The 260321-nt window shown below is 45.2% G+C and overlaps 6 protein-coding genes across 7 annotated transcripts; 1 reads left to right on the plus strand and 5 right to left on the minus strand.

Annotated features, from left to right (window-relative positions):
- Nucleotides 1-7028: 7028 nt before the first annotated feature.
- On the minus strand, nt 7029-82446 carry LOC146074676 (CTD small phosphatase-like protein 3). Of its 2 annotated transcripts, none has more exons than XM_083183074.1 (13): nt 82308-82446; nt 45630-45817; nt 40964-41084; nt 38533-38646; nt 30655-30757; nt 30440-30551; nt 28404-28490; nt 26752-26814; nt 24251-24330; nt 21448-21574; nt 21250-21345; nt 20190-20344; nt 7029-7214 (listed from the first exon to the last, which is right to left on the minus strand). In XM_083183074.1, the coding sequence occupies exons 2-12, from the start codon at nt 45750-45752 to the stop codon at nt 20267-20269; spliced, it is 1104 nt and encodes a 367-aa protein (XP_083039200.1). In that variant the 5' UTR covers nt 45753-45817; nt 82308-82446; the 3' UTR covers nt 7029-7214; nt 20190-20266. The 2 variants fall into 2 exon arrangements, with proteins under 2 accessions (XP_083039200.1, XP_083039191.1); XM_083183065.1 differs by lacking the exon at nt 82308-82446 and adding an exon at nt 58733-58754 and having other exon boundaries at nt 7030-7214; nt 45630-45774.
- Nucleotides 80259-118183, plus strand: PLK5 (polo like kinase 5 (inactive)). The gene is made up of 15 exons (XM_083183051.1): nt 80259-80780; nt 81293-81400; nt 82935-83051; nt 85667-85796; nt 93207-93294; nt 93379-93474; nt 102724-102922; nt 103101-103239; nt 107453-107538; nt 107803-107899; nt 109413-109493; nt 113481-113640; nt 113940-114069; nt 115157-115267; nt 117490-118183. The coding sequence occupies exons 1-15, from the start codon at nt 80682-80684 to the stop codon at nt 117679-117681; spliced, it is 1833 nt and encodes a 610-aa protein (XP_083039177.1). The 5' UTR covers nt 80259-80681; the 3' UTR covers nt 117682-118183.
- A 20026-nt stretch (nt 118184-138209) lies between these two features.
- LOC146071665 (homeodomain-interacting protein kinase 2-like) lies at nt 138210-150611 on the minus strand. Its single transcript, XM_083179453.1, has 6 exons — nt 150040-150611; nt 141973-142096; nt 140536-140649; nt 140222-140296; nt 139614-139798; nt 138210-138780 (listed from the first exon to the last, which is right to left on the minus strand). The coding sequence occupies exons 1-6, from the start codon at nt 150417-150419 to the stop codon at nt 138210-138212; spliced, it is 1449 nt and encodes a 482-aa protein (XP_083035579.1). The 5' UTR covers nt 150420-150611.
- Nucleotides 150612-155640: 5029 nt separating this feature from the next.
- LOC146074686 (thimet oligopeptidase-like) lies at nt 155641-177226 on the minus strand. Its single transcript, XM_083183087.1, has 10 exons — nt 177111-177226; nt 170157-170259; nt 166034-166194; nt 165467-165602; nt 164593-164959; nt 164101-164302; nt 163627-163813; nt 158331-158459; nt 156654-156790; nt 155641-156139 (listed from the first exon to the last, which is right to left on the minus strand). The coding sequence occupies exons 1-10, from the start codon at nt 177195-177197 to the stop codon at nt 155981-155983; spliced, it is 1668 nt and encodes a 555-aa protein (XP_083039213.1). The 5' UTR covers nt 177198-177226; the 3' UTR covers nt 155641-155980.
- A 19447-nt stretch (nt 177227-196673) lies between these two features.
- On the minus strand, nt 196674-212461 carry LOC146028258 (homeodomain-interacting protein kinase 2-like; the record flags this gene model as incomplete). The annotated part of the gene is made up of 6 exons (XM_083158302.1): nt 196674-197262; nt 198096-198280; nt 198704-198778; nt 199018-199131; nt 200454-200577; nt 211890-212461. Coding segments are annotated over 6 exons (1641 nt in total), but the record flags the coding sequence as incomplete, so codon positions are not given.
- Nucleotides 212462-217278: 4817 nt separating this feature from the next.
- On the minus strand, nt 217279-242164 carry LOC146071681 (thimet oligopeptidase-like). The gene is made up of 11 exons (XM_083179454.1): nt 242150-242164; nt 241876-241983; nt 237335-237437; nt 234636-234796; nt 234069-234204; nt 233195-233561; nt 232694-232895; nt 232220-232406; nt 219970-220098; nt 218293-218429; nt 217279-217777 (listed from the first exon to the last, which is right to left on the minus strand). The coding sequence occupies exons 1-11, from the start codon at nt 242162-242164 to the stop codon at nt 217619-217621; spliced, it is 1704 nt and encodes a 567-aa protein (XP_083035580.1). The 3' UTR covers nt 217279-217618.
- Nucleotides 242165-260321: the final 18157 nt, after the last annotated feature.

The raw sequence follows: 260321 nt of genomic DNA on the forward strand, positions 1-260321 counted from the left end.
CCTGCAGAATTTTTTTTTGCGCCCCCCCCCCCATACATTAATTATATTTGTTTTCATACTGTACATAATACTTCCTGTCCCCCATCTCTATCATCGCTACTATGACCCATAACACCTATGCCTCCTGTCCCTCCCATCACAGTTATCCCTTATCTGCCTGTTCCCCCACTAAACAGACATTACAGAGTAGTTCAGACCTGGCAGGCAGGCTTCAGGAGCAGGTGCCCGGACTCTGGACACAGCGAACTTCCTGTAGTCATTTCTTTCAGCTCACTCTCTGACTGTGGCAGCCTTTATAATCAATCTAAAGCCTCACTGTAATATGCTTTACTGTGAGGATTTGGGTTGATTGTAAAGCCTGCCACAGTCTGTATAAATCAAGCGAAGTGTGGCAGGGACAGGACGGAGGAGAGGGAGATCGTTATGTACGAAGCTGGCCACACTGCTGTCAGTGTCGCAGACGGGTGCAGGGCTGCTGCAGCCAGGCACCACACCTCATCTCAGCACTTTGCATACCTTGCTGAGCCGCCAAAACTCAGCCCCCGGCATTCTCCTCCTGCCTCCAGCTCCTGCATTCACAGGTACTGTGCGGTGACACTGCGCCCACATATTGCTGGCTCCCCCCCGCAGTGGCTTGGGCTGCTGAGCCTTAGTTACGCCACTGTTCTTAGTCATGCGGAGACAGTTTTGTAAATCGCACTCCGGTTGGTCCAAAACTCGCACATGACCGGCGTAATAAATCGCAATTTTTTGTGACTTAAATTCGCACCACTTCGCACTTTTCAGTCTCCAAAGCGCATCCCATTAAATATGCGAATTTAGACCAAAAAATGCGATTTGAAAAAGGGCGATTAGCGGCGATGTGGTGCGCTAAAAAAACATGCGCATTTATCTCATCCCATAGAATGTCACCCAGGGTATTTTAGTTGCTTGTTGTGTAACCTGTGTGTGCTGCTATATCAGCCTGAATCATGCTTATAATAAGTGTTCAGCTGAAAGACCAATATGCATTATGAGTTTGGGAACCCCTGATATAAATCAATAACAATTACTGCACAATTATTCGTAACTTTAAAATGTAAAATTTAGTTTGTTCTATCAAAAAAAGGTCATGTACTGTACAAGTGATTGTTGAAATGTTACCCCTGTGTATATTTGTGGCCGTATCTGCATACCAAATTATGTTAGTGCTTGGTAGAAAAACCCTTTAGCATAACATTTTGTACACAGAAATGTGGAATTACTTTCGTCCATTTCAAATAATTTCCGAGAAAAGAACAAGCTATATTTTTGGGTATGGATAATAGTGTCGATAGCAATTAGGCCGACAAATACACAGGTGCTGACATGAAAATGGTTGACACATGAAAAGGTTAACATTAGTTTGTCCCTTTTTTGGGTGTCAGTTTGGACATTTGATCACATGGATATAGTAGAGTAAAAGTAGTGTAGACTTGATCACATGGACCTTCATATAGTATCCTGCCTGCCCTTACATGACTCACATCTCTTGCCATGCCTCGGGCTGCTTTACAGTTCCTAATTGTACCATGTGTATGAAAAAGTTCAAAAGTGTAAAAAAAAAATCACGAAAAACTACCATTTGCTTGTATCGACATAAAGTCCGGACCCATATGTTTCTGTGGAAGGGTACCAACAAATTCTAATACGTCTCTCATGTATTACTCTTCAAAAGGTATCTCTTATATATTTAGCCAGATCTGTCACTCATCCCCTGTGTGTATAACGTTCCCGCCCAGTGTTCTACACAAACCCGCCCCCCCCCCCAGAGAAAAGACACAAATCCCCTGTGTGTATAACGTTCCCGCCCAGCGTTCTACACAAACCCACCCCCCCTAGTGAAAAGACCAGTGTGATACACACCACCACCCCCTTGACATCACCTCCCCCCGCCCAGCCAGGGATACAGTACACGCCCACCATCCACCATTACTCCACAGCCACCAGGTGACACACACACACGCACGACCCCCTCCCGCAATTCACGGACCCCCACGACCCCCCCTCCCGTGATTTGCGGGCCCCCTGCACATCCCCCTCCCATGATTCATGACACCCCCCGCACCCTCTCCTGCGAATCACGGCAAAAACCCGCCCCCTCCCACGGTTCGCGGACCCCCGCGACCCCCCCCCCCCCCCGCGATTCACGGCACCCCCTCCAGCGATTCGCGCCCCCCCTCCATCGATTCATGGATCCCCACAACCCCCTCCTCCCGCAATTTGCGGACCCCCGCAAACCGCCATCCCACGATTCACGGCACCCCCTGCGATTCGCGGCCCCCCGCAACCCCCCCTCGCATGATTCGCAGACCGCCGTGACCCTCCCTTCCCACAATTCCCACGCCCCCCCGCGCCCCCCCTCCCTTGATTCACGGCACCCCCCTCCCGCAATTCACGCCCCCCAAGACCAGTGCGATACACATCACCTCCCCCCGCCCAGCCAGGGCTACAGTACACGCCCACCATCCACCATTACTCCACAGCCACCAGGTGACACACACACACCCGTGATTTGCGGACCCCTGCAACCCCCCTTCCGCAATTTGCTCCCCCCCGCACACCCCCCCTCCCGCGATTCACGGCAAAAACCCGCCCCCCCCCCACGATTCACGGCACCCCCTCCCGTGATTCGCACCCCACCTCGATTCACGGACCCCCACAACCCCCCCTCCCGCAATTCGCAGCCCCCCGCAACCCCGCCTTCCCGCGATTCACACCGCCCCCCCTCCAGCGATTCGCACACCCCCGCAACCCCCCCTTCCCACAATTCACGTGCGCCCCCCCTCCAGCAATTCACGGCACCCCGCGCCGTGCTGACCATAAATTATTTGATTTGGTCCTGGACCACTAACCCCCATGTCTGGGAACCACTAATTTAGATTATTTTTAGAAAGTGGAATAGATGTCCTAGTTCAGGTCCAGTCCATACTTGCCAATTTTTGGAAACTGGTTTCAGGGAGATCCCATCCCTCACAACCTGTGCATGGTTAAAATCAGGACTTGCCGCGTTGGAGGTGCAGCCAAACCGAGATGGAGCTACAAAGAAGGTGGGTGTGGGCTCCAGTAAAGTGGGCAGGGCCCATTTTTCCCTGGTGTCTGGCCACTAGCAGGCTTTGCTGGCCTGGGTGGCTCTTGTGCTGACCACGGGCAGCGGTGCTTGGCAGGCCTCTTAGGCATGATCGTGCCAGGCTCCAATGTGCGGTCTAGATTTTTAGATGGGGATTGATTATTCTGGGGGTATTTGGAGGGATATGCGGGGCATTTGTGGGGACTGGTGGCTAAAACGGGAGTCTTCTGCAAAATGTGGGAGTGTCGGAAAGCCTACTACCAGACCACACACTCACCGGGGTCACTACAAACCTACACACACATAGGGGTCACAACCAGCCCACACACACATACAGGGGTCACTACCAGCACACAAACACACAATGCCAGTGTACTCACACACACTGACAAGGGTCAGTACCTGACTACAAACACAAAGGGGGCAGTGCCAGCTCTGACAGATACACCCAGGGGTCACCTACAAACACACATTGGAGTCAGTGCCAAGCTACATATACACAAAAACAAACACACCACATCCTACACACAGTACAAGCCAGTATGGAGCGGCCGCCTGCCATGTACTAACCTGGTCCTCCCCCAGCCTCTCCTCCAAGCTGCTTCCTTCCTGTGCTAGCATTAGCTCCCTGTCACTATCCGCCTCCTCTGTGTGTTCAGCCAGCAGCTTCCATCATGCGGGGATGACCCGAACACTCCGCTGCTGCTACCACTGCAGGTAAAAAGTGTTCCTGGAGGCTCTACTGGGCGGCAGGCTGCAGCTAGTCCAAGCTTCGCCCCTGGACTGCACATGCGCTGGATTAGTGCATGTTTCCGGATTTCCAGACCTTTGAAATTTCGGGGGATTGGGAGAGCTTTGCGGGGCTCCGGGGGCCAAAGCGAGAGGCTCCCGCAAAATGCGGGGAGTATCTGCAAGCATGGTCCAGTCAACTTTGTAATATGCCAGTGTATGTTTGAAATTGCTGTCTTTTAGATGCCTGGATGTACAGTAAGAGAGAACACTCACCGGGATGTTGCAATATGCTATTGTGAAAAGACCATATCAGCATCACTTACTGCTATTTTGGTTCTTCTAGGCAAGCACAGTCATGCATGTGCGGTGCCCATCTGACTTTAGCAAAATGTAGCCCAGAGCCTACAGCAACACAAAACCATCTTATTAGTGCAAACTCAGCAATGCTTCATATTCCGGAGATTGATAAATCTGAAAGCATTACAGCCCCCATAGAAACCTATAGCGCTTGGAGGGACTGCAGCTGATATGGAGAGTCGTCAACCATTGAATGATTTCTATTGCCTTTGGCTGCATGCATAGGCATGTGTTCGCGGACGCATCCCCTTGGTAACATGGGAGGGGCGGCGGGACAGCAGTTTCCTTCCCACAAGGCAGTGAATATACGCTGCCTAGCAAGAGGGTCTGAATCAGGTCCCATGTACCCAGGGAAGGGGCTGCAAACACAACAATGGCAAAAGAAACTCCAGTCCATTACTACCATCAGCAAGCCCTTTTTGAGGGGTGTGGTACAGTGTTCCGACAGTCGGGATCCCAACTGGCCAGACCCAGACAGCGTGGCGAGCGCAACAAAGCCCCTTGCGGGCTCGCCACGCTGCAGGCACGTTTGCTCCCTACGCTTGCCACCTATTCTATTCTCCCTCTATGGGGGTCGTGGACCCCCACGAGGGAGAATAGCCGGTGGCCGTCGGGAACCCGTGCATCAGTATTTTAACAGTCGGGATCCCGGCGCGGGGTAAATGACTGTCGGGACCCCATCCGGCACCGCTTTTTGAGTGGGCAATGATAATTGGGGGCAAACTATGATACACACCTCACACTATTATTGTAAAATACACATAGAAATAATGTTAGTGTATGGTCAGAAATCGTCCATATTTTATAAGCATAAATCTATATTTTAAACTGTAGAAGAAACATAGTTACAGATCCTCTTCTAGTTTTGTCACAGCGTAATACAGGCTATTATGTGGGAAGGAAAAAAGCCACTATATATACCTATTGAGCCATTTTAATGAAAGATTTAAGGTTATTTATATCCATTTTCATCTTAAGCAATAGGAAATACTTCAATTATGTTGCGGATTGTAAAAAAAATTTATATTCTAGAACAGCTTACTCTAGAGTAAATCTTAATAGTGTGTATTTCTTAAAGTTCAAAAAGATGGGATATATAATCAATGGCGCAAAATGAAAAGATACTTAGAATTTCTTATGTTTTGACTTTTTCCTCTTGTGACATGATGTTAATCTCAGATGGGCAAGGATCACCAGGTCAAGGTGTTGCGTGAGGAAAAGAGAATGTGAAAAATAAAAATTTAAATTTGACTTTGTGTGTGTCCTTTCTTATAAACACTCTAATGAGTGGTGTTTTAATGTTGAGAAAAGCTGAGTCTATCTGGGCGTACCAGAACTCATGTGGGTTTCTGATGGTTTCCCTCTTATAAAGGTTTCTTTTCTGTGCTCTCCCGGAGGGGCTCGGCCTCTCAACGTGAATACCTCTTTAAGTACTTGTGGGATAATCAAGTAGCTTTTCAGCCGGGCTCAGAAAAAAAGAAAAATGGTGTCTGAGAATCTACAGAATAACCGTATATTCTCTTTTTAAGTGTGTGTGGGGCCTGTGCAAAACACGACAAGTTATGACAGCATACCTCACTTACATGGATAATTAGGGAAAAACATATGTAAAGGTTGCTTTTGATGAAAGAAAAGCGTACCCCTATTCACGGTGTCATGTGGGGTTTTCAAACCTATAAAGGTTTCTTTCTCCCATATGTTTTTTGCTGGTGTGGTGTTCTGAGTGGCTGTGATATCCACTAATCCAGTGCTCCCAAGTGTATAAAATACAAGAAATTTACCAATGTGGTTAGAGTATGCCGACTGGTGATTATTTATATAGGGTTACACACCATATTAGGTGGCGTACCTTACTCACCCCTTTTAATGGGGGGCAAAAAGCCCGTAGCAGTTTCTTTGCCAGTATATCAAATATTGATTTGTATGGAACCAAGAAGCCAGTTCAGGTACAAAAATTCCACAAAGTTTTAATCCATAAAAAACACTTTACAACAGTCCCATGGGCAGGTCATGAGGACACAAGAAAACATCCAAAAAGTAATTCCAAAAAAACAAGAAAAAAACAAAAACGTTTAAAAATGCAAGGTATACATACATCCAGGATTATGGCTGTTTACTATCCTCTGGCAGGATCTACGCGTTTCGGTCTCAATGACCTTTATCAAGATATGCCAGAGCAGAGTGAAACAGCCAGAGTGACGAACAGCCAATGGGGTGGGACAGGAAATGACATATGCAACTTACCTCCTAAATTGTCCCACTACCACTCAAATTTGAAATATATGCATAAAGTAAAAAAGCCATACATATAAAAATCCTCTATGGATAATAAAAAGTCCATATTACTGTTCCATTCAAAAGTTCATATTATATATACTGGTGCTGGCATGTCCGTTGACATGGAAACCCGCATGTCATATCTGTGCATGCTGAATTATAAGTTGAATGGCACCAGGGAAGGATGATCATATAATGCAGGAGTGTCCGGCCATGAAAAGAATAAGCCTCAAGGAGCCCACACATGCACCGTTGCCGGCGGTGCGATGCTGTACGATGGGGTGCACGCTCCCGCGGCACCTCATCGTACAGTACAAAAAGTATGTGCTGCACATACTTTTTGTACTAGCCTTTTCTAGCATAGCATCGCATTGCATGCACATCGTATGCACAAGGCATACGATGCGATGCTATGTGTGCTAGTTAAGCCCACAACGAACGCCGGGATCGGTGCGTGTGTGGGCTCCATTAGATGTATAAGGATTGCGGGGGCCGCGATCTAAGCACCTCCAATTATCCCGGAAGTGCCGCTGGAACGCAGCTGAACGCAAGCGGCCTGAAGTGGGAGGCTGCTATTGGTAACCTGGAACGCAGCCCTCACTCTGTCCTTCCTCCTTCAGTATAGCTGGCGGGAAGGTTTCCTGAAACGCACGCCGGAGGAGGGATTTCTGCGTTCCACCGGCTTAAAAGGTTTCTGATAGGGTGCTTAAAGATTTAACTTCCGGATTTTCACTGGGTTGCCATGGCAGTCGAATGCCCTCTATGTAAACAAAAATACAAGCATATTACAATCCATTAGACAGTAACAACATTTGGTGTTTCCATATCAATGAATATAATACAATACAATATAAAACATTAGTACATATTCAATCCCTCCTTAGTAAAAAAGGCCCGTGTTTTTTAAAAGGCACTTGACATCATATATACCAGAATATGGTGTATTATATGTTATGTAAGGCATGGGGCACCGGGAAATTAGCTTGTTTATCCGGGCATCCATGTATTTATATATTGCTGAAATAAAACCTGTTTATGACTGAACAAATCTGGGAATGTTTTGTCATGCATGGAACCCGGATAAAAATGGCAAAAATTAGCAAAAGATACCCAGTGGGCCCAGCAGCCCTATAGAAACCATTTAAGTTCAAAGTTGCTGTTGAGCCCTCTGGGTAACAAAGTTTTGCAATTGAAAATAAGATTAATTTCGGCCTTGGCCAGGGCCACCGTGCAATCAGGCTGCCTAAGATTCCCTCTAATGATCCTAAGGCTGCCGAACTCAGTGATCTAATTCGTAGAACACTGGTGGACCGCCTTGAAGTGTGCGGATAGGGCATGGGTCTCCAGGCCCTTTTTTATGTTCCTCAAATGTTCGCCAATGCGAACTTTTAAGGGTCTGGAGGTCCGCCCTATATAGTATTTGTTGCAGCTGCATTTTACCATGTATATCACATTTTTTGAGCTGCATGTCAAACTCCCCCACTTAAATATTGTAACCATTGATGGTATATGCCTCCTTCTGGTTATTGCCAGGGCTTTTGATGTTTTTACACCCTTGGCAAGCCCCACACCTGTAAAAGCCTTTCGACTTAATTCCTGGTTTTGGGGAAATTTTAGTTTTCGTTTTAGTTAGTGCAGAGGTTAGGAGCTTGACGGTAAATGTGTTTGGGTCTCGCCGGAACAATTTTCCCCAGAATAGGGTCTTTTAAAACAATGTCCCAGTGTTTTTTAACCCCTTCATGACAGAGCCAGTTTGTGCCTTCATGACAGAGCCCTTTTTTTCAAATCTGACATGTCTCACTTAAGTGGGGATAACTTTTTTTTGCTTTTACTTATCCCAGTGATTTTGAGATTGTTTTCTCGTGACACATTGTACTTCAAGTTAGTGGTAAATTTTGGTCGATACAGTCTGTGTTTTTTTGTGAAAAATACCAAAATATCGTGAAAAAATGGAAAATTTAGCAATATGCAAAATGTCACATTTTCTGCTTGTGAGACAAATAATCATACCACTCAAAATAGTTAATAACTAACAAAGACCATATGTCTACTTTATGTTGCAATCATTATTTCAACCCCCTTTTCATTTTTTTGGACACTAGGAGGCTTCAAATATGACTAGCAAATTCTCAAATTTTCAAGAAAATTTCAAACACTGATTTTTTTAGGGACCAGTTCAGTTCTGATGTGACTTTGAGGGACATGTTTGTGAGACACCCCCATAAATGATGCCATTTCAAAAACTGCACCCCTCACAGTATTCAAAACAGCATTTTGGAAGTTTGTTAACCCTTTAGGTGTTTCACAGGAATTAAAACAAAGTGTAGGTGAAATTTCAAAATTTCTTTTTTTTTGCAGAGTTTCAATTTTAATACATTTTTCTAACGAATACAGTAGATTTTACTAGAGAAATGTGACTAAAAATTGATTCCCCCAATTCTTTTGTTTTCAAAAATATCCTATATGTGGCCCTAGTGTGCACGTTGACCAAACCACAGGCTTCATAATAGAAGGAGCACCTACTTGATTTTGGAGCCTCCTTTTTATGAGATTTTTTTTTAGGCACCATGTAGGTTTCTAGGCACCATAAGTGCTAAAAGTTAGGAACCTTCCCCACAAGTCACCCCATTTTGCAATCTACACCCCTCAGGGAATTCATCTAGGGGTATAGTGTACATTTCAAACCCCCAGGGGTTTCACCAATTTTGGTACAACTGGGATGTGAAAATGGAAAATTACATTTTTTTACACAAACATGCAGTTCTGGCTCAAAATTTTTCATTTTCACAAGGAATGAAGGAGACAAAGCACCCCAAAATCTGTGCCCCAATTTCTCCCGAGTACGGCAATGCCTCACATGTGACCAAAAAATACCAGTTGGGCGCATGGCAGGACTCAGAAGGGAAGGAGTGATTTTTGGATTTGGCAGCACAGATTTTGGTGGAATGAATGGTGGGTGCCATGTTGCATTAGCAAGACTCCCAAAGCACCAATACAGTGGAACACCCCCACAAGTCACCCCATTTTGCAAAGTACACCCCTCAGGGAATTCATCTAGGGGTATAGTGTACATTTCAAACCCCCAGGGGTTTCACCAATTTTGGTACAACTGGGATGTGAAAATGGAAAATTACATTTTTTTTACACAAACATGCAGTTCTGGCTCAAAATTTTTCATTTTCACAAGGAATGAAGGAGACAAAGCACCCCAAAATCTGTGCCCCAATTTCTCCCGAGTACGGCAATGCCTCACATGTGACCAAAAAATACCAGTTGGGCGCATGGCAGGACTCAGAAGGGAAGGAGTGATTTTTGGATTTGGCAGCACAGATTTTGGTGGAATGAATGGTGGGTGCCATGTTGCATTAGCAAGACTCCCAAAGCACCAATACAGTGGAACCCCCCCACAAGTCACCCCATTTTGCAAAGTACACCCCTCAGGGAATTCATCTAGGGGTATAGTGTACATTTCAAACCCCCAGGGGTTTCACCAATTTTGGTACAACTGGGATGTGAAAATGGAAAATTACATTTTTTTACACAAACATGCAGTTCTGGCTCAAAATTTTTCATTTTCACAAGGAATGAAGGAGACAAAGCACCCCAAAATCTGTGCCCCAATTTCTCCCGAGTACGGCAATGCCTCACATGTGACCAAAAAATACCAGTTGGGCGCATGGCAGGACTCAGAAGGGAAGGAGTGATTTTTGGATTTGGCAGCACAGATTTTGGTGGAATGAATGGTGGGTGCCATGTTGCATTAGCAAGACTCCCAAAGCACCAATACAGTGGAACCCCCCCACAAGTCACCCCATTTTGCAAAGTACACCCCTCAGGGAATTCATCTAGGGGTATAGTGTACATTTCAAACCCCCAGGGGTTTCACCAATTTTGGTACAACTGGGATGTGAAAATGGAAAATTACATTTTTTTACACAAACATGCAGTTCTGGCTCAAAATTTTTCATTTTCACAAGGAATGAAGGAGACAAAGCACCCCAAAATCTGTGCCCCAATTTCTCCCGAGTACGGCAATTCCTCACATGTGACCAAAAAATACCAGTTGGGCGCATGGCAGGACTCAGAAGGGAAGGAGTGATTTTTGGATTTGGCAGCACAGATTTTGGTGGAATGAATGGTGGGTGCCATGTTGCATTAGCAAGACTCCCAAAGCACCAATACAGTGGAACCCCCCCACAAGTCACCCCATTTTGCAAAGTACACCCCTCAGGGAATTCATCTAGGGGTATAGTGTACATTTCAAACCCCCAGGGGTTTCACCAATTTTGGTACAACTGGGATGTGAAAATGGAAAATTACATTTTTTTACACAAACATGCAGTTCTGGCTCAAAATTTTTCATTTTCACAAGGAATGAAGGAGACAAAGCACCCCAAAATCTGTGCCCCAATTTCTCCCGAGTACGGCAATGCCTCACATGTGACCAAAAAATACCAGTTGGGCGCATGGCAGGACTCAGAAGGGAAGGAGTGATTTTTGGATTTGGCAGCACAGATTTTGGTGGAATGAATGGTGGGTGCCATGTTGCATTAGCAAGACTCCCAAAGCACCAATACAGTGGAACCCCCCCACAAGTCACCCCATTTTGCAAAGTACACCCCTCAGGGAATTCATCTAGGGGTATAGTGTACATTTCAAACCCCCAGGGGTTTCACCAATTTTGGTACAACTGGGCTGTGAAAATGAAAAATTACATTTTTTTACACAAAAATGTACTTCTGGCTCAAAATTTTTCAATTTCACAAGGAATGAAGGAGACAAAGCACCCCAAAATCTGTGCCCCCATTTCTCCAGAGTACGGCAATGCCTCACATGTGACCAAAAAATACCAGTTGGGTGCATGGCAGGACTTAGAAGGGAAGGAGTGATTTTTGGATTTTGGAGCACAGATTTTGGTGGAATGAATGGTGGGTGGTATGTTGCATTACCAATACAGTGGAACCTCCCCACAAGTGACCCCATTTTGCAAACTACACCCCTCAGGGAATTCATCTAGGGGTATAGTGTACATTTCAAACCCCCAGGGGTTTCACCAATTTTGGTACAACTGGGCTGTGAAAATGAAAAATTACATTTTTTTACACAAAAATGTACTTCTGGCTCAAAATTTTTCATTTTCACAAGGAATGAAGGAGACAAAGCACCCCAAAATCTGTGCCCCCATTTCTCCAGAGTACGGCAATTCCTCACATGTGACCAAAAAATACCAGTTGGGTGCATGGCAGGACTCAGAAGGGAAGGAGTGATTTTTGGATTTTGCAGCTCAGATTCTGGTGGAATGAATGGTGGGTGCTATGTGGCATTAGCAAGACCCCCGATGTACGGTGAAATGATGAACCTAATAATCCATAGATGTGTGGTTTATTTTGAAACACTCCTTTATACATAGGCCGGGTTTGTCGGGGCAAGTTTCACAGTGGAAAATAGTTTCCTTTCTTATTCCCTTTTAATAGCAAACTTTGCACCTTTTTTGTGTCCTGCCCTTTCTTGCAGTGGAGGGGATTTCGTTGGGAAAATGCTGCCCTTGTACAATACGGGGGCCAGTACTAGAAGTACTGGGGCCCTCTGCCTGCTGGTTCCCAAATATTAGGCCCTTTATGACTTCCTCTTGAAAGTGCATAAATGTCCCCCTCTGGCCGGTAGAACGGAATAGCACGTAAGCGTTATACAGTGCCATCTGGATGATATACACGGCCAGCTTCTTGTACCAGATATTTGTTTTCCGCAGGGCACTGTACGGCTTCAGTACCTGATCTGAAAGATCCACTCCGCCCATGTACTTATTGTAATCTAGGATACAATTTGGTTTTGAGGTGTGGGTACTGGTACCTCGTACAGGGATGGAGGTGGTACTGTCTCCATGAATTGTTGTCAGTATAAGGACATCCCTCTTGTCCTTATATTTGACCAACAACATATTTTCGGTGCATATTCCCCTGCTTTCACCCCTTCTTAGTACTTGGGCAATGTGCGTTTTGGGGAGGCCTCTTTGGTTCTTGCACACAGTACCGCAAGCTGCTGTACCTCTTGAACCAAGGGCCTTAAACAGGGGGATGCTGGTATAAAAGTTATCCACATAGAGGTGATAACCCTTATCCAGGAAGGGGTGCATTAAATCCCAGACAATTTTTCCACTAACACCTACGAGGGAGGGGGGGCATTCTGGCGGTTCAATTCTTGAATCCTTCCCTTCATATACCCTAAACTTGTGGGTGTACCCTGTGGTGCTTTCACACAGCTTATACATTTTTATGCCATACCTTGCCCTCTTACTGGGAAGGTACTGGCGGAATTTAACCCTTCCTTTAAAATGTATAAGGGACTCGTCGATACAAATAAATTTATCAGGGATGTATAGCTCTGCAAATTTGGCACTGAAATGATCAATGACCGGCCTGACTTTGAATAGCCTGTCAAAGGTGGGATCATCTCTGGGTGGGCACTGTGCATTATCGGTGTAATGTATAAATTTATGGATTGCCTCAAAACGAGCCCGAGTCATGGCCATACGGTAAAATGGGGTGCTGTACAGAACATCTGTACTCCAATATTGCCTAATTTGTGGCTTTTTTACTATGCCCATATGAAACACCAGACCCCAAAACATCATCATCTCTACTGCATCTACAGGGGTCCACCTAGCAAATGATGACGTGGGGTTTTGAGCAATAAACTGCTGGGCATATAAATTAGTTTGGTCCACCATTAAATTTATAAAATCATCAGAGAAAAATAATTTGAAAAAGTCAATTTCTCTGAGACCTGTGGAATCAAATTGGATTCCTGGCATGGCCAAAAACTCAGGAACCTGGGGCTCAAAATTGTCTGGTGGTGGGGTCCATACGAGATCAATTATTGGGGGGGGGTCTCAGCTGCTCTACGGGGGCGTCTTTGAGGGGGTCCCTCATCACCAGAGGAGGAAGAGGAGCTTAAGACGAATCCTTCAAATTCCCCGCTTGCCTCACTGGCTGTGTCAGAGTCAGAAGCAAGCATGGCATATGCCTCCTCCGCTGAATACATTCTTCTGGATGACTGGGATGACATTTGGGATGACATTTGGGATGCCATTTTTATTTTTGTGTTACTGGTAGTGAAATGTTTCAACACGTGTATAGTGTAGGGGGGGGTTCAAACTTTATTTCAAGCCGGGGGGTATGTAGTGTGTAGTGTGTATGTAGTGCAGAAAAAAAAAAATACTTTATACAAAGAAAAAAAATTGAAGGGGTTAAAAAAAAAAATTGAAGGGGTTAAAAAAAAAAAAAAAAAAGGTCCTGCGCCAAAAATTGAGCACAGATGTTGGTCAGTAACATCCGTCACTGAACAGCGCTCAAAGGCAACAGGAATTTGATCAAAAAAAAAAAAATAGATCAACCCTGTGCCGAAAAAGATGATCAGTGATGTACGTCACTGATCAGCGCACAGCGGCCACAGGACACCCACAAAATCACAGTGTGTGTAAAAAAAAAAATTAAAAAAAGACCCCACAGCACACACAAAAAAAAAAAAGGTGATCAGTGATGCGACACTGATTACCAGTGAGGGGCAGCAGGTGCACAACCTTTGGTGCAACTGACAGTGCAACTGGCAGGTATATATATAAAAAAAAAAAACCTCTGCACCCCTAAAAAGTTGCTGATCACCTCAGATATAGTGATCAGCACAAAAGGCGGGGGCAGCAGACACAAAATTTAGCACTCTCTGTCACTATCTCTCACTATCTCTCACTCTATGACACTGCAGCAGCAGCACTGACAGTTATATATATGAAAAATAACCCCTGCACCCCCAAAAAGTTGCTGGGGGTGCACAAAAGGGGGGCAGCAGACACAAAATATAGCAGTCTCTATCACTCTCTGTCACTATCTCTCTCTATCTCTCTATCTCTCTATCTCTCACTATCTATCACTCTATGACACTGCAGCAGCAGCACTGACAGGTATTTATATAAAAATAAAACCCTGCGCCCCCAAAAAGTTGCTGATCAGTTAATTTATACTGATCAGCACAAAAGGGGGGGCAGCAGTCAGTTATATAAAAAATATATAGCACAATCTGTCACTATCTCTCTATCTCTATCTCTCTCTATCTCTCTATCTATAACTCTATTACACTGCAGCAGCACAAAATATAGCACTCTCTGTCACTAGGCCTCTCTATCTCTCTCTCTCTATCTCTCTCTCTCTAACTCGATGACACTGCAGCAGCACAACACAGCACAACACAGCACAGGATGTCACAAGATGAAGCAAGATCCCAAGCAGTGATCAGGTAAGTATTGAGCAAGGTTCTGGTCAGTATATGGCGGCAGCTGGGCATGGTGACCGCACTGCACGCTATTCCAGACCGGAATGGCGTCTGCAGTGCAGTCACCCTTAGTTTAAACCCCCCTCCATGGCTGTGATTGGTCCGTCGGTCCGACGAACCAATCACGGCCTTTGGGGGCGGGCGGGGTGAGGTGGGGTGACACCAGTGTCACACCCCGCGGTGATTGGTGCTGTACTTTACAGCACCACTCACCTCCGATCCCGTGTCACCGGCGAACGTTATTCGCCGGTGACACAGAAAACGCTGTGAATGGCTGTTCACACTGAACAGCCAATCACAGCGATCGCCGACGGGGGGGCGGCATCGCAGCCCCCCCTGGGCATGCAGGGACATGTCTGCTGTCAGGGACAGCAGACATCGTCCCTCTGTCACTGCGTCTCTAGACACAGTGACAGTTTGAAGTCATGACGTATATATACGTCATGTGTCGGGAAGTACTTCCCGGCCATGACGTATATATACGTCAAATGTCGTGAAGGGGTTAAAAATACGCAAATTTTTTTTTATGTTTGTCAGTAAAAGTAGTGACCAAAGCATAGGCATAATTGTCATTTTTTTCCTTGGTGGGCTTACCGGATGGTTCGCCTACCCTTTTTAGTGTCTACTGGATCTGTTCTAGGCCCTTTGTAATGACATTTTCCTTATATCCACAAGCCAAGAATTTTTCTTTCATCTCTATGGCTTGTGTGGTGTATACTGAGTCATCGAGGCAGTTTCTTCTCAGTCTCTTAAACTGTCCCGTGGGCACAGAATTAAGCCAGTGGTCGTGGTGACAGCTGGAGTATGGGATATATGACCCTGAGTCTGTGTTTTTTTTTTATAATTTTTGAATTTCAAAATCCCATCTTCGATGTATACAGTGATGTCCAAAAAATTAATTTGAGTTGGTTGGACATCAAAGGAGAGGACTATGTAAGATTGTTATTGTTGAGGTATGTACAAAACTCATTGAGGGTGTCCCTATCTCCCCTCCAAACAAAAAAAATATCATCAATATAACGCATATAGGACACCAGATTCGCCCCGAGTGGGTTAGGAGCCCAGATGGTATCAAGCTCCCATGCGCCCATAAAAATGTTCGCAAAGTTCGGGGCGAATCTGGTGCCCATTGCGGTGCCAGTCTTCTGTAAATAAAATTCTTCATTAAACAGAAAGTTTTGTAGAATAAATTGAATCCCTTCAACAATAAAGTTTTGAAGTGGTATGGATTTATCGGATCCCTCCAAAAAACGCCTGACACTTTCCACTCCATCATCATGATTGATGATGGTGTAGAGCGACCCTACATCTGCTGTGACCAACATGTTCCATTTGATGGCTGATATGCCTTTAAATAAATCCCCTGTATCTTTCAAATGGGACTTGTTTAATAGAACCAGGGGTTGGAGATGGTGGTCATCTGACAAGTTGGCGGTAAGGGAGTCCACCCCTGAAATGATTGGTCGACCAATTTTTTGTGCACCTTTGGTAAGATGTATAAAAACAGGGGTGAGAGGTCTCTCATTAATTAAAAATTTTAGCCTCCCCTGTATTAATAATTTCATTATCTAATGCTCTATTGACTAGTGATTGTAACTTGGGGAGGGTAGTGGTGGTCGGATCATTTCTCAGTTTTCTACAAGTGCCGGTATCATCCTGTTGGCGCATCACTTCTGCTTTGTAACTGGGTGTGTCCAAAATCACCACTCCCCCCCCCCCCCCTTGTCTGCAGGTTTTATAGTAATTTCCTTATTATCTTTTAGGGACCGTACGGCTTCGCTTTCCCTTTTAGATAGATTAGACTGGGACCTATTAATTTCTATGGACTTAGCGTCTTCTAGAACTAAGGTGGCAAATGTCTCCAGGAAGGGTCCTTTGTGATGTTGAGGATAAAATACCGACTTTGGTTTAAAGCCCGTATTTAAATTTTCTGAGCTTTCAATGCCCTCTTCCTTATGAAAGGATCACTTTAAGATAAGCTTGCGAACAAATCTTTGTACATCAATATACAACTCGAATGTGTTAACATGATTGGTGGGGGCGTATTTAAGGCCCTTTTGTAATACATTGCTTTCATCCACCGACAAAGTATATGAACTAAGGTTCAAAATTTGTGTTTTAAGTATTTCTTTATTGGTATTCGTATTGGACGCTGATGTGGATTTACATTTTCAATTTGTGCCTCTTTTTCGGGGTTTCTTTTTACCTCCCCTGGTTCCCCTATATGGTAGTATTATCTGTTTAGGGAGTTTGGCGGATCTCTCTCTAAAACAGGAGAAGGAGAATTTGTATATCTCTCAGGGGTATTGAAGTCATAGTCTTCCAGAAGGGAGAACCTGTTGTTCACACTCAGTTCTCTATATGGAGTGAGTGGTCTTTGTATATTAGATTTCTGAGGCCTTGTTGGGATTCTCCATTCTGGTTTTCTTTGTGTTCTAAAAGTTTAATATTGCATTTGGGGGAATATTCTCTTCTTGTATTGTGATGTTTCTTTTCCCGTATTAGGGAATATTCTCTCCAAACGTTAGAATTCCTTCTATATGGAACTTGTTTAGGGGACCGATCATAATGGTAGTTTCTGTTCTCCCAATTGTCCCTCCCATAGTTCTTTGCTGGGGCCCTCCTTTTTTGGATTCTAACTTTTTTAGGGAGGGTCTCCTCTTGGTCGGGGGGGGGGGGGGGGAGGGCAATTCCTTTATCTCTTTTGAATTTTTTTTACCTTTCTCTGTATTAGTGATCTTTCCATCTTTTTCACATTGTATTTCTTAAAGTCTATGGACCTAGAATCCATTTTAATAAAGATTACCCCTTATTATTACCTTCCTGTGTATGGTAGGTGGGATGAGGGAACCACTGCATGGGTCTGGGGGTGTACCCAATGTTCCCCAAACACAGTTTAGTTACTATGCACATGGCATCTGTTAACCAACTGTTCTGTGATGCAGAACAGCAGTGAGAGCGCTCCCACAAGCTCAGCGGGACATGTTTATTACACATTTATGCATTTTGCAAATTGATGCCATAAGAATAATATTAATTTCATTATACTGGAGCAAAGTGGTAATATATGCATTTTGATATTGAATTTGTTTATAATTATAATTTAAATGGGATCATCATCTACATGCAATCTTAGGAACAGGATGCAACTGAAATCATACCAGAAGTTAATCTGGAGAATGGTCAGATAATGCTAGTATTTTTCTTTTAAACGTGAGGCAAAGTCACCTAGTGCAGATTATATTTGTACGATGTGCCATATCGGAACAACAAATCCTGCATACCTTCTGAGTGTGTGCCCAGTCCCGTGGGTCGCATGTAACATCTTCTGGTTGACCATGCAGCCGGCCAGTCAGAAGATATCAAGTGTTAACTTGTGAAATGTGTGATAAAAAATGGAACAAGCTCTTATTTTGTGTACAGTATAAGGTGTACCAGCAATCTGTACACATTATACCATATCATATAGAGCAGTGGTCTCCAACCGGTAGCTAACAGTCATAATTGGGGTAGCTCAGCCTGTGTGTGAGAGTATAGAGTGAGAGAGTGTATGTGGCATGTATGATGTACATATGTATGGGTGTGGTATGGGACTCCGACAGTCGGGATCCCGACAGTCATTATCCCAACGTTGGGATCCCGACTGCCTGGAGTCAGACAGCATGGCGAGCGCACGCCATGCCACGCTGTGGGCATTCTATTCTATCTCTATGGGGGTCGTGGACCCCACGAGGGAAAATAGCGGGTGGCCATCGGGCACCCAGCTGTCAGCGTTTTGACAGTCGGGATCCCGACGTCGGGTAAACGACTGTCGGGAACCCGGGTGTTCAATGTGCATAAGTGTGTGGTACTGTATACTATGTATGAATGTGTGAGGTGTGCAGTATCTATGTGCTTGTACTGTATGTATGTATGTATGTATGATGTTCGTGGTGAGGTATACTATGTATGTGTGCATGCAATCTGTTTGGTGAGCATGTTTGGATGTAAAAAAACAAAAAAAAGAAGAAGAGGTGTGAGGTGCTCCAGTATGTATGTTTGTAGATAGTGTGCTATTTATATAAGTATGTTTGTGCAACGTCTATATGGCTATAGTTGCTGTGTATTTGTATGCGTGTGGAGGCAGAGGCAATCATGGGAAAGACGTGCCTATATTACAGATGACTCTGGAAAGCAGGTAAAGCATTAAGGAGAGATGGGGCAAAGGAGGAGATGTGACCATTGCCAGAAGCCTTCTATTGAAGTTGTGTGTGAAATGTAGAGCACTAACATTCTTATATATTACGGAAATGGTCACTCTTACTAAAATTGTGACTGTGCAGCTCCCTTTTGTCATAGATTAATGTTTCATACATCTAAACCTTCCTAGACAAATCTACAAACGTATAATTGAATGTTTGTGTGTGGATGTTCCAGGATAACTCTTGAATGCTTTAAGTAATACTGTAGTCTTCAAACTTTGTCCCTTAAGATGATAAGGTATTGTGCAATCTAAGTTCAAAGATGGGTTTAATCGGGGGACACCTTAAGGGTGCGGTCATAAGGGTTCAAGCTATTTCGGTTTTCATACATTGTGATGTGTCGATGGAAAGCTTATGACTTTCTGAATACAACCAGGGCTGCGGATAGCGCAACTGGGCCCTGGCAAAAAAGGGGTGAGGTCAATACAAGGGGGCGTAACCACACCCCTGGGTAGCATGTGCTGAGCTGGGGAGAGAGACTGTGCTGCTGCAGCAGCCTCTGCTGTCTACGCTCATTGCCCGGTCTCTGCAACGGGGTAGGGGGGCGCGGGACCAGAGACTCTCCATCCAACCCAGGCCCATGTAAAAAGAAGTAGCCGCTCCCCCCCCCCTCTCTCTACAGCACTGAATAAAACACAATAAACAGACTCCCTTAAGTGGACCCTTAACCCCTTGAGTGGTGGGTTTTCCTGGTGCAGGACAACGTTACCAGGACAGGGTTTGTCCTGCCCCAGAAAAAAAACACCACAGAAGGGGCAGCCATTGATTTCTGCTGTTTGCAGCCACTTGGAGAAGTTCGGGGCCCCTTGGGGAGGCTCTGAAGTTCAGGTGCTCAGCCATTCAGGCATTCCTGTGTTTGGACGCCCGAATGGCTGAGCGTGGATGCAGGCCCGATCCTTCTCGAGCAGCGACAAATTGCATAAGAATAAAAAAAACTTTCACGCGCCCATCGGATGGGCCTTAAAACTGAGGGATTTTTCACCATTTTATGGAGCACTAAATTCCATCCAGCTGTTCTTAGTATTAACTTGGGGATAGATAGATATAGATGGTGTATGCTATTGAGAGCGCCTGAGAGTAACAGCCATACCTTTAATAAGGTTTAACTAAAATTGCATATACTATATTAAATGGATTTTTATTGAATAAAAACAAAGACAAACACTCACATGTAGACATAAAAATCCATTCTAAAAAAGTAGACAGAATATTACAAAGACTTTGTTTAATCAAGACCCTCAGTAGATCACAGGCATAAGTCTTCGGGATTCTGCAGCAGATCATTAACATGGAATCTACGTGAAATCAGCAACCGTACATCATCCTGACAAACAAGGAAGAAACAGCTATGAGAAAAAGGCTATGTACTGCCACTCTGTGTGTACAAGTTCAATAAGAATTAGAATAAATGGATGTGACAGTTCTGTACAGCATGCAAATGTTACCACTATGTAGGCATCCCCCCTGGGTTCAAATTTGTGAGTGGCACTCCTGGCGAGTGCCATCCTAGTCAGCCACTAATTACAGTTTTAGTGGAGACTTTAAAACCATGATTAATCCTGGGTCACAGGCAACACAATATCTGCAGTCAAAGTCAGAGGATATTTTTGGAGTCATGTTCAGAGGAGACTGCATTACAACAGTAGGTAGGCACAAACTTATTCACATATGAAAACTGAAATGCCCAAACACACACCATCAGCTCCAGCATTTTTGAAAATAGGCCATGGAAAAAGTGTTACAGTAGAATATCTCCTACTGAATATTACTGTAGATAGATATTTTTATAGGAAGAGATAATGTTAACAAAACTAAGTCTATTTAAAACATTATAGGGATATGGTCTGAGAGCCATTTTATATAAATAGGAGTATTTTAAATATGAAAATTCCATACTGTGGAGGTGTAATGGGAAAATATGTCCAAATATTCCCCATATGGATCACTCTAGAATGAAAAACTTTCCAAAGCTTGTACTCAATTAGGCCTCTAATGGCGTTGCCTGAATATCCCCAAGAGTGATCAGTTTCCATGAATTCCAAAGCTCCTACAAGGGCCTGGGCAATTTGTACCCATTGCCCCCACCCTACCTCCTCTTGGCTTTATTTTTATTTCATTTGCAAGGATCAGCAGATTAATAAAAAAACAAAAAAATAAAACACTACACACGTCTCCGTAAAGTGGTAAATTAAAAAATTTGCAGAGCTGGGATTAATTTCAGTTACTTACCACATGGGTCATTTGCTCCAAAGCGGGCAGCAGAAACACAAGTTCTTTATCTCTTCTGCTGCTTGTCCACCGATGCACAGGAATTCTATTGGTAATCTATTGATAGAAGATATGCTAAAATAATAATGGGTATTGAACAGAAGCAGTGCATAAAAGGCAGCAGTATCAGCTTAGGATCTGCAGACAGGATGAACTTACATGGTAGGGTAACGTGTAAGCAACTGCATCAAGTGCAACAGTTTTGGACAGATCTCGATTTAGAATACGCAAATCCTTCACATAATGACCTGCGACACGGACACAGCGGTCCTGGTAAAGCCGGTGTCTGGAGAAAAGTCAAAACACTGAAGTATAATGATGCGTTACCAACTGGCCATAGTACCGAATAGATACGGAATCATTGCATGTGTATAGGTCGGAATAACCTCTCACTGAAAAATCTAAGTGTGGAAGACTTTTTTTTTTACATACTTTAGTAGTTACAGTAATTTATCCTGAGCAGCATATACTGTATATTATAGGAATCTTCCATACCTAAACTTATGGTGACATTTAATAGAATGAGATTTTTAGTACGGTTCTGAAAAAGCACAAACATCGCATTTTTTTGAATTGCACATTTTTTTTTGAGAAAAAAAAAAAAAAGGACTTTCATGGAATGCGAATAGAGGCATGAAAAATGCGATGTGATGCGATGTTGCAAGTAATGAAAATGTGCGATTTGTGAAAAAATATGGCATGGGGTCCCCCCTCCTGAGCATAACCAGCCCTGGGCTCAAAAGGGCCTTATTCTGGTTGGTTCGGATGGCTCTGAATGCGTACGGCCGGCAGTTGGTGTTTGCGCATGTGCAGAGGCGTATCTGCGCATGTGTGAACACCGGGCACGTCTGAATACGGAGTGAATTCTGTACAATCCAAAGAGGGTGTGGAGAGGGGCGTGAAGGGCTGTTTGGGCTCATTGCCATATGTGTACGCCCCACGTTTCATGGGAGTTCCCATGAAAACACAAGGCGTACGTATGGTAATGCAGCCGTGACACACGTGTGGGGGGCGGACATATGATATATCCGGATGGCAGCTGCCCGCCCATATCCCTGCTTTTGCATGTAGAAATGCCAGAGTGGTCTGGAGCACTTGGTGCTGCCTGACCACTCGGTCCAGCATTCGATGGTTGGCGACCATCGAATGATGGAGGAGGTTCCCACACATGGAGGAGGTGTTCACATGAAAAATCCACTACGGAAGGCGGGGCTAAGAACACTCGGTTCCCCAGTCCGCAAATACGCATCCATCCGAAACAAACCAGAATAAGGCCCAAAGAGCTGGTCCTGGTTTTAGAAATTCAGGGGTCAACCCCCCCCCTCCCCCCCCCCCCCCAAAAAAAAAACAACATAGGGGATCTCCAGGATTTCTAAAACCAGCACCAGGCTTAAGGGCTGGTCCTGTTTACCAAAATACGGGGGACAAAATGGAGTAGGGGTCCCCCATGTTTTGACAACCAGCACCAAACAGCCAACAGGGTAATGCCACAGCTTGGGGAAACTTTTTAATCAAGCAATCATCCTCATAGCTGGTCAGCCCTGGCAGGTACCTGGAGGAGTGGGGAAGCCCGGTGCCCTTGGGGCAGTGGGCCCCAGGCTTATAAATGGTTAATATTAGATTAAACTATTGTGTATTGTTGTGGAACTGCAAGTCCCAGCAAGCCTGCACTGCATGCAGGGATTTGGAGAACCACAAGTCCCAGCTTACGGGGTATTAAAGGGCCCACTGGGTCTTGTAACATGACAAATAGTGAAGAAAAACGCACACAAACAGTATATTTTAATTACACACTACATTCATTCATTCACACATACATACAGTACATTACTTATGGATTCCCTTGAAGGCCTGTCCTCTTTTCCAAGTAGAATCCAAATGGGTACCTGACTCACAGGCCCTCCATAGCCGAACGCAGACAGGCCTTCAAGGGAATCCATAGGTAATGTGTATGTGTGAATGAATGTAGAGTGTAATAAAGTTATACTGTTTGTGTGTGTAAGAGTGTGTGTGTGTGCTTTAATTTTACAATTTGTACTTTTGTGAAACTACAAGAACCAGTGGGCCCTTTAATGCCCTGCATGCTGGGACTTGTAGTTCCATAACATTACACAATAGTTTAAATCTAATATTATCCATTTATCAGCCAGGTGCCCACCACCCCAGTGGCAATGGGGACAGCCCGAGCCACAGCCTGGGCAGGGGTAACTCTGGAGGGGAGCCTTTATTGGGGGGTACCCACTCCTCCAGGGTCCATGCCAGAGATGACCAAATACGGGGATGAATGCTTTGGCCGGGGGTACTTCAATAAAAAGTCCAAGTCCGACCTCCTCCTCCCCCCCTACCCTGTTGGCTGGTCAGCGCAGGTTAAAAGAGCCCTACTCATTTTGTCCACCGTATTCTGTAATCGTGACCAGCCCTTGTGCCTGGTGCTGGTTTTAGAAACCCTGTGGAAACCCTGTTTTTTTGTCCCCTGAGCTTCTAAAACCATGACCGGCTCTTCGAGTACGGGGCTGGTTCTGCTCAGGAGGGGGGATCCCACAATGCATTTTCTTTTTTTCTTTCATTTTTTACTTTTACAGATTTTTTTTTTTTACGACAGAACCATGCACAGATTGCACTGGTCTGAGCAGGTTTCTGTCAAACAACATGTTGAACTGGATCTGTTTTGTGATTTAAGGTAATGTTTTCCCCCCAAAAATTGAGAGTTGTATACTTTTTAATGGAAAAATATCCATATGCAAACAAAATCAATAAGTCAGAATGTGCAATTTACGCGGCAAAAAAATGAGATTTTTTTTTTTTTACTGCAAATCGGGCCCTATTAAATTTCAGAATAACGTGCAAATTCAGCTGGTTTTACACTAACAAAAAAAAAAATAGCAAGAGCTGAAATCTCATCCTATTAAAAATGTCACCCTTAATGTCACAAATGAATAGAAGAAACTTGGTAAAATGGCACCTTATTAGCTTCTTCTGAGGGTCCAGGATATTCACAATTGCCTCTGCATATTCCTTTTTTGCTGTGGTAAAAACGAATATCTGCAGGAGATAAAAATCATTGAAAAATACCGTTACCAGGTCACCATGTAGTTCACATCAGATTTCGCTCTCAGCTCTGCCAGTACTGAGCAGTCCTAGTCATACTTACCTACTTTTTTGTCTCCTCTCTGGGAAGGGTGCTGGATGACCTCCCCATAGTCATGATTCGGACAGTCAGTATACCCAGTGGCGTAACTATAGCGGCACCGCAGCCCCCGTGATGGTGGGGAGGTGCTGACTAAGTGTGGGCACTTTAGTTCTGCGGGCACTATTGTTATGCCCCCCAAGCTCACCCCCACCCCCCTTGCCGGTGCAGCATCACAGAGGAGGTAACAGGCCTGCAGGGAGAGCGGGGGTGGAAGGAATTGGCAAGTAAATAGCAGGAAGAGACCAGGCAGTGCAGTGGTGCAGCATTAGCTGGAGCAATGGCACGTGTTCGGCATCCTGCAATGGCTGTGAGATCAGTGAAGGGGAGAACAGAGCTAGGAGGACTGCGAAGGAGAGACACAGTGCCTATGCAGCAGCGGGGACAGACCTGATGAGGGCCGAGCATCCAGAGCCTCTCGCCCACGGGAGCTGCGGTCTCAGGACACAGCGAGCGCCTCCTCCCAGTGACGCACTATCCAGGTACCACCTTGCCTCCCCTCCCTTAATCTGTCCCAGCCATGTGGGGGTCTCTTAACTGGGGTGGGAGGGGGCGCTGAAATTTTCCCAGCAGGCAGTGCAAAATTTGTTGTTACGCCACTGAGTATACCATCGGAATCCCGACTGTTAAATGCACAACAGTCGGGATCCTGACTAATACTGCTTTCACATTGCAGAAATGGGTAATGACACAGTATTCTTAAATGGGACTTTAAAACGGGTCTGAGCCTTGAGACCTTTCACATTGCAGGTGAAAACAGTTTTAAAAATCATTTAATACCATTCAAACATTCAACCCGTTTAACCCCCAAGGGACACGTTTCAAGCCATTGAAATAGAGCTGTTCAAACTGCCAAAAAAAACGGCTTTAAAACGTGTAGGACTCTGCTTTTTAACCGTGTTGAAATACCGGTTAACTTTAACCGGTAAATCAACTCTGGCACTTTCACATTGCAGCCTTAAACGTTTTAAAATGGAAAAAAAACGGCAATATACCGTTTTAAAAGTGCGATGTGAAAGGGGTATTACAGGGGCTATTCTCCTCATAGAAGGAGTACAGAACCTGTGGCTAGTACAGCGAATCCCTGAGTTCACCAGGGGCTTCAATGCACTCGCACCCATCAGAGTACTGGCAGTCGGGATTCAGAGGCCAGTATACTGACCACCAGAATCCCGACTGTCGGGATGCTATACCACACCTTTCTAGGAGAAGCCCAGGGTGGAGACACTGCATGATAATTTGGGAGGTGTGGCACAACAAATTCATTATTTGGCTCTGCCCCAACACACAAATATGAGCAAACTGGTCTGCAGTAACGGGTGAGTGTAAATTATGTAATTCAAGTCATTTAGCTCTGCCCCCTTCCTGATTGTGATTAGCGCACCATCCTGCACACTTTACTCGGATGCGGGCAGGATGTGGGAGAACCGATTACTCTTCCCGTGCTGTGAGGGCTTACCTAAAAACAGTGAGTCTCTTAGGAGGGTGGGTCATAGTATTACCACAGAGTACCACTACTGGGTGACCATGTAGCTCACGTATCCTGACACTGTCAGTATATACTTATATGTGGATTGGCACTTTATGAGCACCACTTAGTGTATGGTGCCCAAGAACAAGATCAGAAGTTAATGTGGGATGCTTTGCCTGATAGGAGTCTATTCGAGTATGAAGAGCTGTTTGAGTAAAAGTTAAAACAATAGTTGCTATAGACTTGCTTAGCCATTGGCTTATTATACTGGCTTGGGCATTGACAGTGGAGACAATGTTGCAGTAAAAGGATACAGAACTGGCAGAATTCCAAGTAGGAGACAAGCAAGAGTTAGGAGGAGCTGCAGATACATCAAGCTCATTTGCAAGCATGTCGAGACTGCCCAAAGCCTTATCCTGGCAATTCAACTTGCTTATATGGGGATATGGTGTGAGTCCCAATACACCCATGTAAACTGAAAGGGATCAGGCCCAACGCCATTAAAGGTTGACTTCCTGGGGAGTGATCAGGAACTTGGTGCTTTTCACCCGATATCATCCGGATATAAATTAAAAAAAAGATCTAGCCTCACAACACTAATTATCAGTTTACATTTATTTATTCATCTAAATAGTGACAGAAATTAGATTTTTTCTTCATCTTTTGAGACAAAACATCTCTTGGACTAAAATAAGCTGGACCCTTGGGAACTGAAAGAAAGAAATCCACAGTGCCAATAACATTGTCTGTCTGAAAAACAAATTCATCAGGAACAATTTAGACCAGTGATTTCCTATGTACTCACCTCATATATTTTACTTAGTGTCTCAAGGAATTCCCTTACATGGGGCCGTAGCTTCAGATATACCTGAGACATAGGAAATATTGAGCAACAATCAATCAACTGGAGTCAATATTTTAAACAGTCATTCCTATATTGTTGAACATTAATTGGGGGTCTGAAGGGAAGTGCCCGGATTCTCAAACATCAATTTAAACTGCCACCAACCAATGAAATACATATCGATAGGGAGTAAAGCCTCTTTTTCATGCGATATACTGCACATGGTCACTTCACCTGGTTCCGGTGAATACTGCAGACCTACAGTGTCTAGCTAGACGTGAATAGGTATACCCCAAAAAGTTGACAGGGTCAAAAGGTCAACATGCCTTTTCCATGATTTTCTTCTTTTCAAACTGGCTTGTTCTTACTCCACCATCCATGTCGTCATAGAGGGCCAGATTCTCTAAGCTTCAAAAGTGATAAAATACCTCTGCACTTCACGCCAAGGACCCCAAAAGCTTACCACCTTGCCCATTGTGGACTTTCAGTTACCAGGTACCCCCTTGCTCTAAACCACAACTGTGTGGTGGACACTGCTCTACAGGCCCCCCTCCAATCCATACACCATCTAGCCAAATTCAGCAGGAGGATCATATGAGCAGAAGCCCCTTCTCCAGTGTTTTTCCATCTCCTGGCGGACACCGCACCCTGGACTCCCCCTGGTGGCTATATCCCAACATAGTCCACTAGGGCAAAAATTACCAGTGGAACAGCGGAAGCCCATGGTTTACTTCTACCTCCAAATGGCCACACGAACCGTGACTAAAAGTGAGGATAAACATCGCTTGTTACATAAGTGGACTTACTGGATCCGAAGGTCACTCAGTACCGGTAAAGTGAACTTACCTGTGACCCACTGTACCCCATTGCCCCCCGTCCCCCTGGGCCAAATCTATTGTCCTGTGGCGTGATTTTAAAATTTGTTTTATATTGTGTAATTGCAATGTGCATCTATTGTATATGTATAATTTTAAAGCAGTAAATTGTTTATATTTTCATAACTTTCTGGTTTAAGTTCATTTCTCAGTTATAAAGCTGGCCATACTCTAGGGCTGGGGTAGCCAACCCTAGTCTTCGAGAGCTACCATGTGATGTTTTGCAGGTCTCCTCACAGAATCACAAGTGAGCTAATTAGCTCCATCTGTGTATCTTTTAAAATGTGTCAGTGATTAATGAGTGCACCTGTGCAGCAGCTAGGTTGTCTGGAAAATGTGCACTGTTGGTAGCTCTCGAGGGCTAGGGTTGGCTACCACTGCTCTAGGGTATATGCATGCAATTTGGACACTTTTTTATGCAAATGTAGCAATCAATCACATAAGTGTCCAAATCACACACATTTCACAGCAAGTCCGATGTGATGTGTGGTCCCATGTGCATCTCACTGGAGCAGGAGTCCCACCGGATGCAGAAGCGATAAGCAGGATCGCATCCGAGCCGGACAGGCTTGATGGTACCACATATGATATATCGCATTCGATCCTGCCTACAGGCGCTGCGTATCCCATCCCCATTTTAAATTTACCATGGTCTACAAAACCAGGTTCTAATAGCAGTTGTTTTCCAGAGAATCACCAGTGTACGCTAGAGAGCTGGATGGGATCAATGCAACTAACCTTATAATATTTATCTTGAAAAGGGGTTCGGAATGTGAATTCTGCATCAGGACATGGAAGGAGTGAGCTCACAACCAGTACGTCTTCCTGCATTATGAGAGAAAGTTCAAGAACATTACTATTTATGTTCATCGTGAACAAATTGCAGACAACTGAACCCCAACATTCTCAGTAATGTACTTTTTACTAAAATCAACTAGAGACAGCTGATATTTCTCATTATCCAATTAAAACCTTTTTCCCAGACAGTCCATGTGATAAGGACCTGTGCTGACAAGGAGAAAACTGCTTGGCGTTGCAGTCTTTAAAAAAAAAAAAAAAAAAAGGTGCACAGTACGCAGGTACCGACTGTACAGTACGCAGGTACCGACTGTACATGCACATGTGCAGAACAGGGACCTATAAGAGCCCCGGGTTCCAGGAGGAAGCTGCTTTTCTACAGTGGGGCAAGACATCCATAGATTGTGTTATGTTTAGGGAGAAGCTTTGTTTTCTCAGCTATATCGTGTGTGTGTACCCCATTGAAAACAATGGTGTTGCTGAAATATGCAGAAACAAATGTAAGCAGGTAAAATATGTGATTTATCGGCTTTTGGTCTAAAGGTTTGGCTTCTCCAGCTAAAATGCTAGAGAACAAGCCATTAAGGTTACAAAATAGACAACAATATGGACTATACTGCATATATTGTCCAGTGTGGTTTACTAACGACTCCCTGCCGCCTGTACATGCAACTCAATCTGACAATATCATCAGCGACTGCATATACAGAGCAGGGGGCAGGTGACGTCATTGCCCGATATCGGTCAAGGTGTACGATCAATATTCTAACGTGGCACTACCGATGTAGTTAACTATTTATCAGCGACCAAGAGAATCACCCAGTGTGTACCCAGCATTAGACTATGCTCGCAGTTTCCTACAGAACTGAATCCTTCTAAAAAGGTGCCTACAAACGCATCGATCCCGGCGTGCGTTCTGTGCTAAACTAGCACACATAGCATCGCATCGTATGCGATGTGCATGCGATGCGATGCGATAAAAAGCTAGTACAAAAAGTATGTGCAGCACATACTTTTTGTACTGTGCGATGAGGTGCCGCAGGAGCGCGCACCCCATCGCATAGCATCGCCGGGATCGGTGCGTGTGTGGGCACCATAAGCTCTACAATTACTATACTATAAACGTGCACACACGAGCTGATAGCTGAACCTGCCCTTACGCTGTATTTGTGACATTCTATACTGATGTCCTGTTGGCTAAAAATGTACTTACAGCACTGCCTTTACCAACTCTTAGGGTCTCTAAATGATCAGTTATTGGTCCAGTATTCTTCTCACTAGACACAACATCCTTGAAATACATTTTGTTTTTCTGTATTTACCAAAACTTACTTGTTGATGACCAGGTCTGGAACATAGACCCTCACATAGCGCCCTGTATCTATAGTGTGGGACATTGCTGAAAACAGCCACATTTTAAACTACATAAGGCAAAGGATTTAAAAAAAAAAAAAAAAAAAAAAAAAATTCTCATCCATAAATACACACTTTAGTTTAGGCAGTATAGGCTCCCCTTAAAAAATCAGTTAAACCTGAAAACACTGTATTTGGTGGTGTGATGGCTTTCCCCATATGCACAAGCTCTGGAAAGCTAAACATTCCAGAAGCCTGTGGGCATCTTACTGCATACTTCTCAGAGAGCAATCCGATAAGGTTGCCTCCCAGCATTCCCCATGGCTTCCACATGCGCTGGTTGATGGCTGCATATATGCGCAAAAGAAATCCAGAGTCATGAACTTGGAAGTCATTACACCCTAAAGGACAGTTGTTATCACAAGAACGGTCCTTTGTTGTATGTTTTCATGCATACAGCATTTAATAATGCCCCTATGCATGTAACCTGTGGATAGATATATCTATAGATATAGATATATATCCTATTCCATATGGGATGCTCGATACATCCCTTCTTTTGTAAGAAGCCGCCAGGCAACTAAGGAAATGCTCACGTACTTGAACAAAAATGTCATGTTTACCAAGTCCAGCACGAGTGTCATCTCTGGAGCGCTGCGAGTTTTAAATGGGATTTCATTCTTCCTCTGCCATAGATCACATGAAATGGCTTGTGCATTGCAGATAAACTTATATCTGAAGAAACAATCAATCATAAAAAAAAAAAAAATACAATAATCAGAAACAAAAGAGAAATTAACTTCAACATTAACTGTACTCCATAATAATCACCACTCACTGATTGAATTCCTCTCCAGCCTCATCCTCTGGGAGGTGGCTAAAATATATGCAGTCTGGATCAGCAGCAGCATGTACTGCATGGTTAGGTGGGCTGCAGCCATCTAAAGGGTAAGAAAGATGGATGATAATTAGATGAAAAGGTCTGATGTGTGTTTATTTGCAGTTTGTTATATAGCGCACATTTACATCAGTCCCTGCCCCAGTGGAGCGTACAATCTATATTCCTTACCACATGCACACAGACATTCTAGGGTTAATTTGTTGGGAGCCAATTAACCTACCAGTATATTTTGGATTGTGGGAGGAAACCGGAGTACCCGGAGGAAACTTACGCAAATACGGGGAGAATATACAAACTCCGCACAGTTAGGGCCATGATAGGAATCGAACCCATGACCTCAGCGCTGTGAGGCAGTAATGCTAACCATTACACCATCCGTTGCCATGATATTTTCAGAAATGCATCCATCACCTACCAAGTGCATCAGGTTGGTTACATTGCCCATAGTAACCCTTAGGGCAGGGCTGGGCAATTGTGGCCCTTCAGATGTTGAGGAACTACACATCCCAGGATGCTTTGCATTAGTTTTGCTATCTGGCCATGCTGAAACTGATGCAAGGCATGCTGGGATGTGTAGTTCCTCAATATCTGGAGGGCCTCAATTGCCCAGCCCTGCCTTAGGGGGTAGGCAGTCATAATGTTGGCATGGTCCGACAGTCAATTTTAGGGTTATGCTACAGCCAGGGTTAGGTCTGCAATCACCTAAAATGTTGACCATGTTGACATTCTCAGAGTGCCCCAACATCTGTATTAAGCTGCCCCTACACGCCCCGATGCGGGCGGGCGTTGTGGGCTTAAATAGCACGGATCACATCACATTGCATTGCCTGTGCATGCAATGCAATGTGATGGGAACTAAGTACAAAAAGTATGTGCAAGCACATACTTTTTGTACTGTGCGATGAGGTGCCAGTTAGGTCATCCATTTAGCACTTGGAATTTGGGTCCTTCCACTTCTGTAGTTCTGGCTTAGCCAGTGCATGGTGAGTAGTGGGTGGGCAGTTCAAACTAACCAGTCTGGAAGTGGATAGTGCACGTAACACCTTATGGAATAAAAAGCTTTAAAGATTCAGTCTGCTACTGTAGTCAATGGCCACCCATCTCAGAGTGGCAGTATGCAAGCCTGATGGTTCTGTCACCTATACCTGCTGTCAAATATGGCTCTGCTTCCACCACGCTTCTTATTGTGGGGTACTAAACAAACAAGGAGACAGCGGCCCACCTTAAGTTCGTAATTCGATTGTTTATTTTCCTCCTCACTGATTTACTATCCCAGATATGCTAATGTATTTTGGATGTAGGTGTATATTTGTATATCTGTAGATTTCAGTAAAACTTTGAAAGCGAGAGAGGACACACACACACACACACACACACACACACAAATAAAAGCTAACCACATATTTAACATGGACATTATGGGGGGCTATGCAATGTGCCGCCACTATTTCCGACGTGGGAATAGCGGCGGCTCCCTCCTATTCAATGCGAACATTAACGACAGCATTGATGCGGGATCAAGGCAGAACGAGCCCGACTTCAGAAGCCCGTTCTGCTGATAACGGCCATGGATTTTCGTTATCCGGGCCGCAGATCGACAATCCACGGTCGTTTTTGCGGCCATGACCCCTTTGCGCCCATCGCCAGGCGGGACATTGAATCCCGTCTGTCGTTATGTGGTCGATCTGACTGCAAATGGGCCAGGATCACGGCTATCGGCAGGGATCGACAGCCGTGATCCCAGATTGCATACCCCCCTATGGATAGTCTGAAAGGTATTTAACCCCTTCCTGACAGAGCCAGTTTTTGCGTTCCTGACAGAGCCCTTTTTTTCAAATCTGACATGTATCACTTAAGTGGGATTAACTTTTTTTTGCTTTTACTTATCCCAGTGATTTTGAGATTGTTTTCTCGTGACACATTGTACTTCAAATTAGTGGTAAATTTGGGTCGATACAGTCTGTGTTTTTTTGTGAAAAATACCAAAATGTCGTAAAAAAAATTGAAAATTTAGCAATTTGCAAAATGTTAAATTTTCTGCTTGTGAGACAAATAATCATACCACTCAAAATAGTTAATAACTAACATAGACCATATGTCTACTTTATGTTTCCATCATTATTTCAACTTCCTTTTAATTTTTTTGGACACTAGGAGGCTTAAAATATGAATAGCAAATTCTCAAATTTTCAAGAAAATTTCAAACACTGATTTTTTTAGGGACCAGTTCAGTTCTGATGTGACTTTGAGGGACTTGTAAGTGAGACACCCCCATAAATGATGCCATTTCAAAAACTGCACCCCTCACAGTATTCAAAACAGCATTTTGGAAGTTTGTTAACCCTTTAGGTGTTTCACAGGAATTAAAACAAAGTGTAGGTGAAATTTCAAAATTTCATTTTTTTTGCAGATTTGCAATTTTAATACATTTTTCTAAGGAACACAGTAGATTTTACTAGAGAAATGTGACTAAAAATTGATTCCCCCAATTCTTTTGTTTTCATAAATATCCTATATGTGGCCCTAGTGTGCACGTTGACCAAACCACAGGCTTCATAATAGAAGGAGCACCTACTTGATTTTGGAGCCTCCTTTTTATGAGATTATTTTTTAGGCACCATGTAGGTTTCTAGGCACCATAAGATGCTAAAAGTTAGGAACCCCCCCACAAGTGACCCCATTTTGCAAACTACACCCCTCAGGGAATTCATCTAGGGGTATAATGTACATTTCAAACCCCCAGGGGTTTCACCAATTTTGATACAACTGGGCAGTGAAAATGAAAAATTAAATTTTTTACACAAAAATGCAGTTCTGGCTCAAAATTTTTCATTTTCACAAGGAATGAAGGAGAAAAAACACCCCAAAATCTGTGCCCCAATTTCTCCCGAGTACGGCAATGCCTCACATGTGACCAAAAAATACCATTTGGGTGCATGGCAGGACTCAGAAGGGAAGGAGTGATTTTTGTATTTTGCAGCTCAGATTCTGGTGGAATTTTGGTGGGTGCTATGTCGCATTAGCAAGACCCCCAAAGCACCAATACAGTGGAAGCCCCCCACAAGTGACCCCATTTTGCAAACTACACCCCTCAGGGAATTCATCTAGGGGTATAGTGTACATTTCAAACCCCCAGGGGTTTCACCAATTTTGATACAACTGGGCTGTGCAAATGAAAAATTACATTTTTTTACACAAAAATGCAGTTCTGGCTCAAAATTTTTCATTTTCATAAGGTATGAAGGAGAAAAAACACCCCAAAATCTGTGCCCCAATTTCTCCCGAGTACGGCAATGCTTCATGTGTGACCAAAAAATGGCAGGACTCAGAAGGGAAGGAGTGATATTTGGATTTTGCAGCACAGATTCTGGTGGAATTTTGGTGGGTGCTATGTCGCATTAGCAAGACCCCCAAAGCACCAATACAGTGGAACCCCCCCACAAGTGACCCCATTTTGCAAACTACACCCCTCAGGGAATTCATCTAGGGGTATAGTGTACATTTCAAACCCCCAGGGGTTTCACCAATTTTGATACAACTGGGCTGTGCAAATGAAAAATTACATTTTTTTTACACAAAAATGCAGTTCTGGCTCAAAATTTTTCATTTTCATAAGGTATGAAGGAGAAAAAGCACCCCAAAATCTGTGCCCCAATTTCTCCCGAGTACGGCAATGCCTCACATGTGACCAAAAAATACCAGTTGGGTGCATGGCAGGACTCAGAAGGGAAGGAGTGATTTTTGGATTTTGCGGCTCAGATTCTGGTGGAATGAATGGTGGGTGCTATGTGGCATTAGCAAGACCCCCGAAGCACGGTGAAATGATGAACCTAATAATCCATAGATGTGTGGTATATTTTAAAACACTCCTTTATACATAGGCCGGGTTTGTCGGGGCAAGTGTCACACTGGAAAATAGTTTGCTTTCTTATTCCCTTTTTATAGCAAACTTTGCACCTTTTTTGTGTCCTGCCCTTTTTTCCAGTGGAGGGGATTTCATCAGGAAAATGCTGCCCTGGTACAATACGGGGGCCAGTACTAGAAGTACTGGGGCCCTCTGCCTGCTGGTTCCCAAATATTAGGCTCTTTATGACTTCCTCTTGAAAGTGCATAAATGTCCCCCTCTGGCTAGTAGAACGGAATAGCATGTAAGCGTTATACAGTGCCATCTGGATGATATACACGGCCAGCTTCTTGTACCAGATTTTTGTTTTCCGCAGGGCACTGTACGGCTTCAGTACCTGATCTGAAAGATCCACTCCGCCCATGTACTTATTGTAATCCAGGATACAATTATGTTTTGAGGTGTGGGTACTGGTACTTCGTACAGGGACGGAGGTGGTACTGTCTCCGTGAATTGTTGTCAGTATAAGGACATCCCTCTTGTCCTTATATTTGACCAACAACATATTTTCGGTGGATTGTGCCCTGCTTTCACCCCTTCTCATTACTTGGGCAATGTGCGTTTTTGGGAGGCCTCTTTGGTTCTTGCGCACAGTACCGCAAGCTGCTGTACCTCTTGAACCAAGGGCCTTAAACAGGGGGATGCTAGTGTAAAAGTTATCCACATAGAGGTGATAACCTTTATCCAGGAAGGGGTGCACTAAATCCCAGACAATTTTTTCACTAACACCTACGAGGGAGGGGGGGCATTCTGGCGGTTCAATTCTTGAATCCTTCCCTTCATATACCCTAAACCTGTGAGTGTACCCTGAGGTGCTTTCACACAGCTTATACATTTTTATGCCATACCTTGCCTTCTTACTGGGAAGGTACTGGCGGAATTTAACCCTTCCTTTAAAATGTATAAGGGATTTGTCTATGCAAATGAATTTATCTGGGATGTACATCTCTGCAAATTTGGCACTGAAATGATCAATGACCGGCCTGACTTTGAATAGCCGGTCAAAGGTGGGATCATCTCTGGGTGGGCACTGTGCATTATCGTTGTAATGCAAAAATTTAAGGATTAACTCAAAACGAGTCCGGGTCATGGCCATACGGTAAAGTGGGGTGCTGTACAGAACATCTGTACTCCAATATTGCCTAATTTCTGGCTTTTTTACTATGCCCATATGAAACACCAGACCCCAAAACGTCATCATCTCTACTGCATCTACAGGGGTCCACCTAGCAAATGATGACGTGGGGTTTTGAGCAATAAACTGCTGGGCATATAAATTAGTTTGGTCCACCATTAAATTTATAAAATCATCAGAGAAAAATAATTTGAAAAAGTCAATTTCTCTGAGACCTGTGGAATCAAATTGGATTCCTGGGATGGCCAAAAACTCAGGAACCTGGGGCTCAAAATTGTCTGGTGGTGGGGTCCATACGAGATCAATTATTGGGGGGGGGTCTCAGCTGCTCTACGGGGGCGTCTTTGAGGGGGTCCCTCGAGGAGGAAGAGGAGCTTAAGATGAATCCTTCAAATTCCCCGCTTGCCTCACTGGCTGTGTCAGAGTCAGAGGCAAGCATGGCATATGCCTCCTCCGCTGAATACATTCTTCTGGATGACATTTTTATTTTTGTGTTTCTGGTAGTGAAATGTTTCAACACGTGTATAGTGTAGGGGGGGTACAAACTTTATTTCAACCTGGGGGGGTATGTAGTGTGTAGTGTGTATGTAGTGCAGAAAAAAAAAAAAAAAAAAAAAAAAAAGGTCCTGCGCCAAAAATTGAGCACAGATGTTGGTCAGTAACGTCCGTCACTGAACAGCGCTCAAAGGCAACAGGAATTTGATCAAAAAAAAAAATAGATCAACCCTGTGCCGAAAAAGCTGATCAGTGATGTACGTCACTGATCAGCGCACAGGACACACCCACAAAATCAGTGTGTGTAAAAAAAAAAAAAAAAAATTCAAAAAAGACCCCACAGCACCCTCAAAAAAAAAAAAAAGAAGGTGATCAGTGATGCGACACTGATTACCAGTGAGGGGCAGCAGGTGCACAACCTTTGGTGCAACTGACAGTGCAACTGGCAGCAACTGACAGGTATATATATAAAAAAAAACCCTGCACCCCCAAAAAGTTGCTGATCAGCACAGATATGCTGATCAGCACAAAAGGGGGGGTAGCAGACACAAAATATAGCACTCTCTATAACTCTGTCACTATCTCTCTCTCTCACTATCTCTCTCTATCTCTCACTATCTATCACTCTATGACACTGCAGCAGCAGCACTGACAGTTATATATATAAAAAAAAACCCTGCACCCCCAAAAAGTTGCTGTTCAGCACAGATATACTGATCAGCACAAAAGGGGGGGTAGCAGACACAAAATATAGCACTCTCTATCACTATCTCTCTATCTCTCACTATCTATCACTCTATGACACTGCAGCAGCAGCACTGCACCCCCAAAAAGTTGCTGATCAGCACAGATATACTGATCAGCACAAAAGGGGGGTAGCAGACACAAAATATAGCACTCTCTATCACTCTGTCACTATCTCTCTATCTCTCACTATCTATCACTATCTATCACTATCTATCACTATCTATCACTATCTATCACTATCTATCACTATCTATCACTATCTATCACTATCTATCACTATCTATCACTCTATGACACTGCAGCAGCAGCACTGACAGTTATATATATAAAAAAAAAACCTGCACCCCCAAAAAGTTGCTGTTCAGCACAGATATACTGATCAGCACAAAAGGGGGGGTAGCAGACACAAAATATAGCACTCTCTATCACTCTCTGTCACTATCTCTCTCTATCTATCACTATGACACTGCAGCAGCAGCACTGCACCCCCAAAAAGTTGCTGATCAGTTAATTTATACTGATCAGCACAAAAGGGGGGGCAGCAGTCAGTTGCACACGCAGCACAGCTGTAAATATATATAAAAAAAAAACAGCACCCCCAAAAAGTTACTGATCAGCACAGATATACTGATCAGCACAACAGGGGGGGGGGGGGCAGCAGACACAAAATATAGCACTCTCTGTCACTATCTCTCTCTATCTCTCTCTATCTATAACTCTATCACACTGCAGCAGCAGCAGCACAACACAGGAAGTCACAAGAAGTCAGATCCAGGAAGCATCCAGCACGCTACAAGCAGTGATCAGGTGATCAGGTAAGTATTTGCAAGGATCAGGTCAGTATATCACGGCAGATAGGCACGGTGACCGCACTGCACGTAATTCCAGACCGGAATGGCGTCTGCAGTGCAGTCACCGTTAGTTTAAATCACCCTCCATGGCTGTGATTGGCCCGTCGGTCCGACGAACCAATCACGGCCTTTGGGGGCGGGTGGGGTGAGGTGGGGTGACACCAGTGTCACCCTTACACCCCGTGGTGATTGGTGCTGTACTTTACAGCACCAATCACCACCGATCCCTGTGTCACCGGCGAACGTTATTCGCCAGTACACAGAAAACGCTGTAATTGGCTGTTCACATTTGAACAGCCAATCACAGCGATCGCTGACGGGGTGGAGGCATCGCCACCCCCCCCTGGGCATGCAGGGACATGTCTGCTGTCAGGGACAGCAGACATGTTTAAACTGTCACCGCGTCTATAGACGCAGTGACAGTTTAAAGCCATGACGTACATTTATGCCATGCGTCGGGAAGTACATCCCGGCCATGACGTAAATGTACGTCAAATGTCGGGAAGGGGTTAATAGCAGTACTCCAATCACAATGCTTGAAAATCTTACACTCATTTAGCCAACAGAAACATTAATGGTTTACAAAAATCATGTTGAGATGACATTGAGCTAAAATAGGCATGATTTGTATGCAGGAAAGGCCTATAGAAACTTATGTACATGAGCCGGTGCAGTGAACTTACCTGTGCTATTGATGCAAGGTGAATCAAGACAAATAACTGAGGTATTTTCAGGGGGAGATTCATCCATCTCAAAATGAACTCTCACACGATGCGGTCTAGGTGTGGTTTGTAAATCTGTGGGGATAAAAAATTTTTTTTTTTTTTTTACCAGTGTACTCTGATCAAATACAAACTACCAACTCCATGCCCCACTTATAAAGTAGAAATATATTTTACATACTGTACAAAGCAGCACATTTATTTCATTCTCTGATTTCTGAGGTAATATAAAGATTTAATCTGTTCCTTCATCTGATTTTGTAGATATTTTTAAGAAAAAATAAATTGCAAGGTCCTGGGGCCATATTGTGGCTCCGACACAGGTTTTATTGCGGCAACTCCACAAGAACAATTTCATATTGCTCCTGTAATGCAGTTCCCAACATCAATAGTTCTCAGCTAATCACATAACTTGACTGGCCCAAAGGGAATTAGAATGAATCTCTCTTCACATTCTAGGTCCCCATTAGGAAGGACTGGGAGTCAGTGGGCAACAAACACCTGATGATTTTGTTAGTATCTGCAGTCGAGCTCTAAATACATCTTCAAGCTCCCAGGAGAGTGGGCAAACTCTCCCACACCATGATAGCAGGAATTGTGTTGTATGGGAAGGGTGGCATGGGGCAGTGATGAAGAAATTAATTCAAGGGATGATGACTGTAGGATCCCTTTTAGACTATACCCCCAAATATCTCGGTTTTGCTGGCACAGAACCCTTCTTTCAGGCACAGTGTTGCCTGTGTCCTCCAGGGAAAAGTTGGGGAGATAGACATTGCCACCACTGCTTAAAGAGCAGTGGAAAATAGATAATATGGGCATTTGGTGCCACGTGAGGGTGAGGGTGAGGGCAGGACAGTAGAAGCTGGATTGCTGGGTACACTTGTTATACCCAAGGGAACACGGCCTAGCAGGCATGAGGCCACACCCCTTTTGGCATGTGAGAGAAGGCCTGCAATGTCCTATTATAATGTAGGTTGGTACTTGTGTATTATCAGGGCGCCCGCGAAATCGTCTGAAAATCGGCCGCAAATTGCATGCAAAAATCGGATGCAATTTTGCGGCCGATTTAGCATTTTCCGGATGATTTGCATGCTGTTCCATCATTGCACACCCCTGATTTCCATCGTAGTGCATCACATCGCAATATAGCGGCATGCGATGCTTTATTGTACAAGCACCCTCATGGGTGCTTACAATGTTAAATGCACCCCCATTGTCAACGCCACCCCCACGCGTGGCGAGCGGCGGCGGTACGCGTCCTCCGACCTTTTCATACCCGCACTATCCACGTCGGCGTGGAGTTGACTTTAGATAGTGTGGCGAGCGCAGCGAGCCACCGAGCCCGAAGCGTGGCGAGCCCCGCGAGGGGACGCGGAATACATGTAAAGTAATCCGTGTGCACTCGCCACGCTTCGGACTCGGTGGCTCGCTGCGCTCGCCACACTATCTAAAATCAACTCCACGCCGACGTGGACAGTGGGGGTATGAAAAGGTCGCAGGACGCGTACCGCCGCCGCTCGCCACGCTTCGGGTTGGTGTTGATAGTGGGGTGTCATTGACAATGGGGGTGCATTTAACATTGCGAATCGCATCGCATGCCACTTGCTGGCATGCAATGCTATGCGATATTTAATTGTACAATCAGGGGCATTTTCCCAAAAATCGCATCGCATAGTACCTGGGGGTGTGCAAGGATGGAATAGCATACAAAATCGACAGGAAATGGCTGAAAACAATAAAAATAAAACGGCGGAAAATCGGACGCAAATCGGTCGCTAAATCGCATATCAAAGCAGTCAAAAATCGGACACAAATCGGATGCGATATCGTATACGATTTACATTACATCGGGCGCCCTGATAATACACAAGTACCTGTAGGTTTAATCCCATTACATTAATAAGAGCATTTCCACGTCTGGATATAAATATTTGACAAGGACATAAGTAGGAATGCCTATCCCAGGCATTTTTTCAATTCCAAATGCGCAGCTAATCCCGGGATTGGAAGGTCCAATCCTGGAATTCAAATCTTGGCGTTTTTAGAGCCAAATCCTGGGATCCCAATATTGGCCACCCTAGACATAAGGGATTATCAGTATTATATATAGGTGCAATTGGATGTTTAAATAAATTCTAAACAGTAATGCCATTGGCTTCAACACCACTACCTTTTTGCGTACCCATCATATTTACTGCGGTATGTGGTCATTAGGTCAACAGTCAATATTGGTCAGCACAATCCTTTCGACCTGCAGTACTGCACATTACTCACGATGTGCACACAATCCGTCAAGATTTTGCCAATTGGCCTTTAGATCAGTAATGGAATAGAGCAATAAAAAAAGGCATTTAAAGATTGCACATGTTGCCGGCTTAATGTAATTGCTAACCTTCCTCTTCAAGATAATTCTGTAAGTTTTGCAACGGAGACCTTTTGTGCCGTTTGCAAGATGGCGTTACGGCATCATCTGTAATGGTTATTGGGCAAACATAAGGTGATTTTTGCTTCACCTAGTTAGAGAGATAATCACGTTATAAAAAATAAAAATATATATATATATATATATATATATATATATATATATATATATATATATATATATATATAAAAAAGATATATACAAAACACACACATTTTTTACATGACCAGAGATATATATTTCAAACCCAGGGAATATGTTCTGCTAGCACATATCTTGGACTAGAGACTTAGTGGGGGTATTCATCCAGGATTCTGACTCTCGGAATACCCCATCAGTCGGAATCATAGATCGTTTTCAGTTCTTCCGACAGTAACTTGACAGCTGGAACCCAAGGATTGTTGGAAAGTCCGTGGATTGGCGAAAACGCAGTCATTTTGGTTTGATTCAACAATCCACGGCCGTTTCCAACAATATAAACTCACCTCCACAGGGAGGCGAGTCTGTAGCAGGCAAGTCCCAGCTGGGATTGAATACCTTAACTGAAGATATTTCCACTGTTGTATGTATCGGCAGACATTGAATATCCCCCTTACACTCTAATTCCAAAAACTTCCAATTATTTAATCTTTCAGTAATGGCACATATTCAAGACGGAATTTGCAAGTATTTAGTTTAGGTTGTAATGCTGCAGACTACGGTACAGGCCTGATTCAGAGTTGATCGCAAAAGAAAAATCTCTCTCAAATAGGAAAAACCATGCTGCACTGCAGGTGGGGCAGATGTAACATGTGCAGAGAGTGTTAGATTTTGGGGAGTTATATTGTTTCTGTGCAGAGTAAATACTGACTGCTTTATTTTTACATTGCAATTTAGATTTCAGTTTCAACCCACCCCACCCAAATCTAACTCTTTTTCACAGGTTACATTTGCCCCACCTGCAGTGCACATAGTTTGCCCATTTGAGAAAGATATGGCTTTTGCTCTAAACTAGACCCTACATTTCCACAAGACTATCCATGTGTCTAAATCGTACTTGAGTTTTTAGAAATAAGAAAAATGAGAAATGATCTCCCCAGTTGCTGCAATTAGCGATACTGGGGCAGATGTATTAATCTTTAACAAGAGATAAAGTGTGTTTATGTATGTATGTGTGTGTGTGTTAGGGCGGGCTGTACTAAGGGGAAAATGTGGTATAACCCCTGTTTTACAGCATTTTCCTATGTATTAAAAACCCGCCGCCACGTTACCGCATTGTAGGGTATCGACACCTTTGGGTGGTGATACCATATAGAAGCCTATGAGCATCTTTTCGCCGCCCAACGCCTCTGCTGCAAACCCGCCGACCCCCTCTCCCCCTCCCTCTGGCTTACCTTAGTCCAGGTCCTCCTGGACCTGGAAGGTAAGCCCTTCCTACCCCTAGTAACACAGCCAGACATCCTTCCGGCAGCAGGGGGGAGGAGGAGGCGCCGGGGACAGCTTGCTTAGCTGTCCCCGGCATGAGGGGAGAGGCAGGCGGCAGGGAGATGACAGAGACCCCCCCGCACACCACAGTACAGGTATCGCGGGGGGTCTCTGTCACCGCGATGCCAGCCACATATGTTAGTACATATGCGCTGGCATCGCAGCGGGCAGACGGCGATGTATTTTAATACATCCCGCCCTTGAAGAGATAAAGTCAGCTCCCAACAGCCATGTTATAGGCTGTGTTTGAGAAATGGACACAGAAAAAAGCTTTTTTCCAATCGCACAGGTAAAGATGGTTCTATGTGTTGCAAACCCCTTTATTAAATATGCACTCAATTAGTAGTGGGGTGTGCTGCCACTGAGACAGGAATTGGACATATAGTTGAAGGAAAGAAAAGACTGTCTTGTGTGTGGCGCACTCGGAGAAGAAGATAAATTGATTACACATAAAAATTAACTTTTAATGTATTAATTAATAAAATGGCGACATATAAAACACAACATACATGGGTGAAAGTTGGGGGTAAGAATAAAAAGGAAAAAACTGGAGGTTTTTCCTGCTTAGTGGACCCCTTAGTCCCTTAAATCCTGTGATTGGTCGGAGTGTGGCACATTAAATACCTGTATTTTTATTAAATGAAACTCACTGTGGAGTAGGTATGTTGTGCACTAAATACTCCTGAAAACTATATATCCTTTGGATCCCCTTGTAAAAAGATCTCATATGTTTTATTATTCTGCGTCTCACCAAAAATCTCCTGGTGTGTATGCTGAGTATTCGAGCATTAGGTGAGTATCTGAGGTGACAATAAATATTGTCACGATGGGTATACTTCGCGATGTGTCCTTATAAGTATAACACATAGAGTGGTTCCTATAGATGGGAGAAGTGTGCCTGGTACCTCTGTGGTTCAAAATGGCATAATCTGTTGATACACTTGGGAGCCGGGATCTGTGTGAACTGTCACCCGCTGCCCTAAGTCAATGTATCTATGGCGCCGTGCTCAGCGTGCTTGAGATTGCCTGGTGTGTGTTAGCTTAATTTTATAAGCCAAAATTGCCTGGATAGTGACTCATTTGGCAATTTGTAAGCGATCAATGGGTGAGTATACACCCATATAAATTGGAGCGGTACTGGTGTGTCATGCGGTAAGGTGAGACAGATATTAATGTCAATCATATACCAAACTTTGCTTATAGAATAGAGAGCCGGGATCTATACATATTATCCCTCACAGCTCTCAACAAGTGTGTACACACCGTCGTGTTTGACGTGTCTTAGGCTGGAATTGCCTGGTGTGTATCCACTTTTATGGGTGGGGTTGCTTCAATTAAACAATTTAGTATGGCAAACCTTGTATAGGTAAGTATTAATTGATATTTCTCCCCTGTGGGTAAGCAATATTGGATTGGTGTGGGGTATATGTTGTCTGTGACCTTTTTTAACCAGTAGCAGCTTGGACCGTTTGAGATCCTATCCAGAAGATAGTATTTAAATGGTATATTACTGGCTCAAATCGCTTGGTGTGTATTCGCTAGGCAATACATCAATTTATTGCTGGGTATATGTGACCACTTCACAATGTAACGATTCAACCACTTTATAGGTACATGTGACCATATTAATCGAAAGTTTATGCACATGTAGTATACACGTAAGTATTTTGGTTTTACTGTGTAGATACACTTTTCACATGCTCATTTATACTCATTGAAGATAAATACTTAAGGAGGTTTGGTGCGCATGTACCTATAAAGTGGTTCATGTACCTATAAAGTGGTTGAATCGTTACATTGTGAAGTGGTCACATATACCCAGCAATAAATTGATGTATTGCCTAGCGAATACACACCAAGCGATTTGAGCCAGTAATATACCATTTAAATACTATCTTCTGGATAGGATCTCAAACGGTCCAAGCTGCTACTGGTTAAAAAAGGTCACAGACAACATATACCCCACACCAATCCAATATTGCTTACCCACAGGGGAGAAATATCAATTAATACTTACCTATACAAGGTTTGCCATACTAAATTGTTTAATTGAAGCAACCCCACCCATAAAAGTGGATACACACCAGGCAATTCCAGCCTAAGACACGTCAAACACGACGGTGTGTACACACTTGTTGAGAGCTGTGAGGGATAATATGTATAGATCCCGGCTCTCTATTCTATAAGCAAAGTTTGGTATATGATTGACATTAATATCTGTCTCACCTTACCGCATGACACACCAGTACCGCTCCAATTTATATGGGTGTATACTCACCCATTGATCGCTTACAAATTGCCAAATGAGTCACTATCCAGGCAATTTTGGCTTATAAAATTAAGCTAACACACACCAGGCAATCTCAAGCACGCTGAGCACGGCGCCATAGATACATTGACTTAGGGCAGCGGGTGACAGTTCACACAGATCCCGGCTCCCAAGTGTATCAACAGATTATGCCATTTTGAACCACAGAGGTACCAGGCACACTTCTCCCATCTATAGGAACCACTCTATGTGTTATACTTATAAGGACACATCGCGAAGTATACCCATCGTGACAATATTTATTGTCACCTCAGATACTCACCTAATGCTCGAATACTCAGCATACACACCAGGAGATTTTTGGTGAGACGCAGAATAATAAAACATATGAGATCTTTTTACAAGGGGATCCAAAGGATATATAGTTTTCAGGAGTATTTAGTGCACAACATACCTACTCCACAGTGAGTTTCATTTAATAAAAATACAGGTATTTAATGTGCCACACTCCGACCAATCACAGGATTTAAGGGACTAAGGGGTCCACTAAGCAGGAAAAACCTCCAGTTTTTTCCTTTTTATTCTTACCCCCAACTTTCACCCATGTATGTTGTGTTTTATATGTCGCCATTTTATTAATTAATACATTAAAAGTTAATTTTTATGTGTAATCAATTTATCTTCTTCTCCGAGTGCGCCACACACAAGACAGTCTTTTCTTTCCTTCAACTATGTGTTTGAGAAATGACTGGCTGGTCCTTTATCATCCTCCACTTTATGTCTTGTTAAGGGTTAATAATATTAAGCGCACACACTGGACGATATTTCAAACAATAGCCGAAGGGCCAAAATGAGAGATTGTTTAAAATATCGTGACAGACCGTGCTGATACTGTACACTCACCCTTCGCTGTGCCTTGGTTGTAGACTGTGGGGTCAGAGATTTCCGGCTTCTCTCTGATCTATGGTTTGGAGTGTTGGGTTCCTTTGGGGGTCGAGCAGGTATTTTACGGGATCTCAGAATCATTTCCTGTCTGCATCCAGTATCTCTGGTGAGGTCAACAACGAAAATGTCCTAGCAGTTGCTTTCTCCTGAAAATTATATATAATAATAATAATAATAATAATAATAATAATAATAATAATAATAATAATAATAATAATATATTATCATTTGTTGGCAGCAGCTGCCATTGCTCTCTCAAATGGTGCCAATGTCAGTCCTAGTATCCTTGTTCAAGGGCTTGTTGCTTAGGGCACGATTATAATTTATAGGCCTCAAATCTGATTTAGAGACGATGGGACATGGGGAGCAAGGTGAGGAGCTGCCCAGATTTCCTGCTGCTATACTGTCCCACTAACTCCCTAGGAGCACATGGTGGCACCTGAGCAGTGACTTGTATGCCTGTACTAATTCTAGTACCTGGGGCACTCCACATTGGAAACAAGCATTAGCATAAGGACTCTGCTGTGTTCTGCAAACAGATGAGCCTGGAACAGACTCTGGACCAGATTCTCTAAGCTTCAAAAGTGATAAAATGGAGAGCCAGCCAGCCATAAGCTCCTTTCTGACATTTTTTAAACACAGTCTGTGACATGGCAGGTAGGAGCTGATTGGCTGGCTGTTTATCACTTTTAAAGCTTAGAGAATCTGGCCCTCTGTACTGTGTTCATATTGGGGCCAAAGTTGTTTATTTGTGTGTTCTATGGTTCTAAAGTGATTGATTGTCTGTGGGGGCCATTTTGATTTTATTTTATGTGGGGGACAAAGGGTTTGTTTTTATTCCTGGGGGTGAAATGTTTTTGTTTTATTCCTGTGGGGGACTGATGGTGTGCAGTGTGCCCACACCGAGCACACTGCACCCATTTTTCCAATACTTACCCTCTGAATTCCAGCAGCAGGAGCACTGGCGAGACACACCCCCCCCCCCCCCCCCCCAAAAAAAAACAAAAACAAAAAAAGGCACAGGAGCCAATTTTCCGGGGATCTCCATGCACAGTGGAATCTGAGTGCTCTACTGCTCAGACTCCACAACCCTGCAAAAATGGCCGGAAAATGGTTTCCACGCCATTTTTACAGAGGTTTGCACAAGCGCAGTTGGATCTGAGCGCTCTAACCTTACTGCTCCTGGCAGAGAGTAGGGGGCCCGACCAGAGGAGACTGCACACGGGCCTTCTCTCTTAAGTATACTGCACATATTTTTCTCAGAACCAACCATAAGAACTACAGGGGTCACAACAATGCAGATTCCAGGCCTGATTCAGCTTTGTTAGCAAAGCAAAGCAAAAAAAAAAAAAGGACAACACCATGTTGTACTGCAGGTGGGGCAAATAGGGGATTCAGTCAAAATCCCGACAGGGTCAAAATCCCGAATGGGTCATAATACCGACAAGGACAAAATCCCGACATTTAAAATCCCGACATTTAAAATCCCGACATATAGAATGTACAGGTGAAACAGTCAACATAACTTTCCGTCGACAGGTCGCAAGGTCGACATGGGTTTTTTCACTGTTGTTTGACCCGACAGGCGGTATTTCATGCCCTATCATCCACTAGGGCAGGGCTGGGCAATTGCGGCCCTCCAGATGTTGAGGAACTACACATCCCAGCATGCCTTGCATCAGTTTCAGCATGGCCACATAGCAAAACTAATGCAAAGCATCCTGGGATGTGTAGTTCCTCAACATCTGGAGGGTCGCAATTGCCCAGCCCTGCACTAGGGCGTGGTAGGAGAATAAAATAGTGTGCCGAGCACAGCGAGGCACCGTGCCCGAAGCATTGCGAGCTATGCGAGGGGCTGCGGTTCACCTCCAACTGTGTCCATGTCGACTGTGCCGACATTTGGGTAAAAAAAAAACATTAAAAAAAAACATGTCGTCTTCGCGACCTGTCAACGGAAAGTCGTGTTGACTGTTTCACCTGTACATTCTATATGTCGGGATTTTAACTGTCAGGAACATATGCTCTGATCCTGGACTTTCCTGGTAAGGTATGATTACCATTACCTGTGGAGAGCTAGGTAATTGATAAGAAAGGGGATGGCAATCCTACATTACCAGGGAAGTCCAGGAACAGAGCATTTTCTCCCTGAGGCCGGGATGTATCAACGCTTACCGCTGCGCTGACATCCCGTTTTCGCTTCCGCATTGTCTTCGTTTATGTATCAATAAAGTTTCCGGATTTTGTTGTTAAAAAAAAACCTCAGCCGGCTTGTAGTATCGCAGAGTTTCCGGCGCGGCAGCTGCTATCATAGAGTTCTATGCAAGCTGACGCGCTGTGTTATGTATTAACAATCGCAGCGCTCAGCTGTTGTTAGAAATTATTTGCCTTATATTGCTGGCGAACTACATTGTTGCGACAGGTCAAATATTAAACTGTAAAGGTAATTCCAGTTGTGTTTGTTTTATTTTAGGGGCTGTTTACTTGAGGTAAACCTAGGTTGTGTTGTGGGATGTATTTTTCTTTGTTGTATGGGAGGGAATATTGGATCTTTTTTGGAAGGAGTGAGGCACAAATCATCAGGGCAATGCAAGAGGCAGTGAGGTGTGAGGCACATTGGCGTGAGGAGTGTGCCAGATAGGATAAGGATTAGGGTATAAGGATTAGGGTAAGGGTATAAGGATTAGGGTAAAGTAGGGTGAGGAGTGGGGCATATTAGGGCGATGGCATATGGAAATTATGGCATGTGACTTGTTAGGGTGGGCTGAGGCTTGCTAGGGTGAGGATAAAGGTTGAGGTGAGAGGCATGTTCTTAATTTGAAAGGCAAAATAGGGCGAGTTAATAGACTCATTAGGGTGAGGTGTGAGTCATATAAGGCAGAGGTCAAAGGGAAAGTAGGCGAGGGTTACGGGTAAGGTGTTAGGCACGGTAGGGCGGGGGTGATAGGCTGATTGGTGCGAGTAGAAATGTTAAATAGGGTGAGTACGGAGGCATAGTCGGGCGAGGTGTAATCCAAATTAGGAATGACAGAATGAAAAGTCATTGCGCATGCGCAACAATACAAGAAAAAAAAAAAAAGACGAAGAGATTCCGACAGAGCACGGAGTTACCGCGGCCATAAATAAAAATGAAATAATACATAACACGGAAATCTCTGCAAAACGGCAGCGAAGATGGCGCGAAAAAATTAACCACACTTCACTACAGAAATGCGAGTAATGATACATCCTCGCCTGAAGGAGAGGGTCAGGTAGGCAACCCTGGTTAAATAAAGCTGTCTAACATCTGTGGGATACATACAAACACAGCCAGTATTTACACTACAGAGAAACAGAAAGGCATTTACTCTGCCACACAGAGCACATCAGCCTACTGCTGATTTTGTAGTGTGTATTGTGAATTTGTATTATGATGTGCAATAAATGATATTTTGGAGAAGTATCCCTGTAAAGAACACCCATCTGGATATACAGAGGTAGATTTAGGGGTGAGGACACACCTAAGCACAACAGTAATAACCACCCCACACACACACACCTAATTTTATTATGTTCATTGATAAGCCCTCATTGAGGATGGCCAATGTAATAGAACAATAAAAAGCCAATATTTATTTTGACAATTTTTTGTTTATAATATGTATACATATTCACTAATACCACTTTCACATCGCCGACACGTTTTAAAAAACGGTATTTAAAACGGTAATTAAAACGGGTCAGAGCCTTAACATTGCCGCAGATTACCGTTTTAACCCCTTCCCGACATTTGACGTACATTTACGTCATGGTCGGGAAGCACTTCCCGACACATGGCGTAAATGTACGTCATGGATTTAAACTGTCACCGCGTCTATAGACGCGGTGACAGTTTCAACATGTCTGCTGTCCCTGACAGCAGACATGTCCGTGCATGCCCCGGGGGGGCTGCGATGCCGCCCCCCCGTCGGCGATCGCTGTGATTGGCTGTTCAGTGTGAACAGCCATTCACAGCGTTTTCCTGTGTCACCGGCGAATAACGTTCGCCGGTGACACGGGATCAGAGGTGATTGGTGCTGTAAAGTACAGCACCAATCACCGCGGGGTGTAAGGGTGACACTGGTGTCACCCCACCTCACCCCGCCCGCCCCCAAAGGCCGTGATTGGTCCGTCGGACCGACGGACCAATCACAGCCAAGGAGGGAGATTTAAACTAACGGTGACTGCACTGCAGACGCCATTCCGGTCTGGAAAGCGTGCAGTGCGGTCACCGTACCCCCCTGCCGCCATACTGACCAGAAATACTTGCTGCAATACTTACCTGATCGCTGCTGATTGCTTCCTGGATCCTGTGCAATAATTGTGCCATACTGTGATATTGTGCTGCTGCACTGTATTAGTATTAGCTAGATAGATAGAGAGATAGATAGAGATAGATAGAGAGAGATAGATAGAGATAGATAGAGAGAGATAGAGAGAGATAGAGAGAGAGAGATAGAGAGAGATAGAGAGAGATAGAGAGAGATAGAGAGAGAGATAGTGTCAGAGAGTGCTATATTTTGTGCTGCTGCAGTGTGATATAGTTATAGATAGAGAGAGAGAGATAGAGAGAGAGATAGAGAGAGAGGCCTACTGACAGAGTGCTATATTTTGTGCTGCTGCAGTGTGATAGTTATAGAGAGATAGAGAGAGATAGAGAGAGAGAGATAGAGAGAGATAGAGAGAGATAGTGACAGATTGTGCTACTATTTTTTATATAACTGACTGCTGCCCCCTCCTTTTGTGCTGATCAGTATAAATTAACTGATCAGTAACTTTTTGGGGGCGCAGGTTTTTTTTTATATATAGATATACCTGTGAGTGCTGCTGCTGCAGTGTCATAGAGTGTTAGATAGTGTTAGATAGTGAGAGATAGAGAGATAGAGAGAGATAGTGATAGAGAGTGCTAAATTTTGTGTCTGCTGTCCCCGCCTTTTGTGCTGATCACTATATCTGAGGTGATCAGCAACTTTTTTGGGGGTACAGAGGTTTTTTTTTTTATATATACCTGTCAGTTGCACCAAAGGTTGTGCACCTGCTGCACCTCACTGGTAATCAGTGTCGCATCACTGATCACCTTTTTTTTTTGTGTGTGTGCTGTGGGGTATTTTTTTAATTTTTTTTTTTACACACACTGTGATTTTGTGGGTGTCCTGTGGCCGCTGTGCGCTGATCAGTGACGTACATCACTGATCATCTCTTTCGGCACAGGGTTGATCTATTTTTTTTTTTTTTTTGATCAAATTCCTGTTGCCTTTGAGCGCTGTTCAGTGACAGACGTTACTGACCAACATCTGTGCTCAATTTTTGGCGCAGGACCTTTTTTTTTTTTAACCCCTTCCTTTTTTTTTTTTTAACCCCTTCATTTTTTTTTTTTTTTAACCCCTTCATTTTTTTTTTTTTTATTGGTATAAAGCATTTTTTTTTTTTTCTGCACCACATACACACTACACACTACATACCCCCCGGATTGAAATAAAGTTTGTGCCCCCCCCTACACTATACACGTGTTGAAACATTTCACTACCGGTAACACAAAAATAAAAATGGCATCCCAAATGTCCTCCCAAATGTCCTCCCAAATGTCCTCCCAATCATCCAGGAGAATGTATTCAGTGGAGGAGGCATATGCCATGCTTGCTTCTGACTCTGACACAGGCAGTGATGCAAGCGGGGAATTTGAAGGATTTGCCTTAAGCTCCTCTTCCTCCTCTGCTGATGAGGGACCCCCTCAAAGACGCCCCCGTAGATCAGCTGAGATTCCCCCCCCAATAATTGATCTAGTATGGACCCCACCACCAGACAATTTTGAGCCCCAGGTTCCTGAGTTTTTGGGCATGCCAGGAATCCAATTTGATTCCACAGGTCTCAGAGAAATTGACTTTTTCAAATTATTTTTCTCTGATGATTTTATAAATTTAATGGTGGACCAAACTAATTTATATGCCCAGCAGTTTATTGCTCAAAACCCCACGTCATCATTTGCTAGGTGGACCCCTGTAGATGCAGTAGAGATGATGACGTTTTGGGGTCTGGTGTTTCATATGGGCATAGTAAAAAAGCCAGAAATTAGGCAATATTGGAGTACAGATGTTCTGTACAGTACTCCATTTTACCGTATGGCCATGCCCCGGACTCGATTTGAGACAATTCTTAAATTCATACATTACACCGATAATGCACAGTGCCCACCCAGAGATGATCCCACCTTTGACCGGCTATTCAAAGTCAGGCCGGTCATTGATCATTTCAGTGCCAAATTTGAAGAGGTGTACATCCCTGAAAAATTTATTTGTATCGACGAGTCCCTTATACATTTTAAATGAAGGGTTAAATTCCGCCAGTACCTTCCCAGTAAGAGGGCAAGGTATGGCATAAAAATGTATAAGCTGTGTGAAAGCACCTCAGGGTACACCCACAGGTTTAGGGTTTATGAAGGGAAGGATTCAAGAATTCAACCGCCAGAATGCCCCCCCTCCCTCGTAGGTGTTAGTGGGAAAATTGTCTGGGATTTAGTGCACCCCTTCCTGGATAAAGGTTATCACCTCTATGTGGATAACTTTTACACTAGCATCCCCCTGTTTAAGGCCCTTGGTTCAAGAGGTACAGCAGCTTGCGGTACTGTGCGCAAGAACCAAAGAGGCCTCCCAAAAACGCACATTGCCCAAGTAATGAGAAGGGGTGAAAGCAGGGGAATATGCACCGAAAATATGTTGTTGGTCAAATATAAGGACAAGAGGGATGTCCTTATACTGACAACAATTCACGGAGACAGTACCACCTCCGTCCCTGTACGAGGTACCAGTACCCACACCTCAAAACCTAATTGTATCCTGGATTACAATAGGTACATGGGCGGAGTGGATCTTTCAGATCAGGTACTGAAGCCGTACAGTGCCCTGCGGAAAACAAAAATCTGGTACAAGAAGGTGGCCGTGTATATCATCCAGATGGCACTGTATAACGCTTACGTGCTATTCCGTTCTACCGGCCAGAGGGGGACATTTATGCACTTTCAAGAGGAAGTCATAAAGGGCCTAATATTTGGGAACCAGCAGGCAGAGGGCCCCAGTACTTCTAGTACTGGCCCCCGTATTGTACCAGGGCAGCATTTTCCTGATGAAATCCCCTCCACTGGAAAAAAGGGCAGGACACAAAAAAGGTGCAAAGTTTGCTATAAAAAGGGAATAAGAAAGCAAACTATTTTCCAGTGTGACACTTGCCCCGACAAACCCGGCCTATGTATAAAGGAGTGTTTTAAATTATACCACACATCTATGGAATATTAGGTTCATAATTTCACCGTGCTTCGGGGGTCTTGCTAATGCCACATAGCACCCACCATTCATTCCACCAGAATCTGAGCCGCAAAATCCAAAAATCACTCCTTCCCTTCTGAGTCCTGCCATGCACCCAACTGGTATTTTTTGGTCACATGTGAGGCATTGCCGTACTCGGGAGATATTGGGGCACAGATTTTGGGGTGCTTTTTCTCCTTCATACCTTCTGAAAATGAAAAATTTTGAGCCAGAACTGCATTTTTGTGTAAAAAATGTAATTTTTCTTTTTCACTGCCCACTTGTATCAAAATTGGTGAAACCCCTGGGGGTTTTAAATGTACACTATACCCCTAGATGAATTCCCTGAGGGGTGTAGTTTTCAAAATGGGGTGACTTGTGGGGGGGTTCCACTGTATTGGTGCTTGGGGGGTCTTGCTAATGCGACATAGCACCCACCAAAATTCCACCAGAATTTGTGCTGCAAACTCCAAATATCACTCCTTCCCTTCTGAGTCCTGCCACTTTTTGGTCACACATGAGGCATTGCCGTACTCGGGAGAAATTGGGGCACAGATTTTGGGGTGCTTTGTCTCCTTCATTCCTTGTGAAAATGAAATATTTTGAGCCAGAACTGCATTTTTGTGTAAAAAAATGTAATTTTTCATTTTCACTGCCCACTTGTATCAAAATTGGTGAAACCCCTGGGGGTTTGAAATGTACACTATACCCCTAGATGAATTCCCTGAGGGGTGTAGTTTGCAAAATGGGGTGACTTGTGGGGGGGTTCCACTGTATTGGTGCAACATAGCACCCACCATTCATTCCACCAGAATCTGTGCTGCAAAATCCAAAAATCACTCCTTCCCTTCTGAGTCCTGCCATGCACCCAACTGGTATTTTTTGGTCACATGTGAGGCATTGCCGTACTCGGGAGAAATTGGGGCACAGATTTTGGGGTGCTTTTTCTCCTTCATACCTTCTGAAAATGAAAAATTTTGAGCCAGAACTGCATTTTTGTGTAAAAAATGTAATTTTTCTTTTTCACTGCCCACTTGTATCAAAATTGGTGAAACCCCTGGGGGTTTTAAATGTACACTATACCCCTAGATGAATTCCCTGAGGGGTGTAGTTTGCAAAATGGGGTCACTTGTGGGGGGGTTCTACTGTATTGGTGCTTGGGGGGTCTTGCTAATGCGACATAGCACCCACCAAAATTCCACCAGAATCTGAGCTGCAAAATCCAAAAATCTCTTCTTCCCTTTTGAGTCCTGCCATGCACCCAACTGGTATTTTTTGGTCACATGTGAGGCATTGCCGTACTCGGGAGAAATTGGGGCACAGATTTTGGGGTGCTTTTTCTCCTTCATATCTTCTGAAAATGAAAAATTTTGAGCCAGAACTGCATTTTTGTGTAAAAAATGTAATTTTTCATGTTCACTGCCCACTTGTATCAAAATTGGTGAAACCCCTGGGGGTTTGAAATGTACACTATACCCCTAGATGAATTCCCTGAGGGGTGTAGTTTGCAAAATGGGGTGACTTGTGGGGGGGTTCCACTGTATTGGTGCTTGGGGGGTCTTGCTAATGCGACATAGCACCCACCAAAATTCCACCAGAATCTGAGCCACAAAATCCAAAAATCACTCCTTCCGTTCTGAGTCCTGCCATGCACCCAACTGGTATTTTTTGGTCACATGTGAGGCATTGCCGTACTCGGAAGAAATTGGGGCACATATTTTGGGGTGCTTTTTCTCCTTCATACCTTCTGAAAATGAAAAATTGTGAGCCAGAACTGCATTTTTGTGTAAAAAAATGTAATTTTTCATTTTCACTGCCCACTTGTATCAAAATTGGTGAAACCCCTGGGGGTTTGAAATGTACACTATACCCCTAGATGAATTCCCTGAGGGGTGTACTTTGCAAAATGGGGTGACTTGTGGGGGGGTTCCACTGTATTGGTGCAACATAGCACCCACCATTCATTCCACCAGAATGTGTGCTGCAAAATCCAAAAATCACTCCTTCCGTTCTGAGTCCTGCCATGCACCCAACTGGTATTTTTTGGTCACATGTGAGGCATTGCCGTACTCGGGAGATATTGGGGCACAGATTTTGGGGTGCTTTTTCTCCTTCATACCTTCTGAAAATGAAAAATTTTGAGCCAGAACTGCATTTTTGTGTAAAAAAATGTAATTTTTCATTTTCACTGCCCACTTGTATCAAAATTGGTGAAACCCCTGGGGGTTTGAAATGTACACTATACCCCTAGATGAATTCCCTGAGGGGTGTAGTTTTCAAAATGGGGTGACTTGTGGGGGGGTTCCACTGTATTGGTGCTTGGGGGGTCTTGCTAATGCGACATAGCACCCACCAAAATTCCACCAGAATCTGAGCTGCAAAATCCAAAAATCACTCCTTCCCTTCTGAGTCCTGCCATGCACCCAACTGGTATTTTTTGGTCACATGTGAGGCATTGCCGTACTCGGGAGAAATTGGGGCACAGATTTTGGGGTGCTTTTTCTCCTTCATACCTTCTGAAAATGAAAAATTTTGAGCCAGAACTGCATTTTTGTGTAAAAAATGTAATTTTTCTTTTTCACTGCCCACTTGTATCAAAATTGGTGAAACCCCTGGGGGTTTTAAATGTACACTATACCCCTAGATGAATTCCCTGAGGGGTGTAGTTTTCAAAATGGGGTGACTTGTGGGGGGGTTCCACTGTATTGGTGCTTGGGGGGTCTTGCTAATGCGACATAGCACCCACCAAAATTCCACCAGAATCTGAGCCGCAAAATCCAAAAATCACTCCTTCCGTTCTGAGTCCTGCCATGCACCCAACTGGTATTTTTTGGTCACATGTGAGGCATTGCCGTACTCGGAAGAAATTGGGGCACATATTTTGGGGTGCTTTTTCTCCTTCATACCTTCTGAAAATGAAAAATTGTGAGCCAGAACTGCATTTTTGTGTAAAAAAATGTAATTTTTCATTTTCACTGCCCACTTGTATCAAAATTGGTGAAACCCCTGGGGGTTTGAAATGTACACTATACCCCTAGATGAATTCCCTGAGGGGTGTACTTTGCAAAATGGGGTGACTTGTGGGGGGGTTCCACTGTATTGGTGCAACATAGCACCCACCATTCATTCCACCAGAATCTGAGCTGCAAAATCCAAAAATCACTCCTTCCCTTCTGAGTCCTGCCATGCACCCAACTGGTATTTTTTGGTCACATGTGAGGCATTGCCGTACTCGGGAGAAATTGGGGCACAGATTTTGGGGTGCTTTTTCTCCTTCATACCTTCTGAAAATGAAAAATTTTGAGCCAGAACTGCATTTTTGTGTAAAAAAATGTAATTTTTCATTTTCACTGCCCACTTGTATCAAAATTGGTGAAACCCCTGGGGGTTTGAAATGTACACTATACCCCTAGATGAATTCCCTGAGGGGTGTAGTTTGCAAAATGGGGTGACTTGTGGGGGGGTTCCACTGTATTGGTGCTTGGGGGGTCTTGCTAATGCGACATAGCACCCACCAAAATTCCACCAGAATCTGAGCTGCAAAATCCAAAAATCACTCCTTCCCTTTTGAGTCCTGCCATGCACCCAACTGGTATTTTTTGGTCACATGTGAGGCATTGCTGTACTCGGGAGAAATTGGGGCACAGATTTTGGGGTGCTTTTTCTCCTTCATACCTTCTGAAAATGACAAATTTGGAGCCAGAACTGCATTTTTGTGTAAAAAAAATAATTTTTCATTTTCACTGCCCAGTTGTACCACAATTGGTGAAACCCCTGCGGGTTTGAAATGTACACTATACCCCTAGCTGAATTCCCTGAGGGGTGTAGTTTGCAAAATGGGGTCACTTGTGGGGGGGTTCCTAACTTTTAGCATGTTATGGTGCCTAGAAACCTACATGGTGCCTAAAAAATAATCTCATAAAAAGGAGGCTCCAAAATCAAGTAGGTGCTCCTTCTATTATGAAGCCTGTGGTTTGGTCACCGTGCACACTAGGGCCACATATAGGATATTTATGAAAACAAAAGAATTGGGGGAATCAATTTTTAGTCACATTTCTCTAGTAAAATGTACTGTGTTCCTTAGAAAAATGTATTAAAATTGCAAATCTGCAAAAAAAAAAGAAATTTTGAAATTTCACCTACACTTTGTTTTAATTCCTGTGAAACACCTAAAGGGTTAACAAACTTCCAAAATGCTGTTTTGAATACTGTGAGGGGTGCAGTTTTTGAAATGGCATCATTTATGGGGGTGTCTCACATACAAGTCCCTCAAAGTCACATCAGAACTGAACTGGTCCCTAAAAAAATCAGTGTTTGAAATTTTCTTGAAAATTTGAGAATTTGCTATTCATATTGTAAGCCTCCTAGTGTCCCAAAAAATTAAAAGGAAGTTGAAATAATGATGTCAACATAAAGTAGACATATGGTCTATGTTAGTTATTCACTATTTTGAGTGGTAAGATTATTTGTCTCACAAGCAGAAAATTTAACATTTTGCAAATCGCTAAATTTTCCATTTTTTCACGATATTTTGGTATTTTTCACAAAAAAACACAGACTGTATCGACGAAAATTTACCACTAACTTGAAGTACAATGTGTCACGAAAAAACAATCTCAAAATCACTGGGATAAGTAAAAGCAAAAAAAAGTTATCCCCACTTAAGTGAGACATGTCAGAATTGAAAAAAAGGGCTCTGTCAGGAAGGCAAAAACAGGCTCTGTCAGGAAGGGGTTAAATACCGGTTTATACCCCTTTCACATCGCACTTTTAAAACGGTAAATTGCCGTTTTTTTTTTCCCTTTTTAAAACGTTTAAGCCTGCACTGTGAATGCATAGCATTGTACACATTCACATTGCACAAAAAACTGCAATGAACCGTGTAGGACTCTGCTTTTTACACGGTTCGAAATGCCAGTTAACTTTAAACGGTAAATCGGCTGTGGTGCATTCACAGTGCAGGCTTAAACGTTTTAAAAAGGGAAAAAAACGGCAATTTACCGTTTTAAAAGTGCGATGTGAAAGGGGTATAAGTAGGGCAGTATGTGCAATGTCCTGCCTATGCCCACTTCATTCAAAATGGCATATTGTACAGTACAGTGGAAATAGCTTGCAGTGACTGGCATATTTCTGACTGACAGTACCAACACAAGCATCCAAATGTGCCACCCCTAGGCAAGTGCCTAATGGGAAATGTAAGAGACACATATCAATTGACCAATACGATCACTGTTCTTAATTTTTACCTAAATAGTGGCATACTAGTAAGCCCGCTCAAGGCAAATACTTTGAAAGCTAGTCTGCTACCTTGTGATTGCCTCTGTCTTTGTGCATGTGTGAGAGAGAAAGATGTTGTTTCACTTGCTGCCAACATATGGCAGTGTTTCAGAGACACACAAAAATAGATTAGATAGATGTGTTTATAGAATTGATTGCAGTTATACCTTATGGATACTAACTATAATGTAGATAAATATATGTAAGAACATATTGAGCACAAAGTTAAGATTTTCAAAGTATATTGTGAAACAAATTTGTATGTTTGGTTATGGTAGTACCGTGTGCTAATGGCCACGGCATGACAAAGTGGGGTCTGTGAACCTGCAGGGGATTAAGCTGAATGCACATGCATAAAGCCATCTTTATTAGTCTGACACAGACAACAACTACAGTAGTTTGATAAACGTAGACGTTTACTTTGCATTCAGTAATACCGAACATGTTTGACCAATATTAAAAATACCTTACCACAACCATATGACGACATCTACCCATCTAGCAAGAAAGCTCTTTGTGTTTCTCTTCACTCTAAAGCCAACTATCAATAATTACTAATTAGGTGCACCAATGTTAGCTTAGTGAGCTTCTGTTAACTTATTCACTGCTGGTTTTATCATGCCTAGCTTGTGTTTGTATAAACTGTTTAACCCATTCAAGACTGGAGAAATTTTATTCTATCCCGTTTAGACCAATTTTGCATTATATGATTTTACTTAGAATTCTGACTTATCTATGTTATGTGCACTATGTTCTGATTGTTTTTTTTCCCACTTTTAAAATAAATATCAGATTTGAGGAAACTACAAGAGCAATAAAGACCCTTCAGACTTGCCCTGCACCACGGGGATATGGTCATTGGGTCACCAGCAAGTTGTTAGACCAGGAGTAGACAACTCGAGTCCTTGAGAGCTACCAACATTTAATGTTTTCCAGATCTCCTCACAGAATCACAAGTGAAGTAATTAGCTCCACCTGTGGATCTTTTAAAGTGTGGGATGTATTAAACTACAGCGCTGCCCGCCGCAATGCCAGCGCATATGTAATAACATATGAGGCTGACATCGCGGTGCGGCGACGGAGACCCCCCGCAATACCTGTACTGTGGTGTGCGGGGTGTCTCAGTCATCTCCCTGCCGCCTGCTTCCCCCTTGCACCGGCTAAGCAGGCTGTCCCCGGCGCCTCCTCCTCCCCCTGCAGCTGGAAGGACGTCCGGCTGCTTTACTGGCGGGAGGAAAGGCTTACCTTCCGGGTCCAGGAGGACCTGGACTAAGGTAAGCCAGAGGGAGGGGGACAGGGGGGTCGGCGACGGGCGGCGAAAAGAAGCCCATAGGCTTCTATAGGGTATCGCCATCCAAAGGTGGCGGTACCCTACAACGAGGTATCATGGTGGCGGCGTTTTAATACATAGGAAAATGCAGTAAAACTGGGTTTTTACCGCATTTTACCCTTAGTACATCCTGCCCAAAATGTGTTAGTGAGTAACAAGTGCACCTTTGCAGCAGCTAGGTGGTCTGGAAAATATGAACTGTTGGTAGCTCTCAAGGACTGGAGTTGGCTACCACTGTGTTAGACAGTCATTAGGTCGACATGCATTTAGGTCGACATGTGTCTAGGACCTAGACACATGTCGACCTAAATGCATGTCGACCTAATGACTGTCTAACAGTTAGACAGTCATTAGGTCGACATGCATTTAGGTCGACATGTGTCTAGGTCCTAGACACATGTCGACCTAAATGCATGTCGACCGAATGACTGTCTAATGGTGCGTACACACGGGGGCGGTTATTGCAAATATCGCTGGCAATATGGTCGCTGAGCGACCATATTGCCAGCGATGGGAGTGTGAACCGGCGATAAATCGCCGGGTGCACGCTCCAGTTTTCTGCCTGTAGTGATCGCTGGTTTCCACAGCCTGTAGCGACAGCTGATTTCCACTGCCGGACTCCCCCGGCAGTTTCTTTTTCATCAGCGACCATCTCTGGTCACTGATGCAAACGGGACAATGAGTGATATATCGCCCTGTGTTTACAGGGCTTTACACAGTGGTAGCCAACTCCAGTCCTCGAGAGCTACCAACAGTTCCCATTTTCCAGACAACCTAGTTGCTGCACAGGTGCACTCATTACTCACTGACACATTTTAAAAGATCCACAGGTGGAGCTAATTACTTCACTTGTGATTCTGTGAGGAGGTCTGGAAAACATTAACTGTTGGTAGCTCTTGAGGACTGGAGTTGGCTACCCCTGGTCTAGGTCAACATGCAGGAAGGTCGACATGGGCTAGGTCGACAGGGTTATGAGGTTGACATGGGTTAGGTCGACAGTCAAAAGGTCGACATGGGGTTTTTCACCGTTGGTGTCGACCTAAAAACTGTCTAACAACTTGCTGGTGACCAATTGATTCACACCCACACCAGGACCAGATGGATATGCAGCCAACACCATCTACTCCTGCAAAAAGAGGAGCTGGGGGCATGGTGAGCAGCTCACACAGCTGCTAGCCATGCCTCCGCAGTGTCGAAAATGGGGGGCACCTTCAGCGCACACGCAATGTTCCATACTCTCCGACATGACCCATTCCATTAGATGCAAAATGCTCTGCTTCAGGACTTCCCTCTTACTTATATATTTGCCGACACCTGTGTTGACACATCTTTCTAAAGGTGCCCAAACACGCACCGATTCTGCTGTGCGTTTTGTTCTAAATTAGCATCGCATTGCATGCGTTGTGCATGTGATGCGGTAAAAAGACAGCACAAAAAGTATGTGCAGCACATAATTTTTGTACTGTGCGATGAGACGCCGCGGGAGCGAGCATCTCATAGCACACATCGCATCGGCAGAATCAGTATGGGCACCTTTATAAATGAACTAGTTCAACACAGGTGACGGCAATCCTAAATTAAGAGGGAAGTCCAGAGCAAAGCATTTTGTATCTAATGGAATGGGTCATGTTGGAGGGTATGTTATCCATCCTGAGACTACAGGCACAACGTTTGTGGTAACCCTAGATGACGCCCCATGACCCCGTACATTGACTGTCGCCTTAAAAATAAAAAAAATCTCACTTTCTTTTATATTCAACTCACTCAAAACAAAGCTGAAATACTACACCGCAAGGAGCCACTTGGTGGCAGTGTTGCTAACAGCATGGGTTGTTGTGTTGTTTTTATGCCACACTGCTTTGTGCTGTAGAAGTGAGCATCTGCTGACACTGCGTGTCCAATCATGTGAAAAGAAAAAAGTTTGGTACCGTGTTAGCCAGTTGATAAGAAAAGTTTTATTGTTCCTCAGTGAGAAAAACAAAATAGCAATCTAGTAAATATGATACCTTTTAATGGCTAACAAAAATAAATGTGGTTAAAATGCAAGCTTTCGAGACTTCTTAGGTCTCTTCCTCAGGCATGGTATAACAAGGTGTGTGAAGAACCACATATATATACACAGCAGAGTAGGAACAAGATGTGATAGATGGACATTCTTAAGATCAAAACAAAACAAAATAACAGAATGAGCTTGTAAATTGAGTCCTTAATTAGTTTGTAGATAAGTAGTGTGAAAGTTTTATTGTCTCTAAGTTGATGACAGACCAGAGTTAGAGCTCCGATGCCCTCACTCTCCTCAGATGTTGTAGTGGGCCATAAATCCCTCGGATAGATTCAGTCCTGTGTTAAGGGTGTCAAACGTTGTCATTAATTTGTATTCCCAGACCCTCCTGTCTCTTTGTGATTTGAAATTTCCTTTTAGTATAATCACTTTCATATGATCCTGATTGTGTCCTGGGCTGCAGAAATGTTTGGCCACAGGAAAGTGTGTCTTTTTTTCCTTTATTGTGTGGCGATGGGACCTCATCCTTGCCTTAAGTTTTTGTCCTGTTTCTCCAACATACAGACCCCCAATAGGACATTTGGTGCACAGAATCAGGTACACTACATTGGTAGTAGAACATGTGAATGTCCCTGGGATCTTATAGTCCTGTTGTGTGTTGGGGATCCGTACACTGTCTGTAGTGAGGATATGGGCACAGGTTTTGCAGCTCCTTACATTGCAGGGATAGGTTCCTCTTTGTGTAATGGATGGCAGTGAACTTCGGATTATAATATTTTTCAGGTTTGCAGGTTGTCGGTAACATAGTAGTGGAGGGTCTGGGAATATTGTTTTCAGGCGGTCATCTTTGTGTATGATGTGATGTAGTTTTTTTGCAGTTTTTCTTAGCACCTCAAGCTGTGGGTTGTAGGTGACTACCAGGGGTACACGGTTGTTTCTTTCTCTTTCTTTATATTGGATAAGTTTATTTCTGGGTATCCTGATGGCTCTGATAATCTGATCGTTGATTGATGTGGGATGATATCCCTGATTTAAAAAGGACCTAAAATCAGGGATATCATCCCACATCAATCAACGATCAGATTATCAGAGCCATCAGGATACCCAGAAATAAACTTATCCAATATAAAGAAAGAGAAAGAAACAACCGTGTACCCCTGGTAGTCACCTACAACCCACAGCTTGAGGTGCTAAGAAAAACTGCAAAAAAACTACATCACATCATACACAAAGATGACCGCCTGAAAACAATATTCCCAGACCCTCCACTACTATGTTACCGACAACCTGCAAACCTGAAAAATATTATAATCCGAAGTTCACTGCCATCCATTACACAAAGAGGAACCTATCCCTGCAATGTAAGGAGCTGCAAAACCTGTGCCCATATCCTCACTACAGACAGTGTACGGATCCCCAACACACAACAGGACTATAAGATCCCAGGGACATTCACATGTTCTACTACCAATGTAGTGTACCTGATTCTGTGCACGAAATGTCCTATTGGGGGTCTGTATGTTGGAGAAACAGGACAAAAACTTAAGGCAAGGATGAGGTCCCATCGCCACACAATAAAGGAAAAAAAGACACACTTTCCTGTGGCCAAACATTTCTGCAGCCCAGGACACAATCAGGATCATATGAAAGTGATTATACTAAAAGGAAATTTCAAATCACAAAGAGACAGGAGGGTCTGGGAATACAAATTAATGACAACGTTTGACACCCTTAACACAGGACTGAATCTATCCGAGGGATTTATGGCCCACTACAACATCTGAGGAGAGTGAGGGCATCGGAGCTCTAACTCTGGTCTGTCATCAACTTAGAGACAATAAAACTTTCACACTACTTATCTACAAACTAATTAAGGACTCAATTTACAAGCTCATTCTGTTATTTTGTTTTGTTTTGATCTTAAGAATGTCCATCTATCACATCTTGTTCCTACTCTGCTGTGTATATATATGTGGTTCTTCACACACCTTGTTATACCATGCCTGAGGAAGAGACCTAAGAAGTCTCGAAAGCTTGCATTTTAACCACATTTATTTTTGTTAGCCATTAAAAGGTATCATATTTACTAGATTGCTATTTTGTTTTTCTCACTGAGGAACAATAAAACTTTTCCAATCATGTGAGTTTGGAAAAAAGAGCAGTGTAATGAGGCTCTCTGCATATTAAGTGAATATTCTTGATGATATTACATTAGTCACCATGTGTTGCATTGTGTTTATAGTGCTCAGAAATGTCTATCATCTCTAGAGGAGAACATTATTTCTCAGCTGTGGATTCGGTGGATAGGGCAGTGAAATCGGACCAAATTGCATGTCTAGACACCCCGCCTGACCTGATGCGTGGTCCCGTGCACATCGGATTGGAGTCAGGAGGTCGGACCTGCACATAAGAATTTCTAAATGTTATGTGCAGCCGGGCACGGAATGCTGCGAGGTGGCTGGCGGTGGACGCCGGTGAGGGGAACGGAGAGGAGGAGCAGCAAGAAAAAAAGACCCAGTACAAATAAATGGGCAGCCAGTGATTGGCTGAGAGAGCGCTCAGCCAATCACTGGCTGCCCATTCATTTGTATGGGCTATTTTTTTTCTTGCAGCACTGACATCTCCCTGCTCCCCCTGCCCGTCTCCCCGCTACCCTCTCCGGCGTCTGCCGCCTCTATGTCTTCCGCCCCTGCCCATCTTGCAGCATCCCCTGCCCGCTGCCTCTTCCATCCTCGCAGCGTTCCACTCCAGCCGTCTCGCAGCATCCCCACCACCTCTATGTCCGCTGCCCCCTGCTCCCTCCATCTTGCAGCTCTCTACTCCCCCTCACCGGCTCACCGGTGTCCCCCGCCCACCACCTCTATGTCCACCGCCCCCCCCCCCCTGCTCCTCCACCTACAGCTCCCCGGAAGGTGCATTTGATAAATCGCATACGATTTATCATATGCAAAGCTTGGCACATCAAGTTCCTAATCGTGTGTCCCCCTCTCGGGGAGCTTCCGGGGAAATCAGGTCCGACTTGCCTTTAGAACAAGTCGGACTAAAGTATGGGAGCCTTTAGACCTCATGGGGTCCTAAGCAAGATACCAATTTGCCCCACCAGTAAATAATGCCATATATACACTTCCCATGTGAAACCTTGTGATAAGTCATTGTGGTCATTGGAGCAAGAAGTTTACATGTCAGTAGCATCAGATCATCACCTAGCAGATGCACCATTAATGACCTCTGCTGACTGATGGACATCGGGCGCTCCGGGCCGGTGCAAACCCTGTCTGCGCTCCAGGCAATCGCCCCCCCTCCTATACCCTCTGCCCCCCCCCCTCTCCCTGCTGGGGGGGGATTTCAACGGGCACTACACGCGTTCCGGGGGGGATGCAGACGATACTGCGGCACGGGGGTGGGGGCATGGTGAGCGAGTGCTCAGACGCTGCCCGGCATTAGACTGCGCGCAGTCTAATCCCGAAGTTCCGGGATTGGATACTCCAATCCCAGGATTTAAATCCCAGCCTGCTCCTCTGCTGACACTGGCACTTTCCACACCAGGGAGTATGAGTGCAATAGCCACTCATACCCAGCAGTGGGTTCTCCACTGGATTCTGCGATCATCAGTTGTTCCTGAATCCCGACCCTGGCATGTGGCCTGTGTAGCGTGACAGCAGAGGTCACCCTGGGCAGGCCACACCGCGCCCACCCTGATGCAGCCCCTTCTCGTGCACCCGCCCATTCCACTCTCCTCCACCCACCCGCCCGTCTCTTCCACTCTTCTACGCCCACCCGCCTGTTTCTTCCATGCTCCTCCACCCGCCCCTTCCACTCTCCTCCATCCACCCCTTCTCCTCTGCCCATCTGCCTCTCTCCGGCCTTCCTCTTCTCTGGCTGCTGCCTGCTAAGGAGGAGGTGCACGAGGCACCGTGCACCTCTGAATCCACTTTACTCCCGCTAATATAAATAAATGTGCCCGCTAATATAAGTAAATGTGCGGGTCGGACGGTGTGGGGGTGGGTATGGGACACGCCTGACAAAACTAGGGATGCCAATCCTGGCATCCCTAGCTGGCTGCATGCGTGAGTCTCCCACAGCAACAGCTCCATGATCCCAAGGATTACTGCACTTTGGGCCTGATTCAAATCCATCTGCACGCAGTACCGATGTTGCGCGTCTGCGCATGTGCAGGCGGGTATCTGCGCATGTGCAGGCATATGGTGCGTGCACCCACGGTGACCTTTCAGGTCGCCGGGTGCACACACCCATGCCGGCGTGGGGGGGGGGGGGGGCGGAGATGGGCGGGGGGCGCCGGGCTGCCCCATTACCATATGGGAACGCCCAGCATTCCACGGGCGTTCCCATGAGAACGCTGGGCGTTCTCATGGTAATGAGGCAGTGACACGGGTGTGGGGGCGGGTAGCTGACATCACCGGATGTCAGCTGCCCGCCTATATCCACGCCAGCGTGCACGCACAGTGGCGGATTCAGGGGGGGGGGCACCCGGGCACGTGCCCCCCCAGTCATTTATTTTGTAGCTGAGGACCAGGGCTTTCCAACGAGCCCAGCCCCGTGTCTCTAGCCCCCTGGGAACCGGAGATATTGCCTGGCAAAACTGTAACGTTTTTCCCCATAGGATAATGGGAAGCGGTCATCTATTAGAATGAACTTAGGTCTACAGTCATTAGGTCGACCCCACTAGGTCGACTGGCAGGAAGGTCGACCTGACTTAAGGTCGACATGGGCCAAGGTCGACGTGACTTAAGGTCGAATTTGCATAAAGGTCGACATGAGGGAGGTCGACTGGTCATAAGGTCGACATGGGGTTTTTCACTGTTTTTTGAGCCGACATGTGCTGGCAGGCGGTATTTCATGCCCTACCATCCACTAGGGCGTGGAGGAGGCTATTAAAGCTGTGGCGAGCGAAGCGAGCCACCGTGCCCGATGCATTGCGAGCGAGCGATGCGAGGGTACGATTCTCATTGCCAACTGTGTCCATGTCGACTGTGTCGACATTCGGATTAAAAAAAAAAACCAGTGAAAAACCCATGTCGACCTTATGACCAGTCGACATTCCTCATGTCGACCTTTATGCAAATTCGACCTTAAGTCATGTCGACAATGGCCCATGTCGACCTTAAGCCAGGTCGACCTTCCTGCCAGTCGACCTAGTGGGGTCGACCTAATGACTGTAGACCTAAGTTCATTCTGACAGATGTACCGATTCCTTGCCATCCTTAAACTTTGGTACACTGGCTGCATACAATAATCCAGTCTCTCTTCAACATCTACTGCAGGCTATACACGCTTATGCCAACAGACTTATTGCTAAACTGTCTGAGGTGCAGGGGGTTGCCCTATCAACCTATGTTGCTCCTGATCAATATGACCCTGAAGATGGGGAGAAACCACCTCAGTGCCATGATCCTGCTACCTCTGCAGCACCTACATTTGCTGCTACCCTGGTTGGGTTACCCTGTATTGATATGTCTGGCAAGATCATGATAAATCCGTTGCCAACATCCTAGATGTGTTCTCCTCGGATGGTTCACCTACGAGCAATGATGGCCCCAAATGGCATGGTCCTTCTTCTACACCTGAGCGACGTGCTGGAGAGATTGGGGGGACTACACTTATGGCTGTTGCCTTTGCAATGTCTGCAAATCCTATATACCCTCACTTACTGGCCGACTGGTATACTGGTACTTCGTCCAAATATATGGCTCCTCGCTTTTCAATTTTTGTCTATCTGGCTTCCGCTGTGGCTCATCCATATGTCCCTCAATGGCCCCTGGAGCCGGCTATGTGCTACTTTAAATATTGGAGAACATACCCTGGACACTCTCCTGATTATCTTAAAATGAACAGGGTTGCTCTATATACATCTCCGTTGCTGGCGGAGGATTGGCTGGATTAATTCTTTTATCTCCTGCGCCCTTCAATGTCTGCTGGCATAATTATAACTCTTGTTATGTACATGTGCGACAGCCCTATCTTGCTTATTATTTTTCCTGAGTGGAGCCCGGTCAGTTTTTCTTATGAAAACTATACGGTTTCTTTTTAGTTCTATGTGCAGTTACTAGTTAATAAGATATCCTGTTGTCGGAGGGAGAGACGGGTTCTCCATAGACGATTACAATCCTGGAATATTATTTAGCCATGGCCCCAGTTAACCCATCCGCTTATCATCCGATCAATATATGGGGGGGGGGGGGTGGTTTAGGTAGGTACGGTAATTTAGGGGGTGGGAGGAAGGGGTGAATTAGGTTTTTTAGGCTAGGTTAGCTAAGATAGCTGATGGCCACTAATTTATCTCCCTTTTAGTAATGGGTAGTATAGTTAGTTGGGGGGGTGGTGGTGGTGGTGGGCTGTTAGGGATCCAAGTATACCTAGGTTGGGGTTAGGTCATACAGGGTGGGGGGTTTTGGGGAGGTTTATTTTGGGGGGTTTTGCTTTGGGTAGTGTAGGTAGTACTTCAGTTAGTGGTAATTAAGTTTTATTTTTATTCCCTACTTTTTTTATTCCTTATATTCCCTGTTTGCTCGAACATCTGATTTTGCAGCATTCTTTTCTAGATTGTCTTTACCATGTTCTTAGTATATGTTGTATTTTACCAAGACATTTTACCATATATCTCTGTGAAGTTATATATCCCCTATTGCCACCAGTCCAGATGGCGCCTTTGGACGTTGGTGGTTCACATATACTGTAATGCAAAACTTCTCATGTCTCCGTATGCCTCATTGATATTAACATATCGACTGTATTCTACTGTATATATACACTAGAGATGTCGATTTTCCAAGTATGCGGGATCTGATGTTTGTACTTGTTACATTTACTATCCATGCAGGGGGGGGAAGTATGTTTATTGTATCTCAAAAATGTAAAAAAAAATCATTAAATTTAAAACATGAAATGGTGTGATTCAATTACCCTCCTGGAACTTATTATAACCCTTGATATTTTAAAAAAATCTCTTACATCCTTACATCCCCCTTTCCCTTCTCTGCTGACCCCCCCCCCCAAGGAAAGCTGCTGATCTCGAGATAGGAGGCGGGGAAGCGCGTCGGAATACACAAATCTGCACCAGAGGGATACCATACCAAACAGAAACAGACCATCATTTCCCAAGGCAACTCCAGATATAGTTGTCCGAATAGGTGATTCAGCACCATCAACTGGGAGGCCAGAAGAATTGCAGGTGGCAGCTGTAAGGTACCCTCATTACAAAATGTCTGGCCAGACATAATACCTGGACAGTAAATGGTCATCAATGGTTAACCAATCAATCACTAATCCATAACAGACTGTTTTCTAATCAGCCATTTAATCAAGCTAACAAACACCCTAACCTGATAGTGTGTACACACGGTTCGATATGGCTTCCGATGTTGACGATATCGTCAACATCGGAAGCCATATCGCATACATATCGCATACTGATTGTATGCATTGTAAGGGCTTCCTAGCCCGATGCGCGCTCCCGTTTAAGGAGAGATCGGAGGGGAGATTGAGTGGGCAGCACACTCTATCTAGCACAAATCGCAAGCATATCGCATGCATCGTATGTGCCTTGCGATATGCTTAAGATGCGATGTGCTATACGATTTCCAGGGCCCTGTCAGTCATCCTGTTGTTAAGTCAAAATCGCTTAGTCAAAATCTTAAGCAAATCTTAAGGCACATAGGAAATCGCATAGTAAATCAAATAGGAAATCGCATAGCAAATTGTATGGTAAAAAGTCAAAATCTTAAGCATATCTTAAGGCATATCTTAAGGAGTAAAGAAATAAAAAAAAAAAAAGGGAAAAGTAAAAATCGGACAAAACATCGAATCGCACAGAACATCGAACCGTGTGTACACACTCTAACTGTTATGATCTTCAAGAGAAGTTATTTAAACTAACCATTTTTAATCAAATGATTTTTGCATGCTTTACATAGTCACAACCGGTTGTGTGTAATTTTTGTCATTTTAATATGAATAATCCCCCTTTTTTATGTTGTGTGATGTGTTGTATGTCTTGCTTATTTTAGAGAGCAAATAAATTGCTAATACTGTTCATCCCCTATATTGCGCAGTTCTTTTTTCTTTTATCTTGTCTTTTTGGGGCAGTGAGCTATCCCCCTCCGAACAGCAGCAATAGACAGGTAGGGACAGTATTTATTAAATAAGTCTGGTCAACTGGTTATAAATTGTAAAATTGTTTATTTGTCCGTGGCGCAGGGTCCTACACTTTTTTTCATGGGGACGCCCATAAGGCAGAGTCAGCCATATTCAGCTTGTACGAATGCCTACGCCATCGATAGAACGCGGCCATATGTGTCCATAGTGTTCTGTGCGGTAGGCAGATTTATAATAATTTCTACTGGTGAATTCGGATACAAATTCACCAGTAAATATGAATGACAAGTAGAACATGTTTTTGTGGCAAGTTTTGCATAAGCCCATGCTAAAAAATGTAACCGACCATAGACGCCCATGTTTCTTGCTATCAGCCCGGTGCCCACTGCCAAGGGGCACCAGGAACAGGGGCAGGGTGTGCCCTGGAGGGGTAAATCCATTTATTGGGGGGCCCCACTCACCCAGGGTCCCAGGCTCATAGCCCCACTGCACTGCGAATGGATATTTTGCATAAACATCCATTCGCAGCCTTGCATGGGTGCCTGAAATGATTTGATGGTCGGCAACCATGAATTGATTTTTGAAGCGCTTGCTAATCTAAATCTCTCTCTGGTGCCTTAGATTAGCGGCGCCCTGCTCCAGGAACAGGGTGGGCGGTTGACACCCGGCGAAAGGCCCGCCACTAGAAATGTTGGGGCCCGGGACTGACCTTCAGTACGGGCCCCCAGCAGCACAGCGCCACCCCCTGCCCGCACCCACGTGCACCCCGCCCCCATTACTTACCAGCATCCAGCAGCAGCATCGCCGTCTCCCTCCTTCACAGTCCGGAGCGCACACTGCACAGTGCAGCCTGCAGAGCACCGAGCCCCTCTGTGTCCTAGGCTAGGTGCTCTGCAGGCTGCTATTGTGTGTGCCTGGCTGGGGTCTGCCGGGTGGGGGAGGCCCAGATGAAGGGTGCGGGTGCAGGGAGAGTGAGCCGTGCCAATGTGGGCAGCTGCCCGGGCCCCTCCGGAGGCTGGGGCCCGGGACAGCTTTACCCACGGCACCCCCCTGTCGGCGGCCATGTCCGGCGATTTCAGCCACCCACCCATGGAAGGCTGGTAGCCACCCCCGTTTGCATGGGGATCCCCAGAAAACACAGGGTACGCCCATGAGGGCACAGGGTGAATGCCTCCTGCACGCCCTCGATGCGAGCAACTTGGAGACTATCCAATTCCCCAAGGGCGCCCACAGTGAAGACCTGCACATGAGTATAAGCGATTATGCGCATGCGCAGGCAGAAAACATTGGTCACCATTGGAAATTCGCAACATAGCGACCAGACCAGAATGAGGGCCATTGGTCCTAATTCATATTTGTTAGGAATTAGACAGCTGCAAGGAAGTGGCTATGCAATTCTGTGTCATTAAAATTTGAATGCAGCAGGAGATGTCTGTAGGATATGGATGTCTCCTATTTACATTAGTGAGGATCTGTGTGCTGCATCTGAGGACCATCATGACCACTGGCTTTGGTCACCCGCAAGTCTGCATAATCATAGACATAGGATATAAATGTTTCCTTACATTTGTTTTCATTTACATTTTTTTAAAGAAAATTGCAAATTCAGTGACAAATATGACTAAATGCTTAGAAGTACTGTACATGGCTACAAAGCCCGTTTAATGAGATGAGAAGCAAACGTTTGTAGAAAGTACAGTAGGAGCCATGCTCATTCATCCTGACAGCCGGCCTAAACGAGTGTTTTGGCGCGCCACTGTTCTAGCATTAAGTTGCGTTGAGGCACACCATACAATATGCATGCTATACACATCTCCATCATTGGGTGGATAATGCTCTACTTATCCAGCAGTGGGTTGCTATACAGATGGAGCCGTGCCATTCGCCGAGAATGGGACACGATTGAGTGTGAGGCGCTCACGTGTTCCATAGCTGCGAATGGGGTGCGCACACGTCTCATTTTTGGCCAGCGGCACTGCAGCTCCATCTGTACAGTACAGTGCAATACAAGCTCTGGCAAATGGAGCGTTACTACTGTAATGTACAGTGGTCAGGTGGAGAGAGTGGAAAAAAAAAAAACCTCTAAATCAGTGAATAAATTTAGCTTATTCAGATGCAAACAACCGGTTTAAAGCAACAGCCTATTGACATTAGGCTTGTGTGTGCTTTTAACCAGCCAGTGTTAACCAGCTGTATTCACAGATGCTGTTTTCAATTGGGTTTACTATACTGTATGGCTCGTCAAAGTCCCATAATAGTACAGTATACCGTGCCACGTAATTTTACTGTGCTGTATACTGTACACAGAGACCAGTGGAGAGAGTGAGAAAACCCCCTCTAAATTAGTAAAAAAAATGAGTGTATTCAGATGCAAACTAACATTGTAAAGCAACAGCCTATTGACATTAGGCTTGTGTGTGCTTCTGGGTACTGTAGCCATTTTGTTAACCCGCTCGGTGCTTGAGTCTGGCCTGCTCTTACTGTATGTCATTCATACTGTAGTTTTACTTGTGTTTAAACAGGGTAGCATAATGAAATGCACATACAGCAGTGCCCTTACACATGTGTAACCTATGCCATCAGTAGTTTCATAGATGAGGATTCCCATGAAACCCTGGCTGAAACCTGGTAGCCATTTTGTTAACCCGCTCGGTGTTCGAGTCTGGCTTGCTCGTACTGAATGTCATTCATACTGTAGCCCAGTGGTTCCCAATCTTTTTTGAATCACGGCACCCTGAGGGTATCAACATTTTTTCACGGCACCCCTAGACCGCACAAAAATGTATTAGATTGGGTTTATATGCGATTCCCAGGGTTAGTTATGTGTTAAAGACAGGATTTGCTTCTGTGTGTACATATTTTATTATTGGCAGCCATCAACACTGGTTTTTCACATAAATAATTAACCATAATTAATTTGAATTGGTCCTGGACCACCAGCCCAGGGCACCCCTGCAAGTGTTCCAAGGCACCCCAGGGAGCCACGGCACACAGTTTGGGAACCACTGCTGTAGCCTAATTCTGTGTTTAACCAGTGTAGCGTAATGAGACACACATACAGCAGTGCCCTTGCAAATGTGTAACCAATGCCATCGCTAGCTCACTAGATCCCATGAAGCCCTTGTTAAATCTAGGTAACCATTTTGTTAACCTGTATACTCGCTCACTTAACCCCATAGCCGTTATAAATAGCGTTTTGAGACGCACGTCTATGCAATAGTATTTTCTGAAGAAAATGTCTATTTAACATACTGTACAGTATGCTATAGCCAAAGAATCGGCATTGCACATGTGTGATGTGTCCATTGAAATGCACTTTAGCGCAATAAATACTTTACTATACATTTATACTATATTGTACAGTAAAGTTGTTCTTGCGCTTAATTGCATTTCAATGGACAGATCACACATGCGCAATACTGATTCTTTCGCTATAGCATTGCATTAGACATCTGTGGTTACTTTAAAAAGTGACATCTGGTGGATGATTGCTTGTATTGTACTCATCCGGTAAAGCCGTACGCCATGCTGTGCGACTTATTGCGCTGCAATGAGACTAGTCATGCTGTGGCGAGTTGTTGGGACAAACACCATAGGTAGGTAGCATAGATGACGGTGGCTCCATCTGTTCATAGAGCCCAATTCAGACCCATTTGGAGGGCTGCAAAGCCCACCTGAACATCGATAAACCACGCATGCGCACGGTATGCTGTGTGCATGCACGCGGTCCCTTTGTGTATGGATCTTGCAAAGCGTAGCCTTAGCTGGCTGTAAGCTGGGTGACTGACAGACGGGGGGGGGGGGGGGGGGGGGCGTTCTGGGGTGAACATCCAGTGTTTCATGGGTGTACCTACAAAAACAGTGGCTGCTCCCTTAAAAATGCTGGACCGTCCCCAGCAAATGCAGACTTAAGCGTCCATACCAGCAGCCGCCGAGTAACTCCTGGGTCACACGGCAGCTGAGAGCGCCGGGCAGAAGAGGAAAAATCCTTCAATGGTAAGTAACCATCAAAGGATCTCTCCTCTACTAACACATGCAGCCCAGCAAGCAGGTGTGAATCGGGCCCATTGTTTCCATAACTCAGAGTACATGTTCCCTGAATCCGCCATGTATTTCTGTAGAGGCCAAAGCAGATGCAGCCTATGAGTGACAACAGCCTCCCTCTTACTGTAGCAGCTGGTGACAAAAGGCAGCGGAAGGACAATCCCGGAGACTCTTTTCTATGATAAGATTGGAGCTCTTGGCAAAGTTTCCAAAGGTGGAGTGTGCTGTTAGCACCATGAATACTGCTGTGAAAGGAAAACAATGTATGGGTTCATGTGTAGCAGATGTAAGGAAAGGACACCTTGTTTATAGTAGTTGGACAACTGTGGAATTAGGATTACAGCAGTCAGGAGATCTTATTTAGAATTAATTTATTAGACAGTATTTGACAGTATATGAAGTGGGCAGGATTATGGGGTGGGACTAAATGGTGAATTGCGTGAACTGGCTCCCCCCTGTTAAGGACTTACAAATCGCAGGTGTTTCTCTGTGTTGGGGCAGGACCTAATGATGAGCCAGTTTGACCCCACCCCCAAAATTATCTAAAGGGGGAATTTACTAAGGCAAATACGCCTAAATATAGTAAAATACTAATTTTTTAGGCATATTCGTATTTTTGCCATTTACTATGCCAAAAATACACATATTCGTATTCATATTTACTGTATGGCACATTCATATTTGTATTTACAAATACAAATGTATACGCCATCAGGAAATACAAATAGGAATCACCATTCAAAAGCATGGTGATTCCTAATTTACTAAAATTATTTAGTATTAAAATATGGCCGTTAATTATCGGCAAACTGCTGATTATTGCTGTCCAGATACGCAAAGAAAATAGACTTCATTTTCCTGGCGTGTTTGGCAGGAGCGTGTTTGCTCCGCTTCAATTGTTACAATTTAACAAGGAGAAAAGTGACGGCTTTAGGCCTACAGTTTTGACTACAACCATGGAAAACTGGTAGTGCAATTCCCTGAAACAATGCAATATAGCAGACACTTTTTAAACAGCGGCTCTCACTCAAGAACCTGAACCTAAGTCAGAACATCGACATACATCTGACGATGCAAAGCGTACAACTCACACAGGATGAACTAAGTCTACCTCGATCTCTAAGACTCAAGCATTCAACAACTTGTCATAATGGCACAAACATATGCGGGATCTACCAGCGTATAGTTAAAGGTACAGGTACCCGATTTCTGTCCTGAAACCCGAGTCTAGGACTCTGCCTGTGCACAGGGATCGATGTACAGTTCGCAGGAAGATGTCCCTATGAAGTAACCTGGCCTTCCTACGGATAAGTAGCCTAGGGAATGCTTTAGTCTGGCCTTCCTACGGATCAGTAGCCGGGGCCTCAATTCAGGTGGGCCTTCCTACGGATAAGTGGCCTTGAACACACGTCAGTAAGGCTTTCCTACGGATCAGTAGCCTGGGTGGGTGGTCCCTTTTCTAAAGGGAAAATATAGGTCCGATGTGTCCTGTCCCGTCCTGAACCTGGTGAAACCGGGAACCTTACAGGGCAGAGGGGTCCCTTGTCTGAGGGGAGAATAAGTGTTCCGTGAAAATGGTGTGGGCAAGGTTGGACATACTCTTCTCCTAACCTGCCCAACCTTCCTTAAACCTCACTGACCAGAGGGGCATTTGACAAACCCACAGTAGGGGCCACAAGGACCAAACTCACGGTTTTGTAGGTGGTGGTAGGACAGTTGAGGCTCCTTTCCAAGAGGGGATGGTCCTTCCGCTGGCACACCCGGGCCGTGTAACGCTGCCGCCCGCCGTGTGGCTTTCTGATGCTGCTGTCCCTGCTTCATAACCTGGGGAGAGGGGATGGTTGATGCTCCCCGCTTCTGCCGCTCAGGTGCTGGTGTGGTCTGCCGACGCTGCAGCCCTCCTATCTGTCCCACTCGCGCCGAGTCCCTCTCCTGCGTCTGGACGCTTCCAATCAGTGCTGCTGCGGCTCCAGCAGTCACTCTGCCGCGCAGCTCAGTCGGGTGCCGGGGTTCTCCCCTGCCCCTGGTGCAGTCAATCACGTCTCCGTCCTTCCTTCCCCCGCGCCAGCCGGCGACCTCTGACCCTCCTTCCTGCTGGCTTCTTCTCGCGCCGCCGCCTCCTCCAATCCCGGCCGGGCTCCTTCAATCTCCGGGGTAAGTCCCACCCCTTGTCCCTCGGCAGCAGCAGCCGCGGGGCGAGTGGTTAACCCCATCTGTGCCGCAGGGTTAATCCTCCACGTCCTGCTGAGGGGGACCCTCTGCAGGGTGCCACACATGCAGGTTGCAGTGTAAAAACAAAGGATTAAAAAGAAATACATTTAAAAAACGACGTGGGTTCCCCCCTCACTGCCGTAACCAGCACCAGACTCAAAGAGCCGGGGCTGGGTTTTAAAAAAATCAGGAAACCACTGAAATAGGGCTCCGCTGAATTTTTTAAACCAGCCCCAGGCTCCAGGGCCGGGTCTGGTTCCCAAAATATGGGGGACAAAATGACCAGGGGTCCACCGTATTTTAAGAACCAGGCCCAACCAGCCAGCAGGGTAATGCCACAGCCAGGGGGAGACATTTTATACTTGTTTACATTCAGCGCTTCTCACCCCGAATGACGCTATTTGCTGCCTAATGGCCTATCAGGATCCGCTAGGCCGCCTAGTGCCGGGTGATCTTTTTTTTTTTTTTTGCCAAGTGCCGTGGACTACTGCAGGAGAGAAGAGGACGTGATCTACTCCGGAGGAGACCCGTGAGTATAATTTTCTTCCATAGGTCCCTCTATGGATTTCGGAGGTCACCGGACCCCGGACCCAGGGCTAGCTACGGGCTCAAGAAAGGTAAGTATCAGTATGTGTGGGCTTTGGATGTATTAAAGTTTTATTTTTCATATGTGTCAGTGTGTGTTTTACAAGTTCCAGCTGGCCCTTTAATGCCCCACATGCTGGGACTTGTGGTTTTCCAAGTCCCAGCATACGAGGGAGGCTTGCTGGGACTCATAGTTCCACAGTATTAGACAATAGTTTATTATTCTATTTTTAACACTTTAATTGGTACTTCTTTCCTAGCACGGCCACACCGATGTTGATCGGGTCGGTCGCATTGATCGCATCGCATGCGACCAAATCACATGCGATGCGACCGACGCGATGGTTCCGATTTTTACATTGATTGAAATGTGAATAGGGTCCCTGGGACCCTATTTTACATTGGATTCAATGTAAAAGTCTCCCCAGACCCCAATTTTAACCCCCTCAACGGCACCCCACGATTGACGGCAACCCGAAGCATGGCGAGCGTAGCGAGCCCGCGAGGGGCGGCGGTACGCGTCCTCCGACCTTTTCATACCCCTACTATCCACGTCGGTGTGGAGTTGAGAATATAAAGTGTGGCGAGCGCAGCGAGCCACCGAGCCCGAAGCTTGGGGACGCGTATAACTTCACAGGTATACGCGTCCCCTGGCGGGGCTCGCTACGCTCGCCATGCTTCGGGCTCGCTGCGCTCGCCACACTTTATATTCTCAACTCCACGCCGATGTGGATAGTAGGAGTATGAAAAGGTCGGAGGACGCGTACCGCCGCCCCTCGCGGCCTCGCCACGCTTCGGGTTGCCGTCAATCGTGGGGTGACGTTCACAATGGGGGGGGCATATACAATGAGAAATGGGCCATATTGGCCCTTTTCCCATTGTTAGCTATGTAAAATGTGCTTAATCGCATCCATCGCATCTTGTGCCATTATAATGGCACAAGACCGACGCGATGAACGCGATTACAATGTTAAAAATATTTTAACATTGAATCCTATGGGAAAACCGGGTGCATCGCGTCGGTCGCGTCATCGTGCCATGTTAATGCACCCGACCGACGCGATGGACCCGATTTTGCCTTTGCCGGCAAAATGGACCTGATTTCAAAGGAAATCGGGTCCATCGGGGGTAATCGTGTACCTTAAGTTAAGGTACACGATTACCCCCGATTGTGGCCGTGCTAGGAAACAAGTACCCTTTAATCAGCCAGGTACCCAATGCCCAGGGGTACCGGGGACAGCACCAGGCTTCAGGCCTAATATGAATCAATGCGAATGAATACACCATCGGGGTTTACAAAGCAGTCGGATTTGACTGCTTTGTAAATTATCCCCTGGAACACGAATTTGCATACGGCTAAAACAGCCGTATGCATTCGGATTCATTCGTATTAAAAATTAAGAATGAATACCTCCTTTGAGATTGATGGTCGCAAAGACCCGGATGGCGCCTCCGGGTGTTGGTGTACTTATTTTTGCTCTGGAGGGGTGATAACCGATTTATATATCTCTACACTTGAATATATATGAATACTTCTATGATTTTCCTCTATGTATTTGTTTTCCGATACGCCATAACTGATATATGCACCATATGTAACACCAATGTTGTAAGGTTTTATTTGTTTGTTTTTCCTATAAACCCAATAAAAATTACTCAATAAAAATAAATAAATAAAAAGAATACGAATATGCAAAATCATATTCATATTCTTAGTAAATTTCCCCCAAAGTGTCTCCATTCCACTCTTCTCCTGGAAAATTGTAAGCTTGCGAGCAGGGCCCTCCTACCTTTTGACTGTCTGTAAATACCCTGTTTGTTGTATCACTGTCTCCTTTTGTAAAGCGCAACGTAATCTGCTGCGCTATATAAGAAACTGTTAATAAATAAATAAAATAAGTCACTAATACCCCTTTCACATCGCACTTTTAAAACGGTAAATTGCCGTTTTTTTCCCTTTTTAAAACGTTTAAGCCTGCACTGTGAATGCACCACAGCCGATTTACCGTTTAAAGTTAACTGGCATTTCGAACCGTGTAAAAAGCAGAGTCCTACACGGTTCATTGCCGTTTTTTGTGCAATGTGAATGTGTACAATGCTATGCATTCACAGTGCAGGCTTAAACGTTTTAAAAAGGGGAAAAAAAACGGCAATTTACCGTTTTAAAAGTGCGATGTGAAAGGGGTATAAACCGGTATTTAAAACGGTAATCTGCGGCAATGTTAAGGCTCTGACCCGTTTTAATTACCGTTTTAAATACCGGTTTTTAAAACGTGTCGGCGATGTGAAAGTGGTGTAAAGAAGTAGGCAAGTATGTATTAAAAAGTAAACAATAACAATATATTCTTTTAGATGTTTGGTCTCAAGCTGTTTTTTAATTACACCTTACTCTAGCCTGACTAGCAGTTTGGATGGCAGATAATTTCAGTATTGTAACTGGTTCCGGTTTATAGATATTAAGGGGGGTATTCAATTGCTGGCGACCATCTCCCCACGGGGGAAATGGCAGCTTGGCCCTTGGTAAGAAATCTCTAGTTTTTTTTTGTAGCGGCAATCATTGATCAGCAGACCCTGGACCCAGGATCACCAGACCCAGGGCTACCTACGGGCTCAAGAAAGGAAAGTATCAGTATGTGTGGGCTTTGGATGTAATAAATCTTTATTTTTCATGGGTGCCAGTGTGTGTTTTTTTAAACTATTTCAGGGACACAGAGCAGGGCAAAGTGATAGTGACTACTGACATTTTCCTTTAACATTCCTTGTTTTGCTCTGTAAAGCATTTGTTTGCCCCTCTAGGGAGCACAGTATGTATCTGCCCACCAAGATTAATTAATAATTACAGACAAAGGAACCCCAAATTTTCATAGAACGACAGTGGGGGTGCAGTTCCCAACAGTCAAAGTTTAAGCAAAGTTTCAGGAGAAGGGAACGTACTGTTGAGGGGAACACACTAATGGTTACTTTAAAATGTAACTTATATTAATGACATCTTAATATTCCCTGTATTTCGAAATATCGGGAATATTAAGACGTCATTAATAAAAGTTAAATTTTAAAGTAACCATTAGTGCGTTCCCCTCAACAGTCCGTTCCCTTCTCCTGAAACTTTGTTTTGCTCTGTACCAAGATGTTTCTGGAATTATGTAGCATTATTACTGTATGCTCGTACTTATTTAACATCCACACAAAGGGATACGGTCACTAGGTCGATAATAGGAAGGTCAGCATGCATTGCATTGACCACTGGAGGTCAACATGCATCAAGGTTGACACACCTGAAAGTCGACATGGGGTTAGGTCGCCAGGGTCATTAGGTCGACACATGCATTAGGTGGACATGGGCTAGGTCGACAGTCAAAAGGTGGACATGGGGTTTTTCATGTTTTTTATCTGACATGTGCCGACAGACACAAGGGCATGGTGGGAGAATAAAATAGTGTGACGAGCATAGTGGGGCACCGTGCCCAAAGCATGGAGAGCACAGCGCGCCATGCAAGGGGGCGTGGTGCGCTTTTTTAGTGTCAATGTCGACTGTGTCGACATTTGGGATTAAAAAATTGTGAAAATGTCGACCTTTTGGCAGTCGAACTAGTCCATGTCGTCATAATGCATGTGTCGATCTAACCCCATGTCTACCTTCAGGTGTGTTGACCTTGATGCATGTCGACCTTTCCCTTGTTGACCCCATACCCCACACAAATAGGACATCTTTGCTGAAAGAAAATGTCCACAGTTTTGAAAAAAAATTCTATTCTAATTGGCAAGAAAATTACTTGCAAACATTGTTGTTCCTTTGTATGTTAGTTAGGCAGTTGTAGACTATAAAACAACTTTACAATAATGAATGTACAAATATGGACATTTTATCTACTAATTCAGTTGAGTACTTGAGTCACTAATTACAATAGATCTCATTAACCACAAAGATGCAAAACATTAGCCTTGACGTTCTCTATGTTGCACATTCCCCCTCCCTCCGTCCTGTCCTCCCTCCTCTCCTCCCATCTCTTGAGTTATGTGTCCCAGATGAGTTCCTCCAATGGGAGAGGAGCACTACTGTTTGGTGGCTGGGTGTTTGTCTTTGCCTGTAATTTGGGAGCTTGCTAGAGGGATTTGTGATTGGAAATGATCTGGCCATGGAGATGTCAAGCAGTCTGCATACACTGAGAACACACTGTCTCATTGAAGATCCACAATCTGGGAGACTGTACAAGAGAGGGAAGCTCCTGGGGAAGGTAAGATCATTTCATTCACATATATATGACAATTCCAGAAAAGATCATTTGCAACAAGTATATAACAGGGAAACATGTTTTATATAAGGAATCTGTTACCTGGACCCATAGAGGTCTGTCTTTAGTATACCACATGTGGTTATCCTGTCTGTACAGAATATTTCCCCGTACCACTTTGTATGAAAGTGTATCTTAAGATCTATTTCTAAAACATGGTCTTATTTTCGTTGTTTATTTATCACTTTACATGACATATGCTATTGTCGGTAAAACTACATTCCTCTGGACGGCCAGTTCAGTTAATGTGATTGCTAAAACATGATCGGTAGCTGTAAAATGTTAATTACAGTTTTGGAGGACCAGCTCAGCAGAGAATCAGGTTCTGCAATGAGTTAGTGGCTGCAATGAGATACCTTTGCCGTGTATCACTTGCTTGATGTCAGGTGAGTATATGTATATGCATATGCATGTGTCATTAGTGACAGCACTAATATTATTTCATGTCTTCCCAGGGTGCTTTTGGGAGGTGCTACAAGTGCACAGATGTGTCCAGCAGGCAGGTGTTTGCAGTGAAGATGATCTCTCACACAAGAAAATTTGCAATACAGCAAAGAGGAGGGGTGAGGACTAATGCTGGTTAGCCTTAACTACTTCCTGGCCATTTCAGCACGTCTCGTCGCTTATTATGTTATCTTCTTTAGAATCTGTGTCTTCATTGACACACATATGGTTGACATGGTCAAAACATAAACACAATCATTAGGTTGGCACATGAAAAGGTGGACATGAGTTTTGTAGGATTTTTTTTTTTATTTCATTTTTTTTTAAACTTTTTACTACTTTTCCATCAGACAGCCTCTTATTGGTAACGGTAAAGTGTGCCAAGTGCAGCAGAAGTGGCCAGAAGCATGGTGAGGGAAGCTAGCCATGCACTGGGGGTCCAGTGCTCAGGTGTCAACATTAACACCAAAACAACGTAAAAAAATTCAGGTTGACCTTTTCATATGTTGACCTTTTTCTTGAGCATGTCGACCTTTTGGGGTTGACCTACACCATAATTGCCTACCTGACCCTCTCCATGTGGGACAAAATGCTCTGTTCCTGATCTTCCCTGGTAATGTATGATTGCCATCACCTGTGGTGAATCACCTTTCTTATCAATTACCTAACTCCCCACAGGTGATGGCAATCCTACATTACCAGGGAAGTCCAGGAACAGAGCATTTTTTCCCTGAAGGAGAGGATCAGGTAGGCAAGTATGACCTACACAATGTCGACCTTGTAGACTACTTCCATCATCTTTATTGATTATTTATATATAATTGCATAAGACAGTGTCTACTGTAATGTCACTCATGTTGCAGTGTACACAATGCAAATATTTATGATATACTAAGTGAAGATATAGGGCGGGATGTATTAATATACATTGCCGACCTTCACCACGCCCCTGCCGCGATGCCATCACATATGTACTAACATATGTGGCTGGCATCGCGGTACGGTGACGGAGGCTCCCTGCGATACCTGTACTGTGATGTGCGGTGGGTCTCCATCTCCTCCCAGCCACCTACTGCTCGCCTGCAGCCAGGACAGCTCAGCGTGGCTGTCCCCAGCGCCTCCTCCTCCCCCCTGCAGCCAGAAGGACGTCAGGCTGCGTTGCTAGGGGGAGGAGGGGCCTACCTTCTGGAGTCCAGGTGGACCTGCAAGAAGGTAAGTTGGAGGGAGGGGGAGAGGGTGGTCGGCGAGGCGGCGAAAATAATACCCTACTATGCTGTATCATGGCGGCAGGCTTTTAATACATAGGAAAATGCGGTAAAACATTTTCCCCTTAGTACATCCCGCCCATAATATTCAGGTGGAGATTTATCAAATGTAATTCTCTCTGCAGATGTTATATCAGCCCCACCTGCAGTGCAGCATGGTTTTGTCCATGGGTCTTCAAACTGTGGCCCTCCAGATGTTGTGAAACTACAAATCCCAGCATGCCTTGCCACAGTTTTTGCAAACCAACCAGAATCACCCCCTTTATCTCTCTCCAGTTAATCTCTCTGTCTCCAAGCTTTGATAAATCTCCTCCATAGTATAATGACATGACATCTGCCTATGTAGGTGCTGCTGTTCCATAATTACATCTCTGTGTTTTGTAAACAGGTTGAAAAAGAGATTGAACTACACAGCCAGTTGAAACATAGAAACATTGTGAGGTTTTATCACTATTTTCAAGACCAGAAATATATGTACCTGGTACTGGAGTACTGTAGACATAAGGTTTGATACACTCCTCCTTCATAAATAGCTGTAAGAGATGATATCTGCTGCGGCCCCCGTTTTTTTTTTTTTTTTTTTTTTACTGCCGAACAGTCCCCAAACGGTTTCTATGAGGGCTGCAAATTGGCCAAATATCCCATATCTTGTCCAGGTAGCTAACACCATCTTTTGATAGTGTTGCCCTGTGTGCAGCAATAACGTTATCTTATGCTGCTTTCACATAGCCTAAATGTGTGAGACCCGGTATTTTGAAACAGTATTTAAAACGGTATATTACCGTTTTAAACCCCTTTCACACTGCACATAAATACCGGGTCTCAAGCAGGTTTGCAGTATGAAAGACAGCGTAGTGCATATGTAATGAGTATCTCATTACATAAGATCATATGTCATGAGTGGCGAATTACATATGCGCATATGTCATGAGTGGCGAATTACATATGCACTGCGCTCTCATAGCTACTGCCTGAGTCCTATATACCGGTTCAAAGCCGTTCACACTGCATAAAAAAAACGGCTCTGAACCGTGTAGGACTCTGCTTTTTACCCGTTTGCAAATACCGGTTATTTGTAACCGGTAAATGCAGACTGGTGCTTTCACACTGCAGCTCTAAACGGTTTAAAAGGTTAAAAAATCTGCAATATACCGGTTAAGAGCTGCGGTGTGAAAAGGGTATTAGAGTCCTTGTCCAATATGGCCTGCTGGAGCATACTGTAAGTAGAATGATGACTGCACAGGTTTATTACAAATTCAGGAACCTTAAAGTAAAGACTTTGCCAGTACAGCGATTCACCAAAGCTGTCTTGGCAAGTATATATATATATATTAATATACATCCAGAGAGTAATTGCTGATAAGTTGCTGATCATAGGTGGAAATTATTGAATGTTATATACAATCTTTGATACATCTTGCCCACGATCACATGGCATTATCTGTAGCTTAAGCTAGCTCATAGGGAGTCTATATATCAAGTCCTTGTTTTTACCTACAAAATCTTGGGGGAAGGGCAATTCCCTCATTATTTAGGTATCTGGGCAATTTAAAAAAAGCTTGATACAAATAACACTAAAAACTAGGGCCCTATTTATTAAGCTCCTAAAAACATAGGTCCTTATTCTGGTTCACTCGCAAAGGCAAATTCCTTCTCAAATGGATAAAACCATGTGCACTGCAGGTGGGGTAGATGTAACATGTGCAGAGAGAGTTAGATTTGGGTGAGTTATTTTGTTTCTTTGCAGAATACTGAATGCTTTATTTTCACACTGCAATATAGATCTCAGTATGAAGTAAAACCCCACCCAACTCTAATTCTCTCTGCACATGTTACATCTGCCCCCCCCCCCCCCTGCAGTGCACATGGTTTTGTCCATTTGAGAAGGAATTTGCCTTTGCAAATGACCCAGAATAAGGGCCATAGTTTTTAATAGGTTGTTCGTATTGGATGATGCCATCTTCAAGTGCATGTCACATGTGCATTATGAACATAGGTATTAGGGTGGCCAATCCCAGGATTGGGATCGGCGGGATCCCGGGATTTAGCCTAAAAAACGCTGGGACTTCGGGATTAGATGCACAGGCGCATATCTAATGCCGAGTGCTCAGACGCTACCCAGGAGTTCCTGATCCCCAGACTGACCATCACGCTGCGCAGGTCGGACTGCCCATACCCGCTCCAGAATCATCTCTCACCATTGAGTCCGGACCTGGCAGCGTCGGCCGCCCAACCTTCCATGTGGCTCTGCTGCTGCTACCGCCGCCGCCACCGCCACCCGCTCCTGTCTTCAGAATGTTTGCCCTGCTCCCGGCCGCAGGTGTAAGTACATGAATGTGTGGGGCGGCCGGAGCGGGGGGGACTGGGCTTCTTTGCAGCATGTTTTTTGGCCTAAACTGCTTAGGGAATCCCGGGATTGGGCATTTTTCGATCCCGATTCCCGGGATTGAAAAAGTGCCCCGGGATTGGCATCCCTAGTAGGTATAATATTCTGTTGACATGTAGTTCAAACATCCATAGTTCAAATGCGACTCTGAATATGCCACTGGGTAGCAGCAGTGGCATATTCCAGCATTGCAACTGATGACTCAAGCTGGGATTCAACATTGTGACAATTAATTCACATGTTCAACGGTTTATGTTCAGCTGAGTAAAGGTTTTTGTTCCAACCAGCACAATCTGACAATCAATCTGTACATGTATGGCCAGCTTTAGCATCAGTTTATGCAGGTGACCAACGGATTGGGTCTCAGAAACCAAGAAGTACTGTATGCATGGTAGATCCCTCCCAGATCATATTGTATATGTAAATCTATACATCTAATAAGAGAAGGACAATAGACACTCAGTGGCAAATCGTTTTTCTACCTCTCTTCCATGTCATGTTTTCAATGTTTATTGTAGAGATGTGTTGGTTTGGGTTTTACTCGGATCTTAACCCAAAAATGACCACAAGGCTCTGATTTATCCAGATTTTTCTTATTGATTATTCAAAACACATGACATCCAATAACCAATAAGTTCTTGTTTTGAGATCCGGATATATCCAGGCAACCATGAACCTTTTCATTTCTAGTTTATTGTTGACACTGATAAGCTTTTTTTTCTTCTCTTCTGCAGTCTCTTGCTCACATCTTAAGGGTTCGGAAACTTCTGACAGAGCCAGAGGTGCGGTACTACATGAAGCAGATATTACAAGGGGTACAGTTCTTACACCAGCAAGGCATTATCCACAGAGACCTGAAACTGAGTGAGTAACATAACCCACTATGAGGATACATTACTTGCTCAATATCACCTGTGGCCTCTCTCATAGGCCTTTATTCAGATCTGATTGCAGTACAAAAATGGGCAAAACCATGTGCACTGCAGGTGGGGCAGATGTAACATGTGCAGAGAGAGTTAGATTTGTGTGAGTTATTTTGTTTCTGTGCAGGGTAAATACTGGCTGCATTATTTTTACACTGCTATTTAGATTTCAGTTTCAACACACCCCACCCAAATTTAACTCTCTCTGCACATGTTACATCTGCCCCACCTGCAGTGCACATGGTTTTGCCCATTTTCCAAACAAATTTGTACTGCGATCAGATCTGAATAAGGGCCTTGGTGTGGGGGTGTCATTTACACTTCAGTCATGCTTGAATTTATTTTGTAAGCCAAAGCTTAAAGGTCACGTAGTGTCTCCCCAGAATATTCAGTCGCAGTCTGTCTCCAGAAATAGGCCATTCCACACACAGCCTCAGAAACCTGGCACTTCCTCACATACTTTGCATGTAATAAAACTCAGAAGTATTCCCATAATCCTCCTCTTTATACCTCTTAGTCTGTAGTATGGCATGTTGTTCCTTTACATAACACCGCCTCATTCATTAACAAACATATACAGCTCACATGCCTGGCGATCCCCAAATCCCTAATCGTACAATGTAATGTATGTAATTCTGGCAGATGTAGGTTATGACTTTCAGTATAATGCTACTTTATACATTACTACATTTTTGTTGAGTACAAAGGTAAAAATAAACACATTTGCAGCATATTTAGAATATTTTTGTTAACAGATTAGGACCAAGTTTACCTTTGTACTCCCTACTGTATGCCTAGAAAAACAAAACACAGCAGTAAGCATTATATATATATATATATATATATATATATATATATATATATATATATATATACAGAAAATAAGACCCTACATCCTGTATGTACAGCTACATGTTTGACATCAGGTCGGAGGTCTAGATCGCACGGGCTGCAGGTAAAATGTGTTGCATTGCCAGCGGATTGTATGTGATACATCATATGCAAAATGATGGCATACAGGGTATTGTATGCGGTCCTGTCACCCGGGTGGCTCAAGGGGATCGCGTGCGAATTTTCCCCTCGGAGACGTCGCAAAAGTGTATGACCACCTTTACAATAACCTCACCCACAAGAGCAGTTTCTAGCACTGCGTTACAAACACTAGCACTTTTATTCAGTATAGTTGTTACACACCTGGACAGCACACAACATAGATAGCGTAACGCTGGGGACCAATTGTCCCTCATTGGTTTTTCTTAAAGGGAGGGAAAATAACTTTCATGGTTGGGAAACTCTTTCAGAGGAGACGATAAAAGATAAAAGGATATACAAATGTAATAATACCATTAAAAAACAAGGGTAGACCTATTTGATTTTCTGAGAAACAGATTGTGTGGACTAGCCCAAAGCAGTGCTTTGTGAGACTATTATTTATTTCTTAACAGTTTCTTATATAGTGCAGCATATTCCGTTGCGCTTCACAAAAGGAGACTACAACACAATATCACAAAATATAGCTATAGCTTATACCTTCCACATACCTCCCAACTTCTGACATCCCCGAGGCAGGAAGTAGCTGCTGCGCGCCGAAAATTTCGGGGGGCGTGGCCTAATTCAGGGGGCTGCGGGAATAGACGAATAGACGCTGCGGGAATAGATGCTGTTTAGCAGCCGACAGGGGGGACTCCCAACAGCCCCCCCTCACCGCGGGACACTGCCGGCCGCGGGAGGGACAGCGGGACAGGCCCTGATAATCGGGACTGTCCCGCTGTAATCGGGACTGTTGGGAGGTATGCTTCCATAAAGATTCACTAGCTCAGAATAAAGAGTTTCTGTCTCTGAAATCTGTAAACATTGTCCAGGTCCTGGCCAGGAGCTGCTTATGTACATTTCCCTATGACCTAATTATGGATCAGTAAGGAGCACTCAGGCACCCTCTCTGGCACCAGTCTCCTTATCAGTGTCGTGTCCTGTCCAGTTTGTTTCACACTGACTTATCTCCGTCCTTACCCGCTGCTGCCCTCTCTTGACATTACCTACTGCTTATAAAATATTCTAGAATGAGCTGCGAGAAGAAGAGATGATTACTTAGTCATAAAAGATTTATTCCTATGTATATTGGGTTATGAATGTCCTATAAATACAGTCATGTGCTATACATTTACATGCAGCGACAACAGTGGTAGGAGAAGTGACATAGCTTCCAAACACATCTGCTGTTTTTAATTATTTTGTTTTTCTTAAGTGTCTACAAGAGCCTTCTTCTATTTTTGGGCATTTCATAGTTTATTCATCTAAGCTAAAGATCTCCTAATGTGAGCATGCCTTTTTAAGGATACATGTTCTGTTTAAATAGCCCATTTCATTGTACTAGTTCATGCACAATAAGCCTATTAAATGGTTTTATGTAGTCTTGATTCAATTAGTCAGGACGTAAGTGGAAATGACCAGACGATACACAGATCTTGCTCATGTAAGGGCATATCGGTAGATTTGGTTAAACGTTATTAATGACACACAATGTCGGTGATAGTGTCACTTTAAATAACATATACTGATGTAATATACTAGGAATAAACCTCTTTCTGCTAAACCCTCGTACCCTGCCAGTGACCCCTCCACCCCTTTGTGCTCTCATCCAGACAGGTCACAAATTCTACTAGTTACAAATATAACACTCAGACACCGTTACTTAGCATGGCTGTTTCTGGCAGGAGCTTCAGAAGGGGACATGTGGCATCTATTCTAGTGATGTCCAATTCCTCAGTCTGCAGAGCAAGCTCAAGGAGTAGCTTCTGGTTAGCTATCTGTCACTGTGTGCTCACATATACATGTACAGACATGCAAGCACCAATACATTCCTGGGTATGGGTCGATATGAAAAAGGTCAACATGAGCTTTTTTTTTGGTGTCTATATCGACACCTCGCATGGGTCGCCATGCTTCTTGCACTGTTATAGTTCCCTTCCAATGCCAATGGGATGGTAAAGTAAAAATAAGTCCTTTTTGGGGGGAAAAATAGCGAAAACTCATGTCGATCTTTTTAAATGCCGACCTTTTTTTCCACATCACAGAAGCCTTCAGAAATGTAGGAGATGAGCCAGGCAGAGGCAGAACTCCGGGAGGCAATGGAGTCATCTGCTGCCGGGCTCCTGCTCCCAAGGGGGCACCTTCCCCCCACTGTGAGTTTGAATCAGTTAATTGAAAGCCGTTGATATCGCTTCTGTTGCTGACTCCCCCTCCTAGCAGGACCATAGATGTCATACTCTTTATTCTAAACATAATATCCATAACATACATACATGCATACATATATTTATATAAGATGGTGTGTGTGTGTTGGGGGGGGGGGCACCAATATTTATCTTGCCTGGGACGAACATACGCCACTAGAGCCAGGTACGGCAAAGCTCAATGCAGCAAAGGTTGTTTAGGAAAAGGAGGAGGTCATCAGTTCTTCTGTGCTAGGAATTGGCATTAAATGTGGCACTTAAGGTCCACTGGGGAAAGCAGTAATATTGACCCTTAGCTAACCATTAGAGAGAGCATGGGCTGGGCCCCTCATTAAATAAATTCTGCTAGTGCATACATATTAACCCTTCATACCTCCTCCTTTGACTGTGCCGGCAGCGGGACCCCTCGCACGCCCGGGGGCCTGGCCTAGCAATACATTGTTGTGGCCTATTTCTGTGAGGCCACACCCCCCTTCTCTGAGCTGCTAGCTATGTCCCCAGCCCCACAGGCTGCAGAATATTCGGTACTTGTTTCCTAGCATGGCGCCCATCTTGGGTCATCGCATACCTTAACTTAAGGTACGCGATGGACCCGATTTTCTGTCTAATTTGATACTTTATTGCCGGCAATGAGAAAATCGCGTCCATCGCATGCCATTATAATGGCATGCGATGCGACCGACGCGATCAACGCGATTTTACATAGGGTACAATGATAAATGGCCTAATGGACCCGATTTTTTTATTGTATACCCACCCTTATGGGTAATTTATATGTGAAATGCCCCCCCATTGTTAACGCCACCCCGCTATTGACGGCAACTCGAAGTGTGGAGAGTGCAGCGAGCCAGCAAGGGGCGGCGGTACGCGTCCTACGACCTTTTCATCGCATCCTACGACCTTTTCTTACCCCCACTATCCACATCGACACGTAATACCTGTGAAGTAATGCGCGGGCGCTCGCCACGCTTCGGGCTCGGTTGCTCGCTGCGCTCGCCACACTTTATAAAATCAACTCCACGCTCTATTCTCAACTCCACGCCAACGTGGATGGTGGGGGTATAAAAAAGGTCGGAGGACGCATATCGCCGCCCCTCGCGAGCTCGCTGCGCTCGCCACGCTTCGGGTTGGCATCAATAGTGGGGTGGCGTTAACAATGGGGGGGCATTTGACCCATGCGGGGGGGGGGGGTATGCAATGAAAATAAGGGGTCTAGGGCAATTTTCCCTCTAATTTTACGAAGGCTGTGTGCGGCTAAAGATTTTGGCTGTGCAACTTTGGAAGGAAATTTTAATTTTTGTGCGTCACTTATATATTACTGGAAAATGACGTTCAGCATTTGTGTTAACTTTACTTCAAAATGATATTAAACATTTAAACATTCAAAACACAGCACACAATGTAGTTAATGGGTGAAACACATTTAATTGAGTCCACAACTGCAAAAAGGGACCACTGCTGCTTTGTGCGCTCTATTGTAATGTCTGTGCGCATGCTCGTCGAGGTGTGTGCGCGCGCACACGCGCACAGCTTAGAGGGAACACTGGTCTAGGGTGTATTTTAAATTGGGTCTCAGGGACCATTTTACATTGATTCCAATGTAAAAATCGCGTCCATCGCATGCGATTTGGTTGCATGCGTTGCGATCGACGCGATTTTTAGGGTCCCGATTTCTGCAATTAAAATCGCTGGCGCTGTGCTAGGAAAGTACGGAATATTCTGCTATTCTGCAGCCTGTGGGGCTGGGGGGCTACTGACAGGGGGTAACAGGAGGAACTCCTAATTGCCCCCGCCCCCCATGCCGCGGGACATTATAGGCCACGGGAGGGATGTGGGAAAGTCACAAAAAAATGGGACATTACTGCAAATAGCGGGACAGTTGGGAGGTATGGCCATTTGCAGTCCAACATTTTTTTTTTTTTGCAATTCAAAAAGTCTGGTTTAAATGTTTAAATTAATTGTAATTTTTTATTTCTTTTTTTATTCACAAATGGTCTACGTTGAATGTTGAACGATGTTAATGTTCTTATTTTAAAGTTGCTCACCATTGTATCTGCTACTAGCGCTAGGGCTGTTGAGCCTGACTAGACGTTGGACCTGAAAAGGTTAATAATGGCAATGTAGAAAATTGTAGGAAATTCACCATAGCCTGGTGCAGTATAAAGTAACATATGTATTATGTATAATTCAAGTGTACAGTCTGCAACCTGATCTCTAGCAGATGAGGTGGGCCCCCCAGGCAGTTGGACCCAACAGGAGTTTCACCTGTGGGCCATTCCAACCCTGCTAGAAGGAGAGCTGTGTGAGGAGGGAATATTCTGTTGTAGGAGGAGAGCTTTGTGAGCAGGGAATCTTCTGTGCTATGAGGAGAGCTGTGTGAGTAGGGAATCTTCTGTGCTAGGACTTGGGAGGAGAGCTGTATGAGCAGGGACTCTTCTGTGCTAGGAGAGCTGTGTAAGCAGCGAATCTTCTGTGATAGGAGAGCTGTGTAAGCAGCGAATCTTCTGTGCTAGGGGGAGAGCTGTGTGAAGGGTAATTTTTTGTACTAAGGGGAGATTTGTGTTAGAGGCATATTATGCAATTGACGGAGATTTGTGCTAGGAGAATCTTTGTGTGAGGATGAAGATCCGTGTGAGGGGAACAGCTGAGTATTTGTTTTTCCGGTACTTGTGTACAATCACGGCTCCCACGATGTCCATCGCATAGCAAAAAAAATCGCATGCGATTTTTAACAGAAATGCATCCAAATGCATTGAAAAAATGTCATTTTTGAGGCTGTACCACCCCCACTATCAACGCGAACCCGAACCCCCACTATCCACGTTGGCGTGGAGTTGAGAATAGAAAGTGTGGCGAGCCCGAAGCGTGGCGAGCGGACACGGATACCTTCACAGGTATACGCGTCCCCTCGCGGGCTTCACAGGTGTCCGCGGCCGGTCGCGGGGCTCGCTGCGCTCGCCACGCTTCGGGCTCGCCACGCTTTCTATTCTCAACTCCACGCCAACGTGGATAGTGGGGGTATGAAAAGGTCGTAGGGCGCGTAACGCCGCCCCTCGCATATGGCATGCGATGGCATGCGATGGGAGCCGTGAAAGTACACAAGTACCGTTTTTCCATATCATTATAATTACCCCTCCTGTGACAGCCAGTGCTGCAGACAGAAATCTGAGGTAAAATGGTGCAGAGGCCATTTTCCCAGTGATTAGAGCATGCGCAGTAGAGTCGTCCCTGGGAACAAGGCACGGATACCATGATGCCAGAGATTGCACAAGCTCAGTAGACTCTAAAACACAGCCAGTGTCTACAGTGCTGTTAGAGAGTAGGGGGCCTTCATGGACACTCTATATGGACCCTCTATATCAGGGGTGGCCAAACCGGTCCTCGAGATCTACCAACGGTCCTTGTTTTCCAGATCACCTAGCTGGTGCACAGCTGTAGTCAATACTAACGGTCACATTTTCAAACTTGCTGCATTCATTCCTACTATAGAGCCACAGGTTGCCTGGAAAACATGCACCGTTGGTAGATCTTGAGGACAGGTTTGGCCACCCCTGCTCTATATGGACCCTCTCTTGAACCACCCCTGATGTGAGGTCTTAATCTAGCACTGACTTTAGTGATTTCTGAGGGTTGAAAATATAGTGAATGGCGATTCAGGTGATTGTTAACAAAATCTGGTCATGTACTTTTGAAGTAGAATGTTTCTAGTGAATTGACTGACTGCATTCACCATAATCCCTTACATTTAGCTGTATCTGCTAAATGCCAGAGTAGCTTAGTTTAATATACTGTAGAGGCTGCTGTTTGACAGCACAATCTCATGCATGCATAAGGTGGCCATACATCTACAGATCAATTGTCAGATTGGGCTGGTTGGAACAAAAACCTGGTAATATCTGAATGATAGTTTTTCGCAGTTTTCCAGCAATTCAAAGCAAATGGTCAACTGTCATTTGCTCTCATCCATTAGCAGGATTTTGTTCCAATCATCCCAATCTGACAATCAATCTGTAGATGTATGGCCACCTTTAGACAGTGAAATGTTACTGCATGCACTGACCACAACTGAGGTGCCCAATTCCAGTATTCAGCATTTACAGTTCATTATGTCATTGTAGGTAATTTTTTCATTGCCAAGAACATGGTTGTAAAAATTGGGGACCTGGGATTGGCAACAACGGTGGAGCAGTGTGAAAAAATCCCAGGGTAAGCACACCGTTCATGTTATTTACCTGCTGAAGCATGCTTGTGAATTTCAGCATCCTCTGACAGATGTGTTTTTCACCCCAGAGTCATATGTGGCACTCCAAACTACCTATCTCCAGAAGTTCTGGCCAAGGATGGTCACTCTTTCAAATCAGACATCTGGGCTCTTGGATGCATAATGTAAGAGATGCATGATAAAGTACTGAGATTTCTATGTCCTTTCCCTTTGCAATAAATGTCAAGGAAGCAACATAGCATTAAACATGCGTGACATAGCCAGCATGATAATACCATTAGCATAGCAGGTTCTGCAAATGCCAGGAGAATAATCCAAGTATTTCGATTATTCTGTTATTCTCTGGCAGCTCTTCAGACTGTTTAGAGAGCCTACTATTTATGTATACAGATTTGAAAACGGCAGCCTGTCCTTTATCATGTGCCACCATAAGCCAGCCAAAGGCGAGCAATTGTTTATTAAGGTACAGATCTATCAAAGTAATCGTGTAGAGCGATAAAATACCAACCAATCAGCTGCTGCCATTTTTTTCAACAAACACATCAGGTAAAATGCTAGAAGTTCTTAATTTCCTTTTTTTCTCTCCAGGCTTTGATAAATCTCCCCCTAAGTCATATGCAGGTTCAGCTTCTGGTCTTTGGTTGCTTATACATCAAAACCACATAAGATGAGTTAAGGAAGGAAGAAGAGTTTAGGACGGATACAGGGAATCTTTTTAGATGTCTGTGCAGATTTTGATATGTCCTATTTAGTAGAAGTGCATAACTCTGTCTCATGCACTGATATGAATCCCTTGAAGTACTGTAATATTCCCTTCCATTCTTCCTTATGGATGGCAGATTCATTGCCTAAGCTCCCAAAGACAACAGAGAGGTCAGACATAGGGCAGTATTCAATGAGAAAAATTCTCCGTGTTTTATGGAGAATTTGTGCTTTGTTCGCCTTGGACGGAGCATTTTGCTCTCCAAAAGCGAGCAACCCTATTCAATGTGAAATATTCTCCGTCTTTCTAAGTGATTTTCTCCGTCTCTCTCCGTGTAGAAATTCTCCATCTTTTTTAAACTAAAAGGTTTTTTTTTTTTTATTTTGGTGTCAAAAAATCAGTTTTTTTTTTCTGTGAATGGGGCATGTTATTTTTATTCATGTGCTTATAGCACATGAATATATATTTAATTTAAAAAAATATATTTTTTTAAATTTTTTTTTTTTTTTTTTACACAGTGCAGCCAGCAGGGGGCCGGAGCGCTCGAGCAGCTCATTAGATATTCATATATTCACTGCACCTGATCGTTAATATGCACGATCGGGTGCAGTGAATACTGGGTCCCCCGCTGGCTATAGGGGGGGGGCAGCCTGTGCTGCCTGGGTCCAGGGGAGCCCCCCTACCCTCCACATTCCTCTGGAGCAGCCAGGGAGACTTTAATCTCTCTGGCTGCTTCCATCCCCCGGCTCCCTGAAAGCTCCCTGCCGCGGACGCTCGTCCGCTGCAGGGGTTAAGACTCGCCGCGAGTGGCGGCGAGCATCAGCCACATTGAATAGTGGGAGCAGGAGGCTCCAGAACACGGAGAATCTCCGCTAAAACACGGAGAGTGCATGGAGAGCGAAATAAAACGCTCTCCATGCACGGAGAACTTTCTCATTGAATACTGCCCATAGGAGGAGATAGATCAAACCTTCTAAACAGGACAGGTGAGAAGTTACACATATCAGCCAATCAGATTTCATACAATGTAATAGATACAATTTATCTAGAATCTGATTGGTTAAAAGGCATAATTTCTCCACGTATCTTCATTATCTTTTAGCAGATGTGCGGGATGCCAGCCTAACTAGGAAGTTTTTTTTTTTAAAGGGGCACTAATGTAAATTTACTGTTAAGCTTGTTTTGTATATTGAGCTGTAAAAACAATGGTAAAGCATTTGAGTCCTATTGGGAGAAAAGTGCTATATAAATATTATTATTATTATTAATAAATAGCAAAACCATGCCTTGTAAATGACTGCCCCTTTAAAATAAAACGTCCCACACAGCCGCTGAACTCCAATGGTATGACATCCGGCCCATAATCTAGCAAATCATTTTTGGGGATGTGCCATCAACAGTAAGGCCCCCATACACTACGCCGACTTGTCCTAAGGACAAGTCTGCGTAATGTCGGCCCCGACTTCCACTGAGCTCCCCCGGCAGCTCCTGATATGATTTGGCACTTGATGTGCCATTTTTTTACATGTGCTAAATCGGATCAATTTATCACATGTAAATCCGGGGGAGCTGCGGGAGAGCAGGGTCTGGGGGGAGATGCAGGCGGGGGGGCATCAGGGTCTGTCTGGGGGGAGCGGGGACCGGAGAGCAGGGTCCGGACCATGTGTGATGCAGAGGGGATAGTCAGCTAGTGGCAAAAGAGGTGGTGGGGAGCGGGGTCCGGTCCAGCTGCAGGAGGGGTAGTGGGCTGGCTGGTGGACTGGAGAGGTAGCGGCAAGCGGGGAGCAGGGAGCGCACGGCACAGAACAGAGTCCGGGTAGCGGCAAGCGGGAGAATAGGAAACATCCTATTCAAAAGACTGGGCGACCGCTGATTGGCCGAGAGCTCAGCCAATCAACGACCGTCCTGCCCGCCCAGTCTTTTGAATAGGATGTTTCCTATTCTCCCGCTCGCCACTACCCGGACTCTGTTATGTGCCGTGCGCCAGTGACGTGCGGTGAGGTTAGTGACTGGTGAGGCACAGGCTAGTTTCAGATCCAGAGTTACCCACGTACACATACAGTATAGACCGGATAGGTTTACCATTTAATTAAACAATAACATACATTTCCCTGCATCTCCACAGGATTTACAGCAAAGAAGTACTAACAACATGTTGTCAGTGGTGAGAGCCACACACCCTGGTGGTATAGGGAGGGTTGAGTATAAGAAAAAAAAAATCTTGCTAAAAGCACTACTGGGGACATCTGTAACAGCACTACTGAGGACATGATATGTAACTGGCACTACTGGGGACATGATATGTAACTGGCCCTACTGAGGACATCTGTAACAGCACTACTGAGGACATGAAATGTAAATGGCACTACAGGGGACATCTGTAACAGCACTACTGAGGACATGATATGTAGCTGGCACTACTGGGGACATATGTAACAGCACTACTGAGGATATGATATGTAATAGACACTACTGGGGACATGATATGTAACTGGCACTAAATATGTGCAAGAAAATCATTGCTTGTCATTTAAATTCAGTGCCTGAAATTGCACACAAACTTTGTTTCATGTTTTGAAACCTTGTATTTGTTTTGTTGGCTTTAGATGTGAATTGTTGATTCAATCAAAATCACACATTTTGCTATGACAAAAAAATCGCAAATTACATATCGCATCCAGATGTTATCTCATAGCAAACATGAAAATCGCATGGTAAACAATGCCCAATATCGCACGCAAAATAGACCAGGTCCAGCCAGTTCAGTGCATGGTTCTGTCTAGTAAAGTGTGCACAAGTTAAAAAAAAAATACATAGGGTCCCCCCTCCCAAGCATAACCAGCCCCGGGCTCGTTGAGCCAGTCCTGGTTCCCCAAATATGGGGAGAGAAAAATTGTGGGGTTCCCCCATATTTAAAAAACCAGCACCAGGCTCTTAGACCGGTCCTGGTTCCAAAAAATACGGGGGGACAAATAAACTGGGGGACCCCGCATTTTGGAACCAACACCGTGCTCCAACAGCCAGCAGCGTCATGCCACAGCTGGGGGACACTTTTTATGCAAGGTCCCCCAGCCATAGCATGAACCCTGGCTGGTCAGCCCTGGATGGGGTACCTGGGGGAGTGAGGACCCCCCCAATAAAGGGGTCCCCCACCCCCAGGCTTCACCCGTCCCGGGCTGAAGCCCGGGGCTGTCCCCGATGTCCCAGGGCGGTGGACACCGGGCTGATAAATTAAGTGTAAAAGTATTGGGTTCTGCTGCGGAACAACAAATCACAGCAAACCTTCCCCTGTATGCAGGGACTTGGGGAACCACAAGTCCCAGCATATAGGGCATTAATGGGCCCGCTGGGACTTGTAGTCCCACAGCAGAACCAATACACCAATAAAAACACCCACACCATGTAAAGTTAAATTTTATTAACACAGCAGTCTTCACCTGGCGGGCGGCAGCCAATAAGCTCTTTTGCGTGGCCACCGCCATGCCAGGGCTTCCGGCGTCTTCACCTGGCAGGCGGCAGCCAATAAGCTCTTTTGCGTGGCCGCCGCCATGCCAGGGCTTCCGGCGTCTTCACCTGGCAGGCGGCAGCCAATAAGCTCTTTTGCGTGGCCGCCGCCATGCCAGGGCTTCCGGCATCTTCACCTGGCAGGCCAATAAGCTCTTTTGCGTGGCCGCCGCCATGCCAGGGCTTCCGGCGTCTTCACCTGGCAGGCGGCAGCCAATAAGCTCTTTTGCGTGGCCGCCGCCATGCTAGGGCTTCCGGCGTCTTCACCTGGCAGGCGGCAGCCAATAAGCTCTTTTGCGTGGCCGCCGCCATGCCAGGGCTTACGGCGTCTTCACCTGGCAGGCGGCAGCCAATAAGCTCTTTTGCGTGGCTGCCGCCATGACAGGGCTTCCAGCATCTTCATCTGGTGGGCAGCAAGCAGCCTACTAGACTTCCTGAGTCTTCTTTCTTCGGGAGCTCTTCTATACTCCATTCCTGCTGGCAGACTGCTTGCGGCTGGCTCACGCTGGCTCTTAAAAACTATATGAGGGGGCGGAGCCAGACATGCCGCACTCTGATTGGCTCCCGGCGGCCATCTTTAAATTTCAAATGCTGTGTAGTTCAGCGCCTCTGCTTCTATGCCTCAAATGCGGCTAATATTTAAATAGTAATTAGTGGTACCCTTGCACTACAAGTCCCAGCAACTAACTAATCATGCTGGGACTTGTAGTGCAAGGATAACTGTTACTGTCTAGATTGCCAACAGCGGGGGTGGTAGCGGCGGCTATATTTAATCTTATTTAAATATAAGCCCTGGGAATACTGATCCATGGTTTGGTGTTGTCCCTTAAATAAAATCTGTAGGTTATGGATAGAACATGATGTAAACACAAGGGAACTGTGAAATGAAAAGATCTGCAAAACAACCAAACAATGTCAATTATAATGTGTCAAGTTGCTAAGGATTACAGCACTCCTTTTCATAAATGTATTACTGTGTTATAAATATGTTTGGTGGTGCTACGGTATGTCTGACAAGCCTTTGTGCTCCTATTGCCCCATACAAATTTACTTCTTTCAGTTAATGATTACAATATACAGATCATACAAATTTCGATAAAACCACTATGCTGCATGAATTTTAACTAATGTTTTTCTTTCTATGAACATAGGAGTTATTCACTCGGAAAGGCACAATCACTCTCTAATGGACAACACCATATACACTGCAGGTGGTGCTGATGTAATATGTGCAGAGAAAGTTAGATTTGGGTGTTTTATTGTTTCTGTGCAGGGTAAATACTGGCTGCTTTATTTTTACACTGCAATATAGATATCAGTTTGAAGTATAATCCCCATCCACATCTAACTCTCTCTGCACGTTACATCAGCCCCACCTGCAGTGCACATGGTTTTGTCCAATGGAGAGTGATTGTGCCTCTCCGAGTGAATCAGAATAACCCCCATAATCTTTGATGTCCTTTGTCTGCTCATACTGTCAGGATCCAGCCTTTGCCATTAAATAGGAATATGAATATCATATTCATAAAGATTGATCAACATTCTTATTCACGTGGGTACTGAAAAATATTTCCATTAAAAGCCAAAATATTACACTTTGTTCAAAATTATAAGTGCTACGTAACCGCAATAAGGCTACAAAGCTTACTTTCTTACTGGTTGATTTGCAAGGCTGCAAATTCACAGCCTTGCGAGTCCACCAGGATGCCTCCCTGTGAATGCCGGAACGCCCGTCCCCCATCCAGTGATAGAATTAATGAAAGGAAGAAAAAGTACTCTCCTTTGGGGGCACACTTAGAGAAAAATATTTCTTAGATTTATGTAATGGTTACAATATTTAAAACATAACTTTTATTATTTATCTATAAAAAACTTGTTTTTTTGACAAACTGACAAATAACACAAAAACAATTAAATGTGGAGTGCATCTAGGAAAAAACTCAAATGAGTTCATCCAGCATTGGGTAGCTGATAGTAGTTAGAGATGCACCCCGCTACCACCTCAAATCTGAGATAATGAGTTCTATATATATTTAGCCCGTAAATTTGGGTATTGGTACAGAGGTCTTCTCAGTTGGTGATAGCAGATTGAACACTGTTAAGTCTCAAAACATTAGCGAAATGTTAAATTTGTAATATGGTCAGAAATTCTTATAATGGTATGTGGGTTAGACCGCAACACCTATTGTGGAGGTCGGCGTTACACAGTGCAGACAAAATGTAGTAGCGGCAGCCTATGTCGATTATAGAGGAAATTAAGAAATTAGAAAGCAAGTAGAAAAAGCCCAGTTATATTTGTTCAGGTTGTAGTGACCCTCTAATAAGACAATGGGTAAAAATTGTTAAAGGGTCCCCCCATCCAGTGATCTCAGCTGCCCACCCACATCACCCGGCGATTTCCATGGGAACACCCATGAAACGCTGGGCGCCTGCAGTTTTGGTTGCGTGCGCTGGCAAACACCCATTTCGCCAAGGCCGCGCGGACCCTGCGTCTGCACAAGCACTGAAATGCATCGCTCGGGATATCTTGCTTTATAAATGTTAACCAAGTAAAATAATGTAGTGCTTATGAACTGCTGATAGCTAACACGATTATGAATTATTAGGTGTTAATGCTTTTGAGACGATAGCAGAGCTAAATCTTGTTACAGTATGTACAGTGCAGGTCTGTTCCCTTATAAATTCATAACACTTTTGTGTCTAAAGTCTGCAATACTGATATTCTGTTTATTGTACAGAAAGTATCCATATACAAGGAATCATAATTAACATTCCTAATTATGGTTTATTGACTTGGAAACAGACACTTCTGTACCTAAAGTTTCCACATTTTGGGGCTGATTCAGAGGTGGACAAAGACGTAGCTGAGTCTATTGGTGGGCGCCTGTCTGTGACTATGGGCCTTATTCTAGTTCACTCTTTCTGACAAAATCCTTCTTAGATGGACAAAACCATGTGCACTGCAGGGGGGCAGATGTAAAATGTGCAGAGAGAATTTGATTTGATTTGATCAGCAACACTCCAATAATATGCACATAAGTTGGACCATCTCCATGCATGCCAAGACATTACTGATACCGTGCATCTCAATGGCAACACCACATTTGTGCATACACTGTGTGTAATGCATGCACCATACAGTCTGAGACTGTATTAGAGCCCAGACATTTATATTAGCACTCGCAAAAAGGGGCGTGGTCACAGCTCATGGAGGAGTGGCCTTGCTGCACACCCCCATATCTCTGTATGCTGGCGGGCCAAGCAGAGCCCCAGGAGGCTTCGCTGATTAGTCATCCCATCTCTTTGTGTGGGTGGCCCACCTGTCAGCCCTTCTGGGATTTGCCAGATGGGCAGACCCATAGGTGTTTTTAAGAAATACTTCAACTATGTGATCATCATGATTTTGTGAAATGTTAGTTTATATTCCAAACCTGGGTAATGTGTGCTATAAGTTGTGTCCCTGTGCTTAGCAGAATTGTTCTGCCTGTGTGCTTCTCATCAGCTAGGGTGAATCATTATTTACTACATGATACTGCACTTTTTTTTACAGCTTGTGTTTTGATTGGTTGCAGCATTTTTAATTCATTTCAATGGCCCTGGACCTTCAGCAGTTTTATCTGCCAGGGGAAAACACAACATATAGCCTTAGTTAGCAATAGAAGCTTTGGAAACCTGTAGATGCGCAGTAAAGAGCATATGCCATAGACTGTGTAGTGATAGGAATGATCAGCTGTTTTTTTTTTACTTACACATAAACTGCTGGTTGCAAAGCAGAGGTATGATACCAGCCCAATATGGGATTTAGTACTCCAATACAGTCTGATTTTATTTAAACAAAATCAGCACAACATACAAATGACCAAAGTGTCTGACACACATAACTATAGAGAGTCTTGCTGGAACATCACAATACATTGCTGATTGGATGAGTGTAGAAAAAAGCAATATGAGTAAACAAAAAAGGGAGAAAGGAAAAAGAATAAAAGTCACTGGTGTCAATTAAAATGTGTGTGTGTGTGTGTGGGGGGGGGGGGGGGGGGGGGGTATAGGGAGGGCAATATCCATATTATAATATGAAGTCTCCTATGAAAACTCTACCAGCTATGCCACGTTTGTGTAAAGCAGAGGAAAATTACCGGAAATTATTTCAAGAAAGAAGTGAGGTCCTCCATAAGCATATAGAGGGGGCATAGGTGATGTATATTGTTTATGTACAAAGGGTCCGATTCAGGTTAATGCGCAGGGCTGTGGAATACCGAATAAAGGAAGTGCCCCACAGTAATTCCCAGCCCCACAGTAATTCCCAGCCGTTGTAAAGGAGCGCCGCTGACATTATCAGCAGCCTCCTTCTCCCCACGGCCATCGCAGCGCTGAGTAAGTCCAGACTTACTCAGCGCTGCAAACAGGGTCTGAATTACCCCTTAAGGCCTCAATTCAGACATGATCGCTGGGCTATGGGACTTCGAGCCCAGAGACCAGGTAAATGCCGCCCTGCCACGCACTGTCCAAATCCCCCCTGCATTCACAGCCATGCACACGAGTCGGGTATTCTCCCCCCTCTGCTCGCATCGGCGAGTAAAGGTGGCCATACATCAGAAAGATATTGTACCCAATCATACAATCTCAACTGATTGTAAGATGGATTGTATGCAGATTGTGTGCACATCTTATGTACATAATCATACAATCAATCAGCAGATGGATTGTATGACTGATTGTAAGATGGATTGTATGCAGATTGTGTGCACATCTTGTGTACACAATCATGCAGTAGATGGATTGTATGATTGATTGTATGATCGATTGTGTGTAGATTGTGTGTCCAAAAACCACCAAGGACTGCTGGGGATTTCAAGGGAAATTGTACACAATCATGAGCGCAATCGATCTTAAGATCGATCTTTCTGATGTATGGCCAGCTTAAGTCTATACCTACTCAGCACAGCAATGGTCAGGGAACGCCTGTGCTTTCCTGGTCACTCCTGAAAAATGCTGTGTTTTCGCCCCCAAACGCCCACAGGGTGTCAGTCACCCTTCAGATGAATGGCTCACACATTCGTACTGCAGACCGTACAGCCCTGCGACCCAACCTGAATTGGCCCCTAAGTGCTGCAGATCCTGATTGGGCAATGTGTTGTTGTACTAAGTTATGGGATGTTGATCGAGTTGCTGCCAAATCCTTACAGCTCCACTCTCTTGTGTGCAGGTACACAATGCTGTGCGGATTTTCCCCTTTTAGAGCCCAGTCACAGAAAGAGATGTATTTCTTCATCCGAGAAGGCTTCTTTCCTGTACCCGCTTACATATCGCTAGGTGGCAGAAGACTAATCATCTCCTTACTTGCCAGTTGCCCCACTTATAGGCCATGTATAGAGGACATCATGGTCCATGATTTCTTCACCCAGGTACAGAACAGTCACTCTGGTGTACTGAGACTTACAATACTTTTTGTTGTGCATTATAGGCATCTCTGGAGGGCTGTCATAAGGAGCTACACATTTAATGGGACGTATTCAGTAAGGTGCATGTAACCCCGTACACAAGAATATAATTTTGTTTTATCATCACCTTTCTTGTCTATAGGAAACCACACCTGAGAAGCTGTCATCTACCACCTGCCACACAGCTCCCACCCTGTCGCTTTCCATCCACCTTACCAGTTTCTTCAGAAAGGCAGCTAAAGTTTTCTACAGAGGAATATTCCACAAATCCTTTTGCGCAGGTATATAACAACGCTGGTCAGCTTCATACTGTAGATGGCTGCACATAGTAGACCTACATCTTGGGCTGTGCTAGAAGTGTTAGTGCCAGTGCTTATATGAATAGTGTCTCTGCTAAAGATTACACTGAAGAAGTACCCTATATTAGCAGCACGCAGTGTTAGAATAAATAGTAATGATCATTTCTATGAGTTATTCAAGATTTTTTTTCCTCTTAATTCATTTGAGCATTATATAGTGACAGACATAGGGATTGTATACCTCCCAACATTTCCATTGAAGTATAGGGACATGGGAGCACCAAAAAGAGGCGTGGTGTATGCAATTGGGGCATGGCATATGCAAATGAGGACCACTCTCCGCGTCCCATTTTCGGCCATTTAGCGGGACAGTTGGGAGGTATGGGATTGATGTATCAAACAGTGAAAAGAGTGGAGAAGTGGAACAGTGGATACATTGTCCAAAACAACCAACCTACTCTGAGGTAGCATTTATCAAACCCCATTTTATAAAATGATAGGCAGAAGCGTATTGGTTGCGACTTCTCCACTGGTGCACTTCTTTACTTTTTCACTGCTTGATAGATCAACATACTCTTTTTTGTTATAGAAGATGAAGTGCTGTAAGAGGTAAGGCAAAGAGTTACATTACAGACTGCAGCAGTTCTTGGAGAGAGATAAAGTACCAAGCAATCTGCTTCTGTTGTTTATCATGCACAGTGATGAGAAGCGAATTGGTTTATACTTAGGGGCCGATTCAGACCTGTAGGCGCAGGTCTGAATTGGGCTCCATCCCCGATTGTGGGGTCTGCGCATGTGCGATAATGTGCATGTTAAAATCCTTGGAGTGAACTCTTTCGGTACATTTTCCTCTCGCCGGGGCATTCGCAAAATGATTGGCAGCCGGGGAGCGGTCACTGGGGTCCGCTAACATTTCATGGGGCATGCCCACGGAAACGGTGGGTGTGCCAATAGAAATGCTCGGTGTGCCATTGTGAAGGCAGGTATTTCCATGCCTGTTCAAGGTGGGAGGAGGACATCAGTGCCCGTCCCGAATCCATCAGAAAAGGAAATACAGGCTTTCTTTTCCTTACAAGCTTACTTGAATGATTTCTCCTCTGTGTGGGCGCATGCAAGGGGATGTATCAGCGTACACATCCGCTTGCATTGTAGGGGGATTTGGGCGTGGGGGGGGTTCGGCGAGAAAGTGTTTACCTGCTCGCTAGGCAGCAAATATACGCAGCCTAGCAGGCAGATATGAATTACCCCCATAATCTCTCTATCTCTCTCTAGAGCTTGATACATCTCCCCCCCCCCCCCCGAGTTATATGGTAATTATCCAAACACACAAAAATACTAGTTCTTCGCATATGTATGTGTTTGTCCTAAGCACAATTATCCTATATAATAAAAGAATAAAGGGCCCATTTATCAATCAATATTTGCCGCTAAATCCCGGAAAACACCCATTTTTCGGGGGTTAGCCGCAAATATTAAGTATCACCCCCATGTATGTATGAGGTACTGCATCTGGAATCTCCAATCCAATCCCTGCTGCGATCCCTCCTGCATCGCTACTGGCCACATCCCCCATAGGTTTTTATGGGGCATGCAAAGCTGTCCGATGTATCAAGTGATTAAGTCAGTGGTTCCCAAACTGTGTGCCGTGGCTCCCTGGGGTGCCTCGGGACACATGCAGGGGTGCCGCGGCTTGGTGGTCCAGGACCAACTCAAATTATTAATGGTTAATTATTTATGAGCAAAACCAGTGCAAATCCTGCCCTTTACCATATAATTGCCGCTAAGAATCGCATATAAACCCAATCTAATTAAATTTTTTTGGACCTAGTGGTGCCATGAAAAAAATTCTGATTCTCTAGGGTGCCGTGAATCAAAAAAGATTGGGAACCCCTGGATTAAGTGATACTTAATATTTGCGGCTAACCCCCGAAAATGGGTGTTTTCAGGGATTTAGTGGCAAATATTGATTGATAAATGGGCCCTTTATTCCCCAGATGCCCTAATCTTGAAAAGTGATAAAAGTGAGAGTGATAAACAGCCAGCCAATCAGCTCCTACCTGCCATGTCACAGACTGTGTTTGAAAATGTCAGACAGGAGCTGATTGGTTGGTTGTTTATCACTCTCCATTTTATCACTTTTGAAGCTTAGTGCATCTGGCCCTAATGCTGCTTCTCTGGCTTCCAGCAGCTTTGTCATTTTGACAGGCTGTGATCTAGTATAGTAATAAAAACTGATCTGTTATTATAATGTTATCTACAAAAATACATACATTATATTGTATAGTTAGTGTTGCTGGCTAACATCTATGAACTATTTAACCCCTTCCCGACATATGACGTACATTTACGTCATATGTCGGTTGCGGGGGAATCAAGCCAGCTCACGGAGTGAGCTGGCTTGAAAGAGAGCAGGTAATGGCTGTATATTACAGCCAGGTACCTGCTCTCATGGCCACGAGCGGCGAGTTCGCCGATCGTGGCCGTTTAACCCTTTAAGCACCGCGGGCAAAGCGCCCGCAGTGCTTAAATAGCTGATCGGAGGGGGGGCGCCCCCCTCCGGCGCCGATCGGGGCCCCCCGCGGCCATGGTAGCCAGGGGTCTAATGTAGACCCCTGTGCTGGCCGTGTCAGTATTCCTATTACATCCTGCCTGAGGCAGGATGTAATAGAAAGTGCTGAAAATCACTATGTTCAGCCATAGAGCTCTATGGCTGAACCTAGTACAGGCGATCGCGCCCCCTAGTGGTCAAGTACACTAGGGGGCCTTGTAGTAAAAGTAAAAAAAAAAAAAAAAATAAGTTTAAAAATAAAAATATAAAAAAAAAAATATTAAAAGTTCAAATCACCCCCCTTTCCCCATTTCACAAATAAAAATAAATAAAAAATAAAAAAAAAACATATTTGGTATCGCCGCGTTCCTAAAAGTCCGATCTATTAAAATATAACATTAGTTATCCCGCACGGTTAAAGGCGTAAACGGAAAATAATTCCCAACGCCAAAACTACGTTTTTTGGTCGCATCGCCTACCCAAAAAAAAATAACTAAAAGAGATCAGAAAGTCGCCCATATCCCATAATGGTATTAATTAAAAAGTACACTTCAGCCCGCAAAAAATGAGCCCTCACCCAGGTCCGTAGGTGGAAAAATAAAAAAGTTATAAGCCGCAGAACATGGCGACGCAACGCAAATTAGAAAAACCGTAAAAGTTGCTATTTTTTTTTTAGTGGTAAAACATAACGAAAACTATATAAGTTTGGTATCACCAGAATCGTAATGACCCATAGAATAAAGATAACCCATCATTTTAAACGAACTATGAACTCCAAAAAAAACGTAACCAGCGCAAAATTGTGGAATGGCGTTTTTTTTTTTTTACCCCACATTGAATTATTTCCTGATTCCCCAGAATATTATACGGTATAGTAAATGGTACCATTAAAAAGTACAACTTGTCCCGCAAAAAAAAAGCCCTCATGTGTCTATATAGCCGGAAAATTAAAAAAGTTACGCTTATTTGAACGCAAGGAGGAAAAAAAAAAAAATTAACAAAAAAGGCCTGGTCGGGAAGGGGTTAAAATGGTATGACTTTTATGTTATAGTTTGGGGCATCATTATCAAATGATTTCCATAGGTGACAATTTCTAAAGTGATATACTGTATGCCAGGGTTGCCTACCCTCACGGATTGGCCGGGAGGGTCCCGGAAATTGGGTCCCCCTCCCGGCCCCCCAGAAAGGTGATCAATCCTCCTGGATTCTGGCACACCCTCCGCATCTCCCCGGCAGCCATGTTGAATTACCGCGATCCGCTGCTTTTCGTGAGGACGGGACATGGCTAAACATGCAAATAGTGCAATTTAGCCCCGTCCCCTCCCCGAGGTCCTGCAAATCAGGGAATTTCCCATGATGGGGGTGGGGCTTGATGACGTCTTCATTCGGGCCTGCCCCCAGAAGTGATGCCAGGAGAAGCCGGTTTAAAAAGTTTAAAAGTTTAAAAGTAGGCAAGTATGCTGTATGCACGTCATTCAAATATTATACTAAGGAGGTACCAACTAAAATTAAACTAAGGTGTTTCCTAATGAACAACCTTGCAAGGTCATTTATTATTGTAACATTATACAATGTCATAAAGTCGTATTTTCATAAAACCATCCTGTATGCTTGCTTATTAATCTCTGTGTCTGCTTGCTTTTCCAGATTTTTCAGAAGCAGGGGGACATAATAACTCAATGATTGTTCCAACACAGAGTCTGATGTCTCTCAGCGCAGATAAGATGTGTGAGGTAAGGAGAAGAGGACAGCTAAAGACAGCGGGATAAATGTACTAAGATGGGAGTTCTATTTCACATCAGATATTGCTATGGGCAACCAATCAGATACTATCTATGATCTAGAAGGTGCTAAGTAAGAAGTAGCTTCTGATTGGTTTCCCATAGCAACATCCCATGTGAAATAGAACTCCCATCTTAGTGAATAAACCCCCAGCATGTGCTACAGCCATAGTTTTCCACATTTGGAGACAGCTATTCTGTGTCTTTTATCACCAGGGAGAAAAAAGAAGAGATGTTAGAAGACCTTGTCATGAATCTTTGAACATTCTCATGAAAGGAAGAATGAGCCACAGGAGCAGGTCGGCCTCCCAGAGTGAGCGTCAGTTTTACCACTGGGATAATGCTACTAATGTCTGGTATTACACTATGCCGGCTATATACTGTATATACTGCATTATACATGATGGGGGGGGGGGAGTCTCATTCACAGTCACAGCTGGATCTCATGTCCTATTGTCAAGTGTTTTAGTTGATCAGTGCACATGGTTTTGCCCATTTTAAGAACAAATCTGTACTGCAATCAGATCTGAAAAAGGGCCACAATGTATTGCATTTTTGGCTACACTGATATCAGCAATGTTTCCAGCTAAGCTCATTTTAATGAGCAAAGCCCTTCTGAAGACAGACATAGAGGGGCAAATCAACTGTGGTGCATGGCCCCTGCAATTATTTATCAGTTCAGACACCTCTTTTCAGTCCCATTTTTGCTTATAGTCCCAAGAGATACAAGAAAAAAAACTGTGAAAAGTCCTTAGTCTGGCACCCAAACCAGGGGGTACCCGCCACCATTCGCCGGGTACTGCATTGTTAACAATCGCATATGCAACATATGTGATTATTAACGCAAAGTACAGCTCTTACCCTCCTTTGCTTTTATTTTACCTAAGTCTCTGTTATTGGTGTGCAAACAAGTCCTTCTATCAGCATTCGTGACCAATTAGGTGTCATCACTGTAGATTTGTCTATAGATCTGGCCACGTTAGGCAGTACCCATTCTTGTGACATCCTCTTGCCAACTCCTCCATAATGCTAAGTTTATGTCTTCGAAAGAAGCTCTGTGGCAAGTTTTGAAGGCCATTAGCTTCTACCTGACCATGACAAGGACAGACTATTTATTGTCAATAGTTACTAGTGTTCTAGTTACCAGCCCGTCAAAATGACAGAACAACATAACAGTAATGTCAACACCATCAGGTATGCATGACCAAATGAAACTGAACACCTGGGGCCAGATGCACTATGGTTCAAAAGTGATCAAATGGAGAGTGATAACCAGCCAGCCAATCAACTCCTGTCTGACATTTTTCAAACACAGTCTTTGACATGGCAGGTAGGAGCTGATTGGCTGGCTGTTTATCACTTTCCATTTGATCACTTTTCAAGCTTAGTACATCTGGCCACTGAACTGCTCTGTGGCCACCGGTCATGCAAAACAAACACACACACACACACACACACACACACACACACACACCCCACAGAGGTGAGGAGAAACATTATCCTTATTATTATTATTATTATTATATAGGATGGACTGTCACAATCCTTATTTTTCCATCATAGGCATTGACCATTCTAGTATGTGTACCAAATGGAATCATTTTCGAGTCGACTAAAATATCCTGCTATATTTTTGAGTTATGTATTTACCATCAATAAATCCTGAAATCATCTTTAAATATAAAGGATTGTTCTTCATATACTTACTGAAACTTTAAATATTTATTTCTATTGAAATCATGTGGAAACTGATTACTTCCAGTAGGTCCACATTTACTCACTGTTCCTATTTTGGTAATTATTACTGTGCTATTCTTTTCTTTCAGTGCAGACAGAGACCATCAGAGAGAGAGTGGTGGGGGATGTCACGCTTCTATTAGAGAACTGCCTCTGCAACATCATACCAGGTGACAGCAAACTGTACATGATACATTCCAGACCTGAAGTTTGTTTAACCATATTGCCTTTGGTATAGCTATAATATAAACTAGCCCATTGGTTCCCAAACTGAGTGCCTATGCACCCAGGGGTGCCTCAAGGCTCTTGCAGGAGTGCCTCAGGTTGGTAGTTTAGGACTAAAGCTAGGTACACATATATACAATCGTCGGGCCGTTCTTCCAATCTGGGGGCAAACGGCCGTTCGATTGTATAGGTGTGTACGCTGTCCTAATTGCTGCTGTGCGATCGATAAACGGCCAAAAACGCTCTTGGCCGTCCACGGTCGGTCGGTCGAAGGTTCTTTGCTGCTTAATATTTCATCCGACAGGACGGCTCCATATCGGAACAAAAGTGAAGTGTGTACGCATGTTCGATCGATATGCTTGACAGTTTGACAAAGCACGGTGGTATGCTGCATTATGAGAGACCCTGTAACCCTTTGCCTGCTGTTTTAACTAATGTGTGTTTAATGCCTCACTGCCCAACACTTTAGAGGCATCACTTTAAGACATTAATCAATGTTGAAGTTTTAATAGTGTGTTATGGTGCCCTGCAAAGAGCTTCCAGCACACTCTATTAAAACTTCAACATTGATTAATGTCTTAAAGTGATGCCTCTAAAGTGTTGGGCAGTGAGGCATTAAACACACATTAGTTAAAACAGCAGGCAAAGGGTTACAGGGTCTCTCATATATTTCTTCTTGCGATTGTTTGGACGGGAGTACATCGGACGTCGCAAGTAAAATTGTACATATGTGTACGCGCAGAACGGTCGTATGTTTTGGACGGTCGAACGTGTATTCGGTCGAACGAACGGTCGCAAGAAAAATGAAATTGTACATATGTGTACCCAGCTTAAGCAAATTAATTATGGGCAAACTGAAAGGCAGAACCAGTGCTAATATCTGCCAATCATATCATGTGTGGATAATTAGGAGCATGACTGTACCCCACCACTGAACTGACTCTATAGGTGTGTACACATGGTGCGATTTGGATGCTAAGCAAATTGAACTTAATATCGCTCAGTGACCATCACGTTTACCGTTTTCATCAGCGACCATCAATTTCTAGTGATAATCGAAGGAGCATGTTCCTGCGACCAGTACAGAAAATTGAATGATTTATCTCCCGGGATTTCTCGAACACATACCCTCGCATGATATCGAGGGGATTTGGGCAGTTGGGGTGGGGTTTGCGCTTACTTCACTAGGCTGCGAGTATATGCAGCATATCAAACAGGTCTGAATCAGGCGCAATGTCGGTGAGCCCTAAATGCCCTGTCACAGACTGTTTGCAAAATGACAGTTAGGGCCAGATTGCTGGTACTTTCAGGGAGATGTACTAAGCCTTGGAGAGTGATAAAGTGGAGCGAGATAACATTCATCTCCTGAATGCCATGTCACAGGCTGTGTCTAAAAAATGTGAAAGCAAGAGAAAAAGAAAATCTGCAATAGATTAAGGGCCTGAGTCAGACCTGTTCTCTAGGCTGCGTATGTTCGCAGCCTAGGGAACAGGTAAACACTGCACGGCCAAAAAGGGTCCGGGCGCTGACATCATGTGACGTCAGCCGCCCACTCCGAGCAAGCATCACCAAACCTGCGTTTGCAGGGGAATGCCCAGCGTTTTCATGGGGACGTCCATAAAACGCTGGGCGTTCCCCTGCTCCAGCCCCCGTCCTCACAGAGCGAACGTCTCAGTAAGTGTGATACTCGCCAAAGGCTTTCGCACAGGGGGCTTGCACATGCGCAGACCCCCACCATTAAAAACGGGGCCCAATTCGGACCAAACAAAGGGATCACTCTGAATTGGCCCCTAAATGTGTGTCACATAATTGTGTATATACAGTACTATTTTTCTCGAAAAACAGGTCCAGGAACTCCTGGTCTGGGGGTGGATCAATTAAATAAAAAATAATATATATAATAAAGAGAGGGAGGGAGAGATAGATGTAAATATTGTATTTAGAAACAAAGGCACTCACAGATGACTTTAAAATAAAACTCATCTTATGGAAAGTACATTTTTAGTTCCTGATGATGTCATATTTAATTAGAGGTTCAGGAACTGAGTTCCTGCTGGTTCCTGCTGAAAAATAGCACTGTGTATATATATGTAGACATGATGGCTGTTTCTGTGAGATTTAGCACTTGGCTGGTGGTCCTTCTAGTGTTTAAGCTTAAGAAGAAATGTTTTGCATAAGTCAGACTTGAAGACTTTTTCTGGGGCACACTTGTCAACCATTTATAATTCCTAATTGCAAAAGATATAACTTACATAATAAAAATTATGTTTTAGCAACTAGGAATTATTTATTCTTCACAAGAGTGCCCCAAAAAAAGGGTCAGATGCACTAAGCCAGGCATGTCCAACGTTGGCCCTCCAGATGTTGTGAAACTACACATCCCAGCATGCTTTGCCACAGTTTTGCTATTAGAGAATGCTAAAACTATTGCAAAGCATGCTGGGATGTGTAGTTTCAAAACATCTGGAGGGCCAACGTTGGACATGCCTGCACTAAGCTTTAAAAGTGATAAAAGAGTGATAAACAACTAACCAATCAGCTCCTATCTGACATTTTTCAAACATGGGGGGGATGCTCTAACATCTGTACCGCCTTACGGCCGGCTAACGCAAACATAATTATCGCATATGAGCTAACATATGCGATAATTATCACAAAAGACAGCTCTTGCGTTAAGAACTGTCTTTTGCGCTGACCCGGCGATGAGCGGCGGGTCCCGGCGGCTCCCCCCTCCCTCTCTTACCCGGCCTGGATCATGATGCGGCTGCTGCAGGTGGGGCTGGCTCTCCTCCTCCCTGCACCCGGAAGAGGATGTAAAGTGCAGAGAGGAGGAGGTCACAGGTCCGGGTAGCACAGTTCGGTGCGGGGCGGCGGGGATCGCGTTAGAAGCCCATGGGCTTCTATGGGACATCGACAGAATTTTCTGGCAATGCCCCCCCCCCCCCCCCCCCCCCCCCCCGCGGTAACCCGGCGGGGGATACTTAGAGCATCCCAAAATGCGGTAAAAACCTTGATAACGGGGTTTTTACCGCATTTTTAATTTAGAGAGACTTCTTGTGTTTGTAAAATGACAGATCCAGAACATATCAGGCAGTGTGAATGACAGATATGTTGGTGCATGCAGGTTGATGTGCTCAGGACCGCCGAGAGGAATGCCGGGCCCCGGGTAAATGTAGGGGGAGTGGCCTAATTTTGGGAGGCGAGACCACCTCTCACAATTAGGCCACACACCCAAAATGTTTAGGAGGGGGTGAAAAACACAAAGTCAAAGGAGGAGTGTTATTGTCGTTGTCCCCCTCGCAGCAGCACACACCTATAGCATGTGCAGTGCTGACAGCAGGCTCAGCATGAGCTCTCACGCTGTCAGTGAGATGCACATGCTGTAGGTGTGTGCTGCTGCTGCCTGGGGGGACGGAGGGGGAAGGGCGGGGGGTCAGACCAGCCCCCCGCCGGGTCCCTCAAGCAAGCCCGGGTAATTAGTACCTGCTCCCCACCCCCCCCCCCCCTCTCGGCAGCCCTGGATGCGCTACACATCAAACCTAATGATGCCGCTAGTGACATGTATGCTAATTAAGGACGGCACAGCAATTGTTCAATCTGTCATTAACACAAGGTTCCCATATGTTGGCCTGCCGGGCTGCCACACCGACTGGGTACACATCCCTCCAGTGTGTACCCAGCTTTAGGAGCTGATTGATTGATATTTTATTTCTCTCCACTTGATCTCTCTCCAAGACTTGGTGTTGTTTGTAGGGAAAATGTCTGATGTAATGAGGGTTACAGAAAAGTGGTTATGAGAACATTTCTACAACATAGCTATCTAATAAAATAAATCTATATTCTATATGTGTCTGTGTGGTAGACTATAAAAATGTATAATAAATACATATTTGTCTTAAGCTGGCTTTAAATTTTGATTTTCCATCAACCAGGTGAATTGGATCCCAGAGATCAGGTGACTTGCCCTATTCTGTGGGTGACCAAGTGGGTGGATTACTCAAATAAATATGGCTTTGGTTACCAGCTGTCAGACAACTGTACCGGAGTCCTTCTAAGTGATGGGACACACACTATTCTCTCCCCCTATTTGCAGTAAGTATAACAATATAATGACTTTCTGCATTAGCATTACTAAAGGTGAACACGCACACACTGGACAATATAGTAAACCATATGCACACTAACAGGTATCGCTAGCGGAGGATATTGCTAGCGAGAGCCATGCTGCGGAATGTAGTATGCCCCCACTCCAGCACCCCACCCCTGCTGACACTTGTCACACATGGAATCAGCTACTAATCTCCGCTACCCCACCGGGTCCTGTTGCTCCCAAACATTGTCTAATGTGTTCCCAGCTTAAGGCGTCAGTGCTCACTCTCCATTTCTTTCAGGAAAGTTTGCTATTCTACAAGCTCATGTGAGCACATTACATTCCCTGAATGGAGTCCGCCCTGCAAGTTGGATGTAAAAATGAAGATACTGAGGTTCTTCTCTGAATACATGCAGGAAAATATGTTGGAGGTGAGGAATAAACAGCCATGCCAAAGGAAAAGCACATGGGGCCTAATTCAGATGGGTTTGGAGGAGACATTGCTGCTGCTGCTGCTTACCTGGAAGCAGAAGCGATGCACTAATATGGTAATGCAGCAAGAAGCGTCTGATATAAATAGATTCCTCCTGCATGCATTTGTGATCCAGTGCTGCAGCATTTGAGCACCTAGGACATTATAGACTGACTGCGTAATCCATGGGGTCAGGCAAGCTAGCCGCCACCGCTCTGACCAAGAGGCCAAGAAATCTCCATCCTCTGACTTAGATCCTGGGCTCTGCACTCCCTCAAAATGGATATGACCTGCCTCAGTTTTGGGAAACGTCTGCAATTTACTGACATCTGTATCCGTAGTGTGTCTGACAACACAGGACCCATATTGCACATGTGTAGTACGGGTTTGGCACATGAGCAAAGCACTGAACATCTGTATTTTTCCTCTAATATCTCAGAACATTTTGGATTTGAATTCGGCCCATTGTTTGTATAACATTTACACTTTATACCACATCGTTTGAGAACATGCATTAGTATATATCAGTGAGTTTTAATAGAAGCTAAAATTTTTCTTCTCTGAAGTATAACTGTATTATTTTTTTATATAGAAACAAAACGTAGACTTTGACAGTAGATGGCCTGTTCCTTTTTCATTTATCATATTGGCAACTACAACCCTATTTGATCAAAAGAGCCTAAATCATTTATTAGAGTAGATATAATGGGCGGGCTATAGTGTCGTCCAAGTTCGGTAGCCATGTCAAATGCTGGCAAAACTCAGACATTTTTTGAAAAAGAGGCAATCATTTATAAGGCATAGTTTTGACTTGTATGTGATTGCCACTTTTAAAAAAAAGCTCCCGTCATTACATCCCTCCCCACGTATCATGTTTTTGATGCATGTAAAGCAACTTTGAGTCCTGTGGGAGAGAAGCACTATATAATTGAATTATTATTATTATCATCATCATTGCTCTTTTCAAATAACATCAATGAGAGGCTATATGTTATGTCTACAGTCACTTCCATATTACATGTTAAACTTGAAATTCTGCTTTCCAGGGTGGAGATCTCCGTGCAACACCGAGCCCCAACGTCAGGACCTTGTGCCTCCTGCGCTTTCTGAAGACAGACCAGGCCATGCTAATGTTGTTCAGTAACAAGACATTACAGGTGATTAGTTTAGTACATAGGTGTTCAAACTTGGGGCCAGATTCTGGTTCACTGATAAAAGCAAACTCCTTTAATGGACAAAACCATATGCACTGCAGGTGGGGCAGATGTATCATGTGCAGAGAGAGTTACATTTGGGTGTTATTCTGTTTCTGTGCAGGGTAAATACTGGCTGCTTTATTTTTACACTGCAATATAGATATCAGTTTGAAGTACAAACCCCACCTAAATATAACTCTCTCTGCACATGTTACATCTGTCCCACCTGCAGTGGGTTTTGTTCATTAAAGAAGGAGTTTGCTTTTGCTAGAAAACCAAGAGCCTGAAATGGGGGGCGTGGCTTACAAAGCACATCAATTTTTGAGGCCACGACCCCATGGTACCGCTGTGGGGGCATTGTCCAGAGGCTCTGTGGGCTAATAGCCATGCCCCCAGCCCCTCAGGCTGCAGGTATAGACACTGTACACACATCTATTCACCACTGCTCAGCGGGTGACATGGGAGACTCCCAACTGTGGTGGGACACTGCCGGTGCCTGGCGGGACACGGAATGTCCCCCAAAAATGGGATGTTCCTGCAGGACAGTTGGGAGGTATACTCACAGGGTCATAAGTGAAATAATTAGCTCCATATGTGGATATTTTAAAATGTGTCAGTGAGTATTGACTACACCTGTGCAGGTGACATGGCAATGAGTCAGTCCTTAATGACACTAATGCAGTTCATAAATATTTACACTGTAACCTGTATGTCACTTTGTATGGGTATGAAATATAGGTTAGTGTGTTCCTTAGAAGAAACAAGTTATTTATGGAAGTTGCATACCACACCCCTCCACCCTGTTGATTTTGATTGGCTATCAATTTTGATTGGCTATGATTGGCAGTTAGCCAGAACAAACAAAAAAAATCCAGCTAGTTTTAAAATACAGTCTATATTGCTAGATGGATTTTATGAGAACCACATCAGATTGACATCACTGTTAACCCTTTAAGCAGTGGTGGTTTTTACCTATGGGCTGCAGGGCTGCAGCCCCCCCAGGTGAAATTCACCACTGTGTGAAGCCAGATGCAATCTGTGAGACTGCACTGGCTTCACTGTGACTGGCAGTGACTTCCTGTTGGAAGCCTGACCTGCCAATCACCCAAGGCAGTCCCATTGGGAGGTGTTCCTTCCCTCCGGGATGCTTCTATGTGGGCTACTGAGTGGCAGCCCACAAAAATCAGTTCTGCACATGATGATGCTGCACATGCGCTGACCCGGGACCCTGATTATTTGTTTGTGGACTGCTACCGAAGCAGCCCACAGAGGCTGGGGCCAGGACATGCACAGTACCGATGAAGCACCGGAAACCGTCAGCAGGGACCAGCAGCAGCGGTGGCAGTGGAGGGGGGAGCGGCATCACGGCAGCCCCCCTCCTCCACAGAGGTAAGAGCCACCGCTGCCTTTGAGTGCCAACATTGCTGTATGCAAATCCTCAAAATATTTGCTAAATATGCCAGCATCGCTCACAGCGACTGTTCTTTTAGTATAAATAAATTAAATACAAAGACGGTCGCTGTGAGCAATGCTGACATTATTTACGGATATTTTGAGGATCTCTCACATCAATTATAGCACTCAAAGGGTAAAATAAAAAGGTCTGCTTGCCAATTTTCACACCTATTTTGACAGATTCCCATGGCACTGAAAGGGTTCATTTAAAGTGCGTCACTGGAATGTAGACATCTATGGCCTTTTTATTGTATTCATATCTGCAATACTTGCAACGCTTGGATGTAGATGCATTGACTGGAATTAAGGCATATTGGGGCAGATGTATTAAGCCTTAACAAGAGATAAATTCAAGTGTGATAGGAGAGATAAACATCCAGCCAATCAGCTCCTTACTGACTTTTTTCAAACACAGCCTGTAACATGGCAGTTAGCAGGTGATTGGCTGGATGTTTATCTCTCCTTATCACACTTGCATTTATCTCTTTTTAAGGCTTAGTACATCTGCCCCTATGAAGCAGGTGTATTAAACCTGGTAAGAGATTAAATAAAAGGTGATTACGCACCAGCCAGTCAACGCCGAACTGACATTTTTCAAACAGCTGATTGGCTGATGCATTATAACCTTCAACTTTATCTCTTCACCAGGCTTAATACATCTGCCCCTATGTTATTACTTGCATATCACCCTAATATTACTGTGCTATATCATTTATCTTGTTTGGTAGGTGAATTTTTACCATGACCGCACAAAGATCATCTTAAGCAGAGGACAGAAGTGTTACCTACTGAGTTTCATTGACCAAGACAGACAGAGCTGTACCGTGCCGCTATCATCACTGCAAAGCAGTTGTCCTCCACTCATAATTCAGCGGCTGGAATATGCCCTAAAATTGCTGCAAAGCCTGCAATGTGATTAACCAATCCACAAAGACAACAGAGTCATGATATAGGAAACACACATTTCTGACAGGTTTCATGGGACTGTCACATTTAGTTACAATAATATGGTAACCATTGAAAAGGAACAAGGCATGTTATGAAATGTGGGCACCTGTAAGTGAATGTAGCTGCGGAACAGGTTATGGTCTAGCAGGGACGTAGTGAAAAAAACATTTCATTAAAATTGTATACTGCAGCTGCCAGGATACACATGTCAGCCTGATGGTTGTAAGAAGAGATGCAGCTCAGTCTGGTTCTGGGGAGTTTTAGATTTGCATCAAATGAGAAAAATAAAGATTCTGGAGTGTAATGTAGCCAAACAGATTTAGCACTGGATCCATGTTCTACTTTATACCAAAGAGATCTTTTGTAATCAATAAAGGTCATTATCAAGTTTGTAAAACACTCAACAATGCATACTTCCTCATTGTGTGCAAATGTACATGTTTGTTCCCTGAATGTATATTGCTCATATTCTAATTTTAAAAACTGCTGTTAAAAAATCTATTGACTCCTACTTTAGCTGGTACATCTGGAACAGTATATGGTGGAAATATATATATATACTGTATATATATATATATAGCCAAAGTTCTCCTGAGAGAAAGAGTATCTATTACTCAAAGTGTGTCAATGTCATGTGTATAATACTGTGTTCACACTGCCAGTGTGTTGAACACAGGTTTTACCCGGCATTTATATGCCAGGGACTGCAGAGCCGGGCCACCATTCTCAATGATAGGCAAATTCTTGGGTGAAGCAGTTCAACCCGATAATTTGCCTATTAACACTGGGTGTTTTTGCTGTGTGAACGGGTCAACCAGTGTCCCAATACCTGGGTCTCCAACCCGGGTAAAAAGCAGAAATGCTTAGAAAAGGAGCATGGAGTGTGTATGCCCTGCAGCGATGCCGATGCACAGTCCCGTGCATCAGTGTCACCCACAGGGAAAGCCAGTGCTTGGAATGCCGGACCCCACAGGCTCCATTCATCAATTTCTGTCATTCCAGAGCTTGTAGTGTCTGTAGCGAGGGGTGCCTGGGACACCGGTCACCAGGGAGAGGAGGACGGAGAGAATAAAGCCTCCTGGTATGGTCCGGGCATGTAGCAAAAACCGGAACGGTCCGGACCACACAGGGAGGCTGTAATCTCGCCTTCCCCATGTCCCTGGTGATAGCTATCACAGGGACCCCCCAAGACTGGACACTACAAGCTCCAGAATGCAGAGCTTGATGTCGGGACCGACATTCTGGACAACATCTTAGCCATGCCCACCTTCTCACATAAATACTGATGCATACATCTTTGCAAATGTGCCATCTCAAGCCACAAATCTTTCCACTTTGGCATAAATCTATCTGCAGCTGTGGAAATAGAGCTGCACAGGACCAACACAGTCACTGTCTGTCAGTAATTTCCCTGAGGCCCAATGGTGGCAGTATTTTGTGCACCAATTAAATTGTTGGAATGAGGTAATTTTAAGATGCAATGCTTTCAGTATGTATCTTATACAATAGGCACCACTTGCCACAAGTGGTAGGTGCACTTTAACAAAATCATGGTTAGTTAAAGGGTATTTTTTTAGATCTTAATGCTATAAAGTTGTCAAGATAAAAGTAAGCCTCATAATTCTATTAAACCAGATGCAGCACACTAGCACACTATGCATTGTAAAGGTGCATACATACTGTACAAGTTTTTTGACCAATTTCATTGAAAGACATTTCCCTTGAACCCAGTGTCCTGGACGAAAGATGTTGACGAACGATATTGACGGCAGACGAAAGATCTAGCTACAGTTTATAGGCTCTTTTTCAAAAATATCCAAATTGAGCTGTATGCACAGTTGACGAACAATCTTGATGAACAACTGGTGGGTATGCGCATCATCATTCGTCGTTCGTCGCAAATGCACTGAAAGATATTTTGGTACTTGTTTCCTAGCACGGCCACAATCTTAAGTAATCGTGTCCCTTAATTAAGGGACACGATTACCCCGATGGACCCGATTTCTTTTGAAATCAGGTCCATTTTGCCGGCTAGGAAACAAAAATCGGGTGCATCGCGTCGGTCGGGACCATTAACATTGGTCCCGACGCGACCGACGCGATGCCCCCGATATTTCCATTGACTTCAATGTTAAAAAAAATTTTAACATTGAAATCTTGTCGGGAAGTTAAAATATCGGGGGCATCGCGTCGGTCGGGACCATTAACATTGGTCCCGACGCGATGCGACGCGATGCACCCGATTTTTGCAGAGGATTCAATGTTAAAAAATTTTTTAACATTGAAATGGTGTAAAAATGTCAAAAAATGTGAAATGGGTCAATATGACCCATTTCACATTATAAATGTCCCCGTCGTCGCCCCACGATACACGCCAACCCGAAGCGTGGCGAGCGCAGCGAGGCCGCGAGGGGCGGCGGTACGCGTCCTCCGACCTTTTCATGCCCTACTATCCACTAGGGCGTGGAGTGAGAATAGAATAGTGTGGCGAGCGCAGCGAGCCACCGAGCCCGAAGCGTGGCGAGCGCACGCGGATATCTTCACAGTTATACGCGTCCCTTCGCGGGCTTCACAGGTGTCCGTGGCGACGCGGACAGCTGTGAAGCCCGCCAAGGGACGCGTTTACCTGTGAAGGTATCCGCGTCCCCTCGCGGGGCTCGCTGCGCTCGCCACGCTTCGGGCTCGGTGGCTCGCTGCGCTCGCCACACTATTCTATTCTCACTCCACGCCCTAGTGGATAGTAGGGCATGAAAAGGTCGGAGGACGCGTACCGCCGCCCCTCGCGGCCTCGCTGCGCTCGCCACGCTTCGGGTTGCCGTCTATCGTGGGGTGGGGTTCACGCGCTTGAATTTGGGGGGGTTGTGAATTTTTTTCATTCAATCCAATGTAAAATTGGGTCCCAGGGACCCAATTTACATTGGATTTAATGAAAAAATCGGGTGAAAAATCGGTCGGTCGCGTCGATCGCATCGCATGCGACCAAATCGCATGCGATGCGATCGACCCGATTTTTTTCAGCACGATCACCCCGATCTTAATCGGTGTGGCCGTGCTAGGAAACAAGTACCGATATTTTGACCAATTTCATTCAGAATGGCCGAAATTAACAAAGTTGGTCAAAAAATTGTACAGTGTGTATGCACCTTTACACATAATTTATACTGAATATTCCCTCTGTAAACCAGGAATGCTGGCTTGGGTAAATGATATATGAATGTTGCCATCTCAAGCGTAAAATCTTTAAGTGGCAGAATTTCATTCCAGACTCCCGTGCAGTGGCTACTTTGGACTAGTGAATGATGAATAAATTGCTTTTGAAAAGAAGTAGGATGTAATGAAGTGGCACAGCCTTCGCCAGCTGCCATTGACGAGAGCACAGTCCAAATATGTGACATGGCTTTACAGAGATTAGGCCCTTGCTCCTTAAGTGCTACCAGCTCCGAGTAGCATTCCTATCTAAAACATGCTGCAATATACAAGTTCTAGGAATTCAGGTCTGCTGCACTCATCCTGAAATAACCACTGTGTCACTTGGATAACATGTGCCTGGGCTCATTTCTTTATATAAACTCATGTGCGGAGAGCCAGGCGACTGTTCAGTGCTATAAACACCCCCTCATCCACAGGAGCTCTTAAGGATAAAATACCACTTGAGCAGCCTCCTGAAAGGTCCTACCCTTGGCACTAGAATGGCAGTGAAAACAGTGACAATAAAACGTCCCACTGAAATAGTGTTTAGGTTTAGTCATACTATATCTGACATGCAAGTGAATCCACTACCAAAACCTGTTAATTGCTGTCAAGGGGTCAACACCCATTTGCAATTTGTATGTAATCATTTAACATACCTTCCAACTTTTTCAATTGATGAATAGGGACACTCACTCGAAAAGGGGGCGTGGCGTATGCAAATGAAGACGCGGCTTATGCAAGTTTAAGGGGGGACATGCTCAACATGTACAAATATATCAGGGGCAAATATAAGGAACTCTCAAGCACCCTTTTTACTGCAAGAAAGGAATCTAGGACACGAGGGCACGAATTTAGATTAGAGGAAAGAAAATTTTGTTCCCTCAAAAGAAAAAATTTCTTTACGGTCAGAGCAGTCAAACTTTGGAACTCTCTTCCTGGAGAGGTGGTGTTGGCAGATACAATAAATACATTCAAAATAAGGTTGGACAAGCATTTATTGGATAAAAATATCCAGGGGTACTAATAAGAACCATATTCTGTCTTTTACAAGGGATAAGCTATTAAAACGTAGGTTGGACTAGATGGACGCAAGTCTTTATTCAGCCTTATCTACTATGTAACTATGTAAGTTAGACCGCGCCCCCATTTTTGGCCACTGCGCCGCTGAATAGACGCTGGGGACTCCCAACTGCCCCCCCCCCCCCCGCAGCGGGACACTGCCGGCCGCGGGAGGGACCCGAGAACATCCCCAAAAAAACGGGATGTTTCCGCGTTTAGCGGGACAGTTGGGAGGTATGATTTAAGAAAGCTGGGTGCAAACAAATGCTCCCATATTCATTCAGCCATAGGGTCTAATGCAGGCATGTCCAAACTGTGACCCCCCCCCCAGCTGTTGTGAAACTACACATCCCAGCATGCCTTGCCATAGTTTTAGCATTCCCTAATAGCAAAACTGTAGCAAGGCATAATGGGACTTGTACTTTCACAACAGCCACAGTTTGGACATGCCTGGTCTAATGGGTCATACACGGGGGCGATTACAGACCCATTTCTAAATGTGCATATGCATTGGCCAAAATATCATCCATTCGATTGAACAGCCGATATATTGATGCACCATTGGCCAGTGTGTACGAGCGATATATCTGTGAACCGCATCAATCATAGATAAATCACGCTGGCTCTGCAACACAGGCAATGCCCAATATATCTAGAGATATATTGGCGCATCGTGCTGTGTGTACGGCCATCCTGTACAGCTGTGCCAGGAGCCACTGGTGATTGACAGCTCAGTCATCTGATGGATCGGTCCCACGCATCGCTATCCCATGACTAGATCTTGACTGCATGCAGTCAAAATCTAGTCAGATCGCCAGTGTACTCACAAGAGAACACTGGAAAAAAAAGAGAAAACTCTGTAAGGCGCTTGGTGTTTGAGTGAGGGAGGTTGGTATAATTATACGGTCCCCTGCAGCAATTAATGGGGCCCTTCTGTATGGGGGCCCAATTATATAGATATAGGTGATGGGGGAGTAAATTGCGCTAAGGACCGTAGATATAATTTGTAAAAATTTGATGAATGCGGAAAAAATATAATTTAAATAAAAGTTTTATTTTAAAAATCGCTTTTATTTCAATTATATGTTTTCCGCATTCATCTGATTTTTACAAAGCTGTGTTAGACAGTGAAACGTTAACGTTGGCATGAAATCCAGTTTGAAATGCTTGTTAGCTTAAAAATATTGTTTGTGATATAGATTGTCTGATATAGCACTGTGTTACAGGATTCCCAAAACATTAGGCAAAATTATCACGTTTTGAGAGAATTCAGGGAGAGGTAGAAAGGTGTGTGGATCTGATCACACTCTTACAAAATAGAAAAAAGACAGGAAAAGCTATATACAATTCCTGTATGTAAATATGTATAATATACCCTCCCAGACAAGTACAAGAGTGCTATAATGATATCCCCTCCCACTGCTATACAAGCTACCCCTCTAACTGCTGTATAAGCAATCCCTCTGACTACTGTATATATGACACAAATTGAATGTGGTACATAACACACCCAATAAACCAGCAGGTGGCACTAAATTAAACATATATCTTATTTGTGAGGGGATTATTTTGTCAGATCAAAATATCACCAGCTATAACCCAACAAGCATCTTTTCGATTGGATTTTCATGTAATTTTAACACACAAATTTCCTTCCTTTTGAGCACATTGAGTGTATATGTCTTGTATGTCTATGTTTTTACCTCTATTTTTCACCGCAACTGTGATTCCCATATAGTAAATACTGGGAATATTAATGATAGAACCAATAAAAGTTATATATTAAAATTATTTTGATTATCAGTGCGTTCCCCATCAAACAGCCCTTTCCCTCTTCCTCTTAGAGGATCTAACTCACAAATAAAAAAAAAAAAATCTGCTGTTTCCTGTGGTGTCCTCCTTTTAATGTTCAGAGGGAACAGCCTGTTGTTTCTTCCTGTCATGATGCAGGGGGGAGCAGCCTGTGGTGTCATGGCATTATTATTATACAGGGGGAGCAGCCTGTGGTGTCATGGCATTATTATTATTATACAGGGGGAGCAGCCTGTGGTGTCCTGTTTTTTTATGCAAGTGAGCAGCCTGTGGTGTCCTGTTTTTTATGCAAGGGAGCAGCCTGTGGTGTCCTGTTTTTTATGCAAGGGAGCAGCCTGTTGTGTCCTGTTCTTTACGCAAGGGAGCAACCTGTGGTATCCTGTTCTTTATTTATGCAGGAGAGCAGCCTGTGGTGTCCCATTCTTTATTTATGCAGGAGAGCAGCCTGTGGTGTCCTGTTCTTTATTTATGCAGGAGAGCAGCCTGTGTTGTCCTGGTATACAGGGATAGCAGCCTGTGGGGTCCTGTTATTATACAGGGGAGAAGCCTGTGGGGTCCTGTTATTCTATAGGGGGAAAACCTGTGGGGTCCTGTTATTATTATAAGACAGGGGGAGCAGCCTATTGTGGCCTATTATACAGGGGGAGCAGCCTGTGGGGTCCTATTATTATACAGGGGAGCAGCCTGTGGTGTCCTGTTATTATTATAAGACAGGGGGAATAGCATGTGGTGTCCTGATATTATACAGGGGAGCAGCCTGTGCTGTCCTATTATTTTTCATTTTTTTTATTAATACATATTTTTAAAATGAAAAAAACTCCATTAATCGATGCGCTGTTACTTATGTGCCAATGCTCTGGACTTGCCCCCAGGCTAAAAGTTGCCAGCCAGCTACTGCATCCTAGCATGCCTTGCCATAGTTTTAGCATTCCCTAATAGCAAAACTGTGGCAAGGCATGATGGGACTTATTTATTTATTAACAGTTTCTTATATAGCTCACACATATTCCGCAGCGCTTTACAGAGTATAGTTGAACATTCACATCAGTCCCTCCCCCAGTGGAGCTTACAATCTATATTCCCTACCACATGTACATGCGCACACAGACATACTAGGGTTCATTTTATTGGAAGCCAATTGACCTACCAGTGTATTTTTGGGTTGTGAGAGGAAACCAGAGTACCCAGAGGAAAGCCACACAAACAAGGGGAGAATATACAATCTGGTATTGAACCCATGACCTCAGTGCTGTGAGGCGGTAATGCTAACCCTTACACCATCCGTGATACAGTTTCACAACAGCTGTTGGGCCGCAGGTTGGACATGCCTGGGATAAGGGGTCTGCCATAATCTGAATAGCACTTTTTACCAAACTGTTTCTGGTATTCCCCAAATTACGAAATATTATTATGTTTACAATCAATTTTCTTGGGCATTAATAATTGCATTAAGCTTCTTTGGGCTTTGAGCCTGTTTCAGAGATGTTGGTTATCCCGACGGCTTATGTACATATCTGGCATTTTCCGGTCGCAGTGACTCCCAAGTGGCAGCATAATGGAAATGCTCTGGCTATTGGAGGGACGGAAGGAGCAGTAATGGGCAGCACTCCAGAAAACAGATACGTCCTTGCTAGACATACATTTATTTATTTACAGTTTCATATATAGCGCAGCAGATTCCATTGCGCTTTACAATTGTAGACAATGATAAATCGATTCCCGGGGATCCCCCCCCCCCCCTTCTACCTAATAGTGGGCGTGGTCTGTTCAAAAAGTGGGCATGGCTAAGGAATAAGCTTATACATTACAGGTACTCAACTTATATACAAATATAAAAATGCAGTGTGCTCAATTTGCTGTGCAGTGAATTGATGCCATCAGTAGCACTGTGATCACATTAACTTCAGAGAATTAGAAATGATTTACCATGGGACCGATTAACTTTGTGCAAGCAGGTAAACTGATAATTCAGGACATTTTCTAATAAAGCATCCCGATCTAGGAACCACTGTTACCATCACATTACAGCATTTTACAGGTCGAGTATCCCGTATCGTATCCGAATATCCGTTATCCGAATTATTCCGAAAACCATACATTCCAGAAAGTGAAAAAAATATATATATTTTTTCTAAAAACTCACTAGGGACATTTGTAACAGCACTACTGAGGACATGATATGTAACTGGCACTATATATGTACAAGACAATGATTGCTTGGCATTCAAATTCAGTATCTGAGATAGTACACAAATTTAGTTTCATGTTTTGAAACCTTGTTTTTTGAACAAATAACATATATTTGTGTGTATTTTATTTGGTAATAAAATATATTTGTGTGTTTTTTATGTGTTTATACAGCATAAATGCAAGATACTTCAAAATACATAATTGAAATATTAAAATATTCTGAAATACGGAATAATCCGTTATCCAAAATTCTCCTGGTCTCGCGCATTTTGGATAAGGGATACTATAAATTCTTGTTACAAACATGACACATACATATACACATATACATATATATATATAGATATATATATATATATATCTATATATAGATATAGATATATATAGATATATATATATATATATATATATATATATATATATATATATATATATATAGATGGGAGAAGGACGCAGCACTCCAGACGAATTCTTCAAACAGCAAATAATTTTATTGTGCTCAGCAACGTTTCAACACAGGTATGTATTATCTTCAGGCTCAATACAACAGTGAACAGTAACATCTATATATATCAAACCAAAGTGACGTTTTGCGTAGGAGGCGGTACTCGCATCCTGCCCCCCAACGCATCAGTGTGCAGACTAGGTGTATCATACAGCTGAATCCACTGAATAGGATCAGCTGATGACATCCCTGTCAGATCACTGTCTCCAACACATAGAAAAATAAACAATAGAAAGATTATAACAAGTGACAAATCGGTAAGGTAATAAGAATGTATCGCAATACATATGTAAACAATAGTGACTGGTATTAAGATGAAATGCAACATAAGTATATTGCACCATATTACAAGGACAAAGTGAAATCAAAACAAAATATAAAAACACTCCTAGCAGCATGAATGAACGATGGACCCATGTAGTAACAGAAATGTATCATAGATGATTGAGCGATATCTACTATATGGAGACTATAATAATACATTAGAGCCCGAATATTCGTTAAGACCCGCAGGGGATACTGTATTGAGTCTAGCGATCCAACGTGCCTCACATTTAAGTAGGAGAAGGCCCCGATTCCCCCCCCCTAATCGAAGGGGGAATGTGGTCAATCATCCTATATCTCAATGTGGACAGACCATGTTTAGCTGTCAGAAAATGTCTAGAGACAGGTTGGTCGCTAGATCCTTTACTTATGGCGTTGCGTATCGATGATCGATGCGCTGCCATGCGTTCCTTGAAAGGACGTTCCGTCTTCCCAATATATGTTAATCCACATGGGCAAATAATTTGGTATACAGTAAAAGGTGTATTACAGGTGAGGAGGTGACGTATAGGTATGGCCTTCCCCATATGGGGGTGGTTGAATGATGCCCCTGGTATAAGGAAACTGCATGTGGTACAGGTACAACGAATGCATCCTACTTTACTACTGATATTCCTGGCACTAGCAGGTGAAGCATCTGCTTTAACCAGTATATCACGTAGATTTTTGGATCTTTTAAAGCTAGGTAGCAAGGAGGTTTTGGATACGCCTACCTCTAGGTCTGCCTGTACTACAGGCCAATGATTTCTTACAATTTTAACCGTCTCAGGGCTCTGATGGTTATAAGTTGTTACCCATGGCAATTTTTCCTCCATGGTTTTCAATTGCGGTTTTGTCTGTAGTAGTATCGTGCGATCCATTGCCATTACCTTATTTTTGGTGCCTGAGATAGTACACAAATTTTGTTTCATGTTTTGAAACCTTGTTTTTTGAACAAATAAAATATATATTGTGTGCATTTCATGTCTTTGATGTGTTTATACAGCATAAATGCAAGATACTTCAAAATACATCATTGAAATATTAACCCCTTCCCGACAATTGACGTACATTTACGTCATGGTCGGGAAGTACTTCCCGACACATGGCATAAATGTACGTCATGGATGTAAACTGTCACCGCGTCTATAGACGCGGTGACAGTTTGGAGATGTCTGCTGTCCCTGACAGCAGACATCCCCCCTCGCCGCCCGGGGGGGGCAGGGATGCCCCCCCCGGTCGGCGATCGCTGTGATTGGCTGTTCAAATGTGAACAGCCAATCACAGCTATTTCTGTGTTACCGGCGACAATGCCGCTCGGTAACACAGAAAACGGTGGTGATCGGTGCTGTTAAGTACAGCACCGATCACCACCGATCCGCGGACACCCCCTCCCTCCCACCCGGCAGCACTATGTGCTTACCCGGCACCCGGCAGCCGCTCTCCTCCCTCTGCTATGCGCCGCAGCGCTGCCTCCCCCCTCCCTCCCCCCGCCAGCAGCAGCAGCACTAGGGACAGTGTAAAAATGAAAAAAAAATAAAATGAAATGATTATATATATATATCTATATATATATAGATATATATATATATATATATATGTGTGTGTATGTGTGTATATACACACACACACACACATATATATATATATATATATATATATATATGTGTGTGTGTATGTGTGTATATACACACACACATATATATATATATATATATATATATGTGTGTGTATATACACACATATATATATATATATATATATATATATATATATATGTGTGTATATACATATATATATATATATATATATATATATACAGATAGATATTCCCGACCGAAGACGTATATATACGTCATGGTCGGGAGGTACTTCCCGACCGAAGACGTATATATACGTCATGGTTTTAAACTGTCACCGCGTCCATAGACGCGGTGACAGTTTGGAGATGTCTGCTGTCCCTGAGCCCCGGTCGGCGATCGCTGCGATTGGCTGTTCAAATGTGAACAGCCAATTGCAGCGTTTTCTGTGTTACCGGCGGCTAAGCCGCTCGGTAACACAGTGATCGGTGGTGATCGGTGCTGTTAAGTACAGCACCGATCGCCAGCCCCCCCCCCCTCCCACCCGGCAGTCCCCCCTCCCACCCACCCGGCTGCCGCAGCGCCAGCACCCCTCCCACCCCCCCACCAGCCGCAGCGCCAGACCCCCTCCAAAATCTGGTGAGCAAAATGGGGTCACATGTGGGGGGGTTCCACTGTATTGGTGCTTCCGGGGTCTTGCTAATGCGACATAGCACCCACCATTCATTCCACCACCAAATATCACTCCTTCCCTTCTGAGTCCTGCCATGCACCCAACTGGTATTTTTTGGTCACATGTGAGGCATTGCCATACTCGGGAGAAATTGGGGCACAGATTTTGGCGTGCTTTGTCTCCTTCATTCCTTGTGAAAATGAAAAACTTTGAGCCAGAACTGCATTTTTGTGTAAAAAAGTACATTTTTTTACACAAAAATGCAGATCTGGCTCAAAATTTTTCATTTTCACAAGGAATGAAGGAGACAAAGCACCCCAAAATCTGTGCCCCAATTTCTCCCGAGTATGGCAATGCCTCACATGTGACCAAAAAATACCAGTTGGGTGCATGGCAGGACTCAGAAGGGAAGGAGTGATATTTGGATTTTGCAGCACAGATTCTGGTTGAATGACCCCTGAAGCACCCATACAGTGGAACCCCCCCACAAGTGACCCCATTTTGCAAACTACACCCTTCAGGGAATTCATCTAGGGGTATAGTGTACATTTCAAACCCCCAGGGGTTTCACCAATTTTAATACAACTGAGCTGTGAAAATGAAAAATTAAATTTTTTCATTTGCACAGCCCAGTTGTATCAAAATTGGTGAAACCCCTGGGGGTTTGAAATGTACACTATACCCCTAGATGAATTCCCTGAAGGGTGTAGTTTGCAAAATGGGGTCACTTGTGGGGGAGGTTCCTAACTTTTAGCATCTTATGGTGCCTAGAATCCTACATGGTGCCTAAAAAATAATCTCATAAAAAGGAGGCTCCAAAATCAAGTAGGTGCTCCTTCTATTATGAAGCCTGTGGTTTGGTCACCGTGCACACTAGGGCCACATATAGGACATTTATGAAAACCAAAGAATTGGGGGAATCAATTTTTAGTCACATTTCTCTAGTAAAATCTACTGTGTTCCTTAGAAAAATGTATTAAAATTGAAAATCTGCAAAAAAAATGAAATTTTGAAATTTCACCTACACTTTGTTTTAATTCCTGTGAAACACCTAAAGGGTTAACAAACTTCCAAAATGCTGTTTTGAATACTGTGAGGGGTGCAGTTTTTGAAATGGCATCATTTATGGGGGTGTCTCACATACAAGTCCCTCAAAGTCACATCAGAACTGAACTGGTCCCTAAAAAAATCAGTGTTTGAAATTTTCTTGAAAATTTGAGAATTTGCTATTCATATTTTACGCCTCCTAGTGTCCAAAAAAATGAAAAGGAAGTTGAAATAATGATGGCAACATAAAGTAGACATATGGTCTATGTTAGTTATTAACTATTTTGAGTGGTAAGATTATTTGTCTCACAAGCAGAAAATTTAACATTTTGCAAATTGCTAAATTTTCCATTTTTTTCCGACATTTTGGTATTTTTCACAAAAAAACACAGACTGTATCGACCCAAATTTACCACTAATTTGAAGTACAATGTGTCACGAAAAAACAATCTCAAAATCACTGGGATAAGTAAAAGCAAAAAAAAGTTATCCCCACTTAAGTGATACATGTCAGATTTGAAAAAAAGGGCTCTGTCAGGAACGCAAAAACTGGCTCTGTCAGGAAGGGGTTAAAATATTCCGAAATACGGAATAATCCGTTATCCAAAATTCTCCTGGTCCCGAGCATTTTGGATACGGGATACTCAACCTGTATATAGATATATATATATAGATACAGAAGTACCTACACACTCGCCATTCCTAAGAATGGGGTGCAAACAGCACCCACTTCCCAGGATGGGGTGCGGTGGCCTGTGACCACACACTCTAGTAAATACAAACACAGGGGACCCAGCACTCACTACAACAAACTGACTCACCTTAACATTCAAATAATCAATTAAATAAATAATGGGGTTTTAGTTCATGAATTGATCAATGCATTTAAGCTTGCAGCCCATCGCCAAGGGACCCCATTTCACTGCAAGTCCTACACTAACAACTGGTTTTCATGGAAACCTGGCAACTGTCCCACCAAGTTGCAAGTCCAGAAGAAAAGCTATATAATACAGAAGTGCTTCAGAGGGTTATGCGTGTAGAACTTAAATATGATAGGCTTGTCTGAAGAAGTGGCTTGTAGAAAGTCTTATTGTGTGTGGAGGGGCATTCCATAGGATGGGTACATCTAGTGATCCCGGCCTCACTGCCAGCTTGGCCCACACTTCCGGTTTCAACAGGAAGTGATTTCATGCATTCCACTTTTGTGGAAAACATGGCGGCAGCAGCAACAAAACCAGTCTGTAGGGTGTACAGAGACCCTATTAAAAAGCAGGGCCCAAGGCAGAGCTTTCCTGGTCCCCAGTTCCCCTCTCTATTTTTCCTTGATAAGTGGACATTGTGATACTTGGTTGACACTGCTGCTGCCTTGAGAAAGGTCCTCTATGGGATCGAAATGTCGGCAAACTTTTTGACTAAATCTGTACGTATGGATATTATTTACAAACCTGCTGAATGCTGTTTTTTTTCCTAGGGGAATTGTTCTGTATCTATATATGGTTGTAAGTATTTACCTGCTTTTACTATTATACACCCCAGCGGTTGCCTCATATGAAGATGAGAGTGCAGGGATTGGGCTATAGATATAAATATATGGTATATCATTGGGTAACATGCTGTCTTGATAACGATGCGGGCAGCATCAAAACGTTGACCTGTTTGGATGTACCCTGTTTTGTTACTGGACATTCTTCACTAAAAATTCTTTAACAAGACGACTCTGCTTTCTAGTTCCTATATATATTATATATATTACCCAGTAATCCCACACGGCGCTTACAGAAATTGTTCAAGCAGAAATATGTAGAAATGGCTGCCTCACCACAGTGTCCTCAGAGGGTTATGGGACAAGATTAACAATACACAAACCAATTGTAGTGTGGTGCCTAATCAATAATGTCCATATATATGGTGATCCGTTGTGCAATGAAGCAAACAGAAATAGTTAATCAGGAAACTTGTTTATTTTAGATGGTCTTGTTGTCCCAGGCAAAACAGTAAAAGTCCCAACGCGTATCGTCTACAGTGAATTCATCAGGGGAACAGAATAATACATCTTCAAATTATGTCTTTAAGAAATTCGACAGATTCCAGGGGAAGGGGGATAACTCTTCCTTCTTAGCTGAATTTGGAGTCGTGTCACCAATGGTGGTCTAAACTTTTTAAAGTGCGAGAGCACTCCAATATAAAGGAAAACCTCTCTCTGAGACCTCTATCTCCAACAGGGAAGGGAAGCATAACTATAACTATATATATATATATATATATATATATATATATATATATATATATATATATATATATATATAACAGTACGACGCGGGTGGCACTCCATGAATGAAGACAACAAAACGAGATCAAATTTCCAACGTTTCAAATGTTATTACAACATTTTTACTCAGGGTGTTGTAATAACATTTGAAACGTTGGAAATTTGATCTCGTTTTGTTGTCTTCATTCCTGGAGTGCCACCCGCGTCGTACTGTTATATTGGAGCGAGCCTGTCTCTCTCTCCCTTTGGGAGGGCACCCGGTCCTACATTGCTGCTGTTTGGAGTGCCGGCCATCCCCTGGAAATTTGTTATATATATATATATATATATATATATATATATATATATATATATATATCCCATTTTCCAATTAAGCTCAGTTATCGCAGGGATAGAAATATCAAAGACCTGGTAGTGAAAACTAATGTTAACACCAAACAACAACAAATGTTATTTAATATAAAAAAGCAGGGTGTTACCAATGCCCCACATGTACTGCCTGTAGTTTTATGGAACCCGGACATTCGTTTAAACGGGATTGGTATATAATCCCGGCGGTCAAAATCCCGACTACTACGCTAGGGGGAGGGGGGCGGTGCTGCCAATATATCCTGGAAACACAGATGCATACTAGTTACCATAGCCCCGGAGACCGGCGCCCACAGTTACTCAGCGCCTCCCCGCCACAGCGGGGGCTGCAGGGCTATAGTTATGCCACTGGATCAGCCTGTTGAAAAGCACTTTAAACAATTTTGCCATTATCTTTCCAACTTTAAATGTAAAATAATTGACCATATTCTACCTCCTGCATAAGGAGGTGATCAACATAAAATGTTGACACAAAGAGAATTTGAGTGGATCTACGTTGGTTCCCAATGGGTTCAATGAAAATAAATCTTGGAGTGCTTTTGTCTAATTTACTACAAACATACTTTCTAAAGATTAGCCATTAGTTTCTAGATGTTGGTTAACAAAAGTGTTAAAACTATACATGATGTCTCTTGCACAATTATGTGACCATTTCACATTGAGTTTTCTGTTTTAATCTTAATTTTTATATGTACATTAAAGCTTTTTTGAGCGAACCTTTAATGCCAGTAGTTATATTTTTTAGACATACGTTTTCACGATACTTAACTAATTTTTTTGTTGATTTGTTCTTATTATATTTTATATTCCCAGATATTTGCACAAAGCAACCTCCCGAGGAGGTACGCGGGAATACTGACGTAGGTGACGGGCTGGTTCCAGAATGGAGGTGTGGCCTGACGTCACAGGATTGGCACACTATTTTATCCTCCCACCATGCCCTAGTGGATGGCATGAAATACAGTACCGCCTGTCAGCACATGTCGGTTAAAAAAACAGTGAAAAACCCCATGTCGACCTAGATCCATGTTGACCTTTCTGCATGTTGATCTAATGGTGTCAACCCAATGCTTGTCGACCAACATCTTGTAGACCTACTGATCCATACCCAAAATATATATACCTGTTGGTATCTAGTCCCAACTCACCTGCATAAAATCTGCCCATCTGTTTCCAATCCGCGTTGGCAGCTTTTCACCATACTTGGTTGTCCTGTCCACACATTGGAGGTAATCCAGGATGGCTCGCAAAGCAGGCCTTTTAACGCTGCCCTCTGGGCATGCGAATGCCCACCCCCCACCCCCCGGTGCCCTGTGAATGGATGTCTTGCATAAACATCCAGTTGCAGAATCGCATGTGGGCCGAAATCATTTGATGGTCGCCTACCATCGAATTATTTCTGCAGTGCTCAAAAAGCGAAGTCAGTCTCTCCTGACTTAGATCTGCGACATTCAGAGACCTGGGCAGACAGCTGACGTCCGGGGACATCACCTGCCTGCCCTTGGAAGCCAGGTGCCTGCCTGCGCTCACATAGGGACACACAGCGTTTTCCTGGGCACACCCAGCATTTTTGTGGATACACCCAGGAAAAGCAGGGCCTGCGAATTTCCCCTGCCTGCCTCCTACACTCCCCCCACTGCGGGCACCTCGGTGACAATGCAAGTCTCCAAATGCACCCAGATAGAACCCCTGCACATATGTGAATATGCGCAGAGCTTCAACATCCAATTCCCCGCAGAAACCTACAGGTGAGTTTGCAAACCAGAATGAGGGTCATTAGGTCATATTGATCAAAGGTCCAATCTACAGTTTCTTAAACTCAGTGTTTCCTGACTGTTCCTCTCTAACCCAATCCTCGATGATCCTGTGTGCCCCAGTCGATCAGTTATCTACTCATTCTAACAAACTGATTCTTCATATCACCTGTGCTGCTAATCTTCATCTTTCTGACTCATCTTTTATGTCACCCAAGCAGAGCCGGCCCTAGCCTAAATGACGCCCTAGGCAAGATTTTGGCTGGTGCCTCCTAGCACCGCCACTAGTTCCGCCTCTGACCCTGCTCCCCTTTACCAGCACCATCAACCCTCATCATAGCAGTCATCATTTTGGTGCTCCTACCCGTAATATTATAAATAGAAACAGTGCACACATTCGGTGCTCAGCCCAAACAGGGGGTGTTCTTGCTGGGAAGGGGCATGGCCACACAATAGTACCCCTAATTCATATTATGCCACACAGTAGTGCACCTTTATTCACATTATATAGTAGTACCACTTTCTCTTATGTACATTACTCCTCACATTATTCACATTATACCCTTTGAAAAATATCCTGAGAAAATATTGTATTTTAAGCACCTCCATGGCCACACTGCAAACCAGCACAAAGCAGTGTGTGCTGGGCAGAGGAGAAGAGCTGCAGCTGCTGCTGTCACTTTAGGAGAGGGGGCCCGGGGCCCCCACTGGGCCCTTCCATCAGACTTTGGCCTGGGTAATTTGTACCCCCTACCCCTTTCTCTCGGCACCCCTGATAATACCACACAGTTATGCCCCTTACACATGACACAAATTATTAATGTCCTTATAACCATAATGCCCCTTACATATTATGCCAACCTTTGTTAATGCCCTTCATACACATAATGACACACATAATGCCCCTTACACATATGTTGCACATTATTAATGCCCTTATACACATGACACATATAATGCCCATTACACATATGTTGCACATTATTAATGCCCTTATACACATGACACACATAATGCCTGTTACACATATGTTACACATTATTAATGCATTTATACATGACACTCATAATGCCCCTTACACATATGTTGCACATTATTAATGCCCTTATACACATGACACACATGGGGCAGATGTATTAAGCCTTAACAAGAGATAAATGCAAGGGTGATAACGAGAGATAAACGTCCAGCCAATCAGCTCCTTACTGACTTTTTTCAAACACAGGCTGTAACATGGCAGTTAGCAGGTCACTTGTCTGGACATTTATCTCTCCTTATCACCCTTGCATTTATCTCTTGTTAAGGCTTAATACATCTGACCCATTATGCCCATTACACATATGTTGCACATTATTAATGTCCTTACACACATGACACACATAATGCCTGTTACACATATGTCACACATTATTAATGCATTTAAACATGACACTCATAATGCCCCTTACACAGATGCCGAACACTATTGCACAACCAACCCACCCACAGACAGCACTCGCACAGCCGCTACTACTGTGACCTCTGCCTCTGCTTGTATACAGATGTTTCCTCATACATCTTGCCTCAATAGGCCATGCAGCTCCTACCCAGTTCTGCTAACGTTGGGTGCCATTTTTGCTGAATATTCATCTTATTTGCATCGTTATGACCAGCACACACAAGGAGCTTCCAATGATTAAAATGATATACGGCATGCCTATATTCTGTGTGCAACTGTGGCTGTACCTGCATACAGAATGCTATGTTACAGTGATTTCCATGAATGCACTATTTCATATTCAGATACAGCCTCACTCACACACAGAATATAGGCATGCTGCATATCATTTTAATCAGCAGAAGCTGCTGATGCCCCTAGACATTCCAAATGCCCTAGGCAATTGCCTTGTTTGCCTATGCCTAAGGCCGGCTCTCCACCCAAGTCCCCTACTGCTGCCTATCCTCTCCTCTTTATGATGTATTTGTGTAGGTGTGTATATGTGTATATGTATGTATGTATGTATGTATGTATATATGCGAAAAAAGAAAGAACGGTTCAGATGGCGCTGTGAGTATAAGGATAAAATTAAACGTAAAAGTTTAATAAAAATGCTAATCAAGCATAACATTACATGCACTTCAAAATAGCATTGGATTTTTTTTTTTTTCTATAAGCGATGGTTCCAATCACCAGATAAGTACAAAGAGCCCTTTGTACTTTTAGTGTAATATTGCTATTACATTTGGGCAGAGGTGTGAATTAGGAAACAGCAAAAAATGTACCAACCACAAGTGCGCAATTAAAACAAAGTGCAGCTAGTGTATATCACCTAGGGTATAACATCCAAGAAAATACCACCAAATAGATACAGTAGACAAAAAAGGTGTTAACACACAGCGCTCAATGTATAACCTTAAAAGAACAATACAGATATCACCATTTCTTTCCAAATAGATTTTGCATTGGAGATTTCTCAGACGAGTGATAGTATCTGAAAAGATAACTACCAATTCTCACATAATATGTGAGTTGGTGGAATAGAGGACAATCATAGTGCAGGTTATCTTTGGTTAAAAAGAGGTTTTAATACAAGTCCGCACTTACAACAAGTAGACTTTTTCACAGCATGTATGATAAAACCCTCAGGCAAAGCTGCTGACAATCAGATGGAACAGGAACAAAACAGCATCGATAGGTCCATATACCAGTCCGGAACCAGATGATGGAAAATCTTTGCTGTACCGCCTTGTGGATCGCCAGACAGCCTCTTCTTCCTGGGGGGTCGTCACATCAACACTCAACGCGTTTCGATAATCTTCTTCAGGAGTGTATGATACAAGAAAATACCACCAAATAGATACAGTAGACAAAAAAGGTGTTAACACACAGCGCTCAATGTATAACCTTAAAAGAACAATACAGATATCACCATTTCTTTCCAAATAGATTTTGCATTGGAGATTTCTCAGACGAGTGATAGTATCTGAAAAGATAACCACCAATTCTCACATAATATGTGAGTTGGTGGAATAGAGGACAATCATAGTGCAGGTTATCTTTGGTTAAAAAGAGGTTTTAATACAAGTCCGCACTTACAACAAGTAGACTTTTTCACAGCATGTATGATAAAACCCTCAGGCAAAGCTGCTGACAATCAGATAGAACATGAACAAAACAGCATCGATAGGTCCATATACCAGTCCGGAAGCAGATGATGGAAAATCTTTGCTGTACCGCCTTGTGGATCGCCAGACAGCCTCTTCTTCCTGGGGGGTCGTCACATCAACACTCAACGCGTTTCGATAATCTTCTTCAGGAGTGTATCATACACTCCTGAAGAAGATTATCGAAACGCGTTGAGTGTTGATGTGACGACCCCCCAGGAAGAAGAGGCTGTCTGGCGATCCACAAGGCGGTACAGCAAAGATTTTCCATCATCTGGTTCCGGACTGGTATATGGACCTATCGATGCTGTTTTGTTCCTGTTCCATCTGATTGTCAGCAGCTTTGCCTGAGGGTTTTATCATACATGCTGTGAAAAAGTCTACTTGTTGTAAGTGCGGACTTGTATTAAAACCTCTTTTTAACCAAAGATAACCTGCACTATGATTGTCCTCTATTCCACCAACTCACATATTATGTGAGAATTGGTGGTTATCTTTTCAGATACTATCACTCGTCTGAGAAATCTCCAATGCAAAATCTATTTGGAAAGAAATGGTGATATCTGTATTGTTCTTTTAAGGTTATACATTGAGAGGTGTGAATTAGGCATAATATTTCTCTGCTTCCAAACGTGCGAGAAGGCGCAGTATGTCTCTGGTTTCTACATGTTGAAAAGGCCGTTGCTGCACCCGAGGAGGCGAGATATGTTGATGCATCTGGCAAGATGGTTTATGCTGCTGCATGGGAGGAGGCGGGATATGTTGATGCATCTGGCAAGATGGTTTATGCTGCTGCATGGGAGGAGGCGGGATATGTTGATGCATCTGGCAAGATGGTTTATGCTGCTGCATGGGAGGAGGCGGGATATGTTGATGCATCTGGCAAGATGGTTTATGCTGCTGCATGGGAGGAGGCGGGATATGCTGCTGCATTGGGCGAGGCGGGATATTCTGCTGCATTGGACGAGGCGGGATATTCTGCTGCATTGGACGAGGCTGGATATGCTGCTGCATTGGGTGAGGCTGGATATTCTTCGGCATTGGACGAGGCGGGATATGCTGATGCATCGGTTGAGGTTGCATCTTCTGCTGCACCTGAGATAGCTTAGTTGCAGTGCTGCAGTTATCCATTGGCCTCTTGCATATTCTCATATTCCGGACACAACTGTCTATACTATGATATAGAGAGAGAAAGAGGGACGTTATAGAGAAGGAAGGACTCAATTGTGCATTGAGACGAAAATGGGAAAGGAAGATGGAAGAAAGACACAATGTCACTGAGTGAACAAGAAATCATATGAGGCAGAAGAAAGCCTTCACACTATACAGAGAATATTCTGTCTCAGATCGAGCAAAGGACAAGGCATCCCTTATCTAAATAATTAATTCATATCTATTAACATTTAGTTATACACATATGTATATGTACAGCTTCAACCACTACATTGTCAGCTGACCCTCAATATCTGCATTTTACCCGTAAAATAATTTTCTGGGACCCCTGTCACCCCACTACATGAAATAGCCCCACATGCAGTAACATGACTTCTAAGTAAACATTGATTTACATTTTGGGCTGCAGACAGTTTGGAAGTAACGCTGCCAATTTGCCTGTACCCCTATATTGCTACCACTATGTTCCCCAGTGCCCCCTATATTGCTACCACTATGTTCCCCAGTGCCCCCTATATTGCTACCACTATGTTCCCCAGTGCCCCCTATATTGCTACCACTATGTTCCCCAGTGCCCCCTATATTGCTACCACTATGTTACCCAGTGCCCCCTATATTGCTACCACTATGTCCCCCAGTGCTCCCTATATTGCTACCACTATGTTCCCCAGTGCCCCCTATATTGCAACCACTATGTTCCCCAGTGCCCCTTATATTGCTACCACTATGTTCCCCAGTGCCCCCTTTATTGCTACCACTATATTCCCCAGTGCCCCCTATATTGCTACCACTATGTTCCCCAGTGCGCCGCAAAACATCAAATAAATTCCGTACTATGAGCAGTGTTGGAAATCCTTGAAGTGGGCCATGGTGAGAAACGGGTGCCTCAGAGCCTCACTGGGTGTCATTCTTGTAGCCGCATTCAGGTCCAACATCTTTTTCAGCAGATCAACCAGCTGTCTTCTGTCTGCCCGCTCAACAACAAAGTCAAAGCCATCAAGATCTGTTCGCTCATTCACCTGCAAAGAGACCAAGCGGACATGTTACGTCAGTAATGCAGTCTGTCCGTCTGTAGAGAATAACAAAACCGATAAGCCCCCAGGCTCTGGCTCCCATAACACCTCTGGCAAAAACCCTTGCTCACCACTCTGGATATCCAGAGATGGAACACCTAAAGTCACACGCTGCCACACACTGTCCCATCAGGTGCTCTATGGAAGCCAAAGTATAACTTTTACAGGTTTACAACAAATCAGATTCTACCTATTATCTCGTGGAAAGTGCTAGATAAATGATAACTAGAATCTGATTGGCGGCTACTTCTGTGAACCTACACTTACATATACACATGTTTGTAGAGTGCACATCTGTGCCACAAAGTACATACATGAAACCTTTAGAGCGAGCCAATATACCCCAAACAGTGTCTCATAGGGAAGTACCTTCGGTAAGTCATCCAGACTAAGAAATCTGTCATCGCTGAACTCCTGTGATTCTTGGCTACAGTTTTCAGGTCTCTGCGTCAAAGAAACAATTGTTAAAGAGCAGAGAACTATACGTGCTGGAGATCTGACATTACTGGAGATCTGATATTAATAACATATAGTATATAATATAGCTGAGCAGAGCGGACTATGATGTCACTATATAGTATATAATATAGCCGAGCAGTGCGGACTATGATGTCACCTAGATGTCACATTACTATGTATCCTATTTGCTACACAACATGGATTAAAAAGGAAAGTTTTCCTACCTTCAGCCACCACGGAGAAGCAGGAGAGTCACGATGGAAGAACATGGTGGTTTTTCTCCCTGAGTTGAGAGTGTTTTTTGGCGGCAGCCCCTGGGTCCAACAGATGAATCTGATCTGTGTGGATGCACATGACACGCATTATTACACAAAAAAGACAATTACAAACACCTTGAGCAACAACTAGGTCTAGGGATGGCCATCGTTTCAAAAGTAAAACTGCCCATCGATAGTGTATAACTATGCAACGGATGACCAGCAATGTTTTTACATATCGATGGTCATCCCTAACTAGGCCTCAAAACGGGACCCCACAGCACACAAGGTCCAGGATTCCAGAATCACCAGGAGAATGGCCACCTTGTGATTTGCAGTGTGGTGCCGCCGCTGATGTTGGACTTCAGAGAAGAAGTAATGATTATATGGGTGCAGAGTATGCAATGTGGTTCTCCCTGGTCTGACGAGCCCTGTGGTCCCACAGGCCTATACTTAGGATGGGAAACGGTCATCTGTCAGACCAGACTTAGGTCGACAGTCATTAGGTCGACCCCGGAAGGTCGACTGTCCCCAAGGTCGACAGGGTTAAAGGTCAACATGGCTCAAGGTCGACATGACTTAAGGTCGACATGGTTTTAGGTCGACAGTCATTAGGTCGACATGAGTTTTCACTGTTTTTTGAGCCGACATGTGCCGACAGGCGGTATTTCATGCCCTACCATCCACTAGGGCTTGGTGGGAGAATAAAATAGTGTGCCGAGCACAGCGAGGCACCGTGCCCGAAGCATTGCGAGCGATGCAAGGGGCTGCTGTTCAACTCCAACTGTGTCCATGTCGACTGTGTCGACATCCGGGTCAAAAACCAGTGAAAAACTCATGTCGACCTAATGACTGTCGACCTAAACCCATGTCGACCTTGGCCCATGTCGACCTTAAGTCATGTCGACCTTGAGCCATGTCGACCTTTAACCCTGTCGACCTTGGGGACAGTCGACCTTCCGGGGTCGACCTAATGACTGTAGACCTAAGTCTGTTCTGACAGATGTACCGCTTCCCTTAGGACACGCAGGCATCTACTGAGGCTCGAGGAAAAGAAATTCCAAACTGAATTAAGAAGAAGATTCTTCACCATTAGAGCAGTAACATTCTGGAAGTCATGGCCGGTGGGGGTGGTTACAGCAACTGTTAATGAATTTAAATCAAAATTGATTTCTGGCCACTAAGGGAATCCTAAAGATATGACTTACTCAAGTCAGTGGTTACAAGTCAGATAGGTTGAACTCGATGGACTAATGTATTTTTTCAGCCTTAATTACTATGTATGTTACTATGTACATATGCACATGGCACTCTTTGCACCTTATATAGATACAGCACTGAATAGTTCAGTGTATACATATAAACCACATAGAAAACATGATTATCTGGCACAGCACTACCTACCTGGTCATATTCCGAGCACCCAGGATACAGGGTGTACCCCAAAAACAGCTCAGCCATTATACAGCCCAAAGACCACATGTCAATGGCTTCATTATACGGCGAATCCAGGATAACCTCTGGAGACCTGCAAAGTTCAGAGTAAGAGAATGAAAAAGTGATAGACAGAGACAATTTATTTAGCATCTTCTAGAAGATAATAGATAAAATCTGGTTGCCATCCCATATTCAGTACATCTCCCACCTTAGTGCAGAGACACAGACGGGAGTAGATCCAGACTGAGAAAGAAAAAGAGACAGACAAAGCAGAGGGAGAGAGAGAGAGATGGAGGTAGATCCAGAGAGAGAGAGAGAGATTGTGGGAGGGACAGATGTACTAAGCTTTGAAAATTGACAACATGGAGAATGATAAATGACCAACCAATCAGCTTCTAACTGTTATTTTTCAAACAGCCTTTAGCATGATAGTTAGGGGCTGATTGGATGGTACTTTATCACTCTCCACTATATAATTTTTTTGTGTTTACTACATACTGTATCGCCGAGAGAGAGAGGAAGAGTTACATGTTAAACACTTTAGCATTAAGTAAATCACCTATGTGTCGATAACATGATGAGTATGAATGTATGTAAATACAGACAGGTGCACACATATAATACAGAGATAACAGAGCCAAACCCGTGCACTTCTTCTGGCCTGGGATGACAGAGCTCAGACATACTCTTCTTAAGGGGCATGCTTATTATGACCCTAAAAACTAGCATCCTTTCATGCCACATAACATGTCAATATGGACTGCTTTATCTGGGCAATTTACAATTGTACACAGCAGTAATGCCAAGTCGTCATAGCAAATGAAATGAGCAGCATCCTAAGTTACATTAAGTAGAGGCAGCAGTTATAAGAAGTAGAGGCAGCAGTTATAATAAGCAGCGCCAGCGGTTATAATAAGCAGTGCCAGCAGTTAGAACTAGCAATGTCGGCAGTTGATTAATGTAATGCTAGCACTAGGCATGGAATGGGTCCCAGGCTGTGTGTGTGTGTGACCATTAGGGAGCATGTGACTCGGGGATCAAATAAACTGCTTGGGAATGGCAGAGCTAGCTGAATATGGGGTCAGGAAAGGGAGGAGTCTTCCTCTCTTTCCTGCTGAGATTTTGGTGAGTGGACGTTTATCCCTTGAGCTTCCACTTGTCCTAATTTAAGCACCTTTCCCTCTGCTAGCATGTCCTCACGGTCCCCACGCCCACGGCGTTCTGCCAGGCTGCCTGCCCGTTTTGCTGAGGATGCCCAGCTGCCCGCCGCCACGCTTACCGCGCGGTCGCCCGCGGCAACGGCGTCCGCGCCTCCCGCAGGTCGGCGTGTGAGGAGGGCTGTGTCTGCTAGCCCCAGCCCCCGGGCTGCGGGTGCGGCTGCAGCCTCCTCCGTGTCGGCTGGTGGGCGGCGTGGAGCCGTGTCGCGGTGCGCGTCCGCGGGTGGGCGTGGGCCTAATGCTGCCTCAGCTCCCCCGGCCCCTGCTAGGAGTCGGCGGGGGGGTCCCGGGAGGGGTGAATCCGCGGGGTCCCAGAGGAGCGTGTCTCCTCTGCCTGATAGGGGCCTGATTCAGAGCATCCAGCCTGCTGCTGGGGCTCGGAGGGCATTGCTTGTGCGCATGCCAGCTAGGGCATGGGGAGGTGTGGGGGCACGGCGGTATCTGGGAATATCGAGGGATTCCCCACCGGGGTCCCCGAGGCCATATATGCCCACCTTGCTGGGCAATAGGTCCCGGCTTGTCGGGGGGTGACGCTGCGGAGGGGGGTCCTGGGCGTTCTGGACATGCTCGGGGCAGTAGCTCCGCCCGCGGGGGTCGACACGGTCGGAGGACTGGTCGGGGCTCTGCAGTGGGATCTGCCGACATGGCCTTTGACCCTGAGGCCCTCTCTGCTGCTTGGTCCTCGGTTTCTGGGGCTCTGGCTCCTTTGGTGCAGGCAATGCCACGGGACGCGAGGGGTGACGGTGCTAGTGGGAGCTCCCAGTTCATGCGGGCCATCCAGGATATGGGGGACGCAGTAGCGGTGCTGGGGGGGAGGTCTGCCCGTAACCCCAATACCGTTCATTCCACCCCACGGCGGGCCAGTAGGCGGGGTCCTTCATGCCGGGCCTCAGGCTGCTCAGCCCCCGTCCCGGATGAGCATGATACGGCCATGGAGGAGGATTTCCCAGATGTCGACGATGTTGTCGATGAGGAGGTCGACACGGCTGACGATGCCGACACGGATGATGATACCTGGGCTGCTCAGCCAGAGTCGGCAGGTGAGGCCTCTGATGAGGACGGGGAAGGGTCTGCTTCTGGGGGGTCTTCAGGCAGTTCCCAGGGTACCCGATCCACCTCTTCTTCCTCTTCTTCTGCTGGTGGGTCTGACCACGGCAGCACGGCGAAGGCCCGAAGCGGGCCGCCAAGTATGCTAAGAAGGCCGCAGGGCGCTTGGCGCAGGGGACAAAACGGAGGAAGAAGGCGGCCTTATCACGCAAGAGGCGTAACCTTCCCGGGGTGGTGCACTGTGACTACACGGCAGTGCTGAGGGGCCTTAGAGAGAGCTGTAGGGTAAAAATTCAGAAAGGAGATTTTGTGTATGTGTTTAGCCTTACGGAGGAGTCCAAAAAGGCATTTAAAGAGGCCAAGGGTAAAGGGGGGATAGGGGCGGAGGCGTACCGCTCCTACGATAATTGGCTGGCAGGTTTCTGCGTCTTCGCGGCCTGCTACCTGGAGGACAGGCCAGAGAAGCATATGAATGTCATAAGGTACATCCATATGGTCCATGACATGCACCTCAAGTATGGGGGCACTGCTTGGCGTACTTACGATGAGCAGTTCCGACGCAAGCAGGATTGCTTGCACATATTGGACCTGGGGTGTAAGGATGTGGAGATGTGGAGGTGTGGATGGAAGTGGTCAGGGTCCATCTGAGTGCAGTCGAGGGTGTGGCTACAGCGGCAGCCGCGGCCCCCTCCACTGCTCCCAGGGTTTCACCGGGCACCCCACAGGCGCAACGTCCTGCCCCTGGGGCCAGGCCTGCGGGAACAGGACAGGCGAAGGGGAAGTGTTTTGCCTATAACAACAACTCTTGCCAGCTGGGACAGAAATGCAGGTTTAAACATGTCTGCATCAATTGTTCTGGGAACCACCCAGCCTCCAATTGCTTTCGGGGGGGGTCGCCTCGGTAGAGGGGCGGGCGCAGGTTCCTCCTCCAAGGCGGTTCCCTCCGGGAACCCTCGATAGGGCTCATACCCCGGTTAGGGTCGAGGCGATGGCCGGCTGGCTTAGTCGATACCCAGATAGGGCGACTGCAGAGTTTTTGTTTCAGGGTTTTAGTCAGGGGTTCCAGTTGCCAGTTCAGGGTGTAGTTAGAGGGGGCTCCTTCAGAAACCTACAGTCTGCTTGTTCACTCCCTGAAGTGTTAAGGGATAAAGTGGACAAAGAGTTACAGTTGGGGCGTATGGCTGGCCCTTTCGATCAGCCCCCAGTTGATGGCTTGGTTATCTCCCCCGTAGGAGTCGTGCCCAAGAAGGTCCCTGGCAAATTCCGCCTAATTCAACATCTGTCTTACCCTGCGGGTTTCTCTGTCAATGACGCCATCCCAGAAGCGTGCTGTTCAGTGGCTTATCAGTCATTTGACGACGCCCTGGCTATGGTTAGGTCATACGGCGCAGGGGCCCTTATGGCTAAGATCGATGTTGAGTCCGCATTCCGGCTGCTCCCATTGCACCCCAATGCTTTCAGGTTAATGGGCTTTCGCATAGGAGAGGAGTATTTCATCGACAAATGCTTGCCGATGGGGTGTTCAGTATCCTGTGCCTTTTTTGAAAGGTTCAGTACCTTTTTGCATTGGTGTGTGGAGCAGTCGTCTGGGGAGAGCGGGATCGCTCATTACCTCGATGACTTTCTGTGTGTGGGGCCGGCTGGGTCCACCCGTTGTGCAGCCATCCTAGAAAATATCCGTTCTCTTTTCCATCAATTCGGGGTTCCGATTGCGGAAGAGAAAACGGAGGGCCCTGTCACGTGCCTTTCCTTTCTGGGGATCCAGATTGACTCAGTGCAGGGGCTTTGCTCGCTGCCACTGGATAAGGTCACGAAACTCGGGGAGGCCATAGAAGTGTGTCGCCAAGCCAGAAAAGTCCCATTACGTCAAGCTCAGTCTTTGCTGGGGCAGCTGAATTTCGTTGCAAAGTTATCCCTATGGGCAGGTTGTTTTGTAGGAAGTTGGAGCGTGCCACTGCTGGGGTGGCCAGAGCGCATCACCTAGTCCGCCTGTCGAGCGAGATCAGGTGAGACCTGGAGGTCTGGGCTGCATTCCTCCAGCATTTCGGATCTGGTTGGCTCCGGTAGTGGACAATCTTCAGTTGCAGTTGTTCACTGATGCCGCAGTTTCCACTGGTTTTGGTTGTTTTTTAGCTGGTAGTTGGTCTGTTGCTCCTTGGCCCTCTGTTTGGTTTGAGTCGGGCCTGACACGTGACTTGCTGCTGTTGGAGTTGTCCCCCATTATGGTTTCCATGGAAATCTGGGGGCCTCGCCTGGCAAACAGGAGTCTGCTTTTCTGGTGTCATAATTTAGGGGCGGTTCACGCCATTAACAACCAGAGGGCCAAGTCGCTTGTTGTGTTGCGCGTGTTGAGCCATCTGTTTCTTCAATGTTTGCGCTTCAACATATTGTTCAGGGCGCAACACGTGCCCGGGGTCGAGAACGTATTTGTTACCCCCAATTGTTTGTGACTCTTCCCTTTTGTGTCCTGGTATGGCTTCAATTGTGATTGAAGCATGTCTCCGGCACCAATATGTGCCACAATCAGAATCTAAATTTTTTTTTCTTTTTTGGCAGATCCTCTAGTCCAATACCATGTCCCTTCATAACAATTCAACCGTACTAATGGCTTCTTTTTTCTTCTCCTTTATAGGTGTGGGGTACGATAGGTTAAAGGTGTGGGTAGTGGGTCACTCCTTTATCTATTGGGCTGCTAGGTTGGTTGCCTCTGGGGGGGGGCCTGAGTTTCCTTGCTCCCAATACATTAGGTGGTTGGGTATTAGGGGAATGACTTGGGGCACCCTGAAGTCATTCCTTATGGTGAATGTTCGCAGGTTTGGGGTGCCCGAAGTCCTGGTGCTTCATCTCGGTGGCAACGACCTCGAGAAAATGTCCCAATTGAGATTGCGGGCCCAGATCCTGAGTGATCTGGAGGCCATTTGTGCAGCCTGGGCACACTGTACGTTAGTGTGGACTTTTATTGTGCCTCGTATCTGTTGGAGAGGGGCCAGAGATGCTAAGGTGGTTGACGAGGCCAGACAGAAGCTTAATTCGGCTGTTAAAAGGTGGGTTTTAACGGCCGGCGGTGCTGTTATACCTCATACTCGGATTAAGTTTAAGTGCCGTCACCTGTATAGGCCTGATGGGGTTCATTTATTTCCAGAGGGGCTGTTTATGTTTCTGGAGGATCTGCTTCTGGTTGTTGCTTGGGTGTCTTAGACTGGTGGTGGGGCTGTACCCTGGGATCAGGGTTCATGCCTTTGCGGGAAAGAACGGCAGGTTAATAGTTTATTAGCCTCCACAGTAGCGCACGCAGGGGGGGGGGGTTTCCGAGTACCCAGAAACCCCCCCAGGAGTCTTTTTAAAATCGGACCTTGGGAACCGAAGATATCTGACTTCAAAGCAGTGGTCCCCATCCAAGCCTGTTAATTGCTCTTCCCAGTCAGATATTTCAGGTTTTTTCTGACATAGAGTTTTTCTGGGGGTATATCCCAAAAGCTGGGACTCTCCCCCTTTGAAAGACACTAGAAGCTTGTCTCTACTGTGCCCAGAACCAGAGATATCAGCCTTCCAGCAGCTGGTTACTGCTCCAGCTCCACACACCTGGTATGTAGTTTTATATACTCATTGGCAGATTGCTCTGCCTCCTGAACTCTGATCCCCTAGTCCCCAATACCATTTGGTAGGTGAGATTCTCTAGTTTTTAATTCCATTAAAATCTAAGAAATCTATTTCCGGGAACTGGAGATATCTGCAGTCAAGCAAGCTGTCCTCCCACCAGAAAATTATGAATAATAAGCCCACTCCACTATACACCCCATCTCTGCATATTAAACATCCTCTACCACCCTGGAAGTTATGTATCAGGGCCCCTTCTTTCAGCCCAATGCCCCCTTCTCCCACCCCATCTCCCACCATTTGTGCAGTAAAGGGGTAATTAGTGGAAATTACTGATCCAGGCCGTACAGGCAGAGCGGTTGATATAATACCCCCTACCACCCGCGGGACATCAAAGCATATACTGGGTCACCTAAGTGTCCATCTCTGTGCTTTGCTCCGCCCCTCTGGAAACCCCCTTCTGAAAATCCTGCGTTTGCCCCTGTCCATTACCCGTTTATGCAACGTATATAGATTGTTTTCGGTGCGCTCGCCTATTCATTGACTTATGCCTTTCGCTCGATCTCCCGCTTGGGGGCAGCGAGACCACCTGGCTGGGTGGTAGTCAATGTAGTAGGTCGAGTGGATACCGCTTGGTAGGGTAGTTTGATTACGTATGCTGAGTTTGGGGGTGGAGTTTAGTTTAGTAGCCGTTCTTTCTTGGCCACCATTTATTTAAATTAGTTTAATCAAATCAAAAACTAGCTTAAATATTCAAATAATAAATCAGCTAACAATTTCTGCCAAACCTATGTCTCCGAGTCTTTATTTCAGGTTTAATGTTAAGATAAGTTAAGTTAAGGTTTAACATGCTAGAGGTACACACACATGAGGTGCTAAAATGTTTAAGAACAAGCAGTGCCAGCAGTTAGAACAAGCAGTACCAGCAGTTAAGGGCCCCATACATCAGCAATTAATTGTGACAATTTTCAGATATGGAGATGTGACAATTTTCAGATATGGAGATGATTGCCACAATTAATTTTAGATGTGTGGGCTCCCCCTTTTGGCAATCCCAATCAAAATCGCCAATCGATTGCTTAATCAGGTTTTTAAACATGTTTAATAATCTGGTATTATCTGCAGATCTTTTTTATATGTGTGGGCATTCCCAATTCGTCTTCTCCATCTATTTACATTATGAACAGCAATCGATTGGGCAATTTCCAGATATGAAGATGCAATCTTTAGATGGAAAAATCTGCCGATCACTGAAATAAATCTGTAATGTGTGGGCAAAGTCAGATAGATTGTAAAATCCATTTATCTGGCCAAAAAATCCCTGGATCTGGAAATCCATAAATTGTGATTGCTGATGTATGGGGCCCATTAGAAAAAGCATTGCCAGCAGTTAGAACAAGCAGTGCTGGCAGTTAGAACAAGCAGTGCTGGCAGTTAGAACAATCAGTAACTTATCCATTAAATCCTATTCATCTATTACCTTTACTCAGGGCCTCCAATAGGGGGGTGCTATGGTTACAGCTGTCGGGGCCCGACCTCTGGAAGGGCCCAGGCAGCTCATTTTGACCGCCACAACCCCCCAACTGCCTCCGCTGTGCTGAACAAAGCATGTCCCTGAGCGCAGGCTTATTCAACCCAGGACGCTGGCGGCCAATTAAAATGCTGCACCAGCTTTTGAGTCAATCAGAGCTTGCGTGGCAGCAGCCAATCAGAGCGGCAGACGGTACGCAAGCTCTAATTGGCTCACCAGCTGGTGCTGCATTTTAATTGTCTGCCGGGATCTTGAGTTGAAGAATCCTTTGCTCTGGGACCTTTGGGCTACAGCTCAGCAGAAGAGGAGATGGGGAGCAGGAGCCAGGTTATGGTAAGTCAAGTGAGGAGGGAGAGGGGGGGTTTGGGCGACTGGAAATGAGTGCCGGGCACCAAAATTCCTGATGGCGGGCCTAAATTTACCGCTTTCTGACAGCATCTACAAGAACCGAGCTATGTATAAGAGTAACAGCGATAGTTACTCAGCAACAGAAGCACAAAAGGAGTTATATAACACTGACACAAACATGAAATAAAGTAGTATACAAGATCCCACCGCCATATTATTCCTCATGTTACATAAAACTGCTGTCCTGAGACACTAATCTGAGTCTTACAAGGGGCTAATCTGACTATGTCTCACCTGTAATACCTGGTTGTCACATAGCTGGGATGCTTTGCATTGGACTTCACTATGGCAGATCCAAAATCAATGACCTTTACCCTGTTAGGCTCTTTTATAGGGTCCACCAGCATTATGTTCTCGGGCTTTAGGTCTGTGTGGATGATGCCCAGGGTTTTCATCTTGTCGAGAGCAGTGCACACTTGGTGTATGATCGGTCGGATGTCTACAAGTGGTGTTGGCTTGAACCTATTCTGCCTCATAAATTGGTAGAGGTCCTGTCCCAGCAGCTCATAAACAATGCATGTGTGGTTCTTGTGGCTAAACTTCTCATATGCTTGAACAATGTTATATTCATATGCTCCATTCCTGTTGAGCCACGTCATTATATTTGCCTCCATTTGTCCCTCCTTGGCAAAGTAAGGGGTGTTCTTAAAGATCTTAATTGCTACGTTCCTCCCGGTGCCTCTTTCGCAGCATTTCACCACCTTGCCGAAAGATCCTTGTCCCAGAAACTCTAGCACTTGGTATGAGTGTTTCAGGGAAGAAAGTACTTCATTTTGCACAGGGCAGTAATTTTCATCACTGTTATAATAAAAAAAAACATAAAGGGATAAGGGTCAAGTTTATCAGTACAGAACTTTGCATTTCTGAGATGGGATTTATGGGAAGAGAATATTTCTATAAAAAAAAAGAAGACAAAGGGGGAAATTTACTAAGATGTTTATTCTACTTCACATGTGGTGTTGCTATGGGCAACCAATCAGAATCTACTTCTCATTTATTTAGCACCCTCTAGAACAGGGGTGGGGAACTAACCGGTCTGAGTGGCCCTCCCACCCACCTGGCAGCTTTGCCGGAAGTACAGGGGAATTCTCACGAGAGGTCGGTAGTTCTGACGAGATTCCTCTTAATCAGCAGTAGCCGGAGACTGTCACTCCTATTCAGTGGCAGCCGCCGGAGCGAGGGACGGCTGCAGCAGGACAATTTGTAAGAGAAATTTTTACATATGGCCCCCGAAGAATTTTTTCCCCATACAAATGGCCCTTGGCACAAAAAAGGTTCCCCACCCCTGCTCTAGAAGAAAGTAGTCAGAATCATATTGGTTGCCATAGCAACATCACATGTGAAGTAGAATACACATCTTAGTAAATTTCCCCCAAACTACTTTTTTGTGTGTAGTAAACAAATGCAAGAAAAGATTTTTGGTCCAGGTGATATGAATATTATGCTTCATGTCCCTTATTCAGGTGTAGTCACAAAGCGGCATTGATATCCGATTCAGAATGAGTTGCAGTTGCACCAACAAGATTTTGCAGGCACAGTACTATCATGTGAGCGCTTCACTTTATACTCTTGATAAAGGGCCTTATTCAGATCTGAGCTCAGTACAAATTTGTTTGGAAAATGGGCAAAACCATGTGCACTGCAGGAGGAGCAGATGTAACCGGAGCAAAGAGTGTTAAATTTGGGTGGGGTGTGCTGAAACTGAAATCAAAATTGCAGTGTAAAAATAATGCAGCCAGTATTTACCCTGCACAGAAACAAAATAACTCAACCAAATCTAACTCTCTCTATACAGGTTACATCTGCTCCTCCTGCAGTGCACATGGTTTTGCCCATTTTCCAAACAAATTTGTACTGAGCTCAGATCTGAATAAGGCCCAAAGTCTCCTAGCGAGGTGATACCGGTCGGCCTGAGGCACTGATAAAATGTTTTTTAATCTACTAAAGGTAAAGGAGTCCCGCGCTACCTTTTACCTATACATGTGACGTATACTATTCGTACTTTCCTGTTCTTTTATTGAAATAAATATTTTTACTATTTTTGGGGAATACTTTTAGTTTGTAATTATTTTATGTGTTTTTTCCCAACTTTGAGACTTTTGTTGGTACAAATACATTTTTAAACCATAACATAAGTATTACAACTCCATTTTTTTGGGATGTCTTATGTGATACGTCAACATTTGGGAGAATATTTGGAGTTGAACCATTATACACAAAGAAACCCAAATAGGAGTTACCAGGTACCAAGCAATCCGCTTCTGTTACTTATAAAGCACAGATGGCTTATAAAGATGGCAGTTACAGTTGTTGTCTCTCTCCATTCAAAGGCTTAATACAACTCCCCTCAAGTTATGTAAAAATTATTATCCGATGTACAGAAGAGAATCATTCACTGACCCGTGATCCTGTGCTTGTCGTTTGAGTAGTTGTTTAGGCTGATCCATATTGGAATAGTCTATACTGATCCAAATAATGCTTGCAGTTACTCTGGAGTCTGCACGCGAAATGCTGGATTTTGCTATATCTTTTAGTTCTGTTTGGTACGTTGCCTAGCAACAATTCAGAAAGCTCCATGACATCACAATGACATCAAAATAGTGTGGCCAGCTGCTCAGGTGAACAAATAACCCCCTTTATAGCTACTTATTGCCACACATAGTATTTTCCATTATTATTTTGGAGGGATATGGTCACACATCCCAGATTTTGCCATGTTCCGTTTAGTACTGGGGCCCCCCAGCTATCTTAATGACCTGGCATGACATTAATAACCATGATCTTAGATATAACGTTTTCAACATGACCTCTCCCAAACTAACATATGAGGTACCGCTTTTGAGTTTCTTGGTACTTAAGAGAGGAGAGTTGTTAAATAAAATCCTTAAATTCCTTGAAGTATTCGCACCTGAATGAGGGCCCATGTACTGCCCTGACTCAGCTGTCCCAACTGTCACCTCATAATCTCTGATACACTGTAACACATAACTGTTACATGGAAATGCAGAGTTCTATGTAACACAGGGTCCAACATCGTGATTAAACAATTCTCATAACCATAGATCACCATTAACATTTACCCCAAGCAGAAATAAGGGATGCTGCATACTTGTAAATGTTACAGAAAACACAGGGAGTGATTCAGAGGTAGTCACAGTGACGAAATGTGTGCAGTTGGCCAATGTTCTGTGTCCAAGTTTATCGCACATGCAACCCGGAGGCATGCCGAGACAAAGAATTGGATGCAGGGACTAAAGGTGGCCATACACACGCAGATTTATCTTCAGATCTGTTTGGTTGGAACAAAAACATGGTTATGGATGAGAGCAAATTACAGTTGACCATTTGCTTGGAAATGCTGGAAAACTGACAAACTGTCACTCATCCATAACCATGTTTTTGTTCCAACCAGCCAGATCTGAAGATAAATCTTACTAGTGTATGGGCACCTTAAGACTTGTAGTGGGTGTTATTGTAACGTAAATGCTAAACATTTATGCAGTGACAGCTAGGAATTTGCAGGGAAGATTCTTGTCAATATTCTATGTACGAGTTATTAAACTTGTAAAGGGAAAGTGTTGGACATCCTGATCTGAGCTCCTACTATGTTGACTTTGACCCTAAATCTGTCCCAGATGGTCGGCTTTCAGTGGAGTTGAGAAGAGGGTAACACTGATTTTACAATTGACATTTGCATTCATATTATAACATTACAGGGAAGATATAATGCTGGCTGAACACAGCCATTTTTTAAAGGCCAATCACTTACAAGGCAAAACCATGCTTGTAAGCGATTGCCTCTTTAAAAAAACCTTCGACAGGTACCCTGGACAGCTGCCGAACTCAGGTGGCATTGAATCCCACCCCTCTACTTAGTTTTGGAGGCAGTGTCTAACTTATATCACACCTAAGGAGCAGGGGCACCAACCAAGGGTACACAAATGTTAGACACTTTGCCAGGGGGAAATGTAATACACGTCAATAAAAAGGTCTACATTTCTAAAACAGCTGGTAAAGTGTTAGCATTAACCACACCTGGCAATGCACGGCGGTATTGGGTTTGTGTACAGTAGTCAATTCCATTCTCCTGCTATACTTATGTATTAAACCTTGGAGAGAGAGCCAGAGTGGAGAGAGATAAAAGTACCAAGCAATCCGCTACTGTTATTTATAAAGCACAGCCTGTGAGATCGCAGTTACAGTTGGTGTCTCTCCATTTGATATCTTTCATAGGCTTAATACATCTCCCCTCAAGTTGTGTAAAAAGATCTTTTAAACACTGAAAAGCAAATAATGGGTGTTCTCCGATTTACAGAAGAGAATCATTTACTGACCGGTGTTCCTGTGCTTGTCGATTGAGTAACTTAGGCTGATCCATATTGGAATAGTCTACGCTGATAGAATAGTCTACGCTGATAGAATAGTCTATGCTGATAGAATAGTCTACGCTGACAAAATAATGCTTGCAGTTCCTCTGGAGTCTGCACGCTAAATGCTGGATTGTGCTATTTCTTTTAGTTCTGTTTGGTGCGTTGCCTAGCAACCATTCAAAAAGGTCTGACATCACAGTGAGATCATAATAGTATGGCCAGCTGCTCAGGTGAACAAATTACCCCCTTTATAGCTACTTATTGCCACACATAGTATTTCCCATTATTATTATTTTGGAGGGACATGGCCAAACATCCCAGATTTTGCCATGCCCATGTAAATACTAGGGCCCCACAGCTATCTTAATGGCCCTGGGTGACATTAATAACCATGATCTTAGATAGAACGTTTTCACCATGACGTCTCGAAAAATAAAATATGAAGTACTGTTAGTAGGGTTACCACCTCATCCCATTAATTCCGGACACATATTAATTACACAGGTTCTATGGCTGGCTGACTTCAAGACACCATTTCACCTGGTTTTAAACTGCCACAGAACCTGTGTAATTAATATGTGTCCGGAATTAAAGGAATGATGTGGTAACCCTGTTAGTGATTTCCTTGGTACTTAACATTAGCCATATGCACTTTCATTTGGAGGGTACAGGTTTGATCCAACATTACTCTCTTAAACCCGCTGACTTCAACTACCCGTATATCTTTGGAGGGTACTGTATGTGATTTCTAGGTCAACATTCGCAATGTCAACATGTTGCTTGTCAATATTATAAACATGTTAACCTTATGTGGGTGTACATATTGAACATAGGAGTGTTAACTTTGTGTTGAGAATAGGGTAGAATAGCAGTGTTGACATGCATTGCGTCAACATATCAATATCCCGTATGTTGACAATGTATACCACAATGCTCTGGAACACTGGTGCACCCAGATAACATACAAGAACATATAAACACAGATCTGGCCCTGGTCACAATCAAACCCATAAAGCCAGGACTGGGAAGCTGCGGTGCTAACCACTGTGCCAAGAGAGATCCAGATTTGCTACTTAGCTATTGAGCAAAAACGCCTGGCAATATAATTGCAAAAATATAAATCTGCACCTAATGTCTCTGCATAACAGAAACACATTAAATGAACGTGTAGGTCATATATTCGATATCTATCTAGCTAAAAGGCTAACCACTCATCACCGCCATGAGGCGTAGTACTACCAGTGACCACAAGAGGCCACTCAACATAACAAAATGACTCCTTTGTGTGCTAAAAGATGTCATAACAGAAAGCGAAAGCAATTTTTGCAGGAACGGTGATCCATTCAAAGGGAGATGTGAAGACAGAGACTGGAGGTAAAAGCAGATAGGGAATGGGGGTGGAGTTTGAGAGCTCAAAGTGACAGATTGCAGAAGCATTAATACAAAATACAAAAGAAAAATTAGGTAGTATATTGGTCTTGGATATTTTATTTATTTAGGAAGAGATCTTGATTATTACATTCTCTCAGTTATGAGAAATTAAAATGGTCTGTGTAGTTTCAGACAACCCCAGTGATAACTGTGAGCATTACATAAAGGGTTTCCAAATATCTACATATTTTTTAATAGTGTTCATATGACTTATACAAATTATCAAAATTCTTTTATTTTGAACCTTAAAATACTGATGACAGAATAATTAATTTACAGCAACTTTGAGGTTTTGTTGTGTATGAAACCGGTTACAAATGACAGTTCATGTGCCCAAGGCATTCGGTCTGGTGGATAGCCAATACTCTGGTTTATTAACAGGCTGAAGGCACAGAGCAGGTCAGGTTGGTGAGTCCTTTGCTCTGAAGGAATGCTTCCTGTTTTGGGTCACGACCCAGGAAGTTACGCAGCATATCACTGGCGTCCAAAGATCCTCCAGGTTTCAGGATACAATTTCTGTAATCTAAGCCCACCTGAAGGGAAATGAGAAAAATAAATAAAATAAAATATGTATACTGCCCTAAGCAAGTAAGGTCACAAACCATGCTGCCTATCATTAATCACTTAAAATATTGCTACTGCCTGAGGCTGTTGTTTCCAAACTGTGCCGTGGCACCCTAGGGTGCCTCAGGCCCTTGCAGGGGAGCCTCGGGTTGGTGGTCCAGGATCATTGCAAATTATTTACAATCATTGTGATTGGCAGCTGCCAGCAATGGTTTTGCCTATCATATACTGAAACAGAAGTGAGTCCTGCCCCAAACCACCCAAGGATGACCTATAAACACAATTTAAAATGAATATTTTTTTTACATTTCTCAGTAAGAATTTTTATCCTAGGGTGACCGTGAAAATAATTCTGATACTCTAAGGTGCAGTGATTCAAAAAAGGTTTAGGAACCACTGATCTGCAGTATAATTATATTGGGTTTCAATTGTACTGGTAAATATAATAAATCAACTTTACTGGATTGAGACTACTATTCTTACCTTTTGGTTCATGACCCCTTCCTGTTTGAAGCGGGTGTAAAACATGTCCATAGAATAAACCTCACTCCACAAATACCCATAATACTGGGCATCATATCCGCCAGCAAGATGTCCAAAAGTCGCAGGCATATTTGTTCCTGGAACAACAGAATGGTAGTTGGCAAGACAGGTAGAAATGACGATATCACATACATTTTGCCACACAGATTGTACCATGAGACAGATGTATTAAGCTTGATGAAGAGATAAGGTGGAGATAAAGTGAAAGGAGATAATGCACCAGCCAATCAGCTATGTTTGTACAATGACTGTTGGGGGTTGATTGGCTGGTGCGTGATCTCCTTCCACTTTATCTCTGCTTTATCAGGCTAAATACATCTGCCTCCATGTATGATATGGGTATAACCAAGTGCTGGCATATTTCTTTCCTGTTTCATGAGATATATATAATCTTATACTTGCACAAATCCAAGTGAGTAAGTTGGTTCCGTGGGTACAAATGACATGGGCCTCTTAAGGGGTGACTCTCCCACTGCCACAGCTATGTGCCCAGTGCACGTTTAACGGCGCACCATTGATATGTACAAAATGAGGGGAGCATAGCCACACAACACACTTAGTGGTAGCACCATCCCAACAACTGAATTCTAAAGTCTTATTGCCTCAACATATATGCATTACTCTGCATCTGTAATTATATTAATACTGGTTTAAAGGCAGACCTATCACATCAGTGACTACTCTAAAAGGTGCCCAATACACTGATCCGATTTGGGCCAATTTCACCCGATCCCAATAGATCAGGCCAAGAAATCATCCCAAATCAAATGTGTTTGACCGGATACACGGTCCTGTGTGCATCGGGTTGGACCCTACAGATTGAATCAGCTGCAGGTTAATCTGTCGTATCGGACCCATCAGCGGCACATTGCGGGTGCTTATTAGCACCCGCGATTTGTTGGTCTGATCCGTAGGTGCGTGCCAGCGGTGAAGCAATGCTGGCACACACTTATGTGCAGGGGCGGGCAGCGGTAGGGTCTGGGTTGCACTGGCGTGCAGCGTCGCTGCAGTGCACAGTGTCCGGGAAGCGCTGAGCGGATCTGCAGTAGCGGTTGATTGGCTCAGAGTGCTCTCTCTCTCAACCTATCAGAGTCGAGGTTGCTGCAGGTCAGCTCCGCGCTTCCCGGACACTGCAAACTGCCCGCTCCGCCGCTGCATGCCGGTCACCCACACCCCCCCAGGCGATCAGCGCAGACCCGCACCTCCGCTACACCACAGGGTTTGTTTGTTTTTTTGAACTCTTCTGCCCCCACAGCTCCCCAAGAGTTTAACATTGGATAAATCACATGCGATTTATCCCATGTAAAAAAATGGCACATCAAGTGCCAAATAGTTAGGTAGCTCTCCTGGGGAACTGCTGGGGGAGCTGAAGGGAAATTGGTCCGACTTGTCCTCAGGTCAAGTTGGACTAGTGTATGTGGGCCTTTAGAGCGTAGATACGGATAATAAATATCAGTTTTTCGAAATACAGACATCAGTCAGGCTGCCTATACTATTATGATACATGAGACTGTCTTATTCTAAGTAGAAAAAGAGATGGTTTAATCATATCCAGTAAAGAGATGATGGTTAGTGGTTAGATGGGGCTGTTGCCTTAGAGCGGTTTTATCCTCTCACCGGGTGTTGCAGGGACTCCAAGAATGTCTCCGCACAATTTTTTGTATTCATCTACAGGGTCTAAATCTTTCTGTGTGTGTATGACTTGGTCGATTTTGGCCAGAACTATCTGCCGAAGATTCAAAAGACCTGCAAAACAAAACATCAACATAACATCAACATAACATATATTATCAGTATAAGTGATTACATTTCCATCAATAAACAAAAAATATATGAAAAAAAAACTCTACCCAATACTATATTATCAAAGCGGACCATAAAGTTCTTAATATTGGCAGCAGATTACTAAAGCTTATATAACGAGGACTGTAGTGGTGCTGCCCATAGCAGATTCTAGAATGCAACTAATCTGATAAGTTGTTCTGGACCACACCAACATTTTGGTGTTTATTATGGCAACTTTATTCTTCACTTACAAAGGAATTCTCTTGCAACTTCACAGAAGTAAGGGGCTGATTCAGTATCACTCGTAGCAAACAGAATTCGGCCCCAGTCCCGATGTTGGGTTTGTGCATGCAAATTTCTGTGCATGTGCAAACCCAGGCACGGAACGGCTTCGGCAAGTTACGCACTAGCCGGGCCATTCGTTGCGAGGAGGGAGGGATGGGCGCGGAAACGGGGCTAGAGCAGGGGGACTCCCAGAATTTTAGAAGAATTCCCCTAGGAACGCAGGTGGGTCAATGCCTGCTGGGGGCAGGCGGCTGACGTCTCACATGACCTCAGCAGTTGTAACTGACTTAGTCCCCTAGCACGTTACCAAGGGGATCTGGTGGCAGAGGGGAACGCAGTAGCGCACGCAGGGGGGGTTTCTGAGTACCCAGAAACCCCCCAGGAGTCTAAAAGCTGAGGGTCTCCTCTTTCCATGGATACAAGAATTGTAAAAATCGGCCCTTGGGAACCAGAGATATCTGACTTCAAAGCAGTGGTCCCCATCCAAGCATGTTAATTGTTATTCCCAGTCAGATATTTCAGGTTCTGTCTGACTTAGAGTTTTTCTGAGGGTATATTCCAAAAGCTGGGACTCTTCCCCTTTGATGGACACTAGATACTTGTCTCTACTGTTCCCAGAACCAGAGATATCAGCCTTCCAGCAACTGGTTACTGCTCCAGCTCCACACACCTGGTATGTAGTATTATATACTCGTTGGCGGATTGCTCTGCCTCCTGAACTCTGATCCCCTAGTCCCCAATACCATTTGGTAGGTGGGATTCTCTAGTTTTTAATTCCATTAAAATTTAAGAAATCTATTTCCGGTAACTGAAGATATCTGCAGTCAAGCAAGCTGTCCTCGCACCAGAAAATTATGAATAATAAGCACACTCCACTACACACCCCTCCTCTGCATATTAAACATCCTCTACCACCCTGGAAGTTATGTATCAGGGCCCCTTCATTCAGCCAATGCCCCTTCTCCCTCCCCATCTCCCACCATCTGTGCAGTAAAGGGGTAATTAGTGGAAATTACTGATCCAGGCCCTACATGCTGAGCGGTTGATATAATACCCCCTACAACCCGCGGGACATCAAAGCTTACCCCACCCCTACCGCTGGAGGATCGGTAGGGGCCCCAATACATTGCTATGCCCAGGGGTCTACACTGCTGTTGACGCCCCTGTATGTATATATATATATATATATATATATATATATTTTATTATTATTATTATTTATATACATTTGGTCTATCTATAATACTTTAACTGACCCGGTATATACTGGGTCACCTAAGTGTCCATCTCCGTGCTTTGCTCCGCCCCTCTGGAAACCCCCTTCTGAAAATCCTGCGTTTGCCACTGGAACGGGGCGGTTGGATGAGTGGAGTTAAGGCGCTTAGCAAGCGGGACTGAATTATGCCCTAAGTGTAGATTCCTAACCTACCTGCAAAGGAGGAAATGTCTGTTGCATGTATAATAAGAGCAACACAAGCAACATCATAAAAAACAGGTACACATATAAATTGTCCTCAGTATGAAATGACGGGCTAACAAAATAGAATCAATTTTAAAGCAGAACAATTTCCTGTCTGAAATGTCCAACTTTTGTATTGAAGCAGCTTTAGGGGTGAATTGAATTACATGCAGCAATGTACAAAGCTGGGAAAAGGGTGGTAGTCTCAGGCTTTTATATCCAAGACTATTCAATTCCAGCTTTTCTTTGTGCAGTAGAATACCCGCTAACACACATTTACCTACAGATCTGAAAGGAGATCCCAGAACGAAGGGAGGACTACTTCACTGTACTTGAGCTCAGGGAATTTGTTTGGGTCCGAATTAGTCTCCCATCTCCGATGTTCATGTAAAAACCCTGGGAGTGACTTCGGTGAGTTTCACACTGGGAAGGGAAATGCCTAGCCCTCCCTGGGCGTTCTCCTACGAACACACCTACTCGTGGTGGGCGGTTGACGGCACATGACATTAGCGCCCGCCCCAAGATCAGGGGATAACAGCCAGAATAAAAAAGTCAGTCTACACTGACTTATTACCGGAGAGGAGGAAAATCATTCGATGGTGTGCGAGCATTGAATTTCTCCCCCGTTCAGCCGCATGTGTAACACTGTACACAAGTTGGCACTAATGAGTCTGTTTCGACAAAAACTAGGGAGGCCTACGCACTTGAATATTATGGGCGAGCAGCGGCTCATTAACAAAGAAAAGTACAGCATGGTGTAAAGAGCACACAAACTGGAAAGTGGGACACTGCTGGCTAATGCTATGAGTATAGCATTGAGGTGGTGGCATTATGCTGTGGGGCTCTATCAGCTGGTGTGGTACAGATCCACTAGTTCTAATGCATGGTCACATTAGCAATGATAATTATAGATAGGTTCTCAATAACACTATTCTCTCCACATTGTGGCAGTTCTACTGAAACGATGAATTTTTTTTACCAGAAAGACAATGTCATGCTGCTAAGGTGACACTGCATTGTTATATAGAAAATACGGTACTTGTGTATTATCACAGCGCCCGATTTTACTACGAAGACAAACATAGTAAAATCGCATGCCATTATGGTATGGCATGCGATGCAATTTTAAACAGTTATAATGGCATTTAATGTATTATACCATTAAATGACATATAGGGGGAAATTTGTAAAAAAATAGGTGTATTTGTATCCAGAAATACACTTATTTTTGACATTTACTATCCCGAAAATACGGCAATTCATATTCGTATTGATAGCACATCAATACGACTATGAATTGCCGTATTTTCGGTATAGTAAATGTCAAAAATAAGTGTATTTCTGGATACAAATACACCTATTTTTTTTACAAATTCCTTTAGTAAATTTCCCCATAATGTTATTTATTCACCCCCCCCCCCCTCGTATACAATAATGGCATGCAATGCGATTTTTTTATCGCACCCCATGCCATACAATAATGGCATGCGATGCGATTTTTTATCGCACCCTATTTTTATAATGGATTCACTGACACAGAGCAGTGAATACATTATATAGGAAAATCGCATCGCATGCCATACAATAATGGCATGCGATGTGATTTCACTACCGTGAATAGCCCACTACGCAAATGCCGTAGTGGGCGCCGTGATAATACACAAGTACCGAAAATCCAATAATGCGGATAGACTGGGTCTTCAAGCTATGGCCCTCCAGATGTTGTGAAACTACATGTTCCAACATGCATTGCCACATTTTTTCCTATAAGAGCATGCTAAAACTGTCAGGGCATGCTGGGACATGTAGTTCTACAACATCTGGAGGGCCACAGGTTGAAGACCTGTGGTCTAGATCTTAACCCCACTGAGAACCTTTTTAAAGAACTGGAGTGACAGGTGCGTTCTAGGCCGGCTTGCCCTTCTTCCATGTCAAAGGTGGTCACTGTACTTAGGGCAGAAACCATACCACCTCCTGATGTCCAGGACCTTGTGGACAGTTTGCCTACAAGGGTCATCATCTTCTGAGGAAACCGTCAGAACTAACAGACAGAGAAACGTGTCAAGACTCTATCTTTACCATTCTGACTCCCACTATCCATTTACTGCCCAGTTTCCAACCAGCCGGACTGAATTACTCCACCGCTCATCTGATCTATCCAAAGCGTCATACTAAAGATAAAGAGGTGCTCCTTCCATCGCAGATACCTGGGCGTCATTACCATCTTGCTCCTGTGTCAGCTCCCAGCGCCGCCTCTCTCCATCTCGGGGCTACGCTGGTAGTGAGCAGACCGGACATTACCCGCCTTAAGACTGCCTGCTCCCGGAGAGGTACAGCACCGTACATCTGTGTCAGCTCCCAGCGCCGGCTCCCCCAACATCGGGGCTACGCTGGTTGTCAGCAGACCAGCTACAAACCTGCTTCAGGAGTGCCTGCTCCCGGTACCGGCTCCCAGTCCATCGGAGCAACACCGGTGGTAGCGGACACGCAGCTATCTGATCTCTGCCGCCCTCATCATCAAAACATCAGCCGGTAATATATACTCATATAAACATTGCTTCCTAAATAAACCGGTTTACCACAATATCCTTAATTCAAAGTGATATCTACTTTACCAATTCCTATTTGGGAACTTTTCATATGGTTGACAACTATAACCAATGGGCCTTAAGTGGTGCTAGTCGGAATTCTAATTTATTTTAAATGTGTATATGTATGTATTTTATAATTTTGTATTTTAATGTGTATTTACTGTATTAAAAATAACTATTAAGTAAAAAGTAATAACAAAGATCAACACATTGCGCTCTCTTCATTTTTGTTATATTTTGCGTCGCCAGAAAGACTCATTAGTCTTTTTTGGGAGCAGCACCTAAGCTGTGGATTGGAGTTATACCTCTATATAGATTCAACCCATTTTGTATATATATACCAAAACTGCGCTTGATTTACCCATCTGGGCAATCTTTTCTGCCTACAAGGGTGTCTGCCGTAACCAATGCACCTGGCAGACCTACAAAGCACTGACATCAATAACATCTAACTGATCTATTTGCTGTCAGTGTCCGATTACTTTTGTCGACATCAGTGGCGTAACTATATAATTTGCGCCCCCCCCCCCGCCAAACTTTTTCGGCGCCCCCCCCATCATACTTTTTCGGCGTTTATGCATTTATGAAGGAATACTATTAGCGTGTGAAAATAGTATGTAAATACTGAGAGACAGATTTTGGGGCAGAAGAAAGTGGTCAAGAAAAAAAAATTAAGAAAAAAAATATAATAATAATAATAAAATTATAATAATAATGATAAGTGAGCTCATAATAAACAAAACACTGATCAGATAAACCAATACTGTAGGCTAATAATGTAAATACATCATACCTGTGTTTGCAAGACGAGATTTTATGAGCTTCTCCACCGTATCCTCCGGAATGGGCCTGCCAGTTTTATAATGTTTTGACATTCGCTGCAAAGATTCTCTCTCCCATACCCAATTTTCCAACATCTGTGAAGGAGCTTCAACAAAGTCTCTCTCCACCTGCGTTCCACTGAACATTGCAAAGTCTGCCTGTGGAACATATATGATTTTAAAGCTACAGTAAACACGATGGGCCAAATGTAATAGGGTGAGAGTTTCAGAAAGTGAGAGATTTTGGGAGAGTGTTCCCCTTTTTTTTAAAACAGCAATCAATTACACTGCAAACCCAGGTTGATTTTGCCATGTAGTTGATTGCTGCTTTAAAAAACATGGGAAAACTCTCCAAAAATCTCTCACTTTCTGAAACTCTCACCCTATTATATTTGGCCCAAAGTGTATACATTTACATTTCACAATATGTACCTGGTGACACCTACCTCCGCACAGAGCTGATGCATTACATGACCAAATTCATGAAAATACGTCTCCACTTCATCATGCTGCAGAAGGGATGGGGCATCCTGAGTGGGTTTAGTGAAGTTGGCAACCATGGCAGCCACAGATATCTGTCTGGCACCATCAGGTAGTAGACACCCAGGCTGTAACCCAAAGCAAGCCGCATGGGAATATTTTCCTTCCCTAAGGATGAGATCAAAAGGCAAAAAAAAAATAAGTCAGCGACTGGCCTATCAGTATTCCATCACGGGCAGTTTCACATGCCTTTTAGTACATTTTCGCCCTTTTTTGGGGGGTAAATCGGCATGGGCAAAAATGTCCGCAAGTTCATCAAAACCAGATGAATTTGCAGCAATTTTGTGGATTTACAAGGGATGCAACACCTGACTGAACACCCCCGTTAGTCTCTTTATTCTAAGACATGTCCAACAAAAAAACAGTGGATCACAAAAATATGAATTTTTATGGCTTACCGAGGAAATAAGTCAAGGTAGAACTTTCCAACCAGCTGTCCTGTCCTTGCATCTCTTACAGAGAACATAGACACATCCTCATGCCACACTGGAGCACCTTTCTCTAGCTCAAATGTCAGGCCCAGCAGCTCCTGGTAAATATCTAGCAGCCCGGCGGTCACTACTTCCATAGGAAAATATTCCTTGAGAATGTTCTGGTCCACACTGTACGTGGTTTCCTCCACTTGGTTCATGTAGTACCTCATGTCCCACGTATTAATCTGCCCATCAAAATCAAGTCCCCTCTTCTCACATTCCTTTTTTTTTAGTTCTAAAATGACTGCTCTCTCCTTCTCACCAAGGGGCTTCAGCTTTTGGGATAATTCATCTGATAAAACACAGATTTAAAACAATTTTCAAAATATAGTTTAAATCACAAACACCTAGTGATAATTAATCTCAAAGAATATCCATATGTGATACTCTTAAATGCTTGGTGCAATAGGAACCTCAGTGTGTTTACTTCAATATATCTCCTGCAGACAGAATAGTGGAAGAACCGGCACTCCAGGTATAAAGATCAAATGTAATTTTATTAAGGCATGAGAGATATGTACACAAGGCCCAACAGCCGTTTCAACTGTACACAAGGGCCGCTTAGGAAGACTGCTGTGTGTAGTTGAAACGGCTGTTGGGCCATGTATGTACATTTCTCTCATGCCTTAATAAAATTACGCTGGATCTTTATACCTGGAGTGCCGTTCTTCCACTATTCTGTCTACAGGAGGGTGAGTGTAAATATTTATCTTTTATGAACTGTGCAACACAAATATAAGCATTTACTACAGGAGGAAACTGTGCGGTCTTCAATTTATTAAGAAAAACACACACTTGCCTAAGAAACTTTTCACGGTCTTGCTGTTCTTCGCCATGTTCATCTCCAAGACAAAATCAGCATGCGTTTCAAATCCAAGCAAGAGAGTCTTTTCTTCCCTAAGTTTCACAAGTTCCCGTAAGATATGGTCATTGTCCTAAAACAGACCGCATCAAAATTAGAAAGGCTATGTTGGTGGATTTTAGACTACAGCAGTGGTTCCCACACTGTGTTGCCGTGGCACTATGGGGTGTCGCGAGACACTTCCAGGGGTGCCTCAGGTTGGTGGTCCAGGACCAATTAAAAAAATTGATGGGGTTTACAGTGATGGCCAAATCAAGTGTTAGTGGCTGCCAATCTTAAAACATGTGAATAATCAGAAGCACACATGTACGCCAGCACATAACTTAACCTAAAAATGACAAAAAAAGGCACCATTTGCTTAATTTAATCTCTTATTTCAAATTCATCAATAAAATATTTTATTGCTAGGGGAGCCATGATAAAATCTGATAAGCTAGGGTGCCGTGATTCAAAAAGTTTGGGAACCACTGGACTAAAGTCTAAGCAACAAGTATGATCTCAAACCTCTTTGCAGCGGGAGTTGAAAGCTAACTCTAGCTTCTGCCTTGTCTCAGGAACAGAACACTTCTTCATGAGTGGGAAGTAGTGGGGATACTTTAAAGTGACCTTTAGCTCTCCTGATTCTGTTTTCTCCAGGGAGTTTAGGAAGTCATCTGGAAGGCCCACTGCAACCCAAATCACAACAATTAATGTTTAAGTAATGCTGTGTACACACGGTGAGATTTGACATTAGATTTTGACTATATAGTCAAAATCGCATGCAGATCGCACAGGTTTTTTAGCTTGCGCTGTCCCGTGATAGCCCAAATCGAAACCCAGATAGACAGGGCAGCAATGACTATATAGTGCAAATCTAATGCAGATTGTATGGATTGTATGGAAAAAGTACAGAGATAGCAAAGATTGCATAGCACTCGAATCAAGTCGAATAGCAAGGGGATCTCACCGCGTGTGTACACCATAAGGTCTAGACGTGTAAAACAACGTAGTACATTACAGTACAATTGGCTGAGATAAATTCAGCAATGATAATTTCTACAGGAATTACTGCAGCTTTTGTTTTGTGATTTTAGAGCATGCGCAAACTCTGGGAAATCCTTTGGAAGTTTTCATCTTTAAAAAAAGAAAAAAAAAACTGAAATCAGCCATTGTAAAGAGTTATAATAGCACTAAATATTTTTTCTATGGAATAGTAATAGACATCAATACAGTTACACCAAATAGGTCCTCATTTTACGGTACAAGAGGTTACAATTTGTTTTTTTTTATTATTATTTCCTGTGCAAGTTTGTTAGCCAACATTTTACAACAATCTTTTTTCCTATTGGATTGAGCAGCAATTGGGAGAATGCATAATTACGTGTGACAGTGCCCCTGTATGGTGTGACGCAAGATGGCGTACCTTAATCTGGAGCTGGTGACGGCGGCGGCTTCTGGATTCTTTGCGGCTTCTGCTGGAGAACCTGTGGCAGGGAACGGCACAACCCAAGGGACCCACAGAAGACAACACTAAACATTTAGCAGCAACTGAAATTTATTTAAAGAATACGTAGTGCAATCCTGCTGCTCTTTCCTCACATAACTACGTAAACATCACACTTACAATAACGACTGTATGAATGAATGAATATCTCTGCAACGCTAACTAGTAACCAATGACCACCTCAGTCCGTTTCAAGGGTCAGACTGTACTGGTCATGAGCATTCCTACCTATGGTACCGTAACACTAAACACTGGTGCAATAAATGACAGTTCTACATAAAATAACAGTCAGCAAAAATATTATAATAAAGACAAGGGTAAAGAGATTTACTTCAAAGACTGGTATTTCAAGATGACTTTACCGGTGTAATAAAGAATGTCCACAAGATGGCGCCGGGCACCTTATATATGCACACTACACAATAGTCCCAGATAGAGTACAAGGTCCCACGAAGTCAAATCCTCACTCTGAATTAGGCCCTAACAGTGTGCACACTTATCTACATAGACCCACAACAGGGTAACTCACAAAACAATCCCCATGAAAGAGGGGCAGGCAGATTCCCGTTTCCTGGGGTAACCTCCTGTACTCAGGTAACAACAGGCTTTGGAAGCACTTTGCAAAATAGGGAGCTTTCACCAAGGGAGTCTCTCAAGGGGCCTCCTTCTCTCCAGGTGCTGGGTGAGGTGTGTCCCTGGAACTGGGCCTCAGCTGGGTTCTACGCAGGTTGGCACATGGGTGGGTCAGCCAAGGGGGACTGGGTACCTGTGATTACTGCTGCTGATGCTGGCTCCAGCCAGTAACGATTGCTTCCTCTCAGCAGCTGTCTCTAGCATCCAGGGTCTGTGGGGTCACTGCTCTGCTTTGATGCTTGTCTCTCTCTCTCTCTCTCTTCCCCTTCCAGCCGGGCACCGGCTATCAATCACTGCCTTGGGTCTGTGGCTGTGTGCTGCAGCTCCTCTCTTAGTCTCTCCTGGCTGCTGCACTTCACGCTGCCCAGCTCTGGCTACTGGACACACACTACACAGTGTCTCCTCTCTGGCAGCACGTGCTGCTGCAGACTTCTCCCTCAGTTTCAGTTCCTGCACAGCTGACCTCTGACCTCCTCTTCACGCTCCCTCAGCCAGCTAATCAGGGGGGTGTCAGGTTCTCTGCACGTGGATGTGAGCTGGGTCTGTTAACCCCTCACATCCCTGCAGTGTCTATGAAGCTGCAGTCTTTCCTAATAGCAGCATTGGCTGCCATTAAACCTTTTTGAGGGCACAGGGGCACTCAGAGTGGATTGTCACATACGTTATTGAAAAATTTATTGCAAAAGCTGCATTAATTTTTACAGCCAAAGTTTCACAACTAATAGGATATGCGCCAATGTCTATTGCTGTATCTTGTACCTAGTGAAAGAGTTAAAAGAGAGGGCATGATGTAATGGTATTACCAAAATCTGTGGGATGCAGGGTGATCATGGACATTTTATTTTAAAGAGGAAATCCTTTACAAGGTGATTACAATTTTAAAAACATTGGGTACTTGTGTATTAGATGGGCGCCGAATTAGCATAAGTACGCAGGCGTAGGCTAAGCTACGCTGTCAGCATAGTCCAACGGTTGCTTAGCGTAGTTAGTGTAGTGACTCCACGGCAGCCCCGCTCTGTCCCCGGCGCCCATGCCAAGCCTAGTGAGCTCCTCTCACACAGCTCCAGTAACCGCCAGATCCCCTGCGCTGACAGACGCCGGCAGAGAGGGGATCATGCGGGCGCCGGCGGAGAGGTGCTTCAGCTGTCTGAGACGCAGGTGCGTCTCAGTAACTAACGCTTCATGCATACAGGGGGTATGCGGGCACAAGTGCGTCCTATGAACAATAACGGAGGCATTTTCAAACCCCCACTATCCACGCCAGCCCGAAGAGTGGCGAGCGCAGTGAGCCCCGCGAGGGGACGCGTTACGCGTCCTCCCGACCTGTTCATACCCCCACTATCCACGGTGGCGTGGAGTTGATTTTAGAAAGTGTGGCGAGCACAGCGAGCCACCGAGTCCGAAGCGTGGCGAGCACAGAGAGCCCCGCGAGGGGACGCGGAACACATGTGAAGTAATCCGCGTCCGCTCTCCACGCTTTGGGCTCGGAGGCTCGCCACACTTTATAAAATCAACTACACGCCGACGTGGATAGTGGGGTTAACAACAGGTTGGGAGGACGCGTAACGCATCCGCTCGCCACGCTTCGGGCTGGTGTGGATAGTGGGGGTGTTTCAGGCACACATTCACACCTGCCATATCATACATCTGAGACAGTAATGACAACATGTGTTAACTGGATTTTTTTTAATAATAAAAGGAGAAAAGATCAGGTTCTGCAGCCATTACACTGTCACTTCACCTATGACAGGGACACTGACTGTCTGGCAGCGGCAACACTATACTAATTCTGACTGAGTACGCTATGCGGGAACACTACGCTGATTCTGACACGGACTACGCTAACTATGCTGGCCGCAGGAACACTACGCTGATTCTGAGAGCGCCGCTACGCTAACTACGTACCGGGCGTCTGGCTAATACACAAGTACCAAACACTGAAATAAGAAAGTAATTGAGGTCAGTTCACAATCCTGTAATACAACGCAACATTATCTCCTGCAAAGCAACATTATCTCCTGCATATGTCTCACAACAGGCATGATACAGGGGTGGACACCGTAACCCAGCTGATGCTTCTTTTTAAGCAGTGGCTGTGCTACAATATGCAACTCTGGGCACCGCTTCGGCAGTAGAATGACACCTACTGCATGGTTCTGTGATCTGCTGCTGCATCCGAAGATGCAAATTAGAATCATCTGCATGAACATAGGTCATCTGTTTTCAGTCAGGCTACTCAGGATGGCCAGAGTAGCTGCCAAAGGCCTCAGCACACCCAGAATACATGTCGACATGGCCTTGCTGGCTGGCACCATGGCAGTAGATAGTAACTATGTCATCTCACAGAACGAGATTTGTTCATGCGCAGATCTCATACCATGGGTGATGTACATAAAGAATCCTGTTTGCATACCTCTCTGAATTAGGCCCAGAATGTATATAAATGTGCTAGCTTGAAACCCTCTGCAAGAATAAAGACATGCTTTTATTGTCCAAGCACTCAAAACTCACTTAGCTCTTCTCTGGAGAAAGATAAAAATGTGGTCACTTCATTTAAATTCTTGTTGAAGTCAATGGACAGTGTGCTAATCTTTTTCTTGATGCTCTTAATTTTCTGAAATAAATAAACAATGATGATTTATGGCCAAACTGTGGCCTCCAGCTGTTGTGAAACTACACATCCCAGCATGCCTTGCCATAGTTTTAGCATTCCCTAATAGCAAAACTGTGGCAAGGCATGATGGGACTTGTCATTTCACAACAGCTGGAGGATCATAGTTTGGTCATGCCTGGTTTAGTAGATACAAGTATGAGCAAGTAATAACACTCACCCTTCTGTAGACAGAATAGTGGAAGAACCGGTACTCCAGGTATAAAGATCCAACATCATTTTGTTAAGGCACGAGAGAAATGCACACACACGTCTTCCTCAAGGGCCTGCTGTGTGCAGTTAAAACTGCGGTACTCTTTACCTAGAAGGGCGCCCGTCGCGGGTACATTTATGTATGGCCGCGATGCGATGCCCGCGATTTCCCATGGAAATCGTGTCGGTCGCGTCGCGGCCGGCCATAAATGTACCCGCGATGCCCGCGACGCGATGCTCCCGATTTCCCATAGGAATCAATGTTAAAAGGCGCGATGGACCCGATTTTACTGTTAAATGGCTCAATCCTCCCGATTTGGCCATAGGAATCAATGTTAAATGGGCCACAGAGCCCATTAACCCTTAAATGTCCCCCCAAATTTTTAACGCCACCCCACGATCCACGCCAACCCGAAGCGTGGCGAGCGCAGCGAGCCCGCGAGGGGCGGCGGTACGCGTCCTCCGACCTTTTCATGCCCTACTATCCACTAGGGCGTGGTGTGAGAATATAATAGTGTGGCGAGCGCAGCGAGCCACCGAGCCCGAAGCGTGGCGAGCGCAGCGAGCCCCGCGAGGGGACGCGGATACCTTCACAGGTAGACGCGTCCCCTCGCGGGCTTCACAGGTGTCCGCCTCGCCACGGACACCTGTGAAGCCCGCGAGGGGACGCGCATAACTGTGAAGGTATCCGCGGCCCCTCGCGGGGCTCGCTGCGCTCGCCACGCTTCGGGCTCGGTGGCTCGCTGCGCTCGCCACACTATTATATTCTCACACCGCGCCCTAGTGGATAGTAGGGCATGAAAAGGTCGGAGGACGCGTACCGCCGCCCCTCGCGGGCTCGCTGCGCTCGCCACGCTTCGGGTTGGCGTGGATCGTGGGGTGGCGTTAAAAATTTGGGGGGACATTTAAGGGTTAATTTGGCCTATTTGGCCCCAAATCGGGTCCATTGAGGCATTTAACAGTAAAATCGCGGTCAATCAGCCGTTTTAACATTGTTCCCTATGGGAAAATCACGGTGATCGCGGTCATCGCGGCCATCCCGGTTTACCCGCGATGCCAGCGATGACCACGATCACCGCGATTTTTACCCCCGACGACCGCGATTTCAATCGCTTGCGCCGTTCTAGGTAAAGAGTACCAAAACTGCTGTTGGGCCATTTGTGTACATTTCGCTAATGCCTTAAGGTGCCCATACACGGTGCAATGATCGCACCCGTTATGGGCTGCATCGCAACACGTGCGTTTTGCATCGCACCATGTATGGGCACCTATAATAAAATTACGTTGGATCTTTATACCTGGAGTATCGGTGTGGGGATTCCATTGTGCCAGAATCAATCTCCTTTGTATAGTAATATTATTAAGCATCTTATCCAATAAATTTGAATACGTGCAGGGTATCTAATTTGTTCTGATGTCAAAGAGTCTACCTTCATATGAGATTCACATGACTCACGAGCCACTTCAAAACAAAAGAACGTGCAGGCTACTGTGGAACAAATCAGAGCTAATAGCTTTGTACCCTGAAGTTAAGCAGTCATGGGACAATACAAGTGATACAGGGTTAAGATAAATATCTCCATTAAATATATACACTGTATAGTGTGCCTCTGTTGTGTATTAGGAACGGATCTCATGAATAGTGTGATGCTTTGCAACATTGTATTCTTGGGCAGAAAGTTATTATTGCTATATGCGTGTACAATGTGCTACTAAAGTAGCTAACATGTAGACTTAATGGGTTGGGATCATTTGGTCTACAGCATGATGGTGGACAGTCATTAGGTCGATATGGGAAAAGGTCAACATGGGAAAAGGTCGAAAGGTCATTATTGTGACAATGTCTCGGTCAACAGTCAAAAGGTTAACATGGGGTTTTTCACTGTTTTAGGACCCGAATGTAGACACGGTCGACATGGACACCGTTTAAAGTGCATCGCTCGCTATGCTTCAGACACAGTGCCTCGGTATGCTCGGCACACTATTTTATTCTCCCACCACGACCTAGTGCAGTGGTTCCCAACCCTGGTCCTCAAGTACCCCCAACGTTTTCCAGGTCACCTGGCAGGTGCACTCATTATTCAGGCACATTTGAAAAGATCCACAGGTGGAGCTAATTATAGCACTTGTGATTCTGTGTGGAGACCTGCAAAACATGCACTTTTGGGGGTACTTGAGGACCAGGGTTGGGAACCACTGCCCTAGTGGCTAGTAGGGCATGAAATTACGTCTTTCGCCATATGTCGGCTCAAAAAACAGTGAAAAACCCCATGTCGACCTTTTCACTGTCGACCTAGACACTGTCAAACTAATGACCTATCGAACTAATGACCTTTGGACCTAGAACCATGTTGACCTTATGGTGTCGACCAGGGCTGGGCAACACCGGCCCTCCAAATGTTAGTGAACTACACATCCCAGGATGCTTTGCATTAGTTTTGCTACGTGGCCATGCTGAAACTGATGCAAGGCATGCTGGGATGTGTAGTTCATCAACATCTGGAGGGCCGGTGTTGCCCAGCCCTGCTGTAGACCAATGACCGCATCCCGACTTAATGCGCTGGCTGTGCTTGCTCAGCTTAATGAAAGGATCAGTGCTGCGTTCATGTAGCATATTGGCACATTTAAATTGCTGACCTCTTAATTGCAGCACATTACCCAGTACCTAAGTGATCCAATCACGGGATTGCCTCATGTGTACACCAGGTTATCTGTGCATGATTATTCCATGGTAATACCAGAACAACGGATTGAATGCAATAAAACATAGAGGCCACTGACGGCCCTGTGCCCACACTTGCATCAATTGGACATAAATTATGCAGAGCGCAGAACCCAGTGTCTAGGTGATTTATCACAAGACTGCCGAATGTGGACAGAAGGCAATTTATGTGTGTGACAACCCTTATGTGTATTGTGCATAACTCAGTACCAGGGTAGATCCCTCAGGCATTAATCACACAATCCTATAGCTACACATGTGTATTTGTGTTATATAAACTGCATATAACGCACAACCCAGAGTTCAGGTGATCCCACTACGAGATTGTCTCATGTGGACGCCAGATAACTCATATATGTGACAACCAACATGTATATTATGCACTAAGCAGTGCCAGGGCAGATCCAATATCAGGATTACCGTGTTTGGACGCCTCTGATTATTGTATGCCCGAGTGGTTGTGTATTCAACACATAGGCCCTTATTCTGATCGGTGCGGATTTTACCGCATGCGGACGCCCCGCCGATGTTGATCGTCTGCGCATGTGCAGAGGTCACTCTGCGCATGTGCAGGCGATTTCGCCGCACGTATTCTTTATACGCCGCACAGGGGGCGTAGAGGGGCGTGAGGGGCTACTTAGCCTCATTACCCTATGCATACGCCCCGCGTTTCATGGGCGTTCCCATGCAAACGCGGGGCGTATGCATGGTAATGAAGCCGTGACGCGTGTGTAGGGGGTGGGCATCTGACATCGCCGGATGTCACCTGCCCGCCCCCATACATGATTTCACACGGACAAGTGTCCGTGTGGTCTTGTATGGCGGGACCTGGTGGAGCGTGCGGCCCTGCATTCGATGTTCGGCGACCATCGAATGCAGGGGCTAATCCCAACATGGAGGAGGCGTATCCCCGTCCACTTTCATGCGGACCGCCACATATCCGCATACGGACGGAGGTGGCGATCCGTATGGAAGGCGGGGATTCGCCTGCACGGACATCACCGCATATTTCTGATCGGGCCGCACCGATCAGAATAAGGGCCATAGTGGCTTAATAATACAAGAAAGCACACATACATGACAGCAACACATTGGTGAATTGCTATAAAACAACTGTAGGATTAACCGCTGTGGACAGAGGGATACAGACCCAGAGCACTCTGACGACACATCAGACAACTCTCTCAATAGACAGTGAGAATATTACTCACAAAAACACTTTAGGCAACTGATACAGTTACTAGCATCAATACCAAGTCTAAGCAGTAACTTAGATCACATTTAGCTACTCTATTCACACATACCCTCCAACTGTACCGATTTAGCCGGTACAGTACCGTTTTTTAACGGTCTGTACCGACTAAATCAAAGTGTACCTATTGTACCGTTTTTTGAGGGGTTTGAGTGACTCCTCGCTTCCTTTCCCCTTGACAGGCAATAGGAATCGATTAGGACTGGCGCAGATAGAAAAAAGAATGTATTCAGCCTATTCTGGGGCTTCTGCACCCGTTCCCAGGGATGCAATGCGGCAGGTCCCAGGGTGCAGTGCTGCACGTCATGAGTCATGACATCAGGCAGCCAGAGACTCCCGGGCTGAGAGCCGCTGGTGGAGGTGCATATTCTCCATAGTCTGGACGCAGCTGTGACAGGACCGTGAGGGGAGCACTCAGCTGCCAAAGTGTATGTATATATGACCTGACGGTGCTGGTCTGCGACGGCTCTAGTGCACTGCTCTTTTGGGTATGCCTGTATCATACAGACATACCCAAAAGTGCAGCGCACTAGAGCCATAGCAGACCAGCACTGTCAGGTCAGGCTGTATGTGCCCAATGCCCAGGCTGTATGTGCCCAGTTAAATAATGTTAAATGTACTGTGCTGGGCACATAATACTGTACATAACAATAAAAGTGTTTAAAATGCAGTTAAAGTTCACATATGTATAATTAGGATAAAAAATGCCCTGTACATATTCGGAAAGGGGGCGTGGACACGCCCCCTTTACTCATGACAACACGCTCTTTGCCATTGGCCACGCCCCCTTCCCGAATGTGTACCGATTTCTAAACTGCAGATGTTGGAGGGTATGTTCACAGAGTGATTTTTAATCTTTAATATTTCTTTTTCTCTTTATATCTATAAACTCTTTTTTTAATATTTTCGCTACTTATCTGAAAGGTCTCACATTACTGTTTACGGTATAATACAACACCAACACAGAATGATGACCTGCTAGCTAACCTAAGTTCAATAAAGAACTCTAAAAATACAAAAAACAAAAAAACGAGATTTAATAAAATATACACCTATTCATAGGTAGAACTTCTTTTTAAGTTTGTGTAACAGGAGTGCATCCCACCTAACTGATTCACTTTTTCTCTTCTATCGTTACTGTGACCTCTTAATTGCACACGTACTGCTGCTGTAATTTGTAGTTATAGGAAATATAGAGGTCAGATTGTCCTTTTAGTATAACAATGATCAACCCTTAATTTAAATCAGTGGAGTTGCATACCTGTTTTTTTACAGCATAAACAGAAAGAAAAAAAATCAGTTGGTGCACCTGGCAGCCTATGGTGGGTACACCAGAAGTGGTAACCCCACACCACTAACAATAAGGGGAAAAAAAACAATATATGGTGTCCCAGGTTACACCCTACTAATGCGGGATACGGTCATTGGGTCACCACCAAGTAGGTCGACAAGCATTAGGTTGACACCACTAGGTCGACATGCAGATAGGTCGATATGTTTTTTTTTTTACTTTTTTTTAGCCGACAGGCAGTATTTCATGCCCTACCATCTACTATGGCGTGGTGGGAGAATAAAATAGTGTGCCGAGCGTAGCATGTGAGGGGACGTGGTTGTACGGCTCGGTGTCCATGTCGACACAACATGCGCCGACAGGTGTTATTTCATGCCCTACCATCCACTAGGACATAAGGGTAATTTTTTTTTTAAAGTCGACTTTTTCACTGTTGACTTAATGACCATGTCGACCTTACCCATGTCGACAAAATGACCATGTCGACCTTACCCCTGTCAACCTAACCTTGTGTCAACCTACAACCATGTCAACCTAAATGCATGTCTACCTGATGGTGTCGACCAAATGACTGTCTAACAACTTGCTGGTGACCAAGTAATCCACACCCATTAATGCTAGGGTCACATATGGGGATGCAGTCAAAATACAGACAAGGACAAAATCCCGACTTTTAAAATCCTGACATGGTCAAAATACCGACATATAGAATGTACAGGTGAAACAGTCAACATGACAGGTCGGCATTGGTTCTTTCACTGTTTTTTGATCCGACATGTGCCGACAGGCGGTATTTCCTGCCCTACCATCCACTAGGACGTGGTGGGAGAATAAAATAGTGTGCCGAGCTCAGCGAAGCACCGCGCCCGAGGCATAGTGAGCGATGCGAGGGGCTGATATTCACTTCCAACTGTGTCCATGTTGATATTCGGGTAAAAAAAACGGTGAAAAAACCCATGTCGACCTCGCGACCTGTCGACACAAAGTCATGTTGACTGTTTCACATGTGCATTCTATATGTTGGTATTTTGACCTTGTCGGGATTTTAAATGTCGGGATTTTGACCGTCGGGATTTCATACCGAATCCCACATATGAACATACACACAAAAGCCCTTAGAAGAGACTATACTGCATGGAAAAAACAGATGAAAGGAGGGAAACAAGTATCACAGGCAGAGAGAATACATTAGGTAATATGATGATTAGTTTACAAGAGACTGAAAAAAAGGGCGGTGGTGCCCTTAGCAACCAACCAGCTTGAATTTTTTAAACTTTAATAGAGTGTAACTGGCCAGTGCTTAAAAATGTCTCACACAGAACAGATATAAACCTTACCTCTTGTATCTCAGCAGAAAGGTTTAAGCCATTCCTTTGACCCCACTTAAGCAATCTTTCCAAGAGCCTCTTTGCCTCTGGTTTCATAGAATCGGGAGGAAGGACTTTCTGTAACAGTTCAAACACACAACAGTCAATATAATATCCGACTTAGTGACTAATGACAAATGAACACCAACACAAGAAGATTTACACAGAGTTTATGAAGTCATTTATACAGCGCACACATTCTGAGTCATTCACATGTTTAGAGATTGGAATCTATATCACCTACCATATGTATACCCATGCATGCCCAGGGAGAACGTACAATTCTTGGTTAGAATGAAACCCAAAACATCAGTGCTGTGAGGCAGTATTGCTAGGCACTGTCGCACCCATGCTGCCCACACTATCTTTTATTTCATTCATTTTTAGATCCCTTGTAATTCATGTACATTGTTTACGATATAATGTTTAACCTACATTATATTCTCATGTGCCAGGAAAACAGATATCCACTTCTTATGGAAAAAGTTTGGATTGGAGGTTGTCTGCGCTAAAAAAGATTCGCTTATGTTTTTTATGAGAAAGAAGGGTATCACTTGACCCACCACAATACTAGGACAAATACAAATATCTCATTAGAAAAACAATAGCGCTTCAAAAAAATCTTTAAAAATACTCCCCTGTGGACGTGCTCTTAGGCGGTCTCTTTTCTGAGGGTCTCAGGATGATATCAAGGGTATATGCAAAAGAAGAGAGAGAGTATACACTTCCCCTTGTGCAATACTGTTAGCCGGTATGGTAATTCACTATATAGATTACTTCAAAAGGTATGAAATTTTTTTTTGTTTTTTTCGGGGATCTATTCCCCTTCCTATTGCACTCACAGGTTAAATGGTTTCAACAGGCATTCAATAAAAGTGTGCTCCAAATGGTATCTTCTATCTTGAAAAAAAATTATATATGTGGTTTGGGGGCGGTCCCCTACATTAATTACTTACAAGCTAGTACTTGTATAACTGCATATCGGATGGGTCTTTTCTCCGGATTATCGTTTTTTTCTCACTCCCTCATGCACTATCACTGGATAATGATATATACAAGGGAAGCACTGTGTAAAGTTCTTAGTTATCTTTAATCACAGTACATACATTTACAGAAAAAACTAAAAAAGTGGGTACACTTAGCTTCAAAGGTATTTCTGGGACCAGGGTTCCTATGATGTTTACAGGATACGACGGGGCCCCGACAATCCCAAAAGGAGTCCCTTCTGTCCACACTTTGAGCCAGTTCCCACCACAAGCAATAATGGAAGAGTCTCCACCAACGCGTTTCGATCTAAACGTAGATCTATTTCAAGGTGTATGGATACTCTTCCATTGAGGGTTTAAATAGCCCCTTAATTACACTTCAAGTCCATACATCTGTTGCACCTGGGCCCCATACCAGGTATATTCTAAAATAAATTAGTAGGTTCCGATTTGCAGTTATGTTTTTTACATGTTCTGGGTCCCGGCGACTTCCGGAAGTGCACGCAGCGTCACATCCGGCTATGTGCGGTCCGTCACTTCCGGTATTCTCGTGTGTCTCCTTCTCTTGAATGGTGTGTATGTTTATCCCGTGTCTCCTGCTCTTGAATGGTGTGTATGTTTATCGCCATGGCAGCGAGCGGCCATTTTTCCAGCACTAAAAATGGCCGCTCGATCACTGGACCAGATCACGTGACCGGAGGTCCCTCAGCGTAATAGACGGAGGATAGGACAGGAAGTCTGCGCTGCACGGGATAAACATACACACCATTCAAGAGAAGGAGACACACGAGAATACCGGAAGTGACGGACCGCACATAGCCGGATGTGACGCTGCGTGCACTTCCGGAAGTCGCCGGGACCCAGAACATGTAAAAAACATAACTGCATAATTTATTTTAGAATATACCTGGTATGGGGCCCAGGTGCAACAGATGTATGGACTTGAAGTGTAATTAAGGGGCTATTTAAACCCTCAATGGAAGAGTATCCATACACCTTGAAAAAGATCTACGTTTAGATCGAAACGCGTTGGTGGAGACTCTTCCATTATTGCTTGTGGTGGGAACTGGCTCAAAGTGTGGACAGAAGGGACTCCTTTTGGGATTGTCGGGGCCCCGTCGTATCCTATAAACATCATAGGAACCCTGGTCCCAGAAATACCTTTGAAGCTAAGTGTACCCACTTTTTTTGTTTTTTTCTGTAAATTTATGTACTGTAATTAAAGATAACTAAGAACTTTACACAGTGCTTCCCTTGTATATATCATTATCCAGTGATAGTGCATGAGGGAGTGAGAAAAAAGAAATAATCCGGAGAAAAGACCCATCCGATATGCAGTTATACAAGTACTAGCTTGTAAGTAATTAATGTAGGGGACCGCCCCCAAACCACATATATAAATTTTTTTCAAGATAGAAGATACCATTTGGAGCACACTTTTATTGAATGCCTGTTGAAACCATTTAACCTGTGAGTGCAATAGGAAGGGGAATAGAACCCCGAAAAAAACAAAATATTTTTTTCATACCTTTGAAGTAATCTATATAGTGAATTACCATACCGGCTAACAGTATTGCACAAGGGGAAGTGTATACTCTCTCTCTTCTTTTGCATATACCCTTGATATCATCCTGAGACCCTCAGAAAAGAGACCGCCTAAGAGCACGTCCACAGGGGAGTATTTTTAAAGATTTTTTTGAAGCGCTATTGTTTTTGTAATGAGATATTTGTATTTGTCCTAGATATCCACTTCTATTCATAGTACACACCCCAGTATTAAGTGCCATTATCCACATATTATGTACTATGGGGGTAATTCAGACCTCATCGCTCGGCTGCGAATGTGCAACAGCCAGCAAACAGGTAGACGCCGCCCCACTATAGTGAAAACCCGCCTTGCGAATTCAGGTGTACGGCTAGTTAAGAATCTGCAGCCATGCGATCATATATGAATCAGCCCCTATATCTAGGCAGAAATCTCTGCAATCCATTGTCGTATTGTAAGTAGTGAAGATGGCACCGTATCACCATTATCAACTTTGAATGAGGCTGGATAGTAGGTGCAGAGAGATGGGTCATTCCATATCAGAAATCAAAACAAAATTAAAATGTTCACATACAATTTCAAGGGTGTGTGTGACGCAGTTGCCCGGCATACACTGTAACATCTGACCGCATGAGATAATGTCTTGGATAACATAAAATGTTAATGCAGTGCCACAAGCAACTTTAGCGTATAAGCAGTGCGGTTAACATTTTTTTTATCTCTTGGCCAGTACACATTGCATTCGCAAGATCTCGCAAACATCACCAGAAGACCCATAGCGGCCACCTGCTAACATGCCCCCAAAAAATGATAAGCAGCAAAATTGCACTACTTGTTTTTTTTTTTTAATACATCTGCTTTCATATTTGCTGAGACTCCGAAGTACTGTATCAGATAGCGCTGGTTATAGCACATTTGATACTTTCTACCTCTATCACGTAGATTTTTGGATCTTTTAAAGCTAGGTAGCAAGGAGGTTTTGGATACGCCTACCTCTAGGTCTGCCTGTACTACAGGCCAATGATTTCTTACAATTTTAACCGTCTCAGGGCTCTGATGGTTATAAGTTGTTTCCCATGGCAATTTTTCCTCCATGGTTTTCAATTGCGGTTTTGTCTGTAGTAGTATCGTGCGATCCATTGCCATTACCTTATTTTTGGTGCCTGAGATAGTACACAAATTTTGTTTCATGTTTTGAAACCTTGTTTTTTGAACAAATAAAATATATATTGTGTGCATTTCATGTCTTTGATGTGTTTATACAGCATAAATGCAAGATACTTCAAAATACATCATTGAAATATTAAAATATTCCGAAATACGGAATAATCCGTTATCCAAAATTCTCCTGGTCCCGAGCATTTTGGATACGGGATACTCAACCTGTATATAGATATATATATATAGATACAGAAGTACCTACACACTCGCCATTCCTAAGAATGGGGTGCAAACAGCACCCACTTCCCAGGATGGGGTGCGGTGGCCTGTGACCACACACTCTAGTAAATACAAACACAGGGGACCCAGCACTCACTACAACAAACTGACTCACCTTAACATTCAAATAATCAATTAAATAAATAATGGGGTTTTAGTTCATGAATTGATCAATGCATTTAAGCTTGCAGCCCATCGCCAAGGGACCCCATTTCACTGCAAGTCCTACACTAACAACTGGTTTTCATGGAAACCTGGCAACTGTCCCACCAAGTTGCAAGTCCAGAAGAAAAGCTATATAATACAGAAGTGCTTCAGAGGGTTATGCGTGTAGAACTTAAATATGATAGGCTTGTCTGAAGAAGTGGCTTGTAGATAGTCTTATTGTGTGTGGAGGGGCATTCCATAGGATGGGTACATCTAGTGATCCCGGCCGCACTGCCAGCTTGGCCCACACTTCCGGTTTCAACAGGAAGTGATTTCATGCATTCCACTTTTGTGGAAAACATGGCGGCAGCAGCAACAAAACCAGTCTGTAGGGTGTACAGAGACCCTATTAAAAAGCAGGGCCCAAGGCAGAGCTTTCCTGGTCCCCAGTTCCCCTCTCTATTTTTCCTTGATAAGTGGACATTGTGATACTTGGTTGACACTGCTGCTGCCTTGAGAAAGGTCCTCTATGGGATCGAAATGTCGGCAAACTTTTTGACTAAATCTGTACGTATGGATATTATTTACAAACCTGCTGAATGCTGTTTTTTTTCCTAGGGGAATTGTTCTGTATCTATATATGGTTGTAAGTATTTACCTGCTTTTACTATTATACACCCCAGCGGTTACCTCATATGAAGATGAGAGTGCAGGGATTGGGCTATAGATATAAATATATGGTATATCATTGGGTAACATGCTGTCTTGATAACGATGCGGGCAGCATCAAAACGTTGACCTGTTTGGATGTACCCTGTTTTGTTACTGGACATTCTTCACTAAAAATTCTTTAACAAGACGACTCTGCTTTCTAGTTCCTATATATATTATATATATTACCCAGTAATCCCACACGGCGCTTACAGAAATTGTTCAAGCAGAAATATGTAGAAATGGCTGCCTCACCACAGTGTCCTCAGAGGGTTATGGGACAAGATTAACAATACACAAACCAATTGTAGTGTGGTGCCTAATCAATAATGTCCATATATATGGTGATCCGTTGTGCAATGAAGCAAACAGAAATAGTTAATCAGGAAACTTGTTTATTTTAGATGGTCTTGTTGTCCCAGGCAAAACAGTAAAAGTCCCAACGCGTATCGTCTACAGTGAATTCATCAGGGGAACAGAATAATACATCTTCAAATTATGTCTTTAAGAAATTCGACAGATTCCAGGGGAAGGGGGATAACTCTTCCTTCTTAGCTGAATTTGGAGTCGTGTCACCAATGGTGGTCTAAACTTTTTAAAGTGCGAGAGCACTCCAATATAAAGGAAAACCTCTCTCTGAGACCTCTATCTCCAACAGGGAAGGGAAGCATAACTATAACTATATATATATATATATATATATATATATATATATATATATATAACAGTACGACGCGGGTGGCACTCCATGAATGAAGACAACAAAACGAGATCAAATTTCCAACGTTTCAAATGTTATTACAACATTTTTACTCAGGGTGTTGTAATAACATTTGAAACGTTGGAAATTTGATCTCGTTTTGTTGTCTTCATTCCTGGAGTGCCACCCGCGTCGTACTGTTATATTGGAGCGAGCCTGTCTCTCTCTCCCTTTGGGAGGGCACCCGGTCCTACATTGCTGCTGTTTGGAGTGCCGGCCATCCCCTGGAAATTTGTTATATATATATATATATATATATATATATATATATATATATCCCATTTTCCAATTAAGCTCAGTTATCGCAGGGATAGAAATATCAAAGACCTGGTAGTGAAAACTAATGTTAACACCAAACAACAACAAATGTTATTTAATATAAAAAAGCAGGGTGTTACCAATGCCCCACATGTACTGCCTGTAGTTTTATGGAACCCGGACATTCGTTTAAACGGGATTGGTATATAATCCCGGCGGTCAAAATCCCGACTCCTACGCTAGGGGGAGGGGGGCGGTGCTGCCAATATATCCCGGAAACACAGATGCATACTAGTTACCATAGCCCCGGAGACCGGCGCCCACAGTTACTCAGCGCCTCCCCGCCACAGCGGGGGCTGCAGGGCTATAGTTATGCCACTGGATCAGCCTGTTGAAAAGCACTTTAAACAATTTTGCCATTATCTTTCCAACTTTAAATGTAAAATAATTGACCATATTCTACCTCCTGCATAAGGAGGTGATCAACATAAAATGTTGACACAAAGAGAATTTGAGTGGATCTACGTTGGTTCCCAATGGGTTCAATGAAAATAAATCTTGGAGTGCTTTTGTCTAATTTACTACAAACATACTTTCTAAAGATTAGCCATTAGTTTCTAGATGTTGGTTAACAAAAGTGTTAAAACTATACATAATGTCTCTTGCACAATTATGTGACCATTTCACATTGAGTTTTCTGTTTTAATCTTAATTTTTATATGTACATTAAAGCTTTTTTTGAGCGAACCTTTAATGCCAGTAGTTATATTTTTTAGACATACGTTTTCACGATACTTAACTAATTTTTTTGTTGATTTGTTCTTATTATATTTTATATTCCCAGATATTTGCACAAAGCAACCTCCCGAGGAGGTACGCGGGAATCCTGACGTAGGTGACGGGCTGGTTCCAGAATGGAGGTGTGGCCTGATGTCACAGGATTGGCACACTATTTTATCCTCCCACCATGCCCTAGTGGATGGCATGAAATACAGTACCGCCTGTCAGCACATGTCGGTTCAAAAAACAGTGAAAAACCCCATGTCGACCTAGATCCATGTTGACCTTTCTGCATGTTGATCTAATGGTGTCAACCCAATGCTTGTCGACCAACATCTTGTAGACCTACTGATCCATACCCAAAATATATATACCTGTTGGTATCTAGTCCCAACTCATCTGCATAAAATCTGCCCATCTGTTTCCAATCCGTGTTGGCAGCTTTTCACCATACTTGGTTGTCCTGTCCACACATTGGAGGTAATCCAGGATGGCTCGCAAAGCAGCGGTAGTTTGCTGCTTTGCAGGCCTTTTAACGCTGCCCTCTGGGCATGCGAATGCCCACCCCCCACCCCCCGGTGCCCTGTGAATGGATGTCTTGCATAAACATCCAGTTGCAGAATCGCATGTGGGCCGAAATCATTTGATGGTCGCCTACCATCGAATTATTTCTGCAGTGCTCAAAAAGCGAAGTCAGTCTCTCCTGACTTAGATCTGCGGCATTCAGAGACCTGGGCAGACAGCTGACGTCCGGGGACATCACCTGCCTGCCCTTGGAAGCCAGGTGCCTGCCTGCGCTCACATAGGGACACCCAGCGTTTTCCTGGGCACACCCAGCATTTTTGTGGATACACCCAGGAAAAGCAGGGCCTGCGAATTTCCCCTGCCTGCCTCCTACACTCCCCCCACTGCGGGCACCTCGGTGACAATGCAAGTCTCCAAATGCACCCAGATAGAACCCCTGCACATATGTGAATATGCGCAGAGCTTCAACATCCAATTCCCCGCAGAAACCTACAGGTGAGTTTGCAAACCAGAATGAGGGTCATTAGGTCATATTGATCAAAGGTCCAATCTACAGTTTCTTAAACTCAGTGTTTCCTGACTGTTCCTCTCTAACCCAATCCTCGATGATCCTGTGTGCCCCAGTCGATCAGTTATCTACTCATTCTAACAAACTGATTCTTCATATCACCTGTGCTGCTAATCTTCATCTTTCTGACTCATCTTTTATGTCACCCAAGCAGAGCCGGCCCTAGCCTAAATGACGCCCTAGGCAAGATTTTGGCTGGTGCCTCCTAGCACCGCCACTAGTTCCGCCTCTGACCCTGCTCCCCTTTACCAGCACCATCAACCCTCATCATAGCAGTCATCATTTTGGTGCTCCTACCCGCAATATTATAAATAGAAACAGTGCACACATTCGGTGCTCAGCCCAAACAGGGGGTGTTCTTGCTGGGAAGGGGCATGGCCACACAATAGTACCCCTAATTCATATTATGCCACACAGTAGTGCACCTTTATTCACATTATATAGTAGTACCACTTTCTCTTATGTACATTACTCCTCACATTATTCACATTATACCCTTTGAAAAATATCCTGAGAAAATATTGTATTTTAAGCACCTCCATGGCCACACTGCAAACCAGCACAAAGCAGTGTGTGCTGGGCAGAGGAGAAGAGCTGCAGCTGCTGCTGTCACTTTAGGAGAGGGGGCCCGGGGCCCCCACTGGGCCCTTCCATCAGACTTTGGCCTGGGTAATTTGTACCCCCTACCCCTTTCTCTCGGCACCCCTGATAATACCACACAGTTATGCCCCTTACACATGACACAAATTATTAATGTCCTTATAACCATAATGCCCCTTACATATTATGCCAACCTTTGTTAATGCCCTTCATACACATAATGACACACATAATGTCCCTTACACATATGTTGCACATTATTAATGCCCTTATACACATGACACATATAATGCCCATTACACATATGTTGCACATTATTAATGCCCTTATACACATGACACACATAATGCCTGTTACACATATGTTACACATTATTAATGCATTTATACATGACACTCATAATGCCCCTTACACATATGTTGCACATTATTAATGCCCTTATACACATGACACACATGGGGCAGATGTATTAAGCCTTAACAAGAGATACATGCAAGGGTGATAACGAGAGATAAACGTCCAGCCAATCAGCTCCTTACTGACTTTTTTCAAACACAGGCTGTAACATGGCAGTTAGCAGGTCACTTGTCTGGACATTTATCTCTCCTTATCACCCTTGCATTTATCTCTTGTTAAGGCTTAATACATCTGACCCATTATGCCCATTACACATATGTTGCACATTATTAATGTCCTTACACACATGACACACATAATGCCTGTTACACATATGTCACACATTATTAATGCATTTAAACATGACACTCATAATGCCCCTTACACAGATGCCGAACACTATTGCACAACCAACCCACCCACAGACAGCACTCGCACAGCCGCTACTACTGTGACCTCTGCCTCTGCTTGGATACAGATGTTTCCTCATACATCTTGCCTCAATAGGCCATGCAGCTCCTGCCCAGTTCTGCTAACGTTGGGTGCCATTTTTGCTGAATATTCATCTTATTTGCATCGTTATGACCAGCACACACAAGGAGCTTCCAATGATTAAAATGATATATGGCATGCCTATATTCTGTGTGCAACTGTGGCCAGTGGCGGAACTCCCGGAGGCAATGGAGTCATCTGCCGCCGGGCGCCAGCCTTAAAGGGGGCACTGGCTCCATTGCCTCCCGATGTTCCACTCACACGCCTGCATTTAGCCTGGTGCTGCCTGGCGGTACCTTCATTGTATGCCGCATTGCGGTGCGTCCCCCTGCTCCTCTTTCCCTGGTTGACTGCCGCTGTACTTACTGCTCTGAGAGAGACAGCCAACAGTGACGAGTCGGGCCAGGCAGGAGACTCCGCAGCCAGTGCGGGTAACGAGAGAGATGATTGATGCAGCTGCGGCACTGTGACGAGGAGCTGGGAGCCGGGTAAGACACGCTGCAGCGTGTGAGGCCAGTACACTACACGTAGAGACAGCAGTCAGCTGGGCAGGAGATGAGTGCCTGAGTTACCATCGGGGCAGTGTAAGTAGGACACCAACTTTTGGGGGGACAGTCACATGGCTCAAAGTTGCCCGGCACTCCAATTTGCATACCATTATATCCACGAGCGCCCGAAAAGGGGGCGGGGCGTATGCAAATGAGGTCGCGGCTTATGCTAATTAGCTGCGACCTCATTTTCATACGAGAATAGACGCTGTGCGCATGCGCACAGCGTCTATTCTACTAGATTGGGGGGTCTCCCAACTGCCACCCCCCGCAGCGGGACAATGCCTGCCGCGGGTGGGACAGCGGGACAGGACCCTAAAATCGGTACTGTCCCGCTGTAATCGTGACAGTTGGGAGGTATGTGTGTTTAAAGAGAGAGAGATATCTATGTCTATTGGGTATGGGTAAAAACCGGACCAGGACAAAACCCCCGGACCGCCGGACCAGACATCAAACTCTGCATTTTGGAGCTTGTATCGTCCGGTCCAGGGGGTGTCCTGTCCGGGGGTGTCCTGTCTGGGGGTTCTGCCTGTCACACCTGTCACCAGGTAGAGGAGGAGGGGTAGAATAAAGCCTCCCTGTATGGTCCGGGCATGTAGCAAAAAACGGACGGTCCGGACCACACGGGGAGGCTGTAATCTCCCCTCCCCCATGTCCCTGGTGATAGCTATCACAGGGACCCCCCCCGGACAAGACACCCCCGAACAGGACACCCCCCCGGACCGGACCCTACAAGCTCCGAACTGCAGATTTTGATGTCCTGTCCGGCGGTCCGGAGTCTAGTCCTGGTCCGGTTTTTACATAGTCCCATGTCTATCTCTTTCTCTCCCTCTCTATATTGCACTTTGTTTAGCCATAGATGAATACCCACCTGGTCAATATATCTATGGCTCAGAGGCTGTAGTTCTATCCATTTCCCATAATGTTTATGCCTACCCAGTTGACCTGAGCACAGTGGGAGCTGCCCTGCCTAACACTGCGCTGTAAGCTTTGAAGCTTTGACAAAGGAGCTCCAGGCCCTGAAACATTGATCTGTTACATGCCCACTATGTTTGTATTTGTAGCATGCAAACTTTTTTTGAATACATTATTTATTCATCACTCTTTGATTGCCGCCATTTGTTCTTTTCAGTACTGCATAGCTCTAGACTGAGGGCACCGGAATATATAATATATATATATATCTCCCGGGCATGAAGGGGGGCACCAACATGTGTCTTGCCTCCGGGCACCTGGGATGAACTTACGCCACTGACTGTGGCTGTACCTGCATACAGAATGCTATGTTACAGTGATTTCCATGAATGCACTATTTCATATGCAGATACAGCCTCACTCACAACAGAATATGGGCATGCTGCATATCATTTTAATCAGCAGAAGCTGCTGATGCCCCTAGGCATTCCAAATGCCCTAGGCAATTGCCTAGTTTGCCTATGCCTAAGGCCGGCTCTCCACCCAAGTCCCCTACTGCTGCCTATCCTCTCCTCTTTATGATGTATTTGTGTAGGTGTGTATATGTGTATATGTATGTATGTATGTATGTATGTATATATGCGAAAAAAGAAAGAACGGTTCAGATGGCGCTGTGAGTATAAGGATAAAATTAAACGTAAAAGTTTAATAAAAATGCTAATCAAGCATAACATTACATGCACTTCAAAATAGCATTGGATTTTTTTTTTTTTCTATAAGCGATGGTTCCAATCACCAGATAAGTACAAAGAGCCCTTTGTACTTTTAGTGTAATATTGCTATTACATTTGGGCAGAGGTGTGAATTAGGAAACAGCAAAAAATGTACCAACCACAAGTGCGCAATTAAAACAAAGTGCAGCTAGTGGAACAACGCAGTGGCTGGATAGACAGGGAGTAGTTTAAACATGATAGGCTGTGTGTGACAAGTAGGTCATGTGACTCGGGGACCCTATTAGATCTGTGGGCTGGCCTGTTAGCTGGGAATATTATAGCTGGGAAAGGAGGAGTCTGCCTCTCTTTCCAGAAAATTCTGAGTGAGTAGACGTGTTGCCCCTGTAGGTGCCTTTACCGTGCTTATTTTGGCACATTAGGTCAATTCCATTGGTGATTTTAGTGGAAGTTAGGATGCCCAGGTCCAAGCAGACACCCGCGTCCCGTCCCAAGCGTATCACCCGGCCCCCTGCCCGTTTTGCTCAGGGTGCCGTTTCGGGCCTACCCGCAGACCCCTTACCTGACGCTGAGGTCGATCCTCCGGCCCCCTCCGCAGGCTCCGGTGGTAGGCGCGGCGCCACCGCTGGTCCTGACAGGGCCGCGGCTGCAGCGCGCCCCGCTGTGACGCGGGAGGCTGGGCGCGGGCGGTCGGCGACGCGAGGCGGCCGCGCCGCGTCAGGCCGCGGCCGAGGCAATGGTAGTCGGCGGGTTACTGCCGAGACTCCGGCACCCGCCAGGGGTCAGGGGAGGGGAAGACGGCCACAGGATTCGGGGCGCGCGGCGCCACAGTCTCCACAGGTAATGGCGGACGCGGAGTTAATGGCGTCGTCGCCTGGGGGGCGTGGCAGCCCGCGCCCCGGCCATAGTGCAGTAAGGAGCTATGGGACTGGGGATGAGGCTGGTGCTGCAGGCCCTGTGAGGACGCAGGACGCCTGCAGAGCTGACAGTGGAAACTCCGCTGCTTACAGGCCATCCTGGGAGCGCGCAGGGTCACCAGCATGTTGGGGGCACAGCGATGACAGGGACAGAGGCAGCGGGAGTGTCAGGGGTAGGTCTGCTGGGCGCAGTGGCTGTGGAGCCGAGGAGGCACGCAGGCACAGCAGCCGCAAGGGACCGGTGAACCCCGACTTCGACCCGGCTTTTCTATCTGCAGCACTGTCCTCTGTAGCTGGGGCACTGGCTCCTCTGGTGGATGGTGTACCTAGCAGCAGGAGAGCTGCAGGCTCAAGCAGGCGCAGGTCCTCCGGAAAGGAAACCATACCGGGGTGTGCTGCATTTGTTAGGGCTTTTGGTAACCTCAGCTCCAAGACTGTCAGCAGGGAGAGGGAGCAGTCCAGGCAATCTAGGGACCGGCCAGCACATAGCAAGCGTAGAAGTGGCCAAAAAGGGCGTAGGCGTTCCCCTGGGTCCCCTTCTTTTTTCAACACAGATGTTGGTGATGAAGGAGCTGTGACAACTGATGACACCACGGAGGAGCATGCAGATGAGGATGATGATGATGACACGTGGGCGGCTCAGCCCGAGTCATCAGGTGAGGGAGATTCTGACAATGAGGAGGCTGAAGGGTCTAGCAGTACATCGGGGGGATCGCACTCAACGCACTATTCTTCCTCTTCCTCCTCTTCTTCTCCTGAGGGTTCAGATGTAGGCAGTACTGCTAAGGCTCGCAAGCGGGCCGCCAAATACGCTAAAAAGGAGGCGAGTCGGCAGGTTAAGCAAGGAAAGCGCAAAAGGAAGGAACGCATTTCGCGCAGAGAAAGGAAGCGTAGGAATTTGCCTCCCGTGGTTCACTGTGACTACACGGCAGTGCTTCGGGGGCTTAGGGATAGCTGCAGGAGGAAAATAGAGAAGGGTGACTTCGTTGACTTGTTCAGTCTCACTGACGAGTCAAAGAAGGCTTATAAGGCAGCTAAGGCTAAGGGCGGTATTGGGGCAGAAGCCTACCGCTCTTATGATAATTGGCTGGCTGGTTTTTGCGTCTTCGCTGCCTGCTATTTAGAGGACCGCCCAGAGGAGCACATGAATGTCATTAGATACATTCATATGGTCCATGATATGCACGTGCGTTACGGCGGAATGGCATGGAGAACGTACGACGAGCGATTTAGGCGCAAGCAAGATTGCCTGCATGTTATGGACTTTGGCTGCAAGGACGTTGAGACATGGATGGAGATAGCCAGAGTCCACACCGAGGTCGGCGTTGAAGCCCAACCTCTGCCAGCCGCGCAAGCGCAAACATACGGGCAGCAACGACAGGCTGGGTAAACTCCTGCAGTAAAGCGCTTCACACCTGGGGGCAGGACATTTGCCCCAGGTTCTGCCAAAGGGAAATGTTACGCGTTCAACAACTCTTTTTGCCAGCTGGGGCAGCGCTGCAAATATAAGCATGTGTGCATCAATTGCTCGGGTAACCACCCGGCTTCCACCTGTTTTCGAGGAGGCCGCCCCGCTAGAGGGGCGGGCGCACAGGCCGCACACAAACCTTCGGCAGCAGGACCATCTCGCTAGAGCGCCTACTCCGGTACTAGTCGAGCGCATGGCCCCTTGGCTACGACAGTACCCAGATGTTGAGATAGCTAAGTTTTTATTTGATGGTTTTTCAATTGGTTTCAAGTTGCCTATTCAAGGCGAAGTTAGGGGTGGATCGTTTAGGAACCTGCAATCTGCGCAATCGCTTCCTGCCATCCTTAGGGAAAAAGTTGACAGAGAGCTGCTACTGGGGCGTATGGCCGGTCCTTTTTTGGAGCCACCATTGGAGAACTTGATTTTATCCCCGGTGGGTGTGGTTCCAAAAAAGGTGCCTGGCAAATACAGACTGATACAACACCTATCATATCCAGATGGTTTTTCCGTCAACGATGCAATTCCACAGAATTGTTGCTCAGTTTTCTATCAGTCTTTCGAGGATGCTCTTGAGATGGTCAGGTCCTACGGGCACGGGGCGCTCATGGCCAAGGTCGACATTGAGTCAGCATTCCGGCTACTTCCATTACATCCAAATGCATTTAGGTACATGGGCTTCCGCATTGGGCGCGATTACTTCATCGACAAATGTTTGCCGATGGGGTGCTCAGTGTCTTGTGCTTATTTCGAGAGGTTCAGTACCTTTCTGCATTGGTGTGTGGAGAGGTCGGCAGGTGTGAGCGGGATCGCTCACTACCTGGACGACTTTCTATGCGTGGGACCGCAGCACTCTGAGCAGTGCATGCGACTCCTGTCTGCTATCCGATCTCTTTTTGGAGAATTCGGTGTCCCTATAGCCGAGGAAAAGACAGAGGGTCCAATGACGTGTCTGTCATTTTTGGGGATCCAAATTGACACAAACCTTGGCCTGTGCCTATTGCCCCAGGACAAGATTGACAAGCTCAGGAGCACAATCGAGCTGTGCAAATCATCGCGCAAAATAACGCTTAGGCAAGCCCAGTCCCTGCTAGGCCAGCTGAATTTTGCATGTCGGGTGATCCCGATGGGTAAGTTATTCTGCCGCAAGTTGGAGAGGGCCACGGCCGGAGTAGCCAGACAGCATCATCTAGTTCGACTGTCCGCTGAGATTAGGCGTGACCTCGCGGTTTGGTCCTCCTTTTTGGAGGATTTTAATGGCGTGCGCATTTGGCTGTCCCCTGTTACGGACAATGCTATGCTTCAACTCTATACTGATGCTGCTGGCTCCTTCGGTTTTGGCTGCTTCTTAGACGGTAGCTGGTGTGCGCAAGCTTGGCCTCCTTCCTGGACGAAGAGCGGTCTTGTCAGGGATATGTTACTTCTCGAGCTTTTCCCCATTATGGTAGCAATGGAGATCTGGGCCTCTCGGCTGGCGAATCGTAGTGTTTTGTTCTGGTGTGACAATTACAACGCGGTCCACGCTATTAACAATCAGAAGGAGAAATCACAACAGGTTTTGAGGGTGTTGGCGCAGCTGTCATTGCAATGCTTACGCTACAACATTCTGTTCAAGGCAAAGCATGTTCCAGGCGTCACTAAGGAGGTAGCGGACGCGTTGTCGCGCTTTCAGTGGGAGCGCTTCAGGCAGTTAGCCCCAGGTGCTGATGCTGTTGGGGTCTCGTGCCCAATTTATGTTTGGCAGGTCATCGAGCCGGACTGGAGGGCCTAGCAGAAATGTCAGTGACGCCTGCTACTCTTAAAACGTATCGCCGGGCGTGGTCGGAATGGGAGAGCTTTGCTGGAGGGTCTGCGGGGCAAGGTAGGCGCGGGCAAAAGCTCCTGCTATCTTTTATTTGGAAATTATACAACGCAGGCTTGTCCAGGGCAGCAGTATCTCGTCACCTAGCGGGTATATCCTTCTTCGCGCAGCTTAAGGGTTTCACAGATTTCACGAAATGCTTTTTGGTTAAGCGTGCAATGAAGGGCTGGTCCCGCGTAGCCCCTGTCGCCCCAGACAAGAGACGTCCCATTGATTTCACCATGCTCAAATTACTATCTGAGAAGGTGAGCATAGTTGCAGATTCAGCATTTGAAACACTATTATTTAGGTTAGCCTTTGCTATGGCTTTTCACGGGGCTTTGCGAGTTATGGAGCTAGTTGCTCCTTCAAAAAATAAGGATTCCAATCTACTACTGTCAGACATACGCATAGACAAGCGAGCCCTCTGGTGTAGGCTTAGGCGCTCTAAAACCGATCAGGCTGCTAGGGGGGCGTGGGTGCCAATGTACCCGGTTTTACCGGTCTTGGTTTGTCCAGTTAATTTGGCTAACCAATATATGGCGGTTAGACCCAAGGCGGCAGGATCCTGGCTGCTACACTATGACGAGTCCCCTTTGACGAGGTATCAGTTCAGCTGGATGTTGCGCCGTTTTTTGAGTGAGCTGGGTTTTGATCCGGGTGAATTTGGCACCCATTCTTTCCGCATAGGGGCAGCTACTTCCGCGGCTAGGGCAGGTTGGCAAGCTAGCGACATCAAGGGATTAGGCAGGTGGCGCTCAGCGGCCTATAGAAAATACATCCGTCCGCACCTCCTGCCCTGATGGTCTGTGTATGTCTGATTTCCGTTTGAGTGGATGGTATCCTCTGTTACCCCTCCTCCCTTTAGGCCTGCCTACTCGGGGATTAGCTACGCTCTGTTGTTGGGCCAGCGTCCGGAGTTTTCACGCTTTTTTGCCTGACTGACGGACTGAATTCGGCTACATTAATTCGGCTAATTCGGCACCAATTAAGAGTCCCTCAGCAGGTTCAGTCGTTTTTTCTCCGGCCGAGTAATTCCTCTTTTTCCTCAACCTTTCCATTACCTTTGCCTCCCTCTTTTGTCATTACCCCTATTGTGTCTTGAGTGGCTTCATTTAGCATTGAAGCAGTCCTATCGCACCAAATTGTGCACAACCAAATTTTTTCTTTGGCAGATCCTCCTAAATAATTAGTTACCTGTCCTTGAACGAATTAATCTAACTCCTATCTACGCATTTCTTTCCATATAGGTGTGGGCTTCGATAACCGTAAAGTTTGGGTGGTAGGCCACTCTTACGTGTTCTGGGCGTCTAGGTTAATGGATTCAGGCGATGGACCTGTTTTGGAGTGTTGCAATCTAGTGCGTTGGTTAGGTGTGAGGGGAATGTCCTGGCGCGAGCTTAGGGCTTTCCTTCTAGAGAAAGTGAGGAGATTTGGCCTGCCCGAGGTGTTGGTGATTCATCTCGGGGGAAATGATCTTGGGAAAATGTCCCAACTAATGCTGAGGTCTTTGATCCTGGATGATCTGGACGCAATTAAGAATGCATGGCCTAGATGCAAATTGATGTGGTCTTTTGTAGTGCCCCGCCTGAGTTGGAAAGGGGCGTTGGATTGTCGAGTGATTGACGAGGCCAGAAAGAAGTTAAATGCGGCAGTGGCTCGTTGGGTGCTGGAGTCAGGTGGCACTGTGGTCCGCCATGAAAGAATTAGATTCCGCTATCATCAGTTGTATAGGCCTGACGGGGTACATTTAGTCAAGGAAGGTCTCTGGATGTTTGTGGAGGATCTGTTATTGGCAATTGAATCTGTGATTTAGGTGGTGGCGGGCGGGGCCTCGGGATCGAGGCCTCGCGTTGGCGGGAAAGAACGGCTAGTTGATAGATTGTAAGACTTTTCACAAGTTATGTTTGCTGCGTAGTTGGTTTGTTTCGGTGCGCTCGCCTCTCATTGGCTTAGGCCTTCGCTGGATTACCCGACCGGGGACAGCGTCCCCACTCGGATGGGTGGGGTAGTCAATGGGTAGGAGGAGCGGATACCGTTGTCGAGTTAGGCCAAGTTACGTATGCTAGTTTGGGGTGGAGTTTGGGGTTAAATAGCCGTTCTTTTCTGGGCCACCATTAATAAAAAATTAATAATTAATAAATAAACTACAAAAATAACTTAAAGATCTATAAATAAATCAGCTAACAGTTTCTGCCAATCCACGTCTCCGAGTCTTTATTTCATTAGAGTGTTAAGTATTTGGTTATCAAGGTGCACATACAAGGTCACACATCAGCCATTACAATGTTTAGAACAACGCAGTGGCTGGATAGACAGGGAGTAGTTTAAACATGATAGGCTGTGTGTGACAAGTAGGTCATGTGACTCGGGGACCCTATTAGATCTGTGGGCTGGCCTGTTAGCTGGGAATATTATAGCTGGGAAAGGAGGAGTCTGCCTCTCTTTCCAGAAAATTCTCCCGCCCTCCCTCCCCTTTTTTCTTCTATGGTTCTTTAGAGGGTGTTTTTTCATACTAAGCGCGTTAGCTGATAGGCGGGAAAGAACGGCTAGTTGATAGATTGTAAGACTTTTCACAAGTTATGTTTGCTGCGTAGTTGGTTTGTTTCGGTGCGCTCGCCTCTCATTGGCTTAGGCCTTCGCTGGATTACCCGACCGGGGACAGCGTCCCCACTCGGATGGGTGGGGTAGTCAATGGGTAGGAGGAGCGGATACCGTTGTTGAGTTAGGCCAAGTTACGTATGCTAGTTTGGGGTGGAGTTTGGGGTTAAATAGCCGTTCTTTTCTGGGCCACCATTAATAAAAAATTAATAATTAATAAATAAACTACAAAAATAACTTAAAGATCTATAAATAAATCAGCTAACAGTTTCTGCCAATCCACGTCTCCGAGTCTTTATTTCATTAGAGTGTTAAGTATTTGGTTATCAAGGTGCACATACAAGGTCACACATCAGCCATTACAATGTTTATATATCACCTAGGGTATAACATCCAAGAAAATACCACCAAATAGATACAGTAGACAAAAAAGGTGTTAACACACAGCGCTCAATGTATAACCTTAAAAGAACAATACAGATATCACCATTTCTTTCCAAATAGATTTTGCATTGGAGATTTCTCAGACGAGTGATAGTATCTGAAAAGATAACCACCAATTCTCACATAATATGTGAGTTGGTGGAATAGAGGACAATCATAGTGCAGGTTATCTTTGGTTAAAAAGAGGTTTTAATACAAGTCCGCACTTACAACAAGTAGACTTTTTCACAGCATGTATGATAAAACCCTCAGGCAAAGCTGCTGACAATCAGATGGAACAGGAACAAAACAGCATCGATAGGTCCATATACCAGTCCGGAACCAGATGATGGAAAATCTTTGCTGTACCGCCTTGTGGATCGCCAGACAGCCTCTTCTTCCTGGGGGGTCGTCACATCAACACTCAACGCGTTTCGATAATCTTCTTCAGGAGTGTATGATACACTCCTGAAGAAGATTATCGAAACGCGTTGAGTGTTGATGTGACGACCCCCCAGGAAGAAGAGGCTGTCTGGCGATCCACAAGGCGGTACAGCAAAGATTTTCCATCATCTGGTTCCGGACTGGTATATGGACCTATCGATGCTGTTTTGTTCCTGTTCCATCTGATTGTCAGCAGCTTTGCCTGAGGGTTTTATCATACATGCTGTGAAAAAGTCTACTTGTTGTAAGTGCAGACTTGTATTAAAACCTCTTTTTAACCAAAGATAACCTGCACTATGATTGTCCTCTATTCCACCAACTCACATATTATGTGAGAATTGGTGGTTATCTTTTCAGATACTATCACTCGTCTGAGAAATCTCCAATGCAAAATCTATTTGGAAAGAAATGGTGATATCTGTATTGTTCTTTTAAGGTTATACATTGAGAGGTGTAAATTAGGCATAATATTTCTCTGCTTCCAAACGTGCGAGAAGGCGCAGTATGTCTCTGGTTTCTACATGTTGAAAAGGCCGTTGCTGCACCCGAGGAGGCGAGATATGTTGATGCATCTGGCAAGATGGTTTATGCTGCTGCATGGGAGGAGGCGGGATATGTTGATGCATCTGGCAAGATGGTTTATGCTGCTGCATGGGAGGAGGCGGGATATGTTGATGCATCTGGCAAGATGGTTTATGCTGCTGCATGGGAGGAGGCGGGATATGTTGATGCATCTGGCAAGATGGTTTATGCTGCTGCATGGGAGGAGGCGGGATATGCTGCTGCATTGGGCGAGGCGGGATATTCTGCTGCATTGGACGAGGCGGGATATTCTGCTGCATTGGACGAGGCTGGATATGCTGCTGCATTGGGCGAGGCTGGATATTCTTCGGCATTGGACGAGGCGGGATATGCTGATGCACCGGTTGAGGTTGCATCTTCTGCTGCACCTGAGATAGCTTAGTTGCAGTGCTGCAGTTATCCATTGGCCTCTTGCATATTCTCATATTCCGGACACAACTGTCTATACTATGATATAGAGAGAGAAAGAGGGACGTTATAGAGAAGGAAGGACTCAATTGTGCATTGAGACGAAAATGGGAAAGGAAGATGGAAGAAAGACACATGGTCACTGAGTGAACAAGAAATCATATGAGGCAGAAGAAAGCCTTCACACTATACAGAGAATATTCTGTCTCAGATCGAGCAAAGGACAAGGCATCCCTTATCTAAATAATTAATTCATATCTATTAACATTTAGTTATACACATATGTATATGTACAGCTTCAACCACTACATTGTCAGCTGACCCTCAATATCTGCATTTTACCCGTAAAATAATTTTCTGGGACCCCTGTCACCCCACTACATGAAATAGCCCCACATGCAGTAACATGACTTCTAAGTAAACATTGATTTACATTTTGGGCTGCAGACAGTTTGGAAGTAACGCTGCCAATTTGCCTGTACCCCTATATTGCTACCACTATGTTCCCCAGTGCCCCCTATATTGCTACCACTATGTTCCCCAGTGCCCCCTATATTGCTACCACTATGTTCCCCAGTGCCCCCTATATTGCTACCACTATGTTCCCCAGTGCCCCCTATATTGCTACCACTATGTTACCCAGTGCCCCCTATATTGCTACCACTATGTCCCACAGTGCTCCCTATATTGCTACCACTATGTTCCCCAGTGCCCCCTATATTGCAACCACTATGTTCCCCAGTGCCCCTTATATTGCTACCACTATGTTCCCCAGTGCCCCCTTTATTGCTACCACTATATTCCCCAGTGCCCCCTATATTGCTACCACTATGTTCCCCAGTGCGCCGCAAAACATCAAATAAATTCCGTACTATGAGCAGTGTTGGAAATCCTTGAAGTGGGCCATGGTGAGAAACGGGTGCCTCAGAGCCTCACTGGGTGTCATTCTTGTAGCCGCATTCAGGTCCAACATCTTTTTCAGCAGATCAACCAGCTGTCTTCTGTCTGCCCGCTCAACAACAAAGTCAAAGCCATCAAGATCTGTTCGCTCATTCACCTGCAAAGAGACCAAGCGGACATGTTACGTCAGTAATGCAGTCTGTCCGTCTGTAGAGAATAACAAAACCGATAAGCCCCCAGGCTCTGGCTCCCATAACACCTCTGGCAAAAACCCTTGCTCACCACTCTGGATATCCAGAGATGGAACACCTAAAGTCACACGCTGCCACACACTGTCCCATCAGGTGCTCTATGGAAGCCAAAGTATAACTTTTACAGGTTTACAACAAATCAGATTCTACCTATTATCTCGTGGAAAGTGCTAGATAAATGATAACTAGAATCTGATTGGCGGCTACTTCTGTGAACCTACACTTACATATACACATGTTTGTAGAGTGCACATCTGTGCCGCAAAGTACATACATGAAACCTTTAGAGCGAGCCAATATACCCCAAACAGTGTCTCATAGGGAAGTACCTTCGGTAAGTCATCCAGACTAAGAAATCGGTCATCGCTGAACTCCTGTGATTCTTGGCTACAGTTTTCAGGTCTCTGCGTCAAAGAAACAATTGTTAGAGAGCAGAGAACTATACGTGCTGGAGATCTGACATTACTGGAGATCTGATATTAATAACATATAGTATATAATATAGCTGAGCAGAGCGGACTATGATGTCACTATATAGTATATAATATAGCCGAGCAGTGCGGACTATGATGTCACCTAGATGTCACATTACTATGTATCCTATTTGCTACACAACATGGATTAAAAAGGAAAGTTTTCCTACCTTCAGCCACCACGGAGAAGCAGGAGAGTCACGATGGAAGAACATGGTGGTTTTTCTCCCTGAGTTGAGAGTGTTTTTTGGCGGCAGCCCCTGGGTCCAACAGATGAATCTGATCTGTGTGGATGCACATGACACGCATTATTACACAAAAAAGACAATTACAAACACCTTGAGCAACAACTAGGTCTAGGGATGGCCATCGTTTCAAAAGTAAAACTGGCCATCGATAGTGTATAACTATGCAACGGATGACCAGCGATGTTTTTACATATCGATGGCCATCCCTAACTAGGCCTCAAAACGGGACCCCACAGCACACAAGGTCCAGGATTCCAGAATCACCAGGAGAATGGCCACCTTGTGATTTGCAGTGTGGTGCCGCCGCTGATGTTGGACTTCAGAGAAGAAGTAATGATTATATGGGTGCAGAGTATGCAATGTGGTTCTCCCTGGTCTGACGAGCCCTGTGGTCCCACAGGCCTATACTTAGGATGGGAAACGGTCATCTGTCAGACCAGACTTAGGTCGACAGTCATTAGGTCGACCCCGGAAGGTCGACTGTCCCCAAGGTCGACAGGGTTAAAGGTCAACATGGCTCAAGGTCGACATGACTTAAGGTCGACATGGTTCTAGGTCGACAGTCATTAGGTCGACATGAGTTTTCACTGTTTTTTGAGCCGACATGTGCCGACAGGCGGTATTTCATGCCCTACCATCCACTAGGGCTTGGTGGGAGATTAAAATAGTGTGCCGAGCACAGCGAGGCACCGTGCCCGAAGCATTGCGAGCGATGCAAGGGGCTGCTGTTCAACTCCAACTGTGTCCATGTCGACTGTGTCGACATCCGGGTCAAAAACCAGTGAAAAACTCATGTCGACCTAATGACTGTCGACCTAAACCCATGTCGACCTTGGCCCATGTCGACCTTAAGTCATGTCGACCTTGAGCCATGTCGACCTTTAACCCTGTCGACCTTGGGGACAGTCGACCTTCCGGGGTCGACCTAATGACTGTAGACCTAAGTCTGTTCTGACAGATGTACCGCTTCCCTTAGGACACGCAGGCATCTACTGAGGCTCGAGGAAAAGAAATTCCAAACTGAATTAAGAAGAAGATTCTTCACCATTAGAGCAGTAACATTCTGGAAGTCATGGCCGGTGGGGGTGGTTACAGCAACTGTTAATGAATTTAAATCAAAATTGATTTCTGGCCACTAAGGGAATCCTAAAGATATGACTTACTCGAGTCAGTGGTTACAAGTCAGATAGGTTGAACTCGATGGACTAATGTATTTTTCAGCCTTAATTACTATGTATGTTACTATGTACATATGCACATGGCACTCTTTGCACCTTATATAGATACAGCACTGAATAGTTCAGTGTATACATATAAACCACATAGAAAACATGATTATCTGGCACAGCACTACCTACCTGGTCATATTCCGAGCACCCAGGATACAGGGTGTACCCCAAAAACAGCTCAGCCATTATACAGCCCAAAGACCACATGTCAATGGCTTCATTATACGGCGAATCCAGGATAACCTCTGGAGACCTGCAAAGTTCAGAGTAAGAGAATGAAAAAGTGATAGACAGAGACAATTTATTTAGCATCTTCTAGAAGATAATAGATCAAATCTGGTTGCCATCCCATATTCAGTACATCTCCCACCTTAGTGCAGAGACACAGACGGGAGTAGATCCAGACTGAGAAAGAAAAAGAGACAGACAAAGCAGAGGGAGAGAGAGAGAGATGGAGGTAGATCCAGAGAGAGAGAGAGAGATTGTGGGAGGGACAGATGTACTAAGCTTTGAAAATTGACAACATGGAGAATGATAAATGACCAACCAATCAGCTTCTAACTGTTATTTTTCAAACAGCCTTTAGCATGATAGTTAGGGGCTGATTGGATGGTACTTTATCACTCTCCACTATATAATTTTTTTGTGTTTACTACATACTGTATCGCCGAGAGAGAGAGGAAGAGTTACATGTTAAACACTTTAGCATTAAGTAAATCACCTATGTGTCGATAACATGATGAGTATGAATGTATGTAAATACAGACAGGTGCACACATATAATACAGAGATAACAGAGCCAAACCCGTGCACTTCTTCTGGCCTGGGATGACAGAGCTCAGACATACTCTTCTTAAGGGGCATGCTTATTATGACCCTAAAAACTAGCATCCTTTCATGCCACATAACATGTCAATATGGACTGCTTTATCTGGGCAATTTACAATTGTACACAGCAGTAATGCCAAGTCGTCATAGCAAATGAAATGAGCAGCATCCTAAGTTACATACTTGCCTACTTTTGAAAAGCAAAATGAGGGAGATTTTAGATGCTAGCAAAATGCACCGAGCGCAACGTCGCGCAACATTGAAGGGGTGTGTCATGTTTCAACCAAAGGGCGTCTCTAGTGACACATATGGGCGTATCTATTTCCACCCAGGGGTGTGTCCTGCAGTGGCTGGTGAAAAAAAATATGAAGAGCCGCATACCACCAGAGCAAGTATGTATATGGACACCCACCCACCCCCCCCCCCCCCCCCCCCGCCCCGTGAACCTGCAGGCTTTTAGATCACATCTAGCTCTTGGGAATCCCATATGAGAGGCCACAGTTCTGATTATCTGCAATTATGATTATGATATCCACATCTGATTGTGGAATTGTCAAGTCATCTGGGGTCACAATAGGTTTATCCCTTTAAATTATGACAATTTTAAATTATAAAGGTTCTGTGGCTGGCTGACTTTAAGCCTGCATTTCCCCTGGTTTCAATCATCCGCAGAACCTTTGTAATCCATGAGTGTCGTGGTTTAAAGGGAAAGTATGGTAAAGCCTAGGTCAAAGACTTGTGGCATAAACTGCGTAGGCTGGTGTTTCTTCATATAAGCACTGAAATGCTAAACCAATTCTAAGTACCCTGCATATTCCTATGCAGTAGGGCAATAAACAGGTATATCCAGAAAACATGCAATTGGTCCACGAGGGGTGCGAGATGCAGTGCGTTGATACATAGCAGCAACGAGCCCAGAATTGTATTGACCCTTCAGAGTCTCCAGTTTGCAGATCTCTAGGATTGAATCTCCCCTGGGAAGATTTCATTCCAGTGGCGTAACTACAAAATTTGCTCCCCCAAGCCAAAACATTTCCTGTGCCCCCCCCCACATAGCATTCTGGTGAAACAAAACAGGGTTGTTTCTAGACTATATGGCTCCCAGTTTTAACAGTAAAAATGTGCCCCACATACAGATATTTTAAAAATAAAGAATGCACACATTTCAAAACGTACATGCGGCCTCGCTTCAAGGGGTACTGCCCTTTCCAAAAATACCGCACACTGCAATTCCCATTAACAATATGTCACCCATCGTAATATCCCTTAAACAGTATGCTACACATCGCAATGTCCATTACACATCATGACACACTGTAATGCCCATTACACATTATGCCACACACCGCAATGGCCATTTCACAATATGTCACACACCACATTTATGTGGTGTGTTCATTTATGAAACAATGATGGGAAAAAAAATTCTGTTTACACTGAAAAGCATATTTCTCATTCTTATCTATATTATCTAATACAAGGGGGTGTTGGCACAGCGCAGGGAAGCCGAGACTAAGGGTTAGTCACAGGGCAGTGAAAGCTGGACTATAGGGGCACAGGGAGGGCAGGGCTAGGGGGGCACAGGGCAGGGAAACCAGGGCTAGGGGGGCATACGCACAGAAAAGGGAAGGCAGGGCTAGGGGGCACAGGGCGAATAAGGCAGGGCTAGGGGGGCACAGAGAAGGGAAGGCAGGGCTATGGAGCACAGGGAAGGCAGGGTTAGGGGCGCACAGAGAAGAGAAAGCAGCGCTAGGGGGCACAGGGCAGGGAAGCCTAGACTAAGGGTTAGTCACAGGGCAGTGAACGCTGGACTATAGGGGCACAGGGCAGGAAACCAGGGCTAGGGGGCACAGGGAAGGGAGGATAGGGCAAGCGGGGGCATAGAGCAGGGAAAGCAGGGCTAGGAGAGCACAGGGAAGGGTGGAAAGGACTAGGGGGGCACAGGAAAGGGAAGGCAGGGTTAGGGGGGCACAGAGAAGAGAAGGCAGGGCTAGGGTGCCCTGGGCAGGGAAGGCAGGGCTAGGGGGGCACAGAGAAGAGAAGGCAGGGCTAGGGTGCCCTGGGCAGGGAAGGCAGGGCTAGGGGGGCACAGAGAAGAGAAGGCAGGGCTAGGGTGCCCTGGGCAAGGAAGGCAGGGCTAGGGGGGCACAGAGAAGAGAAGGCAGGGCTAGGGTGCCCTGGGCAGGGAAGGCAGGGCTAGGGGGGCACAGAGAAGAGAAGGCAGGGCTAGGGTGCCCTGGGCAGGCAAGGCAGGGCTAGGGGGGCACACGCACAGAGAAGGGAAGGCAGGGCTAGGGGAGCACAGGAAAGGGAGGAAAGAGCTAGGGGCACAGGGAAGGCAGGGTAAGGTCATACAGAGAAGAGAAGGCAGGGCTAGGGGGCACAGGGCAGGGAAGGCAGGGCTATGGGCCACAGGGCAGGGACGGCAGGGCTAGGGGGGCACAGAGAGGGGAAGGCAGGGCTATGGGCCACAGGGCAGGGAAGGCAGGTTAGGGGGGCACAGAGAAGAGAAGGCAGGCCGGGCTAGGGGGGCACAGAGAAGGGAAGGCAGGGCTATGAGCCACAGGGCAGGGAAGGCAGGGTTAGGGGGGCACAGAGAAGAGAAGGCAGGCCGGGCTAGGGGGGCACAAGGTATGGAAGGCAGGGCTAGGGGGGTACAGAGAAGGGAAGGCAGGGCTATGGGGGCACGGAGAAGGGAAGGCAGGGCTATGGGCCACAGGGCAGGGAAGGCAGGGTTAGGGGGGCACAGAGAAGAGAAGGCAGGCCGGGCTAGGGGGCACAGGGTATAGAAGGCAAGGCTAGGGGGGCACAGTACAGGGAACGCTGGAGTAGTAAAGTAAGGCTGTAAGAAGGTATGGCGATGAAGTGCTAGTTCAGCCAACTTACTTATTTCTCATGTTGCCATGGGGGTTCCTCCTGCAGCAGAGATCATCAAGGAGCCTGCAGGCACACACGGAGACACCTCCTCCCTGCTCCCAGTAGTGCTTTGCAGGAGGAGGGTCTCACACAGACAGCAGCACTGCCTTATGGAGAGGCAGCTGAGCTCTCCTGCCACTACAATCTGCTGCTGTCTCTCCCCGGCGGTGTCTCCCACAGGGAATAATCGCTAGTAACACACAGCTCCCTGATGCTGCTGTGCACTGCAGTGTGAGAAGGAAGTTCATCTCACACTGCACACAGCAGCATCAGGGAGCTTAGTAACGATCTTCCTGCCTCCTCCTCCCCCAGGACATGACAGCCCGACAGCCCCCCTGTTAAACTCACTGCTGGTCCCGGCTCCCGCTGCCACGCACAGTCACAGCTGCTCCTCTCCGCGCTGCCCCCCTACTCAGTGCGCTTCCTGGCTCCCGCTCACTCTGCTGCCGCTCGTTGAAGGCAGCTGCCGCACCACGGCTACCCACACAGCCCCGCACGGTACCCGGCACAATCAATGATGTCGCGCACTAGGGCCCCGCCCCCGAAACATGACGCTCGCGCATGCGCAGTCCACTTTTGGGGGGGGGGAATGGATCAAAAAAACGGGAGGAACGGAGGGCTTTGCGGGAGAGCGGGAGGAGGATTGAAAAAACGGGAGACTCCCGCTAAATGCGGGAGGGTAGGCAAGTATGCATTAGGGAGCATGTGACTCGGGGATCAAATAAACTGCTTGGGAATGGCAGAGCTAGCTGAATATGGGGTCAGGAAAGGGAGGAGTCTTCCTCTCTTTCCTGCTGAGATTTTGGTGAGTGGACGTTTCTCCCTTGAGCTTCCACTTGTCCTAATTTAAGCACCTTTCCCTCTGCTAGCATGTCCTCACGGTCCCCACGCCCACGGCGTTCTGCCAGGCTGCCTGCCCGTTTTGCTGAGGATGCCCAGCTGCCCGCCGCCACGCTTACCGCGCGGTCGCCCGCGGCAACGGCGTCCGCGCCTCCCGCAGGTCGGCGTGTGAGGAGGGCTGTGTCTGCTAGCCCCAGCCCCCGGGCTGCGGGTGCGGCTGCAGCCTCCTCCGTGTCGGCTGGTGGGCGGCGTGGAGCCGTGTCGCGGTGCGCGTCCGCGGGTGGGCGTGGGTCTAATGCTGCCTCAGCTCCCCCGGCCCCTGCTAGGAGTCGGCGGGGGGGTCCCGGGAGGGGTGAATCCGCGGGGTCCCAGAGGAGCGTGTCTCCTCTGCCTGATAGGGGCCTGATTCAGAGCATCCAGCCTGCTGCTGGGGCTCGGAGGGCATTGCTTGTGCGCATGCCAGCTAGGGCATGGGGAGGTGTGGGGGCACGGCGGTATCTGGGAATATCGAGGGATTCCCCACCGGGGTCACCGAGGCCATATATGCCCACCTTGCTGGGCAATAGGTCCCGGCTTGCCGGGGGGTGACGCTGCGGAGGGGGGTCCTGGGCGTTCTGGACATGCTCGGGGCAGTAGCTCCGCCCGCGGGGGTCGACACGGTCGGAAGACTGGTCGGGGCTCTGCAGTGGGATCTGCCGACATGGCCTTTGACCCTGAGGCCCTCTCTGCTGCTTGGTCCTCGGTTTCTGGGGCTCTGGCTCCTTTGGTGCAGGCAATGCCACGGGACGCGAGGGGTGACGGTGCTAGTGGGAGCTCCCAGTTCATGCGGGCCATCCAGGATATGGGGGACGCAGTAGCGGTGCTGGGGGGGAGGTCTGCCCGTAACCCCAATACCGTTCATTCCACCCCACGGCGGGCCAGTAGGCGGGGTCCTTCATGCCGGGCCTCAGGCTGCTCAGCCCCCGTCCCGGATGAGCATGATACGGCCATGGAGGAGGATTTCCCAGATGTCGACGATGTTGTCGATGAGAAGGTCGACACGGCTGACGATGCCGACACGGATGATGATACCTGGGCTGCTCAGCCAGAGTCGGCAGGTGAGGCCTCTGATGAGGACGGGGAAGGGTCTGCTTCTGGGGGGTCTTCAGGCAGTTCCCAGGGTACCCGATCCACCTCTTCTTCCTCTTCTTCTGCTGGTGGGTCTGACCAGGGCAGCACGGCGAAGGCCCGAAGCGGGCCGCCAAGTATGCTAAGAAGGCCGCAGGGCGCTTGGCGCAGGGGACAAAACGGAGGAAGAAGGCGGCCTTATCACGCAAGAGGCGTAACCTTCCCGGGGTGGTGCACTGTGACTACACGGCAGTGCTGAGGGGCCTTAGAGAGAGCTGTAGGGTAAAAATTCAGAAAGGAGATTTTGTGTATGTGTTTAGCCTTACGGAGGAGTCCAAAATGGCGTTTAAAGAGGCCAAGGGTAAAGGGGGGATAGGGGCGGAGGCGTACCGCTCCTACGATAATTGGCTGGCAGGTTTCTGCGTCTTCGCGGCCTGCTACCTGGAGGACAGGCCAGAGGAGCATATGAATGTCATAAGGTACATCCATATGGTCCATGACATGCACCTCAAGTATGGGGGCACTGCTTGGCGTACTTACGATGAGCAGTTCCGACGCAAGCAGGATTGCTTGCACATATTGGACCTGGGGTGTAAGGATGTGGAGATGTGGAGGTGTGGATGGAAGTGGTCAGGGTCCATCTGAGTGCAGTCGAGGGTGTGGCTACAGCGGCAGCCGCGGCCCCCTCCACTGCTCCCAGGGTTTCACCGGGCACCCCACAAGCGCAACGTCCTGCCCCTGGGGCCAGGCCTGCGGGAACAGGACAGGCGAAGGGGAAGTGTTTTGCCTATAACAACAACTCTTGCCAGCTGGGACAGAAATGCAGGTTTAAACATGTCTGCATCAATTGTTCTGGGAACCACCCAGCCTCCAATTGCTTTCGGGGGGGGGGGGTCGCCTCGGTAGAGGGGCGGGCGCAGGTTCCTCCTCCAAGGCGGTTCCCTCCGGGAACCCTCGATAGGGCTCATACCCCGGTTAGGGTCGAGGCGATGGCCGGCTGGCTTAGTCGATACCCAGATAGGGCGACTGCAGAGTTTTTGTTTCAGGGTTTTAGTCAGGGGTTCCAGTTGCCAGTTCAGGGTGTAGTTAGAGGGGGCTCCTTCAGAAACCTGCAGTCTGCTTGTTCACTCCCTGAAGTGTTAAGGGATAAAGTGGACAAAGAGTTACAGTTGGGGCGTATGGCTGGCCCTTTCGATCAGCCCCCAGTTGATGGCTTGGTTATCTCCCCCGTAGGAGTCGTGCCCAAGAAGGTCCCTGGCAAATTCCGCCTAATTCAACATCTGTCTTACCCTGCGGGTTTCTCTGTCAATGACGCCATCCCAGAACCGTGCTGTTCAGTGGCTTATCAGTCATTTGACGACGCCCTGGCTATGGTTAGGTCATACGGCGCAGGGGCCCTTATGGCTAAGATCGATGTTGAGTCCGCATTCCGGCTGCTCCCATTGCACCCCAATGCTTTCAGGTTAATGGGCTTTCGCATAGGAGAGGAGTATTTCATCGACAAATGCTTGCCGATGGGGTGTTCAGTATCCTGTGCCTTTTTGGAAAGGTTCAGTACCTTTTTGCATTGGTGTGTGGAGCAGTCGTCTGGGGAGAGCGGGATCGCTCATTACCTCGATGACTTTCTGTGTGTGGGGCCGGCTGGGTCCACCGGTTGTGCAGCCATCCTAGAAAATATCCGTTCTCTTTTCCATCAATTCGGGGTTCCGATTGCGGAAGAGAAAACGGAGGGCCCTGTCACGTGCCTTTCCTTTCTGGGGATCCAGATTGACTCAGTGCAGGGGCTTTGCTCGCTGCCACTGGATAAGGTCACGAAACTCGGGGAGGCCATAGAAGTGTGTCGCCAAGCCAGAAAAGTCCCATTACGTCAAGCTCAGTCTTTGCTGGGGCAGCTGAATTTCGGTGCAAAGTTATCCCTATGGGCAGGTTGTTTTGTAGGAAGTTGGAGCGTGCCACTGCTGGGGTGGCCAGAGCGCATCACCTAGTCCGCCTGTCGAGCGAGATCAGGTGAGACCTGGAGGTCTGGGCTGCATTCCTCCAGCATTTCGGATCTGGTTGGCTCCGGTAGTGGACAATCTTCAGTTGCAGTTGTTCACTGATGCCGCAGTTTCCACTGGTTTCGGTTGTTTTTTAGCTGGTAGTTGGTCTGTTGCTCCTTGGCCCTCTGTTTGGTTTGAGTCGGGCCTGACACGTGACTTGCTGCTGTTGGAGTTGTCCCCCATTATGGTTTCCATGGAAATCTGGGGGCCTCGCCTGGCAAACAGGAGTCTGCTTTTCTGGTGTCATAATTTAGGGGCGGTTCACGCCATTAACAACCAGAGGGCCAAGTCGCTTGTTGTGTTGCGCGTGTTGAGCCATCTGTTTCTTCAATGTTTGCGCTTCAACATATTGTTCAGGGCGCAACACGTGCCCGGGGTCGAGAACCTATTTGTTACCCCCAATTGTTTGTGACTCTTCCCTTTTGTGTCCTGGTATGGCTTCAATTGTGATTGAAGCATGTCTCCGGCACCAATATGTGCCACAATCAGAATCTAAATTTTTTTTTCTTTTTTGGCAGATCCTCTAGTCCAATACCATGTCCCTTCATAACAATTCAACCGTACTAATGGCTTCTTTTTTCTTCTCCTTTATAGGTGTGGGGTACGATAGGTTAAAGGTGTGGGTAGTGGGTCACTCCTTTATCTATTGGGCTGCTAGGTTGGTTGCCTCTGGGGGGGGGGGGGGCCTGAGTTTCCTTGCTCCCAATACATTAGGTGGTTGGGTATTAGGGGAATGACTTGGGGCACCCTGAATTCATTCCTTATGGTGAATGTTCGCAGGTTTGGGGTGCCCGAAGTCCTGGTGCTTCATCTCGGTGGCAACGACCTCGAGAAAATGTCCCAATTGAGATTGCGGGCCCAGATCCTGAGTGATCTGGAGGAAATTTGTGCAGCCTGGGCACACTGTACGTTAGTGTGGACTTTTATTGTGCCTCGTATCTGTTGGAGAGGGGCCAGAGATGCTAAGGTGGTTGACGAGGCCAGACAGAAGCTTAATTCGGCTGTTACAAGGTGGGTTTTAACGGCCGGCGGTGCTGTTATACCTCATACTCGGATTAAGTTTAAGTGCCGTCACCTGTATAGGCCTGATGGGGTTCATTTATTTCCAGAGGGGCTGTTTATGTTTCTGGAGGATCTGCTTCTGGTTGTTGCTTGGGTGTCTTAGACTGGTGGTGGGGCTGTACCCTGGGATCAGGGTTCATGCCTTTGCGGGAAAGAACGGCAGGTTAATAGTTTATTAGCCTCCACAGTAGCGCACGCAGGGGGGGTTTCCGAGTACCCAGAAACCCCCCCAGGAGTCTTTTTAAAATCGGACCTTGGGAACCGAAGATATCTGACTTCAAAGCAGTGGTCCCCATCCAAGCCTGTTAATTGCTCTTCCCAGTCAGATATTTCAGGTTTTTTCTGACATAGAGTTTTTCTGGGGGTATATCCCAAAAGCTGGGACTCTCCCCCTTTGAAAGACACTAGAAGCTTGTCTCTACTGTGCCCAGAACCAGAGATATCAGCCTTCCAGCAGCTGGTTACTGCTCCAGCTCCACACACCTGGTATGTAGTTTTATATACTCATTGGCAGATTGCTCTGCCTCCTGAACTCTGATCCCCTAGTCCCCAATACCATTTGGTAGGTGAGATTCTCTAGTTTTTAATTCCATTAAAAGCTAAGAAATCTATTTCCGGGAACTGGAGATATCTGCAGTCAAGCAAGCTGTCCTCCCACCAGAAAATTATGAATAATAAGCCCACTCCACTATACACCCCATCTCTGCATATTAAACATCCTCTACCACCCTGGAAGTTATGTATCAGGGCCCCTTCTTTCAGCCCAATGCCCCCTTCTCCCACCCCATCTCCCACCATTTGTGCAGTAAAGGGGTAATTAGTGGAAATTACTGATCCAGGCCGTACAGGCAGAGCGGTTGATATAATACCCCTACCACCCGCGGGACATCAAAGCATATACTGGGTCACCTAAGTGTCCATCTCCGTGCTTTGCTCCGCCCCTCTGGAAACCCCCTTCTGAAAATCCTGCGTTTGCCCCTGTCCATTACCCGTTTATGCAACGTATATAGATTGTTTTCGGTGCGCTCGCCTATTCATTGACTTATGCCTTTCGCTCGATCTCCCGCTTGGGGGCAGCGAGACCACCTGGCTGGGTGGTAGTCAATGTAGTAGGTCGAGTGGATACCGCTTGGTAGGGTAGTTTGATTACGTATGCTGAGTTTGGGGGTGGAGTTTAGTTTAGTAGCCGTTCTTTCTTGGCCACCATTTATTTAAATTAGTTTAATCAAATCAAAAACTAGCTTAAATATTCAAATAATAAATCAGCTAACAATTTCTGCCAAACCTATGTCTCCGAGTCTTTATTTCAGGTTTAATGTTAAGATAAGTTAAGTTAAGGTTTAACATGCTAGAGGTACACACACATGAGGTGCTAAAATGTTTAAGAACAAGCAGTGCCAGCAGTTAGAACAAGCAGTACCAGCAGTTAAGGGCCCCATACATCAGCAATTAATTGTGACAATTTTCAGATATGGAGATGTGACAATTTTCAGATATGGAGATGATTGCCACAATTAATTTTAGATGTGTGGGCTCCCCCTTTTGGCAATCCCAATCAAAATCGCCAATCGATTGCTTAATCAGGTTTTTAAACATGTTTAATAATCTGGTATTATCTGCAGATCTTTTTTATATGTGTGGGCATTCCCAATTCGTCTTCTCCATCTATTTACATTATGAACAGCAATCGATTGGGCAATTTCCAGATATGAAGATGCAATCTTTAGATGGAAAAATCTGCCGATCACTGAAATAAATCTGTAATGTGTGGGCAAAGTCAGATAGATTGTAAAATCCATTTATCTGGCCAAAAAATCCCTGGATCTGGAAATCCATAAATTGTGATTGCTGATGTATGGGGCCCATTAGAAAAAGCATTGCCAGCAGTTAGAACAAGCAGTGCTGGCAGTTAGAACAAGCAGTGCTGGCAGTTAGAACAAGCAGTGCTGGCAGTTAGAACAAGCAGTGCTGGCAGTTAGAACAAGCAGTGCTGGCAGTTAGAACAATCAGCCACAGTGCTGTTGGCCTCTCATGCTCTTGTAGACAGTAACTTATCCATTAAATCCTATTCATCTATTACCTTTACTCAGGGCCTCCAATAGGGGGGTGCTATGGTTACAGCTGTCGGGGCCCGACCTCTGGAAGGGCCCAGGCAGCTCATTTTGACCGCCACAACCCCCCAACTGCCTCCGCTGTGCTGAACAAAGCATGTCCCTGAGCGCAGGCTTATTCAACCCAGGACGCTGGCGGCCAATTAAAATGCTGCACCAGCTTTTGAGTCAATCAGAGCTTGCGTGGCAGCAGCCAATCAGAGCGGCAGACGGTACGCAAGCTCTAATTGGCTCACCAGCTGGTGCTGCATTTTAATTGTCTGCCGGGATCTTGAGTTGAAGAATCCTTTGCTCTGGGACCTTTGGGCTACAGCTCAGCAGAAGAGGAGATGGGGAGCAGGAGCCAGGTTATGGTAAGTCAAGTGAGGAGGGAGAGGGGGGGTTTGGGCGACTGGAAATGAGTGCCGGGCCCCAAAATTCCTGATGGCGGGCCTAAATTTACCGCTTTCTGACAGCATCTACAAGAACCGAGCTATGTATAAGAGTAACAGCGATAGTTACTCAGCAACAGAAGCACAAAAGGAGTTATATAACACTGACACAAACATGAAATAAAGTAGTATACAAGATCCCACCGCCATATTATTCCTCATGTTACATAAAACTGCTGTCCTGAGATACTAATCTGAGTCTTACAAGGGGCTAATCTGACTATGTCTCACCTGTAATACCTGGTTGTCACATAGCTGGGATGCTTTGCATTGGACTTCACTATGGCAGATCCAAAATCAATGACCTTTACCCTGTTAGGCTCTTTTATAGGGTCCACCAGCATTATGTTCTCGGGCTTTAGGTCTGTGTGGATGATGCCCAGGGTTTTCATCTTGTCGAGAGCAGTGCACACTTGGTGTATGATCGGTCGGATGTCTACAAGTGGTGTTGGCTTGAACCTATTCTGCCTCATAAATTGGTAGAGGTCCTGTCCCAGCAGCTCATAAACAATGCATGTGTGGTTCTTGTGGCTAAACTTCTCATATGCTTGAACAATGTTGTATTCATATGCTCCATTCCTGTTGAGCCACGTCATTATATTTGCCTCCATTTGTCCCTCCTTGGCAAAGTAAGGGGTGTTCTTAAAGATCTTAATTGCTACGTTCCTCCCGGTGCCTCTTTCGCAGCATTTCACCACCTTGCCGAAAGATCCTTGTCCCAGAAACTCTAGCACTTGGTATGAGTGTTTCAGGGAAGAAAGTACTTCATTTTGCACAGGGCAGTAATTTTCATCACTGTTATAATAAAAAAAAACATAAAGGGATAAGGGTCAAGTTTATCAGTACAGAACTTTGCATTTCTGAGATGGGATTTATGGGAAGTTAGATTTGGGTGGGGGTTTTACTTCAAAGTGAGATCTATATTGAAGTGTAAAAATAAAGCAGCCAGTATTTTCCCTGCACAGAAACAAAATTACTCACCCAAATCTAATTCTCTCTGCACATGTTACATCTACCCCCCTGCAGTGCACATGGTTTTGTCCATCTAAGAAGTATTTTGTCAGAAAGAGTGAATCAAAATAAGGCCCAGAATCATATTGGTTGCCATAGCAACATCACATGTGAAGTAGAATACACATCTTAGTAAATTTCCCCCAAACTACTTTTTTGTGTGTAGTAAACAAATGCAAGAAAAGATTTTTGGTCCAGGTGATATGAATATTATGCTTCATGTCCCTTATTCAGGTGTAGTCACAAAGCGGCATTGATATCCGATTCAGAATGAGTTGCAGTTGCACCAACAAGATTTTGCAGGCACAGTACTATCATGTGAGCGCTTCACTTTATACTCTTGATAAAGGGCCTTATTCAGATCTGAGCTCAGTACAAATTTGTTTGGAAAATGGGCAAAACCATGTGCACTGCAGGAGGAGCAGATGTAACCGGAGCAAAGAGTGTTAAATTTGGGTGGGGTGTGCTGAAACTGAAATCAAAATTGCAGTGTAAAAATAATGCAGCCAGTATTTACCCTGCACAGAAACAAAATAACTCAACCAAATCTAACTCTCTCTATACAGGTTACATCTGCTCCTCCTGCAGTGCACATGGTTTTGCCCATTTTCCAAACAAATTTGTACTGAGCTCAGATCTGAATAAGGCCCAAAGTCTCCTAGCGAGGTGATACCGGTCGGCCTGAGGCACTGATAAAATGTTTTTTAATCTACTAAAGGTAAAGGAGTCCCGCGCTACCTTTTACCTATACATGTGACGTATACTATTCGTACTTTCCTGTTCTTTTATTGAAATAAATATTTTTACTATTTTTGGGGAATACTTTTAGTTTGTAATTATTTTATGTGTTTTTTCCCAACTTTGAGACTTTTGTTGGTACAAATACATTTTTAAACCATAACATAAGTATTACAACTCCATTTTTTTGGGATGTCTTATGTGATACGTCAACATTTGGGAGAATATTTGGAGTTGAACCATTATACACAAAGAAACCCAAATAGGAGTTACCAGGTACCAAGCAATCCGCTTCTGTTACTTATTAAGCACAGATGGCTTATAAAGATGGCAGTTACAGTTGTTGTCTCTCTCCATTCAAAGGCTTAATACAACTCCCCTCAAGTTATGTAAAAATTATTATCCGATGTACAGAAGAGAATCATTCACTGACCCGTGATCCTGTGCTTGTCGTTTGAGTAGTTGTTTAGGCTGATCCATATTGGAATAGTCTATACTGATCCAAATAATGCTTGCAGTTACTCTGGAGTCTGCACGCGAAATGCTGGATTTTGCTATATCTTTTAGTTCTGTTTGGTACGTTGCCTAGCAACAATTCAGAAAGCTCCATGACATCACAATGACATCAAAATAGTGTGGCCAGCTGCTCAGGTGAACAAATAACCCCCTTTATAGCTACTTATTGCCACACATAGTATTTTCCATTATTATTTTGGAGGGATATGGTCACACATCCCAGATTTTGCCATGTTCCGTTTAGTACTGGGGCCCCCCAGCTATCTTAATGACCTGGCATGACATTAATAACCATGATCTTAGATATAACGTTTTCAACATGACCTCTCCCAAACTAACATATGAGGTACCGCTTTTGAGTTTCTTGGTACTTAAGAGAGGAGAGTTGTTAAATAAAATCCTTAAATTCCTTGAAGTATTCGCACCTGAATGAGGGCCCATGTACTGCCCTGACTCAGCTGTCCCAACTGTCACCTCATAATCTCTGATACACTGTAACACATAACTGTTACATGGAAATGCAGAGTTCTATGTAACACAGGGTCCAACATCGTGATTAAACAATTCTCATAACCATAGATCACCATTAACATTTACCCCAAGCAGAAATAAGGGATGCTGCATACTTGTAAATGTTACAGAAAACACAGGGAGTGATTCAGAGGTAGTCACAGTGACGAAATGTGTGCAGTTGGCCAATGTTCTGTGTCCAAGTTTATCGCACATGCAACCCGGAGGCATGCCGAGACAAAGAATTGGATGCAGGGACTAAAGGTGGCCATACACACGCAGATTTATCTTCAGATCTGTTTGGTTGGAACAAAAACATGGTTATGGATGAGAGCAAATTACAGTTGACCATTTGCTTGGAAATGCTGGAAAACTGACAAACTGTCACTCATCCATAACCATGTTTTTGTTCCAACCAGCCAGATCTGAAGATAAATCTTACTAGTGTATGGGCACCTTAAGACTTGTAGTGGGTGTTATTGTAACGTAAATGCTAAACATTTATGCAGTGACAGCTAGGAATTTGCAGGGAAGATTCTTGTCAATATTCTATGTACGAGTTATTAAACTTGTAAAGGGAAAGTGTTGGACATCCTGATCTGAGCTCCTACTATGTTGACTTTGACCCTAAATCTGTCCCAGATGGTCGGCTTTCAGTGGAGTTGAGAAGAGGGTAACACTGATTTTACAATTGACATTTGCATTCATATTATAACATTACAGGGAAGATATAATGCTGGCTGAACACAGCCATTTTTTAAAGGCCAATCACTTACAAGGCAAAACCATGCTTGTAAGCGATTGCCTCTTTAAAAAAACCTTCGACAGGTACCCTGGACAGCTGCCGAACTCAGGTGGCATTGAATCCCACCCCTCTACTTAGTTTTGGAGGCAGTGTCTAACTTATATCACACCTAAGGAGCAGGGGCACCAACCAAGGGTACACAAATGTTAGACACTTTGCCAGGGGGAAATGTAATACACGTCAATAAAAAGGTCTACATTTCTAAAACAGCTGGTAAAGTGTTAGCATTAACCACACCTGGCACTGCACGGCGGTATTGGGTTTGTGTACAGTAGTCAATTCCATTCTCCTGCTATACTTATGTATTAAACCTTGGAGAGAGAGCCAGAGTGGAGAGAGATAAAAGTACCAAGCAATCCGCTACTGTTATTTATAAAGCACAGCCTGTGAGATCGCAGTTACAGTTGGTGTCTCTCCATTTGATATCTTTCATAGGCTTAATACATCTCCCCTCAAGTTGTGTAAAAAGATCTTTTAAACACTGAAAAGCAAATAATGGGTGTTCTCCGATTTACAGAAGAGAATCATTTACTGACCGGTGTTCCTGTGCTTGTCGATTGAGTAACTTAGGCTGATCCATATTGGAATAGTCTACGCTGATAGAATAGTCTACGCTGATAGAATAGTCTATGCTGATAGAATAGTCTACGCTGACAAAATAATGCTTGCAGTTCCTCTGGAGTCTGCACGCTAAATGCTGGATTGTGCTATTTCTTTTAGTTCTGTTTGGTGCGTTGCCTAGCAACCATTCAAAAAGGTCTGACATCACAGTGAGATCATAATAGTATGGCCAGCTGCTCAGGTGAACAAATTACCCCCTTTATAGCTACTTATTGCCACACATAGTATTTCCCATTATTATTATTATTTTGGAGGGACATGGCCAAACATCCCAGATTTTGCCATGCCCATGTAAATACTAGGGCCCCACAGCTATCTTAATGGCCCTGGGTGACATTAATAACCATGATCTTAGATAGAACGTTTTCACCATGACGTCTCGAAAAATAAAATATGAAGTACTGTTAGTAGGGTTACCACCTCATCCCATTAATTCCGGACACATATTAATTACACAGGTTCTGTGGCTGGCTGACTTCAAGACACCATTTCACCTGGTTTTAAACTGCCACAGAACCTGTGTAATTAATATGTGTCCGGAATTAAAGGAATGATGTGGTAACCCTGTTAGTGATTTCCTTGGTACTTAACATTAGCCATATGCACTTTCATTTGGAGGGTACAGGTTTGATCCAACATTACTCTCTTAAACCCGCTGACTTCAACTACCCGTATATCTTTGGAGGGTACTGTATGTGATTTCTAGGTCAACATTCGCAATGTCAACATGTTGCTTGTCAATATTATAAACATGTTAACCTTATGTGGGTGTACATATTGAACATAGGAGTGTTAACTTTGTGTTGAGAATAGGGTAGAATAGCAGTGTTGACATGCATTGCGTCAACATATCAATATCCCGTATGTTGACAATGTATACCACAATGCTCTGGAACACTGGTGCACCCAGATAACATACAAGAACATATAAACACAGATCTGGCCCTGGTCACAATCAAACCCATAAAGCCAGGACTGGGAAGCTGCGGTGCTAACCACTGTGCCAAGAGAGATCCAGATTTGCTACTTAGCTATTGAGCAAAAACGCCTGGCAATATAATTGCAAAAATATAAATCTGCACCTAATGTCTCTGCATAACAGAAACACATTAAATGAACGTGTAGGTCATATATTCGATATCTATCTAGCTAAAAGGCTAACCACTCATCACCGCCATGAGGCGTAGTACTACCAGTGACCACAAGAGGCCACTCAACATAACAAAATGACTCCTTTGTGTGCTAAAAGATGTCATAACAGAAAGCGAAAGCAATTTTTGCAGGAACGGTGATCCATTCAAAGGGAGATGTGAAGACAGAGACTGGAGGTAAAAGCAGATAGGGAATGGGGGTGGAGTTTGAGAGCTCAAAGTGACAGATTGCAGAAGCATTAATACAAAATACAAAAGAAAAATTAGGTAGTATATTGGTCTTGGATATTTTATTTATTTAGGAAGAGATCTTGATTATTACATTCTCTCAGTTATGAGAAATTAAAATGGTCTGTGTAGTTTCAGACAACCCCAGTGATAACTGTGAGCATTACATGAAGGGTTTCCAAATATCTACATATTTTTTAATAGTGTTCATATGACTTATACAAATTATCAAAATTCTTTTATTTTGAACCTTAAAATACTGATGACAGAATAATTAATTTACAGCAACTTTGAGGTTTTGTTGTGTATGAAACCGGTTACAAATGACAGTTCATGTGCCCAAGGCATTCGGTCTGGTGGATAGCCAATACTCTGGTTTATTAACAGGCTGAAGGCACAGAGCAGGTCAAGTTGGTGAGTCCTTTGCTCTGAAGGAATGCTTCCTGTTTTGGGTCACGACCCAGGAAGTTACGCAGCATATCACTGGCGTCCAAAGATCCTCCAGGTTTCAGGATACAATTTCTGTAATCTAAGCCCACCTGAAGGGAAATGAGAAAAATAAATAAAATAAAATATGTATACTGCCCTAAGCAAGTAAGGTCACAAACCATGCTGCCTATCATTAATCACTTAAAATATTGCTACTGCCTGAGGCTGTTGTTTCCAAACTGTGCCGTGGCACCCTAGGGTGCCTCAGGCCCTTGCAGGGGAGCCTCGGGTTGGTGGTCCAGGATCATTGCAAATTATTTACAATCATTGTGATTGGCAGCTGCCAGCAATGGTTTTGCCTATCATATACTGAAACAGAAGTGAGTCCTGCCCCAAACCACCCAAGGATGACCTATAAACACAATTTAAAATGAATATTTTTTTTTACATTTCTCAGTAAGAATTTTTATCCTAGGGTGACCGTGAAAATAATTCTGATACTCTAAGGTGCAGTGATTCAAAAAAGGTTTAGGAACCACTGATCTGCAGTATAATTATATTGGGTTTCAATTGTACTGGTAAATATAATAAATCAACTTTACTGGATTGAGACTACTATTCTTACCTTTTGGTTCATGACCCCTTCCTGTTTGAAGCGGGTGTAAAACATGTCCATAGAATAAACCTCACTCCACAAATACCCATAATACTGGGCATCATATCCGCCAGCAAGATGTCCAAAAGTCGCAGGCATATTTGTTCCTGGAACAACAGAATGGTAGTTGGCAAGACAGGTAGAAATGACGATATCACATACATTTTGCCACACAGATTGTACCATGAGACAGATGTATTAAGCTTGATGAAGAGATAAGGTGGAGATAAAGTGAAAGGAGATAATGCACCAGCCAATCAGCTATGTTTGTACAATGACTGTTGGGGGTTGATTGGCTGGTGCGTGATCTCCTTCCACTTTATCTCTGCTTTATCAGGCTAAATACATCTGCCTCCATGTATGATATGGGTATAACCAAGTGCTGGCATATTTCTTTCCTGTTTCATGAGATATATATAATCTTATACTTGCACAAATCCAAGTGAGTAAGTTGGTTCCGTGGGTACAAATGACATGGGCCTCTTAAGGGGTGACTCTCCCACTGCCACAGCTATGTGCCCAGTGCACGTTTAACGGCGCACCATTGATATGTACAAAATGAGGGGAGCATAGCCACACAACACACTTAGTGGTAGCACCATCCCAACAACTGAATTCTAAAGTCTTATTGCCTCAACATATATGCATTACTCTGCATCTGTAATTATATTAATACTGGTTTAAAGGCAGACCTATCACATCAGTGACAACTCTAAAAGGTGCCCAATACACTGATCCGATTTGGGCCAATTTCACCCGATCCCAATAGATCAGGCCAAGAAATCGTCCCAAATCAAATGTGTTTGACCGGATACACGGTCCTGTGTGCATCGGGTTGGACCCTACAGATTGAATCAGCTGCAGGTTAATCTGTCGTATCGGACCCATCAGCGGCACATTGCGGGTGCTTATTAGCACCCGCGATTTGTTGGTCTGATCCGTAGGTGCGTGCCAGCGGTGAAGCAATGCTGGCACACACTTATGTGCAGGGGCGGGCAGCGGTAGGGTCTGGGTTGCACTGGCGTGCAGCGTCGCTGCAGTGCACAGTGTCCGGGAAGCGCTGAGCGGATCTGCAGTAGCGGTTGATTGGCTCAGAGTGCTCTCTCTCTCAACCTATCAGAGTCGAGGTTGCTGCAGGTCAGCTCCGCGCTTCCCGGACACTGCAAACTGCCCGCTCCGCCGCTGCATGCCGGTCACCCACACCCCCCCAGGCGATCAGCGCAGACCCGCACCTCCGCTACACCACAGGGTTTGTTTGTTTTTTTGAACTCTTCTGCCCCCACAGCTCCCCAAGAGTTTAACATTGGATAAATCACATGCGATTTATCCCATGTAAAAAAATGGCACATCAAGTGCCAAATAGTTAGGTAGCTCTCCTGGGGAACTGCTGGGGGAGCTGAAGGGAAATTGGTCCGACTTGTCCTCAGGTCAAGTTGGACTAGTGTATGTGGGCCTTTAGAGCGTAGATACGGATAATAAATATCAGTTTTTCGAAATACAGACATCAGTCAGGCTGCCTATACTATTATGATACATGAGACTGTCTTATTCTAAGTAGAAAAAGAGATGGTTTAATCATATCCAGTAAAGAGATGATGGTTAGTGGTTAGATGGGGCTGTTGCCTTAGAGCGGTTTTATCCTCTCACCGGGTGTTGCAGGGACTCCAAGAATGTCTCCGCACAATTTTTTGTATTCATCTACAGGGTCTAAATCTTTCTGTGTGTGTATGACTTGGTCGATTTTGGCCAGAACTATCTGCCGAAAATTCAAAAGACCTGCAAAACAAAACATCAACATAACATCAACATAACATATATTATCAGTATAAGTGATTACATTTCCATCAATAAGATAGAGCGAGGGCCGCATAGGTCAGAGGGAATTTAAGATACTGGGAATTTGTTGTCCATAAGTAGTGTAACAACAACAGCAGTGCATAGCCGTGGGTAATATCAGAGAGTAGCAGGTGGAACTACCAATCAGGGTGCAGGGGGGCGTCAGCTTAGAGAGGGGTATATCTGGGATTGCAGCCAGGAAGTGAGCCTCTTTGAGTCTGGATTCCTCTGGAGACAGTCTTTGAAGCGAAGCTAAGTACTTTTCCTTACCTTACAAACATGTCTGGCCGCCCACGCCGCTCAGCGCCCCCACCTCGCTGGCTTGCGGACGCCGCCCGCCCGCTATCCTCCGCAGCGTCGCGGGGCGGGGGGCGGACGCCGGCAGGTCCCCGCTACTCAGCAGGGCCTGCGCCTTCAGCTCCCAGCACAGGGTCACCATTGCGCGCGTACATGCTGCCGCCGGGTGCTGACGCGCGCCATGCGCCTGGCTCACCCGGCGGCCGCGGCAGCACAGCGGGCGCCGAGTCCCTGCTCCAGGCCGCGAGTCACGCGGCCGACGGAGCGGGCAGCAGCGGCACACGCAGGGCGTCAGACGCCACCCCAGCGGCTGCGTGAGGGACCCCCCCCGCCGCCGGAGGCTCTGAATCATCATCAGCGTTAGGCAGCCCATACAGCCACCGCTTACCTGGTCGGGGCCTAGTCGCCACCCAGACGCCAGGCTCCCCCACAGGTTCCCTCCCAGGCAATCTGAGGGCATCCACTCCTGTGGGCAGTCCCATCCAGCGCATCACTGGCGGACCAGCCAGCAGCCCCATTCCCCTCATGGCCGGCCAGGTCATTTCATTTCCCAGGGGTGGGGGGATCTCCGCCACTGGCAGCAGGGGGACAGCCCCGGGGGTTTTTCCCATGGCGGCCATGGTAATCCAGGTGCAGCCAGGGGGCGCAGGGCGGGCACAGGCCGCAGCCCATCCCCCTCCTACGGCACCAACATACCCACAGCAACAGCCTTGGTACCCCGGCATGGGCCCCGGGGCAGGTTATGGTGCGGGTTTTCTGGGCCCCCATCAGATTCAGCAGGGGGCACCCGTTTCAGGGCCCCACGGGCTTAGTCATGTCCAGCCCCACACTACCCCGGGACAATTTTCCCAGGCGTGGCCCGGAGCTACCCCAACGGTGGGCGTGGGCCAAGGCTACCAGCCTGCCCCGCCTCAGTTTGCTCAGCAGCCAACCTGGGGCCCCTCCCCGGGTTTCCCCTATTTCCCGGGCACAGGTGGTTTGGGAACCGGGGTTTCGGGCCCCTACTGGCAGGGGTACCCCCCACAACCAGCTCCACAATGGCCGACCGGCCATCAGCAAGTTTATCAGGGCGCAGGGCACCCCCAAATGCAGCAACAGTACGTGGCACCCACCCAGCCCCCTGTCTCATCCGCTAGTAGCTTTTCGGGCGGGCAGTTTGGGGGATACAACCAGGCGCAGGCTTCCCGTTACGGCTCAGCCAGTAATATTGTACCTTTGTCTCCAGAGCATGACGCAAGTGCTGGTCCTGACGCTGTGCCTAGAGGGCCATCCCGCAATGCCGTCAACGTGTCTGTCCGAAGAGCAGCCCCACCACCTCGACCACCCACACCAACGGCCTCCACAGGCGGGGAATCAGCCGGCTCTGCTTCAGGGGATCACCAGGCATTGGGCCTGTCAGCGGCGGCTGCCGACACAGAGCCGTCAACATCAGCCGCTGTGGAGCAGGGCGAAACATCCATGGGTGGTGAGCATACTGGTTCTTCTATGTGTGATTCTTCATCTTATCACTCATCTGCCAGTAGTGATGGGTCTGGTTCCCCCAAGCGCCCGCGTAAGCTGGCTAAATTAGTGGCACGCGCGGTAGCAAAGAGGGTCAAGGGCACCAAGCACCCCAGGAAGGAGACCGCCACAGCTGAGGCCCCCCCCTCCGGGGACATGGTGCACTGCGCTAACACAGCCGTGTCCCGAGGTTTACGCAAGGGGGTCAAGGACAGGATAAAAAGGGGCAAGTTCGTTGACCTGTTCGCACTCACCTCGGACATGAAGAAGGACCTGGACAAAGCCAAAAAGGCCCCAGGCAATGGTGAGCTCGCCTTTAAGAGTTTTCACAATTGGCTGAAGGGGTTCCTGGTGTTCGCCTCGTGCTACCTCAGCACCAGGCCCGAGGAACACATGAATGTCATCCGTTACTTATTCTTAATCAACGAGACATTCATGTCCTACAAGGCTAACGCCTGGCGTGAATATGACGAGAAGTTTCGGCTTAATCACGACGGGTCCAGAGTCATGCCCATGGGGTGCAAACATGTCGAGATATGGTTGGAGGTGATAGGTAAGGGGCAGCCCTCCACGGAGTCCTCATCAAAGAAGTCCTTTCCAGGGGGGAAACCCGGGGCTAAACCTGGCGGCAAAGGGAAGTGCTTTGCTTTCAATGACGGCAAATGTGAACGGGGCGCGAAATGTCGCTTCCGCCATGAATGCCGTCATTGCGGGGCAGGGCACCCGGGCAAGTCTTGTAGAGTACCCGGGCACCAGGCAGATGCTGGAACTAGCAGTAAATAAGGCCCCCTCCCCGATAGTGGTACCGGAACTGTTGCGCCGCCTGGCCAGTTATCCTAACAGGGCCGACGCATCGTTTCTGGGCCTAGGTTTTACCCACGGTTTCCACCTCCCTGTCCCTGAATCGGTGTTAGTAGTGTCCCACAAGAACCTCAAGTCGGCGAGGGATTTCCCCGAGGTGGTAAGACTTAAAGTCAGAGCTGAAATAGAGTTGGGCCGCATGGCGGGGCCTTTTCAGACCGAGCCATTGCCGGGGATGTGTTTCTCCCCTTTGGGGGTGGTCCCCAAGAAAACGCCCGGCAAATACAGGCTGATTCAGCATTTGTCTTACCCCCACGGGGCGTCCATCAACGACGCCATCCCCGAAAGCTATTGCAGTGTGCGATATCAATTATTCGATGAGGTTCTCGTCATGGTCCGGGATTGCGGCAGGGGTGCCCTTATGGCTAAGCTAGACATAGAGTCAGCTTTCCGCCTTCTCCCATTGCACCCCCAGTCATTTAGGTTCATGGGTTTCCGGCTAGACGGGGGGATATACATAGACAAGTGCCTGCCCATGGGGTGCTCGGTCTCCTGCTCCTATTTTGAGAGATTCAGATCCTTCCTACATTGGTGCATCCAAACCAACACAGGCTGTAGAGGAGTCGCGCACTACCTGGACGATTTTCTCTTCATGGGGCCAGGAGACCGTGACACGTGCGGGAACATATTAGCGGCAGCCATGGAGATCATGGCGGCCCTAGGGGTCCCCATTGCAGCAGATAAGACAGAGGGCCCTACCACGGTTCTGTCATATCTGGGCATAGAGATAGATACGGGAGCGGGTTGTTGTAGACTCCCTGAGGATAAAGTGGTTAAGTTACACGCCCTCATAGAGGAATGCAGACAGAAGAAGAGGGTCCAACTGCGCAAGTTGCAGTCTCTGCTTGGATCATTTAACTTCGCATGCCGCGTCATCCCCATGGGTAGGGTGTTCTGCCGCAAGCTGGAACGGGCCACAGCAGGGGTAAGGGACCCCCACCACACCGTTAGGCTGTGCAGGGAAATGAGGGACGACCTGTTGGTGTGGTCCACATTCCTAGAACACTTCAATAGGGAACTCATCTGGCCTTTGGACCCCGCCTCCAACGTTGAGCTGCAGTTGTTCACGGACGCGGCGGGATCGTCAGGCTTTGGGGCGTATTTCAATGGGGAATGGTGCGCCGCAAGGTGGCCTCAGTCGTGGGTTGACCGTGGTTTCACGGTCAACCTGCTGCTGCTTGAACTTTTCCCGATCATAGTCTCAGCAGAACTCTGGGCCTCGCGATTAGCGAACCAGCACATAGTGTTCTGGTGTGACAACCTAGGGGTTGTGCATGCCATCAATAATCAGCGAGCGGCATCCCCAGAGTCATTGCGCCTCCTAAGGCATTTGGTGTTACTCTGCTTGCGGCACAACATTCATTTTAGAGCCAGGCATGTCCCGGGGGTGGATAACAATATAGCGGACGCTCTTTCTAGATTTCAGTTTAGTAGGTTTAGGGAATTGGCCCCTAAAGCTTCACCACTGGGGCTTAAGTGTCCCCCTTCTGTGTGGCAGATCATAGAGCCGGCATGACGGACCTGGCTTTATTGTCATTGGCCCCTTCCACCCGCAGAGCTTATGGGGCTGCTTGGCAGGATTGGTCGACATTTCAGGGCTCCCCCGAAGCCAGCGGTAAGTCGGTCAACGACCGGTTACTCGCTTTCGTTTGGGGTCATCATAGGCGAGGCAGGTCAAAGTCGGCTATGGCGGCGGCTTTGGCAGGCATCGCCTTTCATTCGCGCTTACGCAGAGAACCAGACCCCACGAGGTCCTTTGTCCTATCAAAAGCCATGAAGGGTTGGGCGAAAGTGCGTCCGGTGCCCCCGGATGCACGCAAACCCATAGACGAGAACTTGCTGGGGGAGCTGATAGGATGTTTAGCCTCAGTAGCAGAAAACGAGTTTGAGGCGTCATTATTTAGGGTTGCATTCGCATTTGCGTTCTATGGCGCATTCCGCATCAGTGAGCTGGTGGCTCCTAGCAAGCACGCCCTCACTGGACTCCTCGGGGAAGACGTAATCTCTCGAGGAGGACAGGTATTATGCAAACTCAGGAGGTCCAAAACGGACCAATTGGGCAGGGGCCAATGGGTTACCCTGAAAGCGCAGGCTAACGCTGCTACATGTCCAGTTTCCTTATGTCGGGAATATAGCTCCCGCAGACCGGGGGCTGCCTTGCAGTTCCTAGCACATGCGGATGGACTACCGCTGACCCGATTCCAGTTTTCGGCTGTGTTTCGGCGATGTTTGGCTGAGTTAGGTCTGCGGGAGCAAGATTTCGGAACACATTCCTTCCGAATTGGAGCAGCCACTTGCGCAGCGGCGGCAGGGCTTCCACCTTCCGCTATTCAAGCGGTTGGCAGGTGGAAGTCTTCCGCTTATAAGAAATACGTAAGGTTAGATAAGTTAGATAAGTAGTAGAGTAAGCGCCTGTTGCGCCGGCCCAAAAACGATTGTTTACAATCGGTTCTGGAAGGCTAGCGTTCCGGAATCGACGGTGTGAAGGGAATTTTTTAATTTTTCCTCCTACGGTGGTCTAATTCAATTGGCTTCCCCCTAAAGTCCACAGGAGGTTTTTTAAGTTTTTCACCTTCACTTGGGTCGTAGAAAATGTATTTTGTTGTGTATACAGTATATCATGATGTTAACCTCTAGGTTTCTTCTTTTTCAGCCCCTCTCCCCTCCGAATTGACTCTGGGTAGGGTTTGGTTCGTAGGGCACTCATTTATTTTTTGGGCAGCTAGGCACCCTTTAGCCTCCGGGGCCCCCGTCATAGCAAAGGCTTCAGAAACACGGTGGTTCGGGGTTCGGGGCCTGCAGTGGGACGGTTTTTGGGACCTGGTGTCTGCCAAAGCCCGGAGGTGGGGCCGTCCCGATGTGCTGGTTATCCACTTAGGTGGCAATGACTTGGTTAGAAGGACAGGCATCGACTTGACGGTTAAGATCAAGAAAGATTTGTCACGTCTGTTAGAACTCTGGCCGGGTTTGAGACTGGTTTGGTCTGACGTTATTCCACGCGTTAACTGGCGTGGGTGCCGGAATGTGGCGGCAATCGAAAGGGCCAGGCGGAAGTTGAACCACGCGGTCACCAGGCACATTGTCGCCATAGGTGGCACCGCGGTCAGGCACCCCTCCATAGTAACCGAGTCCCCCGGTTTGTACAGGCCTGACGGGGTCCATCTGTCGGACACCGGTATGGCAGTTTTTCTGCAGAATATTTTTGCTAGTTTAGTGTAGTTTAGCGTAGGGGAACTATTTGTTGGATGGCGGGGCCGGGTTCCAGGTGACGACCCCTGGGGTCTTGGGAACCCGGGCTGTGGCGAGAAGGCGCTCTCGACCAGCAGTCAGGTGGGGTGTCAGGTGGTCACTGTGCGGTATTGCCCCCCCTTTGCCAAGAAGGCGGGCGAGTCCCCATGCTCCGGCTGGGGGCGTCGGACACTTCCTGGAAGGTCCGCGTCATGCAATAGAAGGGGGCGGTATGTCCGTCACAGCGCGGGCTGTACCCCACGTGAAGGGGTGTTGCTAGATTGGGACGCTGCGGTCGTTACCATGGCAACACCCGGAACTGGTGCTGGTCTCAAGTGCTTTCTTTGCCATCCCTTATACAAATAGGGGTCATACCATTTAAATAAATATTCATGACCTTTAACCTTACGCAGTTGGTGTCCGTGTCTTATTTCAGTTAAGGTTTGTCCAGTTATTTCTAGGCTTAAGAGTTAAGTTAAGGTATAGATAAACAACAACAACATAATTCCCTAGGAGCCTTAGATAGAGCGAGGGCCGCATAGGTCAGAGGGAATTTAAGATACTGGGAATTTGTTGTCCATAAGTAGTGTAACAACAACAGCAGTGCATAGCCGTGGGTAATATCAGAGAGTAGCAGGTGGAACTACCAATCAGGGTGCAGGGGGGCGTCAGCTTAGAGAGGGGTATATCTGGGATTGCAGCCAGGAAGTGAGCCTCTTTGAGTCTGGATTCCCACCCTCCCTACCCTCTTTTTCCTCTGTGCTATCTGGCCTGACGCCATTTCACCAAATTCGGCTAGCATGCCATAGTTTTAGTTTAACCAATCGGCGAGAAGGCGCTCTCGACCAGCAGTCAGGTGGGGTGTCAGGTGGTCACTGTGCGGTATTGCCCCCCCTTTGCCAAGAAGGCGGGCGAGTCCCCATGCTCCGGCTGGGGGCGTCGGACACTTCCTGGAAGGTCCGCGTCATGCAATAGAAGGGGGCGGTATGTCCGTCACAGCGCGGGCTGTACCCCACGTGAAGGGGTGTTGCTAGATTGGGACGCTGCGGTCGTTACCATGGCAACACCCGGAACTGGTGCTGGTCTCAAGTGCTTTCTTTGCCATCCCTTATACAAATAGGGGTCATACCATTTAAATAAATATTCATGACCTTTAACCTTACGCAGTTGGTGTCCGTGTCTTATTTCAGTTAAGGTTTGTCCAGTTATTTCTAGGCTTAAGAGTTAAGTTAAGGTATAGATAAACAACAACAACATAATTCCCTAGGAGCCTTAACAAAAAATATATGAAAAAAAAACTCTACCCAATACTATATTATCAAAGCGGACCATAAAGTTCTTAATATTGGCAGCAGATTACTAAAGCTTATATAACGAGGACTGTAGTGGTGCTGCCCATAGCAGATTCTAGAATGCAACTAATCTGATAAGTTGTTCTGGACCACACCAACATTTTGGTGTTTATTATGGCAACTTTATTCTTCACTTACAAAGGAATTCTCTTGCAACTTCACAGAATTAAGGGGCTGATTCAGTATCACTCGTAGCAAACAGAATTCGGCCCCAGTCCCGATGTTGGGTTTGTGCATGCAAATTTCTGTGCATGTGCAAACCCAGGCACGGAACGGCTTCGGCAAGTTACGCACTAGCCGGGCCATTCGTTGCGAGGAGGGAGGGATGGGCGCGGAAACGGGGCTAGAGCAGGGGGACTCCCAGAATTTTAGAAGAATTCCCCTAGGAACGCAGGTGGGTCAATGCCTGCTGGGGGCAGGCGGCTGACGTCTCACATGACCTCAGCAGTTGTAACTGACTTAGTCCCCTAGCACGTTACCAAGGGGATCTGGTGGCAGAGGGGAACGGGGCGGTTGGATGAGTGGAGTTAAGGCGCTTAGCAAGCGGGACTGAATTATGCCCTAAGTGTAGATTCCTAACCTACCTGCAAAGGAGGAAATGTCTGTTGCATGTATAATAAGAGCAACACAAGCAACATCATAAAAAACAGGTACACATATAAATTGTCCTCAGTATGAAATGACGGGCTAACAAAATAGAATCAATTTTAAAGCAGAACAATTTCCTGTCTGAAATGTCCAACTTTTGTATTGAAGCAGCTTTAGGGGTGAATTGAATTACATGCAGCAATGTACAAAGCTGGGAAAAGGGTGGTAGTCTCAGGCTTTTATATCCAAGACTATTCAATTCCAGCTTTTCTTTGTGCAGTAGAATACCCGCTAACACACATTTACCTACAGATCTGAAAGGAGATCCCAGAACGAAGGGAGGACTACTTCACTGTACTTGAGCTCAGGGAATTTGTTTGGGTCCGAATTAGTCTCCCATCTCCGATGTTCATGTAAAAACCCTGGGAGTGACTTCGGTGAGTTTCACACTGGGAAGGGAGGGCTAGGCAGGGAAATGCCTAGCCCTCCCTGGGCGTTCTCCTACGAACACACCTACTCGTGGTGGGCGGTTGACGGCACATGACATTAGCGCCCGCCCCAAGATCAGGGGATAACAGCCAGAATAAAAAAGTCAGTCTACACTGACTTATTACCGGAGAGGAGGAAAATCATTCGATGGTGTGCGAGCATTGAATTTCTCCCCCGTTCAGCCGCATGTGTAGCACTGTACACAAGTTGGCACTAATGAGTCTGTTTCGACAAAAACTAGGGAGGCCTACGCACTTGAATATTATGGGCGAGCAGCGGCTCATTAACAAAGAAAAGTACAGCATGGTGTAAAGAGCACACAAACTGGAAAGTGGGACACTGCTGGCTAATGCTATGAGTATAGCATTGAGGTGGTGGCATTATGCTGTGGGGCTCTATCAGCTGGTGTGGTACAGATCCACTAGTTCTAATGCATGGTCACATTAGCAATGATAATTATAGATAGGTTCTCAATAACACTATTCTCTCCACATTGTGGCAGTTCTACTGAAACGATGAATTTTTTTTACCAGAAAGACAATGTCATGCTGCTAAGGTGACACTGCATTGTTATATAGAAAATACGGTACTTGTGTATTATCACAGCGCCCGATTTTACTACGAAGACAAACATAGTAAAATCGCATGCCATTATGGTATGGCATGCGATGCAATTTTAAACAGTTATAATGGCATTTAATGTATTATACCATTAAATGACATATAGGGGGAAATTTGTAAAAAAATAGGTGTATTTGTATCCAGAAATACACTTATTTTTGACATTTACTATCCCGAAAATACGGCAATTCATATTCGTATTGATAGCACATCAATACGACTATGAATGCCGTATTTTCGGGATAGTAAATGTCAAAAATAAGTGTATTTCTGGATACAAATACACCTATTTTTTTTACAAATTCCTTTAGTAAATTTCCCCATAATGTTATTTATTCACACACCCCCCCCCCCCGTATACAATAATGGCATGCAATGCGATTTTTTATCGCACCCCATGCCATACAATAATGGCATGCGATGCGATTTTTTATCGCACCCTATTTTTATAATGGATTCACTGACACAGAGCAGTGAATACATTATATAGGAAAATCGCATCGCATGCCATACAATAATGGCATGCGATGCGATTTCACTACCGTGAATAGCCCACTACGCAAATGCCGTAGTGGGCGCCGTGATAATACACAAGTACCGAAAATCCAATAATGCGGATAGACTGGGTCTTCAAGCTATGGCCCTCTAGATGTTGTGAAACTATATGTTCCAACATGCATTGCCACATTTTTTCCTATAAGAGCATGCTAAAACTGTCAGGGCATGCTGGGACATGTAGTTCTACAACATCTGGAGGGCCACAGGTTGAAGACCTGTGGTCTAGATCTTAACCCCACTGAGAACCTTTTTAAAGAACTGGAGTGACAGGTGCGTTCTAGGCCGGCTTGCCCTTCTTCCATGTCAAAGGTGGTCACTGTACTTAGGGCAGAAACCATACCACCTCCTGATGTCCAGGACCTTGTGGACAGTTTGCCTACAAGGGTCATCATCTTCTGAGGAAACCGTCAGAACTAACAGACAGAGAAACGTGTCAAGACTCTATCTTTACCATTCTGACTCCCACTATCCATTTACTGCCCAGTTTCCAACCAGCCGGACTGAATTACTCCACCGCTCATCTGATCTATCCAAAGCGTCATACTAAAGATAAAGAGGTGCTCCTTCCATCGCAGATACCTGGGCGTCATTACCATCTTGATCCTGTGTCAGCTCCCAGCGCCGCCTCTCTCCATCTCGGGGCTACGCTGGTAGTGAGCAGACCGGACATTACCCGCCTTAAGACTGCCTGCTCCCGGAGAGGTACAGCACCGTACATCTGTGTCAGCTCCCAGCGCCGGCTCCCCCAACATCGGGGCTACGCTGGTTGTCAGCAGACCAGCTACAAACCTGCTTCAGGAGTGCCTGCTCCCGGTACCGGCTCCCAGTCCATCGGAGCAACACCGGTGGTAGCGGACACGCAGCTATCTGATCTCTGCCGCCCTCATCATCAAAACATCAGCCGGTAATATATACTCATATAAACATTGCTTCCTAAATAAACCGGTTTACCACAATATCCTTAATTCAAAGTGATATCTACTTTACCAATTCCTATTTGGGAACTTTTCATATGGTTGGCAACTATAACCAATGGGCCTTAAGTGGTGCTAGTCGGAATTCTAATTTATTTTAAATGTGTATATGTATGTATTTTATAATTTTGTATTTTAATGTGTATTTACTGTATTAAAAATAACTATTAAGTAAAAAGTAATAACTAGAGACAGGATTATATGCATTTGCATATTTGCATATGCATTTGCATATTTTGCCCATTCTCACTGGTTACTGCATATTTTATCTAAAATCTAGTGATGGTGCATATTTTAGGCCCCGCCACCTTTCCACCCGCGAGTCACAGCACTGCTTTGCCCTGCTGCTGCTGCTTGCCAGGTAGTGGTAGAGTGTGCAGGCTTGGGCAATATGTGCGCAGTGTGGGGAACTTTGGATGGCACTGCTCTAGCTGCCAATCCATGTTGATAAAAGTCAGTCGGGGCGGATGCCATTACGAAGCTCCTGAACCTTTGCCTGCCCCTGGCCTGGGACTTTACACCAAGAGACAGACTTCTGCAGCAGAGGAGGCGGGCGGAAGGGTTGTGAAATCACGCGGCGCGGAGGAAATGCCATGTCACAGTGAGTATGCTGCGCAGGGAGAAAGCCTTACACTGCGCCGCCCTCACACGCTATGTTGACATTTGATCCATCGGTGCTGGAGATGAGGGTCCATGTAGTTGATGCAAGAAGAGCTTTGGACGCTGCACTATGCTGTAGCAGCCAGGAAGAAAAGAAATCCTGTGTACAGCACTAGACATCTGCAGATGCTGTGGGCCTATTTTTGAGGTTTATTTGCAACTAATTGTACGCTGATTTTTAAATAAATAAGTTAAAAAGTACTTTTTTTATTATTTAATGTAGCATATGTTAACACTTTTCATGCATATTTTAAGCATTTTTCATGCATATTTGCATGCATATTTCAAGCTTTTTATGTTGCATATAATCCTGTCTCTAGTAATAACAAAGATCAACACATTGCGCTCTCTTCATTTTTGTTATATTTTGCGTCGCCAGAAAGACTCATTAGTCTTTTTTGGGAGCAGCACCTAAGCTGTGGATTGGAGTTATACCTCTATATAGATTCAACCCATTTTGTATATATATACCAAAACTGCGCTTGATTTACCCATCTGGGCAATCTTTTCTGCCTACAAGGGTGTCTGCCGTAACCAATGCACCTGGCAGACCTACAAAGCACTGACATCAATAACATCTAACTGATCTATTTGCTGTCAGTGTCCGATTACTTTTGTCGACATCAGTGGCGTAACTATATAATTTGCGCCCCCCCCCCCGCCAAACTTTTTCGGCGCCCCCCCCCCCCCCCATCATACTTTTTCGGCGTTTATGCATTTATGAAGGAATACTATTAGTGTGTGAAAATAGTATGTAAATACTGAGAGACAGATTTTGGGGCAGAAGAAAGTGGTCAAGAAAAAAAAATTAAGAAAAAAAATATAATAATAATAATAAAATTATAATAATAATAATGATAAGTGAGCTCATAATAAACAAAACACTGATCAGATAAACCAATACTGTAGGCTAATAATGTAAATACATCATACCTGTGTTTGCAAGACGAGATTTTATGAGCTTCTCCACCGTATCCTCCGGAATGGGCCTGCCAGTTTTATAATGTTTTGACATTCGCTGCAAAGATTCTCTCTCCCATACCCAATTTTCCAACATCTGTGAAGGAGCTTCAACAAAGTCTCTCTCCACCTGCGTTCCACTGAACATTGCAAAGTCTGCCTGTGGAACATATATGATTTTAAAGCTACAGTAAACACGATGGGCCAAATGTAATAGGGTGAGAGTTTCAGAAAGTGAGAGATTTTGGGAGAGTGTTCCCCTTTTTTTTAAAACAGCAATCAATTACACTGCAAAAACAGGTTGATTTTGCCATGTAGTTGATTGCTGCTTTAAAAAACATGGGAAAACTCTCCAAAAATCTCTCACTTTCTGAAACTCTCACCCTATTATATTTGGCCCAAAGTGTATACATTTACATTTCACAATATGTACCTGGTGACACCTACTTCCGCACAGAGCTGATGCATTACATGACCAAATTCATGAAAATACGTCTCCACTTCATCATGCTGCAGAAGGGATGGGGCATCCTGAGTGGGTTTAGTGAAGTTGGCAACCATGGCAGCCACAGATATCTGTCTGGCACCATCAGGTAGTAGACACCCAGGCTGTAACCCAAAGCAAGCCGCATGGGAATATTTTCCTTCCCTAAGGATGAGATCAAAAGGCAAAAAAAAAATAAGTCAGCGACTGGCCTATCAGTATTCCATCACGGGCAGTTTCACATGCCTTTTAGTACATTTTCGCCCTTTTTTGGGGGGTAAATCGGCATGGGCAAAAATGTCCGCAAGTTCATCAAAACCAGATGAATTTGCAGCAATTTTGTGGATTTACAAGGGATGCAACACCTGACTGAACACCCCCGTTAGTCTCTTTATTCTAAGACTTGTCCAACAAAAAAACAGTGGATCACAAAAATATGAATTTTTTTTTTTTTTATGGCTTACCGAGGAAATAAGTCAAGGTAGAACTTTCCAACCAGCTGTCCTGTCCTTGCATCTCTTACAGAGAACATAGACACATCCTCATGCCACACTGGAGCACCTTTCTCTAGCTCAAATGTCAGGCCCAGCAGCTCCTGGTAAATATCTAGCAGCCCGGCGGTCACTACTTCCATAGGAAAATATTCCTTGAGAATGTTCTGGTCCACACTGTACGTGGTTTCCTCCACTTGGTTCATGTAGTACCTCATGTCCCACGCATTAATCTGCCCATCAAAATCAAGTCCCCTCTTCTCACATTCCTTTTTTTTTAGTTCTAAAATGACTGCTCTCTCCTTCTCACCAAGGGGCTTCAGCTTTTGGGATAATTCATCTGATAAAACACAGATTTAAAACAATTTTCAAAATATAGTTTAAATCACAAACACCTAGTGATAATTAATCTCAAAGAATATCCATATGTGATACTCTTAAATGCTTGGTGCAATAGGAACCTCAGTGTGTTTACTTCAATATATCTCCTGCAGACAGAATAGTGGAAGAACCGGCACTCCAGGTATAAAGATCAAATGTAATTTTATTAAGGCATGAGAGATATGTACACAAGGCCCAACAGCCGTTTCAACTGTACACAAGGGCCGCTTAGGAAGACTGCTGTGTGTAGTTGAAACGGCTGTTGGGCCATGTATGTACATTTCTCTCATGCCTTAATAAAATTACGCTGGATCTTTATACCTGGAGTGCCGTTCTTCCACTATTCTGTCTACAGGAGGGTGAGTGTAAATATTTATCTTTTATGAACTGTGCAACACAAATATAAGCATTTACTACAGGAGGAAACTGTGCGGTCTTCAATTTATTAAGAAAAACACACACTTGCCTAAGAAACTTTTCACGGTCTTGCTGTTCTTCGCCATGTTCATCTCCAAGACAAAATCAGCATGCGTTTCAAATCCAAGCAAGAGAGTCTTTTCTTCCCTAAGTTTCACAAGTTCCCGTAAGATATGGTCATTGTCCTAAAACAGACCGCATCAAAATTAGAAAGGCTATGTTGGTGGATTTTAGACTACAGCAGTGGTTCCCACACTGTGTTGCCGTGGCACTATGGGGTGTCGCGAGACACTTCCAGGGGTGCCTCAGGTTGGTGGTCCAGGACCAATTAAAAAAATTGATGGGGTTTACAGTGATGGCCAAATCAAGTGTTAGTGGCTGCCAATCTTAAAACATGTGAATAATCAGAAGCACACATGTACGCCAGCACATAACTTAACCTAAAAATTACAAAAAAAGGCACCATTTGCTTAATTTAATCTCTTATTTCAAATTCATCAATAAAATATTTTATTGCTAGGGGAGCCATGATAAAATCTGATATGCTAGGGTGCCGTGATTCAAAAAGTTTGGGAACCACTGGACTAAAGTCTAAGCAACAAGTATGATCTCAAACCTCTTTGCAGCGGGAGTTGAAAGCTAACTCTAGCTTCTGCCTTGTCTCAGGAACAGAACACTTCTTCATGAGTGGGAAGTAGTGGGGATACTTTAAAGTGACCTTTAGCTCTCCTGATTCTGTTTTCTCCAGGGAGTTTAGGAAGTCATCTGGAAGGCCCACTGCAACCCAAATCACAACAATTAATGTTTAAGTAATGCTGTGTACACACGGTGAGATTTGACATTAGATTTTGACTATATAGTCAAAATCGCATGCAGATCGCACAGGTTTTTTAGCTTGCGCTGTCCCGTGATAGCCCAAATCGAAACCCAGATAGACAGGGCAGCAATGACTATATAGTGCAAATCTAATGCAGATTGTATGGATTGTATGGAAAAAGTACAGAGATAGCAAAGATTGCATAGCACTCGAATCAAGTCGAATAGCAAGGGGATCTCACCGCGTGTGTACACCATAAGGTCTAGACGTGTAAAACAACGTAGTACATTACAGTACAATTTCCTGAGATAAATTCAGCAATGATAATTTCTACAGGAATTACTGCAGCTTTTGTTTTGTGATTTTAGAGCATGCGCAAACTCTGGGAAATCCTTTGGAAGTTTTCATCTTTAAAAAAAGAAAAAAAAAATGAAATCAGCCATTGTAAAGAGTTATAATAGCACTAAATATTTTTTCTATGGAATAGTAATAGACATCAATATAGTTACACCAAATAGGTCCTCATTTTACGGTACAAGAGGTTACAATTTGTTTTTTTTTTATTATTATTTCCTGTGCAAGTTTGTTAGCCAACATTTTACAACAATCTTTTTTCCTATTGGATTGAGCAGCAATTGGGAGAATGCATAATTACGTTATTGAAAAATTTATTGCAAAAGCTGCATTAATTTTTACAGCCAAAGTTTCACAACTAATAGGATATGCGCCAATGTCTATTGCTGTATCTTGTACCTAGTGAAAGAGTTAAAAGAGAGGGCATGATGTAATGGTATTACCAAAATCTGTGGGATGCAGGGTGATCATGGACATTTTATTTTAAAGAGGAAATCCTTTACAAGGTGATTACAATTTTAAAAACATTGGGTACTTGTGTATTAGATGGGCGCCGAATTAGCATAAGTACGCAGGCGTAGGCTAAGCTACGCTGTCAGCATAGTCCAACGGTTGCTTAGCGTAGTTAGTGTAGTGACTCCACGGCAGCCCTGCTCTGTCCCCGGCGCCCATGCCAAGCCTAGTGAGCTCCTCTCACACAGCTCCAGTAACTGCCAGATCCCCTGCGCTGACAGACGCCGGCAGAGAGGGGATCATGCGGGCGCCGGCGGAGAGGTGCTTCAGCTGTCTGAGTGCGTCTCAGTAACTAACGCTTCATGCATACAGGGGGTATGCGGGCACAAGTGCGTCCTATGAACAATAACGGAGGCATTTTCAAACCCCCACTATCCACGCTAGCCCGAAGAGTGGCGAGCACAGTGAGCCCCGCGAGGGGACGCGTTACGCGTCCTCCCGACCAGTTCATACCCCCACTATCCACGGTGGCGTGGAGTTGATTTTAGAAAGTGTGGCGAGCACAGCGAGCCACCGAGTCCGAAGCGTGGCGAGCACAGAGAGCCCCGCGAGGGGACGCGGAACACATGTGAAGTAATCCGCGTCCGCTCTCCACGCTTTGGGCTCGGAGGCTCGCCATACTTTATAAAATCAACTCCACGCCGACGTGGATAGTGGGGTTAACAACAGGTTGGGAGGACGCGTAACGCATCCGCTCACCACGCTTCGGGCTGGTGTGGATAGTGGGGGTGTTTCAGGCACACATTCACACCTGCCATATCATACATCTGAGACAGTAATGACAACATGTGTTAACTGGATTTTTTTTAATAATAAAAGGAGAAAAGATCAGGTTCTGCAGCCATTACACTGTCACTTCACCTATGACAGGGACACTGACTGTCTGGCAGCGGCAACACTATACTAATTCTGACTGAGTACGCTATGCGGGAACACTACGCTGATTCTGACACGGACTACGCTAACTATGCTGGCCGCGTAAACACTACGCTGATTCTGAGAGCGCTGCTACGCTAACTACGTACCGGGCGCCTGGCTAATACACAAGTACCAAACACTGAAATAAGAAAGTAATTGAGGTCAGTTCACAATCCTGTAATACAACGCAACATTATCTCCTGCAAAGCAACATTATCTCCTGCATATGTCTCACAACAGGCATGATACAGGGGTGGACACCGTAACCCAGCTGATGCTTCTTTTTAAGCAGTGGCTGTGCTACAATATGCAACTCTGGGCACCGCTTCTGCAGTAGAATGACACCTACTGCATGGTTCTGTGATCTGCTGCTGCATCCGAAGATGCAAATTAGAATCATCTGCATGAACATAGGTCATCTGTTTTCAGTCAGGCTACTCAGGATGGCCAGAGTAGCTGCCAAAGGCCTCAGCACACCCAGAATACATGTCGACATGGCCTTGCTGGCTGGCACCATGGCAGTAGATAGTAACTATGTCATCTCACAGAACGAGATTTGTTCATGCGCAGATCTCATACCATGGGTGATGTACATAAAGAATCCTGTTTGCATACCTCTCTGAATTAGGCCCAGAATGTATATAAATGTGCTAGCTTGAAACCCTCTGCAAGAATAAAGACATGCTTTTATTGTCCAAGCACTCAAAACTCACTTAGCTCTTCTCTGGAGAAAGATAAAAATGTGGTCACTTCATTTAAATTCTTGTTGAAGTCAATGGACAGTGTGCTAATCTTTTTCTTGATGCTCTTAATTTTCTGAAATAAATAAACAATGATGATTTATGGCCAAACTGTGGCCTCCAGCTGTTGTGAAACTACACATCCCAGCATGCCTTGCCATAGTTTTAGCATTCCCTAATAGCAAAACTGTGGCAAGGCATGATGGGACTTGTCATTTCACAACAGCTGGAGGATCATAGTTTGGTCATGCCTGGTTTAGTAGATACAAGTATGAGCAAGTAATAACACTCACCGTACTCCAGGTATAAAGATCCAACATCATTTTGTTAAGGCACGAGAGAAATGCACAAGCGTCTTCCTCAAGGGCCTGCTGTGTGCAGTTAAAACTGCTGTTGGGCCATTTGTGTACATTTCGCTAATGCCTTAAGGTGCCCATACACGGTGCAATGATCGCACCCGTTATGGGCTGCATCGCAACACGTGCGTTTTGCATCGCACCATGTATGGGCACCTATAATAAAATTACGTTGGATCTTTATACCTGGAGTATCGGTGTGGGGATTCCATTGTGCCAGAATCAATCTCCTTTGTATAGTAATATTATTAAGCATCTTATCCAATAAATTTGAATACGTGCAGGGTATCTAATTTGTTCTGATGTCAAAGAGTCTACCTTCATATGAGATTCACATGACTCACGAGCCACTTCAAAACAAAAGAACGTGCAGGCTACTGTGGAACAAATCAGAGCTAATAGCTTTGTCCCCTAAGTTAAGCAGTCATGGGACAATACAAGTGATACAGGGTTAAGATAAATATCTCCATTAAATATATACACTGTATAGTGTGCCTCTGTTGTGTATTAGGAACGGATCTCATGAATAGTGTGATGCTTTGCAACATTGTATTCTTGGACAGAAAGTTATTATTGCTATATGCGTGTACAATGTGCTACTAAAGTAGCTAACATGTAGTCTTAATGGGTTGGGATCATTTGGTCTACAGCATGATGGTGGACAGTCATTAGGTCGATATGGGAAAAGGTCAACATGGGAAAAGGTCGAAAGGTCATTATTGTGACAATGTCTCGGTCAACATCAAAAGGTTAACATGGGGTTTTTCACTGTTTTAGGACCCGAATGTAGACACGGTCGACATGGACACCGTTTAAAGTGCATCGCTCGCTATGCTTCAGACACAGTGCCTCGGTATGCTCGGCACACTATTTTATTCTCCCACCACGACCTAGTGCAGTGGTTCCCAACCCTGGTCCTCAAGTACCCCCAACGTTTTCCAGGTCACCTGGCAGGTGCACTCATTATTCAGGCACATTTGAAAAGATCCACAGGTGGAGCTAATTATAGCACTTGTGATTCTGTGTGGAGACCTGCAAAACATGCACTTTTGGGGGTACTTGAGGACCAGGGTTGGGAACCACTGCCCTAGTGGCTAGTAGGGCATGAAATTACGTCTTTCGCCATATGTCGGCTCAAAAAACAGTGAAAAACCCCATGTCGACCTTTTCACTGTCGACCTAGACACTGTCAAACTAATGACCTATCGAACTAATGACCTTTGGACCTAGAACCATGTTGACCTTATGGTGTCGACCAGGGCTGGGCAACACCGGCCCTCCAAATGTTAGTGAACTACACATCCCAGGATGCTTTGCATTAGTTTTGCTACGTGGCCATGCTGAAACTGATGCAAGGCATGCTGGGATGTGTAGTTCATCAACATCTGGAGGGCCGGTGTTGCCCAGCCCTGCTGTAGACCAATGACCGCATCCCGACTTAATGCGCTGGCTGTGCTTGCTCAGCTTAATGAAAGGATCAGTGCTGCGTTCATGTAGCATATTGGCACATTTAAATTGCTGACCTCTTAATTGCAGCACATTACCCAGTACCTAAGTGATCCAATCACGGGATTGCCTCATGTGTACACCAGGTTATCTGTGCATGATTATTCCATGGTAATACCAGAACAACGGATTGAATGCAATAAAACATAGAGGCCACTGACGGCCCTGTGCCCACACTTGCATCAATTGGACATAAATTATGCAGAGCGCAGAACCCAGTGTCTAGGTGATTTATCACAAGACTGCCGAATGTGGACAGAAGGCAATTTATGTGTGTGACAACCCTTATGTGTATTGTGCATAACTCAGTACCAGGGTAGATCCCTCAGGCATTAATCACACAATCCTATAGCTACACATGTGTATTTGTGTTATATAAACTGCATATAACGCACAACCCAGAGTTCAGGTGATCCCACTACGAGATTGTCTCATGTGGACGCCAGATAACTCATATATGTGACAACCAACATGTATATTATGCACTAAGCAGTGCCAGGGCAGATCCAATATCAGGATTACCGTGTGTGGACGCCTCTGATTATTGTATGCCCGAGTGGTTGTGTATTCAACACATAGTGGCTTAATAATACAAGAAAGCACACATACATGACAGCAACACATTGGTGAATTGCTATAAAACAACTGTAGGATTACCCGCTGTGGACAGAGGGATACAGACCCAGAGCACTCTGACGACACATCAGACAACTCTCTCAATAGACAGTGAGAATATTACTCACAAAAACACTTTAGGCAACTGATACAGTTACTAGCATCAATACCAAGTCTAAGCAGTAACTTAGATCACATTTAGCTACTCTATTCACAGAGTGATTTTTAATCTTTAATATTTTTTTTTCTCTTTATATCTATAAACTCTTTTTTTAATATTTTCGCTACTTATCTGAAAGGTCTCACATTACTGTTTACTGTATAATACAACACCAACACAGAATGATGACCTGCTAGCTAACCTAAGTTCAATAAAGAACTCTAAAAATACAAAAAACAAAAAAACGAGATTTAATAAAATATACACCTATTCATAGGTAGAACTTCTTTTTAAGTTTGTGGAACAGGAGTGCATCCCACCTAACTGATTCACTTTTTCTCTTCTATCGTTACTGTGACCTCTTAATTGCACACGTACTGCTGCTGTAATTTGTAGTTATAGGAAATATAGAGGTCAGATTGTCCTTTTAGTATAACAATGATCAACCCTTAATTTAAATCAGTGGAGTTGCATACCTGTTTTTTTACAGCATAAACAGAAAGAAAAAAAATCAGTTGGTGCACCTGGCAGCCTATGGTGGGTACACCAGAAGTGGTAACCCCACACCACTAACAATAAGGGGAAAAAAAGCAATATATGGTGTCCCAGGTTACACCCTACTAATGCGGGATACGGTCATTGGGTCACCACCAAGTAGGTCGACAAGCATTAGGTTGACACCACTAGGTCGACATGCAGATAGGTCGATATGTTTTTTTTTTTACTTTTTTTTAGCCGACAGGCAGTATTTCATGCCCTACCATCTACTATGGCGTGGTGGGAGAATAAAATAGTGTGCCGAGCGTAGCATGTGAGGGGACGTGGTTGTACGGCTCGGTGTCCATGTCGACACAACATGCGCCGACAGGTGTTATTTCATGCCCTACCATCCACTAGGACATAAGGGTAATTTTTTTTTTTAAAGTCGACTTTTTCACTGTTGACTTAATGACCATGTCGACCTTACCCATGTCGACAAAATGACCATGTCGACCTTACCCATGTCGACAAAATGACCATGTCGACCTTACCCCTGTCAACCTAACCTTGTGTCAACCTACAACCATGTCAACCTAAATGCATGTCTACCTGATGGTGTCGACCAAATGACTGTCTAACAACTTGCTGGTGACCAAGTAATCCACACCCATTAATGCTAGGGTCACATATGGGGATGCAGTCAAAATACAGACAAGGACAAAATCCCGACTTTTAAAATCCTGACATGGTCAAAATACCGACATATAGAATGTACAGGTGAAACAGTCAACATGACAGGTCGGCATTGGTTTTTTCACTGTTTTTTGACCCGACATGTGCCGACAGGCGGTATTTCCTGCCCTACCATCCACTAGGACGTGGTGGGAGAATAAAATAGTGTGCCGAGCTCAGCGAAGCACCGCGCCCGAGGCATAGTGAGCGATGCGAGGGGCTGATATTCACTTCCAACTGTGTCCATGTTGATATTCGGGTAAAAAAAACGGTGAAAAAACCCATGTCGACCTCGCGACCTGTCGACACAAAGTCATGTTGACTGTTTCACATGTGCATTCTATATGTTGGTATTTTGACCTTGTCGGGATTTTAAATGTCGGGATTTTGACCGTCGGGATTTCATACCGAATCCCACATATGAACATACACACAAAAGCCCTTAGAAGAGACTATACTGCATGGAAAAAACAGATGAAAGGAGGGAAACAAGTATCACAGGCAGAGAGAATACATTCGGTAATATGATGATTAGTTTACAAGAGACCGGAAAAAAAGGGCGGTGGTGCCCTTAGCAACCAACCAGCTTGAATTTTTTAAACTTTAATAGAGTGTAACTGGCCAGTGCTTATAAATGTCCCACACAGAACAGATATAAACCTTACCTCTTGTATCTCAGCAGAAAGGTTTAAGCCATTCCTTTGACCCCACTTAAGCAATCTTTCCAAGAGCCTCTTTGCCTCTGGTTTCATAGAATCGGGAGGGAGGACTTTCTGTAACAGTTCAAACACACAACAGTCAATATAATATCCGACTTAGTGACTAATGACAAATGAACACCAACACAAGAAGATTTACACAGAGTTTATGAAGTCATTTATACAGCGCACACATTCTGAGTCATTCACATGTTTAGAGATTGGAATCTATATCACCTACCATATGTATACCCATGCATACCCAGGGAGAACGTACAATTCTTGGTTAGAATGAAACCCAAAACATCAATGCTGTGAGGCAGTATTGCTAAGCACTGTCGCACCCATGCTGCCCACACTATCTTTTATTTCATTCATTTTTAGATCCCTTGTAATTCATGTACATTGTTTACGATATAATGTTTAACCTACATTATATTCTCATGTGCCAGGAAAACAGATATCCACTTCTTATGGAAAAAGTTTGGATTGGAGGTTATCTGCGCTAAAAAAGATTCGCTTATGTTTTTTATGAGAAAGAAGGGTATCACTTGACCCACCACAATACTAGGACAAATACAAATATCTCATTAGAAAAACAATAGCGCTTCAAAAAAATCTTTAAAAATACTCCCCTGTGGACGTGCTCTTAGGCGGTCTCTTTTCTGAGGGTCTCAGGATGATATCAAGGGTATATGCAAATGAAGAGAGAGAGTATACACTTCCCCTTGTGCAATACTGTTAGCCGGTATGGTAATTCACTATATAGATTACTTCAAAAGGTATGAAAATTTTTTTTGTTTTTTTCGGGGATCTATTCCCCTTCCTATTGCACTCACAGGTTAAATGGTTTCAACAGGCATTCAATAAAAGTGTGCTCCAAATGGTATCTTCTATCTTGAAAAAAATTTATATATGTGGTTTGGGGGCGGTCCCCTACATTAATTACTTACAAGCTAGTACTTGTATAACTGCATATCGGATGGGTCTTTTCTCCGGATTATCGTTTTTTTCTCACTCCCTCATGCACTATCACTGGATAATGATATATACAAGGGAAGCACTGTGTAAAGTTCTTAGTTATCTTTAATCACAGTACATAAATTTACAGAAAAAAAACAAAAAAAGTGGGTACACTTAGCTTCAAAGGTATTTCTGGGACCAGGGTTCCTATGATGTTTATAGGATACGACGGGGCCCCGACAATACCAAAAGGAGTCCCTTCTGTCCACACTTTGAGCCAGTTCCCACCACAAGCAATAATGGAAGAGTCTCCACCAACGCGTTTCGATCTAAACGTAGATCTTTTTCAAGGTGTATGGATACTCTTCCATTGAGGGTTTAAATAGCCCCTTAATTACACTTCAAGTCCATACATCTGTTGCACCTGGGCCCCATACCAGGTATATTCTAAAATAAATTAGTAGGTTCCGATTTGCAGTTATGTTTTTTACATGTTCCGGGTCCCGGCGACTTCCGGAAGTGCACGCAGCGTCACATCCGGCTATGTGCGGTCCGTCACTTCCGGTATTCTCGTGTGTCTCCTTCTCTTGAATGGTGTGTATGTTTATCCCGTGTCTCCTGCTCTTGAATGGTGTGTATGTTTATCGCCATGGCAGCGAGCGGCCATTTTTCCAGCACTAAAAATGGCCGCTCGATCACTGGACCAGATCACGTGACCGGAGGTCCCTCAGCGTAATAGACGGAGGATAGGACAGGAAGTCTGCGCTGCACGGGATAAACATACACACCATTCAAGAGAAGGAGACACACGAGAATACCGGAAGTGACGGACCGCACATAGCCGCTGCGTGCACTTCCGGAAGTCGCCGGGACCCAGAACATGTAAAAAACATAACTGCATAATTTATTTTAGAATATACCTGGTATGGGGCCCAGGTGCAACAGATGTATGGACTTGAAGTGTAATTAAGGGGCTATTTAAACCCTCAATGGAAGAGTATCCATACACCTTGAAAAAGATCTACGTTTAGATCGAAACGCGTTGGTGGAGACTCTTCCATTATTGCTTGTGGTGGGAACTGGCTCAAAGTGTGGACAGAAGGGACTCCTTTTGGGATTGTCGGGGCCCCGTCGTATCCTGTAAACATCATAGGAACCCTGGTCCCAGAAATACCTTTGAAGCTAAGTGTACCCACTTTTTTAGTTTTTTCTGTAAATGTATGTACTGTGATTAAAGATAACTAAGAACTTTACACAGTGCTTCCCTTGTATATATCATTAACCAGTGATAGTGCATGAGGGAGTGAGAAAAAACGATAATCCGGAGAAAAGACCCATCCGATATGCAGTTATACAAGTACTAGCTTGTAAGTAATTAATGTAGGGGACCGCCCCCAAACCACATATATAAATTTTTTTCAAGATAGAAGATACCATTTGGAGCACACTTTTATTGAATGCCTGTTGAAACCATTTAACCTGTGAGTGCAATAGGAAGGGGAATAGAACCCCGAAAAAAACTAAATATTTTTTTCATACCTTTGAAGTAATCTATATAGTGAATTACCATACCGGCTAACAGTATTGCACAAGGGGAAGTGTATACTCTCTCTCTTCTTTTGCATATACCCTTGATATCATCCTGAGACCCTCAGAAAAGAGACCGCCTAAGAGCACGTCCACAGGGGAGTATTTTTAAAGATTTTTTTGAAGCGCTATTGTTTTTCTAATGAGATATTTGTATTTGTCCTAGATATCCACTTCTATTCATAGTACACACCCCAGTATTAAGTGCCATTATCCACATATTATGTACTATGGGGGTAATTCAGACCTCATCGCTCGGCTGCGAATGTGCAACAGCCAGCAAACAGGTAGAGGCCGCCGCACTATAGTGAAAACCCGCCTTGCGAATTCAGGTGTACGGCTAGTTAAGAATCTGCAGCCATGCGATCATATATGAATCAGCCCCTATATCTAGGCAGAAATCTCTGCAATCCATTGTCGTATTGTAAGTAGTGAAGATGGCACCGTATCACCATTATCAACTTTGAATGAGGCTGGATAGTAGGTGCAGAGAGATGGGTCATTCCATATCAGAAATCAAAACAAAATTAAAATGTTCACATACAATTTCAAGGGTGTGTGTGACGCAGTTGCCCGGCATACACTGTAACATCTGACCGCATGAGATAATGTCTTGGATAACATAAAATGTTAATGCAGTGCCACAAGCAACTTTAGCGTATAAGCAGTGCGGTTAACATTTTTTTTATCTCTTGGCCAGTACACATTGCATTCGCAAGATCTCGCAAACATCACTAGAAGACCCATAGCGGCCACCTGCTAACATGCCCCCAAAAAATGATAAGCAGCAAAATTGCACTACTTGTTTTTTTTTTTTAATACATCTGCTTTCATATTTGCTGAGACTCCGAAGTACTGTATCAGATAGCGCTGGTTATAGCACATTTGATACTTTCTACCTCTATCACGTAGATTTTTGGATCTTTTAAAGCTAGGTAGCAAGGAGGTTTTGGATACGCCTACCTCTAGGTCTGCCTGTACTACAGGCCAATGATTTCTTACAATTTTAACCGTCTCAGGGCTCTGATGGTTATAAGTTGTTTCCCATGGCAATTTTTCCTCCATGGTTTTCAATTGCGGTTTTGTCTGTAGTAGTATCGTGCGATCCATTGCCATTACCTTATTTTTGGTGCCTGAGATAGTACACAAATTTTGTTTCATGTTTTGAAACCTTGTTTTTTGAACAAATAAAATATATATTGTGTGCATTTCATGTCTTTGATGTGTTTATACAGCATAAATGCAAGATACTTCAAAATACATCATTGAAATATTAAAATATTCCGAAATACGGAATAATCCGTTATCCAAAATTCTCCTGGTCCCGAGCATTTTGGATACGGGATACTCAACCTGTATATAGATATATATATATAGATACAGAAGTACCTACACACTCGCCATTCCTAAGAATGGGGTGCAAACAGCACCCACTTCCCAGGATGGGGTGCGGTGGCCTGTGACCACACACTCTAGTAAATACAAACACAGGGGACCCAGCACTCACTACAACAAACTGACTCACCTTAACATTCAAATAATCAATTAAATAAATAATGGGGTTTTAGTTCATGAATTGATCAATGCATTTAAGCTTGCAGCCCATCGCCAAGGGACCCCATTTCACTGCAAGTCCTACACTAACAACTGGTTTTCATGGAAACCTGGCAACTGTCCCACCAAGTTGCAAGTCCAGAAGAAAAGCTATATAATACAGAAGTGCTTCAGAGGGTTATGCGTGTAGAACTTAAATATGATAGGCTTGTCTGAAGAAGTGGCTTGTAGATAGTCTTATTGTGTGTGGAGGGGCATTCCATAGGATGGGTACATCTAGTGATCCCGGCCGCACTGCCAGCTTGGCCCACACTTCCGGTTTCAACAGGAAGTGATTTCATGCATTCCACTTTTGTGGAAAACATGGCGGCAGCAGCAACAAAACCAGTCTGTAGGGTGTACAGAGACCCTATTAAAAAGCAGGGCCCAAGGCAGAGCTTTCCTGGTCCCCAGTTCCCCTCTCTATTTTTCCTTGATAAGTGGACATTGTGATACTTGGTTGACACTGCTGCTGCCTTGAGAAAGGTCCTCTATGGGATCGAAATGTCGGCAAACTTTTTGACTAAATCTGTACGTATGGATATTATTTACAAACCTGCTGAATGCTGTTTTTTTTCCTAGGGGAATTGTTCTGTATCTATATATGGTTGTAAGTATTTACCTGCTTTTACTATTATACACCCCAGCGGTTACCTCATATGAAGATGAGAGTGCAGGGATTGGGCTATAGATATAAATATATGGTATATCATTGGGTAACATGCTGTCTTGATAACGATGCGGGCAGCATCAAAACGTTGACCTGTTTGGATGTACCCTGTTTTGTTACTGGACATTCTTCACTAAAAATTCTTTAACAAGACGACTCTGCTTTCTAGTTCCTATATATATTATATATATTACCCAGTAATCCCACACGGCGCTTACAGAAATTGTTCAAGCAGAAATATGTAGAAATGGCTGCCTCACCACAGTGTCCTCAGAGGGTTATGGGACAAGATTAACAATACACAAACCAATTGTAGTGTGGTGCCTAATCAATAATGTCCATATATATGGTGATCCGTTGTGCAATGAAGCAAACAGAAATAGTTAATCAGGAAACTTGTTTATTTTAGATGGTCTTGTTGTCCCAGGCAAAACAGTAAAAGTCCCAACGCGTATCGTCTACAGTGAATTCATCAGGGGAACAGAATAATACATCTTCAAATTATGTCTTTAAGAAATTCGACAGATTCCAGGGGAAGGGGGATAACTCTTCCTTCTTAGCTGAATTTGGAGTCGTGTCACCAATGGTGGTCTAAACTTTTTAAAGTGCGAGAGCACTCCAATATAAAGGAAAACCTCTCTCTGAGACCTCTATCTCCAACAGGGAAGGGAAGCATAACTATAACTATATATATATATATATATATATATATATATATATATATATATATATATATATATAACAGTACGACGCGGGTGGCACTCCATGAATGAAGACAACAAAACGAGATCAAATTTCCAACGTTTCAAATGTTATTACAACATTTTTACTCAGGGTGTTGTAATAACATTTGAAACGTTGGAAATTTGATCTCGTTTTGTTGTCTTCATTCCTGGAGTGCCACCCGCGTCGTACTGTTATATTGGAGCAAGCCTGTCTCTCTCTCCCTTTGGGAGGGCACCCGGTCCTACATTGCTGCTGTTTGGAGTGCCGGCCATCCCCTGGAAATTTGTTATATATATATATATATATATATATATATATATATATATATCCCATTTTCCAATTAAGCTCAGTTATCGCAGGGATAGAAATATCAAAGACCTGGTAGTGAAAACTAATGTTAACACCAAACAACAACAAATGTTATTTAATATAAAAAAGCAGGGTGTTACCAATGCCCCACATGTACTGCCTGTAGTTTTATGGAACCCGGACATTCGTTTAAACGGGATTGGTATATAATCCCGGCGGTCAAAATCCCGACTCCTACGCTAGGGGGAGGGGGGCGGTGCTGCCAATATATCCCGGAAACACAGATGCATACTAGTTACCATAGCCCCGGAGACCGGCGCCCACAGTTACTCAGCGCCTCCCCGCCACAGCGGGGGCTGCAGGGCTATAGTTATGCCACTGGATCAGCCTGTTGAAAAGCACTTTAAACAATTTTGCCATTATCTTTCCAACTTTAAATGTAAAATAATTGACCATATTCTACCTCCTGCATAAGGAGGTGATCAACATAAAATGTTGACACAAAGAGAATTTGAGTGGATCTACGTTGGTTCCCAATGGGTTCAATGAAAATAAATCTTGGAGTGCTTTTGTCTAATTTACTACAAACATACTTTCTAAAGATTAGCCATTAGTTTCTAGATGTTGGTTAACAAAAGTGTTAAAACTATACATGATGTCTCTTGCACAATTATGTGACCATTTCACATTGAGTTTTCTGTTTTAATCTTAATTTTTATATGTACATTAAAGCTTTTTTGAGCGAACCTTTAATGCCAGTAGTTATATTTTTTAGACATACGTTTTCACGATACTTAACTAATTTTTTTGTTGATTTGTTCTTATTATATTTTATATTCCCAGATATTTGCACAAAGCAACCTCCCGAGGAGGTACGCGGGAATCCTGACGTAGGTGACGGGCTGGTTCCAGAATGGAGGTGTGGCCTGACGTCACAGGATTGGCACACTATTTTATCCTCCCACCATGCCCTAGTGGATGGCATGAAATACAGTACCGCCTGTCAGCACATGTCGGTTCAAAAAACAGTGAAAAACCCCATGTCGACCTAGATCCATGTTGACCTTTCTGCATGTTGATCTAATGGTGTCAACCCAATGCTTGTCGACCAACATCTTGTAGACCTACTGATCCATACCCAAAATATATATACCTGTTGGTATCTAGTCCCAACTCATCTGCATAAAATCTGCCCATCTGTTTCCAATCCGTGTTTGCAGCTTTTCACCATACTTGGTTGTCCTGTCCACACATTGGAGGTAATCCAGGATGGCTCGCAAAGCAGCGGTAGTTTGCTGCTTTGCAGGCCTTTTAACGCTGCCCTCTGGGCATGCGAATGCCCACCCCCCACCCCCCGGTGCCCTGTGAATGGATGTCTTGCATAAACATCCAGTTGCAGAATCGCATGTGGGCCGAAATCATTTGATGGTCGCCTACCATCGAATTATTTCTGCAGTGCTCAAAAAGCGAAGTCAGTCTCTCCTGACTTAGATCTGCGGCATTCAGAGACCTGGGCAGACAGCTGACGTCCGGGGACATCACCTGCCTGCCCTTGGAAGCCAGGTGCCTGCCTGCGCTCACATAGGGACACCCAGCGTTTTCCTGGGCACACCCAGCATTTTTGTGGATACACCCAGGAAAAGCAGGGCCTGCGAATTTCCCCTGCCTGCCTCCTACACTCCCCCCACTGCGGGCACCTCGGTGACAATGCAAGTCTCCAAATGCACCCAGATAGAACCCCTGCACATATGTGAATATGCGCAGAGCTTCAACATCCAATTCCCCGCAGAAACCTACAGGTGAGTTTGCAAACCAGAATGAGGGTCATTAGGTCATATTGATCAAAGGTCCAATCTACAGTTTCTTAAACTCAGTGTTTCCTGACTGTTCCTCTCTAACCCAATCCTCGATGATCCTGTGTGCCCCAGTCGATCAGTTATCTACTCATTCTAACAAACTGATTCTTCATATCACCTGTGCTGCTAATCTTCATCTTTCTGACTCATCTTTTATGTCACCCAAGCAGAGCCGGCCCTAGCCTAAATGACGCCCTAGGCAAGATTTTGGCTGGTGCCTCCTAGCACCGCCACTAGTTCCGCCTCTGACCCTGCTCCCCTTTACCAGCACCATCAACCCTCATCATAGCAGTCATCATTTTGGTGCTCCTACCCGCAATATTATAAATAGAAACAGTGCACACATTCGGTGCTCAGCCCAAACAGGGGGTGTTCTTGCTGGGAAGGGGCATGGCCACACAATAGTACCCCTAATTCATATTATGCCACACAGTAGTGCACCTTTATTCACATTATATAGTAGTACCACTTTCTCTTATGTACATTACTCCTCACATTATTCACATTATACCCTTTGAAAAATATCCTGAGAAAATATTGTATTTTAAGCACCTCCATGGCCACACTGCAAACCAGCACAAAGCAGTGTGTGCTGGGCAGAGGAGAAGAGCTGCAGCTGCTGCTGTCACTTTAGGAAAGGGGGCCCGGGGCCCCCACTGGGCCCTTCCATCAGACTTTGGCCTGGGTAATTTGTACCCCCTACCCCTTTCTCTCGGCACCCCTGATAATACCACACAGTTATGCCCCTTACACATGACACAAATTATTAATGTCCTTATAACCATAATGCCCCTTACATATTATGCCAACCTTTGTTAATGCCCTTCATACACATAATGACACACATAATGCCCCTTACACATATGTTGCACATTATTAATGCCCTTATACACATGACACATATAATGCCCATTACACATATGTTGCACATTATTAATGCCCTTATACACATGACACACATAATGCCTGTTACACATATGTTACACATTATTAATGCATTTATACATGACACTCATAATGCCCCTTACACATATGTTGCACATTATTAATGCCCTTATACACATGACACACATGGGGCAGATGTATTAAGCCTTAACAAGAGATAAATGCAAGGGTGATAACGAGAGATAAACGTCCAGCCAATCAGCTCCTTACTGACTTTTTTCAAACACAGGCTGTAACATGGCAGTTAGCAGGTCACTTGTCTGGACATTTATCTCTCCTTATCACCCTTGCATTTATCTCTTGTTAAGGCTTAATACATCTGACCCATTATGCCCATTACACATATGTTGCACATTATTAATGTCCTTACACACATGACACACATAATGCCTGTTACACATATGTCACACATTATTAATGCATTTAAACATGACAGTCATAATGCCCCTTACACAGATGCCGAACACTATTGCACAACCAACCCACCCACAGACAGCACTCGCACAGCCGCTACTACTGTGACCTCTGCCTCTGCTTGGATACAGATGTTTCCTCATACATCTTGCCTCAATAGGCCATGCAGCTCCTGCCCAGTTCTGCTAACGTTGGGTGCCATTTTTGCTGAATATTCATCTTATTTGCATCGTTATGACCAGCACACACAAGGAGCTTCCAATGATTAAAATGATATACGGCATGCCTATATTCTGTGTGCAACTGTGGCCAGTGGCGGAACTCCCGGAGGCAATGGAGTCATCTGCCGCCGGGCGCCAGCCTTAAAGGGGGCACTGGCTCCATTGCCTCCCGATGTTCCACTCACACGCCTGCATTTAGCCTGGTGCTGCCTGGCGGTACCTTCATTGTATGCCGCATTGCGGTGCGTCCCCCTGCTCCTCTTTCCCTGGTTGACTGCCGCTGTACTTACTGCTCTGAGAGAGACAGCCAACAGTGACGAGTCGGGCCAGGCAGGAGACTCCGCAGCCAGTGCGGGTAACGAGAGAGATGATTGATGCAGCTGCGGCACTGTGACGAGGAGCTGGGAGCCGGGTAAGACACGCTGCAGCGTGTGAGGCCAGTACACTACACGTAGAGACAGCAGTCAGCTGGGCAGGAGATGAGTGCCTGAGTTACCATCGGCGCAGTGTAAGTAGGACACCAACTTTTGGGGGGACAGTCACATGGCTCAAAGTTGCCCGGCACTCCAATTTGCATACCATTATATCCACGAGCGCCCGAAAAGGGGGCGGGGCGTATGCAAATGAGGTCGCGGCTTATGCTAATTAGCTGCGACCTCATTTTCATACGAGAATAGACGCTGTGCGCATGCGCACAGCGTCTATTCTACTAGATTGGGGGGTCTCCCAACTGCCACCCCCCGCAGCGGGACAATGCCTGCCGCGGGTGGGACAGCGGGACAGGACCCTAAAATCGGTACTGTCCCGCTGTAATCGTGACAGTTGGGAGGTATGTGTGTTTAAAGAGAGAGAGAGATATCTATGTCTATTGGGTATGGGTAAAAACCGGACCAGGACAAAACCCCCGGACCGCCGGACCAGACATCAAACTCTGCATTTTGGAGCTTGTATCGTCCGGTCCAGGGGGTGTCCTGTCCGGGGGTGTCCTGTCTGGGGGTTCTGCCTGTCACACCTGTCACCAGGTAGAGGAGGAGGGGTAGAATAAAGCCTCCCTGTATGGTCCGGGCATGTAGCAAAAAACGGACGGTCCGGACCACACGGGGAGGCTGTAATCTCCCCTCCCCCATGTCCCTGGTGATAGCTATCACAGGGACCCCCCCGGACAAGACACCCCCGAACAGGACACCCCCCCGGACCGGACCCTACAAGCTCCGAACTGCAGATTTTGATGTCCTGTCCGGCGGTCCGGAGTCTAGTCCTGGTCCGGTTTTTACATAGTCCCATGTCTATCTCTTTCTCTCCCTCTCTATATTGCACTTTGTTTAGCCATAGATGAATACCCACCTGGTCAATATATCTATGGCTCAGAGGCTGTAGTTCTATCCATTTCCCATAATGTTTATGCCTACCCAGTTGACCTGAGCACAGTGGGAGCTGCCCTGCCTAACACTGCGCTGTAAGCTTTGAAGCTTTGACAAAGGAGCTCCAGGCCCTGAAACATTGATCTGTTACATGCCCACTATGTTTGTATTTGTAGCATGCAAACTTTTTTTGAATACATTATTTATTCATCACTCTTTGATTGCCGCCATTTGTTCTTTTCAGTACTGCATAGCTCTAGACTGAGGGCACCGGAATATATAATATATATATATATCTCCCGGGCATGAAGGGGGGCACCAACATGTGTCTTGCCTCCGGGCACCTGGGATGAACTTACGCCACTGACTGTGGCTGTACCTGCATACAGAATGCTATGTTACAGTGATTTCCATGAATGCACTATTTCATATGCAGATACAGCCTCACTCACAACAGAATATGGGCATGCTGCATATCATTTTAATCAGCAGAAGCTGCTGATGCCCCTAGGCATTCCAAATGCCCTAGGCAATTGCCTAGTTTGCCTATGCCTAAGGCCGGCTCTCCACCCAAGTCCCCTACTGCTGCCTATCCTCTCCTCTTTATGATGTATTTGTGTAGGTGTGTATATGTGTATATGTATGTATGTATGTATGTATGTATATATGCGAAAAAAGAAAGAACGGTTCAGATGGCGCTGTGAGTATAAGGATAAAATTAAACGTAAAAGTTTAATAAAAATGCTAATCAAGCATAACATTACATGCACTTCAAAATAGCATTGGATTTTTTTTTTTTCTATAAGCGATGGTTCCAATCACCAGATAAGTACAAAGAGCCCTTTGTACTTTTAGTGTAATATTGCTATTACATTTGGGCAGAGGTGTGAATTAGGAAACAGCAAAAAATGTACCAACCACAAGTGCGCAATTAAAACAAAGTGCAGCTAGTGGAACAACGCAGTGGCTGGATAGACAGGGAGTAGTTTAAACATGATAGGCTGTGTGTGACAAGTAGGTCATGTGACTCGGGGACCCTATTAGATCTGTGGGCTGGCCTGTTAGCTGGGAATATTATAGCTGGGAAAGGAGGAGTCTGCCTCTCTTTCCAGAAAATTCTGAGTGGGTAGACGTGTTGCCCCTGTAGGTGCCTTTACCGTGCTTATTTTGGCACATTAGGTCAATTCCATTGGTGATTTTAGTGGAAGTTAGGATGCCCAGGTCCAAGCAGACACCCGCGTCCCGTCCCAAGCGTATCACCCGGCCCCCTGCCCGTTTTGCTCAGGGTGCCGTTTCGGGCCTACCCGCAGACCCCTTACCTGACGCTGAGGTCGATCCTCCGGCCCCCTCCGCAGGCTCCGGTGGTAGGCGCGGCGCCACCGCTGGTCCTGACAGGGCCGCGGCTGCAGCGCGCCCCGCTGTGACGCGGGAGGCTGGGCGCGGGCGGTCGGCGACGCGAGGCGGCCGCGCCGCGTCAGGCCGCGGCCGAGGCAATGGTAGTCGGCGGGTTACTGCCGAGACTCCGGCACCCGCCAGGGGTCAGGGGAGGGGAAGACGGCCACAGGATTCGGGGCGCGTGGCGCCACAGTCTCCACAGGTAATGGCGGACGCGGAGTTAATGGCGTCGTCGCCTGGGGGGCGTGGCAGCCCACGCCCCGGCCATAGTGCAGTAAGGAGCTATGGGACTGGGGATGAGGCTGGTGCTGCAGGCCCTGTGAGGACGCAGGACGCCTGCAGAGCTGACAGTGGAAACTCCGCTGCTTACAGGCCATCCTGGGAGCGCGCAGGGTCACCAGCATGTTGGGGGCACAGCGATGACAGGGACAGAGGCAGCGGGAGTGTCAGGGGTAGGTCTGCTGGGCGCAGTGGCTGTGGAGCCGAGGAGGCACGCAGGCACAGCAGCCGCAAGGGACCGGTGAACCCCGACTTCGACCCGGCTTTTCTATCTGCAGCACTGTCCTCTGTAGCTGGGGCACTGGCTCCTCTGGTGGATGGTGTACCTAGCAGCAGGAGAGCTGCAGGCTCAAGCAGGCGCAGGTCCTCCGGAAAGGAAACCATATCGGGGTGTGCTGCATTTGTTAGGGCTTTTGGTAACCTCAGCTCCAAGACTGTCAGCAGGGAGAGGGAGCAGTCCAGGCAATCTAGGGACCGGCCAGCACATAGCAAGCGTAGAAGTGGCCAAAAAGGGCGTAGGCGTTCCCCTGGGTCCCCTTCTTTTTTCAACACAGATGTTGGTGATGAAGGAGCTGTGACAACTGATGACACCACGGAGGAGCATGCAGATGAGGATGATGATGATGACACGTGGGCGGCTCAGCCCGAGTCATCAGGTGAGGGAGATTCTGACAATGAGGAGGCTGAAGGGTCTAGCAGTACATCGGGGGGATCGCACTCAACGCACTATTCTTCCTCTTCCTCCTCTTCTTCTCCTGAGGGTTCAGATGTAGGCAGTACTGCTAAGGCTCGCAAGCGGGCCGCCAAATACGCTAAAAAGGAGGCGAGTCGGCAGGTTAAGCAAGGAAAGCGCAAAAGGAAGGAGCGCATTTCGCGCAGAGAAAGGAAGCGTAGGAATTTGCCTCCCGTGGTTCACTGTGACTACACGGCAGTGCTTCGGGGGCTTAGGGATAGCTGCAGGAGGAAAATAGAGAAGGGTGACTTCGTTGACTTGTTCAGTCTCACTGACGAGTCAAAGAAGGCTTATAAGGCAGCTAAGGCTAAGGGCGGTATTGGGGCAGAAGCCTACCGCTCTTATGATAATTGGCTGGCTGGTTTTTGCGTCTTCGCTGCCTGCTATTTAGAGGACCGCCCAGAGGAGCACATGAATGTCATTAGATACATTCATATGGTCCATGATATGCACGTGCGTTACGGCGGAATGGCATGGAGAACGTACGACGAGCGATTTAGGCGCAAGCAAGATTGCCTGCATGTTATGGACTTTGGCTGCAAGGACGTTGAGACATGGATGGAGATAGCCAGAGTCCACACCGAGGTCGGCGTTGAAGCCCAACCTCTGCCAGCCGCGCAAGCGCAAACATACGGGCAGCAACGACAGGCTGGGTAAACTCCTGCAGTAAAGCGCTTCACACCTGGGGGCAGGACATTTGCCCCAGGTTCTGCCAAAGGGAAATGTTACGCGTTCAACAACTCTTTTTGCCAGCTGGGGCAGCGCTGCAAATATAAGCATGTGTGCATCAATTGCTCGGGTAACCACCCGGCTTCCACCTGCTTTCGAGGAGGCCGCCCCGCTAGAGGGGCGGGCGCACAGGCCGCACACAAACCTTCGGCAGCAGGACCATCTCGCTAGAGCGCCTACTCCGGTACTAGTCGAGCGCATGGCCCCTTGGCTACGACAGTACCCAGATGTTGAGATAGCTAAGTTTTTATTTGATGGTTTTTCAATTGGTTTCAAGTTGCCTATTCAAGGCGAAGTTAGGGGTGGATCGTTTAGGAACCTGCAATCTGCGCAATCGCTTCCTGCCATCCTTAGGGAAAAAGTTGACAGAGAGCTGCTACTGGGGCGTATGGCCGGTCCTTTTTTGGAGCCACCATTGGAGAACTTGATTTTATCCCCGGTGGGTGTGGTTCCAAAAAAGGTGCCTGGCAAATACAGACTGATACAACACCTATCATATCCAGATGGTTTTTCCGTCAACGATGCAATTCCACAGAATTGTTGCTCAGTTTTCTATCAGTCTTTCGAGGATGCTCTTGAGATGGTCAGGTCCTACGGGCACGGGGCGCTCATGGCCAAGGTCGACATTGAGTCAGCATTCCGGCTACTTCCATTACATCCAAATGCATTTAGGTACATGGGCTTCCGCATTGGACGCGAGTACTTCATCGACAAATGTTTGCCGATGGGGTGCTCAGTGTCTTGTGCTTATTTCGAGAGGTTCAGTACCTTTCTGCATTGGTGTGTGGAGAGGTCGGCAGGTGTGAGCGGGATCGCTCACTACCTGGACGACTTTCTATGCGTGGGACCGCAGCACTCTGAGCAGTGCATGCGACTCCTGTCTGCTATCCGATCTCTTTTTGGAGAATTCGGTGTCCCTATAGCCGAGGAAAAGACAGAGGGTCCAATGACGTGTCTGTCATTTTTGGGGATCCAAATTGACACAAACCTTGGCCTGTGCCTATTGCCCCAGGACAAGATTGACAAGCTCAGGAGCACAATCGAGCTGTGCAAATCATCGCGCAAAATAACGCTTAGGCAAGCCCAGTCCCTGCTAGGCCAGCTGAATTTTGCATGTCGGGTGATCCCGATGGGTAAGTTATTCTGCCGCAAGTTGGAGAGGGCCACGGCCGGAGTAGCCAGACAGCATCATCTAGTTCGACTGTCCGCTGAGATTAGGCGTGACCTCGCGGTTTGGTCCTCCTTTTTGGAGGATTTTAATGGCGTGCGCATTTGGCTGTCCCCTGTTACGGACAATGCTATGCTTCAACTCTATACTGATGCTGCTGGCTCCTTCGGTTTTGGCTGCTTCTTAGACGGTAGCTGGTGTGCGCAAGCTTGGCCTCCTTCCTGGACGAAGAGCGGTCTTGTCAGGGATATGTTACTTCTCGAGCTTTTCCCCATTATGGTAGCAATGGAGATCTGGGCCTCTCGGCTGGCGAATCGTAGTGTTTTGTTCTGGTGTGACAATTACAACGCGGTCCACGCTATTAACAATCAGAAGGAGAAATCACAACAGGTTTTGAGGGTGTTGGCGCAGCTGTCATTGCAATGCTTACGCTACAACATTCTGTTCAAGGCAAAGCATGTTCCAGGCGTCACTAAGGAGGTAGCGGACGCGTTGTCGCGCTTTCAGTGGGAGCGCTTCAGGCAGTTAGCCCCAGGTGCTGATGCTGTTGGGGTCTCGTGCCCAATTTATGTTTGGCAGGTCATCGAGCCGGACTGGAGGGCCTAGCAGAAATGTCAGTGACGCCTGCTACTCTTAAAACGTATCGCCGGGCGTGGTCGGAATGGGAGAGCTTTGCTGGAGGGTCTGCGGGGCAAGGTAGGCGCGGGCAAAAGCTCCTGCTATCTTTTATTTGGAAATTATACAACGCAGGCTTGTCCAGGGCAGCAGTATCTCGTCACCTAGCGGGTATATCCTTCTTCGCGCAGCTTAAGGGTTTCACAGATTTCACGAAATGCTTTTTGGTTAAGCGTGCAATGAAGGGCTGGTCCCGCGTAGCCCCTGTCGCCCCAGACAAGAGACGTCCCATTGATTTCACCATGCTCAAATTACTATCTGAGAAGGTGAGCATAGTTGCAGATTCAGCATTTGAAACACTATTATTTAGGTTAGCCTTTGCTATGGCTTTTCACGGGGCTTTGCGAGTTATGGAGCTACAGTAGTTGCTCCTTCAAAAAATAAGGATTCCAATCTACTACTGTCAGACATACGCATAGACAAGCGAGCCCTCTGGTGTAGGCTTAGGCGCTCTAAAACCGATCAGGCTGCTAGGGGGGCGTGGGTGCCAATGTACCCGGTTTTACCGGTCTTGGTTTGTCCAGTTAATTTGGCTAACCAATATATGGCGGTTAGACCCAAGGCGGCAGGATCCTGGCTGCTACACTATGACGAGTCCCCTTTGACGAGGTATCAGTTCAGCTGGATGTTGCGCCGTTTTTTGAGTGAGCTGGGTTTTGATCCGGGTGAATTTGGCACCCATTCTTTCCGCATAGGGGCAGCTACTTCCGCGGCTAGGGCAGGTTGGCAAGCTAGCGACATCAAGGGATTAGGCAGGTGGCGCTCAGCGGCCTATAGAAAATACATCCGTCCGCACCTCCTGCCCTGATGGTCTGTGTATGTCTGATTTCCGTTTGAGTGGATGGTATCCTCTGTTACCCCTCCTCCCTTTAGGCCTGCCTACTCGGGGATTAGCTACGCTCTGTTGTTGGGCCAGCGTCCGGAGTTTTCACGCTTTTTTGCCTGACTGACGGACTGAATTCGGCTACATTAATTCGGCTAATTCGGCACCAATTAAGAGTCCCTCAGCAGGTTCAGTCGTTTTTTCTCCGGCCGAGTAATTCCTCTTTTTCCTCAACCTTTCCATTACCTTTGCCTCCCTCTTTTGTCATTACCCCTATTGTGTCTTGAGTGGCTTCATTTAGCATTGAAGCAGTCCTATCGCACCAAATTGTGCACAACCAAATTTTTTCTTTGGCAGATCCTCCTAAATAATTAGTTACCTGTCCTTGAACGAATTAATCTAACTCCTATCTACGCATTTCTTTCCATATAGGTGTGGGCTTCGATAACCGTAAAGTTTGGGTGGTAGGCCACTCTTACGTGTTCTGGGCGTCTAGGTTAATGGATTCAGGCGATGGACCTGTTTTGGAGTGTTGCAATCTAGTGCGTTGGTTAGGTGTGAGGGGAATGTCCTGGCGCGAGCTTAGGGCTTTCCTTCTAGAGAAAGTGAGGAGATTTGGCCTGCCCGAGGTGTTGGTGATTCATCTCGGGGGAAATGATCTTGGGAAAATGTCCCAACTAATGCTGAGGTCTTTGATCCTGGATGATCTGGACGCAATTAAGAATGCATGGCCTAGATGCAAATTGATGTGGTCTTTTGTAGTGCCCCGCCTGAGTTGGAAAGGGGCGTTGGATTGTCGAGCGATTGACGAGGCCAGAAAGAAGTTAAATGCGGCAGTGGCTCGTTGGGTGCTGGAGTCAGGTGGCACTGTGGTCCGCCATGAAAGAATTAGATTCCGCTATCATCAGTTGTATAGGCCTGACGGGGTACATTTAGTCAAGGAAGGTCTCTGGATGTTTGTGGAGGATCTGTTATTGGCAATTGAATCTGTGATTTAGGTGGTGGCGGGCGGGGCCTCGGGATCGAGGCCTCGCGTTGGCGGGAAAGAACGGCTAGTTGATAGATTGTAAGACTTTTCACAAGTTATGTTTGCTGCGTAGTTGGTTTGTTTCGGTGCGCTCGCCTCTCATTGGCTTAGGCCTTCGCTGGATTACCCGACCGGGGACAGCGTCCCCACTCGGATGGGTGGGGTAGTCAATGGGTAGGAGGAGCGGATACCGTTGTTGAGTTAGGCCAAGTTACGTATGCTAGTTTGGGGTGGAGTTTGGGGTTAAATAGCCGTTCTTTTCTGGGCCACCATTAATAAAAAATTAATAATTAATAAATAAACTACAAAAATAACTTAAAGATCTATAAATAAATCAGCTAACAGTTTCTGCCAATCCACGTCTCCGAGTCTTTATTTCATTAGAGTGTTAAGTATTTGGTTATCAAGGTGCACATACAAGGTCACACATCAGCCATTACAATGTTTATATATCACCTAGGGTATAACATCCAAGAAAATACCACCAAATAGATACAGTAGACAAAAAAGGTGTTAACACACAGCGCTCAATGTATAACCTTAAAAGAACAATACAGATATCACCATTTCTTTCCAAATAGATTTTGCATTGGAGATTTCTCAGACGAGTGATAGTATCTGAAAAGATAACCACCAATTCTCACATAATATGTGAGTTGGTGGAATAGAGGACAATCATAGTGCAGGTTATCTTTGGTTAAAAAGAGGTTTTAATACAAGTCCGCACTTACAACAAGTAGACTTTTTCACAGCATGTATGATAAAACCCTCAGGCAAAGCTGCTGACAATCAGATGGAACAGGAACAAAACAGCATCGATAGGTCCATATACCAGTCCGGAACCAGATGATGGAAAATCTTTGCTGTACCGCCTTGTGGATCGCCAGACAGCCTCTTCTTCCTGGGGGGTCGTCACATCAACACTCAACGCGTTTCGAT

Source organism: Crinia signifera, chromosome 1 (genome assembly GCF_055691185.1).
Source record: "Crinia signifera chromosome 1, ASM5569118v1, whole genome shotgun sequence".
Classification (NCBI taxonomy): domain Eukaryota; kingdom Metazoa; phylum Chordata; class Amphibia; order Anura; family Myobatrachidae; genus Crinia; species Crinia signifera.

Bases quoted from the DNA above. Each gene is read 5' to 3' on its own strand.
- LOC146074676 (XM_083183074.1), bottom strand. From the start codon at position 45,752: ATGATTCTGAGATCCCGTAAAATACCTGCTCGACCCCCAAAGGAACCC. The intron at 26,815-28,403 runs GTTAGTTGCATT...CCTATGTCTCAG, and splicing joins TTCAAGATAAATATTATAAG to GTATATCTGAAGCTACGGCC. The intron at 20,345-21,249 runs GTAAGTAACTGA...CTTGTTTGTCAG, and splicing joins TGGAGCAAATGACCCATGTG to GATGATGTACGGTTGCTGAT.
- PLK5 (XM_083183051.1), top strand. From the start codon at position 80,682: ATGGAGATGTCAAGCAGTCTGCATACACTGAGAACACACTGTCTCATT. The intron at 113,641-113,939 runs GTAAGTATAACA...CATTTCTTTCAG, and splicing joins ATTCTCTCCCCCTATTTGCA to GAAAGTTTGCTATTCTACAA. The intron at 114,070-115,156 runs GTGAGGAATAAA...TCTGCTTTCCAG, and splicing joins TGCAGGAAAATATGTTGGAG to GGTGGAGATCTCCGTGCAAC.
- LOC146071665 (XM_083179453.1), bottom strand. From the start codon at position 150,419: ATGGAGGCAAATATAATGACGTGGCTCAACAGGAATGGAGCATATGAA. The intron at 142,097-150,039 runs GTGAGACATAGT...TGAACTTTGCAG, and splicing joins GTGACAACCAGGTATTACAG to GTCTCCAGAGGTTATCCTGG. The intron at 138,781-139,613 runs GTACGGAATTTA...TCTATATCATAG, and splicing joins GATTTCCAACACTGCTCATA to TATAGACAGTTGTGTCCGGA.
- LOC146074686 (XM_083183087.1), bottom strand. From the start codon at position 177,197: ATGAAACCAGAGGCAAAGAGGCTCTTGGAAAGATTGCTTAAGTGGGGT. The intron at 166,195-170,156 runs GTGAGTTTTGAG...TTTGGGTTGCAG, and splicing joins TTTCTCCAGAGAAGAGCTAA to TGGGCCTTCCAGATGACTTC. The intron at 164,303-164,592 runs GTAAGCCATAAA...TCTCATCCTTAG, and splicing joins TACCTTGACTTATTTCCTCG to GGAAGGAAAATATTCCCATG.
- LOC146071681 (XM_083179454.1), bottom strand. The intron at 220,099-232,219 runs GTATGATGTATT...TTTGTTTTGCAG, and splicing joins ATCTCGTCTTGCAAACACAG to GTCTTTTGAATTTTCGGCAG. The intron at 217,778-218,292 runs GTAAGAATAGTA...ATTTCCCTTCAG, and splicing joins AAGGGGTCATGAACCAAAAG to GTGGGCTTAGATTACAGAAA.